At 38.1% G+C, this 288,358-nt stretch overlaps 1 protein-coding gene and 2 long non-coding RNA genes across 6 annotated transcripts; 1 reads left to right on the top strand and 2 right to left on the bottom strand.

Annotated features, from left to right (window-relative positions):
* Window positions 1-1,207: 1,207 nt before the first annotated feature.
* ATP2B1 (ATPase plasma membrane Ca2+ transporting 1) lies at window positions 1,208-130,739 on the bottom strand. Of its 4 annotated transcripts, XM_042992881.1 has the most exons (22): window positions 129,831-129,902; window positions 72,321-72,746; window positions 54,277-54,474; window positions 48,262-48,516; window positions 48,046-48,171; window positions 44,061-44,201; window positions 41,498-41,536; window positions 40,550-40,711; window positions 38,550-38,764; window positions 35,831-36,073; window positions 34,251-34,492; window positions 31,444-31,681; window positions 26,694-26,873; window positions 25,937-26,024; window positions 25,227-25,333; window positions 18,053-18,244; window positions 17,603-17,816; window positions 16,950-17,161; window positions 12,248-12,355; window positions 10,137-10,319; window positions 9,637-9,750; window positions 1,208-4,453 (listed from the first exon to the last, which is right to left on the bottom strand). In XM_042992881.1, the coding sequence occupies exons 2-22, from the start codon at window positions 72,526-72,528 to the stop codon at window positions 4,142-4,144; spliced, it is 3,777 nt and encodes a 1,258-aa protein (XP_042848815.1). In that variant the 5' UTR covers window positions 72,529-72,746; window positions 129,831-129,902; the 3' UTR covers window positions 1,208-4,141. The 4 variants fall into 4 exon arrangements, with proteins under 4 accessions (XP_042848815.1, XP_042848813.1, XP_042848812.1 ...); XM_042992879.1 differs by lacking the exons at window positions 9,637-9,750; window positions 129,831-129,902 and adding an exon at window positions 130,455-130,739; XM_042992878.1 differs by lacking the exon at window positions 9,637-9,750.
* A 55,773-nt stretch (window positions 130,740-186,512) lies between these two features.
* Window positions 186,513-203,163, top strand: LOC122240132. Its single transcript, XR_006219473.1, has 3 exons — window positions 186,513-186,772; window positions 193,877-194,029; window positions 202,874-203,163. It is a non-coding gene; the product is annotated as an uncharacterized LOC122240132 (long non-coding RNA).
* Window positions 203,164-236,839: 33,676 nt separating this feature from the next.
* Window positions 236,840-258,119, bottom strand: LOC122240133. Its single transcript, XR_006219474.1, has 3 exons — window positions 257,987-258,119; window positions 257,647-257,790; window positions 236,840-237,089 (listed from the first exon to the last, which is right to left on the bottom strand). It is a non-coding gene; the product is annotated as an uncharacterized LOC122240133 (long non-coding RNA).
* Window positions 258,120-288,358: the final 30,239 nt, after the last annotated feature.

The following is a 288,358-nucleotide window of genomic DNA, read 5'->3' on the forward strand; positions in this document are numbered from 1 at the left end:
TTTTCTAAAAGAGGGAAAATGTTAAAGAAGTAGTTAAGCTGAAAAGCAGAAAAGTAAACTCCCAGTTGAGAGTTTCAGGGACGAAATTATTGGTCTGTTGAAAAGGAAACTACATTATAAGGATAAAGACAATTCCTTTTTTGAAATCTAGTCATGAGAGAAGTACAGGAATACAGTCACAACTTCTTCCTGCATGAAATGCTCTTTACGGTATTATTATAGTGCTTATTCTAAAAGAAAGATTATTTTTCAAGAACCTTACAAAGATTAGTTTTTAGTTAGATGGTACTAATTATGCTAATAAAAGTATACACACACACATATGTATATACACATACATGTATATATGTGTATATACATATGTGTATACACACACATACCACACACACACACACACACACACACACACACACACACACACACATTTTTGGCCTACAAATGAGTGCAACATCGTAATTTAAAAACAAAGGTTGGGATGGCATTTGGACACAGAATCTGAAGGGTAGCAGAGGTTAGAAGAACATTGCAGCTGCAATAGGACAGTTATCTAAAGACAAAGGGAAGCAAAAATATCAACAAAGACTTACAGAAACTCCCCTTTCTTAATTTTACAAAGGGAACTTAATCCTAATACATGACACATATATAAAATCTAACTTGACAAAACATCTCAGATCATGTCATAAATGTGGTACTTACAAATACTCAATAATTTACTAATAATTTTTACTAATGGAAAAATAACCACTTAAAGTTCAGTATTTCAACAAAGTTGCCGATTTATGTGAATAATTTATTATAAAAATCAACTAAGGGCAATTTGATTAATTTTGTTACCACAGAGTTCAGATAATTGCTATTGACAAGTTTGGATCATTTAATGAAAAAAAGGAGCTCTAACAGTTATTGTGAAAAACTAATCTTTTCTAAAACCAAAACATTACACGCTCATAGACTGTAGAAATGATCTAATGTTGCTGCAAGGATTGAAGACCATGGGTAGAAGAGTTAAGGACAAGATACCCACTTTCGGTCTAGGGGCAAGGTCATGTGTATTAGAATATCGATTCCGTTGTAACACAACCACAACATTTCAAGTACATTACAGCATTTTCATTAACCAGATTTTCAAAATTTCAAGTAGAAAAAAGTAATTCCAAAATATGATGTTCTGATCAGTTCCAATATTCAAAAAGTTCAGTCCCCATTCAGAAACAGATAAACAGTATATTTATTAAATGAGTTAAGACAAATAAACTTTACAAATAGACAAATAATAAAAGGCTCAGTGGCTAAAATAGATGGTAAGCATCATTGAAAGAAATCAACACCATCACGGTATCTCAGTTGGCTTACACGTGTAAAAAGAAATTTTCAAAGAGCAATTTCACAGAAATGAAGCCAGTTTTTTTTTTCTTATAAACAAATCATCATTTCTTGGTTCAAAACTGACATCTGTTATGAAAATTACCATATCACATATTTGTAAGATGACAAGGAGTAACTCATCTTCAAAGTGCAAGTAAGTCTATTTACAACCACAAAAAAGGCAATGATGAGGAGAAAAGGAGTTTTAAAAAATATACAAAGATTAAAAACATTTGGGATGCAAAATTAAACAATTTTTTGGTTAGAGGATAAAAGAGAAAAAGTGATTGAATTACAGATGCTGATTTCAGCTATACATACTATATAATGGGATCCAAGATCTTGAACAGCTTGCTTGCATTTTTTTCTACTTACATAATGCTCTGGAAATTTCTGGTAGAAATTACAGTGTCTCAAAGAGAGAAATACACACTAAGCATGTCTTGCTACTAATTCATGGATGTCATAAGACCCGTTTATGGAGTAGAGTTGGTGTAAAAAGCCATTGCCTTGAGTTGAAAAATGAATACTGTAAGAGCTCAATACAAATCCTCCAAAGCACATGCACGTCTAAATCTTTTGGTAATTACATTCATATTTAAGCATAACCAAAATAAAAAAGAAAACTAAAAACATTTCCCTTTTCTCTATTCCCTATGCCTTGTAGGCTCTCCAGTTGCTAGGGTCAATTTTTAGAGTTGAAAGGGTTCTTCGAGATAGTCTAGTCCACCACCCTCATTTAGGGTAAATGATTTTCCCAAGGTCATGCAGCACGTTAATGGCAAAACCAAGACTAGAAACCAGGCTGTGACTCCTAGCCTTGTATGCTTTCCAGCATATCATGCTACCTCTTTTTACAGTATGATTCACTATAAATACCTGATGAATAAATGTACAGTTACAAATGCTGACAGAGCCAATGTGTTTCTAAGACTTGCAGAGGATTACTGCAAAGGCTTGATGGAGAGAAAAAGATTTTCCTCCACCCACCAAAAATATCAAGCACCGTCAAACTAAACGTTTCTTTGCTAGGTCAGCATGCTCAGATGTCATAGTCCTCGTAAACTTTATGTCAGCCTGAGGATTGTATACCTGGTGAAATCTGGGCCCTAACACAACGCCAGTTCCTAAAAGGTAAAGACAGAGGCAAAAAAGGGGAGAAGGTAGACAAAAGAAACAAAGACTTAAAGAACCCAATTGGCTTAGAGATAGGCATTCATTCCAGTATATGGTTTACTGTTATATCTAAGTATGTATGTTTTAGGACCTTTTTCCACCTTTTCATATAAATCTCATTTTACCTAATTTGTTATTTGGCCACTTACAAATTAAAATAAATGTATCAAAGATAATGGTGATAATTATTATTTTCTTAGACTGTGAGACTATTTTAGCCAAACTAAATTCTATGAAGAATATGTCAAATGGTGATTCTATTAGATTACCACTGGGGATCTATACCACAAGCGGTATTTCATGGGGCTGTTACCATCTTGAAATTCATTCCAATTGTGGTTAAAGAGAACAGACTGATGCACCATATATGCAGAATTAAGTAAAGAAGCTGCAATTTCTTTTTAAAAAAACATTGCCGTGTATTTATTTAATAAAAGGGCATATTTATGTTTACAAACAAGTTTCAAAAACAAAAGGAAAAACACGTATGCTTCCACCTGTTAACCTTTTTCAAAATGCCAACAGCCCTCATGCTGTATGAAGGTTTCTAAGGATTTATTAGAAAAATCAATACAGTTCACTCACAGTTCACCAAGACATCACTGAACTAACATGTTTAGACAAAAACAAAAAGGACTAAGGTTCTCTTGTAGTTTGATAGTTTGATTTAATTTGATTTGCCTGAAATAACAAAAGCATTTCAAGCATCTTTCATTATGTAGTTGATGTCCCACATTAAACAATCTACTAAATTCTGAACAAAGGTTATTAGCAAGTTTTCAAAAATTTTAAAAATTAAACAGTTGTTTCAAAACCATTAAGTAGTAAATGTATTTAAGAAACTAATTAGGACAGATGCCATAACTTCATTAAACACCACTGCTCATGTTTTTTTTGTTTTGTTTTGTTTTGTTTTTTTGTTTTTTTTTAAAACAAAGCATTAGTGTTATCTATTTGGCTATTAGTATTAGCAATTTATCTACAATATTTAACAAGGTAAATTGTAGGCAAAAATTTAGTACAGTTTCAATAGAAACACCCCTTTTTGTTTTCCTGAAAATACAGCAGTATTTGAAGGACTAATTTTTCTCTGCATCAGTTATAAGGAAGCTTCCCATCTATGAACAGGAACAAAAAAAGTATCTACAAACCTTGTAAACAGATCTGTATCATTTATAAACATAAATAATCCAAATTATTAACAGCCAACAGCAGAAATTAAAGTATCAATTCAATGATCCAGGGTTTTGCTCGCTGTACCCTCCCCCTCTCCCATCAAGGACTGAGATAAACTAACGCTCTGCTAATACACTGTTCAGGACCATTCTTAGGTACTACTGATGATCCACAGGTCAGCATATGCTGAGTTTGCTGTTTATCTGTCAGTTCGTTTCTCCCACCCCCCAAAAAGCACCCTCAGTCTGGCAGAAAGCTTTGCTTTTTTTTTTTTAAAAAAATAAATCTACATTCGTACAAGTGTGTCTTCTGTTGAAGTCCAAAGACAAGAATACGATCTTGTCCATCACAATATGTGAAAAGACCCAGTTTCAATTTGTTTCTTTACAATGCAGCTAGTGTGTTAACATTCAGCTTACAATCAGAGTGATGTTTCCAAACTATGTAGTGGGCTTCCTGGGGATGAAGAGGTAGCAGACTTGTTCATTTCTATTGTAAGGTGAATCCCGCTGTCAACAGCATTGTTATTTTTGTTGGGAGAGGGTGGAGGACTGGAGTTACGTTTTGTAGGAGCATCATCTTCAGCATCAGTGTCATCAATAAGGGGGATATGAGGCTCTGAATCTTCTATCCTAAACTCAGGATGTGTCATAAAGTTGTGAATCGAACTTCTTGATTCCGGTTTTTCTAACCCTTCGTATAAAGAACTACGAAATGCATTCACCACTCGAATCTGTAAATATCAGAAAACATAGAAAGATGTCAGTATGCTATTTGCTTAATTTAAAAATGGTTCATTTATGAGTTTGAATCCACAAACAGCTAGGTATGAGTGAATCATATTTGCATGTAATGCAGTGGGACTTGCAATACACTGTAAAAAAAATGAATATTTTAGTAGGACACTACAGAACAACAAAACCACATACGCTAAGAATTAAGAGTTATAGAATTCAAAGTAATACTGACTGAGAAAATCTCATGGTCACTGGCTAAAAATTTAATAGCCATTTTATAGGACTTTTTTTCCCTAAGAAAACAAACACAAACAAACAAACAAAACAAAAACTTAATCATACACAAGCTTTAGCTGAGTTTTAAAATTAAAAAAAAAAAAGTAATTTTTGAAAACAATTCAACTAAGTTAAACAAAGTCAAGCACAGAGGGTTACTATTTATCATGCTAGGAATTAGGGGGTCACCGACTATGAAAAAGCCAAGCAAATATAAGCTGAATGCCACAATGAACTCACATCTACCCCACTAGTCCATTAATTAAAAAATAAAAATAAAGACAAAACCCAAATAAATATCTATAAAATGCCATTAAACAGCTATAAATATTTGAGTATATGCCATTTGTCTATAAAGCATTAGTATTTTTCTCTATAATAGATTAAAACATAAATCACTTTATATACTACAGTTCACCGGAAATAGATTGAAAACAAAACCAAAACCCTCTGGCATTCTTCTATAAACAACTCCGCAATAAGACACAAAACTTTTTGGTATTTTTGCCCCTAAACAAACAGCCCAACAATTCACCCTCCTTCTTAGAAGTCTGCTGTATACGTGAAAAGAGGTTAATGGGTAATTAACTTAAAAACACTGTTGCACACACTGACATTAGGTCTCATTAACCCACGTCATACAGATTTTCAAAACAAAAAAAGGGACAAAAATCCAAACAGTTGAGCATCTACTAAACATCAATCCAAATACAGTGTTCACTTTTGCATTGATTCTAATGAATCCTGTTTAGTAATGAAGACATCATTTACTCAAATGTTAAGAGAAATCACTAATGTCAACCTTCATCAGAATCATCTCATATGACAATGATAATGAAAAGAATTAATGAATTTCTTCAAATGAACATTTGAATGTATTTTTAGAACAGGGAACAGGGGTGCCTGGGTGGCTCAGTTGGTTAAGTGCCCGACTTCAGTTCAGGTCATGATCTCACAGCTCGTGAATTCGAGCCCTGTGTCAGGCTCTGTGCTGACACCTCAGAGACTGAAGCCTGCTTCAGATTCTGTGTGTCTCTCTCTCTGTCCCTCTCCCACTCATGCTCTGTCTCTGTCTCTCTCTCTCAAATATAAATAACCATTAAAAACAAAAAGTAACAGATTTATGTCCACTTCTTTTTTTAATTGTATATATCTAAGATGTACAAATTGATGATTTGATATACATATATACACTGTGAAATAATCATGATGGACAGTCAAGCTAATTAACATAATACATCCCTACACACTGTTATCATTTGTGTGTGTGTGTGTGTGTGTGTGTGTAAGAGTCTATCCTCTTAGCACATTTCAGGTATAGAAGTATTGTTACCTACGGTCAACCATGCTATACATTACATCTCAAAAACTTACTGGTCTTACATAACTGAAACTTTGTAGCCCTTGTTAAACAGTTCCGTATCTCTCCCTACCCCTGACTGCCATTCTACTCTCCATTTCTATGCGTTTGACTATTTTGGACTCCCATTTCCAGGAATTTATCCAGAGGATTAAAATCAAGATCTTGAAGAGATACCTGCATTCCTATATTGCAGCATTATTTACAATAGGCAAGATACGGAAGCAACCTAAATGTCCACTGACAGTTGAACAGATAAAGAGAATGTGGCATATACATACAAGGAAATATTATTCAGCCTTGAAAAGGGAATTCTGTCATTTGTAACTACATATGCTAAGTTCTGATTAAAACAGCATCTCTCCTCCCAGTTGTCTTCTCTCATTTACCAAGCCCTGTCTGCTGGAGGCTGCTTTACCTCTTGTTCATTTAGCTCTTATACACAGAAAGAAGATAGCATGGTAAAGTGAAGAATACAGAGGTGAAAGGTCTGGGTGTGAATTCCAGCTGGGCCACCTCCTAGCTGAGGGATGCTGGACAAACCTATTTCCTCAACTATAAAATGGGAAATAATAATGGCACCTACCTTACAGAGTTGTTATGGGAGATTAGTTAGTTAATACATGAACAAATTCAGAACAGTGTTAGCTCACAAGTAGCAATGTCATGTCAGGGCTTTTCAAACTTTAATGTGCATGCAAAGCACCTGCGGGTCTTGTTAAAATGCAGATTCTGATTCAGGAGGGGCTCTCAGTGGATCTGATATTTAATGTAAAGTCTGCAACACAACTCTACAGAAATATGGTAAAGATAGCACATCTAAGGTCATATGACACCCTCCAAATGAAGAGCCAGTTATTCAAAATTTTGCTGAATAAAAATGAATATATACCACCCGCAAGATAAATTTGTCTAGGAAGTTTAACATGAAGTTAATCATGCAGAAACAATTAGACAAATCCAGAATGTAGGGTAAGGCAATTGGCCTTGTTTCTTCCAAAAGGTCAAGGTCATAAAAAAAAAAAGAAAAAAAAAGGAGAGACAAAATGGATCAAAAATGCTATATACTATAGGACATTGCAGGGACAACTGGAGAAATCCGAATAGGACTGTACATGACACAATGGCCATCAATGTTAAAGTTCCTGGATGTGATAATACAGTATGATTACACAGCACACTTATTTTTAGGAGGTATATGCTAAAGTATTACGAGATGAAATGTCAGGATATCTGCCACTTACTTTCAAATGGTTCACAAAAAATGTATATACCAATATGTAGACAGATATATACTACTAATGTATAGACAGATAAAGCAGACATTATAAAGTATTAAGAGTAGTAAATTCAGGTGACGGGTATTCATGTATTAATCTTTCCAATTATCTGTCAGTTTGAAGGTTTTCAAATACAAAATTTTGAGGGGCGGAGGTCCTTCAGGATAAAGTCTCATTTTGCATCCTTCTTACAAGATATACACAGACCCTAACCCCTACCTTCCATTCCAGTGTCATCTTAGCACCTGTCCCTGAGGCCCACTTTCCTCAACTGGCAAATTTCTATTAAGGGTCAGCTTGGGAGAATTTCTTTCAGGTAATTTTTCCTGACTTCCCAGGGTGGGTTAAGGACCCGGTTGTAATAGTCCATGTTTCGTTGCCATGTAGAAACACATTTGTTTCCTGTACTAGATTGCAAAGTCTGGTGGTTCTAGCACACAGCCCTGGCATATGGTAGGCCTTCCACAAGTGTTTACAGATCACAACTAAAGAAACATGAATTAACAGTAGGGGATGAAAGAGTGAGTGGTAATAAGCCCTCAAAAGCCAGGATGATGTGAAATCCATAAATAACAGGGAAGGAGGGATGCAACCAACACTAGCTGTCCTAGGCATAACGCCAGGCAATTTACGTACACCATTTCATTTAGGTAGGTGCAGACCTGGGGTAATTTTTAAAACCGAGTCCTATCTGTGGATGTATGTAAATTTAACATCCTGGGGCGCCTGGGTGGCTTGGTCGGTTAAGCGTCTGACTTCGGCTCAGGTCATGATCTCACGGTCCGTGAGTTCGAGCCCCGCGTCAGACTCTGTGCTGACAGCTTGGGGCCTGGAGCCTGTTTCCGATTCTGTGTCTCCCTCTCTCTCTGCTCCTCCCCTGTTCATGCTCTGTCTCTCTCTGTCTCAAAAATGAAAAAACGTTAAAAAAAAAAATTTTTAAAAAATAATAAAAAAAAAAATTTAACATCCTAACTTTACAGGGTGGTCTGTCCTTGGAGTACTTGGACAAGCCACTTAAACCTCAAGTCAGTTTTCACATCTGCAAAATGGGGATAGTTCCTGTTTTTCCTGTTTTCCAACACTGCCGAAAGTGACAAATGAAAATTACTTAAGCAAACTGAACAAACAGGCACTATGTAAACCGTCCTCCTTAAAATAGCACTCTTTTCTTCTACAGCTCATTGCCTGTCTAGCTTTCTCGTTCTTCCTAGTCTTTAACTGGCAGAGGACCAAATGGAAAAGATAGGTCTCTGCCCAAATACGAGATTAAGCATAAGTATTTTCAGCTGATTTTGGGGGTGGGTTGAATGGTGGGGTGAGCTTTATATCTTTAGTGCCTCCAATATTCTTAGAATTCACCATGAAATCAAGACTCTAATGCATAGTAAAGATGATAGAGGTTAAAAGGCTTTTGGGGAATTTGCCATTTATTAAAAACCTGAAAGAAAATGCATTATTCTAGTCAATTAATGGAAATCATGACATGTTATGGTTTAAAAGAATTGATCAATGGTACACCTTCCTACTTCCTTGGAAAACTTAAGGGAACATTTCTTACCCAGGATAAAATTTTCATTAAACTGATTATATAAATGAAAAAAAAAAATACCCATAAATGCCACAAAACTTTGAAGCTTATACAGGGACCCCTTCTCAAAAATAAACAAACAAGTAAATAAATAAATTCAAAGCAATGCCACAAAGTCTGGACTAAGAAGGTAAACAACTGGCTGTATACTGAGATCTTTTCTTCAGGGTACTAACTTAACTTTGCAAACCGAACAAGATAAAAGTCAAAATGTTAAGATTAATATTTAGCTTTAAAAATGTAAATTCTTGGTTCTGTTAGAGCAGTTTCAAATCACATGCTTTTGGGAACCATGCAGTATGAACATGTTTAAAGGCATATACTCAAAAATTTATAGTAGTTTCACAACTTCTAAGCTACAATTTTATTCCCCATATTAACTATCAGAGTTAGCACAGAGACAAGCTCACAGATTTCATATCTAATCTTTGGTTGTAACTGTTCCACCTGTTAGCTAGCCCTCTAAGAAATAAAACAACAACAACGACAACACTTTGAGGTCTCAATCCACTTTACGAAAAGAAAGCTTTATGAAAAGCCTGAACAATGAATTTAAACATTAAGGAGAAAATGAGAAACGTTAGGTGTGTGAAGTAGGAAATGTTAATTTCATGCACTTAGGAACACACACTCACACCCCACAGTAGTAGAAGCAGTAGAAGAGGAAAACACTACATGTGTAGGGGTAGAAATATTTGTTACATCATGATGCTGGCTGGCGATGGAGGGTTGCCGCCTTAGAGCCCCCTGAATGGAACTTCCACTCTGGAAAGCATTCACTACATCCATCTGCAAGGAATCAGAGATTGTGACAGCTTGCTCAGCAAGAGAGAGAGAGAACAAGAGAAAGGACCATTCCATCTATCAACATATAAAAAGTAAAGAAAAAGGCACTTTTTACAGAGCAGATAAATAGGCAAGAGTAGCATTTTGAGATGAAGGGGGGAAAAAAAGCTAGGAAAAAAGGAGCTGAGGGGCATATAGACACATTCCTTCACGATGAGTTAAAACTTTCACTCATTCCAGGCACCAGTATTATTTTTCAAAAGAATAAGTTTTGTGGGTTGGGAAGGCTAGAAAGGAAGTTAAGGAGGGCATTCAAACCTCCTCCCCAGGTCTAAAAGCCCTTGGCCCCCACTCCCATCACTGCTCCTACCTCTCTACCAGGCCCATACCTGCGTCTGGATTCTGTTCAGACCTCTAAACCACAAGATCTGGCCGCGCCGCAACTCCCTTTCAGCATGGTCAATCTCTTCCACGTCCTCTGCTAGCTCCTCCTCAGGTATTTCTTCCTTTTGTGTTCCGTGACCAGCTTCTTTTAGGAATTTTAAGCGGCTAGTTGGAATTGTTGAAATAAGCTACAACACAGGGGAAAGAACTTAGAAATAAATCAAAACCGAGTAAAATTAAACCAATCAACTGTAATACAAAAGGCACGAAAAGTTGCGAGTGTGGCCAACTATCGTCACCGACGGAGCAATGAGATCCTGTCCATCAGGCTTTCTTTCTCAGAACAACAATAAAATGCTCTTTCCTTAGCTCCACAGAAGATTTAAGTTTGAACAGTAAAAAGTTTTCCTGAGTGGAAATAACCTGATTATAGCTTTCTTATTTTAAGGAAGACATTCAAGACAGTAAAATACACAGACACGTCCTGACCTATATATATTAAGCTCACATTAATTATATTTATTTCAAATAAAAGAAAAATGGCAGGTAGTCTTACTGGATGCAAAACAAGTTCATGTTTCATTAGTGCAGGAAGAGTTCAATGAAAAGAAACATACCCAAATCAAAAAATCTTCAAGGTTAAACTGAAAATAGTTTTTCTGTTTATTAAATGCATCTATTTTTACAAAATGAAGCTCTTTAAAACTGGATTAATACTGATTTATCATGACACCAACAGGAACAGATGCCCCAGGAAACACAAAGAGCATAAAAAACAGTAATAAGTACAGTAATAAGTATGTATTAACTTGTAAGTATTAATAGCCACTAAGTGCTTAAGGAAGTCTGGATTATCGGGGGGAAACAAGCATGCGGCCAAAATCAGAGCTGCTTGAAGAGCTTCTAGTCCAACCACCTCATTTCACAGAGGTGCTGGAACAGACTCAGACACATAAGACCTAAGGTCTCCTGACAACCAAAAGCAGTGCTCTTTCTACGGCGGCACACGTAAAATCAATAGACGACATCAACCAAAGCCAGCAACCGGTCCCTGTTGGGTATGTTGGCTGTACTGAACTTCCTCTTCCTGAAATGAGCCAGATGTTTTGGGAGGTTGTGGGGTTCTGTTTTGCCTATGAGGAACATTATGAAATAACTAAAAAGGTAATCAAAAAAGAAAGGAGGCCCAGGTATGGATCCTACTTATAAGAAGATCTCTATTAATGAGTAATGCAACAGGAGTAAGAAGAGAAACCCCAGAACCTAGAAACATAATTAAGAAAAACGTGAGATAAAGGCACATGAAGATTGAGTTAAGTTTCAGTAAAACCTGGATATTTACTTAGACTGACTTGCAGAACAATAAATTAGGTCACACAAGTTACACACCACAGCCTGATCATTTATGGAAATGTTAGTACAGACTATCAGTTACTTTTACAGTAATGGTAACGGACTTAAAATGAACAGGGAACACACACCACTGCCACTTATCGTTTTTAAAAAAATGACAGGCATTTGTAAGCTGCTTATACCAAGGATGAAATAGATGTCATTTTTCAGGTATTGTATTTTATATGTATATTGTCAAAGCCAATCAATCCAAATAACTGAAAATGTCATTTTGTGGCCCATTTATCCAGGTACCATTATTTTTACAGAAGTATCCTCTAAATGAACTGAAATTCAAGCTTTTTCTTTAACTGTATTTTGGATTAAATTACATAACAAAATGATGAAAGTCCAGTAAAAATATTTACTCTGACAATGCAAAAATAGGTCATAGAGCAAAAGATAGAGATATTAGCATCTAAACCAGTTATAAATACATCATCTTAATAATGGTTATAAACCTTGCTCTAAAGAACAAATTAAAAAAATATGTAAGAAATTTAAAGTGTTTTATTATATTGGCATAACCATAACAAACAATAATAACATATGAGAACAAATATTACGTTTAAAAAACCCTCATGCCCCCGAATGCCCTTTCATGATCTAGAATGGCAACTACTTAGAATTAAGTAACAGAACTGATTAAAGAAAATACATACTGGAAATTAAAAAAAAAAAAAAAATCACTTCAGGTTTCAACATAAAATGATGAGCTTTTTACCTGGCCCCAGAGTAACGTTCCCATTCCTAGGAATATTGACCATAGCCACTGTTCTATTGAAAGTTCTGAACAACTGAAAGGTTTTCCACCAAACTGCACAATTATTATCTGGAGGAATAATCAAGAGTAAATTTATTTAAATCTTTTAAACTTTACATTTCATATACTTCAAAAATTACCCAAATTTGTATCCTTTAAAACTCAAGCTGAGTAACGATTATTCTGATGGTGACAGGCATTATCATATTCACAGCTGAAAATAAGACAAATGAAAATAAATTAAAATCCCTCTGCTGAAAATTTTAAATGCACGTATATTTCATGTTGAAATTATGTTCAGTAAAAACTAAAAAAAAAAACCCAAAAAACTCCTAACCAGGAAAGATAACTTTATGCTATTTCTGGTATGATCGAAGTAACTACGTGCCCTTGTATTTAGTATAATTCTTTGCGTAATTTTAATGTATTTTTGTGGAAAAGACCATAAACTATGAAAAGCGAACATAACATCCAATCTTGTTTTCCTCCTCCACAGCTGTTCATTCTTTGTTCACATTTAGATGTCAGGACAAACATGAATAGTAAGAGAGGACAAGCAACTTGCAAAGTTCCATGAAATACATGCTTATTTAGGTGGTGAATCCTCAGAAATTTGGTCTCCCTTATAAAGGGAGAGAAGTCTAATGATCTGCATGAATAAAATCCTTAATCCAGTGCTTATGCTGCTCTCCTTATTTTAAAGGAATATTAAGAATTAAATATCAATATTCACCTTCTTGTGAGTCTGACAGGCTTCTCTTTCATATGGCAGTTAGTAGCTACCAAATATTGAAATTAAAAGGAATCAATTTGGTATTAACATTTTTAAATGTTTCAAGTTATGCATTCCATTCTTTATAGCTGTACTTGATCCCAAATTCAAGTGATATGTTTGTCAATTCCACTGTTCTTCAAAATCAAGACTATTTGTATACTTTAAAAATAGATTTCTTTTCTTTTCTTTTCTTTTTTTTTTTTTTTTCCCAGCAGCCCAACCAGTCAATTATAACTGACCTGGCAATCTTGCTTGGATTTTAACAGAGATATCTAACTAAAATAATTTTCTTTCATAAACTGAAAGCTCAATATTTATTTGTGGGTTTTCTATTTTTTTAAAAATTTGAACTTTATCTTTTGGTATAATAAGGATGTGAAAAACATATTAAGATGTTGGGCAAACAATCAACAATTAATATGATTGGACGGATTTAATTTTGTAGTTTCAGATTTTTTTAATTTTTATTTATTTTTTGAGAAAGAAAGAGAGACAGAGAGTAAACAGGGAAGGGGCAGGGAGAGAGGGAGACAAAGAATCCAAAGCAAGCTCCAGGCTCTGAGCTGTCAGCACAGAGCCCGATGCAGGGCTCGAACTCACATACTGTGAGATCATGACCTGAGCTAAGTTGGATGCTTAACTGACTGAGCCACGCAGGTGCCCTGGACTGATTTCATTTTGTGAGAAATAATCTTTCATTTTCGAGTTGTAAGGAATAAAACTGAATAGTTGTAGCATTTACTTCTAAGAGCAAGAGACTAAGTTTCCACATATTCCTCAATATATGCCTTACTTAGATCAACAAAATACTACAGAACTGTGTAATTGTGCACTGAAGCATTTTCTAAATGTGTGCTGAGGGAGCCTTGAATTAGGTGTTATCTAAATTTAGAAGTAGCTGGTTTAAAAACATTTTTTTTTAATGTTTATTTATTTTTGAGAGAGAGAGAGAGAGACAGAGACAGAGACAAAACCTGAATGGGGGAGGGGCAGGAAAAAAGGGAGACACAAAATCCAAAGCAGGCTCCAGGCTCTGAGCTGTCAGCACATTGCCTGACGTGGGGCTGGAACCCACAAACTGTGAGATCATGACCTGAGCTGAAGTCGGACACTTAAGTGGCTGAGCCATCCAGGGGCCCCTGGATTATTTTTTAAAACTTTTTTTAATCTATATTTGAGAGAGAGAGGGGCAGAGAAAGAGAGAGGGAGACACAGAACCTGAAGCAGGTGCCAGGCTCTGAGTTGTCAGCATAGAGCCTGACTCGGGGCTCAAACCAGGAACCGTGAGATCATGACCTGAGCTGAAGTTGGATGCTTAACCGACTGACCCACCCAGGCAACACTAGAAGTAGCTGGATTAAACAGAGTTCAACAAGTTCCTTAACTGCAGGATTTCCCAAAGACTTTGAACTGTTAATTAAAAAAAAAAAAAGGAAAAAAAAATGCTGCGGACATTTGGGTAATTTTCCCTTCCAAGCACTAAGCTCAGAGCTTCTTCACATGCATGGTCTCTCTTAATTCAGTAATTCTGTGATGTGACCCAATTATCCTCCCCATTTCAGAGATGAAGCAATTGCAGCTTGTCAAGGTCACACAATTACTAAGAGGCAATGATCTGACTCCACGACTAAATGACTCCTAAGTTTGTACTTGTAACTACTGTGTTCTATTGTTTTATGAAACTCCAAGGGGGCGCCTGGGTGGCTCAGTTGGCTGAGCATCCTACTCTTGACTTGAGCTCAGGTCACGATCTCACGATTCCTGAGTCTGGGCCCCGTGTTGGGCTCTGCGCTGACAGTGTGACACCTACTTGGGTTTCTTTCTCTCCCTCCCTCTCTGCCCTTCCGCAGCTTGTGTGTGTGGTCTCTCAAAATAAATAAATAAATAAATAAATAAATAAATAACCTTAAAAAAAAAAAAAAAAAAAAAAGAAACTCCAAGAGGTAAATAGGCAATATTTCCTTAACTTCTCTAAGGGTGTAAGAGGAACTAAAGGAACCAATGTTTCATGAGACCTATTTTGAAAACACTGTTTTAATTGCTACAAAGTAGAAGAGAGACAAAATATTTACAAAGAACTAAGGATTATTCTATACTTCATGACCTGTCCAAAAAAAAAAAAAGAGAGAAGAAAAATCAGCTAGTAAATAAAAAGAGACAGAAATTAAATTTAATACAATTTATAAGGTGAAGTCTTCAAGTACCTCAGCTCTACAATCAAGATTTTGGCTAGACTATCTGTGTAAATCAACGGCCATGTTTTCCTACCCAGCTGAAACTGTCCACAAAAATGCTAATCAAAGTGCTGATCCATGATAAGAAGATAAGGAACAGGCACCAAAGTACAAATCAATGCACTGTTTGCACAGCGTTACCACTGCGGCTGCTACTACATGCAAAAAGAAAAAAACCCACAGAAACCTCCAGCAACATATAAAAAACTCTCAGTTGAAATACAGTGTGATTAATGAAACTTGTTAATTTACATTCTGACACATGGTCCTTATCTCACTGTGGACCTGTAATAAATGGACCAGTAGCTGGTCCACGGACCACACTTTGAACAGTACTGGCTTATTTATAAGGTACTGAAGAATGATATCTCACATTAACTGTTTTGGGCATATCAATCTTTGCTGGGAACCAAATTACCAGATTTGCCTGATAGGCAGTTAAATTTTTGCAACTCCCACATATTACAAAGATAACCTCAATTTTATAGCAAGTAAAAGCTAAAACTTTAGCATGTCATGAACAATGATTTTTTTAACAAACATAAACAAAATACTTCCAGAAAATACTTGATAAGTAAGCAACATTTCTCCTAAAGTTTATGGAAATTGAAAGCTAAAACAGAAACAATTAAGTCTGGGGTTTTGGTACCTAGAGTACACAAGCTATGGCTGAATAAACTGTTTAAAATTCTTCAATCTTCATTTCAAAACAAGCACTATCACTGCCTGGTTCCTTTGTTGAAAAAGCTCACTATTTAATTTTAAATCTTGTTTGACAGTACAGGTAACCCATGAACAACACGGGTTTAAACTCTGTGGGTCCACTTATACATGGATCTTTTTCAGTAAACACAGTACAGTACTGTAAACGTATTTTCTCCTTATGATTTCTTAGTAACATTTTTTCAACATTTTTTCTCTACCTTACATTATTGTAAGAACACAATATTTAGTATTTATATAACATTCAAAACTATGTGTTAATTGACTAAGTTATTGGTAAGGCTTCTGGCCAATAGTAAGCTATTAGTAGTTGAGTTCTGGGAGAGTTCAAAAGTTATATTTAGATTTTCAACTGTGCAGGGGTGAGCTGGGGTGAGGAAAGGGTGTGGGCTGGTGTCCCTATCCCGTGTTGTTCAAGGGCCAAATGAAAAACTGGCATGTACCAACTCAGAGAGCAGCATTCAGAATCACATGAATTTTAGAATATTCATTTCAGATATTATTATTTAATAACAGACTCAACTGTAGACAAAGGATTACTATCAACGGTGGGACGCAATTAAGCGATCCCTGTAGCTAGACTAGAAACTGGTTAACTAAGATTTATCTTAAGTAACATTAAAATTATAATAGTTTGATCATGATATAGAATGAAGAATCAGTACCAGATTAAGTAAAAAGTATCACAACCACAGAATTGGTAGTGCAATTAAAATAGTATTAGCTTAATATGATCTTCAGGATTTCAGGATAGAAATGACCATATTTTCACTGGAGGTATGATATTTAAAACTTTTTTTAGGTGTCATTAAGGCAATACATAGAAGCCCCACACATGTAGCAGTCAAGTAATTTCTGGAACAAGCTACCTGTTTATCTAGTATCTCCTACATAATAATCAAATGTGAAACTATCTTTTCCAATTACCCACCTGTACCACAAAAGTGCCTAAAACAATTGTGCAGAAGATGGCATTATTAAAGATTCCTTCGAATACATTTCTTTCACCATGAATTTTCCGGGCATTTATTTCGTTGAAAAGTTGCATCAGCACAAAGGTATTAAAAACAATAGTATAATGTTCGGAAGGAGGAGCATGCAAAGGAGCATTTCTTCCACTATCAATATCAAAAAACTTTTCTCCTGAAAGAATGAAAAATTACGATTTTGTAATTCTCATACAAAATAATTTAACATTTCAAGAAAAGTATGCAGTAATAAAACCTAGCCAGACCTTTATTTGATCTCCAGTGACAGCACAGGAAAAGTTGGAAGGAACCTGGGGTTATCTAATACAACTCTCTTGTTTTACAGACGAGGACATGGAACCCCCCCAAATTATGACATCGAAGTTAGTGGCAGAACCAGGACAAGAAACGAGGATTCTTTTTACTTCCTCCCACTATCTATTGTAGTGCCTTCCTAATAAGCATCATCCACTGACAAAGAGGAGAAAGTAAAGATAAATGGGGGTCAGAAACAGAACAACTTCTGTTCTTGAAGAAGTTGTAACATTAAAACATCTGGAATTACATTAGCTTGGAATAAAAACAACCAAAGCTTTATCAGGCATTGAATTCTTACCAGCAAATAAGAGTGTAAAGACTACTACAAGTTGATAGAATGCATGACCCAAAATATTCTTCATCATCGTGCGTGAGATGAGAGGCTTATTTCTACCATAAGGCTTCCGGAGCAAGAGAGACTCAGTGGGGGGTTCAGTCGCCAGAGCCAGGGAAGCGAGCGTATCCATTATGAGGTTCACCCACAGCATCTGTACAGCCTTAAGTGGTGAATCCTAGAAAAGACAGGTTTCCTAATAGACATTCATAACTATTCAGGGACTCAGAAATTCTCAGGAAGCTTTTTGTATTTAAGAACTTACAGAACAGAACAGGATTACATTTTTATATTAATTAACCTACAATATTAAGGTTCAGTTTATTCAACTATTTAAGTACTTTAACGCGGCAGATTATACACACAGTTTTGCTTTAAAACAACCATGTTTCAATAAAAAAACTGTGAACCTACTTGAGTAATACAGGCGCCCGTGAAAGCAACAATCACTGCTACTACATTAACTGTGAGCTGGAACTGAAGAAATTTGGAGATGCTGTCATAGACATTTCGTCCCCACATAACTGCCTTAACAATGCTCGTAAAGTTGTCATCTGTGAGAATAATATCAGATGCTTCTTTAGCTACGTCAGTTCCAGCGATACCCTATTAAAAAAAATTCTGTGAATTAGACTCAATGTTTAAAGTATAACCTTTAAATATCCGAAAGGGTAGTAAATAACAAAAATTGTTACCTCCATACTTAGTAACTAAGGACTTAAATTTACTGTAAAAGAAGGCAATATACTTATTCCGAGATACCTGTCAGGAAGATATTCCATCTAAAGCAAAAATCAAAGAGTAAGATATTGCATGAAATAGAAGTACAAACCAAATATTTCCAATGAAAACCTAGTGTTGTAATTGAGATATGGTGTAAGTATAAAATATGCACTGGTTCTGAAGACTTAATACAAAAAAGAAAAAAGAAAGCTCAACAGCTCACTAACTATTTTTCATTGGTTACACTTTTAAGGGATATTTTGGATTCACTGGTTTAAATAAAATAATTATTAAAAGTTAAAAAGGAGAAAAGAAAGTTCAAACTTGGCTTAAAAACAATGAGGAATGAACACAGGCATCACCCAAGTTCCTCCCAACAGTCACACAAAAAGATACATTCAACCATAACAACTCACAAAAACAATGTTAGTGAGAAAGGAGACAGTGCAAAGAAATCCTAAAAGGCTAGAAAGGAGATAACCAAACTGTAAGCTGGCAGACCCTAGAGAACGGAATCCTAAGCCAAGAGTAGGGAAAGCAGAAAATTAACTTTCTTTGCACTACAGGACGCTCCTATACAAGGCCCAGTACTTGGCAGCACCAGGTAGCACTGGAAGGAGCGGTGAAGGTACGAATGAAAAGAGAAGGATTTCTTGTAAGTCGATCAAAGACACTGAAGAAGTACCAAGAAGATCCAAACTAAGAACCACGTCCGTCAAGAGTAGAATGGGATGCATTAATAAACTGTGGATTAATCAAAACAACACAGATGAATCTCGTAAGCATAATGATGGATCAAGAATACTGGACTCACGGGGCGCCCGGGTAGATCAGCCGGTTGTTTAAATGTCTGACTTTGGCTCAGATCATGATCTCGCGGTTCACAGGTTCAAGCTGGACTCAAAATAACACGTAACACAATTTTCTTATGTTCAAAGTTCGGTAACAGGCAAAAGTAACCTTCAGACTACTAGTTATCTTTGCAGAGAAACAGGGCAACGATTAGAAGACGGTGTGACTGACACACCTATGGGAATAGGTAATAATCTATTCCTTGCTTTGCATACTAGAACAGGTCTGTTCATTTGTGATAATCCATTCAGTTGTACATTTATTTATATATTTTTTTAATTTTTAAAGTTTATTTATTTATTTCGAGAGAGAGAATGAGTGGGGGGTGGGCAGAGACCGAGGGGGACAGAGGATCCAAAGCCAGTTCTGTGCTGACAGCAGAGCCAGATGTGGGGCTCGAACTCATGAACTGTGAGACCATGACCTGAGCTGAAATTGGACACTTAACCAACTGAACCACCCAGGCGCCCCTCAGTTGTGCATTTATGACTTAGGCACTTTTCCATATGTGTGTTACACGTTAATAATAAAATTAAAAGAAAAGGCACCTAGATCCTCAAGGCCTCTTCCCAAGTCCATGCAACCAAGTGACAATTTGGTGAGCCCTCTGACCTGGATGAAGACTGCCTGCTAATTTATCAGAGAGGGTATGACAAAGAAGGTCCAGACTGAAGGGTACCAAGCACTGCTGAATATAGGGGTGCTACCCTGAAAAAAAAAAAAAGAGGCTAAGAGTAACTCTGTTTACTGAGTGCTGAGACCACGACCCTTTTTTCTCTACTTGTTGCCCAGTACTGTACCAGTATTAAGGTACAGATTTGACAATTATTTTCTGAGAAATCTTAAGAGAAAAGACCTAAAAATACAATTCAATGTACCCTAAGGAAGTGAAATGGCCAAGCCAGAACACTCTACTGAGAGGCTTCTGTTTGACAAATCCCGCCTACAGGTCCAAGGCTTTCCAGCTTTCCACTGGTAGACACTCAGAGACAACCGAGAATCACCTGACATCTGAGGAAAGACTAATCTGAAAGAGACTAAACCAAAAGGCAAATGGACACACAGACTCTGCAGAGACAAAAATTTATTTTAAAAAGTCAAATCCTTAGAAAGGTACATCAGTGAAACATGAATAGGATGCTAAAACAGTAACAAAAAACTTAGAGATCCAAAAACAACTCTTGGAAATTACAATATATGATCACAGAAATGAAGAAAACAAAAACAAAACCAAACAAACCCAAAACTAAAACAAAACAGAAACTGAGGAAATATCCATGAAAATAAAGCAAGATGACAAAGGTATGGTAAATACGAAAAAAGGAGACCAGATAGTAAGTCCAAGCAGTTCAAGAACTGGGAAGGACGTAGCACTTTTATGGGCTTACCAGGCACAGGGTGGGAAGGAGGGTGGGTATTCCAAAAGAACAAACAGTGGCGATGAAATGATTATTACCAAAAAATTTCACAAAACTGAAGAAAATGAGTTTATTTCATAACAGAAAGTCGTTCCATGACAAAAAATCATTACATTTCAGGAGACTGGAAACTAAGACGTATATAGTTCCAGAAAGGAAAACAAAAAAAGAAAACAACACAAGAGGTTCAAAATTGAAAATGGTTCGTAACAATAGAGGAATGAATTCAAAATTCTGAGTGGAAAAAATGATTTTCAAACTAGACCTTTATACCAAGTCAGATTAAGAATCAAGAGTGAGGAAAGGGTGGAGACTTCAGTCATAAAAGTTATAAAAGAGTTTACCTCTCCTGAATTGTTTTTTGTCAGGAAGTTATTGGAGAAGACGGCATTACTATATGAGGGAGTACACCAAAACAGATGATGACATCGAGTCCAGGAAATACAAGAGCCGACATGAGAGAGGAAAAGGAAATCCTCAGGTATGGAGAAAAACAAGACAGCTGGGCCGCAGGCCTAGCCAACAGTCCACATTGAAGCATGTCAGAAGGTCTGGGAGAGGAGGCTCTAAGAAGGTAAAAATGTAAAAGTGCCAGATGATTCTGACGTAAAGAAAGGAGAATTTGATGATGAATTAGTGTTGGGAGTACACAGAAAAGCAAGAGTGAACAAATTAAAAAAAAAAAGATTTAAAAAGAAAGTCAATGAAAAAGATAATTTATAGGGAATACAAAAAGTTGTGCAAGCAAGTAAGACTTATCAGTAGGCCACACGGCTCAGCTTGGATCAGCATTTACGATCACAATGCTGATCAATATGCTGATCTATCTGAAATTATGCTCTCACTCTGTGGGAAGAGTGATAGGATAGGTAGTGTGCATGTATGCAGTTATGGAAGTGACCGTGGTGTGTGCCTGGTGAGCCCATAAAAGTGCTACATCTGCACCTTCCTTAGTGAAAAGTCAATAGCCAGTGCTTAAGAAAACAAAAAAGCACCACCATGCCATTTAGATATGTGGACGCAAACAACTAAGGGAAACAAACAGCTAAACTAGTCGGTTTCCTTTCACCAAAAAAATGAGCTGGAATAATACTTATCACTGGGGACCTAAGTAGTAAATCTTATGAAGTGATCTGACTTTTTAAATGCATATATTGTTTTGATAAATAAGCTTTTCTCAAAAATATTCAAGGGGAAACAATCTTAATTTAAAATTTGAGTCTCTAGCTTCTAATTGGAATATGTGACTTGGAACGTGAACCGTATCTAAAACATCTGAGCCCCATAGGTTTCCCTGTTTCTCGGCAGCCCCGTCTTGTACAAATGCAAACCTCACCATACCCTTGTTCAGAATCCTTCAAAATGTAAAGAGTAATTTTGAGATGTTAATTTGCGTCCAAATAAAAATGAGTTCCATAGTCAAGTAAGTTTGGGAAACTTCCATCAGAAAAAGTTAAACAGCTTTTTTGTGACCTTCTCTGAGCCGTGCGTCACCCTGTGTTGTGAGTCTCCAAGCTTCCTTTACTCCGCTGGAAGTCTGCTCGGGAAAGGGCTGGTCTACCGGATGAAAGAACGAACTCTCTCAGCATTTAAGGCCCTTTTCGGGTCCCCAATCAGCCTGGCCTCATAGTCCATTACCTCCCAAGAGCACACACCCTCTTCTAGTCAAGTTAAACTTCCTGCAGCCCCACTGAGGGTCTCTGGGCTGTACTTCCGCACCTCCTCTTCTCTCTCCCTCAACTCCAATTGGCACTTCTTTCAGAAACCCTTTCCCCGTCGCTCCAGGCAGAGTCTTCCTCCTTGCAGCACTCCGCGTGTTGTGTCTGGGCCTTCACTTGGTGCCACTCTGCTCTGATTATTTATTTCTCTGCCTGCTGAACCTTCAGGAGGCAACTACTCATCTCTAATGTTTCTGGACCAGAATACTGAAAATAGCTTCTTAATGTTTGGAGAATAAACAAACAAATCCTTTATTAATCCAAAGTTTAAAAAGACAGGATCTTAATTACCTTAGGGAAGATTTTACTGCCAAAGATGTATTTGGTTATAGAAATACATCATGGTACTCAGACTCTGAGGACAGAAATATCGGTATGTTATGGTAAAGTGAATTTTGGTAAGAATAACGTAATAAAATAATATAATCATATTTTAAATGTACCACGGAGGCTTGCAATCTTAAGGAATCTATGGGGCATGGCTAAGTAGAGGAAAAAGTCAGACTTCTTTGCAAGCTAATAATGTACTTTTTTTCTTTTTTAATATATATTGTATTTATTTTTGAGAAACAAAGAGAGATAGAGCACAAACGGGGGAGGGGCAAAGAGAGAATGAGACAAAGAATCCGAAGCAAGCTCCAGGCTCTGAGCTGTTAGCACAGAGCCTGGCGTGGGGCTCCAGCTCACAAATCATGAGATCATGGCCTGAGCTGAAGTTGGATGCTTAACCGACTGAGTCACCCAGGTGCCCCGCAAGCTAATAATGTACTTATACTAGAGTCCTTTTGTAAATGTCACTTTAATGTTGAAATTTTTTTTTAATGTTGAATTTTCTAAATATCAGTATGTATAGTGTGTGTGTGTATATATATACATTATATATAAATACGCATACATACGCATATATATACATATATACGTATATATATAGATATACATACATATATATGTACATATATATAGAGAGAGACAGAGAGAGACAGAGAGGGAGAATACACAGATAGTATTCTAAAATGGCTATTTCTGCCTGCAAAGTAAGAGACAAATTTAAAAAGGACTAATCAATAGTCATTTCTTGCGGGTATCTATTATAAACTCAAGCCAAATAATTTTGTCTTTCAGTTTTAAAATATAAGATTGAAAAACTGAATAAATACACAAAGTAAACTTAAGCTTGACTGAACAAAAGTGGTTTCAAGTTCAAGTCATTCTTCCTCTGTCTTTTTAAAATAGATTTAGATGTCTGATGTGCTAACTTAAAAAGAATAAGTGGTACAATGGGCCTAAACCCTTCCGGGCTTAAACAAAGCAGCCACTGTACTGTTCTATCTGTAATACTATATTTACCTGTGTGTTTTGAAACCTCTTAGCATCTGCCTTAAACACTGAAGTTTTGGGAAGAAAGCTTTTTAGTTTTTAAAATGCACTGCAAAAGCCTTCCTGGCTGGCTGTCCAGATGAAAGTAACAGTCAGAGTCCTGGTAAATGCTCAAGAGCAGCAGAGTGTGATCCCGTGTTCCTAAAGTGAACAATGATCCTATCTGCCCACAGCCAAAGGAAAGGCACTTCAATATTCCTTCTCCCTTCATCTACCTTTCACAAGTCTTCAGAAGTTCAGACAAACGTGCTGCCAACCCTACTGAGTTTGGAACAGGGTAGGGTGGGGCTCTTGGGGTTCACAGCTTTCGGCTGAGAGCACTTCACCCACAGAATTTCCTCTTTCCATCTCTCTCATGCCAGCTGAAAGGCTGTCACCATGGTGATGGTTCTGCTAAACCCCTATTTTAGCAGCAAAATATCAGGGGGACGAATTACACAAATAAACATTGGTACACATATATAATCTTGTATCTGAAACCTGTAGGGCCAGACTATGCTTCACGATTCAAGTCTCCCATATTTTAGAGAGATAATGAGGCACATAATTCCCATCACAAATTCCCCCAGAGGGGGCAAGTGCCCCTCAAAAACTTTAATACCTATACAATGGCTATGAAGGTTCATATTAAGTGGGACAAGTAACTTCCTCACATCAGTTCAGAGTAAGTTTGGGAGTCAAATGAGTCTGTTGCAAATTTAGGAAAGAAATTTCAGTTTTCAGACTTTTAGATTTGAGAATTGTGATTATGGACCTGTATTTTCAAAAAATGAAATAAAATAAAATTAAAAATAGAGTACAAGTTTTCTATAGCACTGAAAATACGAAGATTCATTCCAAAACTAAAAAACTGGAAGAAATTGATTTAAAGATATGAAAAACCTACTATCAATCATTAAACACTTATGTAGTACAGATATTTCATGATAGCAATTTTATAGTAAATACTTAGTACACTATCAGTATTATGGCTAGAGTAAAAGAAAATAATAATGAAATGCTGAGATTTTCTAGCACTTTAAATAATCAAATCTGAATCCAAGACTTGTGGGGGAGGAAGAGGATTATAGCTATTATATATGAAATGATGATTCAGTGACTCTTTAACAGACATTTTCAGTTGAGTGGAAGATTCTCAAATCATATTTTTAACTTAGACACACACACACACATACACACACACACACTCCCTCTCTCATCTGTTCAAAGCCTGTCTCTTAAGAGGATTGCTGAAAGGTTCAGATCAGATGACAGATACATATATACATTTTGCAGAGTATAAGGTAAATGCATGATGTTATAAGTGTTCAAGAGTCACCTTCTAGCCAGATTTCACTGCATCAAATAAATGTAGTTACAAACTACTCAGACTTATATATCAATTTAGAGACATACTTGGACTCAAATCTTGAGGTACAGAGTTTAATATCAATAGCAATTTAGTAACAAACAACCCAGCCTGTAAATTATATCTGAATACGTAAACAGGTAAGTTCCTACCATTGCAAATCCAACATCGGCTTTCTTTAGTGCTGGGCCATCATTTGTACCATCACCAGTTACAGCTACAACCTGGCGTTGTTCTGAGACAGTGCTGTCAATTATACCTGAAACAAAAGTAATATTTTTGCTGTAAAAACATCCCCTTTAATTAATAAGATGATTCTGCAGAGTACCCTGACCAGCCAGTTTTACAGACCTGAGGTTAAAAAGAAACAAACACACATAGAGAAATGAAAATTTCTGAGACGCTGGGCAAGGACCAAGTCCAGAAACTAAGGTTACGTTAGGAGCAATATCCTGTTTTACTGAAGATAAACACAATTAACCAAAGGTGTGAATAGGAACTATATTCAAAGGGTGCCTGGTGGCTCAGCGGGTTAAGTGTCTAACTTCGGCTCAGGTCATGATCTCCTGGTTCGTGAGTTCAAGCCTCACATCAGGCTATGTGCTGACAGCTCAGAGCCTGGAGTCTGCTTTGGATTGTGTCTCCCTCTCTCTCTGTTCCTCCCTCAATCATGCTCTATTTCTCTCTCTCTCAAAAATAAACAAACATTAAAAGAAATAAAAAGGAAATGTATTTAGACTTTATTGGAAAAGATAACATCCTAGAGTCAATAAATCTATTATTCAGTATCTATTACTATTTTCAGAAGGAGAACACATTTCTGTTATTAAGAAATTGTGAAATAACTGTAAAACCTACTCACCTTTAACCAGTGTATGTTTGTCAGTAGGAGATGATCTTGCAAGTACTCGAAGCTTTGGCCAAATCTTGTCTATCCTCTCTTGCTCAATCTATAAATGTTTATGACAGTTAAAATGCACCCAAATCTAGTTTTATAATTCCCCAATTAGCAATCTGGCATATGTATCAGCAGTTCTCAAAAGTATGGTTAACAGACCAGAACCATCAGCAGCTCCAGGGAACTTGTCAGAAATGCAAATTTTTGAACAAGGCACCAAGCCTATCATCTTATCAAATAACAACTCTGGGTTGGGGCCTAGCAGTCAAGGTTTTTAAAAAACTCTCCAGGTCACTGTGATGCATACTCAAGGTTGAGAACCGCTACTGTATATGATCAAAATTAGAAAATCTTCCTATTGTCTATGAAAATGAAAACTCCTTAGCACAGTATAAAAAGCTCAGAAGAGTTTGAGGTGCCCTAAAATATGCTCTGTTATCAACCTTTTCAAATTCCTCCTCCCACATTCACTTACACATACACTTCTGAAATTGGCCTAGACTGAAAAAAAGAAGTGTTCTTTTTTGTCCCTTTAGGAAAAATCTCCAGATCACGAAATCCTAAAATTTCAGTGTTTTTGTGCTTCAGGTGCAGGCTGCATTTATTCATGGTGATACCTAACACATGGTGCATATTCAGTATGTTATTTGTTGAATGAAATTCCTAATGTATGAAAAATTTATCAACATAAAAAAACCAAAAACCAAAAAACAATCCTTACCTCTCCTTTTTCATTTCGTATTCTTCTGTTGAAATCTTTACCTTCTAAGCATAGAAAATCTTCCCCAGGATGTAAAATACCACATTTGGTAGCAATAGCCCGAGCGGTATTAATATTATCACCAGTGACCATCCGCACAGTAATTCCAGCCCTCTGACACTTCCTTATTGCTTCTGGTACCTGGTTGACACAGAAAAAAAATCATATTATGAAAGAAAATTAATATTTCCAGAGGGGGGGGAACCCACTGCATAATGCATTACTGCATCGTCCCACAGATAATGAAAATTTAAATTTCATCTCAATATATTCAGTATTTCTTCAATTGTTCCCAATAATCTCTTCTTTCCTCTTCTACTGCCACAGTCCTAGTTCAGGCTTCATTTTCAGTTGTGATTCTATTTTATGTTTGCATTATTTATTTACCAAAGCCTTCTTAAAATGCTCCCCCTCCCCAACCATTATGCAGTTCTTTTCTGGCTGGCTTTCTACCTTTCTGGGTTTACTGCCCAGACCACACCACAGTAAAATGCTGATGTATTCTTGAGAGTATAGTATGGGTGGCTCGCTTCCCGCCCCCCGCTCCCCCCACTCCTTATCTTCTAAGGATGACTTTACCTACTCTTATAACTTCAACTGTCATGTATGTGCTAATAACTTTCAAATTTACATTTTTCTCCCGCCTCATTGTGAGTGCTGGGTTCATAATTCCATCAGAGAAGTGGACATTGGAATTTGGGTGTCCAAAAAGGGGACGATGTTTCTTAAACCTATGTATCTAACAGAAACCTAAGGGCCATCATCATGACGTCTTCCATCTCCTTTATCCTATCCATCTTTAAAGGACAGGGAATCTTGTGGATTCTACCTCAAACCTTCCCGGCACCTTGTTCCCTCTACCTGGTATCCTTGTCTACGTTTGTTCCTCCTGTAAAACATCTGATAGACTTGACAGAATTATTCTTCTAATAGATTTTCTTAAAATTACGTGACGATTTCTCTACTATTATACTATAAACCACAAAGTTCTTAGTATAATAAAGTATCACACTTGAGCCTCAGAATAGTTTTCCAGTTTATCTACAATTTTCCTCTACTACACAACTTGATGGATGAATAATCTATATGTTGTTTCTGTGTCTCTGGTTCTAGCAATTCCTTTTGCCTACAAAATCCTTCCCTACTCTTCTCTAACAGGAAATCCATACTGATCCCTCTAGAGCAGAGGATGCAGATGAAAATGCAAATGCCTACAGAGCCATGTGGGTAACATAAATGAGGAAAACACTCTGACAGTTACAAACCCCAAACTAATGCCTCATGAGAGAGAGATTCCGCTCCAGCCTGTTTTCACTATGGTGGAGTAAGCATCTAATATTGATAGAACCTACAACTTCAAGAGAAAACAGAAACCTAGATTTGTGTATGCTCTCTCAATACATAACTCTTTAAACACACACACATACACACACGGTCCAAGGAAAATTTGACTGAAGGCTAAATTTGGTCTGCAGGCTGACAGTTTATGATTTCTTTTATAAATACAGTTTAAATGTAATGTCTCTGGAAGCAGCTTTCATGGCCTATCTACACAAAATTGTGTCTTTGTATAGTGCATACCTCTATTTAAAAAAGAAATCAAAATTTGATTTTGAAAACATTGGTTTGCTGTATAAATGTAATATATATTTGGATATCTTATTGGAGATAAAAAAAATAACTCAAGATTGTCTACCCAAGAACTCACTGATTGGGTGCTATCCCAAGATCATTTGAAATAGGGAGACAATGAATAAGAGGAAGAAGCTGCTCTCAGGTTAAAAAGATGTGGCAAATAATATTTAACAAGGACAAACTAACATTTATTGATGGCCCACTAACCACACCAAATACTTCCACTCAAAGCTGACAAACTACCTCCACTTTTAGAGATAGGAACCTGAAGAGAAGCCAATTACCACGTTCAAGAACCTATGCAAATGCAATAAAGCTGGATTTATTCTAGATACCTAATTTATCAAAATTCTCTATATCAGAAATGCACAGTCCAGAATACCCACCAAGAGAAAGCTGTTGTATATCACGTTGTCTCACTTTAGTCTGAAAGTACCCATCTCATTTGGTGATACTAAAAAAACTAAGTGCCACTTACATGTTTAAAAGAAGATGAAACTCTCCCATCAACCTCAATGCCAAGAGCATGATAAAAGCCATATATTTTCCAAAGGACAAAAGTTGTAGACACCTGATTTAATACTACATTTAGGTAAGATTTAAGGCATAAATCCATGTATAAAACTTTGGTTTCCCTTTGACCACAGGTTGGGAAACATTACCCACCTGTATATTTCATAAGCATTTGAAACTCTAAAACCCCAAACGGAATTTACCTTGATCTCTATATAGGCTGGTTCTGATTCTCTTATTCCACCGGTAGTACCATCACCCAGTTATGCAAGCAGACTGTCCTCTATAGGGCATCTAATTGTAGAGCTATACTTTCCCCAGGAGATCTCTGGGAACCCCTCATGTGGATATCCCAGCCTAGGCCACTTTCAGGCTACTAGGTCCAAATGCCCACATGACATACATTTGGATGTTTCAGACACCTCAACAATGTCAAAAACAGTATATCCCAACCCAACAGTATATCCCATTCCTATTGGTTATACCTCCATTTACTCTGAAATCATCCTCTTCTTTTCATCTGCCCTGCCACACTATATGAAGTGCTAAGCATGACCATCTCTCGCCTGCGATCACTGCAATAATCTTCTGGCTTCCCTGCTCCACCTCCTCTGTTTCTTACACAGTACACAAGATAGTCTCTTAACAACACAAATCATGTCACTTCCCAGCCTGAATTACTTCCCACTGAGTTTCAGAATACAATTCAGAACCCTTATTGTCTTTGTAAGACCAAAGATAATCCTATCTGCCCCTTCTTGTCCATACTTCTGGCCATACTGGCCTCCTTTCTATCTTTGAAATGGCTAAGACTTTCTCGCCATCAGGCCTCTCTGTATTTTTGGTTCCATTTTCCTGGAATATTCTTCTCACAACTATTAAAATGGCAGGCTCACTTTCAGCCATCAGATCTCAATACAAATGTCTTATCTTCAGACATTCTTAACGTGGTCTCTCTCAGTTACCTATTTCATCACCCTGTGCCTATCCCTTATAGCTCTTTTCACACTTGTAATTGTCTTATCTGATATCACCCTCCCAACTACCCCCACATGCCAGTCAGAATATAAAGGCTTTGAGGGTGGGGACCAAGCCCTATTCCTCACAGTATATATTTTCTCTTGGCATACTAAGTACCTATTATTTTGTCTGTTTGGCCTCCTTACTTCTCTAGAATATAAACTTCATGACAATTTTGTTTACTGCAGTATTTCTAGTTCCTAAAGAAGTACTTGGTTCTACACATTGGGTGCTGCTGACAGTGAGGAGCCTGCTTGGGATTCTCTCTCTCCCCCTCGTTCTCTGCCCTTCCCCTGCTCCTGTTTTCACTCTCTCTCTCTCTCTCTCTCTCTCTCTCTCCCCCCCCCTTCTCAAAACAAATAAACTTAAAAAAAAGAAACATTTTCAATATTAAAGAATATATATATATGGCATAGTGGTCTTTTAAGAACATGTGTTTTAGACAAAGCCAAAATTTGAACATATTAGTTCTATGGTCTAGAGCTAACCTCTACACACCTTGATTTTTTTTCATCTGTCAAATTAGAATAATAATTAATAGAGGTGAACATGAAATAATACATGTAAAGCAGGTGGCATAGTATCTGGCACACAGTAAGAATTCAATAAAAAGATGCTATTGCTTTAGACAAAGTTGGGGCTCATGTTGTTTACGTGTTTGCTCATTCCCACCCAAGAGTGACTTCTTTGAGGCCAGGGAACAAATCTCAAAAATCTTTATGTCTATAGTACCCTAGTATAGTGACTGGCACACAGCAGTTGCTCAATAAACTTTAAAATAAAAAGAAGAGAAACAAAGTCTAGAGATGCATGCTGTCCAGTATGGTAACAAGATATTTCCATTCAAATTAAATAAAGCTTAAAAATTCTGTTTTTCAGTAGTACTAGCCATACTTCAAAAACTCTTAAGTCCCATGTGGTGAGTGGCTACTGTGGTGAACAACATCTAGAAAACTTCTATCATCACAAGAAAGTTCTATTGAGCAGTGGTGGTCTACAAACTATGAAAACACATAATTTAATGCATCTATTATTCAACATGATTGGAAAAACCTACTGAGTTCAAGGTACTGTGTTAGGTTATGGTGCTATCAGTACGTAAGATCCTCAAGGGAAGCGGTCTAATTAAAAACTGTACATGGGGGTGGGGGGCGGCGCCTGGATGGCTCAGTCGGTTAAGCATCTGACTCTTGATTTCAGCTCAGGTCATGATCTCGTGGTGTGTAAGGTCAAGCCCCGCAACGGGCACTGTGCTGTCAGCAGAGGGATCCTCTGCTTGGGATCCTCTCTCTCCCTTTCTCTCTCTGCCCAGCCCTGCCATCTCTCTCTCTCTCACTCAAAATAAATAAACTTAAAAAGAAAAAAACTATACATAGGTAGCATATGCATCACATGCACTATATTTTCACCTTTTGGATTGACACAGAAAAAAAAATTAAATCACAAACACCAAGAAGGTTACTAGAAAAGTGGCTGTAGTCAGTGCCTAGATGCCCTGGGGTTGAGAGATTCTGCACATGCAGAGCACGGAACGGTTCACCACCTCGGGTCTCACAGGGTCTTCAATCCCCACAACAGCAATGCACGTAAGGCCGGTGACAATATCATTTTCATTATCCCACTCGGGTTCTGGTTCTCCTGCTGGGAAATCTCTGAACGCAAGACATATGGTTCTCAAGCCTTCTGAAGCCATCGGTTCAATCACTGTTTTTACAATATCATCACGGTCCCTTGGTCTGAACACTTTTGCCTCACCATTAGCACTCAAGATTTTGAAACACCTAAAAGGAAATGTTGAATCCAAACATCAATAATTAACAAAAATAATGGTTAATGCCACTTAAGTGAATGGGAAGGGCTAGAAATCATGGGATCTGACAACTGGAATTTAGAGAAATTATGTATGCTGCATTTCTACAGACTTAAATTACATTCACTTTTCACCCTCCCCTTTACAAAAACAGTTCTAAATTTTTATGGTTCTCATTTGATAGTTCTCCACTTTATCAGTTACTCTAGATATTCTCTAAACCTTCTCTTTTGGAAACGCAAGGCTTTTACATTTTTGCAAAGAACCCCTAGTGGCAGAAGAGAATACACGATACACCTGTCCATTCTGGTACAGAATGAGGCATTAACGTTAACAAAAAAATTCACAAATATTCTTCTTTTAAAGTAAAAAGCCAAGTTCAATCAACCCCTTACCTGAGATGTTGTTTCATCACCTATATTGTTTTAACCATGAAAGAAAAAAAATAACTTGTTGTTAAAATAAGCATTCTATTGGAAGGAGAGAGATAATGCCAAAATAGTTTCAATTTCAGTGACACTAACTACAAACTTTTAATTATGTAGTAAATAAAGGTCACACTATGTACTTCCCTATTTAAAGTTTATTTTTCATGACTCCTTTCTCTGCTCCTCTCCCTTGGTGATGCGACCTCCTCCTGTTCTAGGCAGGTGACTGTCAAATCCACATCTTCTGTTTTGATGGTTTTCCAAAGCTCTCCATCACTGCTCGGTAACTCCATTCAGATGCTGTACCAACACCTAAATCTACTGCATGCAAGTCTAAACGCTGCCTTTTCAATATTAACATCAACGTCAGCCCAGTAATTTCAATGTAAATCTTAAATCTCACCTGAACACTTCCTTTTTCCTCGCCACTTATATATGATCAGCTCCTGAGTCTCCTCTGTTTGTCCTTGTAACAGTCTCCCGAATGGTACCTCCTGAATGGTCCCTCTTCTTTCTGTTCCCCCTGCTACTGTCTTCTTCAGGCTCTTACTTTGAGCTACAGCTATTGTAATAGCTTTTTAATTAATATGTCTCCAGTCCATCCTTTCTTTCCCCCCCAACCCACCTTACTCCCTGATGATGGAAAACATACTCCAGTTACATCATCTGGCCCACTTCATTTTTACTGCTCAGCCTAAGGTGTAAGAGCCCCATGACAAAATGTAAATATCACTGTAGGACTAGTTACTGTATATTATTATCTATCAGACTCCTAGCTAGATGGTTCACATGCATCATTTTATTTCACTGTTGCAGAGTTGGTGGTCAAAAAGCCTGATCGGTTTTGATTCAAAAACCTCCCTGTACCACCTATCTGGTATTCAGCAAGCCATGGATGAGACAGATTTCTAAACTTTCATACTGAAATCAGATAACCAAGTGTACAGTTAAGGGAAGAAAGCTCTACGTGGCGTGTGTGTCACAAAACCCATTATTACCCAGCTGAACTATGCAACTAGATACCTCCCCAATATGGCCAGCATATTCCCACCTCCTTCCCTTTGATGCGGCTTCCTTTCCCTTGATGCTTTTACTTTATGCCAAAACTTTTCTAAAGTGCCACATGTTTGGAATAAAAGACCTTAAAGTTAATCCTACTTCTGGGATTTCTTAAAAAAATAATGAAGTGTCACATCCTTCTTAAGGGTATGAACTCATCCTAAAACTGTACCTATCTGTCATATGCTGCCTTTTCAGTGATTTATTTACAGACCTGTCTCTTAAACTTGTTAGAGTACACAATCTGTCAAGTATTCATTAAGGTTAATGCTGGATTATAATCTACACATAAGCAAATTAAAAGTAAAAATTTTTTAAATGTTATAATTTCAAATGAGCTTTAATTTTCCAAAGCTGCTTTTAAATTGGTTTTAAATTCTCTACTTCTCTCTGGAATAAAGGAAACCAAAATAATTTCAACACCTGTAATAACATATAAACATCAGAGAAATTATACATAAATGTGTAATGTCAAAAGTGAAACTACTGCTCTGTAAAAGGACAATAAAAAAGAAAGATAATGACTCAAAATGACAGGAGATATTTAAATATGACAATGCAGCAGCATAAATACGAAACCTGATTGGAGAATTCTCAAGATCTACTAGTTTTAATGCTTTGCTGTTCTAAAAACTAATCTATAATTCATCCATCACATTTTTCGAGTTCACTATCTACAATGCTGCGTTGAAGATGTAAACTTGAGTTTTTCTTCCCAGGAGGCTTTTATTTTTCATAATCCTCTATAACCACGGAATCAACATGTCTAAAAACAAAGAGCAAGGTTTACTTTATAAAGTCCACCAGATTGAAAGTAATGGGCAGAGTTTCCCTATAGAAAAATACTATGAAATAAAAGAAGCTGAAGTATGAAAATGGCAGAACACCATGGGCAAGTATCTAGATACCGTTAAAATATACTGGAAAGCTCTGAGGTCCTATCAAATGCCTGATGTTCACAAAAAAAATGAAATAGCAACAATAGCAACATAGTAGGTATTCCATAAAGCAACTATAGTGAGCAATTTATTCATCTAAGCATTTTACTCTTACTTTTTCAGAATTATCTCAGATGCACCCTTGCTGAATATTCGATAACTTCCATCTGAATTTTTCAGGACAGTACTCATGGACTTCCTAACAGAATTGAAGGTGTAGACTTTGTACAGTGCTTCTTCTGGGATTTCATTTCTAACATCCTGATAATCTCGTTTTAAATCCAAAAGAAGTCCCAACAAGGCACATTCAGTTTTATTACCAACATGACGAGGTAATCCACCCTCTTTCTCTGGTGGCTATAAGAGAAAAAGGTTTAGAAGCTAGTATCATCTTGTTTCTCTATGACAGTTTAATTTATAATGTAAAATAGAATGCGACATTCTAAAACAAAATTATATAGGAAACTTCTAATAGCAGCATTTCAAAGAGGGACACAAAAAGGTACAGTAGAAAGGATCTCTGGGGCAAGAATGACATGAATTCCAATCTCAGCCCTGCCAGTTACTAGCTATGTGAATTTTTGGCAAGTTACCCCACTGCTGTGGTCCTTGGCTTTAGCATCTGGAAAACAGGTGCACTTATGACCCAAGAATTAAGTGAGATAAGGCATGTAAAGCTTACAGTTGGTTCTTGACACATAGTGGGATTTCATAAATTTTAATTCCTTTCCTTTTCTCTTCCTGTTTTCATTGAACATTTACATTAACTCAAAATTCGGTCTACTTTACAAGTTTTTTAACTTAAAATAAAAGTAATGCATTAAAATAGAGCACTGTTGCCTTAAACATACATAAAAGCTTTACTTCTTCATAGTATCTTCCCAAATACCACCTTATATAATTGCCACTGCACTAATAAGGGCAGATGTGATAGTCTTTACTTAACAATTGAAGAAAGCGAAGCTCGGACTTTTAGCTAGTAAAAGGCAAAGCTAGATCTAGAACCAAGATCCCATAACTTTTCAGTCCAATAATCTAATTCATGCATATCTTCACTAGACAACTTGCAATATCAATTTTGTTCATGGTCTTCCTCCATAAATCAATAGAACACATACCAACTCAAGCAATTTCATACTTCAGGTTGTAAATAAGACTTTTAACTTGCAAAGTTAAAAATATTTTATTTTAAGGCAGCACAAAGTCTAGAATTACTTTACTGAGTTAGTTTCAAAAGGTCTAAGGATGACCTCAGGGGTAGGATCTACTGAGAAAGCAAAGACAGCATATGGCAAGCATATATAAAAACATACTCAGTTGAAATCTGGCTTCAAAATTTTCTCTAGAAAATTCTACAGGAAGATAATCTGGACTTTCACAAAATAGGCTTAGTAAGAATTTAAAATTAATAACTTGCTCTGGTTATAAGTCTTGACAGTTTCTAAACACGGGACATTCAAAACACAGGAGGAAAATACAAGTAAATAGAAGATATAAGTCCATCAACAGATCTTACTCATAATACAAATTGTATCAAAGAAACTTAACTGAACACATGACTTTTAAAAACATAACATAATTCAGTTCTTCAATTTATATATAATAAGGGTAGATCTGAAGAGCTACATATAGTCTAATCATTACACATTTAAAAATTAATTTTCATATATAAATTAATTATTAAAGAAACCTTACCAATATTTTTGATGTATAAGCACAATTCACAGAAATCCCTGTTACAAGATAGGACAAAATATTTGGTGGAATAGCTTCTGGTTCAGGAATCTTTTTATAATGTTTTTCATTTATGTAAGCTTGAACAACTGTCATCCTGTTCATTGTCAATGTCCCTGTTTTATCTGAACAAATAGCTGTAGCGTTTCCCATGGTTTCACAAGCATCCAGATGCCTTACTAAGTTATTGTCTTTCATCATTTTCTATGGTGACAAAAAAGAACAAAAACAAAAACCTAGTTAAGCTACATACAAAACTAATCACCTCATTACACAAAATTGTAAAATGCTTTAAAATAAGAACAAAAACTCCCAGCTACATACAAATACACAGTATAAAGCACCAACTGGAAGAATTTTAGTATATTTGACCTATTCAAATAAAGCTAAAGAGCATAACAGTTTTCTGTGGTTTCAATCTTTTTTTTTTTTTTTTACCACTATATAACATAATCTGGTAAATGAATACAGATACCTGTACTCATATGCAAATCATGTTGACTATATGCCCCCAACAGCCTCTGTAAGTGTCTTCACATTATAAGAGCATTGACAATTTGTATTCCCAAGTACAAAGGTACTTACAACCTTGTAAAAATATATTACATTTAAGGATTAAGTCTCCTTACAAAGTGGAAAACAAATCACCAAGGAAAAAGCAGCTTTATCATTTAAAATACAGAGCCGGTGGGCACGCAGTTGTCTGATTTTTTTTTTTCCCTTCTTTTGACTCTGATAGATTGACATAACAGATCAAAACCAGAGTGGGTCTTTTTTATCCTTTCCATATACTAGACACCTGGTATTCTCATCCTTAGGATAATCTCCTCCTCTAATTTACACGAACAAAAACACACAGTTTCTAAACAACCAAGAGTTTTCACAGTAGCCCCAAAAGGCATTCGAATTAAAATGCTTGATATTTCATTCTCAAAAATGAAGAATGGGTTAAAAACCACACAGAGCTGTTTTACCAAGTATGTTCTGTGACTGCTAACATGCTAGATACTGCAAGAACTGGTTCCTGGAAGAAATAAAAATGGGGAAGAAAAAGGTGTACCCTCTGAAATTACTTATGATTTGCATTAATATTGATGCAAATATTAATACTAAAAAAACTAAGTTCTACAGTGAAAAAAAGTTGTTTCACTTTGCAAAGTACTAACAAAGCATCCATAAATACGACACATCTCCGTGAAAAAGAGCAGTAATTGGTAACATTTGGGCTAAACCGTTAATTAAAGCCTAAAGAACAGTAGTTACAATGTTCTTACTCATTTTCTATTAAAGAAATGTAAATTCTGCCTACATCTTTTGATCAACTGAAAAATTAATGTTATTGGTGACTATCAAAATGAACTGACAGTACTGATAAAATGATCATCTAAAACTTATTTACCCCAATTATTTCAAAATATCAAAAAACAGGACAAATAGATGATTACACTTCATCACCCTGAAAACGTTTACTATTTTATTTTTGAAACGGAAGATGTTAAATGGCTGAAAAGAAAATAAACCCAAACAGTAAGCAAAATATTCTTATCCTAATAGGCTTATTGCAAAGCATGCTGGAATACTGAAGATCAGAGCGCTAAAGCTGAAACTGTTTCTTCTGTTGCTCATCACCATCAGCACTACTGCTTAAGGAGAAGAGCTAATTAACATCAGAAAATTGACAACACAAGCATTCTTCCATTCAGTATAATTTTACCTGCAAAGCCATTTTGAAAGATCAAAATTATCCAAACTAAACCTTTCTAAAAATCCAATCCACCATTTCCATTTAAGATATAAAACTAATAAAAATAAATTAATAATCGTCAACCAGATGATGACTTTAGTAAACAGTAGTTGGCAAAGGTGTCAAAGCTCAGGTTTAGAATTCTACCTGGAAAACAAGAATCGAGCTTCCAGAGGTGACACCGGGAGACACCTGAATAAAGGAAGAGCAGATGATCCACGGGAAGAACGACTGGGCCCTGAAGTATGTGACAAACTACAGGGGGGCTGGTGACGCTGGACCAGAGGGACACAGGTACAAGATGAGCACCGAGGGGGTCAGCAGGGCCACACTGCCTGGGCCCTGCAGGCCACAGTGAGCTCGGATTTTTCTAAGTGTGACGAGAAGCCACTGGAGTTTTACGCAAGGAAATAACACGGGTGGATTATATTTTAAAAGGAGTCTGCCTACTGTGTGGAAGCTTGGCTGTGTTGTGATGAGGGCAGAAGAGTGGAAACAAGGAGGCCTTAGAAGCTTGGACTTGGGAGAGAAGCCTCTTGGCTCTTGTCCCACAGGTGAATGACAAACACCTGAATTTTACAGACAGGAAAAAGGAGGCAATGTGACTTGCAACATAACTACCATACAGTCAAAATTAAACTAGAACTTTGCCTAGCAGGGTTGTGCTGGGTGTCGCGTCCAGGCTGCCCTGGGAGGAAATACAGAAGTCTTGATGAACAGAGACCTTCACCTTGGGGAGTGGGGGGTGGGGAAGGGAGAGAGGGGTGGGGGAGGGGCGCGCGGGGAGGAGGAAACCTGTGACAACATTTCTAAAGGAAACTAAATTTATGGAAAGCTCCTACTTTCAGAACCAGGAAAAAGAGTAACCAGATGTGAATTTTCTCGACCAACTAAGGCTTTAAACTTAGTAAGTGTACTTAGCTCTTTTCTGCTTACCTTGACAGAATAAGCCAGGGAGATGGTGACTGCAAGTGGAAGGCCTTCCGGCACGGCGACCACTAAAACCGTAACTCCAATAATGAAGAACTTCACAAAATATTGTATATAAATCGGTGTGCACTCGGCAAGCCATGGTCTCTTCTGAACCCAGAACGTATCAATTACAAAATATAACACTAGAATGATAACTGTGATGGCAGACATCAACAAACCTTTCAGTATATAAAAAAAAAAAAGAAAGAAAGAAAAAAAAGAAAAGAAAAGTTGTGATTATTTCAGTAGTCCAGACACTACCCATTGCCAATTACATATTAGCCACTGGAAGAATTACCATGGGTTAGATAATACTTACTTTAAGTTCTTTGATAAACTGTTACCTTTTTGTTTTGGTTTGGTTTTTTTATACCTAACTCATCATTCAGCATTGTCAGATTTAATTTCTGCTTCCAAGTCTAGCCCTGTCCCCGGGAGAACTGGTAGAAAAGCATTATGATTCTTTCCTAGACTTAATTGTATCTTTGGCCTTCTACTAAAGCTAAGACAAAATAACAGGCAATGACAAGGAAACACCAAAAGCTCAGAATAAGTGGGCAGTTTACATGTTGCCAACTGCTTAATGCTGAAAGAGAAGCTGGTAAAAGTCCGATCAATGGGGAGACTTGGAATTAAATATTCAACCCTATTTTTTATTAAAAAAATACATTCTCTGAATTATTTTTTTCATCTATCCTTAGTGCTTAAGTTAAAAAACCAAGACTTAATCATGTTTTACAAACCATTTCCGTATTTTGTGGACTATTTAGCCTTTTACAAATGAATATTAAGAGATAAGACAAGTCCACATGTCTGCATCTGATAATCCAACCCAATGTCTGCTACCTGTAGCACCACCATCTTAAATCCACCCTTTTCCCCAACATGGAGTCAGTATTACCATATGGCTGTATGTTACAGGAAGCAAATATTTGCTATTGGAAAACAAACTTATTGAGAACAGAAGCAAAAACCTCACTTTTTCCGACATACTCCTAAGAAGCAGAATTATAGAATTTAAGTGATTTTAATAATATATGTTGATTTATCCACATGTAATCTTTCACACAGATGATACTGTTGGAGGCTATGCTCTGTTTTTAGCTAAAAGCTCTGCTTCCGCTTTTTCTCCCCCTAAAGAGTGTAACAGGTGTTTTCTAGGGGTGCCTGGGTGGCTCAGTCAGTTACACATCCAACTTCAGCTCAGGTCATGATCTCACAGCTTGTGGGTTCGAGCCCCGCGTCGGGCTCTGTGCTGACAGCTCACAGCCTGGAGCCTGCTTTGGATTCTGTGTCTCCCTCTCTCTCTGTGCCTTCCCCCGCTCACACTCTGTCTGTCTGTCTCTCTCTCTCTCAAAAATAAACATTAAAAAAATTAAAAAAATAAAATCGTAACAGGTGTTTTCTAATGAAGATAGTAATTTAGTAAATTTCAGCTTCAGCAGGATGGTGCTCCAATTAATCCATTCAATTTAACTAAGCTGTAAGTTTTAGAAAAATATATACCTAATTTTTTTTCATAGTCAGTAAAAAGATGAGAAAATGGGTGGCGAAATTTCTTTTTATTAAAATGTAGCTGGGTACCTGTACTGAGTATCTTAACAGGCCTCTCTCTATTGGCTTCCAGAAATCCTGAGAAATTCAGAGATGAGAGCATGGGCTTCTGAATAAACTGGGCAGACTCGGGTACTAATCCTAACCCGACCACTTATTAGCTGGTTGACAGAGGACACCTCTTTCCACGTGACATGGGGTAAGAGCTCCCCAAGCTGCCATGATATTGTGAGGATCTGCAAGAACTCAAAAGACCTGGCATATTGCGGATAAAAGTGAAAATACTTTTTAGCTCCCCTTCCACTCACAAAAGCAATGATTTGTAGCCTTAAGTGGGTCAAAAGACGATTTTCAAGCATAAAGCCAGTATATTTTAAAAGCAAAACACCATATTTTCTTGTTTATCATACCTGCTTTGCCAATCTGAACAGCCAGCTTTGTAAGCTTCCCTTGTAAGACAGATTTTTCCTTTTTTGGCAAATTTGCTTTCTTTTTGTCTTTTTCATCACCATCTCCACCTTCTTCACTCTTCAAAGGCTGCATTTCCATGGCTGCACCATCCTGGGCTTTTGCTACATTTAAGAGCAAATATAACCTCACTACATTTTAAAGGCACCCATAACTATTCATATTTTGAAACAATTTTGAAACAAATCAGTTTCATATAGGAACTAGAAAGGATTTAAACATTCAGCTTTGTGTATGCAGGGTTGTTATGTCTTACTTTCTCCGGCATACAGACAAATGTAAGCCAGAGAAAATAAGACAATAGTGACACTAGGTTGTGAATCTTCATACCAGACTTGAGAATGTTGTGCCGGTAACAGGGATGAGGCATAAGAAGAAACACAGTCCTTAAACCGAGAACTAAACACCAAATCATTTCTCTTCCCCTGTGTTGTGTTCGATAAGACTTATCCCAAACACTATAAAACCTGCCCACGTGTGACCATAATGGAGAATGTTATGTATAACCACACAGATAGAGAAATGTACGTGTGTTTACAAATCTAAATAAATGCAAAAAACCATTTAAGTTGTATACTTTGTTTCTTACAGTTTTCCTGGCAATAATATAGTAACCAATGCTAAAATACTTGATGTGCTTAAGCTGAGAGTTACCTCACATCTGGATTTTTCTAGGTTACCTACCACAAATCATAGTTAAAATCTTATTACCATTGTAAAGGCAGCATGACTAAGGCACTGGCAGGAAGAGGCGTTCATAACCCAAGTTAACATAAACTGATTGCCCTTGCTACCCGTCTCCTACTTTTGGATAAATACAGTCCACGGTAGATACATTTTTGGATGTAATGAAAACAAGCTAACTGTACTTTTAATCCTTGCGAACTCACCTTTGTTGCGATTCTCAATAGCTCCATCTTGTTTCTTATCTGTAGGAACAAAATGGGAATTAAAGCTTTCCAAAAGAAATAAAGGCAGCCATGCTAAATTATGCGAAGGCAGTTAACATCTGTGTAACAGAACTGTTACACCACGGTATGTGCTGGTACAGATTAGAAAGCATTTGGCCTGTAATGACCCGCTGGGTCAATCACTCCCCAGGCTCAACCAGAAGTACCCCAATACATTTTGGGGCACCTATTCTTGTTTGGATTCTCTGTAAGACTTTACTCTTTTATATGCTCTAATGAACCCAGAAATAGTACAAGAGGTTTCAAACTAAACACACATATAATTCTCAGAAAGTAGAAAACAGCAGGGGTAGAGGGGGAGGGAGCAATGCCATCAAGACAACAGGCACACGAGAGAGCTGTGAGGAAGAGGACAGCAAACACCAGGTATACAAGACAGAGGAGATGCAAGTAAGTAAACCCGGAATGGAATGTGCATGTAAAGAATAGGCCAGTGAGGCCACCAGTGACGGGGATTCCCCAAGTTAGCTTAAATTTGGACAGAACAGAAAGATGATGATGTCTGCAGCAAGAAAATCATCAAGAAGGGAATGAGTCTACTGTTCGGAGCAGGCAGTGGAATACTGAAAATGGCAAAGAGGAGGCAGAGCCATTCGGCTAATTTTTCTTCCAACCTTTCTATCTAGAAGAGTGATCTTGAAACTGGGAAACGTGGAACAAACAGAAAGGAACAGATGCTCAAGATAGATGAGGAGACAGTAAGAGAATATCTAGCTACTTTCAACGAGCTCTGAATCTGGAGAGATACCAGACGGCTACATTCCAGACTAGGAAGGAAACACAGACAGATTACCCTGAACCGCTTTTGAGTAACGGCCAAAGCCGTCAAGGGAATGGAAGAAGGGCTGAAGTCCACAGATAGAAAAATGTCCTGTTCTGTGAAGAAAACAAATGAGCAACACAAATGAAGAAAACAAAAGAATAAAAAATGATACACAATGAGTTAGATGTTCATTCCTGGGAATATTTTTGATTGGATGAAAAAACAGAGGTAAAAGATCTTAGAAAAAATAGTGTTTATTGGAAAAGACACTGTGGGGTGAATTAAACAGTCATGATACAAACTTCCTTTCCTTTTCAAACAGGGTCCACTGACCTCAGACTCCTATAAATTAGGATGCAGCACAGTGTATGGTTAAGAGCACAGACTCTTGAGCCAAATAAGCAGGTCTGATCTGCCACTTACTAGATCTTTGACCTGGAGTAAGTACTTAACTCTTTAAGCCTCAGGTTACTCATCAATAATAAGAATAATGTCTTTCTGTCATATGGCTGGGAGTATTAAGGAGATAATGCACATAGCATTCAGTAAATGGCAACATTTAAGCTGCCTTCCACTCTACTTTAAACCGAGGGAGGTACAGCGAGGGCTGTCATGAGGACTGGGGACAGGAGAACTTAGGAGGAGGGTCTTGTTACGTTCATTTGCAGTCACCACTTTTCAGATACACTTTTGTTTGAACTAAAAATTTCAAAACTGAAGACAAAACCCAAAGAACAAAGCATCCAAATATCAAAAACATGGTTTTAGTTACAGCAAGCCAAGGTTTTAGCAAGGTTTTTATTTTGGAAGAACTCAAAGTGCTTGTGTGAAAGAGAGAAATATGGGCTTACTATCTTAGGTAAAATTAAACAAATCCAAGTGATTAAGCCACAGTAAACTGCTGTCAACCTGAAGAGAAAAACCTGTAGAGGAGCAATCTGGAGTGGGAGAAAAGGGTAGTACAGCAGATACTTAGAAGCAGGCTGGGGAGGGCTTTTTCAAAAAAGTGACATGCCCCCCAGCTAAGTAATTCTGAGCTGTCTCCTTACATACGACGGAGTTATTACTTGTGAGATCCTTGTGCATAAACTATGGTTATCAATTTTTGCTGAGGATAGATCACTTGTAGGGATAGCAAGCAGGTACAATGGGTCAAGATCAAATTTCTAAAAACTTCCTATCTAACACTTTGGACTAAATGTAACCAATAGACATAACAGGTGTCAAAGTAAAGTCTTCACCTTATATCCAAAAACCAGCTACTTAAGTATGGACTGGGAAATGTGAAGAGTAGAAAACCTGAAATAGATTAAAAGCTCACTGAGGCCAAAAGCTATCAATGAATTAGCAGAAAATATAACCAAATAGGAAGTTAGAGTTTAATTCATTTTGCTGGTCAGATAATAGAAAGATGCTAAAACTAAAGAATAAACAGAACAAAGCCAATGAAAGTGTTCAAGGAGATGGTGAATTTGTCTGGCTATGGTAAAGGGGACTGACATAGTCACTAAAGGCCCCTGATCGACTGTAAAGTCAACAAGAAAAACTGAGAAATGGAGAGGACTCCACTCCACTCGAAAACACTACAGTGCGTAATTAACTTTCTGTACAACTTTTCATATCAGAACTTCCTAAGAGAAGTGAAATTTTTGTACCAGTCCTTATAACCAGTTCCCTTATTTCCAAATACCGATTCTCAAAGAAAATTGCTTATCTTACTTTTCTTTTCCTTTTTCTTTTCATCTTTCTTCTCTTCCTCTTCGCCTCCAGCTCCAAGTAAGGTAAAGATAATTCCAGTCTGAGAATTAACACCTACAGCAGTAACTACCATTCTTCCAGAGCCTTCCATTACATGAGTACCTATGACAGAAAATTCGTTATGGATTTTTTCCTCCCACTTTCATATTTCAAATTTTAGTCATATTGTCTTTAATATCTAGTATGTAACAAGATAAATTCAGTAAGATATTAAATAAAGCCTAAATTCTTATGTTTAAGGTTTAAACTCTGTAATCCATGTTATATGAATTCAAAGCTCACTCCACGACTCATTTATCGTCATGGGATATTGGGCAAATTATAATACCTCAATTCCTCACCCATAAAATGAGGATAATAGTACCTACAGTTGATAAAAACAATGAGAGTCAAATAAGCCTACAAATAAATGTAAAGTGCTTTGCACACTGCCTGGAATTCATGGGGGTTCAAGGAATGCACATTATTTTTAATTATAAAATTATTACAGTGATTACTGACATTTCTCTGAGAAAAACAAATGTCCCATTTACCACACCCAACCCCAAACCTGTACCTAAAGCCAGCTTTCATCCCAGCCAGTCTACATTACTGCAACAGCCTCCCAGCTAGTCTCTGTCTTTCCAGTTTATCCTGAAATCAGTTTTAATCTTCCTAAAATGTGAATGTTATCATAATTGTCTCATGGCTCAAAAACCTTTGATTCTGCATTGCCTACTGGATTAAGTCCAAGGTCTTCACCTTGAGACCAACCAACCTTTCAAACTTTCATCCACTACTCTAACATAAAATTCCATTATAGAAAGCCTGGGAACAAAGATGGGAACACTGACTGTATTCTGACAGTCCCTTACAACAATCTTGCAAGATGTTAGGCATTATTATTCCTATTTTCCCAAAGTTACACAACTATTAAGTGGCAAGACAAAGATTCAATCCAGTCCTGTCTGGAGACAAAGGGCATATTCTCCAACCCTCTCCAAAGGGTACTGTTCTCCAACTTGTACATCCACATCCCTGCATCTTTCCTTACTAATTAAAAGACTTCTCATCTCTCTACTGCACTATTTTTGTGAGTTTTAAGTAGCTTTCAAAACCAACTCTTTTTTCTGAACTCTCAACAGTCTTCTTTATAGTTATCACATATTTCCCTGATCTCCTAGTTTACAACCATGTGGAGGACAGGTTCCATAGCCCCTATGGAACCATCTAATAGACCAAGTCAATACACTGAGGTTATTTGTTAAATAAAGTCATAAAGCATATGTACTTATTCCAGAAGTTATAAACTTATATTTGTCTATTAATTACTGGGGAACTTCTCCAATGTATATTTTTTAGGCCTTTGGTTTTCCTGCTTTTTAAAAAAAATCTATATTCTGAGTATTTCACTAATTATTAGCTTCTCTGCCAGTGAAAAGGCAGGGGAAACAAGAAATGAAATTCAAGATAGTGAAATAGTATTTAATGAGGAACTTCTACATGTAAAAGACAATTTCTTTCTTTTGACAATTCAGGCTTTTGGCAGATTTCAATTTTTTATGTTCTGTTCCTCCTTACCACAGGTAATCAGATGATGGCAGTTAATGTGCTCAGGCAAAGTAAACAGTTTTTGTTCTGGTCATATCCCCACGGCTAACTGAATAACTGCCTTTAAAAATCTAAATTTAAAAAGCCAAGAACAGCAGTGAGAGATGGCATCATGAGAATAAATTTAAAAATAAATGCATTTTATGTTTTTTAGTACATTTTTGGAATAGGGAAATAAATGCACAAAAACTTTCCCACCCACATTACGATAAGGGACTCTGCAAAGTTATTTCAGTCTTTTCTTAACCATGGAAAATTTACAGAGTTTTTGTGGTACACTTGGTGTGTTAGGGACCTGAGTCGACATAAAGCTTACTAGCAATCTCTGTTAAAATAGAAAAGGACCAACGTTCAGTTAAAGAACATCAACCTGAAGAGCTAATAAGCACTTTGTAAATGAGCTGGATGTACATAAAAGTCCATGCAGTATATATGGCAAAATGGCAAGAATACCATCTCAGGTTGCCAAATATCATGGTCCAGACAGTCTACGGTGGTTAAGGTATGATTTGATTGCTTCCCTTCCTTGGAAAAAACTACAGATTTTTATTTGGTTAATAATTATAGTTTCTTAGAGGTATAGCAAGGAATAAGTAAAATGAGTCTATGTTATACTTAAATACACCATACTTACATATCCAAGAATATTTCCGTCTATTTGAAATGAATTACAACTACACCCATGTAAAGAAAAGGCTAAACAGAATGTTCTTGGTAGAGCAGGATTTTGAAGGTGTACGTACAAAATCCCAAGATATTTCTGAAGAAGTTAAGTCTGTTGTAATTGGGAACGCTACCCTTTTATAATGGTGTTTATAAATGCATACATATGTAATTACTCTGATTTTTAGTGGTAGGATGTTTTGCAATAAGCTTTTTAGGCACATGTTTGCCAATCTTCAAAAGTAATAGTTAAATTTAAATATACACCTGGAAGTTGTGACTCTCACTTAGCTGATTCTTGTCACAGTGACTCTGGTTTCAGTGAAGCCATGTTCAATCAATCAAAATATAAAATTCACAAAGAACTGAAAAATTATAGCTGCCAAGTTATTACACAGTTAAATCAGCAGAAATCTCCTTACAATGTATAAAATGTTAGCACTCCACCAACATCTGAAAATGATAATAGAAGACAAATAGGCAACCTTCTGCTTGTTCCAAATTCTGGTATAATTCAATCTAATAAACACATGTAAACAACTGTCCTACAGGCAATTTTGTAAATTCTATAAATACTAGAAAATTAAGAGTAAAAACCTGGAAATCCAACGTAAAAGAACTGGCATACTTTTGGAGGCAAGCTGTGGTCCTCTTGCTTCCTCTCACGTGACATTTTAGAAAGCTGCCTGTGAATCTTCCCATCATCCCTTCCCTTTCATTTCTCATTAACCTCAGGTCAGGCTATCACAGTTACTGTTACAAGAGCCTCCCAAGTTGACACCCAGCTCCCCATTTCAAATAGTGCCCTCACCTGTCCCAATCCTCTTCATTCTCAGAACATGTCCTACTTGTGTGCAAATTCAATCCTCCCTAGTACATGTGGTGCTACTTCTGGGCCTACTGTTGATTAGCCATGTGATCTTCAATAAATAGTTTATCTCAGATTTATTCCTTGACAGTTAAATGCGGGAGTCGGATTAGACAAATTTTAAGGATTTTATCGGTTCCTTAAAAAACAAAACAAAACAAAACCCTATCCTTTATAGATCACCATAGACAGTTCATTAATTTGCTTTAAAAATACAATCATTCTGGGTGACTGGGTGGCTCAGTCGCTTGAGCGTCTGACTTCGGCTCAGGTCCTGATCTCACTGTTCACGAATTTGAGCCCCACATCAGGCTCTGTGCTGACACCTCAGAGCCTGGAGCCTGTTTAGATTCTGTGTCTCCTTTTTTCTCTGCCTCTCCCCGGCTCATGCTCTGTCTCTCTCTTCCTCTCTCAAAAATAAACATTACCAAAAATAAACAATAAAAAATAATCATTCTTTAATTTTACACATCAACAGGCCTTAAGAATAAATGTAATACAGGAAAACACAACAGAAGTCATCAGGCTTATATTTTACTTTTATCACTAACTAACATCACTGACTCTCAAAATCTCTTGATTTTTTTTTTTTTTCATGTTCCTCATTTGTAAAATATGACTCTGGATTCAAAGACCTCTAATATCTCTGGCAATAAGATAATATCTCTGGCAACTTAGAGGAAAAAAAACCCAAAACAACTCCCTAAGGATTATAAGGGTAGAAGCTAACGTAAAATACAGAATCCTTCACCATGTAGGCTCTTAGGCAACTGTTTGCTGACAGTGGAAGAGAAAAAAGTTCAAAGATACAAAAGCAATTCATACCTGATAGAAGTAAGGGATCCTTATCTAAAGACTTCTTGACATGATCAGATTCACCAGTCAATGAACTTTCGTCAATTTTAAGATCATTGCCTTGAATTAGTATGCCATCAGCAGGAAGAAGATCACCTAAAACAAAGAGCAACTGTAATGCACACTGTAAACAAGATTACAATGACTTTACCTCTAACCTAAAAGGGGTTGCTCTTCTTCACTTACCGTATTTCACCTGAGCAATATCTCCAACAGTAATGTCAGCTACAGGTATCTGAATGACCTGACCACCCCTGATGACTGTGAACTTCTGTTCTTGTTCAATTCGACTCTGCAAACCTCTAAACTGTTTTTCCTTACTCCAGTCATTGAAAGCTGTTACTAACACCACACACACTACTGATAAGAGGATTGCAGCTCCTTCAATCCAACCAGTTTCACCTTCACCTTCTTCCTCTCCAACAGAAACTTCTCCACAAACTATATGAAAAGAAAGAAAATGCTTATCAAGAAAAGATTCTGAATTGATGGCAAAGACAAGCAATAAGTTAATTATGATGTTTACATACCTCACTAATTTTACTCTAAGTACCTTATTGAAATCAAAGCATTCCATAATGGCAAGAATGCAAACTACGTCAATTTCAAGTTCCCTGCCTATGAAGATTCTCACCCTCAGGACAGGGAGGCAATCTAGGGCACTAAGATAAGCATAAGGACACTGAGGAAGATTAAACCTCAGCCTCAAGGCAAGTTCTTAATCTGTCAACACCACCTACCCCAGAGTCCTAAGGATTAAATGAGAGAACATTTGGAAAGCAGGTAGACCAGTGACTGAGAAAAATGGTTAATGCTATTAATTATTACATATGTTAGACAAGATATACATGAAAACCCACGAATCATGCTTACTTATTGTATATATTTTACAGGCGTACAAGCAAAACTTGGTTTCCATAACATGAAAAGGTAAGCAAAGTGCTACTCAATCCAACTATTTGGGCATCTACTCTAGATGCCAGGCATAATTTTAGGATCTGAGGACATGGCAGTAAACAAGACCCAAGCTCCCTCTCCTCACAAAACCCATACTTAGACTGGTAGGTGCAGACAGTGTATAAAGAATTCACGTAATAAAACAAATAATCAATTTCAGATATGGTAAATGCCATAAAGAAAACAAAGGGCGGTGATATGCTATCAAATGAAGAAAGGAAGTAACTGGTTGTGTGAACACAGAAGGTCCCTCTGAGGTGTCCATGATGTTTGAGCTAGGAGCCAAGTGATAAAAAGGAACTAGCCATATAATCGCTTTAAAGCATTTCAGGAAGAGCATTCCAGGGAAAGATTAAAGAGTATTCCAGGGAAAGATTAAAATCGGTAAAAAGGCTTTATGGCACAAAAACGTTTACAGAAGAATGGAGGGGGGAAGAACCCCCCAAAACTCAAAATTTAAGGTAAAAAATGTTGAAGAAAGAACAGTGAAATAGTGCTGTTTTGACTGCGGGTTATAATCTGTTTGGAGTCTAAAATCAATTCAGTGGCGCATGACTAGCATTTTGAAAAACGAAACAGAACAAAATAAAAAGGATATACGTATAATAAAGGTAAGCATTTTTTTCTTGAAAGTTTCCATTGGGTATTTACAAATTCACATGAATGAACAGGTTCTGCACTCCTCTTTAAAGTTCTTTCTTACTGAGGGTTGAGCTGAAAAGTCTGAAAAATCAGTGGTTCTCTTAGGACACGTAAAGCAGGAAAAAAAATTATTCAGAAGAAAAGAATGAGTAAATGAATGATACTAGAAACGATTAAAACATGTTCCAGAATACAGTGCATGAGCCAAAGAAATGATGTGAAGTATAAAGATACTGAATAAAGACTAATCCAGGAGAAGTATGTGGGACAAGATGAGGTCAGAGAAGACAGAGACTAGAATAAAATCAACTGGTGGTGGTGAAATGGAAGGAATGATGAGATTAAAAAACAAACAAACAAACAAACAAACAAAAAAAACAAAATCCTGAGGACCATCAGCAGGATTCAGCCATCAATAGGTACAAGAGCATGTTTTCCAAAGGAGATGGCTGGACAATCCATTGAGAGTGCTGGCTTCTCCATCCAAATATTAAAACCTCTCTTTGAATTACATTCAGGCTGAAGAAATGACCACGTACCATTGTACACAATAACCAGTTAAATGAATTTATGGTTTACGATGTTCGAAACAGAAGTGGTAGGACAGTTTCTCCTTCCCCTTCCACCTGCCCAGAAGACACGAGATGTACTCCAGGTAGACCAAGTCAGGATGAGAGTTGAAATGCCATGTTGACCACTTTTACCAACTTGAAATATAGCTAAAATATTATCTTCCCAATGAAGCATTTCAACAGGTTTGATCTCACTGGTTAAAAATGTAAAAATGCAATACTTTCTAATAGTATGTAAGAACAATACATTGAAAGCAGAAGATGGACGGGGGGGGGGGGGGGGCACCTGAGTGGCTCAGTCAGTTAAGTGTCTGACTTCAGCTCAGGTTATGATCTCACTGTTCGTGAGTTCAAGCCCCACGTTGGTCTCTATGCTGACAACTCAAAGCCTGGAGCCTGCTTCCGATTCTGTCTGTCTGTCTCTCTTTTCTCTCTCTGCCCTTCCCCCACTTGTACTGTCTGTCTGTCTCTCTCTCTCTCTCAAAAATAAACATTAAAAAAAAATTTTAAAAAAGAAGATGGAATTTACCAGTCATATGTCAAAAAAATTTTGTGTAACTGGTGGATGGGAGTGAAGATATCATTAGTGAGTACACTTCTTGCATGTGGATTTACAAAATGTTGTAAGTTTCTTTTCAGCTGTGAGAAACATTAAAACCAAGTTCTGAAATAACGCAAACTCAGACCCAAATCAAGGGAAATCAAGGTTAAATCAAAATTATAAAATAATGTATATTCAATCAGGCTATCAATAATGATATTTTATGGTTACTAAACATCAAAATTTTAAACCTCATTTCATCTTTTTAACATTTCAGTTTATATTTTTGCATATGTTTAAAACTATACATATTATAAAGTATAAACATTATACACACATTATGTAGATAGCTTTACATATATATAATTCATAAATGCATCCTTTGAATATATGCTCATATTTCTTCCTGATAAGGTATACAACCAAAAAAGTTTAAAGATCAATGCAACAGAGATTAAGGGGAAAAGAATTATGACACAATTATATCATTTTCAGCTTTAAATCTCACATGCATATTTAGAACTAGATGACTAAATATTTCAAAAGAGAACATGAACAAGTTGATGCCATATTTCATTTCATATATAGTTCTACCTTAAATTACAGATAAATTTAGAATGATTTTGAAACAGATGGTAGTAAAATACTTCCAAAAATTAAATCCTTTTCCTGCTGCTGATCGTTACAAATTTTTAGAGTAGCTGCAGTGAAAAAATAATTGCAAAAATCAAAGTTACAAAAGGACTGTCCTATGCTTTCAGTAAAGTCAGAGTATAAATATAATAAAAATCTATTTAACCAAAGGTGTTCCCCTGTAAACATATTCACCTGAGAGAGATGCACAATCTAAATTCAGTCTGTGCTCTACCATAAGGCAAATATTCCATTCTTAAAATTCTCCATTTGGGCTATTTCTTGGATGGTGCATCAAGTATGTACATTAACAGTATAAAGAATCAGTTCTCAAAAAGTATTGTCTAGGAACCCCAGGAGGATCCCCCAAGGTCAAAACTATGTAATAATACCAAGATGTAATTTGCATTCTATTTCAGGAATGTGTAGTGGAATTTTCCAAAGACTACACTACATGTGCTAACACAAGACACTAAATGCAGAAGCAGATTATCTTCAATTATGCCAGACCTTAAAGAGATACAAGGAAATGAAGAATACTGCTAATACTCTTTTCATAATTTCACTTAAGATTTCATTAATAATTATAGCAATTATATTTATTATAATACAACACTTAGATACAATTTAAATGCACTGATACAGTATTTTTAAATTTCTCAATTTTAATTAAGAATACAGTAAATATCTACAGATATAGCTCATATAATCAAAATCTGTTTGTGGAGTCCTTAGCATTTAGAGTATAAAGGGGCCCTCAGACCAAAAGGTTTGAGAACCTTGGTATTATACTAGTAACTAAAGATGTGTTTATTGTATGGGTTATAATGCTTATTTTTATACCATCAGTACTAGTAAGAAATTTTGATAATATAGTCTATGACTACAGATTTACTACTTAGTGTTAAAATATACATGATGAAAAGACACATGAAGTACACTAATAAATGTTAAAAAAATGCAAATACTAACATTTCACCGTGGAACAAAAATATCTTTGTATGTTTTACTAACACCTTCTAGCAGATTTTGACTGTTTTTAAAGTGTCTTATGACACTGACAATTTTAGAGTATCTTCCCAGTTGGATCTAATGCCAGTATTCTCCTTAAACAAATTTGGGAAAGGGCTTGTCACTACATCCTAGAAATGAAGCAGTCCAAATTCCAAAAAGATTTGTCCTTGTTAGTAACAAAATCCATTCCTGTTGAAAATATTTTTCTTTAGTCTTCTTATAATCTTAGGGAAAAAAATGTTAAAAGTAAAGAAACACTTCATAATCTGCAAACTCGCTGAATTCTAGAATACCAATTCCCAATAGTCTATAATGATAGTTGGGTAAATTGAACACTACAGAATTTACCTATATGTTGATGAACATGGTATGACCTTCCCTTTTCACATAAAACATTTCATATACACACAGTTACACGCTCTCGTGCCTACCCACATATGCACACATACATACGTGAGTACCCACAGACATACAAAACATATTTTAAAATCTGGGAGAATATGAAAATGGTACAGCAGTAATCTCCAAGAAGTGAGATTTTTGGTGAATGTTATTTCCTATGAATTGTCATTTTTCCCTCCTAATATTTCTACAGCAAAATATGTATTATTTATTTAATAAAAACAAAAGTTTAAAAAATAATTTGGCTCAATGTTGACAAGAATATTGCCTAAATTTTTTCTTATTTAGACAAGTGATTCTCAACCATAGACAATTTTGCCCCCTATCAGAAACCTGGCAATGTCTGGAGAAGTTCTGGTGGCCTCAACTGGAGGGTAGTACAGTGCAGGGTGACAAAGAATGCTCTGGTGTAAAATGTAAACAAAGCTGTTGCTGAAAAACCCTGCTCTCCGATAAACTGACTTCTTCAGTGACCTACTTTCTAAAATAAACAAACAAAAAACACAACTCTCACATGAGCTCCAGGCATACCTTTAATGGCATCACTTTAAATTTTTACTTAACCCAACTTTTAGAGTTAGCTAATGTTTATTTAACTCTTCATAACTTGAAAGGCATAAGAATAAAGTTTTTACAAAGAAAAATATTGGTATATTACTCTCCTGATATATAAAATACTACTGGTTCACTCTATAGCTATTTAAATATAGTGACCAAAACCCAAGCTAGGTTTCTTAGCAGTTATAGAATGTACTGTCAAGGACTATCTATTTTAAATAAATTGATTAAAAAGAGAGTAAGAAATTTTAAAAGAGAAATGAAGAACATAGGCAGGAGAAAGATAAAACCATTGTAGCTACAAGTTAAAGCAGATCTACCACTGTATGATGTACTTTTCCTTTGGTCAAGATAAGTTGTAGTATAAACATTTCTAGAATGGCAAGACAATTACCCGAATCATGCATATAATAACAATTTAAGAACTTGAAAAATAATGAATCAGGGAAGAGAACAGAATTTTGCTTTCATAATGATTTCCAAAAAATTTAAAAAAAAACAACCCAAAATTAAAAACTGTAATTATTTCAATTTAATGTTCAAAGACCTTAAAAACCATGATGGCACAAACCACACTGTGTATGTGACTTAGCTCTTTGCCAACACGTGGTATACACACATTGGCAGGTTATTTAACCTCTGTATCAAACGGGGAAGTGACACTAGCTCATAGGGTTATTGTAAAATTATCTGAGATGGTATATTTAAAGAACAATTAAAAACACTGCTAGAATGCTATCTAGCACACTTCCCTGACCTTTACTTATGTTTTCCCTCCCAAATGCCAACCTATTATTATATTTTAATTAAGCAAATGAATTGAATTTATTAACATCACACATGAAAGTCTTTTTTTTTTTTCCCCCTCCCCAATTTACTTACGTGCATTATCCCCTTCTGGAGGTTGATAAAAAGAAAGGCCCAATGATACTATGGCTGCAATTTCTAATATAATTAAAGTGACATCTTGTAATGCTTCCCATACTAATTGAAGAAAGGTTTTTGGCTTTTTAGGAGGTATAAAATTCTTTCCAAACACTGCTTCTCTTCTCTCTATATCTGCAGGGTTTCCGCTCAAACCTGGTGAAAAGAAACAAATTTCAGTGAAAAGTTTCACTACTTACAAAAGGAAATACCTATTTTACTCAAAACATTAATTCATTACACTTTATTTAAAAATTTTTTTTTTAATGTTTACTTATTTTTGAGAGAGAGAGAGAGAGACAAAGCATGAGCAGGGGAGGGGCAGGGAGAGAGGGAGAAAGAGAATCCCAAGCAGGCTCCAGGCTCTGAGTTGTCAGCACAGAGCCCAATGCAGGGCTCGAACCCACAGACCGTGAGATCATGACCCGAGCTGAAGTTGGATGCTCAACCGACTGAGCCACCCAGGTGCCCCTTCATTCATTGCACTTCAGATTCCAATTCATAAGACCCAATCAAACTGACTTTTACACATTATATCAAATGAACAGAATTTAAATCACTGAAAAACATGTACAGTGCTTTAAAAGAACAATTCATGTAGACAGGTCAAGACTGGATTAAAAATTTTCACTTTTCCAAAATGTTCATTTTTGATATTACCTTATACCATCTTGTAGGCTGCCAGAGACCAGAGTGATATGACAGTTGGATGGGTTTTATATTGGAATTAAACATTTCCCTGACCTTTACTTATGATGTTTTCCCTCCCAAAATGGGGAATTATGTATTTATTTGATTTACTTACAGCATCTTGGTCACCCTAATCAGAGAAAGTCTTTGATTTTCACTCTTATTTACTAAATAACAATGAAACATTTATCACAAGCTCTAAAATTTCTCCATTAAAATGTCTGTTATACATGGACTGATAAATGATTTGCAAGTCACAAAAAAAAAAAAAGGAAATTATGGGATGACCTTTCTTTTGAATTTTATTTTTAGGATTTCCAGCTTGAGAAACAGGTACTGCTATTGACTGATAGCGCCCACTGTCACTGTAAGGGAAAAGGTGCATGGTAGGACATAATATTTATTGCCTGGAATGTGGAATTGGACGGTTATGAGGAAAAAGGTTAAGAGAGAGTTGGATGACATGAATTTTGCCTTTCCCTTATCCCATCAAGCAGGTCCTCCTCAAACTTAACAGTGCTGATCCAATCAAACCTAGATAGATATATCCCAAATAGCTAAAGCGAAGTACATACACATTTATATTTTTGTGGGAGGTATGAAAACAGGCAGGAGTGACAAATGACATGTTTCTGAGTCTGCTTAAAAATATCAAAGAAGGCAAAGATATCAGAATGACACAACTTTCAATTTATCATCATAAATTTAAATTTATAATTAATTTAGTTAACATAAACTCTTTTTTTGGCAAGAGCTCATCCCAAGAGAACAGCAAAGGAGCGAGACAGGAAAACAGCAGATTACTGGGAGGCTCTTGGTTTTAGGTGTTTCAACTAGTAATCTCAGTGTGGAGGCAGGCAAAGAGTAGAAGAGAGAGAACAAAGAAAGTACGCTTTTAGAATAAACAATAAGAAATGAACACAGACATTTTAAAGTAATTATTTATTTGGTTAAAGGTATCAATGAGATTCCAGAGAATGTTTTCATTAGCAACTGTAACAAGGTCCGTCCATACTGGGCAGAAAGATTTGAGATTTCTGATGACAAAAGTCATCATCTGAAAGCTTCCACAGAGCTCCAGGCTTTGAGACAGTTCAATAGAAAGAAAGGAATGAAAGGATTGTAGTAATTGTGACTGTGGGAAAGAGAATATGAGAGAAGAAACTTGCAAATTGTAATTTAGAATCCACAGTTTCTTCAGACTAGAGCAAGGTTCCCCACTCACACCTGGCTGAAACCAGTTAACACTGGTCCATGGTTTAATTGAGGGACAGAGGAATCAATGCAGTAAGGTTTTCCACAAAACAAAATTTGTTTTAAAGGACTAAACTTTGAGATGTTCTGAGATTATGTGCTTGCCGCTTTTTAAATTTAAGTGCCCTTTCTCTTATAAAAAGATAGTAAGTTTGTTATATCTTGTATTTCAATGACCTTACTAGAAAAAATAAAAGACAACCTTCCCTAGCTGTCAGTCTCCAATCTTTTTTTCTATGAAATTTGAAGATATTGGTTTTATCAGTTTAACTCACACTTAATAGAACCTACTATTAATTACAAGTATATAACACCTAGTAGTTTTAAGTAGCACCACTATAACTATAAAAATAATTGACCCAAACCTACATTAATTATAACGGAGGCCAACATTTTATGTTAATGCTGATAAGAAGAGCCACAGAGCGAAAGAGAGCTTAAAAGCCTATCCGAAAGGGTGCCTGGGTGGCTCAGTCAGGTAAGTGTCCAACTGTTGATTTGGGCTCAGGTCATGATCTCCTGGTTGGTGGGCTCAAGCCTTGCATCTGGCCCTGCATCCAGCAGCATCAGTGCAGAGCCTGCTTGGGATTCTCTCTTCCTCTCTCTCTGCCTCCACCTCAAAATGAACTCTAAAAAAAATGTATCTGGAGGGAATCTGGGAATTAAAAAAGCAGCCGGTCCTAAAGGTTACTGTAATTCTTCTAAACCACTACCACACATACAAGCACTCACCTAAGACACTACATCAATAAAGTCATCTGGGTTACAAACTAGAAGACCTAGATTCCAGTTCACCTACTGAAATTTTACACATGTCACTTAATGTCTGTGGCAGTTGGGGTAGAGGCATTAATATTTGTTGGTGTATCTTACAAACTTGTTTGGAAGGGCCTAAGAAGGTACAATGGATCAAAGCATATACTACAGAGTAACAGTGATTGAGCTCAGTAAGGGGATGACAAGTTATAAACTGGACATTACAGGTTTTAATTCCACTTTGGGGGAAATTAATTTCCATAAATGCAGAATAATAAACTCACATAATCTAAATATAATGAAGTTAAGAGTTTTGTAACAATAGTCTGTTCCCCACCCTATATTTACTTAACATCTACTACTTGCAGGGACTATTCTACATCCTGAGGAGTCAGTATAAACACGCTATATATTCAGCAATCTTATACTGGAGGGAAACAAAGAGATTATTAAAGTAACATAGCGAGAAGACTAGTACTATTCTAAGTGCAACGGAAACCTTTCTAAAACAGAAGGGATTTAAAGCACCATAGAGTATGGTAGTAATAATTGATCTCATTTAAATTGTTGTGTGAAGTATAAATTGAAGAGAGCAAGAGTGGAGGGAAAAGACCAGTAAGGAGGCTGTTTAAGTAGAAAGTAAGAGGTGATCATGGCTAGTATCTGAGGTTTTTAACTGAATCTGCCAATTATCCTGTAAAAAGATCAGACAGGACTTGCTAAACGACTGGATGTGGATGAAAGAAAAAGAATGATATCTAAGTTTTTTTTGTTTTTTGTTTTTTTTTGTGTCTATACACTTAAATGATTGGATAGTAAAGACATTCACCAAGATAGAGCAGGCCTTTGGGAATTGCAGAATTAAGTGGAAAAAGAGAGGCAAGAGTTAACAGTTTCATTTTACAGATTTACATCTGAGATGCCCATTTGTTTTTTAATGTTTTATTTTTGAGACAGAGAGAGAGAGAGCATGAGCTGTCAGCACAGAGCCCGACACTGGGCTCGAACTCACGAGCTGCGAGATCAAGACCTGAGCCGAAGTTGGACGCTTAACCGACTGGGCCACCCAGGCGCCCCTGAGATGCCTATTTAAATAAACAAGTGTAGAGGTCTGTAGACAGCTGGCTAGCCATATTCGGAACTCAGAAGAGGTCTGCACCAGAAAATCAATGCACAGATGATTCTGGAGTCATGGACCCAAAGAGAGCTCCCAGAAAGCAGACAAGAGAGAAGGGTTAAGGCTAGAAACTTGGAATAGTCCCCAACATTTAATGATCAGATAGGGGAAGAAAAGGCAACCCAAAGAAACGGGCAGGGGGAGGTGGCTGGCTCAAAAACAGGCTCGTGTAAAATTATGGAAGCCTACAAAAGGAGCGTTTTTTAAAAAAGATGAAGATGATGTGGATGATGACATCAAATGAGTAAGACTGGCTTTGGTTAGATGGAGGCCCTTGAGAAGAAATTTTCCAGTGGAATGCTGTGAAGCAAGTCTGACTAGAAAGAACTGAAGATAGAATAAGAATTAGAAAATGGGTGGAAACTATGATTATACAACTTTTTCCACGAGTATGATGCAGCAGAGAAAAATAAAGCAGTAAAGGTGAATTAAAGTGGATAAATAAACCCATTATGCTTTTTTAAAGATGAGTGATAGATATCAAGGCAAGTAATTTACCAGTGTATAATCAAGTAGAGAAGACAACACTGATGAATCCAGGGTGTAGATGTTAGCCTCCTCTAAGGGCAGGAAGAGGCTTCCATTGGTAGGAAAGAGAAAGCAAAGTTCTTGAGGGAAGGGAAATAGCTAAGCTGGTAAAACTGGTAATGAGACTACATGGTCTTAGTTTTGAAAATAGAGTAGATATGACATGAAATCATTAAGTATAACTTATGAATAAATATACTGACAACTCTTCTGCCTGGTCCCATTGGCTCAGTTGACTGTAGAATAGTGGCAATGAGGCCAAGGGCATGTGTGGCATCTGATCTCCTTATGCCCCAATTAGCTTCACAAAGAGACAATATATTTAAAAAAACCATCAAAGCAGCTGTGAAAATGAATCAAGGAAACTGATTTAAAATGGAGTTCGGAAGCCATGAGGAGACAGTTCTTGGGCATGTAGCACTCCTCTCAGCTTACATGAGCAGCAGGAAGGAGGAAGATTTCCACATGCCTTAGTAACAGCAAACTTCCCACCACCTGCAGCCAGTGAGAAACCACCACAACCTGGAGCTCTTGTTCTTCTCCAATGAAGTTATTTTCAAAATGACTCACCCCATGTCCTCCCAGCACCCCATAAAAGCTAGCCTCCCCTCTGTTTCTTCAGACTTACCTATGGTTTGCCACAGTCTGCTTGTCCTGAATGGCAACGCCACTGTTATTCCTGAATAAACTCATCTTCATTTAATTAAATTACCATTTGTTTCACTTAAGGTTGATTACATGGTGTCATGAAGTGGGATCAGAAGGTGCAGAACCCCTGGGGAACTAATGACTGTTTGTGGGTCCCACTTGAGCCCCTTGTCCTCTCCATTTCTGTGAGCTGTCTTTTTCCTTTTGGTTCAGTGGGTTTTCTCTTGGATTCGAATTTAGTCTCTTTGGTTCAGCTCCCTATCTGCTTTTGTGAATGCACTACCCTTCTTGGTGAGTTCTCTTTTGTTTTCTGTACTTCTGCTTTGAGTAATGGGATCCGTAAAATCCAAAGAGTTAAGCAGGTCACCTTCTGGCATACCTATCTTTTTTATGTCTAAAAACTATGGTTTCAGAAGTTGTAAAATAGCTACAAAAATGGCAAAATCTTACTAAAGACAATCCAAAATCACAATGGCCATTATGAGAAATGTTCCAGTTAGACAGGATCATTTAAGAAGTGCATTTGAAAGCAAAGGAGTCCCAAATCAAACAGAATGGGGCACCTATTTTTATTGGTATGCAGAAGTTTCCAAACTTCAAAATTCCAAAATAGCTTCATTGAAAGATTTGTTGTAAAAAGCTAATGAAAAAGTAAAGATATAAGAGGTACCAAAAACAAAAGGCTTTAAGACTGACATAATACTCTTACTGTGACATAATACTCCTACTGCTCCCCTCTTTCTTCCTCTGAGTACTCATTCTAGCAATCCTCTGTCTGAATTGCCTTTACACTCTGAAGAGACTATTAAATTACCTTTTAAAATATCACCACCTGAGACTACAGGTGATTCTCTTCAGTTATTTTTCACTCCTTGGTCAAAGGCCACGCTAAAGGCCAAATGAAGTTAGGGCTATAGTTAACTAATTTCTTGAACTCAAGAGAAAATTCTCTAACAGTTTTAATAACTGGATTAACTCCAGAGATTACTGGAAACATAAAAAGGCAGAAAATAAGATGAGAGGCACTAGTCGGAGCCTGACAGAAAATTTTGTTAAGGCACTCTTCCCTCTGCTCATTGTGGATAATGTAGTTGGATCAGTGGAACAAGCTATAATGTCACTTAAGTTGCAACTCAATTCGTTGAGGAATTGAGAACAACAAACCTTATCTTGCAAATCCTTGTGAAACTAGAAATGCAACTCTAGAGACAATTCAAAGTTTATCCATTTCTTTTTTGCCAATACCCAAACCTCCCCTACTAATCTTTAAAGGTTTGTAACTTGCATTCTTCCTTGTGCCTCTGAGATGTAAATGCTAAAGTGCAAACTTCAGGGAAGTAATTCTTACCAGAAGAAAAACAAAAGGGGGAAAGGTCCTTCAAAACTTAGCTTTAGCTATCTGGGCAGGTAGCCTTAACTAATTCCATCTACCAGAAAAGTTAGATCCAACTTTTATCATGAGTGAAATGGAAGCCTCTGTTTATGTCTGTCTGTATGTTTAAGTGTGCCTATGCATGTGTCTTGTATATATGTAGTACTGTCTACCTCCAATAGAATTACTACAATCAATTTGTAAAAGACTTCTATTTAACTGACTCAAATGCGAATTAAGTATTCATAGAAATTCTCAAAAATGTAATAGAAAGTAACCTAAATGTTTTTCAGGTTCCCCTGAGTTTGGCAAACAAAAGCTGGCCTTAAGTTTGGTTTAATTAAAATAGGCATGTCTTCAGAGTTACCAGGATTAAATAGAATGTAAACATACAACTTTTATTCTACCCGGTTTTAGTAGTCAAGTAAGTTCACGTTATCTCTGTTACAAAATCTGTCAACAAGAATAACAGCTTGGGAAGATGGTTGATTTTGTCTAATGTCTCATGAAGTTTTTGTGGGATCTAAACATAATTGTTAAGAGCAAGTAAACTAAATAGAAGTAAGTAGGATAAAAAGGTTTTAGGTGAACTTTTCAAATAATTTCCCCAAGTCTTTTTGGGGAACCTTAAAGTTTTGCTGCATTAAATATGAGTTAAATTCATTAAATATCCAGATCATTTCCAAGTAAGATAAAATATTGCAACACAGATTATTGAACATAGGTTTTTTTGCTTCCTTTTACAGAGGAACTAAAGATATTTGAGTCTAACAGTAAACATGTTTTAGCCATGCTTAAAAATTTTCTATGAAAAAAGCATGTTTTCAGAAATCATAAAATTTATAAAATCTGCCAATTCACAGAATGCTAATGTAAAGGCCAGTTCTTAATTGTTTACTTCTTAATTAAAGTTGCTAAGGGTTAAGAATTCTAATTAATATGTGTGCTTAAAGCTACTAGAAATAATAAGGAGACCCCTCTATATGCAAAAAAATTATGACATGGGCTTTTGGTAAAAGAAGATATAAGGAATATAAATGCACTTTTTAGAGGGAAAATTTGTCCTAGTGAGGCTAGTTATTTAAAAACAGAAAAGACAGGATAAAATCTGAATGTAAAACGAAAGTTGTAGGTTTGTGGAAAAGGAATCTTTGGGCATTTTAATGTACAGTCAAGCTGGTTAAGATTAAAATAAATTTATTTAAAAATGAGTTTTAATTTCAAAACTACAGTGGTACAAAATTGGAATTTGTTCTTTTTCCTGTCAAAAGAACAATGTTTTCAGGGCCCCTGGGTGGCTCAGTAGGTTAAGTGTCTGACTCTTGGTTTCACCTAAGGTCATGATTTCGCAGTTTTGTGGGTTTGAGCCCTGTGTCAGGCTCTGCAGCGTGGAGTCTGCTTGGGATTCTCTCTCCTACTCTCTCTCTCTGCCCTTCCCCCGCTCAAGCTGTCTCTCTCTCAAAATAAATAAATAAACTTAAAAAAAAAAAAAGAACAATGTTTTCTTACATTATTGATCTGCTCTTAAGAACAAATTGTAAACAAAGGTTTTCCTTTACTTTTAATGTAATCTTCCTAGAAAAACAAAGATTGTGTGTTTTGCTTTCATCAAGTCTTTGGTTACTTAAAAAAAAAAAAAGCTCAGTCTTTTCAATATTAAAGAAGCTAAGGCTTTTTACAACTATTTAACTTTCTGTATTTTTCTGCAAAGTCTTTGTCACTTTGATTAAATGGATACCTAAAGTATTGTTTCACGGTGACATATGATCCTCTTTGACCAAAGGTCCAAATCGTTTGATATTTAAAAAAAAGTGTCTGTTTATTTTGGACAGACAGAGCACAAGTGGGGGAGGGGCAGAGAAAGAGAGAGAGGAAGACCTATAATTAATCCAAAGCAGGTTCCAGGCTCTGAGCTGGCAGCACAGAGCCTAGTACAGGCTCGAACTCATGAAAGGCAAGATCATGACCTGAGCCAAAGTTGGGCACTTAACTGACTGAACCACCCAGGTGCCCTGAAATCTTTTGATATTTTTGACAAACTTCCCAAAAAATCAAATTCAAAAGGAAGTATTTTGATCTTGAACTAACTTTAGGTTTTTACAGAGGGCCCCTAGAACATATCAAAGGACTTGTTCTCCTTATAAAGAAGGATATGTTAAACTAATTAGACTTATTTGATATGTTAAATTACCTGGGAAGTATTGTTAAAAACAGGTGATGCTAAACTTTCTTAGAATAAATTTGCATGGAAATGTTATTAATGTGTCCCAATAATAGCATGAAATTTCTAAAGATCTTATATGCCTTTTTATCACGTTAACATTTATAATTCTGGTTACTATCATAAAGGGTAAGTCACAAAATTACCAAATTTCCTTGTCAACTGCATTATAATGAACTCTCATCGGATTTTAACCATGGCCACTTTTAAGTGTTTTGGCCATTTACAGACAGTTACTGTTTTACTCTGATGCTTATACAAGTGTTTCTGCAAAAGTACTTCATCTTCAAGAAGCTTCAGGAAAGGATGGTTTTCTGGTAACTTTAAGAAAATAAAACTGAACTTGGTAAGAATTTCCAGAACTAGTGGCAAAACTGAATGCAAGCAGAACAATTAAAAACATGGGACTAAATGAACTGAGAGGATTGTTATAATTTTTATAGCTTCTTTAGTTTAAAACATTACTGATTCTGTAATATTTTGCTTTCCCAGATTTTAGGAAACGCTTTTCTCTCTTAGCTATCAATAATTTGGTAAGATACACCTTTGTGAATAAAGATAAAACATTTACTTTTTCTATGTGATCCCTCCAGAATTTGCAAACTCTTTGTGAGTATTCTTATTTTTATGATAATAATTTGCATAAATTCAGTAAGAATCTTTTCTCTTTATATCAGGACAGAGAAACACTGGTTGTATTACCAAAGCTTTGACTGGAATATCGTATTTGAGAAATGTGCATAGATTCAGATAGAACCAGAGAGTTTTAAAGAACACAGTTTGACTTTTAAATAAATAAAATATTTAACTTTAAAATTAAAGACCAGGAAAGCAGTCTTAAAAAGAGCTTAGATGGTTAATCACTTTTCTTGCTGCACTAATGCAAATAATCAAGCAATGTTTCATGCAAAGAAATTATTTTTACTATAAAAAATGAGGGTACTTGAAGAGAGAACAAATTATGTTTACCTCTTTGTCTAGATCAGATTCTAATCCTATTAACTGTCCTTGAGTTTCTGTTATATACTTGTAAATTGAACTGGATCCTGAATTCTAGCTTCCTCAAAAATCTGGCTACAACTCTCCAAAGTAACATTTCCAATTTTCTCCCACCCTTTTGATTTGGAATCAGTTTGAACAAAGACTGCCCCAAGAATCTAGTTGGAAAGGACTATACCAGGTCCTCCTCACCACCCAGATGGCAGCCAGACTTCAGGGACTTAAACCTTGAATATGTATCTCACAGATGAAAAAGGCTCCACCTGACATTTGGCCCTACACAGATAGAGACCTCTGAATCAAACTGACTAGAAAAAGAAGCAGCTGACATAGAGGATGACTACTTACTCACCCTGATGCTTAATCAAGACTTCATCTCAAACATGAAACTTTTGTCTTTCCCTTTATTTTTTCAACTCTGGCACTGGCCTGGAAAGATAACATCTTCATCTGCTTCTCCCAGGCCTTTGTTAAGGAGGGGTAACTTTTGCCTTTCAGACTGTGGGATTTGTCATTTAAAACTCTTATCTATCTATTAACAGTGCCACCTTAGTGAGAGTGATTCATACCCCAACAGGATTTATGTTTATCTGGGGTGGTTATCATTCATTCACCTTGGGCCTATACAGCTAGCATATAGCAAAGCAAGGTCTCTTAAGCTACCCCTAACTTTTCACAAACCAACTCAAGCACCTTCCTTAGTTGAATCCCCTGCACTGTCAAATCAGAAAGGACCTACCAGGAGGTTTTATGATTCAGGGTTCACTTCTGTTAGCAGGGCCATACTTCCCTGGTTAGGAGTAAATGTGAACAGGAATATAGCAAGAAATCTCTCCTTAACTCTTAGAGATACTGCAGAATCAGTGCCAAGACAACACCGGCCCAAAAAAGAGCCTTAGACTCTTTGACCAAAGTTGATAATAGGTCAGTCCTTGACTAGCTTTTAGCTGAGCAAGGAGGTGTCTGCACTGTGGCCAACACCACCTGCTGCACCTGGATTAACACTTCTGGGGAAGTTAAAACTCAGTTACATAAGATCATTGAGCAACCCACTTGGCTTAAAAAGGAAGTTGACCAGCCAACCTGGAATTTCCTAGTCAGCACTAGGAGATTTGGTGGCGGCAGTAGGACCAAAGGAGATTTCCAACAGCTCTGGGGACAAAGAGAAATACAGGCGTGGTACCTGCAAACCTTTTTTGAGTTTAGTCTTTCCTGCTGTTTCCGAAGGCCATGAAAATAATATAGCAAACAGAATGTTAGCCCAATGCCTTGAGATGATCTCCAACGTTTCTAAGCTTAATAAGATATAAATTTATGCATGGGAAATGCCTGACAGCTCCTCCTGCTATTTGCCCTGTTACTCAAAAGTGGCATCCATGGTTTCCACTTTCTACCCATTCCTCCTCCCCCCACCAAAACCCCCATGTGAGACATGACTCCTGGGAAAGGTCCTTCCAAGCACCAATTGACAAATAGAGAAAAATATTTCAATCAAAATGAATGATCTGATGCTTGATCAGTGATGCTTTCTGAGAAACATCTTAATCAAAAGGGGGAAAAGTGAAAACAAATCAAGGAAATCTGATTTAAAATGCAGTTGGGAAGCCATGAAGGGAGAGTTCCCATGCACACAGTGCTCATCTCAGCTTACATGAGCAGCAGGAAGGAGGAAGGTTTCCACATGCCTCAGTAATAGCAAACTGCTCACCACTTACAGCCAGTGAGAAACCACCACAATCTTAAACTCTTCTTCTCTAATACAATTATGTTCAGAACAACCCTCTTTAATTTCCTCCCAGAGCCTTGTACTGTCTTCCTCAGACTTATCTACAGTTTGCCATAATTTGCTTGTCCTGAATTACAATTCCCCTGCTATTCCTGAATAAACTCATCTTTGTTTAATTAAATTACCACTTGTTTTATTTAAGGTTAACAATCTCAGAATTATGTTTTTTTTTTTTTTTTTTTCCTAGGTCTTAGCAACTGAGTGTGAGTGGGTGAAAGTTTCCTGTCAAAGTCCAGGCCACTTAAAAGACATATGTAATTGGAATGCCTGGGTGGTTCAGTTGGTTAAGCATCCGACTCTCGATTTTGGCTCAGGTCATGATCTCAAAGTTCACGGGTTTGAGCTCTGTGTCATGCTCTGCTTGCTTTGGATTCTCTCTCTTCTCCTCTCTCTCTCAAAAATAAACATTTTAGGAGGAAAAAAAAAAGATGTATATAATGATTTCATTAGAAAAGGGAAAAAGAGAGTATGCTTTCAGAAAGTAAAGCCTGGAAAGGTTGAGAAAATAAGATGCCTAAAACGAATCAGGCTTCTAGGCTGAAGGCTTGGGGTAAAAACGTGGACTGGAGCTACAAGAAACACCAGAATCCAGATGACATGTGAAGTCTTAGATGTGCATGGCATCATCCAAGGAGAGTATACAAAGAGGAGTGTGCACAGATAAATGGAAACCTGAGGCCCACCAACATCTAAAGGAAAACACAGAAGGCTGATACATGACCGGCCAAATAGGAAGAAAGAAAACCCTAAGAATCTAATATTAAGAAAACCAGAACAGAATGGTTTGAAAAGGAAATATAAAGGTGCTTGGTTAGCTCAGTTAGAAGAGCATGCAACTCTTGGGGTGCCTGGGTGGCTCAGTAGGTTAATAAGCATCTGACTCTTGATGTTAGCTCAGGTCATGAACTCATAGTCATGAGATCAAGCCCCGTGTGGGGCTCTGCAATGACAGCGTACAGCCTGCTTGGGATTCTCTCTCCCTCTTTCTCTGTCCCTCCCCTGCTCATTTTCTCAAATAAATAAACCTTAAAAAAAAAAAAAGAACAACATGCAACTCTTGATGTTGGGGTAGTGAGTTTGAGTCCCATGTTGGGTGTAGAGATTACTAAAAAAATAAAAAATAAAAAAATAAAATAAAAAGGAAGTCTATCGCACTCAGAAAAGTGAACTTAAAACAACTCTAATATACTACTTCAGGCTCTATCAAGTACAACTTTAAGAAATAATATATATGCAACAAAGTTAGAGTAGTGTTACAATTACCTTCAAAAAATTCATAAGCAATGAAAACTAGTGAGCTGAGCAGGTATTCAATTAAATGCATAATTCTCTATTACAGCAGCAATAAATTTCCAGGACAAGGTCATGCAGGATTATCAATATCAAACCCTTGTTGGTAACTCTGTACAAGTATTAAAATATGCGTGGCTGGCATACCATGGCGATGGGAATCCTTCCTGAGTGCCTGAAAGAGCTGTGCCAACCTGTATAACCAAGCACATCCATCAGAGCATCAGAGGATTCTTGCAGTAGCCTATAAGTCAACAATGATTCATGCTGGGCAACCGGATGATTTTTTTTTTAGAGTTAAAATATATTTCCATGTGTGAATGTTAGTTTTCTTGTATTACATCATGAAGACCTGGTCAAAAGCACACGATTTCTAACAGTCTTACCTCTAGGAGTGTGAACATAAACTGCCAGCATTATGGAAACATTAGTCAGCCAGAGACAATTACTGTTGACTTTACCTTGCTTTCTACCACACACCTCTTTTGTTTCTTTCTACCACTGTTTCCTTTTCTTATTCCCTTTGCTTTTTTTCTCTCTTATACCTAATTTTAGCAACTACTTCAGAAACTTAGTGTCTCATTTACTTTCTTGCCTCTTTACAACGCTATGGAGCCATCCATGTCTCCTACAAAATACCACTCAGTACCTGTCTTTAATCTGTATACATTCATTGTTACCCTTTATTTAACATGGTACTACTGAATGATAAACATGCTACCAGGGCTAGAGACCTGCATTCCAGAAATCTCTTTATTAGACAGTCTCCTCTACCATCCAATATAAAATATAACATAGATAACACAGGGACACATTAAAATGGAAAAGATACCGAAAGCTAGGTTAAAAGTAAAAGGATCAATAAATAGGATTTACAACAGGAATAAGAAAATCAATACAGGAAAACAATAAAGATAATGAAAAAAACTACAGGGATAATTGCATGTAGTTAGGATGTTGTAAGAAGGTAATTCTGTCATAAAAGTATATTCTTAGATTCTGACGACTCTTAAGAGAGGTGCTTTCTCTAATAGACAAAGCAGAAATATGAGGTGACAAGTCTTTATTTCAGTTAACCTTGAAATTTATACTTCCAATTCTTTTAAGAGTAGAGATGGCTACATTTTTAATATGAAAATCACATCTGGCTCAAAACACTTCCTATTGATCAGTACACATTAAGAATGTCTCAAATCCAGTTAAAGGAGTACTCTGCTGGAAGACGAGCAGTAAATTAGCAGGCCAAATGAGGAAGCACACAGATACAACTTCCTGAACAGGGCATATTTTAAAACGACTGACTGAGCAACAGAACCTTTATTAAACTCAAAATTGTTTTCACTATAAAACTCCTGCCAACAAAAAATACTATTTGAGAAGACAGAACACAGGTACCTCTTTCTTAATATTGTCAACTCTTTTGCAAGTTGTATGAGCTGAACTTTCATAACAGGCGATATAATATAGTGGTTAAAAGCATGTAGCTAGAATGTCAAGGTTTGAATCCCTGCTCTGGCACCTTAAGAGCTGTGAGACTTTGAGTAAGCCGATTAACCTTTTTGTGTTGTGGATTCTTTGGCTGTAAAAAAAAGGTAAGGCTGTTGTGAGGATAAAGTGAATTAATATTTGTAAGTGCTAACAACAACCTACTGGGAACAAAAAAGCATTACCTATGTATTATTTTTGTTGTAACTGCTCTTAAGAAATGTCTTAAGCTGTTCCTCCTCCAGATTTTATAGCAATCTAATAGCCACATCCCCAATATTTCTGATTTTCCTTTTCCACTCACTTTTCTCTTAAGCAGACATCAATAATACACTATGCATTTCATCTAGCTGTCTTGTAAATTTGTCTCCCCCTTGTAAAAATAAGTCAGGGATTGTTTTATTGACGAATATATCTACCCAGCCAAGAAAAGTACCTACCACAGAGCAGGCAGAATATCCCAGCAATTCTAAGGTGCACATATTCTTACACTGTGTTAACACTGATGAGATTGGGATGTAACTTAATTACACACTTATAATTATCTTACGATTAAAACTGCCAACACTAATTCTTTCTTTAGAGGGAATAAACACCATATGGCAATTAACAACCTAGATCTGATGAAAGACTATATGTATCAATGAATGAATTAATGAATGAAAGAATTAAAGAAACAAACTTCAGTTTTCCTAACCAAACTTCATGTTCTTTAAAAAATTATTTTAATCTCACTTTCCCTCACAATAAGCAGCTTATATTAACAAAAGAGTACTTATTGTCTGGATCATTTTCTTGGGCAAACCCCTGGCTGATTACCCCTGATGATGATTTATTTACTATCATTTGCCTAGTTGATCAGTGACAAAATGTTCATTAGCTTTCTTAATAAATTATTTCTAAATTAAACTAAAACTGTTCCTCCGGAAACAATATTCTTATGAAGGCTGGTGCTGTTTTTATTTAATCTTACAACTGTAAACACAAATATAATGCTTAAAATGGTTTGTTCATATTCTTTAAAAGAATCTTTCAAAATGACAAACTGTTTATATACAACCAGTAAAGACAAAAGTTTGTACAAATTTTAACAAAAATTCACAATACTAGGAAGAAGATGAGCAAGAATTTTCTAAGAATAAAAGAGGGAAATAGATTTCATATATTTCATAGCACAAAGCAGCAACAACGAACATCAAATTTTGAGTGTTCAAGTGAATTATTTCTAGTAATTACCCACAGCTCCCATCATATTGTAAGAAAGATACATAACCATCTCCTCCCCAAATTTCAAAACTATTGTACTAAATGCAAAATTTTTCAGTTAACTTAATAAACTTCACTAATTAAACTAAAATCAATGTAAGGAGTACAGCCTAAAATAACAAAAAAGAATACAAAAATAAACAAAAGAAAGTGCAATACAAACTAATGAGAATCACGTCTATTAAAAATGAGAACAGACCATGTTGGGGTGTTAAGTTATTAGAAGACAAGAATTTTGATTAACTAATAGCAGAGGAATACAAAGACAACCTGGTTGAAGGATGTGTAGTTAGGTAATGAAACTGAAGTTCATTATCACCTTTTATGAACAAACTATGTAATTATACTGAGGATTTTTTATAATGTTTCCTATTAATTTGGTGATTATGAACCATCCAACAATTAGGTTTTAGGTTAAATGGATAAAGTACATATAGTTGAATTAATGAATATACTGAGAACAGCACATCAATATACAATTCTCTAAACAGGATATAAAGTTAGCTAATATTTCAAAATGGGTTTGAATAACGAACAAGCTACAAATTTTGTTAAATTACTATCTGTTACAGTCCATGGGTTTGTTCCTGAATCCTAGAATTTACATCAACAACAGGGATCCCAGCTACTTTAAAATGGTACAGCATATTAAGGTATAACTAAGAAGCTCATGTTTCTAAGTAGTTCTGACTTAAGGAAAAGATCCAGAAGATACGAAGACTTAACAGGTCTTACAGAAAAAAGAACATACTCCAAGTGATCAAGGAAGCCCTTTCCAGACATGTGTGAATGATGTGTGAATGCTGATACTGGATTCGTCAAGATCATGCTACTTCAGAAAAATTAATTACCTACCAATTCTTTAAAACAATTAGGAATTTAAACAGAAATTCAAATGTGTATATATATGTATTTTATAGATATATAGGGTTAAAGAAATTTTTAATGAAATTTAAAATTAAAAAAAATTTTAAAACAATTTTGGAAGTAACTTTTTGCTATTACTTTTAATTTTGTGACAGTATGGCATGACATAAGATGTTTCAAAAAAAAAATATTCAAGAAAAACATTTCTGGGGGCACCTGGCTGGCTCAGTTGCAAGAGCATGAGACTCCTGATCTCAGGGTTCTGAGTTCAAGCCCCATGTTGGGTGTAGAGATTACTTAAAAATAAATAAATGGGGCGCCTGGGTGGCTCAGTCGGTTGAGCGTCTGACTTCAGCTCAGGTCACAATCTTGTGGTCCGTGAGTTCGAGCCCTGCGTCGGGCTCTGGGCCGGCCCAGAGCCTAGAGCCTGCTTCCGATTCTGTGTCTCCCTCTCTCTCTGACCCTCCCCCGTTCATGCTCTGTCTCTCTCTGTCTCAAAAATAAATAAATGTTAAAAAAAAATTAAAAAAAAAAAATAAATAAAAATAAATAAATAAATAAACGAACTTAAAGAAAGAAAAACATTTTTGCATAATTTCCCTGGAACTGGCTTTGGAATGTGTACTAGTCTACTTTAACTTTTACATTAATAACTGCCCATCCTTACTAAAATAAAGTACAATCATCAACATTCAGCATATCTCTCTCCTTCGTTTGTAAACAGGAAATGCCTTTCTGAAACTTTCTAAACCTTAATTTTCTCTTCAACATGATGAATGTATAAAAGGTCATCTATCTCAAACCGTTTCAAAGACCATAATGCAATAAAGTCATAACTTTTCCTTTCTTGATTCTCAAGAAGAAACTTACTACAAATTGAGAATTATGAAAGCAAAGACTTCCTTGAAACAGGCAAACTGAACATAATTCTAAGACTGAAAATTAGTTTTCATTAAAGAAAATGTCTGCTACGTAAAAAACTGGCATCTAATCTTTAGGATCTTCTGAACTAATTACTAAAGTTTAGGGTAAAAACAAATTGGTCAGCTACTGGCAGTGACAACTATTTTAAGCCACCTTATAAAATGAAAGATAAGTGAGGATTTATTTTCACTGAATCCCCTGGGTGGGTGGGTGGGGGTGGGGGGATTCCATCCTCTATAATTCCAGCAGAAAGGCAAACTTGTTATTGTAAACAAGCAGCAATAACACGCACACTAGTACAAGTATTTCCTCCCACCAACCTAAAATATATAAATTAGGTGCGCCTAGGTGGCTTAGTTGGTTAAGCAGTCAGACTTCAGCTCAGGTCATGATCTCACAGTTCGTGAGTTCGAGCCCCACATTGGGCTCTGTGCTGACAGCTCAGACCCTGGAGCCTAACTCAGAAACTGTGTCTCCCCCTCTCTCTCTGCCCCTCCCCCACTCGTGTTCTGTCTCTCTCAAAAATGAATAAACGTTAAAAAAATATATATATATAAATTAATTTGCAACATTATTTCTTGATCTAAAGTTCTGTTAATTGCACAATCTGATAACTGACTCATCTTAATGTCACTAAAATTATGATATAATCACACAATAACCAAGACAATATAAACATGTTTACAAATTTATAGTACTCTTCATACAAAGAACTAAAAACAAACATAACACAACTCACCTTCATTGGGAGATGTTTTCAACCTGCTGCAAATTCCATAGACATCTCCATAGCTTTCCTGTATTTTTCGTAATGCATCTGTAGACCTGAGCTCCATGAGAGCCCGCAGCTCCGCGAGCGTAATTCCAAAGTCTCCATCATGATTAGCTTCCTTCAAAGAGTTTTTTACTCCACTATATGCAACTGAGTTGTTTGCCATGTCGCCCATTACAAGTATTATTTATTAGGAGGAAAATGTTTCCCAAAAGACTCTAATTTTCACTTGATGTATTTCCAAGTTGAAAATTTTTTAAATATGAAAATCTTTCTTAAACCAAACACTCATTGTAGGACTTTCTAGAGCAGCATCAGCAGCATTTCCCAGAGAAGTATCTTGACCTTTGGCCCATGACTAGTTTCTTCGTATCAATCATGAGATGTACATATCTGTAAGAAAATATTTAAAAGTTAATAAAATCTATCTTTTACAGCATTATGCATATAAGCATATTTTCTAAATGTCATCAGGTAACTAATGAAAAACATCATAAAAATATTTTTAACTGTGGTCTCATGCGTGTCAAGTTTTTGCATGACAAAAATCAAAGTATAACCACTAAATAAAATTGTATTTCAAGATATTAGATCCCATCGTTATTAAATGAAACTGCATTTCACATGACTGAATTTTATGTTTCCATTCAGTATTAAGGTTATTAATAGTTATCATTAAGCACTTACATTCCAAGCACTATTTCTTTAAGTTCATTCCATTTAATCATCACAATGTAATCCCACGAGGTGTTATTAACTCCTTATTCTACTGAGAAGAGTAAGCCTCAGAGAATTTGAGGAGTTTCTGCACACCTAACAAATGCCTAAAACAGATGAGCTGTGATGTCTCCAACCCATGTTCCTTCTAATACACGGACCATTCTCTCCAAACCTTTCATACAAAATAGACCTTGAAAGGGCACAAAGCACAACAAACACCCCACTGTGCTTTCCTGCAATTTTCCTTGGCCACTCTGTGACACCACCATCTTTTGTCTTCCTAAAACTATCTTCCACCATGATTTGTCACATGTCACCATCTCCATTCTTCCCTTGACCCGCCATCCAAAGAAATGCTCTACCCATGAGTCACTCTTTATTATTACTCTGGTTTTTTTTGCTGGCCTTTAGTATTATCTAAAATTACCGTGCTTGTTTGTCAGGTTTGCCCATTAGTACATCCTGGGTATCGAGAACAGTGCCAGGCACATGGCAGACATTCAGTAAGTGTTTAAGCAATAAATGGATGCATTAGGGGGCACCTGGGTGGCTCAGCTGGTTAAGTGTCTCACTTTAGCTCAGGTCATGATCTCATAGTTTGTGAGTTTGGGCCCTGTGTCGGGCTGTGTGCTGACAGCTCAGAGCCTGGACCCTGCTTCAGATTCTGTGTCTTCCTCTCTCTCTGCTCCTCCCCAACTCACGCTCTCTCTCTCAAAAATAAACATTAAAAAAACTTAAAAAATAAATGGATGCATTACTTAAATTTTCCTCATAATAATTTCAAGTTCTCCTTGTACTCTAAACTACCCAAAGATGAGTGTTCAACTTTTAATCTCCATCCATGTCCTTTAATCACCTCAACCTTAACATGACCAACAATGCATTCATCTTATTCCCTAAATAGGTAACTCCCTTCCTCAGTCAACCATTATTCTAATCACCTGGGCTTGGAATCCTAAGTCATCTTTGATTCCATTCACTTCAGCTTCAATCAGTCACTGAGTTAATTCTTCCTTTGAAAAACCCGTTTTACATAACCTTTTTCTTTCTCATCATCAAGTCCCTCCCCCACAAATTATAATCACTACCCTGTAAGTTCTCTCTCATTCTAATATTCCTTTTATCCAACTGCATGCTCTTTGCTGCCACCTTTTTTTTTTTTTTTGAAAGTAGGCTTCATACCCAGTGCAGAGCCCAATGAGAAGCCCAATGCAGGGCTTGAACTCACAACTGTGAGATCAAGACCTGAGCTGAGATCAAGAGTCAGACACATAACTAAGCCACCCAGGTGCCCCAACTGCTACAGTTAGTTTTTGAAACAGTTTTCATGCCATTATATCTAAACTTACAGGGTGAAAATACAGCTCTACTGCTTATGCCTGTTTGGCACTCAAACCTAAGCTTTATTTTATCTATTCAGTCTCTCTCCCTCCCCAAGTACCCACTCTTCAATATTTAATAAATAAGATGTACAGTGATTGGGAACTAGAAAAGATTACTGGCAAGCACAATTAATCTTCATTTATTAAGCTGTTATGAGAATGTTTGTAATGGTATGTGGTTCTCATAGTTCAATATGCATCCAGATGCCTGGGCCTCAACTCCACAGTTTAGATTCAGTAGGATTAGGGTAGGCTCCATCATTTGCCTTTTTTTTTTTTTTTTTTTAATATTTTTTAAAGTTTATTGTATTTATTTTGAGAGAGAGACAGAGACAGAGAATCCCAGGCAGAGCTTGAACTCAGGAACTGTGAGATCATGACCTGAGCCGAAATCAAGAGTCGGATGCTTAACTGACTGAGCCACACAGGTGTCCCTTCAACATTTGCCTTTCTAACAATTCCTAGGTGATACAGATGCTGTCAGTCCATGCAGCACACTGTGAGAACCAGTGGACAGAATGGGTTAAAAACTTTGAAATTCATACCAGCTGTTTGAGGAAAATTTCCTTGCCTTGGGTTAAATGTGCAAGGATGTGATAGCTATAGATTCTATAAGACAAATTCTTTCATTGCCTGCTTCCTCCCACTTCACAAATCCTCCCTGTTTGCCCAATTATTACCAATTTTACTCATCTCCTAGGAAAAGTGGTTCCCTCCTACTCACACATCAATTATTATAATAACTCAACTCCAAAATCTAGAGAGGGTGGTTTTTTGATAATATCCCTGAGTTTCCAACCCAAATTTGCTGGCATCTGAATTATTATGCTAATCCTAAATAAATTATTATTTGTTCAAGAGATAAATTCCTAACGAAGTCTCTGTGTCGGAGGCATCTATGTCATCAGTCCTCTGGTTTCCTCCACAAAGAGGAATTTTCCTCAACAGTGGCTTCCTACCCCATCAATTACCACTGAGGTAAAACAAGCTGCCTGACAGATTTTCCAAAAGTAACTAGGCAGATGTGGTTTCTTCACCTTTCTGCCTTCTTTTGAAAGCCAGATGTCTGCAGAACTCATACACATTGGTCTGAGTTAGTAGGGTAGGGACAGACCCCCCGGTTAAAAAAAACCAACTACTGTTCAAAGTTGCTGGGGTGGGGTAAATAACTGTGCCTGTAGTTTGGGGTTCAACATTAGAGCTTCCCTGTTGTCACACAAAAAACAAATCCTCCATTTCAGCTTCTGTCAATATTAAAACTAATATTTTTACTCCTATGTGTCAGTCGTTGCCTTTGCTCTTGACAGAATGCAAAAACGGGAGAAATGAGTGTTAAAGGGTTCTGTTCCATTTCTCAACAATAAGGGGACAAATCAGAGCTAGGATCTGAATTTCTGTTTGTGACTCAAAAGCCATGCTCCCTTCCCTACAATGCCTCTACTTTAGGTCTTCACATTTATTAGATTCAAATAGAAATTGTCATAGGTCAAAAAACAGCCAAATGTACCAGTTTATATAATAAAATCAGAATTCAAGACACTACAGTGGGTATTTGTTATTTGCCAGCTCAGCATCCTTTCCCCCACTTTTCAGCAATAGTCCCACTTTTGTTTAGGGATCTGCCCTTCCCCGACTCTCAGTGTAGTCTCATGAGGTTCCATCCCACATCCAAACATTCCCCTGGCCATAATAACTGGTTCAGGAATGCTCATATGACCCAACAAAGGCCAAGAGGGCAAGGAGGCTTCTGCTGTGACTCTGGGGCAGAGACTTGTCTCTTCTTACTGAACTTAAATCTGACATGGCAAAAACCTCTGTGACTGGATCCAGAAGGGAAGGAAAGACAGAGAGGGAGGAAAGGAGAGAGGAAAGGAATGTGCCTGTCAGTGCTGGATCACTTGAGCCCCTTGGTCAATCCATGTCTCAAATCTGTTCTATCCCTGGATTTTTTTAGTAATTTGTCAGTAAGTTCCCTACCGAGGTTGAATTTTCTATCACTCTGCAAACCACATAGCTTTGTTAAATACATGATTACCAATTATATCCAGTCCCCCTACTGTTTAAAGAAGTCCAGGCAAAAGCACCAAATGCAAAATGAGCCACTTTCCAAAAGAGGGCAATTTGTAACTACCTACAAGTTATATCATCAGGATGTTGTGTATTTCGGGATCTACTATAGCCTTCTCCACTATTTTCCTTTCTATCCACTTTCATTCCTCCATTCACTGAACTAGCGGACAAAAGTGCTTAGAACAATAAAGTTTTGTTGTTTATTCACTACAAAATGACAAGAGGGGGCACACTATTTGAGATCATGATACAACAGAAAGTAGATCTGTTTTGCTTTTCTGTGTTGTCTAAAAGATTCTGATCTTCCATTTGAAATATTTACGAAGAAATCCTGTTATGTGGAAGCTGAGGCCCTAACAAGGGGGAGTTTTAAAGAAAACACACAGCTACTCTATGGGGGCCTACTGGCCTCCATAACCTATCCCTGATCCCCAGATGACCTCTCTAGCCAAATGACTATTGGTAGTCTTTGAGGGATTATGAAAAAAGACAGAGGTAGTTTAAGACTGGAGTTAGGCAAAAACAGTTACAGTCTTCAAAAAGCAGGATAAGATGGAATCCAAATGACACATGAGCTTTACTATGAATAAGCAGGGCCCTCAAAAGACCAAAACATGACTTGAGGTCCTAGCAATGAGTGGAGCTCGTAATTAATCACTAATTGCAATTTCAATTCCTTCTTTCACAAGAACACTTAACTTACAGAGATCATGAAATGGTTGTATGGACGTTATCTAGACTCAACAATGAAAACCACAAAGACTGCATATCAGAAAAACTCAAAGAAAAACAGGCAAACAGTTAAGTAAATTGTGGGATGAAATATGAAGCTGGAGCTTCATTTCAGAGCTCTAAAAAGGATTATTATTATTATTATTATTATTATATTATATTATTACGTAGTAACATGAAATTCTTGCAGACCAAGTATAAAATATGTGCTCCTGAAGTGTATTAGAACAAAGATGGACAACCTGGAAGACATTACTGGGTTCCTCATTCCTGACTTCTAAACTATTGTTGGTGATTTACAAACACAGTATTTCTGTTTCTCCAGTCTATAGATGGCTTGAAGCTAGGTGAGCCAGCAAATGTTTGATGACAGAATCAGGATCCAGAAAGGTAGGAATGAGAAGATATATTTAATTGTTACAAAATGCACTAACTTGATGTTAGTTAACACGAGGTAAGTGCTTCCACTGGGCCCCAAAGCGAATATGTTCTTAGGCAGCAATGACAGGACTCTAACATCAATAAAGTTAGGAAACAGACTTATTCTGCTTTGCCTTGGACATACACACCAATAATATTACTGGCTCATCTATAAAATATAGATACAAAAACAGTACCCATCTCTTTAAATGTGTTAATATATGGAAAACTATTTGAACTTAGCCTGGAACACAGTTAATGGTAAACACGTTAGCTATTTTTATTAAGAATGTTTGCAGATATATTCTACAGAGAATATCCCCGCTCTCCTCAAATGAGAAGGGCTGCTGAGCCATTTCAGATGAGGAATGTTTGAAGGAATAAGATTTCTAAACCTAAAGGAAAAGATTCTATTTTTTTAATTAAAAAATTTTTTTTAAACATTTATCCATTTTTTGAGAGACAGAGACAGTGTGAGAGGGGGAGGGGCAGAGAGAGGGAGACACAGAATCTGAAGCAGGCTCCAGGCTCCGAGCTGTCAGCACAGAGCCTGATGCGGGGCTCGAACCCACGAACCGTGAGATCATGACCTGAGCCAAAGTTGGACACTTAACCAACTGAGTCACCAAGGAGCCCCAGGAAAAGAGGATTCTGATGATAGTCCAATATAGAAGAAACTCTGTTATACAGATAAAACATATGGTGACTCAATGTATCAAAAAGACTGATGAATGACAGAAAGAGAGGCACCAACTTTTATTTGTATTATACATAACAGGCCCACTAGACTTTGCACTGGTATGGTATGAACAATAATAATCATAAACAATCTTTAATAATAAAGAGAACACTGAAGAGTCAAGAAACTAGTGCATTTAAGAAATGGAGGAAACTTAGTCTAGGGGACGAACGACCTCTGATGGCAAACTTCAAACATTTGAAATTTTATAGTGTAGAAAGTGACTAGATATATGTTGTGGAGTACTGGAGGACAAAACTAGAATGTAAACAGAGTAAGCTACATACGAGTAGTTTTTGGCTACACAATGCAGAACTCTTGTAACAAGTTATCCAAAACTGGAATAGGTCTATAACAGTTAATTTTACGGCAACTTGACTGGATCACAGGGCGCTCCGATATCTGGTTAAACATTACTTCTGTGTGTACCTACGAGGGTGTTTCTGAATGAGATTAGCATTTGAATAGGCAGACTAAATAAAGCAGACTGCCCTCCCCAGGGTGGGTGGGCATCCCAATTCAGACAGGGCCTGAAATAGAACACAACTTGAAGAGGGACTTCGGAACACCTCTCAGCCTTCGTGCTCTGGCTGAGACATCCATCTCCCACCCTCAGACAGAAAATTACACCACTGGCTTTCCAGGGTCTTTGGTTTGAAGAAGGCAGATTGTGGGACTTCTCAGCCTCCATAAATGCCTGAGAAAATTCCTCATAATAAATCACTCTACGTATACATTTCCAATTGGTTCTGTTTCTCTGGAGGACCCTAGTAAAGGGCCCCTAGGTCAGTGAGAACTCTCTCAGAGGCCTGGCGTTGATCAAGCGAGATACTAAAAGAATGTACGGTTAGAGTGCTCAATACCTAAAGACAGCCCATGCCCTTTTTGTGACAACTCTAATCTTTAAAATTCCAATCCTATTTTAATTTTTAAAAATGTTTTGAGAGAAAGCACACACACACACACACACACACACACACACACACACGCTCTCACACACACACACACACACACGTATGCACAAGCAGGGGAGGGGCAGAAAGAAAGAGGGAGAGAGAGAATCTCAAGCAGGGTTTGCACTGTCAGCACAGAGCCCTACACGGGGCTTGAACCGTGAGATCACGACTCGAGCAGAAATCAAGAGTTGGACGCTTAACAGAATGAGCCACCCAGGTGCCCCTGAAACGCCATTCCTATTTTAAAAGGTAACTCCACTGGTCTAATGCACTGAGCATGTTCTATACACATACACAACTGACTTCCTGTCAGCATCCCATTCTCCACTGACTCTGTTCAGCTTTTAAAAATCAAGACTCCATTTATGCAAGATTACTTCAAAGACAACAAACCCCAGACAAAAAAAGTATTCTTTCTTGTACATGATGTATGAAAGATCATGTACATACATTCAAATTAGATTTGGATATCTAATTTGAATATCTATCTGCTAATTGTGGTCATAAGCTTAGAAAAGTCATTTGATTAATTTCAATTCCAAATTTAAACAAATTGGTTATAAATCAAAAGTAATTTGTTAGAAGCCAATCCTTTTGTTTAAACTTTCATTAGTCTCTTTAAATGTCCACTGAATCAACTACAGATTCTCAAGTAATCTTGATTTTTTTATATCACCCCAAATTCAGAATGAAATTTCAAAACATAAATATTTGTACTCCTCAATCTTACTCTTCAATTTTCTAATACTTGTAGATTTTGTAACTATTCAGCACATGAAGTTACTTTTGATTTCACATACTCTTTCCCCAAAATATTCAGTTTTCTTAAGGTATCTACACTGAAACAGCTCAATAAATGTCTTTGGGATATGCTGAAATAACTTAAGGGTTTAGGTCAAATTTCTATTTCCTAGCTCTAGCTCTAATATATGTCTCATTAAATTTTTAAAAGTACAAAATTAGTATCCACAAAGGTTTTTAATCTATGACTGACTTTATAGGAACACAAATTATGGATCTGAGGCTTAAAAAAAAAAAAAGCTGGGGGTGCCTGGGTAGCTCAGTCAGTTAAGCACCGACTGATGATTTCACTTAAGGTCATGATCGCACAGTTGTGGGATCCAGTCCCAGTAGGGCTTTGTGCTGACAGCGTGGAGCCTGCTTGGGATTCTCTCTCATTCTCTCACTCTTAAAATAAACATTTAAAATAAATAAAAATGGTTTAAAAGTTGAAGCTAAAGATAGATTTTCGCTCATTTAATAAGAGAATAATTGTTTAAAAGTTTCTAAGTCAAAATAAAATACTAACCACAAACAAATTTTAAAAGGCCATCATTCTGTTAAAAAAAAAAAATGGTTACAAAGGAATCATAGAATTTAATAGCTGAAAGGGATGTTGATCAAATCCAATTGCTCATTTTATACCCGTAGAAACCAAACACACCCATAATCTTCTACTTCCAAAAAGAATAAAAATGCTTATAATAAAAGCAAGCAAGCATTGAATACTCACAAAATCATTTAAAGAAAAAAAAAGAGTGAATGACCAAAATTAAATCACAGGATAAATCATAACAATGTACAGGTTGTAAAGAGGCTACTCCATGGAAATAGCTGGCATTTATTGTGCTTCAAAGTGGATACTGACACCCTAGCTGTTAGACACAACATTTGACTGACAAAAAGCTAAAAAATTGCTTTTGACTGCAGTCTTTCAAAAAGAGTACTCACGAATCTTCATTTTCTTAAGTTTCTTTTTTTCTTTTAACATAAAAATTAATCCATCCTCCTTTGTAGACAAGTAGTTGTGAGAATAGGGATAACCAGGTTTGATAGCTGTTTCTCACTGTGGCTGCTATTGGTGTTTTCTTGTCAGTGCTAGCTCACCAATGAAGAAATCCAGCCTGGCCCGCACCGCTCCATTAGATAATAGGAGTGATCTTGTGTCCTAGGGACAACCTAAAACTTGCCACTTTGAATGCCCCTCTGGAAGGCTGGATAGTAGGACTACTATATAACTAAGTGTAAATTTAGACCCATTATACTTAAATTTATATAAAGGCAAACACCCTGCCTTTTTTATCTTTAATCTCCCATATCTTACCAAGAGGTACCTATGATCATTCAAAATATAGTCACTTTGCAGGGGAAAAAACAAAAAACAAAAGAAAAGCTTATACCTGATTCACATCCTACAAATGTAAAGTCTTCCAACAATTAAAACAATTTTTAAGAAGAAATGATAAAAATGTGCTGTAAACTGAAATAATGTGTAATATCAGATTAATGGTAGGAAGAAGATGCTTTATCCATAAGATGCATATCAAAGAGCAGAAACTTCAAGATCAAGAATGGTCACGTTTCTTTTACAGTTTTGTTATGCTCAGAGTGTTTTAATGAAATAACGTGAGCATAAGAAAACTGTAGGGACCAAGGACCAACTGTAAGAACCAAGGGATAACTCAATTTTAATATTCTTTGAACTCACACTTTTCATTTTTTAAGGCTCAAAAGAAAGCACACACACTGCATGAAGGAACATAAAGACTATAAAGCTTGTTTAGAAAAGTAATTTATATCAGGTGAGTAAAGAATGATACATATAAACAAGATTAAATTTACCAAACATGATTTCAGTTTTATAGAACTGATAAAAGCAGAAAATAAACATTGTCTACAATGTCTGATTTATTGGTCTCACAGGATTCATAAATACCATCACTGTGTCTGAGTTGACTAAAATTAGTCTCACTCCCCTCAGTAAATTACTTACCATCTACTAGACTCTTCCAGAGGCAGAGACTAAGTACAATACTTTGAAGGGCAAGTTACAGCTGCTGTCAGTGATAAATTCAGCAGGACCACTTTCGCAAATCTCTCAGGGTGGGCAACAAGTAGATTAGAATAGAGGAGGCACTAATTTGTTCTTCTCTTATAGCTTTTATTGCACAGCTGCAATGATTTGTTTACCTCTCTGTCTTCCCCAATGAACTGGGAACTCAAGGCAGGATTTGTGGCATTTAATTTTAACCCCCAGCACTGTCTGGAATACTATAGATGCTCCATATTTATTGAATAGAAATGTTCCTGTTTGAAACTTAAGCTAAAAATCAATTTGGAAAACTGGTTTTACAACTGTAAACAAAGACATTTTAAATAGAGCAAAAGAAAACCTCATAACCCTGTGTTTAAAATAATATGCGAGGCACATAGGGAGTTAAGAGTAGGTCATAGTATTCAAAGAATATTCACGCCACCTTGATATATAAGATATACAAGCTTAACTTTCCTTTAAATCCTTTCACATAATATTAAAAAGTACTTAAGATTTTCAAATGAACTATACAATGACTGCTACATAACAATGGTTTTTAACCAGGGTCCTATATCCTTGAGGCTATGAAAAGTAATAATGCTGAGTTTCAATATTTCATAAACCCTGGAGTAACTGATACATTTACTTGAGAAATCATTTGTTAGGATTACCCATACTAAATTAAAATTATACCAAATCAATATGGTAGTAAGGTTAGCAACTAGTTCTAAATAATACGTAAAAATCTCACCCAGTTGGGGCCAATGGATAACAAAATCCTGAACTCCATACCGAACGTCATCTTTTCTGAAATTTGCTATTTCTACTTCATCTCCAATGCACAGATCAACCCATTCCAGGTTAGCTGCTTCTGTGCTACATCAAAACTACTCTTCGAGGTGACCACTGACTCCTCTTGTTCTAAATCTAAAGGGCATATTTAGTCCTTCTTATCTAACCTACTGACAACCTTTGCCACTGCTAACCACTCCCTCACTCCTGAAATGTTCCGTTGCCTTAATTTCTCTGATGCTCCATTTCTGTTCCCACCACACTGCCATCTCTGGCTGCTTGTTTTCGTTTTCCACTGCTTGTTCCTATTCTTGAACAATTGTCAAGGGAGTCAGTGGGGAGGGGTTGGGTGGCACTGTAAGCCTGACCACAATTGCTTTCATCTGTTTTTAGTGAGAGCATGAGATCAGTTTATAGATAATAGTTAAAATTTATTTGCATGTGCATTTACAAGGTTTATTTTTTTTCTGTCTCTCTCATATTTGGAACCTCACAATTCAATTAAAATGACAAAACCACACTATAACCTTCTGGCTCAAAGTGTGAATAAAATCACCTCGTTTCCTTTTCCTAGCTTGAAACACAGCTCCTATTCCCCACAGCCTTTAGTTTATAAAGAAATATGTCAGCCCAAAGAAGAGATTCTATAAATTGATGATTCATCCCCCCTCCCCAGGGCTGTAAGACAACTACTCTTGCTTTTGATGGCACAGATTGTTTATGCCAACAAAGTACTTAATTAAGCAGAGTATGTGATAAAATTTTAATGTGAATGATCCCAAACACAGATATCTTGAAGATCACTATAGGTATTTTTGCTTTATGGTCAAGTCAGCTGGAATCCTCTTATTCCAAACACTGATGATATACCCCCTATCTCTTAAAAAGTTGTTCTAATTTGCAATACTGATGATACCCATATATCTTAAAAGGCTGTTCTAATTTTGCAAAGTTGTACTTGATATAGTCAAAAAACACAATCCTTCTGAATGTACCACAGCTTGGTCACACACTGGATTATTAAAAGCATTTATATACTAATTCTACATATTTCAGATCAGTCATTCTCAAACTTCAGCATGCATCATAATCACATGAAGGGCTCCTTAAAAGAGGATCGCTGGACCCCACCTGCACAGTTTCAATTCACTAGTAGATCTGGGGTAAGGAGCAAGAATTTACATTTCTAACAGCTTCTCAGGCGAAGGTGATGCCGATGCTGCCTGCTACTGGTCTCTGGAGAGGCACTATTGTAGATCACTGTGCCCTGAACTTCGAATGTTGGATTATCACCTTAGTCCAAAATTCCCTGACGATAATATAAGCAAATTACTCATGGTTCCTCATTATGCGATTCTCAATTTGCATGAATAATTGAAAGCAGATCATTTCTAAAAATATTCTGTAAGCTGTTATTTTAAATTGCCTTGATTTTTAATACCAAGTATATTGATATACAAACACTGAAAATAATTTTTCATTCAAAGAAATAGAGACTCATACTGTTTCATTTGAACAAATGTAAAATGACTTTAAACACCTAGAAGTATTAAATTTTAAGGAATTTAACAGAGAACTATAATTTAGATACCTACCTTCTCCTGCTGTTCCCCCAAATAAACTAGACTTTGTTTTGTCCTATTCTATTGTTCTATCTAGGCACTTCAGGAACTCTCATCCTAAGAGGAACAGTTTGCTAGTAAAAGGTAAGCCTTTGAAAAGCTCAAAATTAAGGAAAGTTAATTTTATATAATCCTGTACAGCTTACCACCAAATGTAAGAACATATTATATCTCTAGTTATACATGAGAACGAAATGTTCTATCATTTTCTAGTTTCACTGGTTTTGAGAATTTGAACTATAGTCAAGGAAGAGATTTCTAAATTAAAACACTGTTTTTCCCCCTTCTGTTCAGGAGCAAGAAGGCAATATGAACACTTGAATGTCACACCAGCTGCTCCATCAGCCTACTCAGTCCTTACGAGCTTCTATCCTGTCAGTTCACAAAAACCTACACTTAAATGCTTAAGGAAACAGGATGCTCATTATGTCACGAACAAGCTCACAAAAATAAAGTTGGCAATATTTAGGGAGGCAGAACTCTTATCTGTAAATTTAACATGAGCTTTCTGTTTTCTTAATTAAAAACTGTAAATTTCAAGGAGTTTTAATCCCAATATTTAAACAACTGAATGCAGAAATAAGGAGAGACAACACTTTCTCATTTCTTTATCTTCTTTTTCTTTATTTACACGGTTTGATGGCTGGTGGTTTTTTGCAATTTCCAGCTGTAGTTACTAAAGAACAGCACAGTAAATCAATACCCACTTTTGCAACACATTCAAAGACTCTGGCTGAAAAATAAGGTAAGCGGTATTTTAAGAGGATGTTAGGCAAGAATCTGTCTTAGAGTTAATTCACCAAAGTGCAAAGAATAATGGAAAGCAGGGGATGTGTTGAACCATAACCACTCCATCCTACCTTGCTGATGATCCTTCAAACTGGTTTCACACTTCCTGACCTTCATTCCAAGGCTTTGATTTGTACTCTGACTGCTATTCAAGGGTAGAGCCACACATGAAAAGTCATCTTCATGTGGACAGTTTTATTTTCAGGACTTCTCCAAAACAACTGATCTCTACTCTCCTCATTTACATGGAACCTCCTGTACACATTCTGGCCTCCATGCTCAAAGGCAGTCAAGACCTCTTCTGATCATACCTGCTTCCCTAAAAAAGTCAACTTCCCAATAGCCAGGGACTCCAGTGTTGCTCTCATGTCTCACTTGCTCTTGTATTCTCCCGCTACACCCATCCGGCTCATTAGCTACCCCTGAATAGATATACCGTCTGGCTGATCAATGCTGGTTACAACTTTTAAAACTGAGTTCTCAGGTCCACTGGAGACGTATTTTTCTCCGTTGTATATGATCCACTGACACATATGTCTCCCTAGCATGTTCCTCTTTCTATTCCAAGTCTCCCAAATCACTCCAGCTCTTGTCTCTACGCAGGCTACGAGAAGTCTACTCCAACACTTTACTTCCTTGATTGTCATTGCAAGCCACTGCCACCACTTCACACAGATTCCTTCACTTAGCTTAACCAATATTCAGATGCATTCTACCACACGGAAGACTGTTCCCTCCTCACCCCCCAACCCCTATCCCCAAATAAGCCTCTCCTGGATTCTGTTAATCAAACAAGTTGTCCTTCCCCACTCCACCTTCTTACCACACCTCTTGATAAGATCTATCCTTATCCTTCTCACCATGAACCCTGGCAAACTGGGTCCATCCTCACATTCCTGAGCTGGCTGCCTGTGGTAAGATTTGATCTCTGGCTTTCTCTCAGTCTTCATCTTCCTATACACCTTTGTGTCATTTGACAGTACTCTTCCCTCTTGTCCATTCTGTTGCTTACTTTGTTCTTCCCGGCACTTCAGAAATCCTCCTCAACCCACATTCCTTGGCTTTGTTTTTGTTTTCCTAAGATGGCTAGATGGAAGACTGGTCTTTCTTGGGCAGAAAATTTAGGGCAGATCTCATCTGCTTCTGGCTCAAGTCTGGCCATTAGGCCAGTGCTATCAGATGGGGCCACAATGGTGGGCTGATGTCTTAGGATGCAGGAGGCTCAAGCCACGGCAATTTGGAAGAGACAACTCCTCCCTGGGACCTGTCTTATATGACAAGGCCAAGGGCAGGGCGCTCACTGTGCCACAGAGGTTCATCTAGCCCACTGCCTGTGACATCCTCACTTATTAACCTGCCTGTTGTCTCACCAGGAGGGGACTCCTCCTGGCAGGAACTGGGTGAGGACTTTTTACTTTGGGATGTTCAGTGCCCCAAACAGAGCCTGGCATGGACAACACACCCAGTGAATGACTGTAGACCAGAACTACACCAAAGTTGGGTGTGAAATTCTCAGAGACTGTAGTTAGTTGAGATGTTGAGAAGGAAGAAAAAGGCTGTTCTTGCTGCCATAACCAAATACCACAGACTGGCTGGCTTAAGCAACATTTATTTTTTTTTCTTTAATATTTATTTAAGCAATCTCTACACCCAATGTGGGGCTCGAACTCACAACCCCAAGATCAAGAGTCACACTCCTTTGGACTGAGCCAATCAGGCATCCCCAGAAATTGATTTCTCGCAGTTCTAGAGCCTACGAAGTCCAAGATCAAGGTGCCAGCAATTTGGTTGCTGGTGGAGAACCAATCCTCTTCCTGGCTGTGGACAGCTGTTTTCTTGCTATGTTCTCAACAGTGTCTTCTGAGCCTCAGTACAGGACTGGGCTCACTTTTAGGGGCTTGTCTTGCTGTGACTTGCTGGGATAGGGCGGGAGGGAGGGGGGCTGTACATCACCTCTCTGTGCCTCAGTTTCCTGTCCTCTCTTTTTATTCCTTCTTGTTGTGCCTTGATCTTTCTCTCCGCTGAAATGGGAGTGCTCTGGTCCTTCTGGATTCTGGAGTGAAGGTCAGCTGGGGGCCCACACCTACCTTGGGTGGTTAGGGGAGGAGCTGCACGTGACCAAAGACCAAATTCTCTCACTTTTCAGGGGGAGTTTTCTGACTGTGGGTGCAGCATGGGCAGAGACTCCCCTGGCTCTCCTGGTGGGGTCAGGGGCTAGGCTCCCCACTAAGCTGGGGGGTCCTGTGCCAGTGTCAGTCCATTGCTCTGACACTAAGGTCCTGTTCCCAGGTGTCCCTCCTTGGCTTTTTTAATCACTACTATACTCTAAGTGAGGTTATCATGCAGGGATCCATGTGCAGACCTCTTTTCCCTCGTGGCAGCTGATACCACAGTATGACCCACATCTAAGGTCTTGATCAAGCTCCAGGGCCATGTTTTCAACTGTTAACACACAACTCCATTTGAATATCTTACAGCACAAACTCAACCATCAATATTAAACTTATCACAGTCACTCCTAAACCTGTTGTTGTTCTCTGAAGTTCCTATCAGTCCCAAATATGTCAGTAAGCCCTATGTCCAACGCTCCTTCTTCAAGGAGTTTACAGACTAAATGAGGGATAAAGACAAGTATACAAGCAAGTCCAATTAAGTGTTAGAGAGCTCATCATAAAAAAAAGTGGTGAACGCACAAAGGATAAAGTGTTAAATGAATATGTGGCTTCAAGAAAGGCTTCACTGTCTAGGACACATCTAAACTGAGGCAGACTGGGGCCTGAGTGGGAAGGAGATCAAAACACAGAGATGTGTCTGATAGCTGATATAACTGAGCACAGGACAACAAGGAGGCAGCAAAAGTGAGTGCTGATACTGTGATTAAAAAAAACAGTATCAGGGTGCCTGGGTGGCTCAGTTCGTTGAGCGTCTGACTTTGGCTGACTTTGAATCAGGTCATGATTCACGGGTTCATGAGTTCAAGCCCTCCATCGGACTCACTGCTATCAGTGGAGAACCCACTTCGGATCCTCTGTCCCCCCCCCCCCCTCTCAAAAATAAATAGACATATATTAAAAAAAATCTATTTTGTACCTCTGGAGGGCTTCTTGAAATTCAATCTTCTTTCCTCAAATACAATGTAAGCTTCTTGAGGACAGGAGCCACAATCTGTGCTTTTTTTATAGCTCTTACAGAAGTGAGTAATAAATTACTTAACAGTTCACTTGTATAAAAATGGATAACAGTAAAGCTGACATTGTGAAAAGATAAATGTAATTAAAGTCCTCAAGTTCCTCTAACAGAAAACAGAAATAAAGTCAACAGGCACACACATAAAAAGAAAATAACTGAAACTTCAGGTTAATATAGCACTGAGAGGGGGAAAACACAGTTTTCAGAAGGTCCTGACTTCCTAATTCTTTCTGATAACTTTTGAATACACATGATTTAAATCACCTCATAAAACTAATGAGAGATATGCATCATCTTTTGAGTCGGTCAGAACACGTTTGATTTCCTTTCGTAGCAATCACGGCAAATAAAACGAAGGGACGAGGGAGGGAGAGATCAGAAGGAAGTACTTTCAAGGCAGTGACAGATCCCGGGCACCTTGCAGCCTGTGAGCATCTTCCTTCTGCAGAGCTCTTCAACAGAGGACGTGTGGATGGGGACAGCTTCAGCATGGCTGTCTTTACCAAATCTGCAAACTTCCTCTCTTCCGTTTGTTTGAGTACTGCTCTCACACTCCCCACCTCCTTTTTCTTTGGACAAGTTTCAAATAGCAGTCTCTTACTGCCGTTTTCCCTAATGAATTTTCCCTAATAAAAGCTGGCCTCTTCCCTTTGCCTTTCTATGAACTTCTCCTTCAAGGAACAGTTAAAATGCCCTCTCTCTCCTGATCCCATTACATGAAATTAGTCTGTGTGTTTCTATCTACATCTGTAGTCTTTTTGAGACACTATAACATTCAGTATGTACTACTATAATTATTTGTATGCACAGCTTTCTACTGTGCATACAGTCGACTTGTGCATACAGTCGATTCAGCTTGACTGAACTGTAAGCTCTGAGGGCAGGATGGTCTTGCCCATTTCTGTATCTCCTGATGACCACTAGAGCAACAGCACCTTGCCATGGAAAGTACCCCTACAGGATAACTGAATTGAACTGGAGCACACAACACAATGCACTGAAGACAGTGGTCCTTTAGCAAGGCCCATCGTGGGTGCCAGCAAATGAGAACCTCAATTCTAGAGAAGCAGAGACTCTGCCATCAAGAAGATGCCCAGCTCACCACCATACAGTAGGTACTCAGCAGGTCCATAACATCTAAGCTTTTCATCCCAGCACTTTCCTGCACTGGCTGAGTGACTCTGGATAATTTACTCCATGTTTCAGCTTCCTCATTTGTAAAATGGGGATAATATCTATCTCCTAATTGGTGTAGAGATTTAAATGAGTTAATATATGAATTATTTAAAACTCATCCCCGTTTCTTAGTGCCTGGCACTTAATAGTAAACATTCAATAGACTATAACTATTTAATTGTTATAATTAGCAGTAAGAGATTTTAAATTAGTTTCCAATAAACTGTCATATTTAGCACACATTATATAATACTTATGTTAGCCTACCGACAAGAAGACACATAATACATATTTGTTAAATAAATGAAAACCTTTAATTCAGTATTTCAATGTGATGTCCTTATATATAATGACACCTAACAGTATTTAAGAATTAAAAACCAAGAGGGCTGTATCACACAGCCAGAATTTTGTAACAGCTGATCTACAAACCAGATTGGTTGACTTTAAAAAAGGACAGGGGAGTGACACCCTAGAGAGAAAAGGGTTTTCTTCTTAAAATTAAAATTAGATGATTAACTACTGAAGATTCTTAAAAACTTGAAAATAACAGTTAAGAAAACTAAACACCAACCTGGAAAAACTCTTTTTGACACAAGCTTCATGGGGAAAACACATAAATATATCTATCCAATTATTATACCCACTTAGAATTCACATACTATAAATAGACATGAACCAGAAAATAAGAGGGAAAATGAGCTAATCTGTCAGATTATTTTCTTTCCTAAATGCTTTGGCTGTTATTTAAGAATATAAAACTGAAGAATTTCCCTTCAACTGTTAGGCATTCTGACTTTGATCTGTCAGCATTATATTGAAGTTCCAGTGCAACAAAAGAATTTACCAACTATGGTTTTGACCCATAATATCCACACCAACTTTTTTAAGTTAATGGCTATGATCTAGAATATCATGTACAGAAGTATACTAAGCAGCAAACGTTGGTTTAATAATCTTAATAACTTTAAGAAGGAACTATGTAGGGGCTCCTGGGTGGTTCAGTTGGTTGAGCGTCCAACTCTTTTTTAAATAAATTTTTTTAATGTTTATTTATTTCTGAGACAGAGAGAGACAGAGCACGAGTGAGGGAGGGGCAAAGAGAGTAGGAGACACAGAATCCGAAGCAGGCTCCAGGCTCTGAGCTGTCAGCACAGAGCCTGATGTGGGGCTTGAATTCACAAATGGTGAGATCATGACCTGAGCCAAAGTCAGTGGTTCAACCGACTGAGCCACCCAGGCACCACGAGTGTCCAACTCTTGATTTCAGCTCAGGTTGCGATCCCAAGGTTGTGGGATTGAGCCCCACGTCAGTCTATGATTCCCACGCAAAGCCCATCAGAGAGAGAGACAGGGAAATCCGAGTCCCCTGTCTTGCAGCTATGGAGGCTCCTCAGACCCGCTCCTCCCATCCCAGGACACCAGGCAGACCCAACCCTGGTGGGAAAGGCTGTCTCCAGCTCAGCACTGCACACGTGGGCTCCAAATGCTTCTCCAAATCCTGCAGTTTCACATGAAGCAAGAGAGGAGAAACTCAGAACACAAACTGACAGCGAGAAGACAAGAAAACCCAAGCAGCTGTACATACACACTGTCACTTTCCACTTTTCACACTCAGCATGGAACCTGCTTGAAATTCTCTCTCTCCCTCTCTGTCCCTCCCCTGCTCGTCTGCACACATGCTCTCTCTAAAATAAAATAAATAAAAGTAAATAAAAATTCACTATGTAACTATCGATCAAGGAAGTACAAATGATCATGCATACCTTCAATGTTGACCTGGGCAAAAAAAAAAAAAAATATGAAACTAAATGTAAAGAGAAGAGGAAAAATGACACACTACACAAAAGCATACATGCAATAATATAAGAACTTTCTCTGAACTTGATCACAAGAAAAGGGGCATAACGGTTCAGCCCTTTGCATTTAAAGGAAATGCTTCAGCACTTGTCAACAGACTTAGCCTCTCATAATAGGAACTGTTGGAACCATCTGGGAGGAATTAAATTTTAAAACTAGTATATTAGATTAAGCCATATGAGACTGCTATTTTTATAGATGAAAACCAGCAGAGTATCAGCAGTTTCATATGGTTCATCCTAATATAATTGATTGAGCTGAGCATCTACAGCAAGCATCCTACAAAGAGCAAAATGGAACCCAAGACTCAAGATCTGACATAAGCTAGACAGAATGAGTCAATTTAACCTAATGGAGGAAGAATACAAACAAACACATAACAGTCAGAAATGGACTGGTCAACCAGGAAAGCACAGGAAAAGGACAATCATTAGAACAGAAAAAGAAAACCTGGCCTTGCTCATTAAGCACAGTTTAGGAAAGACAGTATTCTAAGCCAATATTGTTTGTATACTGTGAAGAATTGTAACACTGATATTAGTTATCAGAGGTAAAGAGGAGAACGGCAGTGCCAGGTACTGAGCTAAGAAATTTACAATACACTCTACCTAATCCTCCCAACATCTTCTAAACAAGGTACTATTACTACCCCCAACTGCCAGATGAAGTAATTGGTCTTTGAAAGGTTAAGAAAGTCTGACTCCATTATACATTCCAAACAGGCTACACCCCTGGTTCTACCTATATGGTTTCCTATGTGGCAAATCTGTGTCAGAGAAGGGAATGTGCTAGCCAGGACTTAAGAGTCTGTGTCCCAAGGCAGATTTTGTTTTGCTTTACTGTAAGTTAAATAAATTGACATTGTGATTTTTGTATCAATCTCATGAACTTTAATAATACGAGCCTGACCCCAAAATCAATTATAAAAGAGTTCAGATGAACCAGGTTTCAAACCCTGAAAATCTTACTCTTGCCATCTACTAAGGGATGCAATCCCCATCCTGGGAGGGCCCTTTGGGGGACAGCCAATCCTCATTCTCCCAAGAGAGGAGATACCTCAACATCATCAATAGCAGTCTCTTCCTTTTTGGAATCTCTAGAGTACAAAGAACGAAGGGACAAGAGTCTATTCCTGCCTCCACTCTGAGCACATTTAATACAGAGCAAATCACTTCTCTCATTCCTCAGTCTCCTTTTTCTTATGTATAAACAGAGGAGTTAAGATCTTATTCCTTTCTTACCTAATATCTATGGCTGCCTATCCCATGAAACACTGTTCTCTTGCCTTCCATGTAAAATTCCTAGTTTTAGATCTCTAGCTCTGAGCATTCCTTTGGTCTCTGACTGGCTCTGTCATCTACTTTCTGCCTCTATACCCATCCCAGCAAAATCAGGGGTCCCCTACTCTTATCTCACAGTACTCACAGTTATGACTTCAGATTTGTATTTACAAACATGACTTGTATCCTCATTATCTGGCTACTGTGGATTATACAGAATCCCATATGATGTTTATATATACTTGGGGTACTGAAAAGCTGTGCCTTTATCTGAAAGACCCACATGCAATTCAACAGTCTTAGGGTCAGGATTACAACCGGTTACTAGTATTTTCTTTTCCAAGTTTTGTCTCCTGTTTCCACTCAGTGTGCCTACAAAACTATACTTGCAAGCCTCATTTCTCTTTCATCTCCAAAACCTTGATGGTAATTTAATTTTTAGTTATAACCTCAAGTTTAAACCTCAAAACTCCATTCCTATTACCAAACGCCAAATTCCTCTAAACCAGACTTTTCCAAACTGGTGTCTTAGAGAAAGCTAATTTATAGTATGTTAATGGCTATGATGTGAAAAGGTCAGCACAGTACATAGGTTTCTTTAGTCAGACTTTTCATAGCCTTGCACATTTGTGAATTTACAAGAGGGAAATATTATATGTAGCATTTCCTGAACTTATTTTTAACTACTCTTTTTTTTTTTTTTCCATGGAGCACCTATTAATATCTCCTGGAACCAGTGTTTCACAGAATACTTTGGGAAACACTGTTCTGCTCTTTCCTGTTTCAAACTGTCAACCACATAAGCTCAAAAACACCTTTGATTTCTCACTCTCTCCTCAATATCCAATTAGTAGCTAAACACCTTTTCTTTCCTAATGTTATCATATTTATCCTTTCTATTCCCTCTGCAAAACTGAATTTCAGACTGTCATATATGTAATATATCATGTCTATAAAATAAATATTAGATAATGTTGCTATCAATCCCTTAAGGCTGCCATGAGGATTAAAAAAAAGAATGAATGTAATAACTTCTTGCATAACGTGTCTTTCATAAGCATCCAACATTTCTCCCTAAAAGTTAGTCGGTATTTGTTCTTTACTATGGTAAAGTTTAATTCAAAGCTTAAGGAAAGCCATCTCCACAATAAGGGCAGAGCTGGCCTTATATGTATTAGCCATGATTGGGAACTTTTCTTAAAAAGTTTTCATTTAAGGGGCGCCTGGGTGGCTCAGTCGGTAGAGACTCTGACCTCTACTCAGGTCATGATCTCACAGCTCGTGAGTTCGAGCCCCGCGTCCGGGCTCTGTGCTGACAGCTCAGAGCCTGAAGCCTGCTTCGGATTCTGTGTCTCCCGCTCTCTCTCTGCCCCTCCCCCACTCACATTCTGTCTCTGTTTCTCTCAAAAATAAGTAAACATAAAAATTTTTTTTTTAAGTTTTCATTTAAATTCCAGTTAATATACAGTGTAGTATCAGTTTCAGGTGTATAATACAGTGATTCAACAGCTCTATACAACACCTGGTGCTAATTGCAAGTTCACTCCTAAATCCCCATCATCTATTTCACCCATCCCCCCCACCTCCCCTCTGGTAACCATCACATTATTTTCTATAGTTAAGAGTCTGTTTGGGGCGCCTGGGTGGCGCAGTCGGTTAAGCGTCCGAGTTCAGCCAGGTCACGATCTCGCGGTCCATGAGTTCGAGCCCCGCGTCAGGCTCTGGGCTGATGGCTCGGAGCCTGGAGCCTGTTTCCGATTCTGTGTCTCCCTCTCTCTCTGACCCTCCCCCGTTCATGCTCTGTCTCTCTCTGTCCCAAAAATAAATAAAAAACGTTGAAAAAAAAAATTAAAAAAAAAAAAAAAAAGAGTCTGTTTCTTGGTTTGCGTCTTTTTTTTTTTCCATTTGCTTGTTTGTTGCTTAAGTTCCACATATGAGTGAAATCATACGGTATTTGTCTTTCTCTGACTTATTTCACTTAGCATAAATGACTGGGAACTTTCAAATAAGGTAAGTAAGAAATGCAAATAATATGAATATAGCATGAGTAACGATAGTGACACATACCTAGCTAGCACTGAGTCACCATCCCCTTCAAAATATAACCAGGAAGTACATAGGTAACAGCTTATACCTTTCTCAGTTATTCAAGCATGTAAAGTTGGGTTTTTCTAATTCTGTACCTATAAACTGCATACCTCCTCATGGAGCCCACGTTTCAGAAAGGTGAAGAACATTATTCAAGTATGTTTATATTTGTAATCCCTTGCCGAAATTAGCATGAAAATAACAGGCATTCTTACAAGGTTTCCTCATTCAAGGTGTACTCAAGGAATAGGTGTTGAGGACGCAGAAGAGAACAAGACAGAATCATCCCTGTCTCCCCAGAACACATTCTTCTGGAGGAAATATATATGAAACTATAATTGTACAATTATTTAATTACAATTGTGGTAAGTATGCATCAGTTGATTCTTTTTTAACCTTTGGTTATTCGTAATTTGGTAGCAAGGAGAAAAAAACATGGGCATTAAGCTCATACAGGGTTCCAAACTTCATGTATCATTAGAACATTTCAGAATTGGCCAGGAAAATGCAAAATGAACATTAGGTTATTTGGGGGAAGACAAGGAAGGCCAAGGCTGGGTGGGGAGATCTCTGGCCACAAGGTAGGAATAAGTAAGTACATTCTTTGAAATTGTACCTGACAGCAAAAACACAAGTACTACCTCTGTGGCTTGATGCCAAATGTAAAAAAGAAAAACCACCCCATTTTGAATGCTTACAATACAGAGAACACCATGCTATCAATTTTACATAAAGTTGAAGGATTATCAAGGGATGGTAAAATAACAACTAACATTTTCATAGTGTTTTAGTTTACTATGTGGCCCTATGAGATTGGTACTATTACTTTCCATTTTATAGGTGAGTAAACTAAACCGAAGCAGGTTAAGTAATTTGTACAAGGTCACAAAGCTATTAAGGACAAAGCTGGAATTCACACTCAGGCAGTGTGGTTTGCTTCTCACCACTCTGCCCTACTTTTGCATATACATTCACGGAGGCATGTTCACCTATTCAGAAATTCAGCACATACAATTATCTGTCACTAAAATTCTCTTAGAATTTTGAATTCTGAAGGATCCTATGTTTAAAAGATCAGGAATTTTCAATATTATCAATATTTACTGAAGCTCATTATGTGAAAAGCATTATACTATATTACGATATTAAAAAACAGACTAAAAAAAGGAAAAGATAATGTCTGGCTTATGTACCAAGAAGAAAATTCTTCAAAATAGACTAGAAAACCTCAATGTGTTGTAGCAATTAGGCTTACACTCACTTTTTACAATTAAGAGATATATATAATAGTATACAGGGAGCCCTATCATATAAATGCCAATTTATCTCTTTCAGAGCTAAAATATTAAACCCATCTATTCTGAAGGATGGTATACTTCTATTCTGAAAGCAGCATTACTAGGAACTGTTATTTTGAACTTTGAGAATAGTTGTGTTGCTGCTATATTCACAATGAATCGCCTAAGATGTTCAAGCTGCTTTTACCTTTAGAGTGGAGCGTGTAGTCTGGCACAAGGTGGGCAATTAAATGTTTACTAAACGAAGAGAATACTATTTTACTATAATGCTAGAAAAAGTATGCAAATATAAAATTTATACTCTCTGCAACTGCCGTTACATAATTTAAACTAAAGCAATGAAGTACTTTTACTACATTCCAGAAAAGTGGCCACCACAACTCAAGTTCATGATCATCAAAATCCTTCACATGATCCAACCATTAGTTACCAATATTATAAACAGGTAAGAAAAGGGTCCTTTCTTGTTGCCCAGACTCCATTACAAGTGGCTATCTATGTTCTGGGGTAGGATGCTGCTTTTACCCCAGAGCCCTAACTAGCCAGGACTCATTTTTAGGTATAATTACTTCAAAAACAAATGATAAAAGAGGTTCTCAGAAAGTAATGTTACTTAAAGAGTATTTAAATCTATTTAGGCCAGAAGAATTATTTTTACAACCTCAGAGATTTACTGTCATCAAAATGTTTCTTCACTGCAGAAAGGGGGTTAATTAATAGGTGTTAACTTTTAAGGCAGCTAACCCACTGATTGTGGGTGTTTAGCATGTAAAACACAAAATCCAAGCTGGGGGTGGGCACTGGGGATGGGGAGAGATGTACAGGGATGGAGAATCTACAAATCTCCTCTCTCAGTGCAGGAGCTCTTAGGAGGCTCTAGAAAGTACAGATTAAAGGCTAAAACCAAAGGCTTCCATTTATTCTCAACAATAAATAGTTCCTGAATTCACCTTGGATACACAGAACCACAAAAAGCACTGTGAAAGAATTATAGACATGGTTTATACAGAATTACTAGTGACAGATTTTAGACCGTGTGTGTCAGCATCAGACATAACTGCATATAACTTGGGACACTCATTTAACAATTACAATGTTCTCCTAGAAAAGAGCTAAAAAAATAAGCATTTACTATAATTTTTAAGTGAGAATAGTGTTTCTACTATTGCTGTTTTTGTAGACATTATTCAAGTTAAAAGAATGACAAAGTGGTATGCAAATTTGGGGAATACATAGTCTTCTCCAAGACACCACTTTTACTTAACCAAAGGTATCAAAGTGGCAAATAGATGCAGCTTATTTTATACCTGTTGCCACATTCACATATAATTTTCTGGCTCCCACATCCTTAAGGTAATTATCCTTCTAAATTCACATTTTTAAAACAATTGTAATTCCCAGATTTACAAAGCAGTCATTTTTAATTATTATTATTACTATTATTATTGTTGTTGTTAGAGAACACAAACAAAAGCAAGATTTTGTTTTTGTTTTTTTTACAGTTTTGAATAATGTTCTCTTCCTTAGAACAAAACTCCGTGGGAACTAGTATCCATTATGGATCAAAAAAATATTCAGAAGTAACCTTCTGAAAGCCAAAAACCACCACCACTACCACACACACACACACACACACCCCAAAACCCCAATCACAGCACTAGTCTGAAAAGTATTTCACAATTTTCAACAGTAACAACTACTTCATATACCAATAGTGCCAAGAAAGCAATACAGGAACCAGCAGATAGAAGCCTGCTTTATCACTGCCAAATGATACTGAATACAGACCCTGCAGGATATTAAACACCTTGTATTTTTCATGGATTCAGGGCCCAGCTTTTGAGGTACTCCTATGCAGAGCCCAGCTGTTTTGAGTGATTTATCCACAGGAGTTTAATTTCAATTGTGTCTTAGGAAGTGGGAGGCAGTGATTATACCCTCCCCAAATCTTTCTAGCACACTAATGAACATTTTAAGAAATAGTTTCCAACTGAGATTAATTTGTCCTTCAAATATTCTCCTCCTAACTCACTAATGGCAATATCTGATTCACCATACTTGAAATGAAAGAACACAGGACCAAGCCAATAATGAAACTTACGCTTTACTCATTTTAAGACTGAAAATGCCACAGAACAAATGTACTTCCTCTACTCTCTTCAAAGGAAAACTGTACTAGAAGGAATACTACTTACACTTCCTTGAAAATACATGAAGTGGTTCCTTCAATTCTTTCTGTACTTGCTTACTTCTCCTGGTACCCAATTGCACCAGTGTTCATTTCTTAGTCTCTACTATCAGAAAATCAGATGTGGCTATTCATAATTTCACCAGCAGAAGACTACCAATTAAATTATATGTTCATCCTGTTCAGTGTTCTTCCACCAAAAACCACAATGAAAACATAAAAGACACAATTTTCAAATGCCACAACTAAAGGAGATCTCCTATATTAGATGGCAGACTACGCATTTGATAGGTGAGACAAAAAAGGGAAACAAGGTGAAATTGTGTAAATGTTAAACCCTGTATTAAGATTTCTTAAGGGGGGGGGAAGAAGCCATATATAATTACAGAATAGAGAAATCTTAAAAAAAAAAAAAATCACTACAAATCTAACCTAACCCTGTCTGGCTACCATTACATTAAATAAAAAGGGAAGGCAGCAGTGGACCTTCCAAGTTTCCTGAAGAAACGAATTAAGGAAAAGCATTATTTGCCTGAACAAGTCTTTGAGACTGAGGAAATAGCCAGTCTTAGAACACTTGATTATATACTCATGCTGTTTGAGGGGTTCAGTGCAAGACTAAAAGCAGTATCTGAAGAGCTCCCTCTTTGTGTGGGTCAATGGTCAAGGCAACTTCACAGTCAAGGGTCAAGTCACTTCTGCAGAAATCTAAATTCAGACATTTTTACAGGAAAGCGCACGAACCATCAGCCTATTCAGCTCAGCTGAACTAGCCCTCAACTAACACTGAGAGAAGCAGAGTGGGGTGGGGGAGTTATACCATTGTTCACATCACTAATGAACGACATTATAATGGAAATAAAAATCATAGGGACTGGCACAAATTTTTATTCATTCCCCAAAATGAGTGTTTACTATGTGCCAAGCAGTATTTTAGGAACCCAGAACTCGGTCGTGAACATGATCATTTCCTGCCCTAATGAACCCTGAATTTTAGTAATTATCGGTCTCCTTTGCTTTATAAAAATGATAAACACCTGAAAGAAAGACAGTGTGCAAGATAGGGGCATTATTTTAGCATGGATAACAAACAGTATTTTACAGTGTCCTCAACAATGACAAGGAAGCAGCTTCAATTCAATGTGGGGAATAGGAAGGAACAGGTTGAAACAAGGTTGAAATGTCCAAATAGAGCTAGAGAGAAGCTCAATGCAGCTTCTGCACACAGTATGAAGCAGAGCACGTGGCAGGTAAATTGGGAGAGTTGAAATTGGGCCCGATACTGAGGGAGGGCTCTGCAGGCCATGACAAAGACTTTGATTACTAATTACAATGTGTCTGATTTGTGTTTTGAGATTACTCTTTCCATCTACATAAAATGGGCTCCGGTGCAGGGAGAAGGAACAAAATTACTTCTGTCCATTTTTCTTGTTAGGTAAGGAAATGAAAATTATAACATGGTGGAGTCCATGCCTGGGTAGCTATATAACATGGAGGAGTTGTGATGCCTGGGTGGCTCAGTCGGTTGAGCATCCGACTCGTGATTTCGGCTCAAGTCATGATCTCACAGTTCATGAGTTTGAGCCCGGGTAGGGCTCTGCGCTGACAGTATGCAGCCTGCTTGGGATTCTTTCTCCCTTTCCCTGCCCCTCCCTCCCCAGCCCCCTCTCTCTCAAAATAAATGAATAAATTAAAAAACAAAAAACAGTGGAGGAGTCAAGGACATTCCATCAGGCAAAATTACTAATCTAATTGCCCCGCCCTCCTGCACAAAGTGAGAGTTTGTGGGAGACTTTTAGACACTGATGTATAATAATGTAGATAAATAGGGTGACTTGTGACCAAAAATAAAGGTGACCAACAGAGTGTCTTTTTTTTTTAAACCACATATTTCAAACCAAAGTGATTCTACAATGGAAATCAACCCTTTCATGGAATGCAGAAGGATTAAATGATGTGACTCAGGTTTAAAAAAGCCATTTTTTTTTTAAATGGCCATTTGACCTCCATTTCATGTTTTCTTCTAGTGAGCAGAAAAAGAACCTGTCAGTGAATGACTTTCAGAAATGGCTCAACAAGTAATGAGCCTGCTAATTAAGCCTTGTTCCTCCTTACCTCTATGCTGTTATTCATGTTATTTATTTACCTTTCCAGAATGACATCTTTCCTCCTTAAGTGAGTCTTACACTATAAAACCTGTTTAAAAGTACTGCTGGGGAATCAGAAGTGGTAAAGATGACCACCAATACGGTAAGATTTCATGTGCCTTCTCCAACACATTTAGACAATACGGTAACAGCTTTAAGACTAAGAATGTGCCCTCTGGTCATGGGAAACAGGAAGCTGTTTTGCGTCTGTCTCACTAACACAAATCAAGAACTGCCTTAAGAAGCAACTGAACCTGTATACTGCCAGAAAAGCTCAGTATCAGCTGTGCAAAAAGTCAAAATAATTTTGGTATAAATTTTTAAAATTTAAATAACTCGGGAAGAATATCTGCAATTTACATATTCTTCCAAGACCTCTCATTCCCATATTTACACACTCTGTGGTGGTCAATACACTAAGCACCTATGAAAAGGCAGTATTTTGTCAAATCAGGTGTTTTGCAGGAATTACATAAAGTTATCTTGTTGAAGCAGCTAACCAGTGACACCTACATTTACGTTTCCCGGTTCATATTGCTACTTCCACATGAAAGCTTGCACCTCAACACCTATCTTGGTTTTACACTCCTGAGTAGATCCAATGCTGCTTACAACATGAAAAACACTCCTTGTTTCAGACTCTCCAAAATATGTAAATATTACACTAACTTTCAAGCCAAGTTCAGAAAAAGGCATTTGAAGATGTTCTTAAACTGGGGTTGGCCTAAACTGCCCATAGCCTGTTTTTGCAAGGCCTAAGGCTAAGAATGATATTTTTAAAAATAGTTTTAAAGGGTTTAAAAAAAAAAAAAAGAAGAATATGCCATAAGACTGGTCATGTTCTCAAAAGTCTAAAATATTTAACATCCGACCCTTTATAAAACACATTTGCTGATCTCAGGCAAGCAGCTCCCCAAACTAGCTGTGTATCCAAATAATCTAAAGAGCTTCAAAATAAATATAGAGTCCTAGGCCTCATACCACATGAAGAGAATTAGAGTCTCCAGGACTAAGGATCCAAGAATTTTAATTTTAAAAAGCTCCTCTAGAACTTCTGAGTCAGGAGGATAAATGGTAGCAGCCTGAATCCAGGCCCCCCCCCCCCAAATACAAAATCACAGAGTGCAAATAAAACCACACATGACCTCCAACATTACAAGGAGACAGAACAGTTTACAAAGTAAAGAAATAAACACCAAATCCAACAGCGCTCCCACTGCCTTGCAAACCTATGGCTACAATGCACGGGAGAGAAGAAGCTTAAGAGACTCCATGGAAAAGAGAAGGAACAGACGACACAGATGAAGCACAGAAAAAGTCACCCAAAGAAAAACAAAATCCAAAATCAAGTGACAAAAAACTCAACACTGGTAGTTAATACCTTCAGCTACACAGGAGGAGACTGAATGAGACCAGCAATGGAAATGTAGCCTCAAGCAAGCAGTGCTTCTGGGGAAGAAGCAGATAAACAGAGAAGGGAGGTACCTCATGGACATAAGGCAGTGAAGGAAAAGGAAAAATTAAGCATCCTCCAGAAACCAGAGAAAAAGACATACAAATGCCCACCTGATCTCATTACTGCCATTATCCATTAAAAAAAAAAAAAGTACTTCACTATTTTGACTGAAGGTATTTATGAACTAAGAACCTTGTGCACAAAATGCTTAGGAATGGGGGGAGGGTGGAATCAAACCAATTCCATATAAAACTACTGGAGAAGGAAAATAGAAAATGCAAATCACAACATTTCAGCTGACAAACATATTCCCCATAAAACAACAATGACAACATACAACAAAAAACTATGAAGCATTAGCAAATTGTAAAGCAATACCTCAAACTGAGTTAAACATCCTCAAGCAAGTATTTGGAGATATTAAAAACAAATATTACCCAGAAGCAAAAATCCAAACACTAGAAACAGAAATGGAACAAAACTCCAGTAAGAAATGCAATGAAAACTGATCAATCTCAGAGAAGAAATAAGAGAAAAAAAAGGCAAATTTCTGAAATTAAGAACAAATTACAAATGTTCAAGGAAGGATGGATTTGAATGAAAATCTAGTAAGAGACATTGAATAAAGGCAGGAAAATAAGAGAACGAAAACGAGATGAAGGAGTGAAAAGGGTCAAAAGAAAGTGTCTGAAATGTAACACATGCAAGAGACCCAACATTGTATAACTTGAGTCATTTAAGAAACCAATGAAGAATATTTGAAATTAAAATAAAAAAACTTGCCAGAAATTAAAAAAAAAAAAATGTAAATTTGCATAGACAAAGGGTTCAAAGTATACCTGAGAAATCTGACCCAGAATAACCTACTTCAAGTCATGTCCTGGTCAAAATACTTAAGTTTACGGGCGCCTGGGTGGTTCACCCAATTAAGCGTCCAACTCTTACTTTCGGCCCAGGTCATGATCTCTCACAGTGGGATCGAGCTCTGCGTCAGGCTCCATGCTGACGGTGCAGAGCCTGCCTGGGATTCCCTCCCCCTGCCCCTACTCTGCTCTTGAGCACATGCACTCTCTCTCAAAATAAAAAAACTTTAAAAATCCTCAGAGGGGGAAAAAATCTAATTACTTTAAGAAGTAATAAAACCAGACTTCAAAAACAATGCACAAAAAATAAAGATAACTGTGAAGAAGTATTTTCGAGAAACTTAACAATGTGGGAGCCAAGCTTTCCTTCAAAAATTAGTCTACAGAAAGAAAAAACAACAATTTTTAATGTAAAAGGACTCAGGAATACTATATACATAAGCCCTTACTGAAGAATTTACTGGAAGATGAACTTCATCCAAGAGCTAACTGAGGGAGCTTTAAGCAAAAGGACTAATGGTGAGCATTCAATGACTTCACTAACTCTAGGACAAAGACAAAAGTGATAACATGGTTAAAATAATAGAATGTACATGTTATACATGCTGACAAAGTAGAAAGACAGCACAAATATACTAAATAAAGTGACCAAAAAGGAAACAACTTTGTGCAGAAAAAATTTCAAAAGAAATAGAGGCATTAAATAGAAGGTCAAAAATAAATGCCCACTACATCCATTACTATTTAACATTACTCTGAAGGTATTAGCCAATGAATTAGACAAAACAACCGAAGTACTGCAAAAGAAAAACAAAACAATCTGTATAGATGATGTGGTAATATATCTGTAAGACCCTAGACTCCAGAACTAAGAGAACCAATGAAAACTAACTTAACAAGGAAACGAGTAAGTGCCCTCCATATACACAACTAATAACCAATTAGAAGATGTAATGAAAACCCCATTACAATAGCAACCAAAAAAAAAAAAATCAAAAATACTTCTGAATAAACTTAAGAAATTTTCAAAATCTACATTAAAAAAAAAAAAAAATCCTGTACAACACTGCTGAAAGACAACAGTGTAGACCCGAACTGGAGAGAAATCCCTTATTCATGATTAGGACATCTCAACATCATCAGGATGCCAGTTATCATGACATCAATTTGTAAATGTAATGCAATCCAAATAAAAATAGCAAGCTTTTTTCTGGAACCAGACAAGCTAATGCTGAAGTTTATATGGAAAAATAAACACAAAAGAACAGCCAGGAAACCACAACAAAGGAAGAACTATGATGGGGAGATTAGCTCTACTTGATATTAAGACGTACTGCAGAGCTTCTATGAATAAAACAGTGTGGTACTGACACATGAAAAGCCCAAAGGGCTAGAATAGAAAGTCCAGAAATAAGGCCTAACTATATACTGAAATTAGTATATAATAACAGTGGTAACTCAAATTACTTGACAGGGAGGGGAAGCCAAGATGAGCTTTTTCATAAATTGAATTGGGACAATTGGATAGTTATTTAGATATTTATATATAAAATTAGATCTATCCCTCCCTTATACCGTATAAAAATAAATTCCAAATGGATCAAAGACGTAAACCTATACAAAAACTAGAAGAAAACATAAGTGAATCTCTCCATAACAGGAATATAAGAAAAAGTTTTCCTACTATGACTTAAAACTCAGAGGCATTAAATAAGATTGATAAATACGACCACAAAATTAAACTTCTACATGGCAAAACACAACTTAAGCAAAATCAAGACACGAATAACATATATGGAGAGTGTAATAAATATGCAGAAAAGGGGCTATTTTTCCTAATATATTAAAAGAAATGTTTTAAAGTGATGAAAAAGAAATTTGCTATAGGGGCGCCTGGGTGGCTCAGTTGGTTAAGCGTCCGACTTCGCTCAGGTCATGATCTCGTGGTCCGTGAGTTTGAGCCCCGCGTCGGGCTCTGTGTTGACAGCTCAGAGCCTGGAGCCTATTTTGGATTCTGTGTCCCCCTCTCTCTGTGACCCTCCCTGTTCATGCTCTGTCTCTCTCTGTCTCAAAAATAAATAAACATTAAAAAAATTTTTTTTTGGCTATAGAAAAATGAGCAGGAGTGCCTGGGTGGCTCAGTTGGTAAAGCGTCCAAGTCTTGATCTCAGCTCAGGTCTTGATCTCACTCATGGACCTGAGTTCAAGCCCCACACTGGGCTACCTGCTGGGCATGAGGCCTATTTAAACAAAATAAATAAATAAGGAAAAGTCACAGAGAATTCACAAAAATAAAAAAATTCATAAAAAATTCATTTAAAAATTCATAAAAAATAAAAAAAACAGCCCTTTAAAGAAAATGTCACTTAGAAATGCAAAATAAAACTATAGTGAAATACCATCTCTTACCAAACATATTAACAAAAATTCAAAAGCTGAAAAGTATGCTATTTAATTCAGGCTTTAGGGAAACAATGAATTCACGAGCAATGCATTCAAAACATCACGTGGCAGTTGTAAAACATAACTGCAAAATTTTGACACTAGTCCCATGGAGAGATGGGGTCTATGTTCCCTACCCTTGAACAGGTCAGACTTCGGGAGTGCTTCCCCCAACAGACTACCACCAAAGCAACATCATCAAACTAAAAGCCAAGTTGTAAAAGGTTGTGTATCCTGTGGCTGTCTGGGAACACTCACTCTCCTGATATGCCCTCTCAGAACTCAGGCTGTCAATTCTGTGAAGAAGCTGAAGCTGCACTGAGAGACCATACGTACACATTCTGGTTGACAGTCTGAACAAGCCCAGCCTCGGTTGTCTCAGTGCTGGCTGAGTGACGGAGCTGCCATATAATTGTAGTCCTTATCTCCCAGCGATGTGAGATCTCCCAGTGGAAGCTCCAGACACCATGGGGCAGAGACAAGATACCCTGCTCTCCCCTACCCAAATGTCTCATCTAGAATCTAGGAGTACAATAAAAGGACTGTTCTATACAATTAAGTTTGGTGCAGGTCAAACAGTAACAAATAACCAGAACACGGCATATCCCTATAGAAGGAAATCTGGTAATAGCTAATAAATTTACCCTCCATCTTAGCAATCTTGCTTCCAAGAATTTACTTTGAAGATATATCTTAACAATATGAAAATAAACATGCACAAAACTATTCACTGCAGCATTATTTATAACTTCAAGATGCTGGAAACTACCTAAATGTTCAAACACAGGAGAGTGGTTGCATAAAGAGCAGCACATACAACAGAATACCATACAGCTATAAAAAAGGAATGATGATTTCTGCAAGCCAGTATGGAGGCATCTGCAGGATATTCCAAGTAGGAAAAAAAAGCAGAGTGCAAAACCTACACCACGTTTTTAGAAAGAAGTAAGAAAACACACATATGGGGTGGCCGGGTGGCTCAGTTGGGTAAGTGTCCAACTCTTGATTTCGGCTCAGGTCATCATCTCAGAGTCAAGCGATAAGCCTGTGGAAGGTTCTATTCTGGGTGTGGAGCCTGCTTAATATTCTCTCTCTCCCTCTCTCTCTGCCCCTACCTACTCACACACAGACTCTCTCTCAAAATAAACATTAAAAAAAAAAAAAAAAGTACCTAAGTCTGTATATTTGGGGGAAAAGAAACACTAAGAATAAACCAAAAAACAAGAAAATTGGTTACCTGCAAAAAAATCAGGAGTGGGTGGGTTGAAAGGAAAGGATGGACAATTCTGAGTGTACATTTTTTATGTGCAGTTTTGACTTTTGGAAGCACGCTAACGTTCTCCATATTCAAGATACAAAACTGAAACAAAAAGGTTGGGGGGAGGAGCTAAAACTGAATACCACAGAAGTAAAGGAGAACCCAACTGCATCTCAAATGAAAAAGATGGCCACACTGAAGGCGAAGGGGGAGAATCCAGTGCAAATAACTTCTTGACACAGTTTCATTTTTACTATATAGCCTTGGTGCCTGGAGGGAAAAGGGAGTATAAATATATCCTAAACTTCTCTTAGCACCTTTGCTTATGACAGTGACAAGAATCTACAAGTTCTCAAACTGTATCATGTGTACTGTAGGACCGAGCAAAGTGTTCACGTTGGAAGCTGCAGTTCTCATTGTGGAAACAGAGATGAAAAAAACGGAATGGGTAGGGGCGCTAGGTGATCCAGTGGGTTAAGGGTCCAACTCTTGATTTCAGCTCAGGTCAGGATCTCGTAGTTCGTGGGTTCAAGCTGACAGTGCAGAGCCTGCTTGGGATTCTCTCTCTCTGCCCCTCCTCTGCTCATGCTCGTGTGTGTACTCCCTTTCTCAAAATAAACATTAAAAAAAAAAAAGAGATGCAAATTCTCAGACCCACTCCAGACCTATTAAATCAGAAACCCTGGGGGTGGGGCCCAGCAATGTGTTTTAACAAGCTTTCCAGGTGACTCCTGTGCATGCTAAAGTCGGACAACTACGTGCTATTTGACTAAAATAACACTGTACTGTAAGTTTATTTGTGTTCCCTGTTGTGGACTGAATTGTGTCTCCTCAAAATTCATTAGGTTGAATCACTAAACCCCCCAGTGTGACAGTCTTTGGAGACAGGGTTTTTAAAGACATAATTAAGGCTAAATGAGGTCATAAAGGTGGGAAGCTATTCCAATAGGACTGGTGACCTTATGAGAGGAACAGACATCAGGGATGTGAGCACAGAGAAAAAGCAACATGAGGACACAGCAAGTCCACCATCTACAAACCAAGAACAGAGGCCTCGGGAGAAAACCCGACCTGCCAACACCTTCATCCTGGACTTCTAGCATCCAGAACTGTGAGGGAAAAAAATGTCTGGTTTTTAACTCTTCTGGCCTGTGGCATTTTGTTATAGCAATCCTAGAAGACTAATATATTCCCTTTTACCTCAAGCAATATTTAATTTTAATGCTTTTTCTCTCTAGGTATGAACTGAAAACACTGGTCACTGTTAAAAAAAAAAAAAAAAAAAAACCTCTCTGAAATTCCCTTAAGCATCTGTGAAACTCGTTTTTCAAGTCAATCTTTCACCCTTTTTAGATGATAAGAAGGATTATTTTATACCCTAACTCCCCTGAGAAGATAAACCAGAAGCATATCCAGCTTAAACTGTTAGAAGTCTACTTCCAAGTACAAAATGGTGTTGCTTCCATTATCTACAATTCATCCCACTTTGACTTTGGTCTACTCTTTACTAGACCCCTTTCTCCAACTCTGGTCTCCCCTTCTACAAGAATTCCAGATAACTAATATGCTTTAGAGCACACTCTTATTTTAGCCTGCAGTTAAGGATATAAAAATTGTAACTGTATTTCCCTTTTGTATCCAGTGTAATGAAGCACATAGTAAGACCTTCCAAATAATCTCAAAAAATGGTTCTACATTAAGTACATTCTTTTTTAAAGAATTTTTTAATGTTTATTTATTCTTGAGAGAGAGACAGAGAGAGAGAGAGCGCGGGGGAGTTGCAGAGACAGAGGGAGCAGAATCTGAAGCAGGCTCCAGGCTCTGAGCTGTCAGCACAGAGCCTGAAGCGGGGCTCGAACCCATGGACTGTGAGATCATGACCTGAGCCGAAGTCGGGCGCTTAACTGACTGAGCCATCCGGGCGCCCCTTAAGTACAATCTTTATTAAGAACTACTGACATGTAAAAATGAACCTTAGCCAACTGATCACATTCATAAACCAACTAATCAGCCTGAGAACACTCTCTAGATACAGGCCACTTCCACATGCTTTATTATGCCTACATTGGTACACAGTATATCTGTGCTCAATCCCAATGTGAAAACTACATGACTGGGAAGGGTTTCCTATTTCAAGTATGTGATGTGTGTTTGAGTGCACAGATGCATGTAGCAAATTTACATTAGCTAAACCGGTAATAAGTGCCACCTACAGTGGCAGCACATATACTGAGAAAACAACTGGGTATACAAATAAAAATATAATCCTGTCTCTACCATATATCCATAATTACTTTAACATTATATCGCTTGGGGTTACTTATATTTTCTAGAAATACAAATTAGCCTCTTTGAACATATTAGGCGGTGAGGTCAAGACAGTGGTCAGTCTAATCACCTAGTCCCTTCCTTACCTAAATAACACTGACAATGTCATTTTCCTAAAGACACTACTACACAAAACATCATTTTAAAAAGGTATAAAATTCTCATTAATTAGAACTTAACCTGAATATTTAATTACAAATACATTCCAAATGTTCTTGGAAAAGCATAAATTTACTCATTTTCCCTCTTAACATACATGATCTGATGAAGAGTTGATAGTAAAAATTATAAAACTGGGGCACCCAAATAAAAAAAAGTTAAGTTTTATCCCATACACTCCATTTGCTAAGACAGAAAAATACTAATATTTGGGGGTAAGTTCAACAAGGCATTGAAATAAATGTTACCCAGCAATTTCAGTTGCTAGATTTTACAACTTACAATAATATTTGCTTTTACAATGTTTAAACAAAACCAAACATATTTCACATAACAGGAAGCCACTGAAAGATGTCAAAATAAGGAGGCAAAACTCATACAGTGCATTCAAGATCATTCTTTCCATCAATTTGGTCGAATGCAGAATAGTAAGGCAGATGTTTAAAAAAAAAAAAAAAGTTCAAGAACATACAAGAACACTCCTACAAGGACCATCCTGCTGACCAATTAAGAAGATCCTATGCAGGCACCCAAAGAAACCTACCTTATCAATTAGACATCATTCCAGATCAAAATCTTTGGCAAGCATCTAACTAAAAGAGATGAAGCCTTAAGTCAAGGTCATTTTTGTCTGCTTATTCTATCAGATGATGGACTTCTAGCACTTTCTTTCATTCAACCACTGAGGACCCATTTTATGTTATTCCGTAACTGAATTAGCTACAAAAGAACAGTTAAAGCCTATCAGTTGCATAAATCTTTTAGCTTATAAAATATCTGGAGACCGACATGAGTTTTTGCACAACTACTACAAGCTGCAGATCAGAGAAGGGACCTACAAAAATTAAAAGTCAGAGGTCGAACTCTGGACTACTCACATTCATGAAAGCACTTAATCCCAAGTCTTACTCATTTAGCATCACTATTTACAATACATAAATGGAAAGACAATAAATTTCCATTTAAACACAACGGAGACTAACTGCCTTAACCAATACTGACTCAAGCATCCAGTGCAGCACTTGAAACTTGCTTAGCACAACGTAACTTTAACCCTCACCTATTCTTTACTCTGCTATATTAGTACTTCAATTCGTCCATCTCACCTAGCTTTTCATACACGTTAAGGAGATACTTCTTTGGATCATCCCCTTCATCTCCTACCCTTTCTCTATGTACAGTGCACACAGTGTTATGTATACAGAAGTTAAGCAAGTGTTTTCTAATATTAAATGTCATTGTAGAATAGTACAAATACAGGAGCCGTGATAGTCTGCACTGAATCCACACTGATCCTATGACAAACCTGAAATTCACTTTTTGCATTAAATTCATATTGACTGCTTGAGTTTCTATAGTTGAAGCATAAATTGGATAGAAATTCCAGCTATGAACTTTCTGGATACTTGGATTCACTCTCGTAAGCATTTACTGTGCATCTAATAAATCCAAACTCTGATCTAGATGCTGTTTACTATTCAACATACCTATAATGATCAACATATCAAAATACATATCAGAAAACATACAGCCTAAATTTATTTTTGTACCCAAAATTAATAGCCTTATTTCATCCTAATAAGGCTGCCAATGCTAAAAACATTTCAAGCACACTTATTTTGAAATTTCCTTTAGAAATTTCACTAAGGTCACGTTTTCAAGAAAATATCCTTAGGGCACTTGTGTGTCTCAGTCATTTAAGTGTCACACTCTTGGTTTCAGCTCATGTCAAGATCTCATGGTTCACGGGATTGAGCCCTGCATCAGGTTCTGTGCTGACAGCAGAGAGCCTGCTTGAGATTTTCTCTGCCCGTCCCCCACTGGAGCATGCGCTCTCTCAAAATAAATAAACTTAAAAAATATCCTCAATGGCATCAAATCTTCATGTTTTTAAAGATCTATCATCAAGAATAATTTTGTAAATAAGTTTCATTAATAAGGTGCCTGGGTGGCTTAGTCGGCAAGCATCCGACTCTTGGTTTCGGCTCTAGTCATGATCTCACAGTTCATAAGTTCAAGCCCCGCATCAGGCTCCACGCTGACAGTGAGGAGCTTGCTTGGGATTCTCTCTCTCCCTCTCTCGCTCTGCCCCTTCCCTGCTTATGCACTCTCTCTCTCAAAATACATAAAAAAAACTTTAAAGAAAGGTGGATGGCTCACACTATATGTTATAGGGACATTGGCTAAATAATTGCATCACAGAAACTTGTTTATCCAAGGCAAGTGTCCATGAAAGATAATTTTGTAACATGGAACTTCCACTGTGGATTCAGAATGTCAACATCCTAAGCCCAAATGACTTGTTCAAATTTTTGAGATAAATTCAACCGAATCATGCTTTTTAAAAAATAAACGTGTTTTACCATTTATTATGTATCACTTATTACTTTTGACCTCTGTGCTTTCTTGGGTCTTGCATGTAATGTTTTTCTACTACAGACCTTAACTTTTTTGCCTAGATAGCATCAGAAATATCACAATTCATTGACAATTACTATTTCCTCCTAATATTGCTGGTGGCATAAGTTCTCCCATTAAGATCAGTATAATATCAGGGGCACCTGGGTGACTCAGTTGGTTAAGCATCTGACTTCAGCTCAAGTCATGATCTCCTCATTCATGAGCTTGAGTCCCATGTTGGGCTCTCTGCTGACAGCTCAGAGCCTGGAGCCTAATTCGGATTCTGTGTCTCCCCCTCTCCCTCTCTCTCTCAAAAAATGAATGCAACATTAAAAAAAAGAAAAACACATCAGGATAATATCAAGTCTTCATTGTTTGTCACTTTAAATGTGTGACACAATCTTCCCACAACCTAAGCAGAACTAAATTTAAATTTGGCTTTTCGCAGTCAATATTTAGAGTAAGAATAAACCAAATCCCTAGCCTCTTGTATATTTTTCATCAAGCCTTAGGTGAATAGATAAGCACTTCCTTCAACAAGATTCACGCAAGACCATTTTAATTCCAAGAAAAAATGTACCTTTCGACATCAATTTAAACCTCTGGTAACATGTCAGCAGCCCAAAAGTGTATTAAAGCTGAAACAGCAGGTGTCTAGGGAGTTACAGTGGGCCCATCACATGCCTTCTCTGCCATCAACATGTGGGAGTGTAAACTGACCCAGGGACCTACAGGGAAAGGAGCCATCGCCTTACTTACAGGGCTGCTATACAGAATAAATGATATCAACTGCCATATGCAACACATTTCTTACACAATCCTTCCTCGTTACTATAAAGGAAAATCAAATGCTTTATTCTCATGACCTCAAATACAAAGCCAGTTAAGCCAAATCCATTTTCTTTAACGAACGCAGTGGGATCTCAAGTCTGTGACTGTTACTAGGGGCTCACACTCGTCATGTCAAAAGCACTTATTTATTCAGCAGAATCAGGTTATGAGATATTTGTCCTAAGCTGAAACTTAGCCTTAAAAAATTTAATATTTTACATAAAATCTTCCAACAACATACCACAGAATTATGGTGGGCAACTTTCAAAAGTCAAACATAATTAAACTGGCAAGTAATCACTGAGGAATACCACTCATTTTTTAAAGACCTACAATGTGCCAGGTACTTTGCTGGTCCTGAGGAATGAACCAACCCCATTCCCTTGAAAACTCTACCTATGGACTTACAAACAGACACTGATAATAAATTGTATTTTAGAAATACCATATTTTCCTGGCTCAAATATATTTCAGGAATCATTCTTTCCACTTCCCAGCATTTTTAGCCCATGAAATAGATCCTTTACCCTTTTTTCCATGTTGAATTGGTGGGAACTTGAATCCTTAATTTTTCCTTTTTTAAAATATCTTTCAAAAATCTACAATTAAAAAGTAACACTGAAACCAAAATCTAGTTTTTACACAGACTGCTTGTCACACATCAGGCAAAGCAGTTTTTTTAAAAGGAACAGAATTTGCCACCCGTCAGATAATCACACAATTATCAAACTAAGGGTAGTGTTTCTCTTTTATGAATTAGCACTCCAAGTTACGATTACATTAAGGACAAAAAAGACATAAAAAACATAAAGACCATTAAAAATAACCTTGAGGGGCACCTGGGTGGCTCAGCTGGTTAAGCATCCAACTTCGCCTCAGGTCATGATCTCGCGCTCCAAGAGTTGGAGCCCCATGTCAGGCTCTGTGCTGACAGGTCAGAGCCTGGAGTCAGGTTCAGATTCTGTGCCTCCCTCTCTCTCTGCCCCTCCCCCACTCATACTGTCTCTGTCTCTCTCTCAAGAAATAAATAAGCATTAAAAAAAATTTTTTTTAAAAACAAAAGTTTGAGTTTGGGGTGCCTGGGTGGCTCAAACATCTCACTCGATTTCAGCTCAGGTCACGATCTCAGGGTTCAATGAGATCGAGCCCTGTGTCAGGCTCCACGCTGTGGAGACTGCTTGGGATTCTCTCTCTCCCTCTCTCTCTCTCTGCCACCCCCCACTCGTGCTCTCTCTCAAAATAAATAAACGTAAAAAAAAAAAGTAACATTGGGTTTAATCAATAGGAAATACAAACAAAACCTATATACTTCATTAAGTTTCAAAGTTATGGGTCAATTACAAAGACATTAAGGAGCCTAAGATCATAGAACACAGGTTATAAAAAGCAACGTTACCATGCTACTCTTCATCAATTGCTAAAATGATTTACATGACCTGTAACTCAGAAAAGGCTTGGACTCGAATTTTTCTGTATTGAAGAGAGTGGAATACGCCTATGATATGCTTCCGTTAGTTAGTAAAAGTGTTTCTGCATGTGTATTTTTCATTTTACTCCCTACAACTACTATTAGATCAGTTTATTTTCTAAATGATGTTTCAGAATCAAGGAAACACGCTTTAAAATTTTTTTTATGTTTATTTTTGAGAGAGACAGAGAGAGACAGACTGTGAGTGGGGAGGGGCAGAGAGAAAGGGAGACACAAAATCCAAGAGGGCTCCAAACTCTGAGCTGTCAGCGCAGAGCTCGACACGGGGCTCGAACCCACGAACTGCGATATCATGACCTGAGACAAAGCTGGACGCTTAACCAAAGGAGACACCCAAAGGCCCAGAGGAAACACACAGTACGAAGTAATGGCCACACAGACATGGAAGTGACCTTGCCTAGGGAAGCTGGGAGAATGCTTCATCAAAGAACTGACTCAGTGCTTCCCGAAGGAAGAGCAGTATTTTGTAATGTGAGGAATTCAGGCAAGGGGAATGTGATGTGCAAAGTGTGTCACAGAATAATGAACAGGCTGGTATGACTGAAGGTGATCATTGTCATGGCAGAGATGGGGCAGCACAGGTGGCTCAGAGTCTAACTGGACACACATGAATCCAGTAAGTGCCAGAAAGAAGCTTCTAATTTTCTAGACAAGCTGGGAAGGCTTCATCTTCACAAAGGAGTTCCATAAGGAGTCCCAAAAGATGACTGGTCCAGATGGGAAGAGCAGCACAGAGCTATTGTTTTTGAATAAAATTTTCCATGGCTGTTTTTTAATAGGTTTTGTGAATTTTTATTTTTGGTTTTAAAAACCTCCTTTTCCACTGTCAAATGTCAACTTTCAATTCTTTCCTGTAATACTTGCACCTGCCTCTGAACAACCTTTGCAGTTTCTCCAGTTTTGGTTTTATCTGCAGTATGCCCGGAAATCAGTCATCAAAATGTTACAGGAATATACTCAAGATGCTAGAGAACACACCTAGTTAACACCTAAAGTTGAAGTGAGGCACTGAGAGTTCTTATGCATGGACTTCTGGCTTCTGAGAGGACTTTCCTGCCAATTTCCTGGTTCTCCACTTGTTTTACATGGTTCAGGAAGACAGATAAATAATAGCCTTTGGGCTAGGAGGGAAATTACCCTACTCCTTCTCCCTATTCTTCTAGTCTCCTTCCTCCTTCATTCCTTCCCAATCAGAGGCCTTCTAGATAGCAATTAGTTCAGTGATCCGCATTCCACAACAAGACCATTATTCACTTACCTCAACACCGCAGAATGCCATGATAGAGTTATTTTGGTACATTTTATCCTTTTACACCTATAACTTTTCCAAGTAACTAAGAGGTAGCACTTAAGAGAAAAAAACAACACCTGGTTTTAGTATTTAAACATATACATATTGATGTATAGCTACTAAATGTTAAAAAGTTACAGTCAACTACATACCTGTCCTATTCTCCTTCCTTTACCACATCCCACTTCTGTAGCTGTCACCTTAAAGTTCTCAACACCACCATAACCCAGCAACTTTTGAGAAAATTCTTAGTGTACATTTGCAGCTTTCCGCTAAACAGTGATCTGTTTAGCCCCCCCCCCCCCCCCCCCCACTCAACATTTCTTCCTTTTCAACTCCTTGGGGCATCTGCCTCATGGAGCTACCTGGTATTGAATACAATGGAGAGGCATGGCCAAAGAATCTCTTCAAAAAAAGTTTTCCATCCCTTTGGGACCAAGATCTTCACCAATATAGCCTCCCCTTGTGAAACATTCAATTTGAATCTACAGATACCCAACAAGAATGGAGACCGTGAGGGCAAGTCCAAGATGATGTGAACTGATAGCCTGGCTCTGTACCTTGACTCCATGTGCAAATAAAGGAGAGCTCCACACAACTCAAAAAACCTCCAAAAGTAATAGTGACAGAAGGACAGCGATCACTATCAAGAGTTCTAAAAATAGCAAACGATGGTAGCAAAACTATTGAGGTTTGGAAACTTGACAGCAGAGTCCAAAATGCCTTTCTTCTTTGTAGAAGAAGAGTTGGAAACAATATATCCCCATTCATTACAGGAAGAGATCAAAGACCAGGAAGGAGACATGTGCACACACTTAACATCAGTTCCCTGGAAGCACACAGCACCTGATGAATCACCGCATAAAAAAAGAAACTGAGAAGGAACACTGGACACTGCGAGAGGCAAACTTAAAGCTCTGCTTAACAGTGTCTCTTCTTGGCAGGTCGCAGTTGTTACTGTCTAGCACAGTGATCACATAAATATTTTTTGAAGGAACGTATCTATCCAAAATCTTAAATTTTCCACTCAAAATCTGAGGATTAGAAAAAAGAAAAGCCAGATACGATGTCATAACTAGAGCCTGCTAGGACACTATCCTAAAACTCTAAAGTTTTATTTTGTAAACAGTACAGAACCTCTACTAATGAGGATTAACTCAACATACATTTGCACTTAAAAGTTTAACGTTAGATTTTTGTAGTCTTCTCCTCTATTAAAGAAAAGATATATTAATCTGTAAAGAAACATTTTAGAAAAACTTTATGTATCACTGGCATTCTGAAATAAAAGTAACACACATTTCTATGGGCTTCTTAGTATTCTATTCTACTTAGTAAAGTCTACTTACCCTACCCTCTAAAAGCAGGGATGGTGGAACTGTTTCAGAAAGGATTAATTTTATACAGCATAATTATAACGAAGTATTTCTCATCTTCAACAGTGTCATTCAGCTGACATATTATTTAGCAGAACTTAAAAGGAATAGTGCCTTGTGATAAATTCTCACCACAAGCATATTATGGTTTCTAAGGAGAGACAGAACAAGCATTTTACTGGAGTCCAATGTCAGTGGATTCATGCCCAAGACAAGACACAAGATGCTCATTCAAGAGTCATTAAGAACCTTACAGGTAGAAGGCATTGTGCCAGGGGTGAGCAACGGTAAGATGAACAGACCTGCTCTCAAACTGAGTATCACAAACATGTAAACAACAAAATAGGAGTCTTTAAAAATGCTGTGAGAATTTGATAAAGCAAAGCAAGGACCCAGAATGAATGGCATAAACTGTACACATAGCAAGAAAAGACAGAATCCCAAATACCTAACCAGAAGAAAAATCTTAACGAAGAGATAACTACCAAAACCCTTTAAATCCAGTAATTACAAAGGAAATAATCAGAGATGAAAATAAACTATAAATAAAGGTGTTTGTTGAAGGATTATTTAACATAAGAGAAAATCTCAAAACCCAAATATCCAATAACAAGGAAATTTGCCATAGGATGGAATACTACAGTGTTTAAAATGATGTCAATGAAAAAAATTTAATGACATGAGAAAATATTATAGCTTTTAAAAGCACACAATTATACCTACACTACCTCAAGCATGTTAGTAAGTGTACAGATTTTTTAAAGGATCAAAAATAAACACAAGCAGGATCATGAGTGTGTTTCATTTTTACATTGGTCTATATTCCCCAAACATTATACCATCAGTGTTGTTACATCTTAAATTGGTAAAAAAAAAAAAAAAAAAAAAAAAAAAAAAAAAAAAGTTATATAAGTCACTGTATTTTAGGATTTTCCCTTAAATCCATTAATAACTCTTTCCACTTTCAGTAATATCTCTCACCCCAAAATTCCACAGAACCCATGCTTTAAACAGATTAATGTTTATAAAGGGTATAGAACAATACCTGGCAGGTAGAAAGCAATACAGTGGTGTTCACTTTATTCAATTATTCTATTATTTTTTAAATTAATTAATTAATTTTTAAATTAATTATTTATTTTTTCATATGGAATGAGCTGGGGGAGGTGCAGAGAGATAGAGGGAACAGAAGATCTGAAGCGGGCTCTGTGCTGATAGCAGACAGCCTGATGCAGGACTCAAACTCAGGAAGCGTGAGATCATGCGTGACCAGAGCTAAAGTCGGATGCTTAACTTAACCAACTGAGCCACCCAGGTGCCCCTTTTCCAATAATTTTAAATTCCCTTTATCTAAGTCAAAGTCAGTACTGTGTTTTAGAGCCAGCTGGTCTATTTTTCATGGCACTTTGGTAAAAGAACAGTAGCTTTTGGGTTTTTTTTTTTTTCCTTTTTGAATTCCAACAACTCTTAAGAGTCAACTGCTATCTCCCCCTGAGGTTCCACTTCCTTCACAAAAAGAGCAACAAGGAAGAAATTTAGTCAAATATCAAGTTCCTCAAAGGGAAGATAAGAAATTAATGAAGGGGGTAGAATTCTGAAATATGGCTAATTCTTAAGACACACCTACAAAAGCGTACTCCTTAACAGATTTATTAAAGAGTCTGTCACAAGTCAACACTTCATGGGATTAAACTCTTTTAAGACTAAGAGCATATACTTATCCAGATGAAGAAATGGAGAAATCACATACCAGACTCTTATTAGGGAAGAGCACTATATGTAATTATTTGGGGGAAAAAATGTCTTTACAGGTTTTTATGAGCTGCTTGGGGTGTGGGGGAAGGAGTGGTGGTGGTGTGGAACATCCCAGAGAAACTCAAGAAACCAAAGATGGCAACCAGCTGTTCTACCTAACAAAGGAATGAATTTGAACTTGCAAAGTAGAAAACTTTCAGGAGAAATCAAGGCTCTTGTGTTGTGGTGGACTGTTTTATTTTTAGTCACGTCCACACTGCTCGCTTACATTTTTATAAAAGTTTATTCTTTTACCCAAAGTAATACTGAATTCTGAATCTAAGTTGCCCAAGAATATACAGACACAAGAAGTGAATTACAGATGGATACCTGGGCTATCTACACATATCAACTTAGTCCATACATGTATTCATTTTTGAAAACTTATATGTGCGTAACATTCATTTAGAGAAACTGATCTACAAGGATTATTTTTTATTTTTATTTTTTATTTTCGTAAAATACTAGCATCTCTTTTAGTCCCCTTACTCCATACTCCACTCAGAGGTCATGTGAAATAGGTGCCATTCATTTTAGTACGTAAGCCCATCTCTACAAATAATATTGCAGTGCTCCAGCTTGCTTTTTCACATTCAGGAGTTATTAATGGCTATACACAATTCTTCCTCCCACTCCCAACACAAACATAAATGTTTCCTGAAGAACTTTTATCTGGAGTATATAAAGAAACTACAACTCAATAAAAAAAAAGGCAGACAACCTAATTAAAAAGTGAACAAAAGATACGAATGGATAATACAGGTTACTCGAACTGAAAATGTCCATCAACAGATAAATGGACAAGCACATTGTGGTATACTCATAAAAGCAAATCTTTATTAGCAATACCAAAAATTGAACTATGAATATACGTAGCATGGGTGAATTTCAAATAACTATGCTGAAGGAAAGCCAGAGCAAAAAACAGCACATACTGTATGATTCCATGTACAAGAAAATTCTAGAAAATTCAAGTTAATCTATAATGACAGAAAGCAGATAGGTGGTTGCCTGAGGAAAGAAGGAGACAGAAAAGGGAAGAGAGGGAAGATTACAAAAAAAGCACAAGAAAAATTTTAGGGGAGTGGTTGTGCTCATTAACTTGACCATGGTGATATTTCCACTGCAATATACATATACCATCAAGTTTGCCATTTTAAATATGTGCAGTGTACTGTACATCAATCATTCCTTAATAGAGCTGTAACAATTTTTTTTTTTTTTTTAATTCTGAAAGAACAAAACAGAACACAAACTAAATACGAGTTCTGGATTCACACGTGGGACTTTCTGACTATGGAGTTCACTGTAGGGTGCGTGGAGATTTTTTTTTTTTTTTTTGGACAAACCCTTACACAAGCACAGAGCCAATGCCAGAATCTTTAGGTCCTTTCTCCACAGCTGGTCAGAGTCCTCAGAGAAGGCAACTATAAGTCTAGCCAGCAGCCTGAAAGCTAAGTGAGGGAAGAAGGCTGCAGATCTTAACATAATATGTAAACTCACACATTCTCACATTCCAGTATATCTTTGGTAGGGAGCAGAGTTAAATGCCAGTTATATTCCACTTCTTTAACTGGAAGTCTTAGATAAATACATTTATCGAAAAGCTAGATCATTTTCATGAATGAAACTGCCTATCACAGACTAAACATCAAATGATGATAAACTAGTTACAAGACAAAATTAGAAGGCAAACCCAAAAGAATAAAGAATTAAATGGTTGAAAATCTGGGGCAGAGTGGGGAGAGAAGATCTACAACGGCCATTAAAAAAAACTTTAAGTCAACACTTCCAAGAAAAAAAAAACAAACAAAAAAAACTCCTTGACCTTATATTTTTTACTTTTTTGGAGGTAACAAAGAAACCCAGTGATTTACCCAAGGTCACTTGGCTTTTTACTGAAGATAAAATTCAAATGTAAATCTGGAGCGATCTTAACATAACATCACAGAGTAAAAACCGAAATCAGAAGTTTTAGGTCCAGTCACCCATACCATAAAGACACAGGAATAGTCTGAGAAAGGTGGGTATTCCTAGCAAAAGGAATGACGTGGCAAGAGGACCAGAGGCAGCAGATCAGGTAAGTTCCAGCATTCAATTACATATATAAAAAGAGCTGAGTTTAATAAGCTCAAACGCAGGTGAATTGAAACTTTACCCTAAATCCACTCTGTGTTCAGGGAAGGATTGCCTGATAGATGTTTGTTCTTCTGATACCAGACATTCAGAGGATCTGATGCTAGGTTATCTCCTTTCCCTAGACTCTGCCATCACCTCTTTCCCATGTCACAGACTGACCTTCCTTGTTTTCAGTCCTCTCTTTGCATTATTGCCCTTTAACTCAAAAGTTCTCCACCATGGTACTAGTGTCAGGATTGTCCAAAGACCCTGGCTTGTGATTTACTTTTCTTTTTTTTAAAGTTTATTTATTTTGGGGGGCAGGGCAGAGAGTGAAGGAGACAGAGAGAGAATCCCAAGCAGGCTCCACACAGTCAGCAAGGAGCCAGACACAGGGCTTGAACCCACAAACCGTGAGATCATGACCGGAGCCAAAATCAAGAGTCAGATGCTTAACCAACTGAGCCACCCAGGCACGCCTGTGATTCACCTTTTAAACAAAGACTACTGAAGGCATCTTTTACTTCATTTTAGGCATAAGTAAGGGAGAAAGAGTTATAGCAAAAAACTGAAAATCTCACATAACTCTAGGTCCTAGACAGGCAGCATGGAGTAAGTAATGTGCAAATGTTATCCATGTGTGTCCCAGGAGGAAAAGATCATGCCCTAACCCATTCCACTTTTGCTAGCTTCACAGATTCTTTTTATTTTTTTTTCACTATCAAAATCATTCTACACTCTTTAGATCAGCAATTATATAGTATGATTACTATTGCCATGTTAAAGCAGGAGCAAGTCTCAGAATTCCTTCAATAATACCTTACCAATAATTAGGTCTATACAATTTAAAAGGGCTGGAAGAACAATCACTGGAAAATGAATGAGCTCTGGAGAGAAAATTTTCTCAAGTGTTTTTTTGTAATATAACAGCTTACATAATAACTCTATATAAATCTATATTAAATTGCTTAAATGTTTGACATTATAAGTTTATGTATTCCATGAACATTTAACAGAAATGATAAAGTCAAGTAGAGGCTTTCCTTTCTTGACCTAAGGAAGGCAGTTAGTATAATTACACTATGCTTTAAACTTTAACACAGACCTATACCTATACTCCTTCCTGATGCCTACAATGATCCTGCACCAGCTCATGAGGTAACAGTTCCCTCTCAGTTCATGGAAAAGAACTCTCTCTTGAAAAAATTAGAACCTGCAGTAAACATACATTTAAAAACTTGGCTCCAACAGGGGCGCTTGGGTGGCTCAGCAGATTGAGTCCGACTTTGGCTCAGGTCATGATCTCATGGTTTGTGGGTTTGAGCCCTGTGTTGGGCTCTGACAGCTCCGAGGCTGGAGACTGTTTCAGATTCTGTGTCTCCATCTATCTCTGCCCCTCCCCTGCTCATGCTCTCTCTCTCTCTCTCTCTCTCTCTCTCTCTCAAAAATAAACATTAAAAAAAAAATGTTAAAAACTTAGCTCCAACAGTATTTCTATCAATAAAGAGCAACAACAAGGGTATCATGGTTTATACTTTAAACCATAATATGGGCTTCAAATTATCGCATTTTACATCATGCAATAAATATGCTAATGGACTACAGATCCAACAAACACATCTGAAGAACACCCACCGTGATGAAAGAAGTCACAGAAATAATGGAAAGGTGAAATTGGTCACTTTACAATATAAATTTTTGCTAATGTAATGATTCATTACAATCAGAATAAAACCTAAAAGACTAACTACTAAACTGAAATTAAGAAATGGAGGACTTCCAATATAGAAGATAAATTCTATTGTCCCAGCAACATTCTGTGGAATATGGTTGTTTTCCAGAAGTAAAACAGGTTGTCCTATAAGTCCATCTAAGTTAAAACTACAAAGGGAAGGGGCGTCTGGGTGGTGCAGTCAGTTAAGCATCTGACTTCAGCTCAGGTCATGAACTCATGGTTCATGCGTCCAAGCCCTGTGTGGGGCTCTGTGCTGATAGCTCAGAGTTTGGAGCCTGCTTTGGATTTTGTGTCTCCCTCTCTCTCTGCCCCTCCCCTGCTCATGCTCTGTGGGTCTGTCTAGAGCTCTCTCTCAAAAATAATAAACATTAAAAAAATTTTTTTAAATAAATAAAAACTACAGGGGTAAAAAGCGTTTTTAGAAATTTACCAAGAAAAATTCCCTAACCTTATCTGCTTTCCCTTAATGCAAGCTACACAATATCTAAGTCCTTAATCAATATGCCAAAAAATACTGATTGGACATTTGCTAAAGTTTTATATATCCTCAAGAACCCATGTTCTTATCTCAACTCCTCTATATTATTTCCAAATGAAATAATGACTAAAACAAAAAGGATTCATAATAAATGGAAGTGTATGACCCAGACTACAAATGCAGAGAAATTCAGACAAGAAAATTAATGAGTGATGATTGAGAAAGGTAGACTAATGCTGAGTTCTGAAGGATGGAACACTTAGACAAGAAGATCGAGGCTCCTATCAGGTGAGAGGAAAAAACATAATGACAGCAAAGGTAATGAGAAGGGTGTATATGGAAGACTGCCAGACTGTGACTGTCACAGAGTGGGCAGTGGACAGCGCTAAGTTACTGCAGCACTGTTCTCAGCTGCAGGAAACATGATTCCTAGTGTGACCTACGCGAATGGCACCCACCGGAGGTGTACAAAGTGGTGATTCCATTAAGTAGTATAGAAAAGTGGTGATCCTTGAAGGTAACATAGAAAAGTAACAGGTGGGATGATCCACTAAAAGGGACTCTGTGAAACGGGAGCAAAACAGTAAACACATTTACATAGATTCAGTCCATGTGAGCACAGCAAAGGACGGGAGAAGAACCAAAGGGAAAACTGCATAAACCAGCAATCTTGGATGTTGGTTTTGCCCCTCTACCCTTATAAAACCCCTATTAATATTTCTTAGAACCAGCATTCTAACAGACACTTTGGAAAATACTGAGCTACTTTACAAAAGGCCTTCAAAGTCAAGGTGCGTGTTGATAAAGAGAAAAATGAGGAACCGTTAAAAGTTTTAGTGACGAAATGACAGCAGGAAAGCTTTTTAAAAACAACAAAAAAGTTCTGGCACAAATATGAAGGGTAGATTAAAGCAGCAGATCTGAGCATTTTGAGAGTAAAAAAATTGTTTAATATCCTTCTGGGAGCAAACTCACTGAATTAGTACAGTGAACAATAAATCCACAGTTAATAACGAAGTTATTTAAAAAGCATCTTTTAAACAATCAAATCCTTTTTAAGATCTATTTTTCAGAAAATACAACTTTTTCTCCTAAAGTTACCAGGTTTTTACAGTAGTCATACCAGTTTACAGTTAGGCAGTATAATCTCAGATTTCACAATGTAAGCAAGCACTGGTCCATTCAAAACTATCCTTATTCTTTCCCCCAGAGGCCCAGGTGACAGTAATATTAATACAAAGTAGATATCCCAGATTTTGAGATACCATATTGTTGTAAGTTATTGTACCTAAAAATACCAAATAATGTTTTTAGCAAAGAGTTAACTAAAAACACTGCATACTGTTTAAAATAGTTAACACTATCCTAGGAAAATTTTAATAAGAAGTAGCTTCAAAAGAATATGGTTAACAGTTTACCCATAGTTTATCTGGATCTCTCTGCCAAAACTCTTTATTAGTTTCAATTTCTACAGTCATTTGTAAATTATAACCCATAATTCCTAAATATATCCTAAAGCACAGCCAATTAAGTCTAACTTTTTGGAACAACAACAAAATGCTCAACACAGTCTTGAAATGGATTTACTTTTCAATTAATTTCATTATAAAATGTATTTTAAATACAGATATATAAGCTATTTACCATCCTGTTATAACAAAGCAACAACAACTGTATTTTAAGACTGGTTTTAAATAGAAAGTAATCCATATGTGGTATATAATATTAGATAAAATAGTTTAAAAAATCAAATCAGTTTACATCGACTGGACCTTATAGTAGAGGGCTAAACAAACTGCTGTACAAATTGTTATTTAACATTTAAGTAAAAGGAGCAGTAACTTGCTTTAATGCACAGAATAGTAAATTATCAGTCTTATTCATATTCTTGAAAAATCATTAGGCACTAACCTGCTGCTTTTGAAGGAACAGCTGCTTGTTAACTGAAATTCTAAGGACCACTACTTATCCACCAATGTATGTCCTTTTAAGGAACATACAAAATTTTTCTTTCTACCAAAAAATAAGAGCTAGACTAAAGCATAAATATACAGTACTGTCCTGACATAATATGCATTATTTTCACAAAAATAAGTCCCCACGTTAAAGTCATTTGGAAATGGCAGACACTGGGGCATGAAAACAAAAAGAATGTTCTTTGTCTAGGAGTTTACAACATTTAATAATAAGTAACTTAATAAATAATCACAGATGGATCTTCTGAAAGAAGACAGTGAACAAAGATAAGAAGAATATTTTCAATTTACCAGGTTTACAACTGTTACAAAACCCACCAAGTCCACAAATCAAACTTGGCTACAAGAGTCAAAATTGTTTGAAAGCACTAACTCTGCTATGTTCCAAGTCAAACAAATCAATGATGCCCTTCTAATTTATAAAGGCATTCCTACTGCATAATATAATTTTAACCTAGTTATAAATTTAACATGTTTCTCAAAATACAGACCACTGGGCCCCACCCCAAATGTGCTGAATCAGAACTGCAGGGGCAACGCCAGGGAATCTGCACTTTGAATAACTCCCCCAGGTAATCTTCATGCACACTAATGCTGGAGAACCACTACTTACTTACTTGCCTTGCGAGATTTATAAAAAGCTTTTGTATTTGAGGAACTAAAATCTCCTTGTTTGGGACCTTTGTAAAACTAAATGACATTACAAATTAATATTTCAAAAAGACTCAGGTAATATATATGTTTGGCAGAAAAACAAGTGCATTAAAAAATTACAGCAGAAATTAAAAGAAACCTGTAGCATAGGCCATTTTAACACAAGATACAAGACACCCTTAATCATTTCAAAGACCAACCGGTCTTCGAAAACAAAATTCCTTACTTAAGAATGATCCAATCCACAATATTAAAAATATAGTATTTCAAATATGTTCAAATACATCTTACTGAGCTGTTAAGTAAATCAGAGTATGAACTGTTTACATTATACCAAACATAAGCAATAGAGTATATGTATAAAGTTAAACCCAAACAAATCTATTTATATTACACTATTAAATTTATTCTGATCAGAAACTGATTTTTCATAAACTTACATAACTTTCACAAACTTACATAAAAACATGAGCAATGGAGCAAAACCAAGAAGCCACCTAGAGTCCAGTTCTGGCTAATCTAGCTGTTAGCTATGTGCCTGTGGGGCCTAGACAAATCAGTTTACCTAACTGGGGTGGGGCGGGGAGGGACTACCGATTTTACTCATCTCACAGGATTATTTATTGTGGACTCAAATGAGGTAGTACATGTTATATTCTGAAATACTGTAGAGCACTTTACAGACCAAAAGCATTATTACTGAGAGCAAAATCTGAGAGCTTGCTGTAAAACAATGAAGAACATAAAAATTACCTTTCAGGTTCAATTAGATATTGGACATTAATTGTGTATTCTGTAAATTACCAGTAAAATTCACATAAATTCACTTCAGTTACCTGTGTCCCCATTTATAACAGATCTATTTCATGTGTAAAGATAGAAATGAAATTAGATGGGCCACCAATTGATAATTGTCAGTATTGGTCACTGAGTATATCATTCTCCGTACTTTCTCATGACTGGCAATTTCCATAATAAAACTTTTTTTAACAAAGCAACAACGTACATGTGTGTTTATGTAAAACACTTGTAAAAGCTAAAAAAGACATCTTTTTAAAAGTTTTTTCTCTTTCCAAATATTTTTCCCATAACTACTCTGTATCATTTGCTTTTGACGTTACCACAGATTCTATATATTCCAAAATAAGCTACTCACATTACCCTTTTATATATCATGACACCGACTAGATAATAACATTCCCCTCCAACTGGGCAAGTAAAATCTTACCCAAGCTGCAAAAATTTAATTCTTAGGTTTTTGCTCCCTGATCTTTACTCCTTTATGTTTTTGCTCATTTATTACAAAATTCAGGAATTAAAAAGTGAAAACAAACCAATTTCAGCTGCATGTAAATGCAAAAAAGTAAGAAAGAAAGGGGCAAATACTCTTTTTGTTATTTTTAGTACATAAAAGACTGACAATTGTAACTGGCCATTCGTCTTAAAACCTGTTGACCTATACAACTCAGTTCACAAGGTAAGAGACTGTTTCATCCAAAATTAAGTTAACATGTCTGTCAGACAAAGGAATTTGGTAAATTTAACCCCCAAATTGAAGATTCTATCAAATTATGCATAACAATGTATGATTACTTTACATATATCAACCTAATTGCTCAACTAATGTCCTTAACATGAGGCCATGTTCCACAGACTGAAAAAGCATAAGCCACTCTTCATCTCAAATTTTGTGTTCAATTTTAACTTAATGAAACATCTGTAGCTGAACAGCTTATGGTTTACAGTAGTCTATGAAGAAACTGCAAGTGTTCAAATTAAACCTTAAATACAGATAGAAGGGCAATAATATCTTGTGGTTGATGATGAAAACCATTTGGTAATATCCAGTCATTCATTACATGAGCTAAATCTTTATTTCTTCATGTTACATCTGTAGTAATAATTATCAAAAAGTATCCTGTGCCTAAAGAGACAGTGTACCTTCAATTTTTGATGGGGGGGGGGGACAGGGGGGAGCAAGTGGGCAGGGAAGGGAATCTCACAAATTCAACTGTCACTATATCATTTATTTTCTGAGCATTAAAAACTCCATTTATTTTTGTATGAGATGCATTTGAAAGGAGCCATATAGAAACCACTTTTCCCAACATGGTCTTTAATAACTTTGAATGTAAGAACTCCTGCTGGAAGTCCTCATTTATATCATTTGAAAACAAGTAATTGTAAAACTTGCAGTAAAACCATAAAAGGCAAGCTGTTGCAAGATGAAAAACAAAGAAGAATTACTAACTTTACTCAAGGTTAATAAATTTACAGATTTTTTGCATCTTTACTGTAAAATCTGTTAATAGCACATACTTTGTATTAAAAAAAAAAACACTTGCAAAACCACTATCATAACGGTAGGTACCTTTATTTGGTGGCAATAGCTCATTTTAAAGATCTATTTACAATGCAGCTATTTCCTTATTTCTTTTCCTAAGTAGGTCCAGACTATCATTACTTCTATTATCACAAGCACAAATCAAAACTAGTTTCTCACCTCATATCTCAGAATCCTATATTAAGTCACAAGCGTCAATTAAAAAGCAGTATTTCCCATAGAATGCCAGGAACCCCCATTAACACACAAAAAATTAAAGACAATTTCACCTTAACATCTAAATGGAGATGTCATAATGACAGCCGCAACAAAAACCAAGAAGGCGTACTCTGAATTTTTACCATTTTAATAAAAAAAAAAAAAATCACGAAATTTTAAATTAAAGGTGGCGCTCTGTCCTCAACTCACCCATTGTGACTCACTTTTGCAGACTATATGGTAGGAAATAACAGTTACTTTTCAAAGATCTTTGCAGTTACACCCAAACCAAAATCAGGACAGAGATCCACCCTTAATTACAGCAATTTAACTGTCTCGTCCAAAGCAAGGTAGAAACTAAAACGTCCCCCTGAAATCATAGCTAAGTGAGCCCATTTCATGTACTAGTTTTCAAAGATTCCCTTTAAGAAAATACGTTTCTATCTACTTCAAATTTGAACTCACCAGGGTGGAAAAGAAAAAGGTGGGGGCGGGGGACCCAAATGAAACGCACCAGTAAAAAGCAGATTCTCCTCCAATCCCTCTAATACCCCCAATCCGCCTCCGCCACACGCAAGGACAGGGTGTCGGAGGAAGGCTAGCGGCAGGGCAAGCGGTGAAGGCCCTTTGACTCACGTGGGCCACCATCCAAAGGGTTACACACCCTCTGCTTGAGGACAGCCTCATACAAAGCAGATCCTTAAAAGTACTTCTTATTATAAAATACACCCACGTTGAGCAAGAGCTTTATTTTAAAATAAGACTGTCCTCAGGTGGGGGAGGTTAAACACAACAAAGGCTTCCATGTTGAAAGACAATCCAGATATATGCATATACTTACACACATATGGGGAAAAAAATCCATATAACTAATTCATCGTGAACAGCAATCGATACTAACAGGAGCCATTAGATTATTAATAAACCCAGAAAAGTAGCATGCATAACAGCCAAAGGTGACTGCTGGGCTCTAACCCCAGGGAAAGGTAAAAATTTGCGTGTGGTATAGGGTCCAGCCCTCCCCAGATTTAGAGACCCTCTTTGACTTCCCTTAGCACGGCCCTCCCACCCCCAGCTCGGCACCAAGCACCGTTGCACCGCACAGGATGCGAGCTCTCCCAGCGCTGCGAGTCCCGCAGAAAACTGGTGAATGAAATCCGCACGGACACCAACCTGGCTAGTGACCGCGGCGCAGAACCAGGGGTCGCTGACTAGCTTAGCCAAAGATTCTCCTGCAGGATGGGATAAAGGGAGCACACCCCCACCCCCGCAACTGGAATGCGGTTCTTTCTTACTGACCCTTTCCAAAGGGGGAGTGGAGGACGCAGGGCTTGTGGGTTGGTGTTTGTTTTTCCTTTTAAACTAAGTCTAAAAAACCGAATCGGAAGCAACCGTCAACATCCTGGGGGGGCCAGAAGACGCCGGGAGAAAAGCGAGGCTGCTCCTTAGCTCCCCGCGGAATCACCGTCCGGTGTGACAACGCATCAATCAACCAGCCCCGGCCGGGGGACGAGTAGGGGACCCCGCTCTCAGCTCGCGGAGCGCGAGTGGGGCCGAAGCTGGGGATTAGAGGGTGACCCTCCTGGGGCTTGGGGAAAGAGTGCAGGGCACCGCTGCCCTCAAGGTCACCACACGCCGGGGCGGGGGCGGCCGGCAGCAAGATGGGCTATGGCGCGGCCGAGGCGGCTGAGAAAAGCCAAAGAGCTGCGGGTGTAGACACGAAGCCCCACCGAGCCCGGTCCCTCAAGCTCTGGGCGGGGACTCCCGGCCGGTCCCGGCGCTGAGGCGCACGCCGAGGAACCCGCTCACCTTTATGATCTCCCGGGGCGAGCGCGGCAGGAGACAACCTGCGAGGGGCGCCCCGAACGCCCCCGCCAACTTGTCCCGATTGCGCCGCAGTCCACTGAACACCCAGCTGTCAAGACCCCAGCCGCGACGCCCCGACCTCGACGTTCCGCCCGGCCTCCCCCGCAGGTGACCTGACCCGCCGCCACCGCCGCGGGCGGGCGGCAGCCGCCACTCACCTCGCCCGGCAACAGGAACCATTTTCCGAGGGGGGAAGGAAGGGGAGCCTGCAGGAGGGTCGGGGGGTGGGGGGTGAGAGCGGTGAGGGGCAGCGGGAAGCACGGAGAGTGGGGCTCGGTCCTCCACTCGTCCGTAGCCGACTCGCAGGGCTCGGGGCGCCACGCGGAGGTGCGGCTGCACCTCGAGGATGAGGCGGCCGCGGAGCCCAGAGGCTCGGCGTCCACCAGCCGGGGCTCCCTACTCACGCTGCACTGCGAGGAGGCGGCGGCGGCGGAGGAGGCGGCGCCCAGCCCGGCCCCCGCCCAGAGCCCGGCAGCCGCCGAGTGGCCGCCCGCGTCCCCGCAGGACCCGCCTCCTCGGCTCCGCAGAGCCGCACACAGGGCGCGCCGCGCTCAGCACGGGCAGCTCCGCCAGCCTCACGCCGCCGTCCGCAACAGTAGGGGCGGGCGGGGTGCAGCCCCCTTCGTGAGCACCGCAGCCCAGTCCGCTCCAGGCGGGGTCGTGGCCACCGGAGAGCGGACGGCCAAGCACGAGGGGGATGCGCAAAGCTTCGGGCAGGGGCCCCGTTTGCACCGGGTGGCCCGCAAGATTGCCGGGGTAGGCAGGGGGAGGTGAACGCTCACCCGTTCCGGTCTGGCGCTCCCTTCTTTCCACACCCACACGCCTCCCGCTCCACGCTGGCGGCGCAGCTGCTCCCGCTGCCACTGCCGCCGCCGCCGCCGCCGAAGCTCGCGCCGCCGCTGCTGCCGCCTCGGCTGGGCGCGGTCACGTGACGCAGCCCGCGGGGAGCCTGGGGGCGGGCAAGCGCGCGCGCGCCGAAGTAGCGCGGCTCGAACGGGGACTAGGAGCCGAGCGGCGTGGAGAGGGCGTTTAAGGGGAGGACCCAGCGAGCGCGTCCCCGACAGGCGAGCGCGCGCCCGACGATTAGAACTTGCCGCGCGGTCGGGAAAGGGTGTCCGGAGTGAGGGGCGGGGGACAAGCGCCTCCACACGCCCCTCCCTCTCTTCCTTCCCCGAGAACCTCGGTCGGCCGTTGCCCCCGCCCCCTCCCGCTCTCGCCTTTCCTCTTGCTGCTGCTTGCGATTGGCTGAGAAGCTCTGACGTCCGTGTTTCCATGACGTATCGAAGCGGGGGAGGGGCGGCGGGGGAGGAGGGGGTGGCTGGAGCGCAAGGGGCGGTGACTCCGTCAGTCACTCACAGCTGCCGTTTGGGCGCGGGGCCGGTAGGCTGCCGCGAGTGTGGAGGCAGGACGCCGAGGACTGCCGCAGGCGGGCGCGGGCACTCTTCACCTGGGGCCCCGCCCGAACCACCCTCAGGCCTGCGCCCCTCTAGAAGCCGGGAGCTGGGCCGGCGGGTGGGCGAGGGCGAGCGCTCCTGGCGAGGACAGGTTAAGGCTGACCCCGCGCCAGCGGACATTTGAGCGGCTCCTCGCCGCGTCTCTGCTCCACTTCGTACCGGACTCGCTGCCCGTCCCGGGCCGTGACGCACGCGCCGGACGCCAAAAGTGCCTCTCAGCTCGCTCGCTCCTTGAGGAGAGCCCACTCCCGCGACGGGGGCGGGGCGCCTCGTCTCCGTTCCAGTCGGTCGGGCCCCAGACACCGGGGATCCCCGCTGCAGCGCCCAAAGGGTTAACCCAGGCATGTCTCGGGATCCGCGCTTAAAATCCCCATGTTTTCGTTTTGGGCTTGCTTTTCCTACCTATACCCAGCCATTGGCTCTTTTAGTTCACTTTGTAGCATCTCGACCCAACACCCTTCTTTCGTGTGGGTGAAAAAAAAAAAATGGAAAAAAACCACACACAAACAAACACCGGGTAACCTGCGGTATTTAGAGGCTAAGAAGTAACCTGCTTTGATCCAAATTTCAAGAGATTTTGCAAGTTAATAAAAAAAGAAACCACTCGTAGAGACATCTACTTTAAAAATAAAACTGTTTTTCCTTCCTCCAACACATGCACACTTGTATGTAAAGATTTGTCTTACCTAAGACACCGTGTTCCATCTTCCTCCAATTGCTTCTATTTGAACTAACCGTCGCCGCTCGTCCAGAGACCTTAGCAGTGTTGTTTTCAATACCACTTAATCAGAACAAAAAGATAAGTTCTGCGGAGTCTCCTCCCTTCTCTTAACTCCAGGACTGGAAAAATGAATATTTGTAACGTCTTCTTAAAAGCATACAAGCGATGCAAGACTTTATTATGTATGTTCGTTCTCTGGTAGCATTTCTTTTAAAATATTTTAAAGGCTTAGAAACAAAATACGTAAAAAGTTTAAAAAGCAAAAAACGCCCAGTTGACCCTGTTAATATATATATATATATATATATATATTTTTTTTTTATCAATTTATGTATCTTACCAGGTTAGACATTACCTTTTGAGCTGTGTGCCCTTGACGTGAAAAATTAGCACTTGGGCAAAACGATAGTTTTTCCTCTCTTCCTCTCTTACCCCTCTCTTCCTCTCTTTAATCACTGTTAAGGAATTGGTTGGTGTGGTACAATAGCCCTTCCTGACACTATTTCAAGACTGCTTTACAGAAGAACAGATTATTTTTTCAAAACGACTTAGAGAAATTTAAGAATCATTGGCTTTTGTCCAACTTTTCCTCCAAGTAAGTCGCAACAGAAAATTAAATTATGTATTCTACTTTAATCAAGAATTTAACATTAAAGTAATATAGGAATCATTGCTACACTACACTAGCAAAAATGGATAATAGATTAAATTAGAATCTGTGCACTTCGTGTTTGTTACAATTCCAAATAATAAAATGTATACTCAAGTTATTGTGGTCATGAAAAATTACTCAGCATCTTCATTTTAAGACATGATTTCAATAAGAGTTTTCATTTATGGAGATTATATACATATATATCCTAGAACATATTTGTATGCATTTTAATGAAATATGAGTCACACACACTGATATACTTTCACTGTCATAGTCAAGATGATTGTACTGTGTAGTTTGGTTTTTATATTTTGATTCTTCAAATAGCAAATACAGGCTGAAAGCAATATAGAAATAACTGTACACATTACATAAGGAAATTCATTTTTGTCTCTAACAGGTTTATTACTGAAACCACCTTAATGACAATTCTCAATGTAAAAATCAAGAAAATATTTCCTTGCTTAATTAGCACTTCCTAAAAATGGAACTACTTGAATTCAAAGATGCCACTGTGTAAGATAAAACCATATTCTCCCATTTAAGACCTCATGTATCCCATGGATTTAACTGACCTAGAGATCTATCAGTGCATATTAAGAATAAAATAATGTGGGTTTTTTTGTTGAAATACCTATTTTACAAAGTTCTTTTAATGCAGTTTGAATATATGACTATCTTTTTTTAGTTACAATGCAAAATTTATAAAGGTATTTAAATCCTATGGCAAGTTACTATTTGGGGTATTAACATTATTTGAAGATAGGTCATGTGTTCAAAATAACAATGCTCTGCAAACTATTAAAGTACGTGACATTTGGTGAGGCAAATCAAAACTATTGATTATTTTCTAATAAGTTGATCAATTCAACATGAACTAATCATGTATAACTCATAGACAGTTTTCTAAAATCTTCAATGTAATTAAGTATAAAGGGAAACATTAAGATCTTTACCCCCAAGGATTCTGTCACATGCACCTAGCAATAGGACAAAATAAGACATATCAACAGCAGCATATATTTAAAACCATATCATTTCCCAAATTAGATATGCGAATATACAAGTTCTGATTTTTACAGAGTGCTAAAGAGAATTGACACGTGGAGAGAAGCATGAGAGGAGAAATATTCAATGCTTCATAAAAAATAGTTGTATGTATTCTCAAATTCCATTAACCTGGATCACCAGAGAGAGATGTCAAGAGAAACATTACTTAACTGAAAATCACAGAGAACTGTTGTCTATTAGTAACACATTAATTACATTTGCTGAATTCAATGAAGTATGGTTTTGCGTAAGTCTAAAACAGGAATTTTCAAGTCACATAATGGAAAATTTTTATAGGTGAAAAATGCAAAACGGTTAGTTGTCATCTTTTGACAGGAATTATTTAACACCCTGTACTCTTCTAGGTATAAGGCATTTTTTTCTAACCCAAATATTATATAATCTAGGTCATGGAGTATGGTCCTAAATTTAAATTCCAGAAAATCAAAAGAGGGAAAGCTCATACTCAAATGTTATTGAGGAAGTTTTCCTAAAAGAGGATTTAGATTTGACTGGTGCCACAAAAGATATATAGGATTTAAATTAATGCAAAAGAAGACGGGCAGGAGAAATGCTTGGAAAAGTACCAGGGTATTAACAAGTTCACCACATTCATTTTCCTATCTTTTCATTAGCCATGAAACATATGTTTACTACCTTTGATATTCTTTGCCTCCATACAAGGAACTCATTTACTTTTCCATAAACAGTGCTGAGTTATGGTGTATCATAGAGTCGTTGTGAGGGTTTGGTCAGATATTTATAGAAAGCTCTTAACAATGTTTAGGTGTAGTCAATGCTCAATAAATGTTACTATTATTCATCAGCACCATTCTTTATCCCTTACTACCAAATAAATGTACTACAAATTAAAACGTGTATTTTTACTTTACTTACTTCATTTTAGCGATTAGGGGTTTATTATTCTCACTTGACAAGTCCAAAGATAGGTGATGGTATGATTGATTCAGCTGCTGAACACAGCCATCAAGCATCCAGGCTCATAGCTTTCTGCTCCACCATCTCTGGTGAATGCTTACTTCACTATCTCTTTATGCTAAGACAAGGAAAATCAGCTGAATTTTTTTCCACATTTGAAGAATCTCACATTTTTCAGATTTTTTAGTGCTTATATTTCTATAATTTTTATTGTTGCACACCTTTTCTTTGAATCTCTTGTTTTTTATGCCATTAGAATGTGCAGCTGAGTCACCTGTGTGCACTTACCAATGCAGATTCCTGGGGCCATACTCACGGAGCTTTGATTGAATTTGTTCAGAGTGGAGCCAGTGAATACACATTTTGGACAGTTCCTTTAGGTGATTTTTGAAGCACCTTACTATCTCTTTCCCTCCATTGTTATAATGTTCTTTCGTGTGTCTTTCGTGTTCTTTCATTGGTTCTTCTTTCTCTTTCCCTGGCTAGTTCCGATACTAAATTCCTATACCTGAGCATTTTTCTGTGTGTTAACAGTCTATAAAGTTCACCTACTTTCATGATTCAGCACCTTGAAGACAAGAATAATGTCATTCATTTAACATTAACCAATTGTTGATCCTGACAAATGTCCTCTCTGCTGACTAAGGTAGGAAAACAAAGACGTCTATTTAGAAGGCATTAGCATCAAGGTGACAGTTCTGGCACTTAATAAGTGCTTAAAACAAAAATAGATTGACATGAATGAATGAACAAGTGAACTATCACCTCTCCAAAGAGGAATTCTAAATTTATACCCATTGCCTTGCTCTTTTTTTCTGATGACCCAAGGGAACTTCTTTCCGTGTCAATTTTTCTTTCTTACCAATAGAAATATTGGAAAGAAGCCAATTTACCCTCCATCAAAAAACAAGTCACTGAAAGTCAATTTTTTGACTATGTATTTTTCATGGCAGAGAAGAAGGAGGGCAAGGGAAGTCAGAGAAAAATGCTGGGGAGTAGGCAGGATCTAAAGCAAATAAAGAGGATTCACCTTGAAAATAAAAAGAACCTCTCTTTCTCTGATGTAGAAGAAGACACACAAAAGAAGTGTGAAGGAAAGATAAAATTTGAAGCTTAGAGTAAGGATAACATAGGCATATACGTGGCATCTTAATATTCCTTATATAACAGGTGCTTATGATGATCAGCCAGAATTGAGTAAGGCTAAAGACTGGATGAAACAGATTGAAGAAACTAAAAGATAAAGAAAATGCTTTCCAAGGCCCAAGCAAATTTAGACCAATATAGGTTTTCGTGATATTTGCTGGTGATTCAGAGTTGGAGTTTCCCATTGCAGTTACCATTGTGAAGGAGTCTGGCACAGAGCTTCTCAGTAGGATAGTCATGGGCACTGAAAACCACACCGGATCAGCCTACCAGTGCTACCATAACAAATAACACAGACTGGGTGGCTTAAATAACAAAATTTTATTTTCTCACAGTTCTAAAGGCTAAAAGTCCAAGATCAAGGTGCTCTAAGGATTGGTTTCTGGTGAGGCCTCTCTTCCTGGCTTGGAGAGAGCCACCTTCTTGCTATGTTTTTTACATAGCATTTCCTCTATGTGTATACGTGGAGAAAAAGATCTTTGGTGTTTTAATCCTTTCCTAATAGTGATTCTAGCCCTATGGGATTTGGGCCCTACCCATAATACCTTTAGCCTTTAGCCTTAATTACCTCCCTAAATGCCCTTTCCAGTTCCAATCACATTACGGGATAGGTATTCAGTGAGTGAATTAGGAGACGATACAATTCACAACATAAACTCATCTGGTGAGCATTTTTCAGAATTCACATATCAGAGTCCTTCCTCAGATCTACTGGATCAGATTTCCTGTGTTATACAACTCCACTTCTCAAATATGTGTGTGTGCATTTGTGTGTATGTGCATTTGTGTGTGTGTGTGTGTGTGTGTGTGGTGGGGAGTGGATATAGCCAACAAATGCTGGGAGAAATATAGCTAACAATGTTAATATGCAGTACAAAAAAAGAATAAAGAAAAATAAAGGAATACCAAAAAGTACAAAAAAAAAAAAAAAAAAAAAAAGAAGAAATCTGTAGTGCTGGGAACAGAGAACTAAAAGGTAGAACAGCCAGTATGCAATAAGCAGATACCAGCCCATGGGGATTACTCAACCTGGAAATAAGTCATAAATGTTAGTGTGGAGTTTTAAGATAGGAGATGTGGCTACACTTGAGTGAGGCCGGAAACTGGAATTGAATCCTGTATGAAGCCAAAATCTTGCCTTCTAGCCAGTGGTATGCTAGTACCAGTTCCTACTATTGGCTTTGCTGGGCTTTTCCCAGAACTCCCACATGTACCTATAAGAGAATCAGTATTTGCATACCTGCCATGCCAAAGGCATCAACTGCCAAAGAGACTTACAGTGGAGTCTAGCCAAGAAAAAAGATTTTGCCCTTTCCTTCTCCTCCATCCTCCTTGACCTCAACACCAAAAGAACTGATGCTTGGAGAAGGGAGGCAAGAGGGGAGTAAAAATGCATAGAGTCAGGGGAGGGGAAAATATCTTTGACTCAGAAAGAGATTCAAGTCTATAATGGTCATGGGGACTAAGTTTTTATAGTTGAAAGGCCCCCAAAAGTTTTTAACATCTACTTCAGATCTTATTAAAGAATAGGTATGAAGGGGGGCGCCTGGGTGGCTCAGTCGGTTAAGCGTCCGACTTCGGCTCAGGTCATGATCTCACGGTTCGTGGGTTCGAGCCCCGCGTCGGGCTCTGTGCTGACAGCTCAGAGCCTGGAGCCTGTTTCAGATTCTGTGTCTCCTTCTCTCTGTGACCCTCCCCCATTCATGCTCTGTCTCTCTCTGTCTCAAAAATAAATAAACGTTAAAAAAAAAAAAAAAAAAAGAATAGGTATGAGGGATTCATTAGATCATGGTTGAAATTAGTTCCAAGAAAAATACCTCATTGAGAGGAGTTGAGGCCATAATTTAGTAGGTGGGCAAATGTCATTAGAATGGAAATAATCAAGTGAGGGAGGTGAAAGAGGTAAAGCAATTGTAAATCACAGTTACATGAAAAACAGCTTAGGTAGTCTTCAGTATATAGGGCCGAGGTGACAGGTGAGGAGTTCCCTTGGGGTAGAGACAGGGAGGGAATACCAAGTTGGAAATTTTGTGCCTAAAACTGCTAAATCATTATCACCATGAAAACCTGGCAATAAGCTACTTCTGGTCAGATGCGGCTTCCTACTTCTACTATTGAGACCTAGAAATACGTCAGTCTCTATGAAATCTCATGGTCATGATGGAGAAACTTCTGGAGACAACTTGTCACAGAACCAAACCACTCTTCCTACTCTGCTTGCCTGGTTATTGTGAGTTGTGCGGTTCCAGACTACCAGCCATGTGCAGATTATTTGCTTTGCCTTTCTCTTTTGGAACTTAGGTTCTCCAGGGTCTCACTCTTTGCCCTGATCTCTAGTAACTGTGTCCTCTTAATCTGCTGCCTACCCAATTTCTAACCCAAAGATTAGACTTACTTCTCACATCTATTTATACTCACTTCTGCTTGCTTGTTGCTAGTTTCTGACCTCACTGGCTCATCTTAAACTTGAATTATGCCTGTTTCTGAGAGAAAAGAAAAAAGTCCTGATGGCTGATTCCTTCTTGTCAGGATTCTCGACTCCTCTGCATTTTTGGCTTTCTCGGTTCCAAATGCTAACCCCTTTATCACTCGGCTTCTATCACACACAATCCCAGCATTTAGAGTTCACTGTGTTTGTCTCCTATCATTTTGTTTCTTATTCACTTATTTTTCTTTTACATTTCTCAAATGCCTTGTTTCAGTGTAAGCTGTATGAATTCACTTGACCATTGAACAAAGAATTTATCAGAGCAAAGTTGTTTTTCCCAAGTAATAGTACCTTGTTTATAGGACTACAAGAACATGTCTACGCTAAATAATCTGCCAAAAAGGATGAAGATTTAATCATTTTGATTTAGTAATGTCAAATTCTCTTTGAGCTACCATTATATCGATCAAATAGCATGCATATATTACTTGTATTCATGATAATATTTTTTGGGGTAGTTCTAGTCTGACTAAAGATTGTAACATTTTTACTTCCTCCCCTGTCTTAAACATGGTGTGTCTTTGTTTCCTATCGTCATGTTAATGCCTGTTTTCCATACATTTTGCTCTTTTGCTATCCCTTTTAGTGATACATATTGTCACTGTCCTTTATAATTCCTCTTCGTCTTTAATAATAAAATGCTAGATACTTAATACCTTCATATTCTTCCTGTTTCTGTGCCTTAGTCATCTTTTCCCAGATTTTTGGAACTTTATCCACTACTATTATAAACAAACATAATTAAGCTACCTCTCCCATTTAACTCTTTCTAATCTGCAAGAATTCAGACAGAAAACCAGATACAGTGTCATATTCTATATATATATATTTTTGCCTAATATCTTCCACATTGGACATTTACCGTTAGATTTTTCTTTTCTTTTCTTTCTTTTTTTTTTTTTTAGAGAGAGAGAGGGCACAAGTGAGCAAGGGGCAAAGAGAGAGAATCCCACAAAGAGCAGAGAGAGAGAAAGATGGAGAGAGAGAGCGAGCGTGCGTGAGAGAGAAGGGAGCTCACCTGAAGCAGGGCACAGATTCACCTGATGTGGGACATGAACTCATGAACTCGTGAGATAATGATCTGAGCGGAAGTTAGATGCTTGACGACTGAGCCACCCAGGTGCCCTACCATTGGATTTTTCTAATACTAGCTATAGATAATTATCTACCTGTATGTATGTGTGTGTGTTTCTTTCTAATTCAAACGATATGGACAAGTATGGCATAAAAAGTGAAAGATCTGTGTAATCACACCTGACATAACCAGTGTAAAAATGTGTATCATCTGCCCAGAGTAGTTCTTGCTGTGGGGGCATAAAAGGAAGTAGAGAATATAGTGTCTGGACTTAGGGAATATAGACATTTAGTAGCCTTGACAAGTCATGAAATAGCAAGAAAACTAATTCCAGAGGAAATATATAAACATGTGACGGTATAGTACACACTGCATAAATTCATGCCAAGGGAATTAAAATTCATTGGAAAGATTATTATAGGAAAGATGAATCTTAAACTTGGATTTGAGGAGGAGGTAATGTAATATTTAGAAAATGCCCAAGCTTGGATGTAACGCAGGCCTGGATTCAAATCCTGTTTCTGAATTTTACCAGCTTTGTGATCTTGGGCAAGTTCTTTAACTGCTCTCTGATTCTTTAGTTTTCCCCTAGGTAAAATGGGGACAATCTTTTAGTGTTGCTATGAGGATGAACTTAGATAATGCGGATTTTCATAGAATTCACTCAATGAATAGGTGTTTAATATTCTTCATTTTCTCATATGATCTGCTACGCTTTCCATTAAGTCTCCATATTCTCTAGTGTATACAAAAATAAGACAATTTATGGAAAATGTAGAAAATATAGTTAAAATTAATATAGCTTCAAAAGGAATTTGTAAATTTTATAATCCATATTCATCATTAAAAAGGAGATTTTAGAAATGTAAACAAGTCTGAAGTGGTAAAGAAGTTGAGATTTAAGTTTTACTTGTTTGACTTATATACCAGTTAAACAAATAACTCAGATGATTTTTTGGATTATACAGAATCCCTCTATGTCTAGAAGATTGCCACCATTTGTTAAGTTAAGGCCAAATCAATGGCTGTACAGTCATGGCAAGAACACTGGTAGATGTTTCTGGGTAATGATTAAGCAAAGACATACAGTCTTTCCCTGAAAACAAAGACAAGCAATTCTTTAAGAAAGCTTAAAGTGACCACTGAACTCTGAACCAGAGCCCAAATAATGAATACCAAGCTACCTCCTGAACAAGAAATGTTATCCCAGCAATGCAGCTGCGAGCTAATTAAAAAGCCCAGGCCGCTGTGCTGAACTTTAGTACTGCATTTACAGAATTAATTCAGAGGACATGTTATTAAAGTCTGGGGTTTATCAGAAGAAGGCAGCCTCTTTTTTTATGAGCAGCATTTAAAAAATTAACATACTGGATAAGCCGCTTTATTGTAGATGGAGCCTATGAGATCCTTCATATAGACGCAAAAACTAAGCCACAGATTTCTAAGCAAAATAATGAGGCTATTGCACTCTGACATTAAATCCAAAAATAGCACTGTAGATATCCTGAGAGCAATTTCAAAAATAAATTTATATTCCATACAATGATTTCTAAGATTCTAAACGACATATTGAAGATCACTAACACACTAGAAGATGATAGCTAGATATATATCTAAAATACGCAGCAATCCTGTACTGCATTAACTCAGAAATAAATCAGTAATAATTGGAATTTGTAAGGAAAGAACATTTTATTTAAATATTTTCCTCTAAAGTCTAATACTCTCCCTCTAATTAATCTTAATAACTGGGCTTTAAAATTTCTATCTAGAAACCTAAATACTAAACAAAAGTACTACTTTATCAGTGAATTCTGAAAGCTGTCATTATTTAAGTGATTACATGCGGGCTGTAAGAGCAAAAGTAAGGTATGGAGACATTTAATGACTGGAAACTTCTTGGAGGCCACAAAACACATTACATCATTTCAGGCACCTTACTGTCGTGACTCAAGACATGGAGCAAGTCAGCGAATTCATTATAACCCTATGCACTTGCACTCATGTCTGAAAAGGAGAGAGTGGCACTTACCTGACATTCCTTTCAGTGCTGTAGCAAATAACAGCTTTTGAGTAGCTGAACAGTTTGGGTATTTATGATGCAACAGGCAAAACGCATTCTAAAACAACCAACAGGAGCTTGGGTAGACACTTCATCCTGACGAACAAATACACCTCCCTACGATATGTGCTCCTATTTATAAATTTAATAGGTGCATAATGAATTAAGTAAAACCTTGGGGCAATGTCAGGGAAATTTTGTACGTATCTTTTCCAAGTTATTTTTAGTGTTCATGTTGAATTATGAAAGTTTTAAATGTAGAGATAAGTATAGAAAATAGTATCACGGATACCTAGGTGCCATATCTACTTTTAACCTGCGGAGGCGAAGAAAATCTGACGGCAACCTTGTTAACAGGGTCGACTCATCTGACTTTTTAAAAAAGCAGGCATATGTATATGATCTTATTGTTCCATACAGGTTTTACCAGAAGGTTACTTCCTAGCTGGAAGAACAAGTTCATCTCTCGTATAGGAGGGCCATCCTTTGGTCAAATAGTTGATTTCCTCTCTAGATCCTCTCAACACCTTCCTAAATAATTCTAAGTAGGAATGAAAGACCTCCGCAAGAACTAGTAATTTGCAAGAAAAGCTAATTAAATGAAAACAAAGAGAGAGTGTATTAGCCTGGGAGATTTTCCAGCAATCTTAACTTTTTGAGTTAAGACCCAGAATTTTACAAATACCTTCTGTAGCTCATCCAAGCCAGACGCTCCCTAGAGAAGACCATGGTCAGCTCTTCCCCTTGTCCCTCTACCACTGCTGGAGCCGGTTGGCCTAAATGTCTTGCCACGTTGAGGATGTAGCTTGGAAGAAGGCTCTGAGGCAAAGATTCAATGACTTGATAACATGGGATACCAGCATTTTTTTCTTGGAGGGTGTAGCTTTAGGAGTAAGACATGACTGAGGGAGGGAGTTGTCCAGAAGATGTCTAGTTTTACTCTGAAGAAATGAATTGGATAGATTTTCGATGGTATGTTAAGAATTTTTGCAAGTGGAAGGTCAGAAAGCAAGATGAGGTTAGATAGGAAATCTGTTCAAAAAAGAGTGTGTGGTCACCAAGGCAAACATGATCAGGATGTGGATTACTGGAGTGGTTGAGAATAAGAAGATACATATAGACATAATAAGTATCTTCAAAGATTAGGGCTATTATCTGTAAATGTAGGAGACCCACACCTACGTGTGCTTTTTTGTTTTTGTTTTAGTTGTTTTTGCTTAATAGAAGCAGCTCTCATGTTCATTCAGCATATTTTTAAAAAGGAAACCTGTATTTTTTAAAAATGTATTTACTTTGAGAGAGAGAGAGAAAGAGAGGTACAGAGCGCAAGCAGGAGAGGGGCAGAGAGAGAGGGAAACACAGCATCCAAAGCAGGCTCCAGGCTCTGAGTTGTCAGCACAGAGCCCGATGCGGGGCTTAAACTGTGAGATCATGACCTGAGCTGAAATTGGATGCTCAACTCAACCTACTGAGCCACCCAGGCGCCCCTCATTCAACATATTTGAATAAACTATATTTCAGGCACTATACCAGTAATGTGGGTACCAGGGGTATAAGTCTCATAGTCTATTGGGAAAAACAAAGAATAAAACAATTCTAATTCAGTGTGATGTGTGTTAGGTATGAATGCATGCTGTGGGAGCTTCACAGAAAAAATGATGCCCAGGTTGAATTTTGGAAAATGAGCTTGGCCAGAGAAGGCAAGAGGAGAGGGCTTTTGGGGGAGAAAGAATGACACATACAAAGATAGGGAAGTGTGAGGAAATGTAAAACTACAGGTTATTCACAATGGCTGGAGTATAGAATATAACTGAAAGTTGGATAAGGAATGAGGGTGGGGAGAATGAGGTTGGCTGGGACCAAAGTCTTTAATATGATGCCAAGAAGTCTGGTTTCAAGCAGCGGGTGACTGGATCCGATTTCTTTTAAAAAGTTACTCTAGGGGCGCCTGGGTGGCTCAGTCGGTTGAACGTCCAACTTCGGCTCAGGTCATGATCTCATGGTCTGTGGGTTCGAGCCCCACGTCGGGCTCTGTGCTGACAGCTCAGAGCCTGGAGCCTGCTTCGGATTCTGTCTCCTTCTCTCTCTGCCCCTCCCCACTTGTGCTCTGTCTCTCAAAAATAAATAAATGTAAACAATTTTTTTAAAAAATAAAAAATAAATAAATACAAAGGTACTCTGACAGCATTATGGATTGATGGTTGCAGGGGTGGGGACAAGTCTCCAAGAAGGCTGGGCCATTTCAGGAACACAAGCAGAAGCGATGAGGACATAAACCAGGAGTGATGGGGATGAAGATGAGGGGAAATATTACGGAGTTGGACTCTGTAGGACTCTGCGATCAGTTGAATTGGAGGGGGAGAAAAAGAACAAACAGGAAGGATTCAAACTCATTCCTAGCTAGGCTAGCAACACTATGCTTACAAAATGGTGAGTTCTTTACCTCTGGAAATGAGAACCGTTCAAGCAAAATCTGTGTGATTATGTCAGAGGCTTTTGCACTGAATGGCTACTTGGGATTCCATGATCTCTAAGGACCCTTATAACTCTAAGAAAAGTCCCATTTACATTTGTATTACTAGAAAGATAAACTATCAGAGGATCATGTTACATGAATAATTTCTCTAAAAATGAAATCTATAGGTTTTCCCATATTCTTCAGTAAATTATACAGGCCCATAGGGATTTTTCAAGTCATGTAGATATAATTTCTCATCTACACATGAGTGGTAACCTAGGCAGGTTAAGTGTCTTAAGATGTTAAATTATATTTTTAAATGTACATATGCATGTCTTTGTCTCTTTTTTTCTATCTCACAGTCATATACATATATATATAATAAATTTCAAAGTTCTACATGGGTAAGTTTCTATAGTATAGGCATATGTTTCTAGTAATCACTCTATGTGAACCAAACTCCAAAGATTTAGATAAAACTATATTGTGGATTTGATATAAATCTCTGCAGATTAAGGCATTTACTCTGTCTAAAGCTAAAAGTTGTCACAGTCAATAGCCATTAATGGTGATTAGAAACAATTGATCTGGAAAGGAGCCAGATTGCAAAAAGAAACAAAGCTTTCATAATAAATACACAAAAAACCCAGTTCAGTAAGCAGTAAAAATAATTGAGGCCAAAATGGCCAATTCAGTGAGTAAGATAAAAAGAAAATACCAAATTCTTGAGATATGAAAAAATAATCAAATCACATCTAATCAAATAAATCTACCTCAAAAAAAAAAAAAAAGAAAGAAAGAAAGACAAAAATCAAAGTCTTACTCCCTTTGTACCAAATTCTTGGACAATATTAGGAAGAACTATTTTGGGTGCCTTTCTGAATCATCTTTTGCATTCAAAGCACCTATGCACTGTCCAGGCTCCTTCTTCCTGGTGCCCCACCCTGGCTTCATTTACCAACAGACCTAAGGTCTTCCTTCCCATCTGGAAACCCAACGTGGTAAGTGTGAACCTCACACACCTCAATAAATAGGAGACAGTTTTGGTCAGAGAACAGTTACCCCTTTGGGTGGGTCACAAATCATAGAGCACGAGAGGAGCTGCCTACATTTACATGCATAATAACACTTTCCTTTCTAAACTGCCTGGTACAATACTACACCTGAGTTGCCATTCATTATTTGCCCTTGTGCAAATATGTGCCACTCTCCTTGCCCCATAAAAAGAAGAAAAGCAACAACAACAACAACAAAAAACCCAGCAGGATGTGTAGCAATCCGCTGGTTCCCATTTTGCCACAATGATGACTCAGGGCCTGGATACGTGTGTGTGACTTTCAGACTTTCCCCCCTGTCACTTTTCCACTGTATCTCATTTAGTGTGTGTGCTAATCACAAAAAATGCCAAGCGCAATGATTTGTAAAATTTTCCATGACTGTGAAGTGTCATAGAGTTTTACAGCATGTGAATACCATCTATGATAAAAAGTCCACTTTCTTTTGTTTTTTATTCTCCTGTTTGGCTGCCAAACTTACAGATAGTGACTTAATGGGCAAAGAGTAAACCATTATCCCTTTAATTGGTCTCCACTGGTTAATTTATAGGAGGCTTTTAGAAATGCACTTATTGTATAATTAACAGATATCTGTGCCTCCTTCGGAAGTCATTGGCCATAAAAGGCTTTGTTTCATAATTGCCCTCGCCCAATCTATTGCTGTGTCAATGGCACAGTTTCACCTTCAGAGACTGTCTTCTCAGAGTCTAAGCAGCGTCCTTGATCTTCTGTGTTTCTCTTTAGGTTATCTCTGAAATCCGTTCTTTTTAAGATCTCGGTGCTTCTGCTAGTCATTTGTAAAAAAGAGTTTCATAATTTTCAAGAAGATTGGAATAATCAGGCTTCTTTTCCCACCCATTTCTCTTACTTCTACAATTATCATAGCCTACTGCTTTAGAGTAATCTTCCTACTCCAAGATTCAAAAGTCAATTTTTATCATTTAGGCCATTATAAAACATACGCTAATAAACAGCTCTGGTCTTCAAATGAAGTACTTGTCAATATAGCATTATTAGAGTTTGAAAATGTTTTCATCTTTTGTATTTGCTATGTATTTGTCCAGGCCTCTATGATGAACTATTCTGTACTTGACCTCCAGCTACTTTCCCTCCTGATTTTTCTAACAGCTACAAGCTTTTTACATAGGTTACCGCAAGCTGCCCTTTTTCTTCCCTACTCTAATGGTGCACTTACATTCTGTGTACTTGGGCTGTGTGCTTGCCCTCAAGCTTACTTCCCAAAGTTTTTCAGAGACTGCAGAATTTGAGCATGGTAAATGCGATTGATATTCTTTGTCATCAAGCAAGTAGCTAAGGTAAGCCTTAAAATAGCAGTGTAAATTATTATATATAATAATTGTTAAGTGGCTGAGTGCCAATCTTGTGCTTTTAGCTGCAGAGGAGAAAATTTTCTTACAAAACTGCGGCTGTCTACCATTGGTAATAAAGTACAGTTGTGCTAACCATCATGGTGAGACTGCAAAAGTTAGAATTGTTGATGCCTTTAATATCACCATTTCTCCCCCTGTGAGACTTAGTAGAACCTGGAACTAGATACTAAATCTAGAGCATTTTTTCTTTCCCATATTATTTTATAGGCCATTCTAATTCTAATTTTAACTAAAAAGTAAGCCTTTTCAAAACTATTTCTATTACCAATGAAAAATTGTGTTGACATCTCCCTACTACTTTGTCAGTGGTAACCTTGCTTCTGCTGGAATTGATTCTACTGTCCACACTCGATAGGGCAGAAACTGCACTGGCCAAGGGAAATAGATAAATCTCAATTGCTGGAGTCTCTCTTTTTTTTCCTCTCAGTATAAATATTTAATTATGCCAAGAGAAATTCTGAAAAATTGCAACACACGATGGAATTGATTCTCCCTAGAAGTAGGGCACTCCTTATGTAGCTGAGAAAGGAACTAACACTTTTAAAGTCTTTCTAAGTGATGGCACTATTCTAGGTACTTTAAAATATTCACTTTCATCTTCACTGTATCCTACAAACTAGATCTCATCGGCCCTATTTTATAGATGAGTGATTAGGGTTAAATAACTTGTCCAGAGTTGCACAGTTATTGTTGAGAAGAGGTAGGGTTATGACATGGCTGATTCTAAAGCTCACATTCTTTTCACTTTCTTAAAATAGTACCCTCCTGCTCATTCTTAGGGAGAAGTATCAGTCTTCCAATACATTATGATTCCTACTTCAAGAGCCCCATAGTTTCAGGGATAAGAATGTGGACTCTGGGGTCGAACTACTTGGGTTCCTGTCACTCACCAATTGTGTATTCTTTTTTGTTAATTAAAATTTTATTTTTTTATTTTAGACAGAGAGGGTGCACGAATAGGGAAGAGGGACAGAGAGAGAGGGAGAGAGCATTTTATACAGGCTCTGCCCTTCACAAAGAGCCCAACATGGGGCTCAATCCCACCACCCTGGGATCATGACCTGAGCCAAATCGAGAGTCAGATGCTCAACCAACTGAACCACCCAGCGCCCCTAACTGTATAATCTTGACCAATTACTTGATGTTTCAGTTTTTTCATCTGTAAAAATGAGGTGATTACAAAAATATCCACTCAGTAGTGTGGTGTGTGAGGACTAAATAAGAATGCATATAAATTCCTCAGCAGAGTGGTCAATACACAGCAAAGTTTAACAGATACTGTTTTCCTGGAGTTTGATCTTTCTGTAAGAATCAGTCTTGTTATAAGTAGAGAAAAGAATTCTGGGTTGTAATCTCTTCTTGGCTACTTACGTGTGGTTCATTTAGCAATCAGTGTTTTGTTTTAGATCCCTACCCAATTTTACATATCAATTTCTTTCCCTCATGCAATATAGAAGATGAAAACATGGCCATAAATTCCTTGCTATGCCTCTCTTTGAGAGATGGAGTCTAGTTCTCCTTCTCTAGAGCAGAGGCGAGGCTTAGCAGTATAATTGATGAATAGAATATGATAGAATGGGACTTTCAAAGCTACGTAATAGGAAGTCTTGCATCTTCTGCCTGTATCTCTTTGAATGCTCACTTTGGAAACTCTCAACTACCAAGTAAGAAGCCTGACTGACTTGGCACCTCCACGTTGGAGAGGTCATGTGTAGGGACTCCAGTCATCATACCTCATATGAGCCCAATCTTCCAGTCATTGCTGCCAAGAGTCGGAAGAGTAAGTAAAGCGGTCTTTGATGCCCCAGGCCAACCCATCCACCAGCTATCGCCAAAGCTCCTCAGTTGCCAGAAGAATCTCCTAGCTGAGCCCTGCCCTAATTCCTGACCCACAAAATCATAATAAAATGATTGTTGCTTTAAGCCACTAAGTTTTGGGGTAATTTATTACATAGTAATGTATACCTGAAGCATGCATTTATTTATTTAAAAAGAAACTATCATACCAGCAACTGTTTTGGGCATGGTGGGGCGTGTCTGTGAACAACCTAGGCGAGGCTACTATTCTCACAAAGGTCACATTCTACTGAGGGCAACACACAAAACATGAACAGATAAGTGCGTATACAATTTCAGATATATATAAATACTCTGGAGAAAACATAGAATAACAAGACAGAGACTGACAGGGATAGGTGTGTTTAGATATTTAGGTAGGTTAATTAGGAAGAGACTCTCTGAGGACAGTTCATTTGAGCAGAAATTTGAAGTTTTAAAATTATGCACTCACTCATTAATCCATCCACCCATTCAACGAACAGGCAATTATGAGCCAGGCATTGTGTCAGGCACTGTGCTTAGTGTTGAATGAGCTAACTGTAATGTCTCGTGAGGCACGCAGATATGTAGAACTAATAACAACATCATACGAATACGCTGTCAAAGAAATATGCATCTGAAGCTTTGGAGGCACAAGCAAGAGGCTTCCATATAGAAGTCAGGAAGATAGAATACTTCTTTAAGTAGTATGTTTTTCAAAGGAGTCAACTGTGGAAACTGGATACTTATTCAAATGATGCTTATTCAAATGTGTTCTTGCTCAAAACACAGCAGGAGCTTCCCTTTTGCTATTGTGCAAGTAGGAGCACAGGGCCTGGCCCACAGACACTGCAGGAAATATTTGTTGAATTAAAGTTGTTTTAAGGTGCAGTTATTAGTCAAAGAAGAATCTTCCTTGCACCTTGCTGCTCCTCTCTTTTGAGCCAGAATGATTTTATATAATATGATCATTCATTCCCCTTATTCATCAGACTTGGCCCTGAATTTTTGTTGCTCCCTCCCCATCCAATTTATCCTGAAACAATGAAGACTTGCCAATACTGAGGATATTCAAAAGAATATCTTGTTCACTTTTTAAAGGATGGCCCAAAAAAGGAAAGTTGAAAATATTTTTAGCAATAGTAGAAGCAAAGCCAGCACGAGTGCAGGGCCTCCCGAGGTGACTCATTTGAAAGAAGCATCATTCATTTGGATGTTTAAGCAATACTGTTGTTTTTTTTTTTTTCCCGAAGAAGCAATTGTATTACGTTATAGTCATGCCACATTTTTGCAGATGTTCATTAAGTGGAGCCTGATGTCATCTGTGCCCATGTTTTCAACTATCTTCTATGTTTAATAGATTCTGTCAAATATATCTTCTCCTTAAAACTTCTGGTTTCTTATCACCTATTCCCCAAAGTTTTCCCAATCCTAAAACTGTGTCTACTAAGCTTAGCTAACTTTGTAGTCTGCGGAAACATTTACTTCTAGTTTAACCTCTACTTAACAAATGGTATTATTACCAACCTAGTCACCTAAGGTACAAATGTAGAAGTCATCTTGAACACCTTCTGTGTCCTCAACATGCACAACCAATCTCTCAACAAATCTTGTTGATTCTACTTTAAAAGTATATATTGAATTTCCAATCACTCTCTTTACTGCAATTGCCTTGATTCAGGATTTTATTAGGGCTTTGTTTTGTTTCGTTTTGCCAGAGATTATTGCCCCTTCTGTTTGAAATGCTTTTGCCCATCTTGACTACCTGGTGAACACATTTTTTAAACTCAGGCTAAACTCACTTTTTTTTGTATTCTTTGGCATCTTGTTCATGTTTCTGTAGTATCCTTAGCCACATCGTACTATTAGTTGTGTTAGGCCTGTCTTCAACTTTCTTTTTTCACGGCTTACACAGTATTTTCATTTATCCATTTGAATGCATATATTTAACATTGGACATGCAGTTTGCTACACCCTACTGTACAAAAACAGACATGATTTTTTTTTTTACTTTTATTTGCATTTATTTTATGCAGAATTTCCTCCTGGGCCCTAATTTTTTGTTTCTTCAGTTTCTTCTGGGATATCTTTTTCTTTTGTGCAATCTCCTCTTCCGGTTTAGGAACAATCTTCTCTTTTTCAATAAGGATCATCTTAATGTGGCAGGGAGGGCTCATGTAGGGGTTAACCATGAGCCCTGTAAGTTCTTTTTTTTTTTTTTACTTAAAACATTTTTTAATGTTTATTTATTTTTGAGAGAGAGAGAGAGAGAGAGAGAGAGAGAAAGCAAGCAGGGGAGGGGCAGAGAGAGAGGGAGACACAGAATCTGAAGCAGGCTCCAGCACAGAGTGTGACATGGGGCTCGAACCCATCAATCGTGAGATCATGACCTGAGCCAAAGTTGGATGTTTAACAAACTGAGTCACCCAGGCACCCCAAGCCCTGTAAGTTCTATGATGCATACTGGGGGCTTTGTTCACCTGGATGTGCTCTATGACCAGAAAATCATGCTTAAACCCTTAAGTTCAGCTCTACTCTCTGCATGTTTAAGCATGTGCAGCAAAAATTCAGTACTCTCTATGGGCCACCGACCCTGTGTCCAGGCCCACTGTTGGGCCTGGGAACACCTGCCAACTTCCACCATTGTAGTGACAGAATGGCACATGTGGCTTCTGCAAAGTGACATCTTTCAGATACTTGGTGGCTTTTCCCATATGCATACCCTTGATGGCCTGGGCAGTTTCACGTGTGTTCTTAAAGTGAACGTGAAGATTTGACCTCTTGATTTGCATGACTTTGTAGGGTTTTCTGGGTCAAGAGAATAGTGAACCATTTTCAGAGATCACCTCAGGCTGCTTATGGGAAGAGTAAAACAGACATGATCTTAGACCTTGTGGGGCATACAATATAGTGAGGGAGATGAATAATAAAAGAAATAATTATAGTAATGTACAATGAGGATAATGATAGGTGGATGACAGGCAGCCATGAAAATATATAATATAATTATACAGGGTTAGAAAAAGGTTTTCCTGAGGCAATAACATTTAATATGAAACTTGAAAGATGAATTAGAGTCGGCCACACTTAAGGATGGGAAGGTGGGACTAGAGGGGAGACTATTCCATTCAGAGGAGATAGCATGTGCAAAGACCCAGAGGTCACAGAGAAAGGCCATTGAAGGAATTGAAAACATACTGTAAGGCTGTCAGTGAACATTTATTAAATGAGTACAGTCTGGGGACATGAGTCCATCTGTTATGCTGGGTGTTCTGAAGAACACAAAACACTCTTTAGTTTGTACAGCGTACTTTTAAAATAGTTTGTGGGCTTCCCTGCATTCTTAAACGGACACCACCTAATTTCACTTTTAGTTGACAATTCGAGATAATCAATAATAATGTCAGCAATATCAGCCATTGCTGGTTGCCTCTATTCACACCCACTCCAACCTCCCTTCTCCCTTATTAACAGAAACTGGTTTGATTGGGGTGGCAATGTGCGCCGGGGGATAGACTGTGATTGCTTTAGGGTTGCACGACGCAATATGGGAAGGAGCTATTTACTGAACACTAGGCTACCGCCGAGCCTGGTCCAAACTGACGTGCTGTAAGTGTAAAATATACAGAGTTTCGTTTACTGTGGTAACCTTGTTCTGTGACATATCTGTGTTAATCATCTCACAAAACCACTGTGTCCTTAGGATACAATACGGTAAACACTGATCTAGTTGAATTTCCTCATTTTACAAATTAAATGTTAAATCTTAGAGAAGTTTCCTGATTTTTTGCAAAGCCTAAAACCTACTTAGCTACATAATTGTGGGGTAAAGGCCGCTGTCCTCAAAGATAAAGGAGAAACTCTAGAGATAAGTGTCTTCCAGAGATAATCGGTAGGCAGTTAGAAGATACACCAAATTCTAAGTAAGAAGAGGCATCGATCTTTCAGAAGGTTTGAAGCAGTTGAAAGAAGGAGATGCTGGATGAATTTCCTGGGCTCCATGGTGTTCAGGTTCTGAACCTTTGTGCACTGCTTGAGATTGGGCTGTGGCCAGTTGAAAGAGCCTATGAGAGCAGAAACATTTTTCTATCACCACGTAATCTACTCCTTTACCCTCTAAAATCCTACAGCTTTTCATCTAGGAGTCACAAGAGAAGCTTTTAAAAATAGAGGCACTGGACAAGGAACAAGGGTCTGGGACATGAAGGAGACTGTATCACTTTGTTCAAAAGCCATCGGAAGTCAGTTTTAACTTTTCAGATCTAATCATATGGAGAGACTTAACCCACAGTTTGATGAAAGATTCAACCAGTGTGAAATTTTGGAATACAGAATATCTGTGAGTTAGGACACGTAGACCTTCCAGGACACATTTTGCAACTGCAACTTTAATTCAAAATAGAGACAATTCATCGAATTGATCTAACTGTGCCTCCTCTTTCCTTGGAATAATGGCCGCTGGAGAGTAGGAGGGATACTTAAGGGGTTTCCAGGGTTTAACTTATAAGTCCACTTATGTAAGCTCTCAGACCTCTCAATCTTCCCACCTATCTTGGCTCGTGCCTTCTCGACAGTGGCTGTTTGGGATTTGCTCCCATGGCAGATCTCATTCCCAGCTGACCCTGGTCCTTCTACCTCTGCCCTCACCCCGCTGCTAGGCCTCTGTTCTCACAGAGATGTGGAGGGGTCCCTCCTCACTACTGGTCATAGCTCTGTGCTGAACCTCAGTATAGCCTGACGCTTAGCTTATGAGAATTTCTGCCAAAGAATCTGGACAATTTCCTAGAGGCAGGAAGGAAGTAAATTTGAGTGACATAGTCCTATGTCTTTCTAAACAGTTTTCTTCCTCACTACTATTAACAGGTATCCAAGGATGGATTCTAAACCTTTTGACCTTCTTTTATTTGAGGTTAGCAATGACTGTGTAACGACATGAAGGTGTTTGATAGGACTGAACTGTACATTTAAAAATGGTTACAACAAGAAATTGTGTGTTATGTGGATTTACCACAGTAAAAATTGAAAAGACCCAATAAAAATAAATAAATGCATATATAACTTTAAGAAATGTATGAGTAAACAAAAAAAAAATCTTTGTCTCTATGGAGCTTACAATCCAGCAGGGAGAGATGGATCACATACAATTAAATTATCCATATGCTAGAAGGTGATAAGTACCATAGGCACAAACAACAGAAGAGGGCCATGAGGCAACATGAGGTAGGTTGCTATTTTAAGTAGGATCATCAGAGTAGACTTTACTAAGGAGGTGACTTGAACAGAGACACAGAGATGATGGAACTAGCCACATGAATATCTGGGAATAAAGCATTCCAAGGCAGTGGGAACAGCCAGTACAGAAGTCCCAAGGTGGGAGCATGCCTGGTCGAAGGGACCAGGAGGAAGCCAGTGTATCTAGGACAGTGTGAGTGACTGAGTAGGGGTGGTGGGAGAGTGTTAGGAGTCAAGGTCACAGAAGTGAGGGAGACCATTTGAAAGACTTTGGTTTTTACTCCGAGGAAAATTGAAACCAAGACAAGATTTTAAGGAGAGGAATGACATGATGTAACATATTTAAAAGGATAATGCTACAGAGGGAGAACAGATGCAAGGGGGCGAGGGGACCTGTTAGGAGGCCATTGCATTAGTGTCTTGGGGGGAGGTGATGATGGCTTTGGCCAGAGCAGTAGTGGTGGAAGTGGTGGGACGTGGCTAGATTTTTAGATCTATTTTTTTTTTTAGTTTTTAAAAGTTACTTAATTAATGAGGGCACATGAGTGGGGAAGGGGCAGAGAGAGAGGAGAGAGACAGAATCGTAAGCAGGCTCCGTGTTGTCAGCTCAGAGCCTGACACAGGGCTCCATCCCACGAACCAAGAGATCATGACCTGAGCGGAAACCAAGAGTCCTGTGCTTAACCAACTGAGCCACCCAGGTGCCCCTTTTAGATGTGTTTTAAAGTGAGAGCCACGGGTCATGAACCCAGGGTCATGGCATCAAGCCCCATGTCGGGCTCTGTGCTGAGTGAGGAGCCTGCTTAAGATTCTCTCTTTCACTCCCTCTGCCCCTGTCCCCCCATCACATACTCTCTCTGTCTCTAAAAATAAAAATAAAATAAAAATAAAAATAAAAATAAAAATAAAAATAAATAAATAAATAAATAAATAAAGAACATAAAGTGAGAGTCAACAGAATTTCCTGCAGAAGCAGAGGTGGAGTGGAAAAAAGAGGAGTCAAGGATGACCCCAGCGTGTTTGACCCGAGCACCTGGACAGACGGAACACCATTATGGGAGAGGCTTTGAGTGAACAGATCTTTTTTTAGTCCCGGTGGGGAGACCAGGAGTTCCGTTTTGGATACACTGAGTTAACTCTGTTATCACTACAATTTGTTTTTTTTAAGTTGCACAAATGAGAGCCATGGAAAGCATGAGTCAGTGATATAGCATCTGTCCCATAGTATTGGCTCAGAGTAGGTGTGTCTTTTTTGGATGTGGAAGGAAATAGCGGATAAATGATTGTAAGAGCTCCATGACTGACTCATACTTCTCATGACCTTCATTGGTGCAACTTAAAAGAATTAACCTAATGATAACAGAGCTAATGTGTGTCGAGTTCTTACCATGCATTAGACACGTGACATGTTAACTCATGCTTATGTGTATAAATTGGAGGAAATGTTACAGTTCAGTTAGAGTCTACAGAAAGTAAAGGTGTAGTTATTTTTCTGCATTCCAAATTCATGGAACCCTGTCTTCTATCCTTGGATGCAAGGGTAAGAACCCTGAAGTGCTTTGTAGTTTACAAATAACCCTTTGTGAACATTGTTCATCCTCACAACTATCTTATAGGGTAGATCAGTGAGTTTATCCTTCTCATGCTCAGAATGGCTTGCCAAAGGTGAAAACACAGTTTGAGATTCTAGGTTCTCTGATTTCAAGGCCAACAATTTCCCTGCTGTCCAAATTTTTACTTAGAACATTTTTAAACCTACAAAAATTTTAGGGTAGTGCAATGGACACTTGTATACCCTTTATCTCCTTTATCCAATTGTCATTTTGCCCCATGTGATTTATGCCTTAAACACACACACACACACACACACACACACACACACACACACAGTTTTTGGTGACCTGTTTTGAAACATAAATTGCAGACATCCTGTCACCTCCGAATGTATTTAACCTCCATTTCTTAACAATGAGAACATTCTCCCACATAACAAATCTTTCACACCTAAGAAATATCATATAACATCTATATTTATATTTCCATATCTGCCCCCCAGTATTTTTATAGCTCTATTTTTTTTTCTGTCTAGGAACCAATTTAGGGATCATGCATAACACTTGAATATTGTGTCCTTCATCTCTTGTCACAGAACAGTCTCCCCAGTTTTTGTTTTTCGTGCTGCTATCTTTTTTGAAAGTCAGGTCACTTGTCATGAACAGTGTCCCAAATTCCCTATTTGTTTAATTGTTTCCTCACAACTAGATTTAGGCTAAAATATTTTTGGCAGGAACAGTACAGAGGTGAATGTCCGGGTGCTTCACTGGTAGTGAGGCTTAGTTTGATTACTCGATTAAGATGGTGACTACCAGATTTCTCCATTGTAAGGATAAACTTCCTCTTTTTTAATTAGTAGGTTATCTGGGGATATTTCTTTGAGACCAAGGCTTTAGCCTCCATCACTGATACTTGCCTACATTAGTCACTACACTCTGATGGGTACAGAACTCCCCTTTTCTCCCTATGGTACCTGTAGACCAGGAATAGTCTACTCCGGAAGCTTTACTTCCAGTACTAGACCCAGGAGTGTCTAGTATATTCCCCTGTAGACATGGGCCATGAAACGATGGAAGGAGCAGGAAGTGAGCCATAGGATCACATAGCAGATCAGATAGCAGATAGGGTGTTCACTGTGTTCCAGAAATGCCTCACAGGGCATATTACTGTGAAGCAGAAGGGTTACTTTGGTGACAGAAAAGTTTCAGTTCTGTAATTCTTGAGTGGTTATAGTTTGTGTTTTACATAATGTGGCCAACTTTTTATTCAAAATAGTTTCTTTTTCTTTCTTTTCCTCCTCCTCCTCCTCCTTCTTCAGAAGGAAAAAGAATTAAGACAACATGTATTTGGATAAAACTCTATTTTTAATCTTTACTATTGTACTCTAGCCTCTTTCTTTTTCTTCTTCTTTGTTTTCTATTCTCTTCTCTCTAGAAGCCTTCCTTATTTTTAAAAATCTGCTTAAAATTTCTCTCTGAATTTTCTGTTTTCTCACTGGGCCTCTTCCAATTGATCCTTCTAGTTGATCTGTCGCTCCAACTCTTCAAGGTAGAGAGAGGGCTTCAGAAATTAGAAGGCGATTTTAAATTATGACATAAGATTCTGTAGGTTCAACTCTTCATATAATAAAATACCTGATTTTAGAAGATCCTCATTTAAAAAAATCTTATACTATATTCTTAAACAACCACTGATGGACTCAGTTGTCTCAACAATATTCTGGTTATTTTTTTTAGTTTTCTTTTTTTATGTTTATTTATTTTTGAGAGTGAGAGAGACAGAGCATGAGTGGGAGAAAGGCAGAAAGAGAGGGAGACACAGAATCCGAAGCAGCCTCCAGGCTCTGAGCTGTCAGCACAGAGCCCGATGTGGGGCTTGAACCCACGGACTGCGAGATCATGACCTAAGCCAAAGTCGGCCATTTAACCGACTGAGCCACCCAGGTGCCCCAATACTCTGGTTATTTTAAATACATTATTTTGTTAATCACATGCTTTCTTCTTATATAAAACTGAAAAATAGGAAGATTATTTTTCATGTTTTCTTGATAGCTTCTAACCACATTTTTACACAGTGGTTTCATGTTATCAGTTGTTGATAATCAATTGACAAGTGTTGTTCTGTACAGGAGTCATGCTTATGAGGTATGGAAATAAGTGAAACATTTGAGAAAATGTCTATTCAACTTTCAAAACATCAAGTTCTTATGGCAAGAAACACAAATAGATTTTTCTCTAATGCACTTACCTGTCCCACAAACAGCCCTTTGTTTGAAGAGTATGGTCATGATCCACTTTGTAATTTAAATAAAGATTTTGATTTTTTTTTTGCCTCAGTGTACTTTATTATTATTATTTTTAAATCCACAGTTTCCAGAAATTCTCTCCTGAATAATTTACAATACAAAATAATACTATTGCTATAGTGTATGGTGTAGTTTTAAGTTGATAACCACAGTTTTATTGATTGATACGATTTTATATTCAACTCTGTGAAACAAAGTTAAAGGTGAGGCTTGTGCACAGGAATGGGAGAAGGCCTTCTGTACTAGCAGTACCTACTTGCCCATCTCTTTCAGTAGTCTGGAAGGAACGAGCTGAGGGGGATGTCTGCTCTGCCTTACAAGGACATCCTTGGCCCTGCACCTGCCATGTGGTTTTTCCAGACAAGGAACGCTATTCCCTGCCAAACGTTAGTCCATTCCCTACATGAACCTTCCGTGGCTAGAAATTTGGGCAAATAGAATAATTTATATTTCAGAAGAATAGATTATCTGAAGATCAGCTTTGAAGACTGTTGAAGATTAACCAAGACTTTTCCAAATTTTGTTGACCCTGGAAATTATCCCACTTACAGAATAAATCAAAACAACACAAAACATGTGTTTTAAAAAAAATGGCAGCTCTCGTATTCTGCAGATATACTGGGGAGTTGAAATTTAATGACTCTATATTGGAGGTTAAGTCCTAAACCAGATAACTTTTGAAGGTTCCTTCAATTCTTACAATAATAAAATTCCAGTATGATGTGTTAACAAGATCTCATATTCAACCTGAAGTGTTATTAAAATACTATAGATTTTATAAATGTATAAAAAATGAGAGTGTTGGGCCACCTGGGTGGCTCAGTCGGTTAAGTGTTTGACTCTTGACTTCAGCTCAAGTCATGATCTCACGGCTGTGAGATCTAGCCCAACGATGGGGTCTGCGCTGGGCATGCAGCCTGCTTAGGATTCTCTCTCTCTTTCTCTCTCTCTCTCTCTCTCTCTCTTCCTCCCTCTCTCCCTCTCCCTCTCCCCATTCCCCTGCTTGCACTCTCTCTCTCTCTCTCTCTCTCTCAAAAAAAAAAAGAATGTTTAAAGTAAAAAAATAAATGTGTTGCTTACTAATGTAAGTGCAATTTTGAGGAGAATTAAAATGATGAATTTTAGTTATATGACATTTTACTGTATGGTTTTACATTGAAAGACAATATTTTATTATAACCTAAATATTGGGCTTATGACTTATATTTTGGTTATAATTTTTAAAAGAATTCTTTTGTAGTCTTTTGTAACAAAAACAAACAGAAGGTCAAAATGTGCCATTATAGATTTTCTGATCTAGATCTTACCTTTGAAACCTATGGTACATTCAAATGAAACCTTAATAAATACCATTGTGACTTTGTTTTTTTGTATAATTAGATGCTAAAATATTTTACAATATAATGAGAATATATAAGAAACTAGTAAGGGCATAAGTGCTCTAGATTAGTTGAAAATATTAAAAAAAGTTATCTCACTATTTCTTAGAAAAATATGTATATTTTACCCCATCAACTCTTGTTGCCTGCATTAAACGAACCCAGGGGCAAAAGTAAGATGACAGTAATAGCCATAAAACAGTACTTCTGTTTTTTTTTTTTTTTTTTTTTTTTCCTTTCTTCTTGGTAGAATTCCAGTCCTCATACATTTCTCCCAACAGTCCAGACCATCCCTTGGAAATGTTTAGAACTAGTTCTCCTGACTACCATGAGGAGTATTCCATTTCCTCTCTCCTGGGCTCACTGTGATGGTGACACTACAGGTGGCAAATATGTCACCCCTATTCATAAAGACACTGGTGTTCGAATCTTGTCATCATAGTTTGGCTGCTCAATGTTGTTGTTGTTCAACGTGGGTAGCTGATGGCTGCATTGTCCTGCTGGTGCCCAAAGCCACCAACAGTGATAATGAGGTCGATCAGTACTCTCAATGACCCATGGAGAGTTTAGTTAATGAAATGCCTTTTTTTAGTTTGTATCCTTCACCATATTCAGGACTCTATGGGGCTGACCTGGATGAAAAGTGTTAGTGAGCACTTTTATCTGATTAGTCTTGGATTTTCTCTGCCCTTGAGATGAATTCTTTTCCCGAAGGCTTCTCACTTCTCAAATAAATAATCCTCTAGAATTCCTGTCCCACAAGTTCTGTAGGTATGTCCAGATACACCTAAATCCTAGGATGAAGCTACCTTCTACTCAAGCCTGGAACTCTATTAAAATATATTGTCACATGAAATATGATAGTTCCAATTTGAGAACAAGAATTTTCACACCCAGAACCAGATATAGATATAGACATAGATATAGATATGTAGATATAGACATATAGATGGGTTTGAGGTTGAGCCATAGATGCAGCTGGCACTAGAGATTCAAATGCCATCACAATTCCATGTTTTTCATTTCTTGTGCATGTTAGTTTATCTCTTCCTCCTGCTGAGATTTTTCTGTGTGGTAGAAAACATGCTTGCTAATAGCTCTTGAGTTTTACAAATGACCCCTTCAGCCCTCTGGACTTGAGTTTTACAAATGACCCCTTCAGTCCTCTGGAAATTTTATTTCTAACGATCCCCAGAAAGGATTCTTGTTGGCCCAGCTTGGGAGACCTTAGGATCTGTTATGGGTTGAATTGTGTCCCCATAAAAGATATTGAAGTCCTTATCCCCAGCACCTGTGAATGTGACTTTATTTGGAAATAAGGTCTTTGCAGATAATCTAGTTAAGATGAGGTCGTCAGGATGGATTCTAATCCAACAGGACTAGTGTCTTTATAAAAAGGGGAAATTTGGACACAGAGAAAAATGAGCATATAGGGAGAGCACCATATGAACATGAAAGCAGAGATGGAGTGATATATTTATAAACCGAGGAATGACAGAGATTGCCAGCAAACCACCAAAAGGGAGAGGCATGAAACAGATTCTCCCTCACAGCCTCAGGAAGCACCAACCCTACTGACACCTTTATCTTAAACTTGTAGCCTCCAGAACTATTGAGACAATATGTTTCTGTTGTTTAAGCCATCTATTTTGTGAAACTTTGTCACAGCAGCCCTGGCAAGCTAATGCACAACCATTCAATGGTGGCTTGGGGTGGGGTTATGCAGCACCATGGGAATGATGCAGGTGGGTGGAGGTTGATTCTCAGAAACTGGTACTGGGAAGACAGTCTCATAGATTTGTACTGTAGATCCCCCAAAGCAATTTATTATGATTTGGAACTCAATTTGGATCAATAAACTTGAAATTTTTGGCTGTGAAATTTTTTCATTGAATGAATTATTTCTGTTAGGAATTGGGTGGATGATTAGAAATAACCTAAAAAGTAATTAGCAAATAGTTTTATATAATGGTATCTATACCTTATTGTACAAGTCACCATAATTGTCGTGGAAGTAACATATCTGCTTTGTAAGATATCTGTAGCAAAATGGAATTAAAAATTTATTTTTTATGTTTTCGTTTTTTGAGACAGGGAGAGAGAGAGGGGGAGAGAGTTCAAGCCGGGGAAGAGCAGAGAGAAAGAGGGAGAGAGAGAATCCCAAGTAGGCTCTGGACTGTCAGTGCAGAGCCTGACGTGGGGCTCAAACCCATGAACCGTGAGATCATGGCCTGAACTGAAACCAATGGTGGGACACTTAACCAACTGAGCCACCCAGGTGCCCCTAAAATGGAATTTATGTGAGGGAAACTAGAATGGTTAAGGATGGAGAAGGATGATGATAAGCAAAATGGCGGATTCCTGTCTTAAAGTGGTAACTGCTCTGATTCTATAATGCCATTAGTTCTTCTGCAGTTGTTTATTTCTGATTGATTTCGGTAAAGACACAATCTTGTAACTACTGCTACTGTCTACCACTCTCAACCTGTTCGTCTTTATAAGTACTAGCATTCACCAGGTTAGACTTCATCAAAAAGTAATTTGCATCAGAGTAGATGGTCTTTCTGTGCTTATGTTTTCTAATCTGGGAATATGATATCTAAGATTCTGGATCAGGGATTGGGCAACTGCAGCCCTCAGGCCAAATCTAGCCTACCATCTGTTTTTGAAAACACAGTTTTATTGGGTCACAGTACATTCATTCATTTATTTATCATCTATGACTGTTTTCATGCCACAGCAACAGGCCTGGATGGTTGTGACAGAGACCAAATAACCCACAAAACCTGACCTATTTGCTACCTGTCTTTTTATAGGAAGAGTTTGTCAGCTGCTAATCTAGATGCCTGTGGGAGGGAGGGAAATATATTTTTTTAATTAAGTCTACCAGGCACAGATTTTTAGTTTTTGGAGTAAAACATAATTCCCACATTACTAAGGACCTGAACTCCACATTTCTGAACTGGAACACATGGAATTAAATGCTTCATTGAACTCAGTTGTTCTTATTTACAGTTGCTTGTAATTAGTAGTTATGTTGCTTTTATAATTACTTTTTTCTATTGCAAATAACTAGTTACAGAACTGAGGAATGGAAGGATTGTCCAAAGGCATCATGTGTTTGGAATGTTTTTGACCTAATGTTCCTTGAAGCCAAGAAGATGCCTGGGCTCACCATGAGGGGCCTCATTTTCTCAGAGGAAATCACCTATGGCACATAGTAGCCAGCTCAGTATACTCTTGCTGCTTAATTGATTCATTGATTGATTTGAAAGAACAGAAATAATGAAAAAAGATACTTCTGTTTGGGAAATAAATTGAGACAAAGCATTTATAATGTGACTTTAGAAAGTTATCTAATGTCTTTGAGCTTCAGTGACTTTCTCTGTAGAATGAAGATAATAAAAGTACTCACCTCACAGGGTTATGAGGATTAAATGAGATGGTCCATTTACACTGTCTGACAGACCATGTTGCATATAATTAAGGTGTAGTATATTTAACTCTTGTTATGAGTACTGATCTCTCTTTAGTTTCATATTCTAATTCCCCTGCCGTATTTTAGCTAGACAAAGTATTTTTAATTCACCCATTTTATTCGTTGATCGCTTACTGTATTACTCTGGGTCTTATAGAGAAATAGAATCAATAGGATATGCACATATGTGTATACATGTGCATATACATTTATTATAAGAAATTGGCTTACACAGTTATGGAGCCTAAGTCCCAAGATCAGCAGTGCTTTCTCACTCTGCCTTTTTGTATGGTGATTGGAAGTGAACCACCTAGAGGCTAGGTGGTTGGATAGATAGCTACTTACCAGTCTGGTGAAGTTATTGAAAGTGATGATAAGGACGGTGACAGAGAACCAGTCAGTGAGGCTTGTGCTAAATATTCCATGCAGTTCTCTTTCTTCCCTGAACGTGCCATGATTTTGTTGTTTCTGAGACTTGCACGTGCTATTTCTGTTTGGAATACTCTTTCTCCTCTTCTCCTTCTTGGAAAATTCCATACATTCTTCCAGTTAAGATGTGACTTTCTCCTGCAGACCTGTACTAGCTTTCCCCATACAGATTGCTTTTCCTTTGTGATCACATGGCCCTCTGTAACTACTTCTATCATGATACTTAACAAATTGAAGGGAAAGTTTTTGTTTACGTCTGCTTCTTCTTGTAGACTTTTGGTGTCCCAGAAGGCAGAGATTACATCCTTTGTTCCCATTCGATAAACATCTGTCAAATGAATGCTTTCCTATTAGAATATGAGCAAATGGCGTTACTGTCTGCCCGGTGCATGCCACAACAGCAACAGTGCAGTCCCAATAAATACTGAATACGTTCCATTGACACTTTAAAAAAAAAAAAAAAGCCAAGATTGACGTGTCCATAGTTGTCAAATACTTGATAGCATCAGCAACCCTGTTAACATCTGATTACAATAAAATATGGATCGTATCTGAGCTTTTCTATCTATAAATGTTTAAACCATGACGGCTGACTAATAGAAGGCAAATGGAAAGTTGAACCAAAGTGAACATTTACTGTTAAACTTTAGGAGAGACTTGGAGGGATTTAGATTCAAAGGTTGGGTTGGTGTTCATTGGAAATATGCTTGGAATTTACTGCAGCTGCTGGAAGTAAGATAGCCTGGAGGTGTGCAGATTGTAGAGCAACAGCTGTTTCGTGGAGTCCTGAAACCAAGGTAACTCTTCCTAGTGGTCAAATTCTCCTTCGGGGGGCGGGGGGGGGGGGATTTCCTTTTTTTTAAGTTTATATGGCAATATCCTAAGTAATTCCTTTCAGAGAAAGCTCACCAAAGAACTATTTACGTATCACTTATATCAGAATTCTCAATCTTGCTGTGCGTTAGAATCAATGGTGGAGGTTTTTTTTTTTGTTTGTTTGTTTTTTTTTTAGGCAAAGAAGCCCAGGTTATACCTTTGGAGTTTCTGATTCAGCAAGCGTTTCTATAAGGCTTCACAGGTGACTCTGATGCATGGCCAAGGTTGAGGGCCGCTGGAATAGAGTCAAATTCTAGCAAAAGATTTCACTATGAGGTATTTCTTCTCCTAAATCCAGTACAAACTAAAATCTTTTGTGCTTATGAAATTATTTTGAAACTGCAAGTTAGAAAAGAGTCAAGCTCTTTTGTGGGAAGGTCCCTATTATGTTGTGATTCATCCATTAGAAAGAAACATTTTGTTTTCTATAGTGCTGTACGGGTCAAATGTGTTCATTTATATGGACAGTTGCCTGAGTTTCTGTTCTTGAACTTCATGACTAAGCTGTGAGTGGATAATGGCCCTGTATTGAGGTAAATGTTGGAGAACAACAAGTCTACTGAGGTAGAGAGGCAAAATACAGTGTTTGACACTCACAGATGGAAAAAATCATACCCAATTTGTAAATAATAGGGAAAATATTAAAATTTCAGATTAAAACGTTTTATCACTTATTTTAATCTTTTTTTTTAACCTCAGGAAGTACTCCTAATGTTACCACAGAATATGAGATAATTTTTAGATTCTGTGTCAACACATAATAGATTAAAAACAATGCGATGTCACTGAATGTACCTTTCTTTTACATCCTTTTAGCATATATTTATCCAGCTTATATTATATCATTTTACCTTAAAATTAATCCTATTTTCTACATATACTTTTGGTCTTTAAAGATAGTGGTATCCTTTTCTGTCTTATACCTTTTCCTCCTTTTCTCTTTTATAAGGACACTTTATGGCAGGGTCCTTTCCCTGTTTTCATAATATGTTTATGGAAGAACTATACTCTTCCAAATACAAAAAACAAAACAAAACAAAACAAAGAAACCCGCAGAAGACTGAGGTTTGAATCCACACTCTGCCATCCACACAGTGACCTTACTCAGCCTCTTTGATGTTCCTTTTCCACACCATTAACATCCTTATTGATGGTGATTATAAGAGCTCCCTAGAGCTATGGAAAGGAAGAAAAATGCAGATGCCCCACAAACATAATGCCTGTGCATATTAGGTCCCTAATATCTGTGAGTTTTTTCTGCAAGGAGAAATCCTTAGAAATATAGTTCCATCCAAAGCACCTGGGTACTTGGTCTTCTTTCTGTTTTTTTTTTTTTTTTTTTTTTTTTTTAGAAGTTTAAAGTTTACTCCTCATCAGGGAAATACAAATCAAAACCACACTGAGATATCATCTCACGCCAGTCAGAGTGGCTAAAATGAACAAATCAGGAGACTATAGATGCTGGCAAGGATGTGGAGAAACGGGAACCCTCTTGCACTGTTGGTGGGAATGCAAACTGGTGCAGTCACTCTGGAAGACAGTGTGGTGGTTCCTGAAAAAATTAAAATAGATCTACCCTATGACCCAGCAATAGCACTGCTAGGAATTTACCCAAGGGATACAGAAGTACTGAGGCATAGGGGCACTTGTACCCCAATGTTTATAGCAGTGCTTTCAACAATAGCCAACACTATGGAAAGAGCCTAAATGTCCATCAACTGATGAATGCATAAAGAAATTGTGGTTTATACACACAATGGAATACTATGTGGCAATGAGAAGGAATAAAATATGGCCTTTTGTAGCAATGTGGATGGAACTGGAGAGTGTTATGCTAAGTGAAATAAGTCATACAGAGAAAGACAGATACCATATGTTTTCACTCTTATGTGGATCCTGAGAAACTTAACAGAAGACCATGGGGGAGGGGAAGGAAAAGAAAAAAAGTTTTAATCTTTTTTTTTAACCTCAGGAAGTACTCCTAATGTTATCACAGAATATGAGATAATTTTTAGATTCTGTGTCAATACATAATAGATTAAAAACAATGCGATGTCACTGAATGTATCTTTCTTTTCCAGAGGGAGGGAGGCAAACCATAAGAGAGTCTTAAAAACTGAGAATAAACTGAGGGTTGATGGGGGGTGGGAGGGAGGGGAAAGTGGGTGATGGGCATTGAGGAGGGCACCTGTTGGGATGAGCACTGGGTGTTGTATGGAAACCAATTTAACAATAAATTTCATATTAAAAAAATTAATTAATTAAGAAAAAAGTTTAAAGTTTATTAACGAGAGAGAGAGAGAGAGAGAGAGAGAGAGAAAGAGAAAGAGTGCATGCGTAGGCATGCATACCCAAGCAGGGGAGGGGCAGAGAGAGAGGGAGAGAGAGAATCTCAAGCAGTCTCAGTGCCACCAGCATGGAGCCGGGGGCAGGGTTCTGTCTCATGAACCTAGAGATCATGACCTGAGCTGAAACCAAGAGTTGGATGCCTAACCAACTGAGCCACCCAGGCACCCTGGTATTGTCCCTATGTTCTTAAAACCATTGTCATTTGTAAATGTTAAAACTTTCAAAATGTGCCTCAGAGTTGTCTCTTAAGGATATAGCAGTATGTTATACTATATAGTATAGTATGATGTTTTATAAAAGATTCAAACTAATCATGGTCAATCCTTCCTCCATCTTCAATTTAAAGAAACTATCTTGAAAACAGGATATAGCTTGTTTTCAGTAAAAGGGAAGCCATTTTACAAACGTTATCAATGCATTCACCTTTACTCCCAAATACACTGAAACATAGCTTTACAAATTAGCTTTCCTATTTAGTCAACGGCACCATCATCCTACAGATAACTGTCATCACTGGGTTCAACCTTTGTCCTTTTTTTTTTTTTTTTTTGCATTTAGGACATACTGATCACTATGTACCGAATAGTCTTTGGTTTCTTTATCAATGACTCAGTGCTATCTCTCATGTAAAGTTTTACCATCTAGCCTACCTTATTTTGATGAGTCTTCTAATTCATCTGACATCGTGCTGCTGGATTATCTTTTCCTTTACTCCAACTTTGTGTGATTTGCTGGATCTGGATCAAATGTCTTGCCTGACATAAAGCTCTCTAAAACCTTTTAATCTCTTCTGCTTCATCTTCCACTACTACCTGTTACTCTCTAATACACACCTCCCTCCCCCATGGCATGCCAGTCTGGTCAGTATCTCCTACCCATGAGGGGATGCATAATGCTGTGATTTCATCTGTGCTGGCCACATGTGGAACCCAGGCTTTTCCTTGTCTACCTCTACACATTTTAGGAACACATGAAGAATTAGAACCCATGAAATTCCAAGTCTAAGGAAGGTTTTCCTTTCCCACCAAAAGAAGCCACAAAGATTTTTCTTACTTACTAACTTGATGAATGTCTGTTGTCTTTTCTCTTCATTTGGGCAACTGTGTTGTATTTACTGTCTGTCTTGTTTCAAGAGGTTTTAAGGCAGCATTTCTGTGAATATTTTTGCCACAGCCATGAACCTAAGGCCAGTTAAGAGCAGAAAGCATGTTATTTTTTTTGAGTCAAGAGACCAAAGTTTGGGTCTCAGCTCTGCAACTTACTAACTGTGAGCCTAGGCATATTATTTTAACTGCTCTTTACTTGGGTTTTGGCTTTGATTTTTAATCTCTAAAACAAGGCAAATAATATCGACAGTGTTCAAACTAGCACACAGGATTACTATGTAGGACAAACGAAACTTTTTCACTGAAAATGCTTCGTAAACGGTGATAACTATACACACCTGAAATATCTTAGTTTTTATTTATTTGTATTGACCAAAGTACCAGCACAGTGGCAACCACTGAGTGAGGCTTACTATAAACAAAAAATTGGATTAAATTAATATTGTATCTTTGATACACTAACAAACACACATGCAATTATAGTATACTATCCTCAGTTTAGGATTTCTTTTATTGGAAGGATCCAACGGAGTGAATATTAGACACCATTAAAAATTCACCGAAGCATTTATAACAATATGGTATACTCTCACTCGTGTTGTGAAGTAGGCATTTCGCTTCCTACTGTTCTAATATCGTGGTTGGTCATTTGGGCTGGTAGTGGGCAATCTGAATCCCTCTGTGCAGCGTGTGGAGGAGTGAAGGGATAAATGGACTTCTCTTTACTCCGATGATTTGGTGACTTTCGTGACCCTTTGCTGTGCATCATATAATTCTTTGCATAAAGATTAATGGCAAAGTAACAAAATTTGTTATGTTTGCCACTAGTGTGTGCAGAGAGTCAGAGGCAGATTAAATCCTGGGTAGAGTTTTCAATGGAATCTCAGCCTTTGATCATGCCATCAACACTTTAATTTTAAAAATGTGACAGGATGATTAGAGTGTTTTAAGATCTTAGTACTAGGCACAATACAGAGTTGAAAGCTGCCATGAAATCTGTTCCTTAGGCAGAATACTGTCCTCTGAGGCACTAACTGACAAAGAAGTAGAACGTTAAATAAAGAAGTTGAAAGTCGAATCAGGAAGAATAAAGGATATTTGGAATGCTGTCGAACATACTGTGGACTTTATTAGACACCAGATCTTGACCCAAATTAAGAACTAGTGAATATTTAAGGCCTAGATTTAATAGAGGTCCCATTTATAACTCCAAGTAGTTTTATAATTATTTCCCCTCACCTATTTAATGTTAAATACAAATGAACAGTGATGTTTCAAAATTCCATTAGTGTGCCTGAGTTAAAGAGCTTTTTTTTTTTTAACTAAATAGACATTCTGGGAGAATAGTGAATCAACATGAGACAACTGTTATATCTAAAATATGGTGGACCCAAATGATGCTATAAAGCTGTCAAGAACAACATAATATAAAATACAATCAGAGCTGACTTTCAGCACAATTTTCAAGCAGAATCTGTGTGCTTTGTTCTTGTTGATTCAACCCTCCCTAGATTCTTAGAGCCCTTTGTTCCCCAGTGATGCTCTCCTGAAGCACTTCTCCATCTCCCTTGTCCAACAGTCAAACAGACTTGCTCAGTGTCTCCATTTCCCTGTGGGCCCACTGAATGATTAGTTACCAATTTTTTTTTTCAACGTTTTTAATTTATTTTTGGGACAGAGAGAGACAGAGCATGAATGGGGGGGGGGGCAGAGAGAGAGGGAGACACAGAATCGGAAACAGGCTCCAGGCTCCGAGCCATCAGCCCAGAGCCTGACGCGGGGCTCGAACTCATGGACCGCGAGATCGTGACCTGGCTGAAGTCTGATGCTTAACTGACTGCGCCACCCAGGCGCCCCAGCCAATTTTTGAGACTCTATGATGGGCTACTGAATTAGTGTATTACTACCGCTCTTTCTCTCTGTATTTCATTTGCTTTTCAGTAGAATTTCTTTACTGCATGATAAAAAGAAAATAATACTAGCTAACTTAATGGCATTTACTACATGGCAAGCATTATTCTAAACACTTTACACATATCAGTGCATTTAATACTTACACCAACTCTCTGAGTTATATACTATCCTTCTATTTATTTTACAAATGAACCGAAGCTTGGAGATGTCAAGTAGGTCATAAACTGAGAAGTGGTTTTGAAACCAGACAGTTTAACTCCACAGTCCTTACTCTGAAGCACCAAACTATCCTGCCTAAACATGGGGGTGGGGACATATTCAGAGAATTATTGGAGACACCTGTGTACTGGAGTCAGAAATTTTAATTCTGTGTCTGCCCCTTACTGGATATGTGGCTCTCCAAAATTAATTTTCTAAGCTGTAGGAGAGTGACAATAATTCTTACATCAAAAGTTTATAATAGAATTAAATAAATTAATGCATATAAACACCTACCACCAAAGTATAAAGCCTTCTTCACATGTTTGAATGTACAGCTGGTTGGAAATGGGAGCTATGTTTTTGTGCAAAGGGATTTTACACAACCACTCAGCTGCCCTTCTCAGTCAGTATATAGTGTAGGCACATGTGGGGTACTTACAACAGCAGCATCAGCTGGGTCAGCCCAGTGCTCATCAGTCAGAACTGGGAGAGGGTCAGGCGATATGAATCCAAGAGGCAAAGGTGATTGTCAACCTACTGACCAGAGATTACCCTAATTATAATGTCACCAGACCCTGATATTGACATGCATTTGCTGGTAGCCAGCTTTTAGAAGGAGATGATAAAGTTACCAAGCAGAGGTGTATAAAAGGAGGCTCTGTCCTAAAACCCAAGCATATATGATATACTTACTTTCTGTGTAACTATACAATTTATACTTTATATAAAAATGGAAACCACTGCAAGTGTTTAAGATGTCTTTACATTTGACATATCAGGTAGAAAGTTAATGATAATTTTTTATACTTTCTCCATATGTTCTTCAAAATACAAAATTTGAGATTTGTTTCATCTTTGTGTGGGTAATTCTTTTTTAATCTTATATTTACTATATTTTGATTTTAATTTAATTTTAATTATCTTAATTTTATATTTACTATATTTATATATACTCCATTCATTTTTCCTTCGAATTCTGTAAACATCAGGAAAGATGTTACATGTAACACACTGTCACATGCAAGGAACAATGTTGAGAAATCCACAGTAGCCAATGAGGTCATGAAGACTTCATTAATTTTTTTTTTTTTTTTTTTTTTGAGAGAGAGAAGGCACACACCAGCTGGGGAGAGGGGCAGAGGGAGAGAGAATTTTAAGTAGGCTCCATGTTGAGCACGGGGCTGGATTCCATGGCCCTGGGATCATGACCTGAGCTGAAATCAAGAGTAAAGAGTTGGACGCTCAAAAGCCTGAGCCACCCAGGAGCCCGGAAGACTGCATTTACATTTAGAGAAAACAGTTACTTCCCGAGTATTGATTGTTGAACTAATAATAGTTAAAATGTTTGTCTTTCAAAACCAAACTCTAATAGACAAAACGAGTCTTGTTATTTTAAAGGTTATTTGGAAAGAGTTAGCACTGAGAACATTTTGCACCTGATACATGTCATTAATAGTTTACATTAGCTTCCCATATAAGGGAAGATACTATCCTACTTTATAAATAGGTCTTGTGGGAAAATTGCTTCTTCCTTGAGGTTAAACAATCTGATATACATTTTTAATGTAGGGATAGTGTAAGGCAATGTGAAAGCTAACCCATGTTAGATTGTAACAATGCCAAACCCCCCAAATAACAAAGACTTCATCACTCATGGTGTTTTAAATTTGGTCTCCATAGTTTAGGGAATATATAAGGAAGCTAGAAAATATACTAAAAAGATTGAATGATATTTCTCATGAGTTAAAAAACAGACGTTAAGTGGGATAAAATGTCATATGGGAAGAATGTTTAGGTATAAATAAATTCTAAAAAGTTAAACATATGAAAATTATAAGAAGCAGGTGACAATGATTCCACCTCCTTTCCTAATTCAGTAAGAATGGAAAAGGAAGTGGTTTGAAATTGCAGTAGAAGAGATTTGGGTTAGATATAAAAAAGAACTTCCTCACTGTGAGGATTGCTGATCACTGAATAAAGGATATATCACAATCTTAAAGAGCTTCTTGGAGACCTTTAAGAATGGGATGTAAACTTTTTCCCAACGGATGGCTTAAAGGCAGTCCCACTCAATCATACTGACGTTGATAAGACTGTATTCTTAAATCCTTTTAGATTCATCAGTGAAAGTTGGTCTTTGTGTGTGTGTGTGTGTGTGTGTGTGTGTGTGAGTGCATAAATGCAATGCATGCAGGTACTTGTGTTTAAAAGTGAATAGATGAACTCATGATCACAACATAAAGCAATGGATTCCATAGTCTAGTGACAAAGCTAGGTGGCGCAGAAAAACTTAGATACCTTGTGAAGATGTAGCGTGATGAGCAAAAGTCAGAAATCCTCCGTTTATGGAAATTAAGTACTGACTTTGAGGTTTTTTTTTTTTAATGTTTATTTATTGATTGTGAGGTGGGGGAGGGGCAGAGAGAGAGGGAGAGAGAGAATCCCAAGCAGGTTCTGCACTGTCAGCATGGAGCCCCACTCAGGGCTTGAGCCCATGAACCATGAGATCATGACCTGAACTGAAACCAAGAGTGGGATGTTTAACCGACTGAGTCACCCAGGTGTCCCTTAACTTAGAGGGTTTTTTTTAAATGAAGCGGGGTGTTGATAGGAACCATCTGTTTTTATGAAAATCAGAAAAAAAGTTCCATATAAATCTCCCCTTTGTGTTCTTCCTTGAAAATTTTATTTAAAAAACTGCAAATTTGTAAATAGAAAATTAGAATAATAATTCTTAAAATAAAAAGCCAGAGTGCCAAATATATCAGTTAGAACTCAGCTCTTCCATTTCCCTTGTATCCAGATAAGGAAATGACAGCTTAAGAAAGCTGAGTTGATTATTCATGCTCACTTGCTGGTGGCAGAGCCAGGGAAAGAGCCTAGGTGACTACTGTGGCACACGGCCTGGATGGACCCCACCACCCCACTCTCAGGGTCTCAATCTGTCTCTCTATGGTGGGAGTATTGGTTGCTGAGGCAAACAGCCAGTGTCTTCTCCAGGAATTCCTTTCTCCGGTGTCCCCTGCCAAAGGGAGCTGCCTTGCCTAAGTCTGTGACTCCTCCCTAGGGACAGCTTGCATTCAGTGACTGACTGATGTTGAGGCCTGGGGGAATTCAAAAGACCAGCCTCTCTGCCTCAATTCAGGAAAACTCTGCAGGGACAGTCTAACTCCAGTGCCCCACCCCCGCCCCAGGGATCAGCTGAAGCTTTTGTTACAACTGCCAATCACAGTTCAGTTTCTCTATTTGTCCATTTCAGGTTCCTCTACCTTACTTATGAAACACAAAAGAAGCTTCCCAGAATGCCTCTGTTCCTTTCTGTGCTATCACTACTGTGGAAGAAGATAGGAGAGGGAAGTAATTAGCCAAGGGGTTAAATTTGGAAGTGAAGTAGAGGGATATGTAGGGAAGGCAAAAAGAGGAAGTGAAATCAAACTACTTCCCTTTTCCTCCTTCACCATAATCTCTATTTGCACACAGACTAAGAGCAGGTGGACCTAAACTTCTGATTGGAAGGTGGTCTTTTCGCTTTTCCAAAGGAGACATCCAGATGGCTAACAGACACATGAAAAGATGCTCAACATCACTCAACATCAGGGAAACGCAAATCAAAGCTACGGTGAGATACCACCTCACACCTGTCAGGGTGGCTAAAATTAACAACACAAGAAACAACAGGTGTTGGTGAGGATGCAGAAAAAGGGAAACTCTCTTGCACTGTTGGTGGGAATGTAATCTGGTACAGCCACTCTGAAGAACAGTGTGGAGGTTCCTCAAAAAGTTAAAAATAGAACTATGCTACGACCCAGCAATTGCACTACTAGGTATTTACACAAAGGATACAAAAATACAGATTTGAAAAAAACATGCAACCCAATGTTTATAGCAGTGGAGACAGCCCAAATGTCCATCGACTGCTGAATGGACAAAGAAGATGTGGAATATATCTGCAATGAAGTATCACTAAGTCATAAAAAAGAATGAAGCCTTGCCATTTGCAACAACACGGATGGAGCTAGAGTGTATTATGCTAAGCAAAATAAGTCAGTCAGAGAAAGACAAATACCATATGATTTCACTCATATGTGGAATTTAAGAAACAAAACAAATGAACATATGTGAGGGGGGAAAAAGAGAGAGGGGAAACAAACCATGAGAGACTTTTAAAGACAGAGAACAAACTGAGGGTTGATGGAGGGAGGTGAGTGGGAGATGGGCTAGATGGGCGATGGGCATTAAGTAGGGCACTTGTGATGAGCACTAAGTGTTGTATGTAAGTGAGGAATCACTGAATTATACTCCTGAAACTAATATTGCACTGTATGTTAACTCACTAGAATTTAAATAAAAATTTGAAGAAGGAAAAAAAATTCTCAAAAAAAAGGAGGACTCTTTTTCTCTATCCCTCCTTCCAATTTATGTAGACTATTGGGTAATGTGAGCGTCTTTGATAGTTATCTTCGAATTGCAAAGTGAGGAGTTGAACTTTCTGGCCCTAAGATGGTCATGAACTCAGCTTTTGTTCTGATTTACTCCTACTTTTGCAAAGATCCTTCGAACATATCCTCTGTACTCATAGTCACCAGCCAGCAATACCCAGTGCACCTGAACTTCAGGATTCCTTTACATCCCGAACACTGACTGTCTGGGATATGATAGCAGCCGTGCTAGTGTCTAGGAAGGTAGCCACTAGTCACGTGTGGCTATTTAAATTGAATTCCAATTAGATTTGTGAATTAAGTTATAAGATGAAATTAAAATGAAAAAATCACTTTCTCAGTTGTACCGGCCAGACTTTCCAGTTCAGATAAAGACCATTTCTTTCACTGTAGGAAGTTTCTATAGGATAATGCTGTTAAATCTGGTCTTTGGAGTCTGTTCCTGGCTATATTTTTCCCTATGTGGACAGAACTGATTCAGAGTGATGCATCTGGAATGAAGGTCAAGATCAAGCCAGGTTTTAGGCTATACCAACTTCCTAAATAATTCAGCTTCCATGATCAGTTAGAAAGTCTGGAGTCTTTTACTGCCCTCAAAATGACCTTTGTCCCTTTTCTTTCCATTTCCACTGCTACCTTTCTTTTTATTATTATTTTTTAGTGTTTTATGATTTATTTTTGAGAGAGAGAGAGAGAGAGCATGAGCAAGGGAGGTGCAGAGAGAGAGGAAGACACAGGATCTAAAGCAGGCTCTGCCCTGAGAGTGCAGAGCCCAATGCGGGGGCTCGAACTCATGAATCGTGAGATCATGACGAGACGAAATCAAGAGTCGGACATTTAACCAACTGAGCCACCCAGGCGTGTCACACTGCTACCATTCTTAATCGTCATGATGATCACACCAGTTAAAAGTTACTGAGTGTTTCCTATGTGCCAGATGCTATGTGATTCCTATATACCACATCACTTAATTCTCATGACAATTCCATGGTGAGGATTATCATCCCCATTTTACAGATGAGAAAATGGAGTCTTAGAGTACTCTGGTGTCTTGCCCAAAGGCAAACATTTGGTAAGTGGCAGAGCCAGGATTTAAACCAACATTTGTCTGCTCTCAGTGTTCATCAACTGTAAGATTACATGCCTTCATTATCACAGACTTAGATGGAAAGCACCTGGCTATTTACCTGTCCTTATTTTATTCTCTTTATAGCTCAGACTAGGTACTATTGTCAGACTAATTTTTCTTTTTTTCTTTTAAAATTAAAAAAAAAATGTTTATTTATTTTGGATAGAGGCAGAGTGCGAGGGTGGGGCACAGAAAGAGGGAGACACAGAATCTGAAGCAGGCTCCAGGTTCTGAGCTGTCGGCACAGTTTAACCAACTGAGCCACCCCGGTGTCCCCAGACTAATTTTTCTTAAATCTCACTTTTCTCCTCAAAACCTCAAAATCTTGAAGTCTCTTTTTCTGCATCTACTCCTCTGTCTCGTCCTTTTAAAAAATGAATTTTACCGATTTTATTTTGTAATTTATAAATGTGTATAATTTATCTCAAAATGCATTAAGCTGATGACTTTTGCTTCTCAGGATTTTTTTGATAAAAACATTTTATTATTATTTTACAAAAATTTTTTTTAACATTTATTTATTTTTGAGAGACAGAGAGACAGAGTGTGAGCAAAGGAGGGGCAGGGAGAGAGGGAAACACAGAATTGGAAGCAGCTCCAGGCTCTGAGCTGTCAACACAGACCCTGATGTGGGGTTCAAACCACAAACCGTGAGATCATGACCTGAACCAAAGTTGGACACTCAACCGATTGAGCCACCCAAGGTGCCCCAAACATTCATTTTATTATTACTCTTGTATACATGTGATTGTGGCCAGGCTTTTAAGAGTCCTTTATGATTTCTACATACAACTGACCTGAACTTATTATCCATGTTTCTTTAATGAGCATCTCTGCTTCTAATCAGAAGAGTCTCCTTATATTTCAGGAGTATGATTATTCTCAAAGTACAGTATGGGCCCCACAATTTGTCATTTAATCACATATTCCCGTGAATTGCTTACTGACTTACATTTTGTATTTATTAGTGGGCTTAATAAACACTCGTTGACTGAAATCACACTAAAATAAATTTAAATCATGCTTTTAAATTCCACAAACAAAAAAAAAACGGCTAGAGATAGTATTTTCTAGGAAATACAAAGTGACCAATATCGTCTTAAATGAATATTAAACATTTTGGTTTCAAATTTCTAAGTACATCTGAGAAAATTGCTATGAGATAACCTACATGTACCATGATGTAAACTTTCTTTAGCATTCAACCAATCAGGAAACGTTTTCTTTACAGTTGTAGACGGAAGTGTCCAATTGCTGGCAAATAATACTTTCAATGTGGTATAAACCTTGGAAGGAATTACAAAAAAATGAGTAGGAATGCATCTAAACTTTGGCTTCTCCATGAAGCTTTGGAAAAGTGCATTAATTCCTCAAGAATGCCAGCTTTAAGTATAATTAATGGAAGTGTGGATTTCCATGTGGGTGAGGAAGGGAGAGAAAATGGAAGATGGTAAATGCCGAGCTACCTTTCAGAAACAAGATAGTCTACTGGAGGAACGCTGACTTGGGTTTGGAGTACACTTTTGCGATTTGAGTCCATTCTTTGTTACTTACTATGTGTCCTTGCAAATCTCTTGTCCAATTCTTTGACCTTCATTCTTCTCCTTTTAAAAAAAAAGTTTCAAAGTAATTTCTACACCCAGCAGGGGCTTGAACTCATGACCCGAGATCAAGAGTCAGATGCTCCACCAACTGAGCCAGCTTTGCGCCTGCATCCTCATTCTTCTCATCTGTAAAATGTGAGTAGTAATCATTGTGGAGAGGAAATTAATAACTAACCCCCTCCCCCGACTCCCGCTCCCAAAGACGTCCATATCCTAATCCCTGGAACCTGTATATAAGTTACGTTATATGATAAAAAGGGCTTTGCAGATGTGATTAAACATATGCTCCTTGAGATGGGGGAGATTATCCTGGGTTATTCAAATGGGCCCAATCGAATCACATAAGCCCTTAAAGCAGAAAACTTTTCCTGTCTGAAATCAGAAAAATGACAGATAAGGCAGGAGTAAATGTGAGAAGGGCTCCCCTTAATGTTCCTGGCTTTGATGGAGGGAAGAGGCATGAGCCAAGGACCGGGGCAGCCTGTAGAAGCTGAAATGGCTCTCAGAGGGCAGCCAGCAAGGAAATGGGGGCCCGAGTCCTGCAGCTGCAAGAACTAAATTCTGCCAACAACCCAAATGAGGAGGGAAACCGAGTCTATCTGAGAGCCCCCAGAAAGAAACACAGCCCTCCTGACACCTTGATTTAGCCTGATGAAACTCTTGTAGGATTTCCTCCTTACAGAACAGTGAGATAGTAAACTTGAGTTAATTCACTAAATTTGTGGCAATTTGTTATTCAGCATTAGAAAAGTAATACAACAGTAATACAATTCCAGATACCCTACAGGGTTGTTGTGTGATCACATGTATAAAAATGCATTGTACATTGTAAAGCAGCATTCCCAGGCTGATAATCATTGGTGTTTTCAGCATCATCAGGCTCTATCCCGATTTCGAACTGCCAACTTTAAAAATGCCAGCCTTGGAAAATAATAGCTACTATTTACTGAGGACCTACAATATGCAAGACAATCACAAGACAATCACGTGTGTGATGTAATTTCATCTGTACCATGAACCTGTGAGATAGAATGCATTACTCCATTTTATACATGTGGGACCTGACCAGAAACTGACCCTGTTGAATTTTGTAAGACTTAAATTTCTCTTTTTTATTTTTGAAAGCTCAAAAGGTTTTCATTAAGGTATAACTGGCATATAACATATTAGTTTCAGGTAAGATTTATATTTCTGAGGGTTTGTCTGCTTTCAGGAAACAGTCAAGGTGGGAAAAGTTTAGAAATGTAGTTCCAGCGGTGACGTACTAGGAGAAATCATCACAAGTTTTTCTTTGCCCTTTTTTGATCACTGAAGAAGAGAATTAAAATGGAAGTTATCCGAGAGAAGGAGATGCAGCACTTGAAGTGATTAAATATAAGTGACTTTCCAGAGGGGTGTTCAAGAGAATGTGCAGTTTACCTTTGAATCTTGGCTTGAAAGATCCCTCCTGCTGAACTGTGGGCTGTGATCAGACACAGGTCCCAGGGAGCTGGCTGTCATATGCACACTCTGTGTGATGAGAGAAATTAGAGAAGAATGCTCAGTTTGAAAATGAGGATTAAGGTATGGTGCTTTGAGTTCTGAAATCCCAAACATATTCCCATGGAAGACAGCGTCCTTTGAAAATTAATTGAAGATATTCAGCCCGACGCTTGGAGATATTCTTACAAACTGCCGCAGGCTTCAGTGATGTTCTTTTATGCAGTCAGAAAAGAACTTTGTTTTTGGTAGAGAGAGTGCTGGAAACGGCAGGTCATCGGTAGGTAAGCAAATAGGGAAGGCACGCAAATATCCTGGGTTACTTAATGATTTTGGTGCTATTTTCCACATTTAAAGGATGTCCGTGGGGCATGTGCTCTGAATCTCTTAGTAATTATTTGAACCTCTATATTCTTGTTCCTCAATTCTCTTTCGGATACAATGTGCTTGTTTTAAGTTTGGGGATGTAGATTGTGGCCTTGGAAAACAATTTCTCGGCCGGACAAAGTTAAAGAAAACACACTCATGTACTCATGACCTTAGTTTCAGGGCTGGTCCTAGCGAAAGTTGTGAAGTAGGCAGATTTTCTTTTTTCTAAGACTTTGCACTTCCCTATTCTTGGCTCTTTCCTCCATCTCCAAATCTTCCACTCCCAGACCCCAGAATACTCTTATGTTACCTTCATCCTTAACAGTATTTAATAAACTGATTTCCCCGTGTATTATCGACATACCTAACCGTATTTGCATTTTAATGGAGGTTATCTGTGGAGGTTATTTTAGTGCAGGTTATCTGACACTGATTATAAGCCTGATGCTAATGGTAGTGTTCAGGACACGTTTTTGAATGGACCATGTCTTGAACAACTGGGCTTTGTATGCTGGAACAGGACACGTGGGAGGATCGGAGAAATGGTGCTAATTTCTTATATTGATGACTGTTATGATTGGTGGAAGCCTATAAGACATGTGATGTGATTTTCAACTCTGGAATGTTCTCTCTCACAACCTGCTTCTCCCATCAGTTCCAGTTAACCACTCTCTCATAGGTCTGGGTTACATTTGGATTCTAAATACTCATATGCTATTTTGAAAGATCTCTGACTCTGTACCCCAGGGAAGACTGGAGAAGAGAGACTGGTTTGCCAGGGGCATTCTTTCTTTCTGTGCTGGGTGAATCTACAATTGCTTGCTTCTCTTGGGGAAGGGACTAATCTGTTATTACTATCAATGAGGTAGAAATTTAGGATCTTGTTTTGGATCTACTAATATTAACTGTGCCAATCCAATGTCAATGCAATAGAAATATAACAAATGAGTTATAGAAATAGATATTTGGATTCTTTGGCCAGGGTACATTAAGAGTATCAAGATGGTGACATTTGTACTATTTGGTCGTCAAAGCCATATGTCTCATGGTCATTGTGGACCCTGCACATGTAATTCATCACTTATTTTTTTTTAAATATTTTTTAAAGTTCATTTATTTATCTTTGAAAGAGAGAGAGAGAGAGAGAGAGAGAGAGAGAGAGAGAAACTGAGCACGAGCAAGGGAGGGTGTAGAGAGACAGGGAGAGAGAGAATCCCAAGTAGGCTTTGCGCTGTCACCACAGAACCCCATGTGGGCCTTGATCTCACAAACCGTGAGATCATGATCTGAGTCGAAATGAAGAGTTTGATACTTAACCGACTGAGCCAGCCAAGTGCCCATAATTCACCACTTAAATCTTATCCAGTTTACCTCCCACATATCCCTTGTGTATGGCCCTCTCTCTTTAGCCCCACTGCTATTGGTCCAATTGGAGCTCTCATCATTTTTATTTTCTTCTTTTATTTTGACATAACTTCAGACTTAAAGAAAAATTGCAAAAATAGTAAAAGAACTCCCACATACCCTTCACCCACATTCCCCAAATGTTAACATTTTATGATATTTTTTTCTTTCCTATGTATTTTTTTCTGAACTGTTTGAAACCAGACATGAGGCATCTCTACCCCCAAATACCTCATGGGATATATTTTTTAAAAACAAGGGCTTTTTATTACAGACCCACAGTAGACAAATCAAAATCAGGACATTAACATTGACATAATACTGTTATCTGATTTACAGACCTCATTCAGATTTCGCCAGTTTGTCTTATGATGTGCTCGTAGCAGAAGAAAACCCTGTATCATGTCTGGCACACAGTCGTCATGTCTCTCCAGTCAACCTTCCCTAGGACGATGCCTCAGTCTTTCTTTCTCTCTCATGACATTCAGATTTTAGAAGTAGACAGGCCAATTATTTTGTAGATTATCCCTCATTTTGGGTTTGTCTGATGATTCTTGACGATCAGATTCAGGTATGCACTTCCCGCAGGCATGCAGGAATGTGATGTGTGTTCTTCTCGGTGAATAGGAAGGCACCTGATGTCTTTTTGCCCCATTACCACTAATATCATCAACCTGATTACCTTGTCAAGGTGGAGTCTGCTAGCTTCTCTTTGTGATGATGAAGTATCTCATGGGGAGGCCCTCATCATTTTTCACCAGGACTGCATTAGAAGTCTGTGCTGGACATCTTCTGTTAGCCCTGCCATATCCTTGTCCTGCCCTTCTCCATCCTGCGTTATGGCCTCCAACATTGACCTGTGTGAACTGTGTCAACCTGGTCCTCTGGTTTCTGGATGGGTTGGTCACCGGGGAATCCTGCAGGGAATCTGAAGAGGTTGGACGCTGAGGTCTAGGGACACATCCCCTTGTCTTCCTCCCCATAGGTTTCCTCCCTTAGGACAGGTGATGTTCCTCAGTTGAAGTTCCTCAGGCATCTCTCAGGCTGCGACTCTGGGTTCTGTAACTGTGCCCTTGTCTCAGCCTAGGGGTCGAGCAAACCTCCCTTGCAATTTCTCTATATTTCCTATGTTCTTCCCACATCTTTGTTTACTCTCCTCACCGTTTCCAATTTGAAAGTGCCTTCTGATACAAGGACCCCTATGATACGTCTTCGATTACACTGTCACCTCCTTTCTTTCCTGTGTTCTGTCAGGTGCAGATTCTGCTGGGCTTCAATAGCCTCAGTCTTCACTTCTCCTTATGTCCATCCTGACCTAGGCCAGGTGTACATTTGATACCAAAGACACCAGTGAATTCGATCTAGAAAGAGCTTTTCTTTTCTGCTCTGTAGCCAGTGCTTCAGCATGCCTGGAGACTTTTTCTTACTCCCACATCCCTGGCATAACTTGTGCCTGCAGACTTCTGCCTTGATTTTCTGCTTAGCATCCTGACTTCCTGACTGCCTATGGGGGTGGAGTCCTCCTCTGACCTCTCTCTCTCTCTCTCTCTCTCTCTCTCTCTCTCTCTTTTCAATAAGGCTCCACTATCCTGTTTCACTCTGTTGGCCCCTTTCTCCAGAATTCCGGACCCTCATACTCAGACTCCCACATATGTTTTGGGATGCTGTTGAAATAGAATGCTTTCCCAGGTGTACCTTCATTCTTGTGTTTGCCCTGCCAGACCCCTCTTCACTCTACTTCCATACTGACCTACATAGACCTACCAGTTCTTGTCTTCCAACTTCTAGCTGGGTTTGGCCAATGGGGGAGCTGTGGTAGGAGATTCCAGGGAGTGACTGGATGAGATCAGGGCATTTATATTACCAGCTCCTTCCCTCTGAGGTTACCTCTAGCTGTTTATCTCCTTCCACTGAAGGTCAGAGACCTTCTCCAGGTGGTCCTCTGCTTCCAGATTCCAGGAACTGCTCCCACACCTCACCCCTCTGGCCTACGATAGTTACAGCCTAGCTGGGTATTGGGGTATTGCATTTTCCCTTGTGGCTTAGTCTTACACCTTTAGAATAGTCCCTTTATCAAACCTTCTTTAATCATCCTAACCTGAGTGTGATAGATTTTTCCTCTGGGACCCTCACTGATTCAGACTCTATGGTGACAGACCCATCTGTCCTCAGCAGATTGCCTAGTGCCTAAAACCTCATTTTGCCAGACTTTACCTGCTCGGTGGATCTCAGATACTGAAGACTGCTGCAGCCAAGTACGAGGATCATTGCGCCCTTTGGACTAGTCATTTGACTGCAGACTACCTCCTCGGGCACCCGTCCTATAGCTGGGTCAGTTTCTCCCAGCTTTGCCCCTGCCCAGTCCTGGCCTCATTCATTCCCCTTATCATTTGCTCACACGTTGAATATCAGTATGCCTTGTAGCAGAAGCAACACTTGCCCAAGTGAAAACCCTAATCTCCCTATCTGTAAAGAGCATGAGACAGACTTTTAGTCTGGACCTGTCCCTTCTGATGGTAGGACAGACCCCAGAAAAGGGGTCCCGTTCTCCTGTGGATGCAAAGATGTAGCTAAAATATTTATTTATAATCCACCAAGGACATGCTTTCATTGATTCCATAATATAGTTTGCTAATTTAAATTGGTTGTTTTCAATATGGAAAACGAGTATAAATGAGTTTCATTCTGCTAGGATTTACTGTCAAGAAAGTCCTGTACTTACTTGATAACCTTATAAATTTCTCCATCTATGAAGATATTTGAAAGTGTTTAAAAAATTAAGCTAGTGGATTACTAGTCATGTTTTAACATTTTTAGCCTACTGTTGTTTTTTAGGATAATAACATTTTCACATAACCCAGAAATGTATCTTTATGAGTATCTTAAATTGTGCTAAGTACAAAGGATAGTTTGTAGTAAAATGTCCTAAATTATAATATGTTACCTTGAAGCATTTTTTGGTTCAAATTGGATCATAAAGTCACTGCTTTTAGTTTTCTAGTCTGTTACTTTAATCGTATATTAACTTGTTTGTTGGCAATGTGTAAACTGTATACCTTTCAATGGATTATGACCCACCATGACATTTTGGATTTGCTATTTGTACTCAGTTTTGGTTTGGTAGGTTCATGATTTGATAGGCTTTGCTATTTGTCTTATGTTAAATGACTGATGGTCTTAGTCCAATTCTTAATGGGCTTGTGTTTATTTCTGTTGAGGTTGGCATTAATAGGTCTTCTCAGCAAAGATGCCAAGGACTGACCTGGAATAGACTCTAAATTAATTTTCTGCTTTGAAGATGTTCTGTCTAGGTCAGGATTGAGGCCAACCAGCAGTGCATTGTACTGGACCAAAAGGGTGTCTGATGTGTTTCCCCTATTTTGTGAATTGAAAAAACCATCAACATTCATAAAAGATAAATAAGTTCATTAGTTCGAAGGCAAGCAACATCTAGGATCTCACTTAGAATGGTTTAAGGCCCAATGTGCTTAAGGTAAAGATAATATAGGTTGAATTTTCAGTAGATTTCATAAGCAGTTGTGTGGAGTTGTGATTATGACCACTGCTCTAATATTGAGAGGTTAGCTGTATTGCCTGTTCCTCTGCCCTCGCCATTTTACTGATGAATAATGGACAAATATAACTGTATATATTTAAAGTGTATAATGTGATGATTTGATATACATATATATTGTGGAATGATCATCAACATCAAGATAATTTATACATCCCTCACCTCACACAGTTAACTCTCTTTTTTTTTTTTTATGGGTGATGAGAATGGTTAAGATCAACTCTCAGCAACTTTCAAGTACATAATACTGCATTGTTAATTATAATCACCATGTTGTACAACAGATCCTCGGACCTTATTCTTCTTGTAACTGAAAGTTTGTCCCCTTTGACCTACATCTCTTTTGTCGATTCCATCTATTGGGTTTTTCTCTATGTGGCCAGTTACAAAGATTAAGTAGGGACAAGAGAAAACATTTAGGAGAAGAGCCTGAAATAAACTGCTAAAATTAGGTTTTAGTATTATCAGTTACGTTATAATAGGTATACTAATTTTGCCCCAGTTAATTCGAGAGCTGCATGCCTCCATGTGGCATTTGAAGTAGAAGCATAGAATATTAGTGCTTCAAGAGACCCTAGAAGTGATGCAACTCTGATTTATAAACTAGGAAAGTGCTTGGACAAGTCACAGCTTCACTAGGTCTGAATTTGCTAATAATATTATCCTATTTAAAAATAATGGCTGAACAAATAGATGTAATAATTCTGCTTGCAGATATATTTTTTAAATTGTTGGGTGTGCAGTCTAATATTTTATTGTTTTACTTGAACAAGCTCTTGGTAATAAAGTAGAGGATAACTGTCCAAATATCAGGAGGCTGAAAGAGGTAGAACTAATTAAACATAGTATTTTCTATCCCTGCTCTTGAGTCTTATTAAAATTTCTGCTTCTCCACTGCTTGACTTCTTTTAGACTTGGTCTAGTTTATTGCTAGCCCTTGGCCTGGGAATCTACGCTATTTAACTTTGTTGTGTTATACAATATGGAAGGCAAGTGGAAAAATAAAAAGGAGCCTCATGGTAAATGAGATTTGGACTCCCCCAGACGTCTTTATCTAGAGGTGCAAACCAACCTGCTAATGGAAACACTGAAAGTCCTGTGCCCATATCTTCGCTTCTAGATATAATGTGGCTGTGAAGTGGCAGGGGAGGGAAAAGTATCAGTTCATTTATAGAACACTCTCTTGATGTTTTGATATCTGAAAACCGAAAGCTGAAATTTTAACCATGCTAATGTTCAAGCAGGTTCCATTCTATCAGTCAGGTTCTCATAGAGCTGTGCCCCTTCATCCATCAAAGACGAGACAAACATAAGATGATGCTATGACCTTCTGCAAAATAACTTCTGCTCAGATTGAATACCTAGTGGACAAAGTGACAACATATTCACTCACGCGCTAGGTACACAGTGGGCTAAGTTGATAACTGAATTGAGAAACTACTTTGCTACTCTAACTTGGTTGCTCCTAAAGTAGGTTAATGGTTCACCTTAAGGCAAAAATCCATTTAAATAAACATGAGAACCATAGCTGAAAATGTTCTCCAGCTCCCAACAGTGACTTAACCTGACTAGAGTAATCGAGCCCCGGGTCTTTGTACCCTGCCTCATTTTTCTTATCAACCAGCTTTTAACACATGACAGTTGAAACACCATTATACTGAGGTCAGGGGAAAACTTGTCCCCAGATAGAGCTGAGTATCACTGGCATGCTGCTGATGCCATCCTGAGGCACCAACTGACTGACCACAGCATTAGGAAACATTGAATAATTTTCAGGCCTAAGGACAGGACACATGGTTCAGGCCTTTGAACTTGAGGCTTTTATGTCAAATTTAGCTTTGGGATATATGTGAGCTGCCATAACTAATTGCCTTAGTTTCTGAAAAAGTGGGTTTAACTCAGGAGAGTATCAATTACTAGTTAAGTAAAATTATATCACTAATGCCTTGCATTCATAAAATGCTTGCACATGCATTGTCTTCTCTGACTCTCCTAATAATCCAGCAGGGCAGGCCAGAAGATATTTTTATCCTATTTTACAGATGAAAACACTGAGAGTTATAAAGGCTGAGAGATTTTCCCAGGGACACAGCAGAGCTGATATTTGATCTTCTGGCTCCTAGTCCAGCGCCTTTCCATTGTGCCTCTCAGGCTGCCTGAGAGAGATAGACCTTCCATCAGCCAGCCTGCCGATCAGCTAAATGGATTGAGTACATAGGGTATCCAGAACAATGTGCTAGCAATTGTATCCAAGGTATATCTTGTTTTTCTCTTTGTAAATGTAGGGGTGCCTGGGTGGCTCAGTCAGTTCAGCGTCCGACTTCGGCTCAGGTCATGATCTCACGGTTCGTGAGTTTGAGACCCGCGTCGGGCTCTGTGCCGACAGGTCAGAGCCTGGAGCCTGTTTCAGATTCTGTGTCTCCCTCTCTCTGTGCCCCTCCCTAGCTTTCTCTCTCTCTCTCTCAAAAATAAATAAAACATTAAAAAAAATTACATTCCATTGTACAGAGGTATATTATAATTTTTAAATATCTGTTAAGATTTTTCAATGGGATTATTATTTTAATTGCTTTTAGGTGAATAAAATAACTCATTTACTTTGGACTTCATGAGTGACTATGAAAATATGTATATATATATATATATATATATATATATTCAAAATCATACAGTTCAGGTTTCTGCATTTGTAAAAAGCAGTTTCCATTTAGAGATCAGAAAGGCAATCCATATTTGATACCCATACAGTCAAGGAAAGGGAAACATAAACAGCCCTAAAAAGATGAAAGTCAAAAAAATATGATCTCATCCTGCACTATAAAAAAGGAAGAAAAAGAAAGGAAGAAAGAAAAACTAGACACATAGGAGAAGTCTGAAATCAAGTATTTACTCTGTAATTGTAAATGTCTGCCAATACACAGACATCAACTTTGCTGTTCACAGACATCTGAAGCACATTCTAGTTCTGTTTTCTGTAGCTTCTGTAGTCTGATTCTGCTGATATTTTGCTCCCTGAAGGCTTCCCTTTTCCACAAATGTGGTTTCACTTCTAGAATGGCGTTTGCATTACCTATGCTCCACTCAGCCTTCCAGACATTCCACGGTATTTATGAGTAATCTTAGCCTGTCCCGTTGCTTTCTCTGACAAAAACTGCAATTTCAAAGATCAGAGAGCTGAGCTTTAGAGTTGAAAAAGTAAGCAGAGGCATCCCCGGATTAAGGTGGATTTGATTAATATACAACTTTTATGCCTATGTCACCAAGACGGGAATACCGAAGAATGAACAAATATCATGGCAAATATCATGGTGACCATACCCTTCCCTACTTCTTGTTAGTGGTCATGGCTCTTTGGTGGTCTTAGGGAATTTAAAGAAACAGACCATTGAGCAGGAGAGGAGATTTACTTATTTACACAATGGTGAGACACTAACCAAGAGTAAGCCTGATTCTAAGGCATACTTTCATAAAGATCTTGAATTTTATGCTTCCACGGTCGTCAAAGAAGATATAAGACTGGCACTTCTACCTGGAGGTTTCCAGGTAGAGGTAGGCTGGTATTAATACCACAGTTCAGGGATATTATGCAGTAAGCAGATTTTTGTGAGATGTCATAAGGACCGAACTGTCAGGTAAGACACCGATAAATCACAAAAGGGGGGTGTTGGCAGCTTCTTGTGAACTGCGTGCTGACAGAAGAACAAAGACAGAATTGTTGAAGGGGTGAAAAACCGTCTGCTGCAGGGCTCTGGGATTTAAATGAAAGTCAATATTGATCAGAACAGGAGGCGACAGAGAGGAACACTAGGCCTGAATCCTGAATTGCAGGACAGGACACAGGCGTGGAGGAGCTCACTTGAATGCTAGGCCCAGCTTCAGACTGTTCAAGAGAAGTGAGTCTTTGGCCGTAATTTCAGAAATAACACACATCAGGTATTCCAACCAACTGGGTGGAGCACATCGGCAGGTATTACAGTGATTAAAACTCCTTCCCATTTATTTGCTTGCTTGTTTAATTAATTTTTGTAGCTGAAGAGATCTTAGGTTTCTTGGGTTAAAGGAATGTGGAAACTCTTTGTCTAGAATGAGATTTTCTTAATCACACGACATTTATCATATTATGGGAGTCAGATAAGGCCCCGGTTCAAACTAACATAAAACTTTTACAAAATATTTTAAAGGTATGATAGCATAGTTTCTCCAGCCTTCTAATGCTATTCCTCCCCTGGGTATCCGGGCAGTCGATTTAACAAGGGGAATAATTTTGTTCAGGGACTCTGAATTATTCTTTGTTAGTTACAGACTTTCGATGTCATAGGATCCTGAGCTCTTGGAAGTTTACACATCAGTTGCATCAGAGACAGCTGGAGATAGCAGAATTAATTGTTACAAAGCCTTTAGTCGGGGCAACAAAAACAACCAAAGGAGCGCAATGAGAGTTCATATCTGGCCATTCTCTCTACCTTGGTGAGACGGCAAACTCCTCACAGAGAGTTGGAGGAGGGGAGTCAGTACTCCACCTCTTTTGAATATTAGAAATTCAATCTCTGTAAACTCAGCCCTATGAAACCCTAATTTAGCAACAGCATTTAACATTGAGAATGTCCAAAGGGCAGGGGGTCCTGGTTTACTGCTCTAAATTTTAGCCACAAAATGTGTCCAATACAAGATTCATCTGGAGGCACATAAGCAATAGTACATATAAATAATTACAAGAAATGTATGGTTTGGGGATCTGATGGGGTAGAAGCTGATGAGAATTCACTTGTATGCAATACCGAAGTGCGTTTGTGGCAGCAGGAAGCAAGCACGTCTGATGGGCATTGAGAGTCTAAGGAACTGTGCTTGTGTCTCGTCGGTCACGGTTATCTGTGTGACCTCTCTGGTTTCTACCAAGTAAGGAGGTGTATCAGTGTTCCTCAGCCATTTTTTTTTTTTTTTACTCAAGCACCCTTCAGTTAAATATATAATCTATCGAAATTCCTTAGGAATTAAAAAATATATATTATTTGTGTCATATATGATAAATGATTTTAAAAGCATGTAAAATTTTCAGATCGATTTGTCTTGAAAGATTACTGTATAAATTCCTATTCCTTTTCTTTTAATATTGCTTTTATAAACATTGTGGATTAGTCACTATATATTTAAGTATATGTTTTGACTTTAGAAAATGCTTAGTTTTTAACTTCCTGAATTCTATTGTATGAGAAAAAGCATAGTTTATTGATGAACCAACTAAAAATAATGTTATATTGTGTTTTATTTGGGAGTGAGTAGACACTGAAACATATAGTAAAATTCAACTACTCATTATGCATCAAATCTTAACCAAAAATTGCTTTTGTATCTATGCTGAGAATTCTTACATTTTTCTTTAAAAAAGGGCGTTTATTTTTGTGATTTTTGTCTTTGTTTGTAAATGATGGGATAAAAGAAAATACTTCAGGCTGCTATTTACAAGCACTTCCCCACAAATAACATGCTGAGAGTTTAGAAGGTCTTTATACTAACTAACAAATTATAACTCACATTGGATAAGATGGTATTATATTTTCCCTTTCAACAATGGTTTTTGAAGTACTAGAGGTATATTGATGTGCCTCTAAAAAGTTCGATCAGACTAGCGATTTATTCATTGTTGGCCGTCTTGAAGAAAAATTTCAGAATTATCATTTTAATACTTCTTCTTAGTATGTATCAGTATCAATTATACCTTGCAAATAGTAGAAACCTATTCACAAAAACTCAAGCAGAAAGAGAATTGACTGGAGTGTTCTGGGGTGACTCAAACATCAAAGGAGGCTCAAGGTAAAGGTCTGAGAAAGAGCAAAAATGTGTAAATCTCTTCAATTTTGTGAGCTGTAGCTACTTAATAGTCCTATCAAAGTGTCATGACAGAGATGAATTACCTTCTGCCATTCTCTCCTGTCCTTGGTCACTCAGGTAAGAGTCAAAGTCCAAGGAAAAGGGAATTGGATTGGCCTGTTCTGGATCACATGCTCACTGCTTGGCTCTAGGAGAGTGAGGCACCTTGATTGACAGTCCCAGTTAAATTGTACCCACTAGGGTAAAGGTGCTGATGCTCTCCCATGATAACTTATGGTGCTATCCTCAGAAGGTGCTGTGTGAACATGAACCACATATGTTAACATGTATGTCTTTCTGTCTCTAATCAGTGGTCCTCTACAGGTATTAAGTTATATAACAAATGATTAAGAATACAAATTATTTGAAGCTGAAGAACAAGTAAAACATTCAACTAGTAGTATTGATCTGGATAGTAAACCGACAGAATGAGTCATGAGAATATCCATCTGATCTCCACTGGCTGCCATGAATGTTCATTTAGGAAACTCTTGGAGGCTCTAAGATGCTTCCAATTAAAGCAAAACATCTGGACAATTATTTTACTTATCAATTTAAAAACACTCCTCTTCTCCCACACATAGCAGACATTTGCCATTTTAGGCTTCTTGGCATCCAATGAGCTCCTCCATGGCAACAGCATCCCAGCTTTTCATTTGATTCAAGAAAAAACAACTTTATCCCTAGCTCTAGGGATGGGCCCTGATTGACTGAAACCCAGTGAATTCTCCTGACTTCCAGGATCAGGTTCCACAAACCAGCCTGGCCTAAACACAAATGAGGACACACTTTTTTGAGATTTCTAAAAAGAAAAGATTGTTGTGTTTTGCTTTCTCTTTTTCCTCAGAATTTACCTGGAGAGACATTTTCTCTGAATGGCACACAACGCTGATGCGAGGCTTGATATTGCTGAAGCCATTTGGCTACATCTCTTAATGAGAGATATTAAGTCTGAAGTCAAGGTTGATACAAACGGGAGAGTAAATAAAAAAAAAAAATCACAGAGAAACAGATTTGGAGCCCACAGGTTCAAGCTGCACCTGAAGCTGTCACTACCTGTGGGCTTACATGAACACAAAATCTATTTGATTATTTATACTAGTTTGAGTTGGAGTTACTGTTGCTACATACGAAATAATCTTAATTGCTACATTGCCAGAAAACCTCTGAGGGCCCCAGAGTCTATGAACTGTTGATCGCAAAATGCTGGATTACATGATATCTAAGGTCATCTCCAATAATAAAAATTTTGTCCTATTACTGGTAATAGGTAGTGTTACTGAAGGCAAGCTGTAGAAGTGTGAAATGACCTAGGCATTCTGCGATGGATCTCAGCCTTGTTGCTGAAGTACATTTACTATCTAATTAGCTATTTTTAATTCAGAAAGAGGAACTTTCTTGATTTATTTTTCTTTTTGTGTTCTGTGTGGTTGAATATTTGTGGCTCTTAAACTGTAGTTCTCTTTTTATATATCATCTTCTGCACAGTTTCAAATTTTATTAATAATCTCAACTTTTGTCTTTTGTTGAGAAACAGGAAATTTGAAGACATATTAGGTATTTGATAAATACATGTTTAATTAAAGTTATGATTTTATCAATGGCCTATGCCAAAACTAGTGGTTCTCAAACTTGGCCACACATTAGAATCACCTGGGTAGTTTTGAAATAGCGGTTCTTAAAAGTTCAGCATACACCAGCTTATCTAGTGGGCTTGTTAAAAACACAGATGTTGTGGGCCCATCTCAAGTTTCTGATTCAGTAGTTCTAGGGTGAGGCCACAAAGTTTGCATTTCTAACTAGTTCCCAGGTAATACCGATGCTGCTCGTCTGGGAACCACTGCTCTAAAACACGTTCATCCTATACTATTTACGTCAGAATCTCCATGGTGGGGTGATTTCTGACACTCGCCAGATGATGCTGATGGAGAACCAGGTTGAGGACCAGTGTTCTCAACAGAGGAAGGTGGCTGGCTTTTATCTCCCGATTACTTACAGAGGCCCTTTTACTATCCCAATAAAAAATTCTTTGAAATACCTCAAATGAACTCTTTGCCCCCCCCGTCTCCCTAGGAAAAATTAATAAACTTAAATTTAAAAAAAAAATACTGAAGTTAACTACTCAGAAGACTCACAGGCCACGTATCAGCCATCTTGCTCCAAGGAGAACTATAGATCAACACAAAAGAATTTCTGCAATGATTTTAGCAGAGTCCAACTGAGAAAACAAAAGTTGTCATGTATGAGATTAGTAACTGCTGGAGGCACAGAAGGAGGAGGTGGTATTTATCAGAGCTCGGTGGCCTGGGATCCCAGAGGGAAGCTGGAACCGGGGTGGGCTCTTTCACCTGCTGCTGCAGTTAAGGAGGAGAGAGAATTCCCGCTAGAAATGATCCCCAAGGCAGAGAAGGGGAAATACCGCCCCTTCTCTCTTCTTTCTGCATCTCTGATAAGCCTTTCTCATTGCTTACATATAATAGGATGGCGGTTGACAAAGGGGTCTGGGAAAAAACAGCCTGTTGGTCAGACCTTCTGCATACAGAGCAGAGCAGAAGAGGGGGAAGCTTAGGACTGAACGTGAGGGCAAAGGTGCCAAGGACCAACACTGCTCTTATTTCTGGGACAATTCAGTCTCTTATTGATAAAATTGGTTGAAGGAACATCCATACATTAGATTAGGTATTTCTAATAACATTTGGAATCTTTCACTACTTATATTGGAATTTTAATCCAGCCTTAAAAATGTGTGTTTATGTATGTGATATGTGTATTTGTTGTATGCGTGTACAGTCTCCTTTAGCCAAAGGGCAAACTATTCTAAACACTATAGCCGCCTTTTAAAGTAAACACAAAAAGATTCTCCTAGTGTCTGGAATGGTGGCTTTTCTAAACTCTCCCTTCTTCATAGAAAGTAAGGAGTTGACTAGGACTGGGATGATCCCTACCACGGGCTCTAAGATATTGGTATTTCCTTTGACTTTTTTTTGTTTTCTAAACCACAGAATGACCCCATATGCTTCCTTGACTATTAGGGTTAAACTCTCAAACTTCCCATGAACAGGACCCTTACTTCAGTTTTGGATGCACTAAACCCCCGCTTTACATAAGAAAGAGTGTTGAGTGTACTAAAATCCAGTTAAAGAAGATTTCTTGAATTCTACTGCAAACAAAGAGCCATTCTGAGTTGGCTTGAATCTATCATCTGAATGGTATACAGGGTTAAATTTTCCAGTTAATCTGCCTTTCTGCACTCTCTCCATAAACTCATCAGCAGATCTTTCTGTCCAGATTGGTTATTTGTCTGAAACTGTTTTCTCCATGAATGCCTATCATGTTTTTCAGTGTCCAGAATATCAGCCATAATGTTATAATATGATAGACAATATATATAAATATATAATGTTATTAACTATCATTAATCATTGACTCTTCATCAAATTCTAGCCCTTCTGAGAGGATCAGTTTTAGGACCTCTCCTAACTGTTCCACATTAAGGAATTAATAACTTTATTAGCTTTAGTCCAGACCAAGAGCAGGTGACCCATCTCATCTGGGGCCTGTTAGTTAATTAGCAGGTGTAGATTATATATGCCTTGTAAAAGTACTGTTCTTTGGCTCACTCAACTCCATTCTGACCTTTGGGTCATGCCTTATTGAAGAAAAGGGGCTGGAAAGTCAAAGCCTGCATTTCTCAGCTTCCCTCACAGCTGAGATTTCCCCAGATCTCCGCTTGAAATTCGGAAGTCAGAAGTCAGGTGGCTGTGCTTCTCTTGTTGCTTTGGGCAGACTTCGACACAGAGAATTCGGTTCTTTGCAGCAAGGCTGTTTCTAACTTCTTGGGTGTTGAGAGGTGGGACACAGAGCATCCCTTTTGCTGATGTGGATTGCAGCTGGGGGGGGGGGTGTGCTCCGGAACGAACAATCGCATTTCCCCTATTTTCTGATCTTCTGATGGCAGAAACAGCAGCTCCCATATAAGCTCATCGTTATATCTGGGAATCACTCTGGACGCGAAGACTAGATCTTGCTCTTCCAGCTCTGTGCGTACCTGTTCCTCTGTATCCGCCACTTTTCTGACAGATGAGCTGACGTGGTTCTGTATCTTCACTAGACCTTAAAATGCTACAAAACGCTAAGTAATGCAAATGGCAGTATTGCCCCTGAGTTTAGAAACAGACTTCACACTTACAAAAAATTCTATCCTAAGAGGAGTCAGGGAAGTACGGTAGATTGAAAGATTCTGGCCTGCTAAATTTGCTCATGGGTTTGGTTTACGTTATTTTAAAATTTTAATGTTAGTTGTTTATTTTTGCCAATGTTACATACATAAATATAATTTTAAAAGTCAAAATTTTTGTTTTTACTAGACTTATAACACCAACAGCAGTTACCTGTGTCTACTTCTCTGAGCCCCATATTCCCTTCTCACAGATGTTTTAGCAATGTCTTCTGGTGTCTACTTTTCATCTTTAAATAGCATCTCTATGTTGTTATTTCTTGAGTTTTTCCATTTTATTTATTATCTTCTGACTTCCTTCTATGAAAGACGAAAGCTTACCTCTTCTCCATTTGTCCCTTACCAATGAACACCTTCACACATTTCCTTTCTCCTTTGCTTTTACAGATACCATTTTTTTTTAGTAGGAAAAGTCTTTTCTGTTTACATTGTTATGACTATGTCAACATTATTTACAACCGAACCAAGTACCACATAAGGCTCACATTTCCTTTCTAGCACATTAAAAAAGTTTTTTCCTCTAAGGTAATAATTACTTTTTTTAAAAATTGAAGTGTAGTTGACACACAATGTTACATTAGTTTATACTGTTTCGTGAATATATTCTTGTCTCGTGTCACATTTTCAGGCAATCATTACATTTAATGTATATATAGTACTTAAGGGTCAGACTATATCACAATTTACTTAACCATTCCCTTATGCAAGCTGCTGATATTTTTGTTGTTAACACACAATGCCAATGGACAGCTTTACATACCTCTATGGCCAAATTTCGGACGACGTCCTTAGGATAAATTCTGAAAAGGATAATTATAAAATCAATGAATTTTAAGGCCCGTGGTACATATTGACAGGCTCAATATTATTATTTAATTAAGAACTTTATAATTATCTTCATTTGGGGGGTATAGAAAACGTCTCCAAAATTAGTCCCATTTCTGTTTACTTTTCTTTCCTTAACAGAACTATCGCTGAATGTGAATATACCCATAACTGGCATTGTGAGATCTTGGGACTGAGAAAGCTGAGACGGCAGGAGGAGCTCGTAAGGAGTCACTCTCTGCAAAAAGAAGTAATACGTTACTCAGTAATTCTGGGTAGAGTACTCTCTGCTAAGTAAGTACTGTGAAGTCATAGCCAGGATTCCTAGCTGCTCAGGGTTTACCGAAACCGTCTCTTAGTTTGGTAAAGCACACTGAAAAGGCAGAAAAGAGTATTATGTAAAATCACACTTTGAGTAAAACCCAGTGTTTTGGACTGAATTGTGTCTCTCCTCGCTGCCAAATCCACATGTTCAAACCCTGACACTGACTTTGACTAGATTTGGAGCTGGGGTATTTAAGGTTATATGAGGTCATAAGGGTGGGGCCTACTCTGATAGGACTGGTGGTCGTGTAAGAGGAGAAAGAGCTAGTCCCTCTCTCTTCATGCCTGCACAAAGGAAGGGACATGTGGGGACACAGCCAGGGAATGGGTGGCCATTGGCAAACTGGGAAAGGTGGTCTCACCAGAAATGAGCCCTGTCACACCTTGATGTTAGATCTCTAGCCTGCAGAACTGGGAGAAAATACATTTCTGATGTGTAAACCACCATCTGTGGTATTTTGTTATGGTAGCCTGAGTCGACTAACATGCTCAGAAACTTGAAAATTTGTATTGAAAAAAAAAAAAAAAATTGTCTCTTGAGGCCAGGGAAACAAAAGCAAAAATAAACTATTAGGACTACATCGAAATAAAAAGCTTCTGCACAGTGAAGGAAACAATCAACAAAACTAAAAGGTAACCTAAAGAATGGAAGAAGATATTTGCAAATAACATATCTAATAAAGGGTTAATATCCAAAATATATAAAGAATTTATATAAAATATATAAAATTTATATATAAATATATATATAAGTGTATATATATAGATAGATAGATATAATATATAAAGAATTTACACAACTCAGCAACTCAACAATGTGAACAATGATAGGGATTTATTCACCTTTGTAATACAAATGGGCTACAATGTGTCTTGTTATGGCTCCTTTTTCATTATTTTTATAATACAAATCTTTTAAATTTGAAGACTCAGTTCTTCATTTCAGTCAGTAAAAATTTTTTCTATTATATATTCAACTTTGATTTTGCTCTTTTGATTCAGGGTTCTTCAACAATACTGATGTAGTCATTTATTGAATCTCTATTCTCTGGACTTTATTCCTATCACCTTTAAATTTTTTTCTTTTCATTTTCCAAAAAGCCTTCTAAATTTTGACTTTCAAGTCATTAATTCAATATCTTTTTTGTCTCAGTTTTGCTAATGATTAAGTTTTATTACAGCCTTCTATTTTAGTTCAGTCTTTTCATTTCTAGTATTATTTAAATATTGCCTTATTCCAATTCTGTTTTTATCACCCCTTTTGAATTTTAATCCTAATTCAAAGTTTTTTAATCTTCTGTTATCCTATCAAAAAGACCCAGAAGTTTTTTTTTTCTTTCATTGTGATGAGAATTTCCCTTGTGCTAAAGAATGTCATAGGCCCTCATGTTTGTTTGTTTGTTTCCTGCTTACTCATCCTGTTCCAAGGTGTTTGCCAATAGATAGGGCCTTTGGCTTCTTATCTGATTTATGGCTTATTGGTTGTCAGTATAGCTGACTTTTTAGATTTCCATTTGGGGGCAAATTAATGTTCACCAGTCCTAGACGATTTAAGTGCTGCAGGCTGACCGGATTGAGATGGATTCTATGCCACTCAAAGTATCTATTGTTTGATACGTGTTATTTGGATCCAGGGAGTAAAAGCAAAACTAGAAACGCCATATTTGACTAACAAGATTGTTCTTATTTTCACTTCCGTCTGTACTACATTACTTGTTGAAGCTGTTTCCAAGCATGCAGTGTATCTATTGTCACCACGAGCTCCTCCTGCCACACACACACACACACACACACACACACACACACGTGTCTCATTCTGCAAAGAGAGGAAGGTAACGATGAGGGCCGGGTTGGGGTATAGCACACTCACTCCTTCCAAAGGTTATCTGAGTCCTGAATAGCATCTATTGCCTGGCATTCTGGCAAGTACTGATCCTCAGTCTTTGATCTGCATGATACACAGTGAAAGAAAGCTCATCCTATATTCTCTATGTTGTCAACTTTCTCTATTTAAAGTGGTTGCTGATTATGACTTACAATTCATCTCCCTAGTTCCTTCAGTTAATGGAATTTTCTGTTTCTTGTGGTAGGATGACTGTCAGTTATAGTTTTTGTTGTCATCAATTTTTGTCTTTCTTTTGCCTTCACAGGTATTTTAGCAAGCCATTGGGACAGTCTGCAGCCTGGACTGCTAGTCAAGTGTCAGTTTTTCACTGGATTTCGATTTTAAACATTGGTAGACAAGTTGTGTCCTGGTATCCCTTAATTTCCAATTTGAATATCATCCCGATAAACTGAGTATATATCTTCCCGCCTTAGCAAACAGGGATACTAGCACCCTCCTCTATTCTGGTGACATAGTTTTATTCTTATTCAGCAATAAGAATAAGAACTAACTGAAATGATGTTAACTATTGTCAGAAAATGCAATTTCATATCAACTATGCCAAAATTAGAATCATGATTTTGATAGCTATTCTTCAGGATTCAGGTCGACAAGACTAATCACCTATTCAACAGGTCAATTCTTAAAGTTATCAGAAGTATATTTTACAACGAATTCACTTTTCCTGGGCAAAAAGGGTTTGGTGTCATTCAAAATTGTATTTGGCAGGAGACAAGGTATTTAATAAATGTTTAGGTCAGCTATCAGCTTCTACCTAACTTGAAATTCTAGGCCTGTATTACTTCTACTGTGATACATGATGAGCAGTTGACTTTAGACAAGTATTCACTGAGATATTCAGTATGATGAAATGTTACTTCTGTAAGAAAATTTTAGCTCTGTAGAGTTCCAGTAGGAAATGGAGTAGTCAGTGCTGTCCCCCAGACTACGAACAGTCCCCCAGTCTGCTGTCCTCCAGTGAGACTACGAACAGTTCTCTTTTTGACAAACTCCTCTGAATTTGTATGGCAGACTTGAACACGTGTAGAAGTAATATGCTTTATGGGAATATATTTGTTAATTATTGCCACATAACAAGCTACCTCAACAGTTAGTAGCTTTAAACAACAAGGATTTAACAAGCTCACAATTCCACAGGTTGGCAATTTGGGCTAGGCTCAGTTAGGCAGTTTCTTTGGTTTATAGAAAGATCGTTCATTTGTCTGCAGTAAGGTCACCTGGGAGTTGGCTGGCCTGAAATGACTCATTCACATGTCCAACAGATGGTTCACTGTAAGGTTGGGCAATGGGAGGCACCTGGGTGCATCCAGCAGGCTAGAACAGGCTTCTTCACATGGAAGGGCAAAGAGTTCCAGGTAAGGAGGAGAAAGCATCAAGACCTCCTGAGGCCTGGACTAGGAGCTGGGAGAATGTTGCTTCTGTGGCATCCTGTTTTGGTCAAAGCAACAGATAGGGTGGAGAAATTAACCATAACCTCTTAATGAGAGCAGCGGCTAATTCCCATTGCAAAAAGACAGGTATACAGAGAGGAGTGGAGACTGGGGCTAGTTTGCAAGCTATCAGAGAATTATATCTAATAGGGAGGCAGCTTGAAAATCAGTAAGTATATTTGTTTCCTATGACTGCTGTAACAAATTACACAAACTTAAATACAACACACACTCACTTTTTTACAGTTCTGAATGTCAGATATGTGAAGTCTGTTTCCTTGTTTGAATCAACATGTCAGCAGAGCTGTATTCTTTCTAGAGGCTCCAGGGGAGTCAGTCTTTTGCCTCTCTCATTTTGTGGTGGCTACTGGTGTTCCTTGGTTTGTGGCTCCAATCTCTGCTTCTATGGTTACATTACCTTCTCCTTTTTTTATGGTTAGATCTCCCTTTGCCTCCCTCTTTTAAGGATACATGTGATTATGTTTAGTTCATCTGGGTAATTCAGGATAATTTCTCCATCTCAAGATAAGACTTCATTTAAGTCTTAAGACAACTTAATTACATCTGCAAAGTCCTTTTTCCCCCTACCATATAAGGTAACATTTATAAATTTCACAGTTCAGGATGTGGATATCTTTTGGAGAACCACAGTAAGGGATGCACCTGTGAAATAGTGTCCAGTTATCTAGTATCACATATTTTTTTCCTTGGTCAAAACTAAACCCAAGTGGCAAGTAAATCTGACCTGATTCACCTAAAATTATACAAGAAAACATTATCTTTGTCACTGCAAATTAGGCACCAATAGGATATGGATCTTCTTTCAATCTAAGGCAGAGAATACTTACAGTCCACACATTCAATATTCCTCTATTCTACAACTTTATGGAATACATGAAGAGCCAGACACTGTTATGCTAGGTTCTGGAAATCCACCGGTGAACAAGAGTTTACATTTTAAATTGCCTTGTCCAATATGGTAGCCACTAGCCACATGAAGCTACTGAACACCTGAAATGTGTTCATTTGATATGCAATATGTTGCCAGTGTAAAATATATGCAAGATAGGGGAGCCTGGGTGGCTCAGTTGCTTAAACATTTGACTCTTAATTTCAGCTCAGGTCATGATCTCATGGTTCAGTTTGTGAGACTGAGCCCCACATCAGGTTCCATGCTGACAGTGTGGAGCCTACTTGGGATTCTCTCTCTCCTTCTCTCTCTGCCTCTCTCTCTCAAAATGAATAAATAAACTTAAACAAACACAAGATTTTGAATACTCAACAGGATAAAAGGAATATAAAATATCTCAGTTTTTATATTGTTTTCATATTGATATGGTGGTATTTTAGATATATCGATCAAGTTAAATACAATTTATAAAGTTAGCTGGGTTTCTTTTCACATTAAAAAAACTTTTTTTTTCATGTTTATTTAGTTTTGAGACAGAGAGAGAGCATGAGCAGGGGAGGGCCAGAGAGAGAGAGAGAGAGAGAGGGAGACACAGAATCTGAAAGAGGCTCCACGCTCCGAGCTATCAGCACAGAGCCCGATGTGGGGCTTGAACCCACGAACTGTTAGATCATGACCTGAGCCGAAGTCGGACACTTAACTGACTGAGCCACCTAGGCACCCCTCTTTTCACATTTTTTAATGAGGCAACTGGAAAGTTTAAAATTACATATGTGGCTTGATTTACATCATATTTCTATTAGACAACACAGTTCTAGAAGTCGGGAAAATAGAATAAATGAAGTACTAATAATGTTTAAAAATAAAATCTAGTGATAGAGAATATACTAGTAGGCTTCTCTAGACTGGGTGCTCAAGGAGGGACTCACGTGACTTTTGAGCTGGGACCTGATTTATATTAAAGCATTAGTTACATACAGATTTTTGGAAACTTGTTCAAGGTAGAGTTAAGAGAAAAAATATTTTCTTGGTTGAAAGGTTTTTTTCAAGTGTAAAACCCTAGTGTGGGGAACAAATTTGGTTGGTCAGACCAAAGAAATCCAGTGAGCACGGAGGAAAACAGAGTAGGAGAACATTGGAAAGTTAAGAGTAAACCAACCCATTTTAAGGTCAACAGAAAGCTCAAACTCAAAATTTGTCCTATTCAACTTCCTTTAAACTCTCAAATTAGATCATTAATATTTGAGCAAGAAAAGGGCACTGTTACTAATGTAGCTGTGTGAACTCCATAAGCCATTTGCTTCTTTGCCTCAGTTTTCTTATCTGTAAAATGGAGTGGCAATAATTGTACTGACCTCATAGAGTTTTTGTAAAGATTAAATGAGATCATGCATACGCACACATTTAAGTGATTTGTGTTGCCTACGACTGGTGTCGATTCCATATCAAGTTAGATCATTAGAGAGGTAGGTATATATTACTTGAATAACTTACAGAAATGCCCTTTTTGGAATATAATTAAATGTGCTATCAGTTTCATCAATGGTTGCTCTGAGAATGGGTCAAATGCATGATATCTTTGCTTTTCTATTAAACTATCTCTGCCCACCAGGCTATTAAACATTCCTTATAGGAGATTCTGTGTCACAAATTTCTTCTGAGAGTTCAGTACAAAAAAAAATCTCCTGCTGGATTAGTACATACCATTTTATTAGAAGAGAAGCAAAAAAGAGGCCTAAAAATGTTAAAAAGAGGTAAAAAAAAAAGAAGAAAAAGCCCTCATTATTATCTTTCTTTTAAATTGTATTAGCTGATAGGACTCTCAGTTAAATTTCTACTTGGTTTTGGGTTAGTGTAAGTTTATGGGATTTATAATAGAATTACTTTCCATAGGCCATATGTATTGTTACAGGCCTTCTTTCATTATTTTAAAAGCTTATGACGTGCGTATTTTATTATATAGTACTTAAATCATTTTAAAAATAGTTTAAGCATAAATTAAATAAAATATATAAAGCATTGGTTCTATGAGAAAATACATTTCCAAGCTTCACAGAACCGAGTCATAAAAGAATTTTTGGAACATAGCCTTTTAGAAGTTCAGGAATTCCTCATATATTTGGGGTGGGGGGTATTCTAAAATATCTTATGAAATCCTCTCTTTAGATGATGTGTTTCCTAAAAAGAGAACAGATTTAAGACCTTATTGATTGGATGATACAAAACAAAGGAACTTTGGAATTAATTTTTATATAAAAACATTATTTGTTGAAGATAAAAAGAAGCCATATGACATTTTTTTTAAATCTAAGGGCACCTTTCTCAGAATTCATTCATTCATTCATTCATTCATTCATTCAGTAGGTGCCTGTTAAAGGCCTATTTGGTATTAGAGCTCTAAATACAGAGATAAACTGAAGTGTCTGTGAGATGAGGCAGGAATTTTCTGGAGTCAGCTAATGGAGGGCTTTGTAAGAGAAGCGTGGTGTGGAGTTAAAATTTCATCCTGAAGACAATATGAAACCACTGAAACATTTTAGGCACAGAAATGACATGATCAGATTTGGTTTGTAGAATGGACTTTGACAGCTATTTAAGAGATGAATGCATGGTGGGGATGGGGAAACAGGGGCAGGTGAGCGGGTAGGATTGCACATAGACCAAATAAGGAGTTTTTTCGTAAGAACTAGGAGAAACATTTTGAGAGTGTCAGTGAGCACAGGAAACAGGGGCCACAAACAAGAAACATTTAGAAAGAATTGAGAGAGAATTTGGCAGAATTGTCTGGAATGACTAAAGCTTCCAACTTGGGCAATGGAGCAGATAATACTGGTATTCATGGGGACAAGGAGTGAGTGATGTGAAGGCTGGTGGGATTTGATACAATACAGCTGGTTTGGGACCTGTTGAAACTGTAATGCCTGTAGGACAGCTGAGTTGTTTGTGGATTTAGTGATCAGGAATGGAGACAGAGATTTGGGAGATATTAAATCATTGACAGTAATTGAGGGCATAGGTATAGATAAGATTTGCTAAAAGAGTATACCCACAGAAAAGGTTGTTGACAATGGGACCTTGAGGATTAATAGCATTTAGGAGGGAGAATGGAAGGGAGGGAGCTAATCTAACATGTGAATGAGTCAACAGGGAAAATCCAGAGAATGTGGCCTTTGGAGGGGAGAATTTTAAGGAAGCAGTAGTTTATAATGTCAAATGCTAGAGAGAGGTCAAGTAAGATAAATAGAAAGAATACTTTGGAATCTGAAATTAGAATATGGTATCAGAACAAGTTGAGCAAGACAGAGGTGGTGAAAACAGAGTCGGTATGAAAAATGAATGAGGGATGAACAACTGGGAGACCACGAGTTTAGACTTGGGGTTCTGAGAGGGAGAAAGGAGAGCTGTGGTTAGTTGTGGGGGGACACAGGGAGGAGGCAGAATTGTTTTATTACTGGAACTGGGGACTACAACTTTCTGTTGAGTAAACCCACAAGTGAAGAGTGGATATTTGGTGGCAGAAAGTCCCTGATGTGGGACAGGGGACTGGCTCCAGACCACTACCTTTCCATTTTAATTCTGTTGAAATGTTATATAGCTCCACAATAATAGGGTAACTTACATGTGTCCTTCATCAATTAATAATCTTCATTTATAGCCGATAGGAATTTCAAGAAATGATTCATTTTCTTTATACTTTCAAAAAGAATAATATCTATCGTCATGGCCCTCATAAAAGTCTTTGGAGTTCCATTTTTTTCTTTACTCATTCTTCAGATTTTATGACACACTAGGATTTGTTCTCCATTAATTCAACCAAAATTATGCGTAGCGTCAGGGATATGATGGTGAGTGAAATGCAGTACCTGCTTTTGAGACACACAGGGCTTCTAGTTGGATCTGGGTACCTACCTAGGTACTTGTGATTACTGCTGGTGATAGCAACGTGATGGTAACATGCTGGTGATAATGATGTGGTCCTTAGTCCATTTGTCTGTTTAGTATGATTGTGGCAAAATAAAGTGTCAAATTCTCTTTTGCGTGTTCTTTTATTAGAAGTTCTAGGAAATAGTCCTGTAGAATTGTTCATATGCAAATGAAGTAGTACTATTAAAACACAAAACAATTCTTCACAAGAAAGTGCTTTTAAGGACATCAGTTTCTTTTTGTCCTTTTTCACTGTTAATTGAGTGTCTTGAGGATAAGGATCTTGTCTGGTACTTTACTTTCAAGATATGCTATATTGGGAAATGCACAGTATTTAGGACTCAGAATACCTGGGGTCAATTAGTAATCAGCCGTGTAACTTGCCAGCTGAGAGACCTTGAGGACATCATTTAATTAGCATCCAGAAAATGAAGATAACACCTGTCTTGCCTACCTCTTAGGGTTTAAAGAAAAAAAAAATGTTTTTCTTTAAACAATCCAACGCATGAGAGGGTTCTTTATAACTTAAAAGGGCTGTGTAGTTGGTTTGGGAGGGTCCCAGAATCCTAATGTCCTATAGTTCTGCTGATGCCTAAAGTTTTTCATGTAGGGCAGATAATAACTTCTCTGTTTTGCCTCCACAGATTGGAGTTGGGTTCTGTCCTTTGTAATGGAAAAAGTCCTGACTTACCACCTGAGGCTTGGTCTGAATCAGATGAACATGGCAACATGGCTCAATAAAGCTAACACATATAGAACATCTTCTGGGGAGCGAGCACAGAGCCAGGAACTTCCCCAAATATTCTCGCAGGGTGCAAGGGTGGCAGTGCGGTATGGACTGACTGGACACTGGGAGGCCAACTGTGGAAGCTGAAGGCAAAATTGTAATGATGCCCTGCCTGGTTGTGCTCAAATTAAACCTCTGACTGGTTAAGTTCTAGATCTGCTGCCCCTGGTGGGAACACAAGTGTGTTCTTATTGAGAGAAAGAAATGGCTCTTCCATTATCAAGAGTCAAGATTATTATTTAAGGAAAGAGATATGCGGATCAAATTGTAGAAGCTGGGAATTCTAGTTGGTTTGGGGGAGCAGAATAGACTTTGGAGGGAAATGAAATCAGGCTTCCCTGTGGTAAATTAGCAGTTACAGTCTTGTACACAGGAAGCTGAAAAGGAATCATCCACCAGTGCCGGATCTCTTAAGCAATTAAATACCCTGGCTACCCAGGGTACTCTTTCAGAGGGCATTAATGATTGACAGTACCTGTGGAATGATCCATGTTGTATGTACATCATTCTGTAATTAAAGTTTTCTTCTGCCCTCTCTTGACTTCTGTGACTTGACACATATTGCTTACCTTGTACACATAATACTAGCAGCTTCTGTATTTTGAAAGGGCTTGGATTCTAGATATGAAGTCATTGGTCATTAACTTTTTGTTAAGCACCTGCCAAAACATAACCACGTAGACGCTTAATGAGTAACAGCATTTGCCCTGAGCTTATTGATCCCATGGAAAGGTTTTGGCACTCATACCTATCAAGTCATATGTACTTTAATCAACATATTCTTCCCAATTGTGTCTCCTACTTTTGGACAGCGTCACCTCTTTCCATATCACTACAGTAAAAAAATACAATTGCGCTTACAAAGAAATGCAATTTCTCCCACAAAAACTAGTTTCTATGGAATTACATGATCAAGCATGAATACATTAGGACTTGCGGCCTATCTCCTTTCAGGAGACAGGCCTGATGTTTTTATGCCTTGCCTAGTTCCACGGCTCATGTAAATAATACTTACCAAGCAGCTAGAGCCCTTAGCTGGCTGCATGCTTAATCCTACCGAGGGCTCAAATCAGGTTCACCCCTGCAAGTGTTGGCAAATGTCCAGCAGAGAGTGAGGCTGTTTTGATCATCTTATCTCATGTGAGGAAGCACAGCAGGAATGGGTAAGAGCAAAGACTTTGGAATCCTACAGAGCAGGATCCAGACACAAAGCTCTCCTTTATCCTAACTTCGAACCTGGGCAAGTCACTTCAACCCTTTAAGCCTCAATTTCTTCATCTGTAAAATGAAGGTTGGTTGAACCACCTCATTGTTCTAGGATTAAATGAGTTAACAGAGGTATAAATAGCTTAACAGAGTGCCTTCTACAGGGTAATCACAGATAACTACCACTGGCTATCATTTATGGCCCAGGGGTAGATCAAACAAAACTCATATGGCTTTCTCAGATCCTTGTCTCTAAATTAAATCAATGGTTCTAAACTGGGGGGCAATGTTTGCCCTCCCACTCCCATTCACAAAGACATTTGGCCAGGTCTGGAGACATTTTTGGTTGTCCCAACTCACAGCGTGGGTGGAGAGGGGTGGAGAGGCTGCTACTGGCATCCAATGGGTAGAGGTAGTGGGATATTTTGTTTGTAAACTTTGGGGATTGCATAGACAACCCTCCCATCCTCGTTCCCCCTTAGTGAGGAATTATCTGGTTCAAAATGTCAATAGTGCTGAGATAGAGAAACTCTGAAGTAAATGGAAAGGAATCCTTCCACAGATGAGTCACACATCAATCCTCATCAAAAAACCAGTGTATCAACAAGTATTTGCCGCTCTTGTGTTCCAGGTATCATATCATCAGCTTTTTGCAGTTTAATGCAGCATCTTCTCATATATTAATCTACTCATTCTGACAAAAGCCCTGAAAAAACAAGCTGGGCTGGCATGAACCACCCCCCTCACCCCCTTTCTCTGCTGCAGATGAAAAGTCAGGCTGAGAGGTTGACTTTCTTAGAAAAACACAGATGGTAATTAAACCCAGATGTTGAGTCCCAAATACAGTGTTTCTGCCATTCTCACATGCCCCGCATTGCATTTCTGCGGGGAATGCAGGAGACATTTTAGACATGGTTCCTCCCCCAAGAGTTTTACTCAACTGTTAGGAGATTTACACCCATGAACACTTATGTATACATCCTGGGCTATAATAGATGCACATTCCACCTCCCATCCCCATCCCTTCAGGGTTGAGAGTCCTGCCATGCAGCTCACCTGAAACCAGTGTTTTCTTTCTCCCAAATTTTAGAGGGCTGTTTTGCAACAAAAATGTAGTAACTTGTCTGAAAAACCAGGGTGCTACCCTTCTTTACAGTCTGTACTTTCCTAGCATATGCCATCATGTTCCTTTTTCCCCACCAGCCCTCCTACATAGCCCAGATGGTGCCTGGCCCGCTCCTGCAAACTTCTGATTGCCTCTATTTCTTTTTCATGCTGGGCGGCTTCTGAGCTCTTCTAATGCGGAGCTGAGATTCACCGATACTCTGTCCAACTTAATGCCCAGATGTTAGAATATTCCAAAACGTAACCTGTTTTGATGTTAACTTTGTTCTTCTTGGCTCAGCGGCTATCAACATGTCAGCACCTGCAGATTATTTCATGAAGTTTTGGAAAGTCCTGATTTTTAATTCAGATTTTATGGAAGTTAAAGGAATTTATTTTAGAAAAAAAAAAAAAAAGACATGTGATGTCTTGCCGCGGCGTAGCGGCCTGATATCTCTAAAGAACAACGTACCTTCCTCTTTTTATAGGCTGCGTTTATGCTGTCAAATTAGCTTGAGATTATTTTTACAAATAAGTAAAACTGATTCTAGCTGACACTCAGTCACAAAGAAGTTTTAATACCTAAGCTAGTAAAAAAGTAGCTCAAACATCAGGTAATACTCCTTAACCACAGAGGAAATAAACAACTCAGGATTAATTTAGTGCATATCTATTAGTATCTATTATCAAGAAGTTATCAAAAGACTCTTAGAAAAGTCTTTTCATGAGTTCTTTGAGGAGGATAATAAAATTTACCCTGGCATTTCTTATTCAAATACATGGAACCATTGCTAACACCAACATTAGCAAATACTCTATCAGTATATGATACTTCAACCAACGACATAAAGTTCAGAACTGCTTGTACCCCAAAGGGGACGTCTTTGTTTATTTGTTCCTATGTTTATTTTACTTTGGAAAACATACCTTAATGAAAAGCACTGAAAGTCCAGTGGTGCTTCACAGACAAATGACTTGGAACGATATAGACCCCCAAGCTGGCTTTTTTTTCCTGCCTAAGGACATGCCGGGAAGTGGAGTGTAAAACACAATCCTTCTTGATTTATTTTTACTTGGGTGGCTTTGGAAGTTACTCAAAACTTATGTGCTCCATAAAAGACAGAACCGAAAGTGTACAAGATGCAACTCAAGTGGAAACTGCCAACTAGAAATATTTTCCAGAGTCTGCTCCTGACCCTCGTGGTGGGCTAAGTCACCCTCAGAGTTGATCACACAGAGACATGCTAAGTCATGCCCACACAGGAAGGATGCACACGACACTCTTCTCTGAGTAGTCCTTTCTTATGTTCTTGCCTTGCTGGGAGCCCTTCTGTAGCTTCTGATTGCTTTAAAGACTTTAATCCCTAACACGTCATACGGTCCTACAGAGATCTTTTTAGATCTGGTCTCTGACTGGCTCTCCGGTTCAGCTGACATCACCGAAACAGGCAGGTGTGTGCAGGGAACTGTGCACAGTTGACTCATTTGCAGAGTGCCCACTCTGTCGCAGGCACAGGGCTTGGCACAGCTGGCCGTCATCGTCAGAGCAGGAAGAGGGGAGCAGGGGATGGAGGGAAACAGCATTAGGCAGGGCTGCGGAGACTGGTTCTGGAGGCCTTATATGTCAGTTGAAGGAACTCGAACCTCATTTTATCACCTTGGTGATAAAGGACTTGTTTTTGTTTTTGTTTTTATGACCTCTTTTTTAGGCATCATTGAATAAATGTTTATTAAGAATTTTCCGGGGCTCCTGGGTGGCTCAGTTGGTTGTCAACTCTTGATCTTGGCTCAGGTCATGATCTCACGGTTTCTGAGTTCGAGCCCTGCGTCGGGCTCTGCTGATGGTGTGGAGGCTGTTTGGGATTCTGTCTCTCCTCTCTGCCCCTCATCTGTTTGTGCTCTCTCTCTCTCTCTCTCAAAAAAAAAAAAAAAATATCCAAGGCATGGTGCAGTGATACATACTCCATGATACAGTACAGAACAAGACATTTTGATTCCTTTCGTATGGAGCATGTGACCGGATGAAGGGCAAATAAATGGAAAAGCGACATGTTAAGAAAAACACAAACAAGAGGTCGAAATAGAAACCACCAAGAAAGGTTCCCACTTTTGATAAAGTACCAGGAAAGGCCTCACTGGGAAGGTGATACTTAAGTGGCTGCACAAGATGAGTGACCAACTCATCTTCAAAGAGAAGAAAGGTGAGCATTCCAGAAAGAGAGAATGGCAAAGGGACAGTTACATATGATTGCAGGAACAAGAGAGCAATGGGCTGGATTTCATAGGGTGAAGAGGAATAAGGTATGAAATAAAGCACGGAACTGCAAAGACAAAAGCCAAAAGATGCAGGGAGTTGTAAACTCTGCTAAAGAGTTTGGATGTTGTTCTCATTTGCTCTTTGGGGACAGGACACAGTGTTTGTAACATGGTTATGTGGGTTATCTGATATGTATGTGTTACAAATATGATATATATATTTCTTTGGGTACAACCATAAAATATTTAAAATAAACTGAGAATGATTATAATGAATCTTTCTGTGGAAGTGAGTCTAAATGTGTATAATTTTTAAAGGAGCCATTTTATCTTTCGGCTTAATGGGGAAAAAAAGGAAAAATAAATACCATTTTCATCGGTATTCTAGGATCAACTTACTAACATCTTAATATTCCAGCTAATCATTGGTAGCTGAGACTATGAAAGGGGTTTGACTTCCAGAGAGAATTTCTGAAGTTTTGGTTAAGCAATCTGAAATTCATATCCCTTTCCTTTAAGCTACCCATCAGTTTTATCCTTCAGTGTATGTCACACTCAACAGAGAAAACAATTCCGTAGAGCTGTATCCTAAGTCAGGGAGGCTGAGATCATTTACAGCCCAGCCTCTTAGATAAAGTTTCATTCTCTTTGGTGCAGGAAGATGTTAGGTCTCATGATGCAGCCTGGACCATTGAGATTTTGACTGCAACAGGGTTCTAAATACACGTTATGAGTAGACTCTAGATGTTAAAGAGTGACTTGAAAAATATCTATACAAGTCTTATTTTCTTAGACAGCACCCCCCCCCCGTTAAAAATATTGGTTGCCTTACAATGTAATGATTCCAATATTAAATAGTAATGCGAGCAAGACCTAAAATTTTTGTTTATTTGTTTGAAAGCTAAAATGCCGCTTAGACAAATGAAAAACTCATTTACCTACATCTGGAGTATATTTAATAGAGTGAAAAAGAGCAATGACTCCAGCTTATCACTAAAGGCTGAATAAAAATTACCTGCCATCAGGTTTAAAGCTTTGTTAGTGTCCAGCTAAATTTATAACTAAGCCATTAGATCCTATGAAAAATGATCACATTTGATGATCTTTTACTCTGAACTTTCTCCCAGGATTCTTTTATTTCTTTGTTCCAAAAATGATCCATATTATACTGAGAAAACTTTATTCCATTGTCATTTCCTTATTAATGAGATTCTGATTTAACAATATAGTGAAATTATAATAAAGAGTGGATTTATTACAAACTATCTTGTACGTGTGTCATATAATATACTGAGTAGGTCCCCATGCAGCCATACTTATCTAATTATAATGAGGCCAACTCCTTGAAGAACACATGTTTGTGTCTCATATAACTAATTAATGAAGACTGAAATAATTGATGGTGAAGGTAACAGAAGTATACCAGTAGGTACTGAAGTTTATCTCCGTTTTCACCATTGGTTCTTTATCTGTGCTACTAATATTAATTGAGTAATTAGACAAAACAATAGCTCTGTTCACTTGCTATACAAATGGCGTGACATCCCTATGGAACACACTGTATAAGATGAAAAACCTGAAAATAAATGATGAATGGGGGATTCCTATAGAAAACTGAAATTGCTATTAGGCGGTTCTTTTGAATCGTTTGCTTAGATTCGCAGATCACAGTGGTCTGTTTTCATGGATAAGAAAGTAATCTAAGATCCCAAGCTCAGTTTATTCATTTTTAAATGATTGGAGCTTTCACTTTCCTTCAACATGACACATAACGACTGCACTGATTGATCCTTCCAGAAGTATAACAATCTTCATTTGAATGATTTGGAAACTTAATAAATTCTAAAACCTCCTAGAACTTCTACAGCGACACAATAGGATCAGTTGGTGAGCCAGGCCATGGGTGTCTGTGTGAGTACAAAGTGAGACGAATGGAGTTTTAATAATGTCGGGCATAGGAGATAAAGGTAAAAAAAGAAAACATTATAAAGGATGAAGTGTTTCATGAGGTGTGGACCCACCCATAGTAAATAATAGAGCTGAGGTAGCTAAGAGGTATAAAACAGATGGAGATTCCACAGCTATAAAAAGCACTTTTTTAGAATGATATTACTGTTATGAAAAGCAAGGAGAGATAAATGGTGACCAGTACCAGCATATAGATTCCACATGGAACCATACACAGGTTAAGGTTTTTTTCTTTCTTGAAGAAATGAGGCTTTTGCCCTCCACAATTTGAATCTTTCCTTTCCAATTCAACACTGTGATTCCTTTCTGAATATTTAACTGATTGAGGTTTAAAAAAAAAGTTTAGGCAAAGTTAGAATTCTGTTACTAGAAAATTTAAGTATCTATCCTCAGATGGTCATATATATGTCAAGGTCTACATTAGAAATTTTTTTTTTTAATTTTTTTTAACGTTTATTTATTTTTGAGACAGAGAGAGACAGAGCATGAATGGGGGAGGGTCAGAGAGAGGGAGACACAGAATCTGAAACAGGCTCCAGGCTCTGAGCTGTCAGCACAGAGCCCGACGCGGGGCTTGAACTCACGGACCGCGAGATCATGACCTGAGCCGAAGTCGGCGGCTTAACTGACTGAGCCACCCAGGCGCCCCTAGAAATTTTTTTTTTTAATGTTTTATTTGCTTTTTGAGAGAGAGAGAGGGTGAGAGAGAAATCCCAAGCAGGCCCTGTGCTGTCAGCGCAGAGCCCGATGCAGGGCTCAAACCCACACACCATGAGATCATGAGTGGAGCCAAAACCAAGAGTCAGATGCTTAACTGACTGAGCCACGCATGCACCACTGGGTCTTACCTCTTTTAATGACTGTGTTTGTGTGAGTTTTTCAAATTTGCCCAGTGCTTTGGAAAGATCATATTGGACTTATGCAGATACTTTTCCGAAAATATCTTTCACAGTCCTTTTGTAGCGTGCTACTTTTGTCAGAAGGTAATAGGAATGTACCCTTTTCTCATTTTGAGCTACTGTGTGTTTTTCATTTTGAGGAAAATGGAACAGGCTGTAGATGATATCAATCTTCTTGATCTTTCATCTCTCTTTTGATGGGTGAAAAGAAAGCCAGGTTAGTTTCTGTATCTGTCTTTTGCTTACAGTACAAAGATAATGGAGCACCTTTTCTGAAGGGGCTGACTTCCACTTTTCAAGAAAAGTGGCTGAGAAAAGGAGGCAGGGAGGTTTTTACATCAGTTATTCATTGAGATATATGGGACAGCATCAATAGCTGCTCTGTTTAAAGGGAGACCTAAATTCATCTGTTAACCTCCCATTAGAATGGCTGCCGTTCCGGGAAAGCCGACTGCCGCTACATACTCAATGTTTAAACGGAAATATTTTAATGAAAATAGTAGGCTGCAATGAAAAGCTTGAATGGCATAGAGTTCTTCTAGGGAGATTAATTTGTAGGCAATGCAGATTTTTTACTTCAGTGTTTTCATATTTTAATACAAAATTTTAACAGGAAAACTACAAAGTCACAAGGTATCATAAATTCCCCTCCCCCCGCCCCTGCTTATTGGCAGGTTAAAAAAAAAAAACAAAACACTAAAACTTGACCTTTCTATTTACTCCATAATCTGAGACTTATATAATAAGCTTCATAAAATTTTGATTCTTTGTTGTTCTCCAAAAAACAAGAGAGTAATTTAAAAATTCACACATTTATGCTGAGTATCAATTATATAAGATTTCTAGAACTAAGTAAAATGAACACAAGTGCTGTGTAAAATGTCATGGTAGGTAAACTGCTTGTTAATTTTTTTTTTTTTCCAGATCAGCTTACATAGTGTAACTATAGCCTTGTTTTATCTGCCTTTAAACTCAATTCACCCAACAGTAAAGGATCTGAACTGGTAACACAGTCTAGACAATAGATAAGATAGTGTCATGTGGTACAAATGGAGGCTTCATTCTCTTTTTTTAAAGAAACCTCTTAAGACAGGCACTAGACTCAAAGACATTTTTGCACACCACAAGCCTAAGGCACAGTTTGTAACCCACTGATGACAAAATTAAATGGTTTCAAGCTGGGAAACATTTTCTCCTATAGGATAAGGACAATTTTATTTGTGGACAAAATGCCCTGTGGAGGGGGATCTTATAATCACCTCACCCGTTATCATAATCATCAAATGCATACAACATCTAAGTCTAATTAATGGAAGATGGGACCATATGGACGTCTGTAAACAGTGTCGTGGTAAGAAGATAACGCTTTCTGTCTTCAGTCCAAGTGCTTTAGAAGCATTAAGCTTCTCAGTACCTTTGTGAAATAGGTAAGCGATTTTCTACGTTCCGCTTTCCCTTTGTGCCTCAATATATCCAAGGTAAGGCTGGGGCTGTTGATTATCTTTGAATATGCAATGATAACTATGAATTTAAAATGAATGTCTAATTCAGTCTCCTCAGAAAGGACCATACAGAATTCCGTTTTATATGATGAGTTAATGAGGAAAATGACCACTTATCTTCGTCACATCACTTCCATTGTGTTTGTTAAAGTGACCTCATTCACAAAGCAAATGCTCAGGCAAAGGCAGCTCTTAGCACAAACACACATGAGGATGGTTTCTGTGTGTTCTCAGGGTCCTGCGGCTGCAAGTGGGGAGAGGGAGAACTTTCAACAAATAGGTCAATTCAGGTGGCTTTGCCCTTGCACTTTCTTAACAGCTGCCTGTCTCTGGGATTGTGGCCCAGGAAGGAGCTGGGAGCAGGCAAGAGCCAATGGACATGGAGACATAATGGTTTTGTACCTGCATGTTCAGGGGTATCTGCTATATGAAAGGAATATGTTGCTGGGTGGCCAAAGAATGCTTTGTGCAAATAGTTGGTAAGGTTTTTGAGATTAAAGGGAAGATTGAATACACAGACTTTGGGTAACTTTCTTTTTTAGTTTTTTAATGGTCATTTATTTTTGAGAATGAGAGCACAAGCAGGGGAAGGGCAGAGACAGAGAGGGAGATACAGAATCTGAAGCAGGCTCCAAGCTCTGAGCTGTCAACACAGAGCCCAATGCAGGGCTTGAACTCACAAACCGGGAGATCATGACCTGAGCCGAAGTCAGACACTCAACCGACTGAGCCACCCAGGCGCCCCTGGGTAACTTTATACAATACTGTACAACTCAAGGAAATGCTCAGTCAATTGGGCAGTAGACATTATGGAAAACATCTGGCTGATGACATTATCTTATGGCTTGACTGAGTTAACTTGGTATTTCAACATTTATACATATACTATAACTGTGTGCTGAATAAAAAATTGATTCCCAGAGAATATTTGTAGGTATTAACTGTGATATCTCCGCAAAAATTACTCTTGCTGAATCATATTTACTGTTGCCTTGATGGCTTTCATAGAGGCATGACCCAAAAGCCAGGCAGATAATTATCACTTTTCTTTTTGCTGTGAAACTGATATTTAAGACATGGTTGATTATGTTTCTCCATAAATCCAATATAATACATTTATTTTAGAGTTTAATATAAGACATTTTTTTTCCTCAAAGTCTTGATACAAGAATTATACAGCCCATCACTGGTGCTTTGAGTTGCCCTGGTTCTCGGAAAGGTCAAAGATAAATAATGACAGTGATGGTATAGTCTTTACATAATGAATGAATTTGTTTTCCCATTTATATAAAAGTAGTCAAATCAGGCATAACCCAATATTTGAGTCATGCAAGCTATTATGCTCACTTACACGGGCATATTGACTGTACTACCCATATGCTAGTAAGACTTCAAATTTCTCATGATTCTGGGAAATTGGCTGGCAAATCTTTTGGCACTAATATGATTAACTCCTACTTGAAAAAAAATGTAATGACAGAAAGAATGGAATTATAGTCCCCTTGTCATTAACAGAACACAGCTCAGTGTATGCTTATGGAAAGACACCAGATTCCGAGTCAGACTGACATGGATTCGAATCATAGTTCTTCTATTTTTTATTTGTATCATTTGGAGCATATCGCTATCATTTTTGACTTTCAGTATTCTCTTTGTGAAATATGTGAAGCTCTTCAAATGGTTCCTACCACATAGTAAATATTCAATGAATACTACTATTATTCTGAATAATGATCATTATTGATTAAAGCTTAGACTAGATGACACTGGTTAAAACTTGAAAATACCATGTTTTTAGGTCATTCTGTAAGGGAGGCAAAATAAACATTACTGAACTAATGCACATTTTCTTGTTTTTTTGAATTTTATTTATTTATTTATTTATTTATTTATTTATTTTTATTATGAGATTTATTGTCAAATTGGTTTCCATACCTAATGCACATTTTCTATTGGAACGCAGAAGTTTTATAAATATTCCATTATATTTAAACATCTATAAAGACTTAGTTGTTTTTTTTTTTTTTTTTTTTTTTTTTTTTACCTGTATAATATGGAAGTCTAAAATATGGGCAGGATTTCACTCAGAGTTTAATCAAATTTTTATCTAACAATGAAAAAACTATGGTCAGTGTTCAAGATGAAATCTTACTAATTAAAAGTTATGAACATAAAACAATTAATGAGTTATGACTGAAGAATATCCTAAGGTTTCACCGTTCCAGAAATCCAAAAACTATAGTGCTGATTTTTAGAGTTTACATGTCTATGGGTAGCCCTACCCACCAATTTGCAAATATGTTGTCTTCTGAAAGTTTCCTTATAACTCGCCAGAGTGAGACTTGGATTGAATTTTCTTACATAAAATATATTGTAAATGTTGGCTTGTTTAGCCAGTTTAGTTCTTCTTTCCAAAGCTGATTTAATCCAAACTAAAGTTTTATGTTTTCAATAAAAGACAGAAAACAGTACTTTGGTAACACCTTTTATTCTAAAGCTAATAAATTATGTTTAAGCGTACAGAATACTCATAAAGCATTTTAATTAAATATTTTCCTATTATGAAAACTATCATCAGAAAAGACTGAAAACAATTATGAAATTCATTTTGAATGTGTTTAATTAGGTGTGAGCAAGAAGGCCAGAGGGAACTTTGGTGCATATCTCAGTGGCGAATTGAGTGGTTTCTGAGGTTCGATTCAATAAGTATGTTTTCCAACTGGACCCGCCCCATTGAGACTGTGTCGCACATTTCAATGAAGCGCCAATAAAATGTCATCTCTGTACGTCCACAGCACTGAAGATCAAGTCCAGCTGCACACCGCAGGAAAAACCCAAAGTAGCCTCAAGTTAAATGAGAACGAAGTATATTTCCCACGCATTAGTAGAGCAATGGAGCAAGGTAGTGCAGGCCTGGTGAGAGGCTTCATTCAGCTTCTCCTCCTTTGCTTTTCTGCTGCATATGGCTTCACCTCATGGTCCACGATGGGTTCAGCCCATAGCCAGCCCATGTCAGCAGCAGGAAGGGGAAAGGAGGAAGAGATGGGCACACCTCTTTACATTTGTTTTTATTAGAATTTCTTCTGAAGAGCAGTTTTAAGTTCACAGCAAAATTGAGTGGGAGGCACAGAGACTCCTCACATACATTCTGCCCCTACACATGCATTACTCCCCTTTATCAACATGTCCCACGGGCCCCTCATTTTTTTAAATTTACTTATTTTTAAATTTACATCCAAGTTAGTTAGCACAGAGTACAACAATGATTGCAGGAATAGAATCCTTAGTGCCCCTTCCCCATTTAGCCCATCCCCCCCTCCCACCACCCCTCCAGTAACCCTCTGTTTGTTCTCCATATTTAAGAGTCTCTTATGTTTTGTCCCCCTCCCTGTTTTTATATTATTTTTGTTTCCCTTCCCTTATGTTCATCTGTTTTGTATCTTAAAGTCCTCATATAAGTGAAGTCATATGATATTTGTCTTTCTCTGACTGACTAATTTCGCTTAGCATAATACACTCCAGTTCCAGCTACATAGTTGAAAAGCACGGACCCCTCATTTTAAAGGAAATTTTCTGGAAATCTCATTCAACATTTCCGCTTATCTCTCATTTGGCCAGAGCTTGGTCAGATAGGTCACTCATATATGTGTAGAAGACCAAGGAATGTGGTCTTTTAGCTTCTGGGCAATATACCCAGCTAAAATTCAAGGTTCTATTACGATAAAAGGGAAGAGTGGATACTGAGGGCAACCAGCAGTCAGTATAGCATTCTGAAAGCAGTTCTAGTAGAGAAGTTGGTCGATCAGTATGAAGAGATTTATAACACTGGTCATATGAGTGAAGGGCCACAAAAAAGGTATACACACGGGACAATGGGTGGTCAGAGAGCAAATCAGTCGAAAGTACTGGAGAATGTCTTCCTGAACAGGACAACAACTGAGGGAGACCTGGAGGTGGGTAGTGTAGCAGACCATGTTGCCTACCCCAATCCTGTCTGCTCCTTTCTTTCTGACTGGCAGATCCTGAATTTGAGGCCCTTCTTACTATGAGGTCGCTCTTAACAACCCACCTTTCCAAGGGATGGAAAAACCATGTCAGTTATAGCATAAGCTTCACTTAAGCAGAGAATTAAACATAGAATTTTAAAGTTTTTGATGAGAACCTGAGAGCCTCTTTTCCCAGGGAATCTTGGACCCTAGGTTGAGAAACACTGGTCTAAGCCCATAAAAATGAAGAAAATATTTTCCTAACTGTCAGGGGTGGTATACCATAGTGCTTAAGTACTTGGCCTAGAGCCAAATGGCCTGAGTTTAAGTCTTAATTTTGTCCTTACTAACCACATGTGTGGGGCAAGTAATTTAACATTTTTACATTTCAGTTTTCTCACCTGTGAAGTGAGCATAATAATAATGCCCATTTCCAGGTTATTATAAGCAAATGAGCAAATATTCATGAAGTACATAGAACAGTGTCTTACATAGCTTGTGCTGTATTAGTATTTATTGAGTCAATTTTTAAAATTTCAAATGGTTTCTCCCACTGCAGGATCAGTAATCCTCAACATTTTGTGAAGTCTAGTCCCCTTTCTTCATTTCCCACCCTCTTTTCCCTTTATTCTGGCTGAGATTGAGAGAAGGGTCATTTTGCTGACTCATTTTCCCTTCGTCACACAAGTCACACAAATGAAACCTGAGAGACCCATAGTTAGCACACATTCAACCCAACTGTGAACCAGTGTCCTTTGTTCTTCTTCGATTCTACCTTGTGGAAGGGAGACAGTAGTTCATTCTTTCTCTTTCAAAAATGAGACCTGGGTTTGAATCCGGGCTTTGAATTTCTGCCTGCATGTTCCCTTCCTTTCTAAACTTCAGTTTCTTCATAGGTCAAAAGGAAGAGCAATGTCTCAGAGGGTTGTGATGACATTTGAATAAAATGATGGCTACGGAGGGTATGGTGCTCACATGTGGGAAATGCTCAATAAATTTCATCTGCACTGATTTTTAGACTTGAAGACATCATAGTGTAGGTTCTGTGAATGAGCCCCAAAGGTCAGGGAGGGGATGAACTGTCATGCAACAAATCTGTCCTTCCAAATGCTAAGCAGACAAGAGTAGATGGAAGCTGGGGAAGGATCAAAGAGAAATCACTCTAGTTGAGGAGATGAGAAGGGAAGGGGAATCTCTGAGGACAAAGAGATGAGTTTTTGGCAAGGGCTCTGCCTTGTCAAGTGTATGCTCTGAACTCGAATATTAAACATAGAAGAACAACCATCAATTGACGTTTTTTGTTTTTGTTTTTGTTTTCCCTCAAAGAGAAGTTTTGACCTTGTGCCAATATCAAAACTGAAATTTGGGCAAAGTGCATTTCTGATCGTTTCAGTAAGTGTAACAGTAATTGATTGCCATGATGCATAATATGAAACTTCAATGCAGAAATAGTGGACTTTAATAGCATATGAAAGCAACATTTCAACTTATTTCTTGGAATTTCTTGGCAGAAGTGAGAATCCCCTCAGTAACAGTATGTGTTAACATGGCCATAATCAATTATTTCAAAAAAATATAAAAGGTCCTCTGAGAGATATTTATCAAAACTGTCTTCTGTATAGCTAGAGAATTCCCATCACTGGACTGATAACTCCCTAATAGGCCTTAGCTTTCTTTTACTGTTTGGACTCACAGATCTTGCAATACACAGCTAGATTCCATTTCTCCTTAGCTGAAACCAAATATTGGTCTAGTATTAGACTCAAGTTTTCTCAGATAGCATAGGATAATTAAAAGTGATCACAGTACATCATGCTATCTAATTAAAATTTTCTTTCCTAAGCTCAGAGGGACTTTCTAGAAATGTATCTCTGAAAACATCAGCCGTCATGATGAGAGGCTGTCACCACAGGTTTCCTAGGGAACCTACGTATATAGTAGCCTGAGGTAGAGGCCCATTATTTTCTTTTCTGCTCTTTGATCCACACCAGAAATTTCTTGGGGAAGTTTAAATAATATTTATTCAAGTTCATTTTGTTGACAAAGGCAAGACTTTATTAACTGTCTGATACAGACATGTACTATATAATTTCTAATTTTTTTCCATATAATTTCCTTGACTTATTTTTGACAAAGTTAAATTGATACAAAGGTTTATTCTCTTATTATTTTATAAGCAGTTGACTTCTAAGAAATTACATATTTTTGGTACCAAAAACTCCTACGAATTTGCTCTGAGTAGTACATCTGAACTTACGATGGCCTTTGGTCTCCGGAAAATAAAATGCCTAACCTATTCTTGGATTTCTTAATACGCAGTAGACAGGACAATGTTAGTATAAAACACATTGTTAAAACTGAGCAGAAGCAGTCAGAATAAACTGTTGTAAACCTTCAATGAAGTGAAGAGGTAACAATTTCTACAAAGGAATTGCTCCATTTTGGGCCCAAATTATAACTCTCTAAGGGCAAAAAAGTTCACCAGATGGGAGGCCGTCTGAACTCCCAACCATGCATATCTTTTTCTTCTGAAAGAAAGAGGCATTTGTTTCCTAACATATTATAGGCAACATCGTTCATTTTTATTCTTCATCTGTCACTCAAAGTTGTCACTACATTTAGTGGCTATTTATTCTGTATATCATTTCTACCTCTGATAGCGCTGTCAGTGTGTCTGATATTCACATGGCAGCAACACATTTCTTTATACTTCAAACATAACTTCTGGAAAGTAACTTCCTCCTTCTGTTATAAATCCCAACCGAGTCATTGCAAGAAGTTCCAGTCTGCTCACTCTCCTTTCTGTTCCTTATTTTGAATCAAAATAGGAACCAGTGACATTTTCCTTGATTAGTGGAGGCTTGTTTTGTGTTGTTCCTTGAGTTGAAGTGTTTGACTGAAACTAATCACTCTGTGCATTTCCACTGAACCTTCTTTGGGACAAATGGCACAAGGTGAAATTTGAATGGTGAGGGGGTAAAGGTATACACCTTGATCTGTAACCTTCACATCATACATATTTCAACTAACTTAGCTCGATAAATATTAAGAAATAGTGAGGTCAATTTTTATTCGTCTTTTATTTTTTTTTCAGAGCTCAGAAGTTCACACCCCCTCAGACAAGGCTGAACAACAAACTGGGAGTTCCAGCTAATGCATAATTTAAGGGACGTTTATTTTGCTAAATAAAACAAAAACAAAACAAATCAAGCCAAAACAAAAAAATGCATACTTTAATTCCTTTCTTTACCAATAATAGACTGCATGCTTATAAATAAGTGAATTAACCTCTCCATTCTAGTAATTCCCTTAGCGATGAAGTGAAAACCAGAGTTAATTACCCCAGAACACAAACAATTTTTCAGATTATTCTTGAAATATTTTCATTAAGATTTCCTCATCTAAATGTTTTTAATAATAATCTATTTACCGAGAAAATGTTCGCTAATATCTAACAAAGATCAAGGCTTAAAACATAATTACTTGAAGCAAACATGATAATATTCTGAAATGTATTACCTAAATGAGTTTAAAAGTCAAAAATGCCAGATGGTTTTAGAACTTTCATTTCCAAAAAGGAATTTTAGTGTTTGCTCTTGTTTCTTCTGAGGACAAATGTTTCATCATATATTACCCTAGCAATTATTTTCTGACTTAAGATTAGTGAATCGAGTTAGTAGAACAGAGTTGTTGGATACAGAAAGGCTAAAATCTGTGCTCAGAAAGAAATAATCTCCCAAAGAAGAATTTACTCCTCATTTACATGACGGTTGCATCCTGTGATATGGCAAAGAGCACTGGAATACGGGTCAGGGGACTTAGCATCCAGTCCTGCCTCTTCCATGAGGAAGTCCCCTGGGCAGCCTGGGTTTCATTTTCTTCATGTGTAAAGTACAAGGGGTGAGTGAACCAGATAATTTCTAAGGACTCTTCTATTACAAAGATTATATTTAAGATTTGGAAAACTGATTTATACTGCATACAAAAATAGAAAAGCTAATAAAAAATAATTTAAAAAGTTGAGTTAGTAATTTGGGGCATAAAGATAAAAACAAGTTGCATCACAACATATTTAGCTAAAATGACTGATACGCAAATGGTGGCATTCTCAATGTTAAAAATAAAATCTACGTTCTCTGCATTGGACAGTGAGCTGCCCTGAAAATCAGGCAATGCTAAAAACCTGTCCTTAAGATAACTGTCTTCTTTCTGAACCGGGGTTTCTCAATCTTGGCATTCTTGACATTTTGAGTTGGATATGTCCTTTGAGGGGGGTGTGTCTCTTGTGGATTTTAGGATGTTTAATAGCCTTCTGGTCTCTATCCACTAGATCCTTCAGCCCCCAAGTTGTGAGAACCAAAAATGTCCCCGGATATTTGTCCCCAGTTGCGAATCACTGTTCTAAAGTGAACTAGTCTTCTCTGGCTTCCTGTCTTCATCTGTGCCCAATGTACCAAAGTTGTCCTATTTCCATACATTTTACACATGTATATATTTTTATGAAACAAAAGCACCAAAAATAAGAACTGTCCATACTAGCATGGAAGTCATAAAATATAGCTGCTCACCTGAATCTGGCTTCCATGTAGTTAACACCTGCATTATGTAAGGACTATAATGTTTATCCCCATTGATCTGACTTTCCAGCTGAGGAGACCTGCAATCCATGAATTTAAAATAGGCTTCATCACTAACTAAAATTTATTGTTAATTTTTTTTATGTTTAATTATTTTATTTTGGAGAGAGGGAGAGAGAGAGAGAGAGAGAGAACGAGCATTTTAAGCAGGCTGCATGTTCAGCACAGAGCTGAGGTGGGACCCGATCTCACACCCTGGGATCGTCACCGCAGCCGAAATCAAGAGTCGGTTGCACATCCTACCGAGCCACCCAGGTGCCCTGATAAGTAACTAGAATGTAAATAAAAACTTAAACAAAAAGAGACTTTTTGCTCAGTCATGGAATAATGGAATGGTACCCCTCTATCGGACCAGAAAAGATAAATCAATCAATCAAATGGTCTTCGGATTTACAAAGTGGCGGGCTGGGGAAGTGAGGATGACTGAAGAGAGTGCTGAGTGAAGGTGGAGAAGGGTGGCGGGGAGGAGGTGATGGAGAGGAGCCAAGTGGTCCTTGAGCTGGGAGGCACGGCCAGGGCAGGGGCGGACACGCCGAGCGTGAGGGACAGCAGGCGCCCAGGAGCAGTGAGAACTCACAACTAGGGAGAAAGGCAGTGGAGGCCAGAAGGGGAGCTTGCGGGCATCCTGAGGTCCAGCCAAGGGGCATGGCTTTAATTTTACATGTTAGCTGGCCTTGCATGGAGGTTTGTGGTGGAACCGGCACCTTTCCTTCCAAGACAAAGGCTTTGAAGGCAATCGAAACACTACTGGCATTGTACGTCCCAGGATGGCAGTCAAGGGATGATTTTACAGTTTCTCCTTTCCACTCCCACTTAAAAAGGGGACTGGCAAGAAAATTCAGCCTAGCCAGGCTGATAAACAACCTTTTCAGAGCTGCTAAATTATTGTGACTAGACTTTCATACCATACAGTGGCTATGTCCTCATGGCAGGATGTTAGAAAATGTCACCCTCCCTGATAAGTAAATGCCAAAGTCAGCAATGCCAGAGTTATCCAGAGCAATAAACCATATAGACTTTGGGCCGGAGCATGGGTGTTGGGGTCACATGGGTTTGGGCTTGTGTCCTGACTCCATTATGTGCAATGTGTGATACTCAATTTTCTCTTCTGTGAAATGGGAGTAAGGTGTTACAAGGAATTATGATATGTCAGAAATAGTGGGATAAATCAATTATGTAATGTGTAATAAGTACATGATTTATAATATAAAGCACTGCGAATTTCTGGCATCTAGTTAAGGACTCATTAAACATGCACTCCATTATTATTCAAGCTAAAACATAAATACTTCTCCTTAAGAGTTGTAAGTGTACCACAATCCCCTTGAGGTTGTCTTTCACATTTAAGCATGTTTTGTGAATCCACAAAGTGAGAATTCTTTTAAATACAAAGATATGGTATGAGGAGGAAATCTTCAGTTATGCCTGGAGAATAGAAAGAGCTCAAAAGTCTGTTTTGTTATAACCAAAAGGCTAGTTGAAAAATGAGCAGATTGGCTTCGGAGCTCCTGAGAAGTGCTATGGAGAGTGGGACGGCTAATGCACTGCTGGGGCTGATGGGAAAGAGGTATTTCTCTGTGCTTTTGGATGTCCCGGGGCACTGGCTTCTCCATATTATTTCCTGTCCCTCTTCTCCCTCGACTACAGGAAAATGGCAAAAAGGGTTTGAGCAGCTCAGACTCTCCCACCACTCCTAACCCTGGGAAAGAATGGCAAGGGCATCTGTTTTCATTCAAAATGATCTGTTTTCTGATTCTTTGTCTGACTTTGCCTCCACATTTCCTTTTCTCTTTTGACTTTTATTTACTTGTCTCCAGGCTATCTGTTCAGTGGGTTCTAATAATCCGGGTCCATCTTCTTCCTTAGTTCATTTTTTTGCTCTAGTTCTCTTGGTTTTCTTGGTTTATAATCCTTCATTTCACAGTCCATTGTTGCTAAAGTTCCTGGGCAGCATAAGAAGAGGGTCTATGGAATATCAGAAGGGACTGTCCAGTGTTTCACACAAGAGGAATGGAGGTGTTGACAATCCTGAATACTGAATTTGTCCTTTGAAGTGTGCTTGTCCTGTTATAACTTAGTTGAGTCATGAACTGACAGTGTATGCACGCTTACAGTGTGTAGAGCTTGTGGTGAAGGGAGACGCTGGAGAAGAAGAGCACCAGGAAAGACTCACTTAGATGGAATTGTGTGGTTTTTAATGGAAGAAATCCTCCCTTCTGCCCTTCTCCCCCCGCTTACCCTCCTTACACTCTTTGATGTGTATGCCAGAGTTCACTCGAGCTCTACCTGTACGCGAGATGGGCTCCTTATCTGTTTTACTGCCCAGCTGTCATTCTGCCATTTGATGTTTGTTAAATATGGCATCTTGTTATTACAGAGGACATTTTTCAGAGACCAAGTGTGACAGCAGAAGTCAATTCAAGTCTCACATTCATCAGTGTTTGGGAAAGAGCATAGCCTTTTCACTGTTTAATTCCTACCTATTCCTTGGTGTACGTAAGTGCTCTCTGACTTCCTTCAGATGTTTGTAACTTACTTACAAGTACAATTGTCGTATTTTCTGACAGCATATCAAGGATAACAGAATTCCATGTTGGCTTTCTATTCTGAGCTGTTCCCCCTTCGTCTCTTTCTCCTCAGTGTCCATTCTGTGAGGTTTATATCATGTTGGCCAAAATGTTATTTTTAACTAAAATACATCATTCTCATCAGTAAAATTCTGCTATCAGCAAAAAATTTGGATCAGTATAAATGATTAACAATAGGTAAGTCGTGACATTCAGAGTAATGGTACATGTATCTTATGGACAACAGGCAGCCATTAAAAATCATGATTTCAGAAAATGTTTAACAGCATGGAAAATGCTTACAACCTAACCTAAGAGAAAAGAGCAAGATGAACAGCTATATAGAGAGTATAGTCCAAGTAGGTAAAAACAGATTATATATGAAGAAAAACATTGGAAAGGAAACTCAAATGTTTTACAGAGTTTATATCTGGCATGAGTTTATGGACGGTTTTGTGTATTTTTCTTTCTGTATACCTATGCTTCCCAGATTTTCTTTTTTAATTGTGTATTATATCATAATACAAAATTAACGTTATAACATTTTTGCTTAATCAGACCTTACTTAGAATAGCTTTTCAGATTACATGTTCTAGTGCTACAGAAATTTCCTCTCTTCTGGATTCATTGCTCTTTGTATCTTTTAAATAGCTAAGCATTTATATGTCCATCTGAACAGCCATGGGCAGTAATGCATTTAATGCTCCTTTCTTATTACTTGTGTGGATAGCTTCGTGTTTTTGTAGTAAACAATATATAGAGCTTGGTATGTAGTAACGTGAAAGATGCCTTTGCTTTTTTTTTTTTTTTTTAATCTTGGTGCCTGAGAAGCAGAACTGTCAAAAAGGTGCAGGCTTCACTGTGAACTATCAGTCCGAAGTTAAAGTAAAGTGCAATATGGAAGGAGAATGAGTGGTTATGCAGTACTCTCTACTAGGCACTTCCACATGTTATCCCATTTTTCTCTTTACGAGCCATTGAAAATGCAAGTTTGGGAACGCCTGACAGAAATGTGTGTGTACATTCATTTAAAAAAAAATGTTTGTCATTTCATATCACAGCAACTTATTATGTGTATGTTGTATGCAGTTTCGTTGTTGTTAGAGAACAGATGTTTTCACTCCTTTTTAACTTCCCACAGTTACCAGAACACAGTACTTTCTAAAAATTTTTTTTAATGTTTATTTACTTATTTTGAGAGAGAGAGGGAGAGCGCAAGCGGGGGGGGGGGGGGCAGAGAGAGAGAGGACACAGAGAATCCCAAGCAGGCTACTTGCTGTCAGCGTAGAGCCCGATGGGCTTGAACGCATGAACTGTGAGATCGTGACCTGAGCTGAAATCAAAAGTTGAACGCTTAGCCAACAGAGCCACGCAGGCACCCCCAGAACAGAGTACTTTCAATGTAAATTTTCAATAGGTGCTCCCACCTAGCCATCAGAGCTTAGTAGCATATAGTGCTCACAGCACACTATTATTTTGAACCCGGAGATGGCCCGCCGCATCTCATTATGTTAGGGTTTTATGTAGATGGATAATAGCTAATAAGACAACAAAGATTTCCAGAAACCAAAACAAGTAGTGTGGGAACTATAGCTATTATCTCATGTGTTCCTTCATAAAATTGAGAGAATTAAAATTGGCCTATTTTATAGTTAAGTTTTAGACAAGAATGGTGGAAATGCATGTGTTATTAATGCTACTTATATAACCACTTCCTGGCAGAAGAGTGTTTTAAGCTAGTGATATTTTCTGAGCTATTAAAATGTAGTAATAGCCACTGAATTCCAAATACAGTGCTGAAATGAGAATACTTTCATTTCAGTAAGGTCAGTAAGGAAAGGTCAGTAAGGAAAGTGGTCGTAATGAAATCATCAGTGACACATGTACATGATCGTTCTTAGAATCCACGTACATTGCCGTATCAGAATATTTGATAATATAAATAAGAAAGTGGTAATAATTGAAATACCACCAACAAAACCATAGCTCCTTGGCTTTCTCTCCACACATTGTAACTAGTTTTATGTAGCCAGACTTTAGATGTATCCTAGAATGAACTGATTGATTAGCTAACTGAATATCTAATCATGTCCCAGGCGTCCTGCCTGATAGAACACAAAACGCAAAGATAACAAAGATGAACTTCCTGGCATCAAGGACATTACAATCTGGTACGTCATTTGCATATGAAGAAGGGCAGAAGTAACAGTAAATGAAGAAGGGGGAAGAAGGGGCAGTGTGTTCTGAGTTAGAAACAGTCCGTCTCAAGACTGCAAGGAGTTCTTATCAAGTCATCTGGGTGGGTGCAGCCAACCCTGCTGGCCAGATGCTAGTGAAGTGATTTTCATAACATTTCACTGAAAGATAGAAAGTCATGAGCCATGAATCAGGGCATTATTGTGTGCACAGGAAATCAGTTGCCAATAATATGAAATGAATACCTGTATACTTTACTTGTATTTCTCAAAAACCATGAAGGGTGCAAAGAGCTCTCAGAAAATTTCCTCAAAATTCCCCTCTCCTCTTTCCCATAAGCTGCCTTCACACCCTACAGCTATTCTCACTCCTAGGTTCTTTTCTGAACCGTTTCCTCTCCCCCAATTGGGGCTGTCTTCATTTCCTCTGCCCTCCCTCTCCTGCTCTTTATCATAATTGACTCTGTGGAGTCCTTCCTTCTTCCTACTGCCTCAGAGGCGATGCTCCCTCTGTCCATTCTCTGATGGTTCTCCAACACTAACGCCCAAGGCATTACTTTGTTTTGACATTTGTCTTCTCTTCTCACAGCACAGAGGAGAGGGGAGAAGCTGAACAAAGCCAGAATCTTCTTTAGCAGGATGGAAAGACTTACGTGAGTAGTTCCTGCACCTTCACAGAGGTACAAGATCTCCCTTAAAACCTATGGAATCTGAGGTCCTGCACGTGATTGCTTTAATCTGTTGCCTATTGAATTCTTCAGCCAGAGCGCCGTTGCCTGGGCACTTCTTATGTCTGTTGCCGCACATGACACTGCAGCTGTGTTTCACTCAGGAAACAGCCTTCCACTGTAGAAATGTAGGTCAGGATCATACATATTTAGGATGTCATTCATATGGAAGATGAAAGACAAGAATTCCTATTGTAAATTTCCTCTTTCCTTAATCCATTCCGGTATTTTCCAGTATTGCAGGTCTTGGTACTTTGACTTTTCTTGTTCTCATACAGAAAAGAGGTGGATTCTTTCACATTAATGTTCACGGACATGTACACATGTTGTATCAACCCATAAACCACCCTTAAAGAGATTATTTACCAAAACTGATCCAATAAGTAGATAGCTATGACTATGTGCATGTGTATTATAGGGATGGCTTTGATGAAGTATTCATGAATATAGGCTGAGAGATACATTTTTGAATAGCCAAGGGGCTCTGCTACTTTGCTGCTTGAGTGATCACACACACACACACACACACACACACACACATGCAAAATTGTTCTAATAATGACATGCAGTATAGAAAAAGAATTGCACAAATATTATAACAGCTCGCCTAAGTTCTTTCCCACCAAATTCCTCTTGAAACTAGAAACGCTACAAGGCTGAAAACCAGTGAATGTGAGCTTTCTCAGCTCTGCTTCCTCGCACTCTTGTTGGAAGTGCTAATGAACTGATGGCCTCACACAAAACCCAGCACACGGTAGTCACTCAACTTTTACTGAATGAAAATGAGCCCCTAAAATCAGAGCACAGAAGGATATAAAGGTAGTTAGGAGCTGAGTGCATCCTGCTCATTTATATACCGTTCCCTGCATAATCACAGAGTAGCTGAAGATGATTCATCTGAGAGACCTATTTAAGGAAGGAAGTGAAAGTCAGAGGCTAAAAAATGACCCATAATCAGGTGCTGACAGTTGTGTGTTGAAAGGTTCTATGTAAAGCCAAACTTTCCAACCACAAAAAGGGACCTGTTTTGTTCAACATTTTGGAGTGAAGAAATTAAGGGGAAAGCTGAGCTAGGATGAAAGGTCTAGAAATAGTTTTAGCTTTCATGCTTGACACAGAGAAATAAATCTACTGAGTAGATTAAACAAATAAGTGCCCAATCATGCATTTAATTTGAATTCCCACGAAAATTTGTAGAATTTGTAAGAAAACTCCAGAGTTTATTTTTGATACAAGGTAGGCCATCTCATATGCCAAAAATTGAAAAGCCCCATGAAATTATGTACAGATGACTTGATGGTTCAGGGGCAGAATTTTCAGATTGTCTGTTGTTGATATTCCTTGCTGCTTCTTTATCAGTTAATATATGTATTTATTCACTCTTTCATTTCTTCTTCTTCTTTTCTTCTTCTTCTTCTTCTTTTAAAATTCATCCTAATAGTACTTACTTCATGCTAGGCATTGTTCTGGGGCTTAGGAATACAAAAAAGTGTGTCTCCCTCTGTTAAGGAACTTACAGTCTGGTTTGTAAGACAAAAAAAAAAAAAAAAGAGTCTTTAACTGTATGGCGCTATAAATGCTGTGACAAAAATAAGCACAGAAGGCTAATTTAGACTGGGGGATCTAAGAAGGCTTCCAGAAGGGATTAATGCATGAACTGAGCTTTGACTAAGAATGGGTTTAACCAGATGAAGGAGAGGCACTACAGCATGCTTGCTAAATGCATAGATTCTACAGTCAGGCTGTCTCGGCTCAAGTCTTGATTTTACCAGAAACTATGCATGACTCCAGACAAATGTCCTTCACTTTCCTCCATGAGTGGTGATAATAATGGTACCCACCATTTACCCATCCCAGGGTTGTAAGGATGAATATGTGAGTTGATTATTTCCAAAGAACTTGGAAGAGTGCCTTTCTCACTTAAGCGTTAGATAAGTGTGTGATGAATAAAGGGGTCAGGAGATGCGTGGCCTGGGTAGCAGGTGCAGCTGGTACAGTGGCCTGAAAGGGCATGCATACTGCACTTAGGAAACAATGAAGAACAAGGTATAGGCTCCGTAACTGAGGAGGACTGAAAGATAAGGCCGGAGAGACATGAAGGCGCTGCTGAAGACTGTGAATATTATCCTATACGCCATGAAGAACCATGGAAATATTTTAAGCAAAGACATGATTAGATTCATATTTTAAACAGATCATCCTGGCAATGCTGTGGAACATGGATTGTAGGGTGGGAGGCAATTCTGGAGTCAAGGAGGCAAATTAAAACAGTGTTTTCCCAAATTTTCCAATAACAAGAATTATCTGGGATGCTTTTTAAACACACAGATTCTCAAGCCCCTTCCTGAGAGATTCTGATTCAGAAGATTTGGGGCAGGTCTGGTGAAACATATGCTTCCTGTCTTCAGAGAGATTCTGTAAACCCTGAGTTAGGTGGTGGTTGTAGGCATCTGGGTGAGGACTAATAAAGACCTAAACAAGTTCTAGAAACAACCTGGTTGGAGATAAGGGGGCAGATTTCAAAAGGAAGAAGTAACAGGACTTGGTGACCAGTAGGATAGAGTCAAGGATGACACTGAGATTTTGGGCATGGGTGATTGGGCAGATCGTGAAAGAATCTGGATAAAAAGCAGGTCCGGCAATGAAGTCAGGAAGATCAGATTTGGATAGGCTGAGTTTGGGGTGCCAGCGGGAAAAAGTCCAGTCAGAGTTTACATATACGTGCCGGCAGTACAGGAAAGAGATTTGGGCTGGAGTCGTAAAATTGGAAGTCATCAGCATATAGGTAGTAACTGCAGCTTGGCAAACTGCAACATTTAATTGGTGGGAAGAGGAACATGATCCCATTTTATTTGTTGGCTTATTTATGCATTTAATCATTCATTTAACAAAAAAATTTTTAAATGCATGTTTTGTGCCAGGCATTATGTTACACACTTATTACATAAAGGAGCCTGTGAAGAAATGGCTAAGAGGACTGTAAGGAAAAGAGTAGTGTCATTGAAGCCAGGGGAGATGATATCAAATGACGCCAAGATGCCAAGTGAGATGATGAGTGAAATGGGTTCCCTGGGTTTAGCAAGAAACAAGAAGGTCATTGGTAACTTCGGAGAGAATAGATTCTGCTAAGTGATGGGTAAGGAAACTGAATTTGAAATATGGCTTGAGGCAGGAATGGGTAGTGAGGAAGCGGAGGTAACGAAGGAAGATGTAGTCGACTGCAGATGTGGTTACAAAACCTTCCTGTACCTGCATGTATGTCTCTTTGCAGTGTTTCTCAGTAGTTACTCCTATCCAGAAGCTGAGTGTGTGTATCCACCCTTTTAATCTGGGCTTGGTTATGTGACTTGCTATGACCAATGGGACATTAGCAAACGCAGTGCAAACAGAAGCCTGAAAAACTCTTGCACACTGGGGCTTGCCTCTCTTGCTGCTCTTGGGAACCCTGTGTCTGCCACCAGCTGAATATAAACTGGGACAAATTTGCTGGAGACCTGGGATCACTCATCTTTGTCACCCCACCTTCAGCCAGCAGCAACTGACAGCCAGCAGCAACCACCAGACATTCAGTGAGACATTGAATCAGCCCCTAGCCAATTCCTCTGCTGACGTTAGCCACAGAGTGAGCCTAGCCAATTCTAGCGGAAAAACTGCCCTGCAGAGACCAGCCTAAATCACTGATCCACAGAAAAATGACTATCATTTTAAGCCACTCAATTTTGGGGGGAGTTTGTTTCTTACACAGCAAAAACTCACTGATAAAATAGGATATTGTTTCAGTGTCAAAGATTTCAAATGTTTAAGTTATCTTGGGATTTGTACTTGTCTCTGAGCTGGACTGGAAGTCAGAAGGGCTTTGTGTTTTCTTAGTCTCTTTTCTCTTCCTAACATATTGTCCCAGGCAGAAACACTACAAGCAGCATTTAGGAGGGAAATAGCTAAGTCACAGAGTATTATTGATTCACACCACAATACAGATGAATCTTGAGATAACTATGCTCAATGGAAGAAGCCAGACCTAAATAAATAAATAAATAAATAAATAAATAAATAAATAAATAAGAAAGTACTTACTGTGTAATTTCATTTATATAAAATTATAGAAAATGAATAACCATCTACAATGACAGAAAGCAGATCATTGATTGCCTGGGGATGAGACGAAGGAGGTAGGGATGGATTACCAAGGGACATGGAGAAACTTTTAGGGGTAATGGATATACTCATTATCTTGATTGTGGTGCTGGATTTATAGGTCTATATGATATGCATAAGCCAAAACTCATAAAATTATACATTTTAAAGATGTGCAGTTCATAAGTGTGGTAGCAGAATAATGCCTCCCCCTCCCCCAAAGATGTTCATGTCTTTATCTCATGGACCTGGAAATACAGATATGTGAAACTGTGCAGGAATGTGAATATTTTACCTTACATGGTGAGGGAACTTTGCGGGTGTAATCAAATGCATGGGTCTTGAGTTCAGGAGATTATCTTGAGTCAATTACATCGTCCCAGTGTATTCACATGAGTCCTCTAAAGGAAAGAAGCTTTCCCACTTGGGTCAAAGAGATGAAACAGAAGTGGGGGGAGATTCAAAGGACTCAACTGCCATTTCTGGCTTTGAAGATGGAAGAAGGGGGCCAGGAGACAAGGAATGTGGTAGCTTCTAGAAGCTGGGAATGGGCCTCCATTACAAGAAGCAAAAAGACAAGGACTTCAGTCCTACCATCATAAAGAACTAAACTTTGCTATAACCCAAATGAACAAGAGATAAAGTCTCCCTTAGAATCTCTGGAAAAAATGCAGCCTGTAGACAACTTGCTTTCTTTTGTCTGGTGAGACCTATACGAGACTGCCGACCTACTGAACCAAAACATACTTCATTTGTGTTGTTTTATGCTACTAAGTTTGTGGTAATTTGTTACAGCAGTAATAGAAAATTAATACATAAGGTTTTCACGGACAGAAAACTGAACTTCCTGGCTAAAGTAGCTGTTTGAAGGGCCTGTGTTTCACAGTCATAAATCACAAATAGTCATGAGCTGATTGCGTTTTGCCTCCATTTGCCAGGTGCTTCCGTGTTACCAACTTTAGGCTTACTCACCTTTCAAAATGCAGCTCTGGGCATTCAGGTGTGCTGCCTCAGGCTGGGTGCGGGAGCCCAACTCTGCTGATCCCCTAGTCTGATCATACACAGGTGACATTTTCCACCAACTGTAGAGTTAGCCCTTCATTAAATGCTAGTCCCATCAAACATCACTATGATAAATCATGTTTTGTTTTTTCCCTTTTGTACAGACTTGGAAAGTCAACTGACTCTAAGGGAAAATATTGTATACTTTCCCAGATACCTATTATTTCTTCAGGATCTAAAACTGAAAACAGACTTCTTGTTTCTTCTTTAGTTTTTTCATCTGTAAAATGGGGACATTAGGGGTACTGAAAGTAAGGATTAAATGAGTCTATCTATGAAAAACAATGCCTGGTGCATCTAACTAACCATTTAGTGAGTGTTGGGTTGTTAATTGGTACTGTTATGATGGTATCTTTGCTGCCAGATAGGAAAATTTTTTATCTCAGTAGTGAATCTGTATGTCCTAACTTCATATGTCCTAGCAGAAGGGACCTCAGTCTCCCTTTTTCATGTGCCTGTCCTGCTAAGAAGATGCAGGTCACTTCCTCTGGTTTTCTTGCCCCCTAAGTTCCTGTTTCTTCTGAGGCAGAAGCAGGAAGAGAAAAATCACAGAGGAACGTTTGCTGAACACATCAGGATTCTGGCCAGTGACTTCTTTTTCCCCCAGTTAGAAGGGTGTGCTGCTAGGGCGAGGATTGTTCTTTTTCACTTTCCGCATCTTTTCAGCTTTTCCCAAATGGCCAAATCCCGACACTGAGACTTTGCTTCTCAGCGAATAATGATGAGCTGAAAGATTCTTGAAGTTCTGTTGTCTCTGAAAACAAAACAGGACATTCCGACCAGATTTAAGCAGAACCATTTACAATTTTATTATGTATCAGCTTTCCTGTGTGGCATTTGTTTGAGGAAAGGCCCTCTGGATATGAGGGACTTGATTTTAGAAAATTAAATCACACAGATTGAAATGACGATCTGATTCAGGAGAAGAAAAAAAAAATCCACTATGCGATAGAAGAGTTATTTTTAATGAACTTATTTTCATGGCTCTGAGTGCACAGAGGAGAAAACATATGGATGGGATTGCTAATTTAATACCATGTTTGCTTCAGGCTCTATATGCAGTTTTCTAGACTGGGCATCCAAGTCTTTGGTCTCCAGTTTTGAATGGAATACTGACATATGAAGCAGTCAACTGAAAATAAAGGAGCGGAGTTAATGTAGGCAGTTTTCTTCACTGTGGTTACAAGATGGCGGGGGCTTCCAGATTTGCACACTGTACATCAAAGTGGAAGTGGATGCCAGATCTAAGAGCTCTGTGTGGGCAGCTGACAGTGGGTACTTCAATTTGAAAATTTTGTTAGTTGCCATAGTAATTGTCACAATCATGTGGTTTGTGTGGTCTTTGTGGTATTGAACACCTATCAGAAGCACCCAGCAAGCAGTAAGACTTTACTTTTTCTCTTATGCATACTCGTAGAGAAAGATAATGTGTGTTTGAATTTTAAGTTGAATTAAAAACAAAAAAAAATGATCACTTGCTTAACTTTATTTAAAGCATGTTCATTTCCTAATTATGTTTTTCATCAGATTTTTCTTTAGCAGAGAAATCATCAGGAAGTGGGTTTTTGTTTTTTTTTTTTCCAAAACAAGGAGTCCCAGAAACCAAGGTTACAAAGCTTCATAAAAAGAACAGGAAACTCCCCTCTTGCTATGAATGTGTTGTGTCAGCATGATGCTGCTCAAGTTCAGATTGAATTTCAACTGGACCAAAAGTGACTGTATATGTTACCACTCCCTTTGCAAACGGTGCTCAACATGGCCGCGGATTACTTAGTCCCTGGATGCCATTCCCAAGGCTAGGTTTTGCAGGTGGTTTGTCCTTCGGATTGGTCACGTAAAGGAGAGACAAACTGAAGTCCCCCAATATTAGCATTTGTTCTTGTTCCTTTTTATAACTCCTGTAATTTCTGTTCTTCACATGTTGATATATTTTGGTGCACAGGTATATACATAATTGTTATACCTTCATAGGGAACTGCACACTTTGGCATTATTAGGTTTTCTTCTTTGTCTTATTTAGCCATTTGTTCTGACTTCCACCTTGTTTGATATAAAGATGATGACTTCTGCTTTATATTATTTGTTTTTGTTTGGTAGATCTTTGACCACTCTTTTTTTGTAAGCCTTTATCTTTTTTTTCTCTTGTATTTGGCATGAAGTAGGTTTTATTTGGTGATTCAATCTGTAAAACTTTGCCTTTCAATAGATGAATCAAGACAAGTTACATTTATTGAAAGGCAAAAATGTTTGGTCTTAATTTTGTTATTCTCTTATATCATGTTTTTCTCTGTCCTTCTTTTTAAAAGTTTAGTTATTTGAGAGACAGAAGAGAGAGAGAAAATGAGAAGGACAGGTACAGAGAGGGAGACAGAAAGAGAGCGAGAGAGAGGGAGAAAATTCCAAGCAGGCTCCACAGTCAGCGTGGAGCCTAATGTGGGGCTCTAAGTCACTAACCAGGAAATCATGACCTGAGCCAAAATCTAGACTCAGAGCCTTAACTGACTGAGCCACTCAGGAGCCCCCTATCATGTTTCTCTTTTATAACTTTTTTAAAAAAATCTGTTACCACAAGACCTTATTTTTTTTCTCTGTGAAATTTGGCTGGGATTTAGGGAGGTTTACATCTTTATTTTCATAATTATATATTTATATAATGCCATCAGTCCTAATCTTCTTTATTTATTAGAACTATTATATAGAATTTATTAGTTTTCCTTTACAAAAAATGATAAAGGTAGCTTGTCTACTCTTCTATCTTCATTATTTTCTCTTTTACTCCCCAACTTTATTGAGATATCTTTCCTAGTGTTCTCTTTTGTGAGTTATATATGTTTGTAAGTCCATTTTAAATTATAGTATTTGCCTCTTGGCTGTTGTAGATGGACAAGCTTACTATTCCACTCATATTTTCCCTTTGACCTCCCATTTTTTAAAAAAATGTTGAGTTTTTATTGTGAAGCATATACAACTTACATTATGTTCCTTCATCATAAACTGCAATTTGTGTAATCGTTTCAATTGTACAGTTAAATATATTCAGGGGTCACTACCAGTCTTTTTTTTTTTGGTAGCTTCCCTCATTATATCTTGGTTGACTGAAGTTTTTCCTTTAGGAGCATCCCTGAGAGATGTCCATAAGAACACTATTCCATGAAGTCTTGTATATGTAAAATGTCTGAAACTTTTATTCTCTAGGGACAGCCTGGCTGAATATAGAATTCTTGATGTACCCTTTCTTGGTGGAGTGTTTTGCAGGCATTGCTCCACTGTTTCTGGAATTTATAATTGCTGTGAAGATTTCTGAAGCCAACATAATTTCCTTCCTTTGCAAGTAACTTGATATATTTCTGTCTGGCTGTCCAATTCTTTCTATATTTGAAGTATTTAATAATTTTGCTAACATAAGACTGAGCATTAACTATGGTGGATCAATTTTCTTCTGTGATAGCACACTGTGCCCTTGCAACATAGAGATTCTAATCTATATTTAAAGAAGATTTGGGGGGCGCCTCAATCAGTTAAGCGTCCGACTTTGGCTCAGGTCACGATCTCGTGGTTTGTGAGTTCGAGCCCTATGTGGGGCTCTGTACTGACAGCTCAGAGCCTGGAGCCTGCTTCAGATTCCGTGTCTCCCACTCTCTCTGCCCTTCCCCCAGTCATGCTCTATCTCTGTTTCTGAAAAATAAATAAACGTTAAAAAAATAAAAAAAAATAAAGAAAATTTCCCTAAATTATAACTTTAAATATTTGTTTTGTTAATTTTTTAAAATTTTTCTTTTTGGGCACTCCTTCTATGCAAATATTGTGTTTTCTCTGACAGTCTTCCATTTCTCCTGTTTTCTCTCTCCTATTTTTTTATCCTTTATTTTCCTTCATCTTGTTTGCTTTCTTACCTCTATGCCTTTTGCTGTATTTTTGCTGTGTCTGTTTCCCTTGATCATTCCAATTTTATATTGATTTCTAAACTCTTCTCTCCTAACTGGAACAGCAGGAGTGAGGTGGGTGCGGAGGGGGTTGGGCATGTAGCGGCACCAGGCAACAGAACGGTAGAAGATGAGTTTAAAGCATCAGCCAGGCAGTCGTCAGATCATGCCTTGGGCTATTGGCAAGGTGTCTGGACTTTATTCCAAGTGTTATAGGCAATTATTTGTAGAGAAAATATGATAAAGAGGGAAAGCCTCTCTGAAGAAGGGTAGTTGAGCAGAGACCTAGTAGACATACAGGAACCATCTATAGAAGAGCCAGGGCAAAAACATTACTAGGCAGAGTGAATAACAAGCATGAAGATTTAAGAACAGAAAAAGATCGATATGTGAGGAACAGAAAGGAAGTCTGGATGGGTGGGACATGGGCAAGAGTGAAAAATGGTACCAGATGAGACAGGAGATCCACCTATGGATTGTGAAACCACAGTGAGATGGAGATACCAGTTAAGAGGTTATTGCTAGGGTCCATTTAGGGGACTGTGGCTTAGAGTAGATGATGACAGTAGAGGCGGACAGAAGTGAATGGATCTGAAAGATACTGTGGAGGCTGAATTAATGGTACTGGCTAACAGTCTTGATAAGGAAAGAGAAATAAAGGGCTCAAAGATAATTCTTAGTATAGACATGAGGGTATCTGAAAATGAACCTATTGTATGAATTGAGTTGAAAGAATTCAGCCTCAAACATTTGAGCTAATATGGTAGGAATGAAGATGGAGTAAGGTAGAGGTTATTAAAGGAACAAACTTTTATTAATTAACTGTGTGATAGACATTTCACATATGGCATCTTTTTTTAATGTGTATAATGTTCATTCATTCAGCAAGTATTGGAGTGCCAAAGTCTTAGGTACTGAAGATACAATGTAATTGAGGGGAAAACACCAAAATCTCAGATTCTTTACTCTCATGAAGTTTACAAACTGGTGGAGATTTACGTTCTCTATCACATATATTACGTAGGGATTATTTATCCTGTTTTCAGATGAAGACTCAAGGCTTAGGGTGCATACGTGATTTGTCCAATGTCATATGAATGGATACGGTCTAGATTTTACTGTAATCTTTATGACTTTAATGTACCTATTGATTCCTTTATTTCACATTGAAAATGCAATATCTAGGTAGGGACCTCGATAGCTATCCATATAAATTGATATTGATAATCTAGGAAATTGAAGATTTTTTCTATGAGTGTTTTGAATTTTTTTCTTTGTTCATCCCTATTTGATTTAAATTGATATTTCAATTTGGCATTTGCAGTTACAGGATGCTGATAACAACGTTCTCAATTAGGACCGAAGAAGTGTGTCTAACACTCTGGAAAACACATCTCCCAACCTCCAAAGTGCCTGAGTTTATGTAAAACAGAGAGATATTCTTCGCTGTCAGGTTCCCTGCCTCTCACTTCACTCCCACAGCTGTGTGTTTGAATATTCAGAAGCAAGGTTGGAGGCAGGAGTCAATTATTTTGGGCGGGTTATATATCTGAGCTGTTTGCTCCGTGGTGGAGGCAAAACACAGTGTAAGTAAAAACAGAGGTTTCTGAAATGTTTGAGTTGCTATTCTGAAACTTCCAATACAAAACACGTTTCTAATGAATTATCTTAAATTAAAGTTTAATGGCCCCTAAATTGTATATAAAGTACTAGCACAAAAGCAGGCTGTGTGCAGATAAACATCATTAGTGTGTTAGTAGGAAAAGTTCTTTAGCTTCTATTTCCCTCTGGGTTTTCTAACAGCTCCGTGGGTCCTTTTCTGCCTAATGTGAATGCCAATGTGCTTTTCTTTCCGACTTCCCCAGTGAACCTCCTGTGTTAATAGCTGGATTTTGACTTGCCACTCCTGAAAAAAACAAAAGGGATCGTTCTTTGCTGACGCACAACTTCACCTGCCATCTGCACATGCTCACTCTGGCAGCTCCTCGTGATCCTTCAACTCGCAGGAAATCCTTAGAGGAATAAAAAGGACAGGCCCACCCCCACAGCAGAGTGAGCTCCCAGCTGAGTCACATCAGTGGGACGAACGCTGACACGTGTATTGACAAGCCCGTTTCATACTCAAGTGCCCCTGCAAATCAGCACATGGCTGCTTGGAAGCCGGGCAGTCCCCCACGCTGGGTGGGATTCTGCCTTCTCAACCGTTCTCCTAGTTGGAGTGGAAGCCTCCCTTTATCCAGCCAACCTTTCTGGAGAAAGTGGGGTGGATGAGAGGGGTGAAAGGGAGTACCGAGGCCTGGATGCCGAGAAGACTACTGTAGGAACGTAGCCTTCTGGTCTGCTCACTGCTACCATCCACACCAGTCCACATGGCCACACCCTGAGTGGCCTGGTCCCAGAGCAGCTGTTTGGACGGCTTGTGTGGTCATACCACACCTCGGTAAGTGACGGCCTGCCAAACCCTGGGAAACTTGGAGTTTAGGTCAATTTCATGCTTTCCCATTAGGCCCTAGGAAGAAAGAAGGTGTAAAGTGACATGCCTTCACAGCAGCCAGTATAACTCTGGTTCAAACGTTTTCTATTTTCGACAGATTGCTTTTCTGACCAACTGCTTTTTATGAAGCCATTTTTCATATTAAATCCCAGTTGAAACAAAATAGGATATGCATAAAAAGTAAATAAATGGAAACTCTCAGTTCAAGAAAGTCTACAAATCACATTGTTTACTTAGCCAATTACATTAATATCATTTGACTTTCATATTTGTTTTACATAGAATGCTTTGAAATACCCAAGGATCCGTTTTCAAGTTGGAAATGGGTAATTAGAGGATTAGGGCTTTGGGCCTGGTCTTTTGGTATCATACAGAACTGTGTGTTTCATGCATGCTCTACCTCCTACTCTATGATCCTGGGCAAGTTACCGAATTTCTCTAAGCTTCAGTTTCCTAATCTGGAGAATGGAGATCATTATTATACATCACCTGTCACATTATGTTGAGAGGACTAACTGAGATCATGTAAATAAAATGCTTGGCCCAGTGTCAGGCACATAAAAGGCTGTAAGTGAATGTCAGAGGTGATGTTGTTAATGAAGCTCACAACACCAGCTGTGATGAGTGTCATTTTGATTTGTGTCAACTTGACTGGTCCAAAGAATACCAGGATAGCTGGCAAAACATTTCTGGGCGTGTCTGTGAGGATGTTTCCAGAAGAGAGTAGCATTTGAATCAGTGGACTGGGTAAAGAAGGTTGCCTTTACCAATGTGAGTGGGCGTCTTCCCATGTGTTGAGGGCCTGAACAGAACACAAAGGTAAAGGAAGCAAGAATTTGCTCTCTGCTTGAGCTGGGACATCCATCTTCTCCTCTCCTCAGACATCTGTGCTTCTGGTTCTCGGGCCTGTGGATTCGGACCAAATTACACCACAGGCTTTCTTGGTTCTCTAGCTTACAGATGGCAGATTGTAGGACTTCTCAGCCTCCAAAATCATGTGAGCCAATATATATGAATTTTGGAGGCTGAGAAGTCCCAAGATATCTATATCTGTATCTATATCTATCCATATCCATTTTCAGCTACATATATGAATATATATATATATATATATATATATATATATATATATATATATCCTATTGGTTCTATTTCTCTGGAGAATCCTAATGAACCACCACTATGCTGAATTTTCACCCTCTTATATAGATTGCTAACCACCAAGACAGCACAGGCTATCTAATTATTAGAATTAGGAATTTTGATCATTAGATAAACTTTAAAAAGAAAAAAATCCAACTACATCAAATGAGTATATAATGCCCTTCATACATGCATTTATAATGCAGCAAATGGATTTTAGCAAGGCTTTGATTGGTGTTCAAAGTAATTTTTAGTGAAAGACTCAAAGGCATGAAAGTTATTTCTTTTGTTAGGACCAACTTCAATTCAACAAACCAGGTGTGTGTGTGTGTGTGTGTGTGTGTGTGTGTGTTTTGCTTTATTCATACTGTGAATTTTTTTCTTGCAGCTGATTTGGACTAATGACTTAAAGAAGAGACAAGCTTCATGTAAGTGTGTGATTCTCAGCCACGTGTGGAATAGGGTAAGGGTGTCACATGATTATAGTTCTTAGGATGATTTTAATGTCAAAATAAGGAGTGCCTTCTCACTATTGCCATAATGAACACTGCTGGAATTCAGGAGGAATTTATAGAATAATTATTCATTAGATTTTAAAAATTCAAGCATAATTAACACACAGTGTTATAATAGTTTCAGATGTACAATGTAATGATTCAACAATTCTATACATTTCTCAGTGCTCATCAAGATAAGTATACCTTTAATCCCCTTTATCTATTTTCCCTATCCCTTTCACCCACCTCCCCTCTGGCATCCACCAATTTGTTCTCTGTGTTTAAGAGTCTGGTTTGTTTTTTATTTTTTTTAAGTAGACTCTACCCTCAATGTGGGGTTTGAACTCACGGTTCCTAGATCAAGGGTCTCATGCTCTACTAACTAAGCCAGCAAGGTACCCCTGTTTTTTTGTTTGTCTCTTTTTATTCTTCACTTGTTCATTTGTTTTGTTTCTTAAATTCCACATGTGAATGAAATCATATGGTATTTGTCTTTCTCTGGTTGACTTATTTTACTTAGCATTATACTCTTGAGGTCCATCCATGCTGTTGCAAATGGCAATATTTCATTATTTTTTATGCCTGAATAATATTTCATAATACATATATCTCCTTTATCCACTCATCTATCAAATGGGCACATGGGTTGCATCCATATTTTGGCTATTGTAAATAATGTTGCAATCAACATAGAGGTGCATATATCCTTTTGGGTTAGTGTTTTCATTTTCTTTGGGTAAACACCCAGTAGTGTTTGGAATTGCTGGATCATATGGTAATATGATAATTTTTGTATTGATTAGGGGAAAATTATCTAGTGTTTGAAAACTTAAGGCCATGGTATTTTACTGCATCTTATGATATCAAAGTGACCACTTATGAAACTTTTACTAGAAAAACTTCTTTTAAGTTTTTTTTTTTGTCCTTCTGTATATACTTCACATTTTTAATCCTCCTTGAACATTCCGAATTAGAAACTCATCCAAAAAGCTTGAAACTTGCATCTGAAAAAGTAGCTTCTTTGGAAAAAATGAAATCAAAGTTATATAGCATCCATCTTGGTACCATAATTTGTAAGAGCTGATAAAATTCTCCTTCCTTTGGCTGAAACTCATCTCTTACTAGTTGAACAATACAGTATTAGTATCTTTGCTCTCTAAGAAACCCTATCTCCATTCTTTGTACTTTATTGGTATAAATCCATTCTGACTTTGGCATATTGCCAACTGGTTTGACATATGCACAAATCTCAGTGAAAGTACTGCAGGAACATTGGGAGATGTTTAAATTGTGTAACATCCACCAGTGGGTATTTCAGAATGTCTCCCAACTCTCAATTACTCTAGTGTTACTGACCAAGTCAGAAATTAATCATCTGCCATTTTTCATGTGATCACTTGCAAATAGACATTTTATGCTAATATGTTTCTGATAAAATTTGCCTGTCACTTTTTCCTCTAATAAATAAAAAAAAATCTTTTCAATTAAATGACTACTCAATGATGGGAGCTACCAGCCCATGAGGTAGAGCTACCCACAGAGGTAGTGCTTCATCTCTGTCACTGTTGTTCAGAGGCCAAGAAAACTTCATCATAGTGTTTGTAGAGAAGAATGTACCTGTAACACTGCTGGCCCAGTCTACCCGCAACGAATACTACGGAGAGTTTCCAGGTTTGAGAAACACTAGCCATCACACAGTGGGCCAAAGTGCCTTTCAAATGGGGGGGCATAAATCACATATATGAATGGATAGGATTATTCTATTCTGCATATCCCCATAGCTTTTTAAAAAAGCTTATAGTTTACTATAACTCATTCCACTTTATAGTTAGGCATGTATACTTGTCTATCTTTTCTACTGGACCAGATTTCAAAATTCAAGACAGAACATGCCTTCCTTTATGTCTGCATCCCATGTATGGTTCAGTACAATATCTGGAGCTTTAATGATGTTCAGTAAGGGTCTGTCGACTGTGCAGGTGTTGAGGGGGCACTACCATCCCTTTGCCCTTTGCTTGGGACATGGCAGAAGTTAGACATTTCTTATAAGAGTCTCTTTATAAAAACCACTACCCCATATACAAACTTTTCTTCTTCATCTCTCCTGCAACTACCCTCTTTGAAGTCACTGTCAAGCTGCCATACTTGTCAGAGCATTCTGAACAATCAGATCAAATGCATTCACCCAAATCTGCCGTATTTTAGTGGAGTCAACCCTAAGATTCAGGGAAGGAAATGAAATCTATGGCTTATATAAGATACACGGGTAAAGAAGGATTCAGAAGTATACAGCAAGAGAAGGGAAAATTAGCTTTGCCAATCACCAGTTGGTTGATGAAGTCATTGAAGGTGAGAAACCAGTTAGAGAAGCAGAGAAACAGTAAAATCTTAAAATTGAGAGATGTAAAGACAGAAATCAAGAGACATTCAAACACATACACACACACACACACACACACACGAGCATGCATACACACACACACACACACACACACACACACACACACACACACACACCAGCATTCTAGTTCCAGGGCTTAATCTGTGAACATATTCACTGACATGGCCTCTCTTCACGTTCTTTTTTAATCCAGCCTTTAAAAAAGAGATATTTCACTTGTAGTTTCTTTGCAGGAATATTTTGAAAATTATCTATGTAAAAAATAAAGATGCTGTCAAACACTATGAGCTCCTCAGAGATAGTAATCACCCACCTTCCCCATAGAAAGTGCTTACTTATAATTTTTATAAATTTTAGATAGCAGTAAGAGAGAATATCAGTCACTTATATGCCAGGTTAGTAGCTGGCAGCTGCCAGGTGAACTGCTCTTTTATTCTTTTAAGATTACAACCCCCCGCCCCCCCCCCCCCCCAGCACTCCCACCTCTCCTATTTCCTGTGATTCTTGCTCCCAATGTTTGTTCCCAATGTTTATAGCAGCACTCTCAACAATAGCCAAATTATGGAAAGAGCCTAAATGTCCATCACCTGATGAATGGATAAAAAAGTTGTGGTTTATATATACAATGGAATACTACTTGGCAATGAGAAAGAATGAAATATGGCCTTTTGTAGCAATGTGGATGGAACTGGAGAGTGTTATGCTAAGTGAAATAAGTCATACAGAGAAGGACAGATACCATATGTTTTCACTCTTATGTGGATCCTGAGAAACTTAACAGAAGACCACAGGGGAGGGGAAGGGGGAAAAAAAGTTAGAGAGGGAGGGAGGCAAACGATAAGAGACTCTAAAAAACTGAGAATAAACTGAGGGTTGATTGGGGGGTGGGAGGGAGGGGAAAGTGGGTGATGGGCATTGAGGAGGGCACCTGTTGGGATGAGCACTGGGTGTTGTATGGAAACCAATTTGAAAATAAATTTCATATTAAAAATAAATAAATAAATAAACATTAAAAAAATTAAAAAAAATACAGCACTATCGACAATAGCCAAATTATGGAAAAGCCCAAATGTCTATATACATATATACATATCTGTGTATATATATATGTCCATATATGTATATATAGTGGAATATTACTTGGTGATCAAAAAGAATGAAATCTCGCCATTGGCAACAATGTGGAGGAACTAGAGTGTGTTATGCTAAGTGAAATAAGTCAGTCAGAGAAAGATAAATATATTTTTTCACTTGCATGTCGAATTTAAGAAACAAATGAATATAGGGGAAGGGAAAGAAAAATCAGATAAAAAGAAATAGGGAGGCAAACCTTAAGAGACTCTTAATATAGAGAACAAACTGAGGGTTGCTGAAGGGGAAGTGGGCAGGGAATGGGCTAAATGGGTATTAAGGAGGGCACTCGTTGGGATGAGCACTGGGTGTTATATGTAAGTGATGAGTCACTAAATTCGAGTGCTGAAATAAAGTAACAATAATAATAATAAAAGAAAAAAATTATTAGACAAAAATTACTTTTTTTGTCTAATGAGGTGAGGGTAGGAGAAGGTCAGTTCAAAAGAGGAAAATAAATCTTTTATAATACATATTTACAAGTAAAACACCTTTCAAGAAAGCTGTTTATTTAAGAATAAAAGGGCCCATGAACATCTATGAAATGTGAAGCTTGTGTAAATGAATCAACACTGAACTGTGGCTGCTCTGGCTAGGAGTTATCATCATGTGTAATGGAAAAAGAAATCCTATTGTTTGGAAATAGGATCTTATATGTGGTTTTAAAGATTTATAAGTACTTGTTCATAGGAAGAAAATGCTGGATTCATCTTAGAAATCTTATTTTGATCAATTTTATAATTTGTTAACATTTGTTACAGTTAACAGATATTCTATTTAAATAAAAACAAAGGAACGTGTGAGCATATACACAAAAAGCAGTAAATTCTGTAATGTAAAAATAGTGAAAATACCACCACATATTAGTCTTTGCTAGATTTTACCAAATAAATTTCACAATCTAAATGCTCTAAGACTATAATTCTTTGCAAGTAAATGATTCACTCTCCAACACTCATTTTAAGTGATCCTTCTATCACTATCAAAATATTTGGTGAAGCAAGTCAAATGATTTGGGGAGAAGTAATTTGTTACAAGTGTCATTTAGAAGTGGTGTGAAATCCCAACTGGAATACAGTGATCCATAATTAGTAATTGGGTATAATTTTTTTAATGAATGTGAAAAAGTCAAATTAGGGATTTTTTCATCATCAGTTGACACATGGAATACTTCCTATGCATTCAAAAAGCAATTATGGATATCAGAATATGTCCCTGGGAGTCAGTCCATTTTCAACTTGACTATGACTTGCTATATCAACATCTTGTTACTGATCAGTTAATTCATGTTAATAATCCTGGCAGTGAGGTACTGAAATGTTCTCACTCATATACTTACACACACACAAATGCATACACCGACATACACACATCCTAAAAATCAAAGGCTCAAATATTTCCGAATCCGGCACCTTTCAGTTTAGGGTCCAGAATTATTCTCTGTACACAGGCCATCTGATTTTCACAATATGCCTGTGAAGTTGGAATTACAAATCTCATTCAATGGATGGAGTCAGAGATCCAAGAAGGAGCAGAGCTGAATTTGAACCGAGTTCCATTTCACTTAAAGCCTATGCTTTGTGGTTTCAGAACTGTGCCTCGAAAATAGGAGAGACGGTCATGCCCTATTTACTGGGACATTGTTTTTTTAGCCAAGTTTGTTATAAAGGGCATTTTTTTCTGAAGGAAACTCTACTTTGCCAAAGATTTATATTACACAATTTGAAACTGTTTACCAGTATATAAATTTTATGAGGGCTGGGACCATGTCTGGTGTTTTTTTGTTTTGTTTTGTTTTGTTTTTGTTTTCTAATGCATAGTATCTAGGAGACAGGAGGTATTCAATAACTATTTGTTAAATGAATTCACTATGGAAAATTTTTTTCTTGTAGATCTAATAAAAGCATAGTTCAGAATCCAGAAAATAATTTAGTGTACATTTTAGGTTCAAGAGAAAGTTTTTAATACAATGAATAATACTCAAATATGGTTACACAAAGTATTAGTAAAATTGTTTGCCATACTCTAAGCAATAAAGTATTTCTCATAATCAAATATAATATACATCAAGAATCTAGATATCATAAATACCTGCTTCATTGATTTCTCCTATTATAAAGTAGTTAAGCCTTATAAATTGAGCAATTTCAGTAAGTTTTCATCAGTTTCAGTTTATTGAACACATGTAACTTCAAATTCAGAATAAATTTCTTCATGCTTTGCTAACATTGAAACTTGCTGAATTTTTCTACTCTGGTAATATTTTATAACCTCCTTTAATCTCCTAGGTAATCACTGACGTTTACTTGGAATCCCATCTATTTTTATGTTATGCCACCTTCATTTTTCTGTAAGCATCTTAAATTCAGGAATACTGTTCATCATTGTATCTTTAGGGTTTAGTGTGGATCGGGCCTATTATACAGATTCAAGAAATTCCTGTGGAAAGAGAAGAAAGGAATGAGAGATGTAGTGGGAAGGTGGAGGAAAAGGGGGAGGGAAGGATGGAAGGAGAGAAAGAGAAAAAGAGAGTGAAGAGAGAAAGAAAGAAAATAGTAAATTAGTTCTTGGATTAGGAGAAATAAAGTCAAGGATCAACAATGCTGAATCCTTGCTTAGAAACAGAGAACTACTGTGACATCTACCAAGATGTTTACATGTTAAATAACTTTCCAGAGTATATGGATAGCCCATTGATAATTGCTACTTCTGACTAAGAATTGTATCCTTACTGATACTTCATACAGGATTTTTGAGCCTAGGGAGTGTTTGACATTTCACTACAACCCATTAATTGCAGGATGAACCAAATCATTCAGGTGACTGATAGCACAAGAATACATTTATTAATTAGTAGCAATATCCTCCAGATTCTCCAGGTTCTAGGGGACAGTAATTTTTTTTACCAGTCCTATTTACATTAGTTTTGACTCATTATCATATTATACTCATACTATATGCAATTTAGTAATACTTTGTTCATGTGCATGTTAAGTAGTCATAGCTTTCCAAACCTGAACTCTGTTTCTTATAATGCTGATACTAGCAACTAGAAAGTTTTTTTGTTTTGTTTTGAAGATGGAATAAGACCAGAACACAGGATCTATGACAACCAGTTCTAAAATTGCCTATTAGTTAGAGAATCCTTCTACTCCTCAAAGTCAATCACTCAGGAAGCATTTATTGAACACCCAAAGGATGAATTATATAAGGCTCTTAAATAAGAATAATCTTCAGAACTATAGTATTCCAGCCAAATACTTATTTTTTATGTCATTCAGAAAAAGAGGCTTATGATGCCTTTCCAAACAGCTAATTAGAATACTTAACACCTATTCACCTTTTATCTAAAGATAAAATAAATTGAATGGGGAACTACTAAAGAGCTCTTCTCAAGTGCAGATTATGCAAATTTATTGTATTCTTATTCTTGGCCTCAGGGTGAAAACAAACAAAGCAAGAAATTATTGAAGAATCCCCTCCTTAAAAAATACAAGTACTATGTAAATTTTATATCATTTGTTTATTCAAGAGTCATTTATTGAGTACCTATTATGTTGAATGAAGATGTAGGAAAGGGACATTGAAGATTTCATAAAAGTGTCTGATGCCTCTCTGAGGTGTGGTCATGTTTTTTAACATTTCTGTCCAAAGGGTGCTATGGGTTTTCCTAATACAGTGGAAGACCATCAGTCCCCTATTTCTTTCCATGTCTAGCCAACTACTTGAGCCTGTTACTGATTGCTTACCAAGTACAAGATGCTTTAAACATTTTCTTTTCTGAATCTTTAATCCATTCCAGTCTGGGGTCATCTGATTATTCCTAAACCAACCACAAAGTTTGATGTGTAGAGAAAAACAAATGGGTTGTAGTTTAAATTCCAGCTCTTTCACTAATTAAACTCTTGGTAAAATTACTTAACTCCTTTAAACTTTGTTTTTCTCATCTATAAAGTAGAACCTCTCCTTTTTTTCTCTCACAAGTTTGACTAGAGGATTACAATGAAATAAAGCATATAAAATACATAGTCCAATTCCTGCCATAAACTACTAACTTAGCAAATGGCTTTATCCTCCTGGCTCCTCCCTAAATGAGCCAAGGGGGTCTGGAGGAGAGGAAAACACAGGAGCGAGAAGGAGGGACACTACTAAAATCCCTGCTGTGGGTTTGGAGTCACTGTCTCCAGTGACTCTGCACTTTGAGCAGTTATCCCTCTGCGTCTTTGTTTACAAGAGCCAAATTATGGAAGCAGCCCAAGTGTCCATCAATAGATGAATGGATAAAGAAGATGTGGTACATATACTCAATGGAATGTTACTCAGCCATAAAGAGAGAATGAAATCTTGCCATTTGCAACAACATGGATGGATCTAGAGGGTATAATGCTACCTGAAATAAGTGAGTCAAAGAAAGACAAATACCATATGATTTCCCTCATATGTGGAATTTAAGAAACAAAGAAAAAAAAAGAGACAAACCAAAAAACAGACTCTTAACTGTAGAAAACCAACTGATGGTTACCAGAGGGGAGATGGATGGGGGATGTGTGTGAAATAGGTGAAGGGGATTAAGAGTACACTTATCTTGATGAGCACTGAGTAATGCATAGAATTGTTGAATCACTATATTGTACACCTGAAACTGATATAACACTGTATGTTAACTATACTGGAATTAAAATTTTTAAAATTAAAAAAATAATAAAATGAAAAAAAAGCAGTTATTCCTTAGTGAGGTTGATTATTAAAATCCTTTGGAGGGGTGTCTGGGTGGCTCAGTTGGTTAAGGGTCCGACTTCGGCTGAAGTCATGATCTCACAGTTCGCGAGCTGGAGCCCCGTGTCGGCTCTGTACTGACAGCTCAGAGCCTGGAGCCTGTTTCAGATTTTGTGTTCTCCCTCTTGCTCTCTGTCCCTCCCCGACTCTCTCTCTCTCTTCCTCTCTCTCTCTCTTTCTCAAATAAATAAACTACAACAACAAAAAAATCCTTTGGAAATGGGCCCGGGCCTCTATCTTATATTCTGATCTAAGATGGGCCTCAAACTCGGATTCTCATTCAGAAGGTTGTAATTAATGGAAGCCTAGAAATCCACGTTTTCATAATATTCTACATTTTGATGTCAAGCAAGGCTGGTAACTGCTGAACTAAGGTGATGTCAAAGACCATGTTGACAAGAAAGGACTGCACAACTCCCAAAGAGCTCATGCTTCTGGAACAAATCCTCAGGAATAAGTGAAACAGAAGCATATGTGATTTTTGTTACTGTGATAATTAATTTTATATGTCAACTTGGCTGGGACACAGATGTGCCCAGATATTTGGTTAAACATTATTCTAGGTATGTCTGTGAGGGTGTCTCTGGATGAGATTAACATTTGAATCAATAGATGAGCAAAGTGGATTGTTCTCCCCAGTGTGGGTGGGCATCATTCAATCCCATGGAGGCCTGAAAAGCAGGGTTAGGGAAAATTTGCTTCCTCTGTTTTCAACTGAGACACTGGTCTGCACTCAGATTGGAACTTACACCAGTGGCTCTCCTGAGTCTCAGGCCTTGGGGCTTGAATGGTTGTAGAAAAGATGGACATTAGCTGGTAGAATTTAAGAGAACTGAGACCCATCTCAGAAGCTGAAGCTTGTAAGTGTAGGATTGGGAAATATGATGGGAGCCTAGAAGATGAGGTTCCCTGCTACCTTAAATGAAGAGGCTTCAAATAGCCTGGCATATCTTCATCTTATAGGTGGTAGAGATTCTATGGAGAGGGATAAAGTTAGGAGGAAAAACCACCAATATATTGGATCATGGCAGAGGAAGGAACAGCATGTGATAGTGAGCCCCTAGTAATTTGTCATTTAAAGAGATGATGGAGGTCTCCACTATTCCCATCATGGTGCTACAGAGAAATGAGGGGACTGTGTAGAGAAGACCCTGCTTTTGGCTCCCTCCCCACTTAGACTTACTCATCTAGTAGAGGTTACTTCACTTTATGAATTTCTTTTCAGTGAGTCTTTGAAGTCCTGCTGGGGTCATTTTTGACAACTCTCTTCCCTCCATGCCTTAGAAGAGCATCACATCCCAAAACGTGCTTAGTGAAACGGGTGCTCGTAGGTGTTGCATAGAAGGAGACTCTACTATCAACCAAGTTTGGGGAAACAGCGGGTTAACACAGAGAAAGAAAGTTCCTTTACAGCAGGTTTTCTCAGATCTTTTAACAAGTTAGTACACGTTGTGAATTTGTAAGAGACAAATATAATTTGAAACATTTCCCCAAAACTTGTGACCCTCGTTGCTGTATTAGCAAGGATTCTCCTGGTTTTTAAGTGACAGAAACTGAGCTCCAACAGGCATAAGCCATAAAAGGAATTTATTGGCTCACAGAATTATGAAACCCAGGCATGGCTGAATCTGGAGGCCTCAAATGATGTCACCAGTGTCTGTCTTTCTCCATCTGTTGGCTCAACCTTCCTCTGGGTTGGCTTCATTCTCATGAACTCATTCTCTATGTGGTGGTCTCTGGCATCTCCAGGCTTACATTATACTTATAGTTACAAATTTCACTTTGGAAAAATCTCCACTACAGAATAGAACTTATTACAAGTGAATTGGTTTTTTTTTTTAATTTAGAAGTATTTAAATCATAAGCAATTAAGTTACAATAATGAGATATAAAATGTAATTCCTGAAGACCTTGTTTTTATATAAAGGTCTTTTTAATCACAACCCATGGTATGGGTGCATATTGGTTTAAGATATCATGAAACTACCTAATTAAAGCTATCCCTCAGATGTAATAATGTATTTGAGAACTTGGTTTGCTTCCCAATTTCCTGACATTCTCCCACCCCAAATTAATGCTTTATAATTTACACAGTGTTTTCTTATTGCTTTCAGAGTCATGAGGGGTCACCTTTGGTTAAGGAAATACGTTATCTATCAACAAATTAAGGTGAACATATTTAATTTCTGACCATGAACCTATTTTAGATGAACTCTGTTAGAAAATTCCAGAAGATATACTCACTTAGAAACTCTCACTAGATGTCAACTTTTTAATTTTTTTTATTTTTTGAGAGAGAGAGTGCATGAGTGTGCCAGCGGGGGAGGGGCAAAGGGACAGGGAGGGAGAGAATCTTAAGCAGGCTCCAAACTCAGCATGGAGCCTGAGGTGCAGCTCTCTTATGACTGAGATCACGACATGAGCAGAAATCAAGAGTTGGATACTTAACTAACTGAGCTACCCAGGCACCCCAGATGTCAACTTTATTGTAAATTTATGACTAGACTCCAAGATACATTTGACTGTGAATCATGGGATTCTTCATTAGCGTCCCCAATTGGTTTTAAATCATCAACATCACATCATGATACTGGCAGGAATTGCTGTATAGTCAATATGAAAGAGGCTTCTCTTTAATTGGTCAACTAGTAATCATTTTCATTTTGAAATGCTTAATGGTAATGAGTTTATTTTTACATATGGCATATTTTGGGGATTTTGATTTTTCTAACCTAAGGAAATTATTTTAGCATGTTAGAAACTGAATTCCTTGGAGATGCTCATTTCACTTCCTGTATATTTACTGTGTCCTTATGGCCAGCTAGGAAGTGAACTATAATGAAAACAAAATCATTTGGAATTTTTATAACTGATATCCTAAACACTTTTGTCAATCCATTCTATGATGCTACTTAATACTCACTAATGATAGTATCTTGAAAGATTTCAAGATTCTTCAGCAGTTTCTGAATCATTAAAAGAGATCATACTATGCCTAACAATAAAATAACTGGTTATTATTTATTTTATTGCTTGAAAACTAGTTGTCCACAGACCTATGTGCACCTTCTTTCAATTGTTTGATATGAGATCACTCTGCAAGATAATAAAGTTTCTAACAGAATTCTTAGTCCCAACCTTTTGAATAAAATGCGTAAGTGTCCTTCTACATCAAGATCCTTTTAGGTAACAGCTAACATTAATTGATAAGTGCTCTATACAGATATCACATAAAAAAATTTTTTTTTAACATTTATTCATTTTTGAGAGGCAGAGAGAGACAGAGTGTGAGTGGGGGAAGGGCAGAGGGAGAGGGAGACACAGAATCTGAAGCAGGCTCCAGGCTCTGAGCTGTCAGCACAGGGCCCAACGTGGCGCTTGAACTCATGGACCGCAAGATCATGACCTGAGCTGAAATCAGACACTTAACCTACTGAGCCACCCAGGCATCCCCAGATATCACATTTAAACCTCACAATGACTTTAGAAAAAAGGTAGCATTTCTTTAACCTCAATTTTACAGAGTTGGAAGCTGAGGCAGAGGGAAGTTAAGTGCCTAATACTACACAGTTTATAAATGGCAGAATTGGCAAGGCAATCCAACGCCAGAACCAGTGATAGTGACCACTGTTACTAGAATGATTGATTGTTTCACCTGTGAGCAGAGTACTTGAAAACGTTACTTAAGGCACAACAACAAGGGGGACATTTGGATTTATCTCAAATGTATAAGAGTCTTACATTAAGGGCACTGGTGAACATGTGCACACACACACGCACGCACGCACGCACGCACAGGCCCACTCCGTAAGGATTGCCTGATGGCTCAGCACATTTTGGTTATTGCACGGCTTTTGTTTTCTTGTCTTGAGTTAAAAAGACTTTAACAAAGCTCCCATAAATAAGAGCCCAAGTAAATAAAAATCTCATATTTGTAGTGGTACACTAATAAGCTTAATAACAATAATCCACAAACATCTGCAATCATAAAATAAAAACTTCATTACCATTTCAATGCAGTCACTACAAATCCTCAGGTTAGCCAGTACACCAGCTGTGTCCTGTGTGCTTCACAACACAAACAGCAATTCATTCCAAATTACCACTCTCTGTTAGTGACTCTTGCTCCCTGGCTCCCGTCCCAAACACTCCTGCTGTTCAGGTCTATTGTTTCCCCCGCTAGAAGCCTTTTATTTCCTGGGAAAGCTTGAAGGACTGTCTCCATCAAAAACTAGGCTAATCTTCTAACTTCTGATCTCCCACTCTATGTCCTCCAATATTCTGGGCGCACTCAGCCTTCCTTTCTCTCTATCCAAGTGACATCGAATATACATTTCTAGAAGGTGTACAGAATACTTCACCCAAAGAATGAAATTAAAGGAGTTAACAAAGCTTATGCTATTTCATAGCTCTGTAAGATGAACTAGTTTGAGATTCAGATAATGAGCTTTAGTCTCTCTATAGGAGCTGTGGAGTTGAGAAAACTCCCTCTCCGTAATTCCTGCCATGGGCCTCTAAGTCATCAAATTCCATATAAAATTACAGAGGACTTCCCTCTGAGAGTTTATGGCCTCAGAACAGCAGGTTAAAAACCAGATTGGTGGAAAATGAAGGGTAGTCTTTTAGCCACATGTAACACATATCCCAGCTTATAGAAATTTTATACTACTTAAGAGATCATACTTAACAGGCAGTTTATTTTTATGCTGCAAAATACTTATCTATTCATTTTCATCTGGAGCTGAAACTTTTTTGCAATTCTGAATACAATTGAAGAGAAGGAATGAGAGGGTATTTGATCTTAGCCCTACTGATCCGAGCTGTACTGATATATAAGATTTCAGGAAAACATTGTCTTTTGGATTAACTCTTCCACCGCACAAGCATAACCAAGAGATTCATTTCTTCTAGGATATGGAAATTCAAGTCTATTCACAGTCAAAATAGGGGTCATTTAAATACTTCCTCTATTTATAATTTCTAAAAGGATGCTAGAAAACATTGGGAGAAATGTACTTAAAAAATTATCTTCTGTTTTGTTGTTATAACCCAGTACCTTGTATAGATGACCTCACATTGTTTTCCTAGGGACCTGGGGATCTGTTCATAAAGATTCTTCAAATCTTCATCGGGGAGCCTTTTATGGAGCAGGTGGGTAGCTTTCTGGAGCCACGGGCTTATATCAGAGACCATCTTCCCCTTGGAATATAGCAGCTGACTGAAAACGAAGTTAACCCTAATACCATGTACCACAGGTGTCTTGACTCTTTGATGTGCCTATTTTGACTCCATCAGTAAAAGAGGATTGCTCTGCTGGCTAACATAGAATATAACTCTGCAGAGATGAACCATGGCAGTCATTTCTAACACCATACACCCTTTCCCAAGCAGCCTGTTATACAGATGAAACACTGTTTTTACATGGCATATTTACAAAGGCAAGAGGGAAGAGGGTAGAAAATCTGTCTGCAGGGTTCCATTGAACATTAAAGAGATAGCTATTGGGGAACACTTGTCCATAAACATGGTAATGGGCTCATTTTCACAGGTTGGATATTTCACAGATAGATCCCATCTCAAGGGCCACTTGGAAATCTTGACAAGAAATGTGCCACAAAGAAGTACAGGCATTGTGATATGAAGAATGGAAATGGGACACCCTGAAAAGCTGATTCATTTTAAACACGAAAGCCAAGGGTGAGTTAACCTATCACTTATTGCTCCTTTATAATCTTCTCTTTGGCAGCCAGCAAATGGTACTTGATGTATTTTTTCAAGATAGAAAAATAAAGTGACATCTGTTTATGGAATTCACCAGCAGGTCCACACATTGTGGGCTGTTTTAACAATTGGTTTCTAAAAATAGATTTAGGACAAATGTAAGCATTCTTTGGCATGGTTAGAGTCATCACAGACTGCCTACGTAATCAACTCCTGGCACCTGAATGCCTATTTTTAGGAGACCCGAAGGAGTGAGCTGTGGTCATTTTGGAGACATTTATGAGGCTCCGAGTAATTCATAGATGATGGATTTCCATTATGAATGCAAACTCTCAGAAACAAGATTCAACTTAAAGGAAACATTTTTGTCTGAAAGCACTACCTTAAACCTTGTTTCATCATTCCAGAGTATTGAATCATAATACACTATTGTGAATTTACTATGCTTACATAGATGGTTTGTATAGGCTGGGTTCAAAGTGCACCATTCTTAAAAGGGACTAGGAAACTTAATCAACTCTGAACACCAATAGTCAGGTGACAGTCATGCATCAGTGTCGGCATATGACAGGAGAAGTCAGATTCTGGGAGGCAAAACAACTTAGAACAGAGATCCAAGCACAATATTTGATGACTCCAACTTGTTGCAGACAATGACATTTAGTACCTTCTGTAGACGCAGGATAGAAATAGTAGGTATTTGGATAACTTTTTCTGGGATAGTTAGAATACCAAATCAAAAGCTTACAACTCCTTAAAGGAGACAAAATACTCAATCATACTCTTTAACAGGAGATTCTATCTATCTATCTATCTATCTATCTATCTATCTATCTATCTATAAATCTATCTATCATCTATCATATATCTATCTTCCTCTCTAACTACCCATCTATCTACCTATGTACACATCTGTTTATACACACACACACACACACACACACATACATACACACACATAATATACAACATTTTTGTTTAGAAAATATCTGTGTACTTGAAATACATTAAATATCTCCATATGCATAGCATTGTCTAGGAATAGTACACAATAAACCAATCAAATAAAATCTATATTAATTGGAAATATATGCTTTAATTCAGACGACTAGATACTGTTACCCATAAAAGTAAATGAGACAATGGAACCCTTTTGGAAGAAATTCTTGATTTAAACATGAAAACAATGTTGATATTTTATACAAGATAAGATTAGATTCATATGTCTTGTTTTTGTGGCAACCTCTAATAAGTCTTTAAATACTCTGATACTTGCTTCATCCTTTACTTCCCTCTCTTCACATTCTATCTTCACTTATATCCCTGATACTGGTGATTAAGACCCTCTGGACACTTTCATTCTGTCTTCTTGATCAGTAGATTTCTTTAGAGTGATCTCATTTTCCAAAGGCCAGCTAAGTTGTCCTATCATTAAAATGCCTTTTGATTTCTAGAGATGATTATTTCATTTTGAAAATCTTTCTCAACTTCTTGGGAGCTCAAGTGTTGACTACATTAACAATGTGGTAGAAAGAAAAATGTGTAGATATTAAACTTCTGCTAAAGATAATTTGGAATTTAGGGGTAAAGGCAGAAGTGGACACGGGGGTCAGAGGAATGGGATAATTAAAACCACTCTGATTAAATTCAGCCTATTGAAATATTTCAATGAAATGAGAATGATCATTCATGCCCTGAGGGAAAACTGCCATTCCCTTCTGGATGGAATTCCTATTTTTGAGAACTGCAAATTTGCTAAAGTGGTACATTCGTCCAAAATTAGCTTGTAAAATGCTTGCAATAAGCAACATCTCCAAATCATGGTCAAATGGCATTTTCTACAGATATTCCACGACAAAATATCTTATATAGGCTAAAGTACAGCTATCAAAATATCTTCTATTTCTTCAGGGTTTTATTACCATGTTTTGCAAGTTTAATATCATATACTGAGCTGATATGAGCCAAAAAGCAATACATTTCTCTGTCTGGCAAGGATATCTAGCTTCTGTACTTCAGAACCAAAGGAAGCTGTCCTCAAAAATATGTGAGGTTTCTTCATCCAATAAAACATTGCTAATGCCATGGTTGATCACCTGCCTCAAAGTTTATCTCAGCAAGTCACATGAGCACTATTAAGTGCCCACAGCACACAAAACCCTTTATGGTAATGATTAAATGACACAATATTAGTTTAACAAAAACAGGAAAAAAATTTGAATACGGTGGGTGATACCTACTAAGAGTTCAATAACAGTTTCTTTCCTGACTCTTAATGGGTCGGGGGAGGTTGAGATGAAGAGAATAGGAAAAAGTTAAATGGTATTCAAGAAAATGCTATGTGGTTCTCAGTGTCAAGGATGGGGTAACACTGATCTGTCCCTTCTCTTTCAGATCCATTGATGAGTCAAGGTGCAGATTTACAACATGGCCAATTTGGTGTGGAGAAAGCAAAACTTGACTTCTCTCATGGGAACTGAATCCACAATCCTATCCTTTCTAGTCTTATATTCTAATAGAAATGAAGAACAATGCAAATGAATGGTGATTTTAGAAATCATCTTTAAATTTAATCCTTTGACGGACAAATTAGTGTGGTCCTCTCCCACCTATCAATAATACCTGAATAGCCTACTATGCTTTCATCTGGCAGAATCTGTTGGAAAGTTATTTGTGTTGTTTTTCCATTTATATAGTTCAAGGTAAATCCCAACAGTATTATAAACCATGGGAATTTTCAAGCCTACATAGCCCCTGATCTTTTCAATAGCCCCAAAGGGTCCTAGGCCCCTGTGAATTCAGACTCCAAGTAATTTGAGAAAGTCTCACTCTGTTCTGAAGATCTAAAGGCAGTAAATCAGTTGCTCTGGACCCTGTTGGGATTGAGTCTAATAAGGGAAGTTTCCTTATAAATAACAATGGGATTGATTAGTGGCCCAATAATAAAACCTTTTTTTCCCCCATAGATACGATGGATTTGGAGAGTGTAATGGATGAGTCTTTCCCCTTTCCCCTTGAACTGAGCTGATCTTGATGTGTTTGGCAGTTAGAATATGGTACAAATGATGCTGTGCATTGATACCTCTTGGGACGCTGTGACAAGTCCAAGGGGCATAGAAAGGATGTGGAGGAGAATCTATGTGCTTCAGCCAACAGCCCTGGCTGAGCGTCCAACACTGTATGAGTGAACATCTTGAGCTCTAGCCCACTCTGTCCTCTGGAGGGATGCAGCACCAGCGGACAGCACAGGGAGCAGAAGAACTGCCTAGCTGGGCCCTATTAACTCACAGTATCTTCAGGGATAAAATAATGATTGTAGTTGTTCTTTTTTTTTTTTTTAATTTTTAAAAAATGTTTTTTATTTATTTTTGAGATAGAGAGAGACAGAGCATGAGCAGGGGAGGGGCAGAGAGAAAGGGAGACACAGAATCCAAAGCAGGCTCCAGGCTCTGCCTGAGCTGTCAGCACAGAGCCTGACTCAGGGTTCGAACTCATAAACCAAGAGATCGTGACCTGAGCTGAAGTCAGATGCTTAATCGACTGAGCCACCCAGGCACCCCTGATTGTAGTTGTTCTAAACCACTAAGTTTTAGGATGGTTTGTTATCTATCAAAACCTGTACAGACATTAATACTTTCTCCAAGTTTGTTTTGAGCCTAATGACACATATTTGTAGTAAGATGTCTAGCTGGGGATAGTACAACTTATAGAGAAGTTGAATCATTATGTTGGATACTTGAAACTAATGCAACATTGAGCCAAATATACTAAAAAAAAAAAAAAAGTTAAGCTAGCTGGAGGAATATCTATGTTTTTGAAATATTTTTTCTCAAAGGTAGCTGTTTTGAGTGGATAAAAAATCAAGACTGGGGCTGTGGTGGCAAAACCATTAAATCACTGGAAAAGGCATGAAGCCAAAGGTAAAGACGATGGCTAGTGCTGGGGAAGAGATATCTGTGTTGGGAGAAGGCTGCATTAGTATCATGTGGCCACTGTAACATGCCAGTGCCTCCCAGGGGAAGCTCTTGGACTTCAAAGTTCTGCCTAGATTTTTTTGAACTGCATGAGTAAATCTTCATTCTTTTATTATTTTCATATTGAATTAGAAGCTCTTTTACATAAATATAATTTTCCAGCATCTGTTGATTTTTTTGGACCATGAAATTTAGGAGGAAATTAAAAGCATGAAGGCTTGCATGGCATACTGCTGAGTTATGCAAGTTTGAAATAAAACTTTATCTAATTCTGTCACAAAAATCTGCTTTTTAGACATAAGGCCTGACAAGCTCACATTACTCACATTCACATTTGTGATTGCCACCTCACTCTCCTCCTGAGATGATTCTGTTTCTCACCAGTTTGATGGGCCAGTAGAAAATGCATTTGCCAATAGCCTGGGTCAGGTGCCAGCTGCTTTTGGGCTCCTTTGATTGCCATGTCCCTTCTGGAGAGAACAAGTTGCCAAGGAAGTAGCAGGAGTCAGAAATGAGTCAAGGTCAGGAGACAATAGCCATGGCATAAACCCTTGTGGAAATTAGCAGAGTTCACTGTAGGATGCAGGAATTAGGGACAAATCCAAGAATTTGACCAGAACCACTCAGGCTGGTGTTGAATTTTAGGGCTGTCAGTTCTCTACTTACCCCATGGCAGAGCAGCTAAATTCTTGGAGAAGGAACTGGCTTTCTTCTAGAAAGTGGTTATTTCTGTGCCCACTTAGGAGTAAGAGTGAAAGGCCAGATCTCAGCCATGGGGGCTGGTCTTTGGTGGAGGGCACTGAGCCAAAGGTACTGCCGCTAAAGTACTAGGTGACTGAAGGACAGGTAATAAAGGGAGGTGTGGAGCAGCAAGCCCATGGAAGCAGGCAGAGAGCAAGAATGCAACCAATCACAATGGGATGGCAACAGAGAGTTCAGGTTTGGGAAGCAGAGCTTAGAAAGATTCCTGGATGCAAACCGGTACAAATGGTGGGAGATTTTAAAATGTTGTCTGCAGTTAAACGTGCAGGAAAGGAGAGAGCAATAATAAACATCAGGAGGATCCTGCATTAAAAATCAAGAGGCCTGAAACACAGACCTGGTTTAGAAGCTAAGTCATTTTATACCAAGAAATAAATGACAAAATGACAGATGGTACAATCAAGTGGCTGTATGGTGCCCACAGTTGACTTTGAGTGTCCACTTACTACCAGAATATGTGCTGTGTTCCACATGGATGAGCTTCTGAGATGACTAGACTCTAGATTATGTATTCACAATTTAAACCGAGTCTCACCTTTGTTGTCATTGGAATTTTCCTATATCTAAGATCACATTTAGCTGTGACTCGCTGTGCTTCTTTTACTTCAGTCTTGAACTCATGAGTCAGAGTTTATTTTCATGGTTGGGCTGCCTGTCAACCTTCAGTCTATAAGAAACTATTGGAAAACCAGCTATCTGTGGTAATTGACATTAACAATGTGGGAGCAACTCCTGTTTTCACTCTGGACCTGGATTATTAGGTGTGGGGAACCAAAAGGAGGGCTACTATGAGTGTGGGCCACAGGTAGGGGTCTACCAAGACTGAGGGATCAGACTGAGTGTGTGGACCTCAACTCTTTCTCTTGGCCCTTAGGGTTAAGGGACTTGTTTGAGGGTGAAGAACTGTTCACCTTTTGCTACACAGCACACCTGTCTGCAGAACAGAGACTCTGATGCGTCAGAGTTGGTTAACAGTTGCCCCCCGACAGACAGGGAACACAGAGGGCAATTGTTTTACAAGGACTAGGAAATATACCGTCCTGCAGAAGACATCACATAAACCTTGACAGTTACTTGTCCTCTGAGACCCCAGAAGTATTTTGCTTTTCCCTCCCAAATGCTGCATGGAGTGTTCTGGGATGCATGTTATAATGAAATAATAGAGTCCCACTTTCCTCTTCTCATCCATGGAGAAGAAAGAAAAATAGGCCCTGGATGCGGATTAAACTTTGCTTTTATAGTCAACAAATACACCATCACTCTTATCAACATTACTTCTGACTGAATTACTAAGAATCCTCATAATCATCACCACCATTATTGCAACTCCAATTAAACGTACCTGCTTCATTCCAGGCACTGTGCCAAGTGCCAACATCACTGCGACTCACTGAATCCTCCCAAGAATGCTGTGAGCTTGTTATTACAGCCCCATCTCATATTTGAAGATTCTTTAGGCCAGTAGGTAAATGTAAAAATACTTAACAACCAGTCCCATAAGGTGATAGATCTGAAGTCACGCACAGATATCCTAGAGTTAACAGGTTGAAAATTAGCTCTTGTCTTTCCCCTTACTCTTTTCCTGGGTAAGATCAATTCTTTCCTCAAGTCTCAGTTTAACTATTACTTTTCCCAAGAGGCGTCTAACCCCTAAGGGCCTGGGGCTAGTGCTCCCTCTGCAAAGCCCTCATAATACTGTCCTTCTGAGTAAAGCTTTTCACACCTACAATAGCTCCCTTCCCATCTGTCATCTTCACCAGACCAGTGTTCTAACCAAGTTCCTCATCCACCTCTCCTTGTAAGAGGGATGAACCGAACTGATGTATCCCTGGGTGTGTGGGGGGGGTGGGGGGGTGGGGAGGGGGATGTCTACGGGTTATAATCAAGATTAAATTTTGTATTTTCAATATGAGTATAATCTAAAGAAATATACCTATTTGCTTTAAATTATGTTAGTGCTGAGTAATGTTTTAATTGGGTAAATGGGAATAGACTAGAGGTGAATTCAACATGTAAATTCGAGATTCATGCTAAGTGAAAATCAGATAGTGTCCCAGTGTGCCACATAAACAAAGGTTTATAGGCACTTCTATAGAGAACACATGTAAGAAATCACACACTGTTATGGAACTGGATCACATGTGAGTCACTGCTGGTTTCAACAAAACATCTTTCGGGATACTCAATTAATGAGGCTAATTTGAATTGCCCTGGTGTTGGAGGTCTGCTTCCATTTATTTCATAATTTTGATATGCTTTTATAACTGATACACAATGTATTCATACCTGATTTATGTTTAGGTATTTTTATGAGACACTGTAATACATTTAATGTAAGTCAATGCTAGGGGTCTGGGAGAATTTGGCTTTTGCCCATAAAAAGGAGGCCTTTATGTTCCCCAAGTACGAGAAACGCTGGAGAAGTCAGTAATTTCCATCAAGGCAGGACTGTGTTTCTCTTGTGCACAGCAATTTCTCCACAAGGGGTAGTTTGTTCCACAGCTATAGGCCAGCACATAGTATGTTCTCAGTAATTACCTGGTGAACACAAGATGCTAAATCTTTCATCTTATTGATGGACTCTTTCTTTTCCTTTCTCCTCTGTGAGTTCCATGCTCTAGGTTTCACAGTGAACGAGCGAGCATTGGCTTATCTGACTTCTTTTCTCTTCCTAACTTAATGCGATCCCCTGTGTTTCATCCCTTTCTGTAGTACCCTTCATAACCTCCACATGGCTGTCAGTCTTTCTGGGCCAGTCTTACAGAACTCCTAACAACAACAACAACAACAACAACAACAACAACAACGACATGTTGCTTTATAAAATGAGTCATTTCCAGTCTCCTTTTCACACCAAACAACTTGCGAGCACTTTGGAGTATGTTCCAACTTTCCAAAAATTCCCAAAATTTTCAGGACCACACCTTTTCATGAACATACTTAGAATATTATATCTGATGAAAACAGAATGCAATAATACAGGAGATTTCTTTAATACCAGGTCATTTAAACTCCAAAGTAATAGATAAAGCAAAATAAGCTTAATGTCTTTTATTTTATTTTTTAAAGTTTATTTATTTATTTTTTTAGTAATCTCTACGCCCAACGTGGGGCTTGAACTCACGACCCCAATAACAAGAGTCCCAGGTTCTTCTGACTGAGCCAGCCATGTGCCCCACGCTTAACGTCTTTTAAATGTATGAATATTGAGATACAGCTCAAAAATATTTTACCAGGAAGCAAAGTGTTAGAAACGTAATAAAAAATCTTTTCAAAGGACAAATGTTTTCTCCTCTACTAACTTGCTAAAGTGATCTTCATTGAAATAATCCAGTATCTTGTGTTTCTATAGAAAGAAAAGAGTGTAGAGACAGAAGTCAGTGGACTTGGATTAAATATTGGTGTGCCACTTATTTCTAGGCACTTAATTTCATTGAGTCTCATACTTAATTCCCTCAGAGTTGTTGTGAGATTATATACATGTGGATGGAAAGTTGTTTTTTGTTGTTTCGTTTTTTGTTTGCCCTCCCCCCCCCCCCCCCCCCCGGAAAAGACTATATTTATTATACATGTTTAGAAACAACTGGTTGAAGTCACTTGATTAGCTACCTGGTAACCAGAGCCGCTACTAGTTGGTTCCTTTAAAAGTAACCATTTGTGTTACTTTCCTACCACTTCCAAGTGGATTTAATAAATTACACCCAGCCTGAATAACCGTCACAGTGTTGGCTATAAGAGGAAATATGTTAAGGTACTCATTTCACTAGGCTTTATCATTTAGTTGGAGTATTGCATGTGTTGGGTTGTGTACTTGTGTATTTGGCACCCATTAAAATTGTTTTGAGATTAATATTTATTATATGACATTATCTAGATTATTAAGATATGAAAAATATAGATTACAGTATCAATAAAATAATGCAACAGAACATAATGTCATATATAAAGAATCATTTTCTTCTAAAACATGTTATTTCTTGATCTCTATGATTTAGGTTTGTGACAGATGGGAGATAATATGGGTCATCTGGTGGTAGGAGGCTGCCTGCCATTATAACAAACACCTTTTCTAGACGGTTATCCTTTTCCCTTCTCTTCATAGTGGTAGATAAATCAGTTCAAAGGAAACACTCCAAAAGAAAAAAGTAACAAAAAAAACAACTACAAAAGAAATTCAGGAACAATGGAATTCATAATTGTCTTTTTATATCGTTCTTTTGGTACATCCTAAGTCACAGCTGTGGGGTGGTAAGACCAATTGGTTCTTCTAGACAAGGGAGAGTCAAAAGAATTGTGTTCCAGGGGCGCCTGGATGGCTCAGTTGGTTAGGAACCTGACTTTGGCTCAGGTCATGATTTCATGGTCTGTGAGTTTGAGCCCCGCATCAAGCTTTGTGCTGACAGCTAGGATCCTGGAGCCTGTTTCAGATTCTGTGTCTCCCTCTCTCACTGCCTCTCCCCCCACTCCCCCTGTCTCTTTCTCTCTCTCAAAAATAAACAGTTAAAAAAACAAAAAAAGAATCGTGTCCCAGATCATTCTGCCATTTACTACCAGAGATCTTAGGCAATCACTTAATTTTTCTATAACTCAGTGTTCTTCACGGTGCTTTGAGGGTTCACTGACAAATATATTTGAACTTTATAGAGCAATGTACAAATCTATCAAAATTAAAGAATTTTATCGAAGCAGGATTCCCTAGAATGCGTCCCATGCTGGTAATGTGTATGATGAGAATCAAAGAGAACATTGGATTGAGCATTTCTCAAACTTATTTGCCCTGAGAACTTCTTCATCTATTAAAAGTCAGTATAATTATGCTCGACTGTGACTACATTATCAAAACCCCTTGAGAAAGCATGGCAGGGCTCGTCTTGGCCCCTTCCATATCTCTGCTAGTGCAGAGGTTAGGGCAGGCAATTCTCATCTCTTTGTTTCTCCTAGGTGCCCTAATTATAAACATCCACTGATTATCATATAATCAGTTTTAAAAAGTATATAATTATACTTTTATAATTATAATTTAAAAAAATTTTTTACATTTTATTTTAGAGAGAGAGAGAGAACATGTGAGTGGGGGACAGGGGCAGAGGGGAGACAGAGAGAGAATCCTAAGCAGGCTCCCCCCTCAGCGTGGCACCCAATTTGGGGCTCGATCTCACAACTGTGAGATCATGACATGAGCTGAAATTAAGACTCAGATGTTTAATCGACTGAGCCACCCAGGTGCTCCTATAATTATAATTTTAAAAAAATATTAAAATGAAAATATTTAAAAATATTGAAGTGCTGTTCGTAGTTCCCTCCCCCCCCCCCCGAGAATTCATAGTTTTCTTCAGGTTTTAAATGGTTAACATTTATGGATGTGGTTTTACTGAGGAACTCTGTGGCTCTCTTTTCTATTTTTCAAGGTAGTGAGAAATACAAAGTACTTGTTTATTGTGTACATCTCATTGATTCTTTAGCCATTTGCTATGTTTTAGTAGAGTTTTAGAATTTTTAGATTTTTTTAAATGTGTATTACCATAAATGGGTCTCTGTGTGTATAGTTTCAAAATCCTATGAAAATGTCCATGGGCATTCTCCATCTTAGTACATTTAAAGTCAAATACATAATTTTAATAAACATTTAACAAGATGATGTTAAACACATTTGCTTAAGGATTCCTTAAGTGCTAAGCACTCTCAGGAGAATTAATATAGGTATACTTAATCTGATATGGGATTGTTCATGATAAATTCTCAGGGTTTGCAAAGTAACAAAATGGGTGAAAAAGTATGAAATAGTTAAATCAGTGATCCCGTTGTGAAGATGTTTCAAGCTTTCCTTTTTAGTTTTGAATGACTCCATTGATTTGGCCATTTAAATCTACTGTAAGAGAACACCTCCAATTTAAGCAGCTTTCGCCTGGCTTCTCTTCCACCCTAACCGCCCCTGGGCTTGCAACCCCCCCTCCCCCTTTTCCCTCACCTTCCTGTGGCTCCTAGATTTATTCTCTGATCAGCTAGTGGCTGGATATGATAAACAGTGATGGCAAGGAAAATGCCACTCAAATTCTGTCAGGAATGCACCTAATAAACAGAGTTGATGGTTAAGTAAATATGAGACGTTTTAATAAATGCTACGTGTTTAATGTCAAATATTTACTGAGAATCCAGGGAGAAGGGACCACTGAATTGAATGTTTTCAGCAGTAGAGGGATTCAACCACAAAACTGTCTTTGTTGCTGACCATGCTTTAGTCTTCGGAATTTCATATGCCTCCTCTTGGCCATGGCCGCTCTCTTGTCCTCATCCCTTTCCCTGCTTCTAATTCTGCTAGCTCCTCAGCTCCTCTCCCCCAGAAAAAAAAAAAAAAGTGTTATTCAACTCTTCCAAAAGTGTATGGACCAAAATGGGTAAATATGGGACTGTTCTGAAGTCACAGGCTCATTAGGAAGGGACCATCTCCCAGATGGCCTCTGCAGGAACCTGGAGTGCTATTTTCCTAAGTTGTTTAGACTTAATTCTATTTATATCAGGTATGTGGTCAATGTAGTGTTTGGAAAACATTAGTGGAAACTGCCAGGCCCACCATTATTAGAAGTGTAAAGGACTGGAAAAATTAGGCTTTTTTTTTTTACTTTTTTTTTTTTTTTTTTTGGGTTTCTAAGGATTCCCCATGTGAATATTTTCCAACTTTGGGATGGAGGAAAAGGAAAAAATGTAGAAAAAATTTTTCCTGCTATATTTTTACCCACTCTTTGGATCACTAATCACAAGGCACATCATGTAGTAGTAACACCCCCCCAAATTTCCAGGGTAAACGCCCTTAGTGTGTGTGTATTTTACGTTTAAGGGCAGGAATGTTAGCTTAGGTCTGTGGTCTAAAGGCAAAAAGCTGTTTTTAGAAAATACCAGATTGAGCTTTTATTGTTGATAGGAAATATGTTTAGACATTCTGTTACTTCTGACAAAACAGCTGGCTACAGCTGTAGACTAATTTATACAGATATGACAAGTCCATTTGAGAAACTGCCAAGTGTAATAAGTAGAAACTTGTTGAAAAATAAGGTCACAAGACACTGTAGGAAAAATTTTTCTGTCCCTCTGTTCACTAGTGACCTTATTCAAGTCACTTTTTAGAGGACACACTAGTTTTCTCTCTTGTTACTGATCTTCCATATTGGTAAATATTAAATATTTATAAATTCCTTCCTAGCCTTTATTCTAATTTCTAATTTCTTGGTCCTATTCTTGTACTACCTAAATTATTTAAAGGCATAATACCTCAAGACTGAGAGGAGTCTTAGAGAGCCTCTACTCCAATACCTGCACGTTACAGAAGAGAAAACTAGCCCAGGTCCATGGATGTTCAGTGACTTGTCCAACGTCACACAGTTACTTCATGGAAGGGTCAAAACCTGACTCCTTGAAATGGAGTCACATGTAAAATCCCTCTCCACCCTGAACATTGCTGCAGCCCAATTCTGCATCTTTTAGTACTGTGTTCACCTGTCACCCCCTGCCAGAGAGGCAACACCAGAGAGGAGGGACCAAGATAAGGAACAAGGTGGCTTGCGGTGTACCCAACTGTAACAAGGGCTACCTTTTCTTATCAGCCATAAAAAAAAAGAACAAGGGTTTCATTCAGGAGGAGTTATGGCTTTGCCAGTTTGAAGGGGATTCCAATATTGAGTCTCCCTCATCCTCTTTCCCCCTCCCCACATTCTAAAAATGGATTGTCTGTGTATAATATGTTAATTCATATGGCTCTCATGTGGATATCGAGCTGATAGGAAGGTGGGGAATGCAGGCTGCTGGAGCAATGATATAGGAGAAATGGTCACACACATGGGCTACATAGCTGTCTCCAGGGAATTTCTACCAGAAAATGTAAGGTCTCTGGGAGAACCGACTTTGTTCTCTGCTATTTTCCCTGGTCTCAGAACACTGCCTTGGCATGTAGGGGATGTTAATAAATATTTGTTGAGTGAGTGAATGAAAGAAATGGCCCAGGTATGAGGATACTCATACATACATACCTAAATGAACACAAAACACACCCAACACATACCTTCGTCTTCCACTACATTTATTTTTCTCTTTCCCTCGATTACTCAGATGATGGTATAATAAGATGACAGTGGTGATTAACAGCATGCATTCTTTGGTCATTGAGATGCCTTTAGTTTCTCTGCAGGCATGCTTCTCTGCTTACATTTTAATTAAAAATTATAATTCCTCTACAGTGGAATTTCAGGGACAGCTGATGAGGCCCTACCTTTCATCAGTATGTTCTTATATTTTGCCCTCCACCGCTCAAACCACTGAGTCACTGATTTTCTCCCTTGTAGCTCATTGTTCCATTGCTTTCATAGGAAGCTTATTTTCACTTCTATGTCCAACAGAAAAATGGAGAAGCGACTTGATTTCCACTTCAGGGTTAATTGAGAAACTAGTTAATTCTTTGGAGGGTGATAAAGGGAATAAAGACATTTGATTAATGAGCAAATGAACTCAATGTTAGGGTATAGTCCTGGGGTGAGCTGACAAGCTTAGCTGACTGTCACAGTGCCACCCCTGTATTTTTCACAAGCCTTCTTGAAAATGTAACCTTGGTACCCACAAGTGTGTAATAGCACAAATCCTCTACCCACTTTATTACAAGAGTTGGAAAAGCCATCTAAAGAGCTCTTTTTTTTTTTTTTTAATTTTTTTTTTCAACGTTTTTTTTTTATTTTTATTTATTTTTGGGACAGAGAGAGACAGAGCATGAACGGGGGAGGGGCAGAGAGAGAGGGAGACACAGAATCGGAAACAGGCTCCAGGCTCCGAGCCGTCAGCCCAGAGCCTGACGCGGGGCTCGAACTCACGGACCACGAGATCGTGACCTGGCTCAAGTCGGACGCTTAACCGACTGCGCCACCCAGGCGCCCCTAAAGAGCTCTTTTTAAGGTATTCTTGGCACCACGGCCCATGGCAACATGTTGTTAGATGCATAAGAAGTTGGGAAACCTTTTCTAGATCAGTAGAAATAGAGGTACAATGTGACCCACATATGTACTTTAAAATTTTCTTATCTTTTTAAAAAAATTTTGAAAAAATGTTTATTTTTGAGAGAGAGACAGAATGTGAGCGGGGGAGGGGCAGAGGGAGAGGGAAACAGAATCTGCAGCAGGCTCCAGGCTCTGAGCTGTCAGCACAGAGCCTGACACAGGGCTTGAACTCATGCAAGATCATGACCGGAGCCAAAGTTGGACACTCATCTGACTGAGTCACCCAGGCGCCCCATCTTTTCTCTTCTTTTTGAAAGAGAGAGAGATGAGCAGGGGAGAGAGGCAGAGAGAGAGAGAGAGAGACAGAGACAGAGACAGAGACAGAGAGACAGAGAGAATCTTAAGCAGGTTCCACACTCAGCACAGAGTCTGACTCAGGGTTTGATCCCACGACCCTGAGATCATGACCTGAGCCAAAATCAAGAGTCCTATGCTCAACTGACTGTGTCACCCAGGTGCGTCTGATCTCCTGGTTGCTGTGTGGAGACTAGATGGAAAGTACTAAAGAATGAAAACAAAGAGGCATGTTAGTGAGCAGTTTCAATGGTCTAGGCAACAGATGATGAGATTTGGATAGGAGCTTCCAGCAGAATGTCTAGGTTTGCTTTTTTGAGGAGGACATCTGACAGCAACAGTTATACTGCATAGCTTAACGTTAAGGGGGAGGAAAAGCGGTGGGTAAAATGCAATGTTGGCTGACGGAGGTATATTAATATATTAGGGGAAGCATCACTTAAACTCTTCTTCCAAGATTTGTAGCTATCATCTATGTCCTAAAAAAGGAGTCACACTATTCTTTGATGTTTCCTAAAGCCCGTATAAGGAAAAGAATTTAAAAGAAAACATAACCAGAAACACTTATATTGTATTTTAAACGACCACAATAAATCTGTTGCAGAACTAAATAAAGCATGTAGTTCAGGTTGCTGAAGCATTACATCTCCTCCCAGCCACTTATTAGCCCATAGCAGTTTTATGTCTGTCACCATCATTGCACTGAAACAGTTTCTGCAAAGAGCTGTATCAATTTGGATGCTTCATATTGAAATCAGCAGATGTGATTTACATGGGCACATGAAATTAAAACGTTCAGAGCTAGATGAGTTTTAGCAAAGGCTTGACTGAGTGGCCTATCACGGTGACCAATGACCTAGCTTCTTTTTGGCTGTCTCCGGATGACCACCAGTAGCTCCTGAGCCCATTTGCTTTCTTGTTCACATCCAGAGCCTCCATGTCCCAGAATTTCCAATAAAATCCTATGGTTTGCCTAGACCACCTCTATGTGCCCAGCCCTGTGGCAGCAAGGTGCTGTCCTTGGGAACTAAGGGCTGGGGTCGATCCCACATAATTCGTATGGCTGAGAATGGCTGAACAGGGGATTGATTTCTCAGAGGAAATTTGGGATTCTCACCCCAGAAAGCAGAAGAATAAAAACTGTACAAACAAACAGCAAATATCCACTTAATCCAAATAATGTCTTTTAATCATCATCTAACCTTGTGTGACCTCAGCTTCTCTTTGGAAGAATCTTTATTTAATTACACCACTCGTGCCCATTCCTTGCTACCTCTGTGATTACTGTATTCATTCTTCTTTGGAAGACCATCTCCTTCCCTCTGCCTCTTAAATGCTGGCATCCCCCCAGGCTCTGTTCTTAGCCTTGTTCTCGTCCTGCCCTGCCCTGTCCTTGAGTCAGTAGACCCAAGCCCAGATTCAACTATTACTGGTACAGAGATTCCTGATCTGGGTTCTAGCGAGCTCTTCAACAATTCAAGTAAGACTTCAGGAAGTTAATGAGCCTCCCCAAAACTGTATGCACATATTATATATATAGGTATGCAGGAAAAAATTGATAGCTTTCATTAGTTTTTCATAATCCTTCACGACCTTAAAAATCCTTCAACACCCTTCATTACTTTTGCCATTATCACCACAAAGTACTATCTCCCTTCAGATCTCTTTCCACAGCCCTAACTTCACCTCCACTTTCCACCTTTCCTGCTGTCTCCTTTCTGATGTCCCGCAGGCATTTTAGTTCAGATCAGATCAGTATGCATTTTTAATTTTGATTTTTTTGTTTGTTTGTTTTATTTCTTTTAGGTATGAGCCAGTCACTCACTGTTTTTCACTGTTTAGGTCATTCAGGGCTAAGAAATGGTCCCTGATTTCCAGTGGTCTTTGGTTTAGTGAATCATTTGATTCACTTTAAATTCAATGTTTGCTTTCTAAACCTCTTTTCTCATGTTCACTATTTTATTTAAGGACCATAATTGACCTTTCTGCCCAAGGTGGAAACCCAGGAGCCAGTCTAGTACCTGGATTCTAGTGGAGGTAGTGGGTGTTCAGTCTCTCTAAATTTTTCTGTAGATTGAATATTTATATTTTACAATAAAATATAATTAAGAAATAAAATAAATGCAATTTCATAGTTTAAAAACCCTTATTTTTTTTTGTAATGCAAACTATATAAATAAAGTTTGACAAAATATTTCCCTGTCATTAGGGATAAACTAAAGAGAAATGAATTTTAAGAGTGCTGTGGTAGGACATGTTCCACTTACAAGGGTACCTAAACATTTCATTGGAGGGGCAATGTGAGGTTTTTACATTTATTCAAGAGAGACCATGGATTGAAAAATGGAGAAACATGGTACGCCTGGGTGGCGTAGTTGGTTAAGCGTCCAACTCTTGATTTTGTCTCAAGTCATGATCTTATGGTTCATGAGATTGAGCCCTGTGCAGACAGCATGGAGCCTGCTTGGGATTCTCTGTCTCTCTCTCTCTTCCTCTCTCAAAATAAATATATAAATCTTAAAAATGGAGAAACACTTTGCTACGCCTTAAAAAACAAATGTAATCTGCCACAAAAACTCATCTTTCTTATCTTCCATATCTTTCTCATATTCATCACTCTCCCTTCCATTTCCATTGCTGTTGCTTGAGTACTGGGTCCCTCTGCAGCATCACTTCCTTGGTCTATTGTACTATTTGCAAATATCCCCATACCCTCTTTTGCCATCCAGTCTCACTCCTTCCTTTCTTCTCTCTGCATCCTGTACAGAAAACCAGAAAGATCATTTTTCACCAGAAAAAAAAATTTTTTTTAAATGCTGGTCACTCCAGCATAAAACCATTTAGTGCTCTCCAAACTTTTTGGATTGCTTTCCAAACCTTTTATAATCTGGCCTCTCCTTACTCTTCTTCCAGCTTCATGCTCTCTCCTCTTTCCTTCCCCTCTAATGTATATTCCTGAACTCCGGAGATGCTCTCTTCAGGAGGAGCCATGACCTCCAAAACTTATCTCACACATCTTGTCCTCTATCCAGGATACCATTTCCTACTTTTTCACATTATCACAATGAGAAATTAAACACTTCACAACATAGCCCATGCCAGTTGTGATCTAGCAGCAATACACTCATATCTATAGAGAATATTATTATCAATTCTTTTATTCAAAGAGCTCCTTCCTGGCCACTCATCTTCTAACTATACAGATGCATCACTACTGTTTCTCATCTGCATAATGAGCACAAGACAAAATATTTTTTTTCTTTTTATTTAGAAACAAATTTCTGCATCTTGAAATGTAAAACAGAACTACAGGACATTATCATTTAACTGACATCAGACTTTTTCTCTTTTCATTAATCTTAACCTCTGAAGGATTTCCTGAAGTCCCACATTCCTTGCTCTGACACTTAAGAGTTAGGAACAGCCACAGAGACTACAGCTGGGAGATAAGATGTAGCTTAAAAGAACCATTAACTCACAATGGCATTAGAAAACCATAAGGGTTGAATTCAATTTGGATTTGGGTTCAAAGCACTAAGTAAAATGAGAGGTAGAGGCTGTAAATAGTTTTTAGTGCCCTGGAACTCAACTTTTTCCTTTGGAGCGGTAACAGAGGAATCACATTGCCAAAGATTAGGTAATTTGTTAGCCACTCTCTCCTTCTTCACGAACCACTAAATTTCTGCTGCTTTATTCAGAGAGCCTGTATATCTAGTGGCTAGGAGTACATCCTGGGAGCCACATTTCCAGGTTTGAACCCCTGAATCTGGACCTTGCTGTGTGATCAAAGGCAGGTGCTTAATACTATTTGTACCTCACTGTACTCATCTTTAAATGGGGCTCATAAAACCTGCCTTAGGTAATGTTGAGAAGTTTTAATAAACAATATATGCAGAATTCTTAGGACAATGTCATACAAATGCTCTACATATTTAGCTATCATTATTTTCTAATAAGATTCATGCCTTTTTAGAGGGCCTTGTCAATTATATTAATTTCCCCAGGGTTGTGAGGGGACTAATAATAGTGGATCCTTATGAAGACTTCCCATGTGCCAGGCACTATTCTGAGCACTTACACATCTACCCCTATCTTAGAGATGAGGAAGCTGAGGCATCCCAGGGGATACAACTTCAAACTGGCTGCTCTTTTTTTTTTTTTTTTTTTTAACATTTATTTATTTTTGAGAGAGAGAGAGAGAGAGAGACAGAATGAGCAGGGGAGGGGCAGAGAGAGAGGGAGACACAGAATCTGTGCTGTCAGCACAGAGCCTGACGTGGGGTTTGAACCCATGAACCATGAGATCATGACCTAAGCCAAAGTCAGACCAACTGAGCCACTCAGGCACCCCAAATTTGGCCGCTTCTAAGCACTGCAGAGAGGGAAATGCAGGGAGGGCAGTTTTAAAGAAGAAGTATAGTTGACCCTCAAGCAACATGGGTTTGAACTGCTCAGGTCCACTTATATATGGATTTTTTTTCAACAAATACAGTGTAGTACCATGCATGTATTTTCCCTTCCTTATGATTTTCTGAATAATATTTTTTCTCTAGCTTGCTTTATTGTAAGAATCCAGTATATAATACCTAATATATATAAAATGTGTGTTAATCGACTATTTATAATTATTGGTAAGAGCTTCTGGTCAAAAGTAGGCTATTAATAGTTACGTTTTGGGGGAGTCAAAAGTTATATGCGGATTTTTGGCTGCGTGGAGGGTCAGCACCCCTAACTCTCGTGTTGTTCAAGGATCAACTGTGCTAAAATTTTAGTCTTACTCTACTCATTACGTCTGCTTCCTCCTTTTAAACACAGTTCCAGGTAGCTAGATTTGAGTTGGGTAGGATATCTTGGCCATGGGCACAGATTAGGATTTCTGACAAATTGCATGCAACTGACAGTCCAGGTAATCTGTAGATCATCTCCCCCACACCTCCCCCAACGGTAAACACCAGAACCAAAGCCAGGCAGTTCAGCTGTGTCATTGGTTTGAAGGGCTAAGGGGGCTAAGGATACAGGTCTATACCAGGGCATAGTGGCAGAGGTGGGCAGAGGAGCCTGGAGTAAGGCCCTGGGCCAGTAGAAGGCAGTGCTATCATTCATTATGTGGTGGTACCAGCAGCGAGCAGAGAAAAACTCAGGAGGAACATAAATTTGGCATGAAAAACTGTTCCCAAGTCTATGCAAAACAAAATGCAACCATACAACTTTCTTTTATTTTTGAGTTGTAGAACTACATCGGAGCGAATGAAAAATCACTGTTTCCTCATATCCACAGGGACAAATGGCAGGGGAATAAGGGACGTGTGCACAAGGATTATCATTGTAGCATTATTCAGCACAATAGTGAGAGAATTGGAAACTGCCTAAATGTTCAACAACAGTGGAAATGAAAAGTAAAATAAGAAAGTACTACCTGGTTTAATACGATGCAGCCATAAAACTGATAATTATAAAGACTGTGGAATAACAGAGAAGCATACTTAAAAATATTTTAAGCGAAAGAAGCAGAGTGTAAAATTGCATCTCTATTATGGCGATAACTATGCAAAATTATGTAGGTAGACTGGAATTGGAAGAGAACACAAAAATATGTAAAGTGTGAGTTTGGTTGAGGTTGTGAATGATTTTTCCCTTCTTATTATTATAATTTAGGCAGGGGTTAGGTGGAATTCTAAGTAGAATATAGAACAAGTGTAGAAGCAGAAGGGTGAAGGAGAAAGTTGCATATAGGATAATACAAACTCAGCATGTCCCAAAGTGAGCTTTTATTTTCTCTAAATCCTTCCCTCTTTCCAGGGAAAGGCACTATTATTCATATACTTAAGGTATAAACCTGGGAATCATCCCAGACATTTTCATGGAACATCCACATCCAATCAGACACCTCATGGTGATTCTAACTCCATAACTGCCTGGAAGTCAGTCCTTTTGTCTCCTTCCTCACTGATATTGCCTTAACGTTAGGTCCATACCAACTCTCATTTAGTTATATTTTTTCCCTACACTTCCCAAATCTTATCCAGTCTCCTCAATGGTACCAAGACCAGGCTTTCCAAATAGAAATTAGATTATGTCACTTTTATTCTTGAAGTCCTCAGCGACACCCCTGGGCTGGGCAGGAAGATGAACAACTCTTAGGCATGACTCAAAGCCTCATCTGATAGGACTTTGCCTTCCCTCTGCAGGTATTAAATCTATAACAAACCATGATGATGAGTCATGCTGCAGGGATTTGCTCTCACTGCTTCTTCTGCCTAGAATATAGTCCCTGTCTTCTTACATATCTTTATTCCCCATCACACTTCATTAATAATCTGTCTGGCTATAGGATTCCAAGTTGGACATCTTTTCCCCTCAATACTTTGAAGTCATTGCTCTAAAGTCTTCTCTCTTTTAGAGACACAGTTGAGAAGCTTGATGATGTTTTGACTTCTGATTCTTTGTATATAAATGGATTTCTTCTCCCACCCTCTCTCCCTCCCATTCTCTCTCTCTGTTGCTTTATCTCTCTCCCTCTCTCTCTCTCCCCCCCCCCCCCCCCTCTCCTCTCTCAGCTTTTAAGGCCTTTATCCCTGGATCCCTGGTGATCCAAAATATCATTGTGATATATCCTGGTGTGGGTCTTTTTTCCTTCACTTTGCTGGAGATATGATGGGTTCTTTCAGTTAAGAAACTCATTTCCTTTAGATGTAAGGACTTTTCTTTTATGATTTCTTTCATCATTCCTTCCCTTCCATTATCCCTAGTTATGCTTTCTTTTTAAAAATTTTTAATTTTCTTTTTAATTTTTAACTTTATTTATTTATTTAGGCCACAAGCAGGGGAGGGACAGAGAGAGGGAGAGACTGAATCCCACGCAGGCTCCACACCATCAGTGCAGAGCCAGTTGCGGGGCTTGAACCCACGAATCTCGAGATCATGACCTGAGATCCAGTCAGAGGCTTAACTGACTGCACCATCCAGATGTCCCCTCTAGTCATATTTTCTTAAACTCCTTCTGTTTGGATGCCAGACCTCCTGAATTGCTACCCTAATCTTTGTTAGTATTTTCCCATTTCCCCATTCTTTACTATTTATTTTTCTAGGTTGTTCCATTTCCCTGCTCTTTGTTATTTATTTTCTAGATTTCTTCAATGTAACTTCTAAATATCTATTGAGTATAAAACATTTTAAAAATTGTATTTTTAATTTCCAAGAGCTATATATAATTCTCTTAATGCTTCATTAAAAAAATCCATTTGTTTGTAATTTATGTATGGAATATCACTGGAAACATTAAGGACAGTTTTATTTCTGTTTACTTTAGTTTTACCTCATGTTTCCAACATGAACTGTGTTTCGTTTAGATACATTTTTTTTCTATCTATTTTGGTTTTTCTGTTCCATGTTGGAGCTTTTCCAATATCTGTTGTGCCTTGAATGTATACTCCTTAGAATGAGACACTATAAAAAGTTGATTCGAGATTCTGTGATTGTGTGTTTGTGGGTGTATGTTGGGGGACTGGGTCTGTTGAATGAGGAGCTTCTCTGTAGGGTGATTGGACCTGCCAAATACCAGTGTCCTTATGTTTTTTTTTCCCTTGGTCTAGTTATTTTTCCTAGAGAGGAATACTCCATTTTTATATTAGGAAAACAAAAGGAGATATTCTGGTGGTATAATTCTGGCTGCCAGCAAAGTGAGAGGTGATCAAGGGAAGGGGGTTAGGGAATATCATCCCCCAATGTGGAAATCCCCTGAATTCTCCTGTTTTCAGTACAATGTCTCATCTTCACTCTCAGCTCACTGATTCCTGAGCGGTAACTGACACTTCTTTTCCTGTGCTTTTCTGGGGTTTGGCCTCTTCATTGCTATTATCCTCCATATATGCTTCTATTTCCACTTTTCTTTGACCTGCATTGTCAGCTAACTCCTATCTATTCTCTTTCCATTTTCCAAAATTTGCTGATAAGCCTCATCAACTACAGCCTTTGTTCCCTTTCTCTTTATCTGTGTGGTTTTTGTTTTTTAGTTAAAAAATTTCCTTACTATGGGGGCACCTGGGTGGCTCACTTGATGCAGCATCTGACTTTGGCTCAGGTTATGATCTCATGGTTCTTGGGTTTGAGCCCCGTATTGGGCTCTCTACTGTCAGCATAGAGCCCACTTCTCTCTTTCTCCCACCTCCCTCTGCCCACCCCCACCCTGCTCACTCTATCTCTCTCTGTCAAAAATAAAAAAAAAACTTAAAACAATTTTTTTACTGTAATTGTAGATGAGTTTAGGTGGGGATGGTGATAAATACATATACTCAATTTATGATGTTCCATCAGCCCCTTTTTGACCTCTGTTGTAGGTCACAGTCAAGTCGGATGTAGGTTTGATGATACAGTTAGGTGGTATGTAGCTGTGGTCCAGAAAGCATTTCTTGGATGGTAAATGGATGAACTCATGTGTGATGACACAGTCCCTTCTGCAGCCTAAAAGTCTGAACATTTGAGAACCTAGGGTTCTGTCTCCTCTCACCCTGCAGTTTCTTCTTACCAAACACAGTGACTTTTAGGGACTTCTTAAGGAACAAGCAATACACTAGAAGCAGCCGCTGCTCATTGTACCCTTGGTTTTGTGCATATCATGGTCCTGCTAGTTTGAAGGTTGGTAGCCAACTCAGACTTAAACTGAGTCTCCAATATCCCTCAGCTCATTGGCCCTGACCTAACCTAACCATGCATCTCTGGGAAAACGTATTGGCTCTTATATTCTTTTGTTCCCTTTCTACCTTGGTTTGTACTGTCCCAAAACTTCTAATATTTATCATATTTATTTTCATGTCCTTTCCAAGGGACATGGCCCATAATAGATGCTCAATATTTATTCACTGAATGAATGAATACAGAGATCAGTGAAATGTTAGGTGAAATACGTAAAATCTCAGTTGTTCTGATTATCTTCAGTGACTTACAGAAAAAAATCAATGTTCTTATTGATTCTTACTAGGAAAGTAAGTAATCCTCAAAGATTAAACAGCCTTCCTTTGATTCCTTCTCTCATTAAGAATTAAAGTCTCCATTTCTTTCTTTCTTTCTTTCTTTCTTTCTTTCTTTCTTTCTTTCTTTCTTTCTTTCATGGCAGCATATTGTTTCTTTTTTTTTCATATGAAATTTATTGTCAAATTGGATTCCATACAACACCCAGTGCTCATCCCAACAGGTGCCCTCCTCAATGCCCATCACCCACTTTTCCCTCAATTATTTCTAGATCTGTGTTAAAATTTATCTTATTCTAGTTGGTTTTACAGTTGGCTATCCACCTGCTTTTGTAATATTATAAGTTTCTTAAAGGCAGAGGTTATACCAATTGTCTCTGCCTTTCCATGGTGCAAAGCATAATTAATAGATACAAAGAATTCAATCCAGGGACGCCTGGATGGCTCAGTCAGTTAAGTGTACAATTATTGGTTTAGGCTAAGGTCATGATCTCACAGTTCCTGGAGTCAAGCCCCTTTTTGGTTTCTGCGCTGACAGTGTGGAGCCTGCTTTGGATTCTCAATTCTCTCTCTCTCTCTCTCTCTCTCTCTCTCTCTCTCTCTATCTATCTATCTCCCTCTATCTCTGCCTCTCCCCTCATTCATGCTGTCTCTCCAAATAAATAAACATAAAAAAAAGAGCTCAATACATGTTTGCAAAATTAAGTTGAACTATCTTGAATTTGCCACAAATTCAGTGGTAGAATATGTGTTGATGAGAGTGTAAGGTATCTGTGAGCAAGGGAAGAAAATTAGCAGAGATTTGCTGTTTGCTCTGAATGACTTTACTGCTGGAAATTGATCAACTAAAGTTTTAACTCATTGAGCAGACTCTGATACCATACTCTCCTCCATTCCTTTCCTTGAACTTTCCAAAGAACTTTCCAAAGAACTTTCTTGATGGCCTCAAATTACAAAGGTTTGGCACATAAGTCAGTAATAGAGCAGTATGTTCAGCGAAACAATAAATGGTCATCACCAAAGCAGTCAATAATGTGAATAATGTTTTTAAAAATTTTTTTAATGTTTATTTATTTTTGACAGACAGAGAGAGACAGAGAACGAGCAGGGGAGGAACAGAGAGAGAGGGAGACACAGAATCTGAGACAGGCTCCAGGCTCTGAGCTGTCAGTACAGAGCCCGGCGTGGGGCTTGAACCTAAGAACTGTGAGATCATGACCTGAGCTGAAGTTAGTTGCTTAACTGACTGAGTCACCCAGGCACCCTAATAATTTGAATAATCTTATGATTAGTATTCTGATACATATTCTCAGATCTACACAGAATTACTTTTCTATTCATTTTAGAACAATACCATGGGAAAAATCTAATTTTTCCTCCTACTCCTCCTTAAAAGGAGGGAACAAATTGTGTAAAGCGACTGGTGCTGATTCCTTGAAGATGTTGAGTGACAAGGAGAATGTAGTGACCTCAGCATGAAGAGGCTAGAATGAAGTAACTGATCATCTGCAATGATAACTCCACAAGTACAAAATGCAGCTAAATGGATGGCATGACTCAACTCTTAAGTATAGTGTGGCTCACTCCACGAAGTGTAAACACAGGGCCTAGCAGCTTGGACCGTTCTTTCTGGAAAAAAATGTTATTAAGTTACTTAAGACATTTAGAAAGTGTATTTATTCTAATCACTGTAATCATAACAGGCATGTGTGTAGGTGCTTAAAATAACACAAATGTCACCCATATGATATAAGTTGCTGAGCAGTGAAAATGGTTTCCTAAACTGCAAATAGCCAGGATAACAAATATATTTTATGTTCAAAATATGGGTCACTTTAATATCAAGAAACCATTTAATGGTGACAGTAAAAAAAATTAAACTTCAAATATGGGGTTTAAGGTTTAATCGGAGTTCTGAAAATAGTTAATAGCACAATCTTTAAAGTGCGAAAAGAAAAAAAATATATATATATACAGTAAAACTTTGGATTGCGAGTAACTTGTTCCATGAATGTTCTGCGAGATGGGCAAACATGTCTAATAAATTTTAACTTGATAAATGAGTAATGTCTTGCAATACGACTAGTACCTGTTGCTGACTGGCACATGATCACAACTGAGCCAATGGTTCCTGAAACTCACTTTTGATATACAAGTGCTTTGGATGACAAGCATGTTTCTGGAATGAATTATGCTCGCAAACCAAGGTTTTACTGTATATATAATATGAGTTTTGGATGACAGTATGAGATGCTCTGAAAAAGCATGAAATAGGAACAAAAATTAGTAATTTGAAGATGATTCATAAATTGAGCACTTAAATTTAAAGGCTCCTGGAAGCTGTAGTGGCTGGAGATGTAGGACAATTCAGGTCAAGAGTCTGCAGGGAAGTAAATAAGCCTTTCAGCTAGAAGTAGATCAAGTGAGAGCACCGGGGTGCCATATTCTCAAGGCCATGGCTGTCATTCAGGTGCTAGACTTAGTATGCTCCCATCTGCGATAGTTCCTTCTTTCTCAAGCCTGTATCGCCTCCTGTACCTAACCATGGCTTGTGAATTGGTGCACACCTCCTGAATCCTCACCTAGCTTCTTGTATTTGCTTACCCCAGTTGTGTGTTCAATTCCAGTCTGGTTGCCTGACCCAAATCGCGATTGCTTACTTTATATGGTGGGCTTATTCTGATTTATACTTTAAGCCCATGAAATCTTTAGCGACTCAAGAGGACAGGTCTAATTCCTTCCCTGGGTGGTTCAAAGACTTAAGAATATTTTATTTTGCCATTAAGGGTAAAGGGGTGATTTGAATGAGTATTATGGAATAAGAACAGAGTTATATTCTCCATGGAAAATTTAGCCAGATAAAACACAATATTTTTTTGAGTTATTTCAGTTCTTGATTATATAGAATGAACAATGCTTTTGATTTCATCTAGGACTCTGATTCCTCAGCTGTGAAAATTGATGGAAAACAGGTTATTTTATAATTTTCAGTTTTCTAACAGTGAAAATCAACAAATATATTCTGCCTTCATCTTCCCTGACATTTCCCAGGGTTGGTCTCCTTTCTTTTTTTTTGTGATACTTCTTTCTTAATCCCCCACTTTCTCTTCTCCCACTCTCTTTCGGGATCCTACTCCTCTCCAGATATGGTCATTACCCTTCATTCCATTCCTTGTTTGTTTGTTTTTTAGGTTTATTTATTTTGAGAAAGAGAGAGCATGGGCAGGTGAAGGGCAGACAGAGTGAGAGAGAGAGTCCCAAGCAGGCTCTGTACTGTCAGTGAGGAGCCTGATGTGGGACTTGAACTCACAAACCATGAGATCACGACCTGAGCTGAAATCAAGCATCGAATGCTTAACCAACTGAGCCACCCAGGAAGCTCTCTATTCCCTGTTCTTTCTGTCTCTACTGCTGTAGCTTCCACTATCACCCACTGGTAATGGCTCAAGTTTGTATATCTAACCCTTTTAAAAGTTCCAGGCACATATTTTCACTGCCTGCTGGAACATATCCTTATGTTTATATCCACCTATATTTAAAATTCATTATTTCCTTACAAATTCAACATTGTCATGCTATAACAGTCACTATCTTTCCCAGTCATCTTTGACCATGGTCTCTCCTTCAGCCCTTCAATCTAAGTGGTTGCTGCTAATTTTAATCTCCATAGTCATTCTTGTACATCTTCCAATTTTTAAAATCACCACTGTCCTCACTTATTGTTTGGTGACCAGTAGTACAGTTCATATAGGAAATACAGGACATGTGCTTTTTGCTTTACCTTTATTTATTACCTTTATTGCCTTTACCTGGATTATTCTAGTTGAATTCTAACTGACCTTCCTGCTACCACTCTTTTGCCCACTTAAACTATATATAGCTGCCAGATTACTCTTTTTTTTTTTTTTAAAGATTTTATTATTAAGTAATCTCTACACCCAACGTGGGGCTTGAACTCAACCTGAAAGTGAAGAGCTGCATGCTTCACTGATGGGGTCAGCTGGGTGCCCCGCTACCAGATTACCCTTAAGGCACAGGTCTGACCAATCGCTTGTATCCAGTGATGTCCAAAGCAGTCAAGGCATTCCTTATAACTAAATGATATCCTACTCTTCATCTGAATTTCTAAAGTACTTTTACATTTCTAAAGGCAATTTAATTTTTTTGTTGTGATGTTTTTTGATATAGATGATGATAAATGGGATGGATGGACCATATCTTATGATTGGAGCCATACTTCTAGTGCCTGCAGATTACAAAACCAGTTAATTCCTCTTCTGGGCTTAAATCTTAAAGCTTATTTCTTTCTGGGCATACCATGGATATCATTTATACTTGGTAAGAAAGCATTTAAAAAAAAATTTTTTTTTAACGTTTATTTATTTTTGAGACAGAGAGAGACAGAGCATGAACGGGGAAGGGGCAGAGAGAGAGAGGGAGACACAGAATCGGAAGCAGGCTCCAGGCTCCGAGCCATCAGCCCAGAGCCCGACGCGGGGCTCGAACTCACGGAGCGTGAGATCGTGACCTGAGCTGAAGTCGGACACTTAACCGACTGAGCCACCCAGGCGCCCCAAAGAAAGCATTTTTTTAAACAACTGTATATGTAGTATTTTATTATTTAATGTGAACATATAGAAGTGTGTTATTATTTTTATAATTTATGTCTAAATATTTTATAACAAATAATGTTTTTATGAGCCTTAATTCTGATGGTTATTATTTATTTATTAAAATTTTTTATTTGAGTATAGTTGACACTACAATTTGTTAATTAATGAACGGACTCAAGCATTTTAACAGTCTAAGCAATCTATTTTTATTCAGATGGAGTTACTTTCCTAGATTACTTGTACTTGCAACAAAAGCACTATGTGATTAAATCAAACAAAGTACATCATTGAGTTTTTGGTAGAAAAATCTGTTTTGCTAACAGTTTTTGTTTTCCTTATAGAAATAACGCTTATTGTAAAAATCTAATACAGAAGTGTGAAAAGTAAAGTGTTAGTTTCCTTTCTCCAATCTCAGAGCCCACACTTAATAACTGGATTTATACCCTTTAGCATTATTTTTCTATGCACACACAAGCATTTGAAATAAATGTGCACTTATATTATTTCCTTTACAGAACTAAGGAAAGCATCCTGGTAAACATGTTGTCTGATCCACCCACATCCTCTGGAGCTTGCTTACCAGTTCTGGCCCCATGGCTAGTCTCTGTGCTTGCTGAAGGCTGCCTCTGGGCTACCAGAGCAGCTTTGTTTCACACAAAGGGCTGGAAGGGCTTGGGAGCTGATGACCCACTAGATCAGGCTGTAGCCAATGACAGAGTGGTAGACGAGAAAGTCACCTCCAGACTCCTTTTGGGATCAGACTGAGGCTGAGTCTGAGACTTTGCCTAAAATCATACCCTATTTGACTGAGCCTTCCAGGTCCTGCTTACCCTACTTTCTATCAGTTTCTGCTGGACCACTTCCTTAATATGTCACATGCATGTAAGTCAATGACTCAGGGATGGCTGCTAAGAACTAGCCTAGGACAATCATATAAGTTAAGCCAACCTTTCTCTCTGGTCAGTCAGGAGTGTGAAGCACTTATTCTTGCAGTACTCTCTCTGGCACTCTCCTAAATATCTTCATACATTTTTATATAGTCACTTCCAAATGTGAAAAAATGCTAGTGATTTAACACCACTTTCTTTTGTTTTTGAAAGGGCAGTGATAAAATTGCAATGCCCATTAGCATTCTCTCCCTCACCTGAACTAAACATCTAGGAATAGGTAAAAAGGAAACAAAGAACTGAACAAGACTGACATATTGGGGGAGAATCTGTGACTGTCTCAATGTGATTTTCTAACGAAATGACCTCAGGCTTTATGTAGAGTCAATGAAATTTCATGATCATGAATAATGTTAAAGAATTTCTCAAGACCCTTAACATTTGAAAAAGAGATTTTAAATTCTTATGATTAAGACAACATCAAACATAACGTATCGGCTTGCAACTGTTTTGTTCTCTTTTAAGAAACAAGTAAACAAACAAAACCACTTCTTGTCATTAAGGTTCTTCAACTGCTTGTAATCCAGGGGGAGGCAAGCTTATAAAATAAGCTAAAAAATAACACAGGATATTCTATAATCAAATTCACATGGTCCATATTGTAGACATTTAGAGAAGCATGTAACTATTCTGTGCATATGTTATCAGGAAAAGTTTCACTGAATGTTGACATTGGAATTGAGTCTAGAGAGTTGTAGCACCTAGATAATGGAAGGTCAAGCATTCCAAGTAGAAGTTCATGAATAAGTTCTATGCCTAGAATTAGGATACTTGGTGTGCTTTAGGGAGAGAAGGAAGCATTAAGAACACCTTGACCAAAGCAAGAGACATGGATTCAGGAATCACATTCTAATGGGGTTTTTTATATGGTTGGAGTGGCAAGGTGATGTCAGATAATGGAAAATCTTGAATGCTAGGCTGAAGAGTTTGGCCTTGATGAGAAGGGCCATGATGAAAGAGTATAGATTTTTAAGCAAGTAAATGATATGATATTAGAGGTTTTATAAAGACTAATGTAGCTTTGTTGTATCAGAGAGATTATTGTAGAGTTAGTGTATTAGAGTTTATTGCTGAAAATTTGATGGAAATTGCAAATCTTTATGAAGATAAAGGCCTAGATTTGAAGGAATGACATTGTAGAGATAAACACTAGAGACCATAAAACAAAAAAAATGCCAGTACTTGGTAGCTGATTACTAGGGCTGGGTGGAAGAGAGACTAGAAGAGTCTAAGGTTTAGCTACTGAGTAATTTGGAAAATGTGGTGGGAGAGAATTTGAAGCTGCATATAAAGAAAGCTTATTCAGGTGGGAATTGTGCCTTTGTTTGATTTTACTTGGAATTAAAGCAGGATGTTCTGGTGGAAATGTCCTGCTGGCATCTTCTTTCGTGAAAATAAATATGGAACTAAATCTTGACTACAAAATTAGTGTTGGAGACACCAAATTTGTGCTGATTAAGGTAGGTATGAGAATTTGTAGCATTGGATGCAAGTGGATACACTCCTAAGAATGGAACTCTAGAGAGAAAATAGCTGAAGATGGAAAACTGAGCCCTATTAACAGCCCACTTGAGTTATGCTTAGAAATTTCATTACATCTGAATGGTAATTGGAGGTTATATGCTAATTTCCCAAAAGACAGAGCCTCTTTTGTTAACTTAACAGGACACTAAACCAGGAAATGTAACCTCCTTATCCACAGTTTTCTCCTTCTGCTTTGGCTTTTAGAATTCCTCATTCCTCCTCCAGGGAATGCGGAATAGGAAAGGCAGAGAGAAGAGTGGGGGCATCTGTATTTCCTCCTTCTCCCCCACCTCATCCTCATACTCTTGTTTTCTCCACATTTAGATCTAGAATGAATTCTCATTCTAATCACATGTCAAGACCTCAGGTTCCTCTGTATTGGGGTAGTATATGACTTCAGTTGGACAAACTCACCACCTTTTGTTTTTTGCTTTTAATTTTTTTAATTTGATGACTTAAGATAGCACCCCTTCTTCTGCTTCACAGGGACCTACTGAGGACTAATGAGAAAAACTCAGGAGGGCCCAAGGGATGAATATCTATGGATATTTCACAATATGCACAAGAGGCTTATTGTCTTTAGTTCCAGTAAAAATAGTCTATTGGGGATAAGTTCAAAGTCTATGGAATCTGGTGTTAATATAGTGTGACTGGATTTTGCAAAGGAATATGTTTTTGAAAGCTCTAGAACTCAGATATCTTATGACTATAGTAATGATGATAATAAAGCCAAAAATTATAAATCATAACTCTACGTGTTAGAAATTTGTCTCCTTGATACAATTGTTGCTATGCTATTCTCCTAAGTTTTAATTAGAACATGATACTTCTTTAAATGGCATAGAGGCAACAGTCTGATAAGACAAAACATATCCAAACTGTCTCCATTTCATACACTGTTAGTTACCATTGCTGTGTCATTGGCATTCTTCTTCCAAACCAGATTGATTTTTCAAGAGGAAAATTTCTCAGGGAGCTCTTGGACCCAAAGAAAAACTGGCAAGTGATAAGACTCCTGTTGTAACTTCCATTGTGATTTCAGCAGAACCCTCCGAGAAAGGTTTTACCATATATGGGAATACAGTGACCCCCAGGAAAATTTAAAAAAATTACACCATTCTGATATAACAAAGCCTTTTCAATCCTGTAATCAGTGGCCATTTAAAAAGAACAAGTGCACAATTTGGATTGTCACTCAAGGACTAAAATACCAAGGAGGTATTTTAGATTTGTAGTGTCTCCCCATAAATTATATAATAATAACTTTTAAAAATCTGATGCAGAATATATATGTACATATACATATATATTCACATGTATATGCATATACATATATTCACATGTACATACACATATATATTCATATGTATATGCATATATGTGTATATATACATATATATTCTGAATCAGATTTTTACATATATATATACACACACATATATATATATATATATATATACACATATATATACATATATATGTATATATATATATATATATTTTACTTGGGGGCAAGAACATAGTGAATCAAGAATTCACTTAGCATTTAGGGTAACATCTATGTTTTGGCCCTTTCATTCAAATATGTCTACTGACAAAGACTTTTTTAGTTATGAAGGAGGCTCTAGAGGGAAGTAGAAACAACTTGAGCTTACAAGTTGGTCCTGGATTCAAGTTCTCTCACGTGGCCTTGAGTAAAATATTTAATATGATTTTCATTCTTTTTATTTCTTGATCTATAAAATGAGGAATGACAATGACTACTAAACAAGGTTTGTGCAGACTAAATGTGCTTAGCACAGAGGAGGTGCCTAGTAAAAAGGGAGAACCCTTTGCCTAGAGATTTAAAGTTCATATAACATTGCTCTGTGATTTCTTTTCTTAATGACTCCCCATTCTAGAACTTCAGCTACTGAAATCACCTAAGGATAGAAGAGCTAAAATGTCAATATTTGTTTCATTTGAATAGTTGTAACATCACACAGCAAATACATTTTTTGTTGGTTTTTGGTGAGTTGATCTTCAAAAAAGAAAATGGAAAGTATGAACTGATCAAAAAATCGCACCACATGTGGCTATTTAGTTCTCAAGCTGGGTTCTGAGTTATCTGTTATCATAGGAAATGTTCTGACATTCAGGATTTTTCTAAGAGCCACACAAACCCCTGACCAATTTATAGGTATATACCTACCTTCATAAAGCAGTTAGCACAGTATTTTGCTCAACAAAAGTTTTCCTCCTGTTGCCCTTCCCCATCATCCTATCAAACTAATGACTATGTTCAGGAAAGACCATTTCTCTTTGTAATCCTTCCTTTCTGTTATTACTTAGGTCATATATAGCAAGAGGTCCAGTTGCTTTGTTACTAATTAAGTAATTGATCTTTCCTTCTTTGGGCTAAATTGCCTTGTCAGTGTTAGATCAGTGGCTCTCATATGGTAATATCTGTATTTGGACTTCATCAGAATCACCTGGGATATGTGTTTAAAATACATATTCCTGAAGTTTACCTCAGTCTTCTGAATCTCTGGGGGTGGCATTGGGAATCACAGTTAACAAACTCCATGGGTGATTCTGATGTATGGCTGGGTTTAGAAGCCTGTGGAGTCTTCACCTGTCTTTCCTGACTCTAGATTCGAAGTCTCCATCAAATTCTTGATTTTTCCAATGGGGTTTTAAAATATTATGGTCATGTTTGTTTTCCCAGCCTCTGAGGGAGGATGAAAATTCTGGTATACTTCTTTTAGTAGTTGTTCAGGACAATCTGAGCCACAGAAGACAATTTTGTGAATCAGGCTGGAATTGAAATCTCTCTTTGGATGGCTTCCAAATTTTTTACATGTCAAATTTTCCACAGTACTTAAGAGAGACAAATTAGCTTTAGAGAATTTTGACTTGAGGTTTCCCTGAATGCGTAAATATTGACAGTGCATAGAACTCTTCACACTGACTGCATCACTCTTAATGACATAGGAACTTTACTTGATTTAGTCCTTGTTTCAATTACACATATATGTGAACAACTGCTTTTCAACTGCTTTTGGTTGGACATAAAAGTGTTTAATTTATTTGAGGAACCATTTTATATCCTATTAACCTTTTATATGCTATGGTATTAATTTTTTAAGCTCTCGGTATGAAAGAAACACACACACATTGTAGAATATTTAGAAATGATAGAAACTTACAAAAAGATAAATTGAAATGACCCAGAATTCCACTATTCAGAAACAACACTCAAGAGTTTGATGCGATTTTTTTCCAGTTGCACGCATACACAGACATATGCCAAAATAAACATTTGGGATATTTGCCAAATATGTAATTTTAACCCTTCTTCCCCTGTTTAATATTTCACATTGAACATTTTCTCATCTTATTTAATGTTCTTGAAAAAACAAACCATTCCACTGGCTATTTTTCCACAGTATGAATAGACCATAATTTGTGCAATTATCTTATTTTTATGTGTAGATTGTTTGTAACTTATTGCCCTTATAATCATTCTATAATAATCATTTTTAGAAATAAATTATTTGAATATCTTAGCATTTCTTCTTAGCATTTTATCCTAGGTAGAATTACTAAAATGGTCTGAATTTTTGAAGGTTTTTAATATCTATTACAAACTATTTTTCAGAAAATTTAAAAAATCAACACCAGGACTGTATGAGTGTCCATTTTTCATAATAGTACACTTTAATATAGTTACCATTAAAAAATTCTTCACTAATTGAAATCCTTGTCGTTTTAACTTGCTCTTTAAATATTTGTGAAGTTGAATGCTTTGCACAGGTTTCTTTGAGCCAAGGATATTTCTTGGACTGTGGAAACACTCATATTATTTTCCTATATTTCTTAATGAGAGTATCAGTGCTTCTCCTTACTGATTTATAAGTGTTTTCTCTGTGTTAATTGCACTGGCTTTTAAGGTCATCTTGTTTGCAAATATTTTCTGATTTGGTAGATTTTTTAACTATTTGTGAAGATGACACAATTTTCAATGGTGTTAGTTATGTTTCCATAGTATAAATGGAGACTTATCCGTGGTAAAAAGAGGTAGAAAATCCAGATGGTACAGATATTTGACACAATTTAAATATATTTGTGTGATTCACAAGGTCTGGTTTTGTACAAATATATGCCTAAAGCTACTAGAGTCTTCATGGATTGTTTTACTTCCTCCCTTCCCATTTGTCTGGTGAGGAGATTCAAGTGAAATGTGGGCATATCTTTGCATACCAAGCATCATTTTGTGTTTCACTTTCCAGAGAAAGAAAAAGAGACATTACATCCTTCTTCTGATTATGAATCTTTTTTTTTAAGTTTTAAAATTTATTTTGAGACAAAGAATGTGTGCGTGCATGCATAGGAATGAGAGAGGGGCAGAGAGAGAGGGAGAAAAAAGAGAGAATCCCAAGCAGGCTCCATGATGTCAGCCCAGAGCCCGATGTGGGGCTGAGTCCCACAAAATGAGAGATCATGACCTGAGCCGAAATCAAGAATTGGATGCTCAACCGACTGAGTCACCCAGGTGCCCCTCTGATTATGAATTTTAGAAAAATCGTGAATCTTGGGGCCCATCATAGGTCTATCAAATCAGAATCTCTGGAGCTAGAACTTGAAATCTGCATTTTATCAAGTTCCACTGGTGATTGTTAAGCATTCTCAAGATTTAGAACTGCTGATGTTGGGGGGTTTAGTGAATTTTATCTCACACTAAGAGCTTCTTCAATTTTGTTCCCCTCAGTCTTCAGGTACTCAATTTGCATTATATTAGATTGTACTCTTTATATGTTGGTTTATAAAAGTTTTTAAGGGTGTGCCAGGACTCTGAAGCTAAAGTTAAACTCATTCAAGGCAGAAGTTGTAACACTTTTTTTTTTAAATCTCCTTA

Source organism: Panthera tigris, chromosome B4, assembly GCF_018350195.1.
Source record: "Panthera tigris isolate Pti1 chromosome B4, P.tigris_Pti1_mat1.1, whole genome shotgun sequence".
Taxonomy (NCBI): domain Eukaryota; kingdom Metazoa; phylum Chordata; class Mammalia; order Carnivora; family Felidae; genus Panthera; species Panthera tigris.

Coding starts and splice junctions, on each gene's coding strand:
- ATP2B1 (XM_042992881.1), bottom strand. CDS start 72,528: ATGGGCGACATGGCAAACAACTCAGTTGCATATAGTGGAGTAAAAAAC. Junction 26,025..26,693: donor TACGAAATGAAAAAGGAGAG/GTAAGGATTGTT, acceptor AAACATTTATAG/ATTGAGCAAGAGAGGATAGA. Junction 10,320..12,247: donor GAACGTTACTCTGGGGCCAG/GTAAAAAGCTCA, acceptor CCTGTGTTGTAG/CTTATTTCAACAATTCCAAC.